Consider the following 288,358-nt stretch of genomic DNA (forward strand, 5'->3'; position numbering starts at 1 on the left):
CTTGAATGAAGCTCTCTATTTGTAAATTGAAAGCTTGTAGTGCTTTCCATTTCTATTTATTTGCATATTTTATTTGGTATTTTGTTTTTGTGTTTTTTTTAATACAGGTTATCTCCTAAACCAATGGTACTGATTGGTCACTTCTTTGCTGTGGCGCTATATGCTGTTTATTTTTGCTTTAAATCAGAGTCCTGGATCACCAAACCTCGAGCATTCCTCAGTAGTGGAGCTGTCCTTTACCGGAGTTGCTCTATAATATTTCCACTTATTTACTCTGAAATGAAATACTTGGTGTATTAAATTCCAGGGGGAAATGACTGAAGGAAGACGACATGAAAGTCACGATGCCTTTAAAATCTTGGAACATGTACTATTTAATATTGTATTATGTTTTTTTTCTCTTTAAAACGCAATTTTCCTGTTCAGGTCTGGCTTAATTTTGGTTACATATCCATATATTATATGTAAATATCCTTTCCTTTGCAATTTAAATTTAAAAATGAGTTAGCTGTTTACAAGGACCATAATTTAGCGTTGACATTTGATAGATAATTGCCAGTCTCGTCGGAAAATTCATTCCTCACTTTATCCATTGCCTAGAGTGTGCCACTAATATTAATAAACTGAAAAGTGAAAAATGTAAACCATATGCTGCTATTATCCTTCATGCTTTTTTCTGTTCAGTAGTTCCATAGACTGTTTCTTTATTAATGTGAAATGTTGTCAGAAAATTCTTGGTTTGTGTTATTTCATTAGAAATATTTGCCTCTGTTGTATTTCAGTTGCAGCTAAGATACTAGTCTACTGACATTTAAAAGGACACTGTAAAGGATTTCAGATTGTGAAGTGTCACCATATCTTTAATTTTGATCACTGTTGCAAATGTCATGTTGCTTTTCTGAAATAATTTTTAAACCAGAATTACTTTCAACAATTAATAGTCAAACTGTAGTTCTGTTGACTACTGCATTGCACCCAGGTAGGGAAAGCACATATTTTTGAAACCTTCTTCCTACCTGTCTCACTTCCTTTTTAAAAACTTAGCGCTTTTTGTTTTGTTTAGCTTGGTGTATGCGCAACTGAAGTTTATAAATACTGCCACTAACTGAAGCACAGCATCAAATTGTACCCACTGAAACAAATTCAGTCAAGGCTATTTCCAGGAGACAGTAAAGTAACCTTTAATATGACTTCTAAAAAATCATGAGAAGTACTGTGAAAGTGTCCTTTTAATACTTGGAATATATTTTTTCCTGTAGAGGTTACTGCATGCGACTAAAGAATTCATATTTTTTACTGTTGGTCAATATTCCTCTCAATGTTATCTTCAACAGTGTACTTTCCTTTGTTCTTGTATATTTTCTTTTTTTTTTCCTTACGTTTCTGCTGATTGCTTTGGTATCACTGCGTGGCTTTTCTCTTTTGGCTTGCCTAAACAATCATGCATCAGTGCGGGCAGGAGTTTAGAGAGCAGTAGCAGATTACACGTTTCTGTACTTGCAAAACTTTGACTGTATCTTTTGAAAATGACTGATTGCATAAGCTGTATATAAACATAATTTTTCTGTTGGATTTTCAAAAAAAAAAAAAAAAACTATGGAGAGGCTTTTTTTAGTATTTTATTTGATGGATATTTCAAATGACCAATTTTTTTCCAGAGGAGACAAAAATATGTATATTTTTCTAACCATTATCGCTTTTGATACCCTCTTGAAATTAAACATAGACACATTCACAATGCGTGAAAACTTCAGGGTAAAATGCTAGTATTTTCAAATATCATTATACATGGTAACTAAATGATGCCCCTTTAGGGTATACCAAGTTTGCAGAATTTATATAATGTTTTCAAAATTTGTGACGATTTTGAAAATATTGGTTACTTTTACATATTCCTATTTCTTAATATTATTTGCAGTCAGTCTCTTTAAAAATCAAAGATTAACAATCCTGAGCCAAATATCCACCCTCAGGTAACTTAAATAAAAAAAAAAGTTCTGATATCTGTAGATCTCTGTTGTGTATTTCTGAACACTGAGTTTTAGTAGGTCCTGAATACCACTGTGCTTAAAATTTTACATATATGTTTAGGTTTTTCATTTCTGTTTGTTTGTTTTGAACCCAGTTTCTGGTTAAATTTCCTTTCATGACTATAAAAGTAAATATTACTTGCTGAAGATTGTAACGGGGGGAAATCATGTACATATGTGCAAGGAAGAACTACCTGAAAATGTGCCCTACGAAATGGATATATAAACTTGTCTTCTGTACAAGATGGAAGGACTTAATTTGGTGAAGTATTGAACAAACTGGGATCATCTGGAACACACAGTAGCGCAGAGTCTGGTCTATTAACCGAGAGTATCGTTGCATTAACCCTCAGTAGTGTTCGCACAAAACAAGGCTGGGATCCTACCCCAGCTGGCCAGCAGCACACAGCAAAGCTTTGTCAGGGTGAAGAGAAGTTGCAGAGCAGAACCTCACGCTGCCTTCGGTAGTCCCTGGCTGTGGCGCTTTTCTCAGAGGGACACAAAGGGAGGCGGAGGACAAAGAAGTAATGAAAGAAATCATTTCTGAGCCAAATGCGGGTAAGAAAGGTAAAGCCGGTAGGGAGGGGGAAAGTCCTTAGTCAAAATGACCACAGATAGACTCTAACAACATCTAGCGCTAGCCAAAGTTTGCAGTAGAGAGTGTAAGAGTTCTGGGTTTCGTTTTCTGCGTCTGTGTGCAGCAAAGGGAAGTGATATGCCAGAAAAGAGGAATCACAGTCAGAGCTCAGAATCTGAGAGGAACAAAAAGAGACCACATACATAGACAACTCGGAGGTTGCATGAAAAAAAACATATATATACACACACACACTCACTCACTCACTCTCACACACATATATATATGCAAATTTTAAGTTAGTTCTAAGGATTTGTACACTGCAAAATTTAACACTGTCCTCTACCCTAATCGATGCGCTTTTGATAAGCGTTGCGGGCACATGAGGGACACATCTTGTTGAGTATGTGGTTATCCCTGTATTCCAGAATGGATGCAGCTGTGTCTGACCGAGAGAGAAAAAGTAGCAAGAGAAGCATCTATACAGTGGCAAGATTATAATTAGGCAGTGCAGGAGCATATGGAAAATTGCTAGTGGTGGGGAGGAAGAAGAGTACCATAGTTGCCCCTAGTAAGTGGTATGGAGGCATGTTCACAGGTAGGAAGCTGATTCATGCTTGAAGATGTTTGTCGCATTTTTTTGAGCTCAGCTGAGAAATTTGCTGGGTAACGGTATCATGAAGATTAAGTGTTTTGGTCTTCTGGGATTTTTGTTGTTGTTTTGAACAAGCCCTTTATTGGAAATTACGTGAGGCAATGAGAGTTTTTTAAATACAGCTTTAAAAGCAACCTGTTACTGCAGGCGTGCAGTGTTGTGAAGAGTGTTGCCTGTCTGGTCTGTGTGTGCTTGGTGCCTCCTCTTGTTCCAATGCAAGAAAGTGAAACGCGGAGTGGTAGTGGTGGTGGTTTTCCTCCTTCCATCCCCTTTTGATCACCTGGAACAATAAGAAGGCACTTGATTAGCCTTGGATCAGCTCCTGGATTTTGTAATTTATAACTTGATTGTGCTTCTGAGACAGTGGTTGTATAATGTGATGTTTGAAATACCAAGCATTATTATAGTGCCTCTCTGAGGAAGTGTATGAATAGAGGCTTAAATATACTGTTCTGCAGCTGCAGAAAAGAGGAGCGCACAGTTTCCTGTAGATACATACGATTTGTTAACGGGATCTGATCATTCATAAAACTAGGGGACTTTATACTATCATATTGATATCTGTAATACATTTTGGGGAAACAAAATAATAAGGAACTCGCGCTATACCTAGACTGTATTGCCCAATCTCTGTTTCAGTTGAATGATTTTGTTTTTGAATAACCACACTTCATTATGGTTATAATCCAGCTGTTGTAAAATACGTGCAACATCAGTGCTGTTGCTAGGGTTTCTAAACGTCTGTAGAAATCTGCCAAAATGGGGATGATTAAAACGAATTACTCTTCTTGATGACGCCAATTCTGTGTTTTTTTCTCCTTGTATTCTCCTTGTCTCCTGTGCTTGTATTGTTCACCACTGCCCTCCCCGGCGCTGTCCTCTGCCTCTCCGTTCTGGTTCTCACTCCTCATTCGCAGCCGGGAGCATGCTGCAGCTCAGGCCTCCGTTCCTGCACTGCAGAGCAGGTAGACGGGAGGGTAACATCGTGCCAGTTGCCCATACTGGTTTACCGGGTGAAAGCTCTTACCTGAGGCTGCTTACGTTTCCTAGAACCTACATGTTGGTATTTACTGTAACACTGTTGATGCACAATAATTATTTTATGTCAGTAAGGCAGTAACTTATGGCTGGCGAACAGTACTTGTGCATACTGCTGTCTGGAACCAGCTTTTGTGTTCTGGACAAAAGCAAAATCCATTCAGTCTGGAATAAATATGGGCAGCTGGTAAATAATATATGCGTCCTGAAATTGTGGCTTGCTCAGCATGATGTTTCTAGATGGGAAACAGTGTCAGCAGTTCCTAGATTGTTCCCAGTGGAGCTCTGAAGAGCTGTGCAGGCTCCTGTGCTGTGCGTAGTGAACAGCAGCGTGACAGTTTGCTGATAAATTGTTATTCAAGGTACCGAAAATAAAAGCCGACTAGATATTCTAAATGATATTCTAAAGTGAAATCCATTGCTAATGTAACGAACAGGAAACAGAATCCTGACTCACTTTGTGATGGATTCTAGTTGTAACCGTTCAGGAACGAGATACGGGAGTCGCTGTGACTGGTTCTCCGAAAACTCCCACTCAGTTCTCAGCAGTAGTCAAAAAGGAAAGCAGGGTGGTAGAAATTGTTAGTGAAGGGCTAGAGGAAAAAACACAGAAAACAAATACGCATGAAATGGTGCTTTGCACCAACTGATGTCTGTCAGAGTGGGAGCTGATAATGGTTTGGGGAAGGTCAAGAGAAGCTGCAGAGTGAAGCTTTATGCCTTTGCTGCTGGTATTTTTTCAGAAGATAAAAAGGTGGTGAAAAGCCGTGGAAGAAGGGGCTTGTGGTGTTGCATCCAGGCTTTAGAGCCAGGCTTCCAGCGTGGGTAAGCAGGCCAGCCAAACACAAACAACATCATAGGCCAAATACTGAAATAAAATTCCTGGTAGTGGTAAGAAAATAATTAACCTAAGTACTACATGAGTAGTTCTGAAGAACAAAAGCACCTGCACAACTTAGTGAGGTATGTTGCAGTCTCATAGACGAATTAGAGATGGTTCCACCTCTGCGATCAAAATAGTTAATTTCCCCACAGGAAGGCTTGGGTTGTCTTCAGCTCAACACCTTGTTTACCTGTGGAGCCTGCTTTGGTAACTACTGCTTTTTCAGGTTTTTGTGTACCGAGTTGATGCAGCTAATTTCTTCCAGATGCAGACTAACATTTTTCGGGTGATGGCATTTAATGATGTCTTCCCAGGTGTGGTTCATGATAGCCCTAATACTGGGGCTAATACCTAAATACAGGTATTTATATTACATAGTAAAAGAATACGTAGTTTTATTTTTTTATATACATATATATCCACACGTATGTGTACAGATACTAACTTTTTCTAACTACTATCTGTATAGTTACGGCAATGCTGTTGGTACGGGTTTGTATTTGGTTCTTAGACTACAACAGTGAATTCTCTAAGGGCAGGATAGGGAACCTCGCACCGGGGGGGTGAGAGTTTGTAGTCCAAACTAATTGAACTCTTCGGCAAAATATTGCCTATTGACGTGAATGGCTTCATGTACACTGGGAGACTAAACAGGGCCACAGCAGGGGCCTGAGCACTGGCCCGTGGCAGTCTGTCCCCCTGCGCTGGTAGTGCTCCGGCCGCAACGGTCTTGGTTCGGGTGAGTTGCACTCTCCCAGGCAGCTGCTGGCTCTGACGGTGGGGTGAGCAGGATCATTCCCAGCAGGCAGGCGCAACGGGCCACCCTGTTTTGGGTGTATGAGAGTTCAGCTGTCTGGATGTGAGCCATGCTGGGCCAGGCGCCTCCCACATCAGAGGGTGCGTCCTGACAGGTTTTATGAAGTTACGGCCTGCATACTGAGACCTTGGGCCCAAATGTTGGTGTGAGGCTTGCCAGGCCCAGCTGTGAGCCCAGGTGCAACTCCTCCATACGCTTGTTATGGAAGCATGGCATAAACATATCCCTTGTTCATATTTCAACATAAGTATAAACCTGCTATTAAGGTTTTATGTTGCAAAGCTTTTAACACTTCCCTTATGACTGAATATATTTGCTGCTGCTGTGTTTACCATGCCACGTGCTTTGCCCTACTATCAGCTGGAGGAAAACTCTTGAAGAAGAGGTCACTGGTTGCAAGAAATTGGTCGCTCTTTTGAGAGCGTGGCGGACGTGCTTTGACCTTGAGTAATTTTTGCTTTGCTTTTTAAAATATAAATGTTAGACGGTCTCATCTTTGAATGGGGGATTGAAATGCAATTCGTTGATGACGACGGTTGTGTTTCAGTGCAAGTCCCATCGCAGGCACGCAAACCCCTCGGGCATTGGAGATGAGATACTGGCAAGCACAGAAAATCCATCTCAGCTTTGCTTGTATCTGCCGGGGGAGGGAGGGCTGCCTTTTACTCCCTGCTTCCGTCTTGGGTCCTTATTACCATCTCTAGTGGTAGGAAGGAATTCTATTAACCTTGAACCTGATACCGTTTTTTTCTAGGCAAGTCTTTTATCTTTGAATTGAGAATTGACAGGAGACTGGAGAGGCTTCTGACCCGAGCAGCCTTGCGATTCCTGGGGCCACTTGTGCTCCCTGTTACCTTGCTGCAGGCCAGAATGCTCTTCTGAGTAACGATGCCTCTTCTATTGCATTTTTCTCCAAGATCTGACTCTTCACCTCTCTAGAAGCTCTTGACCCGGCAGGTATCAGATGCAGCGCCAGAGTTTTCATTTGCAGCCCAGGTTTCCTTTATTTCTGTTAAATGGCAAGCTGTGAAACAGCACAGCTGTGGCTTATTTTTTGCCATGTAGTAATTCAATAACCACAGGTAACCGTACTGCAATGAAAGTCTGATATTGCCTGACCATTGTTTCCTTTCTGTACATTTACTAATTAGCTATAAAGCATGCACAGAGCCACTCAGTCTTCTGATAATATATTTAGTGTCTGCATTTTTATCTTGCCTAGAGCTATGCTATCTTGCAAATAATATCTGGAAATAGATAGTGCATATATACATTATTTGCAAGCCCCACTTGGGACACTTAGACTAGAGGTCTCTTACTTTAATTTGTCTGATCCCACTGGTACAATGGAGCATTGTTTAACTCCATATAGTGCCTACACAGGAGCCGTCAGCCACTGCAGTTGTCACAAACAAGCTTTATAGTCAGAAAAATTAAAGCGTATAACTGGAAGGCACTTCTTTCAAACTGCTGCATTACCCATCATCAGACTAACCTGTGCCACTATGGTAGCTTTTTCAGTGCCCTGGAACAACGTGCTGGGGAGCTGCACATCTTAAAACTATCCTAATAACCTGCTTTTAGGGATCGATACACCTTTAGAAAGGATTGTTTAGATTTTAATCAGTTACCTTATACTCAGATGGACATATGAAGGCGCTTATTTACCAAGTGCAAAATAGCGAACACAGCATTCAAAGGTTTAAAAGGCACTAGCACCCCAAAATGAGATTATATCTATTTTAACCTAGGGTATAATATCAGCTTTAAAAGTCCTGTGTGATTCAGCTAGTAAGCTGCTTGATGTTTCAAAATCTTTCTGGAAAGGAATTCTTACGTTTTGCAACCATTATGTCTACGGGGAGCCTGGGCCCTGAGGACGTACTGTTTTTTTAATGCTAAAGGAGTCTCTGTGGAATTTATGCAAGTTATAACTTTCTCCAGGAAGGTGTTTCAAATGCCCTGTTAATATAGAGGCTAAATAAACGTAAACATCCCTTGGGCAGATCCAGGTGTGAGTCTTACATGTGAGCTTATCTAAAGGCAGTTAATGCGCTTTCCCATGCCTGGCTAACTAATTAAGAAATCTATAATGATGGTGAGAGAAAAGTGCTTCGGGTATCGGGTGTTCTCTTTCATGCCAGGATGTAAACTGAGAATTATATTTTAAGAAGGCTACTAATAATTTGTGCTTACCTTACACCAAGGATAATGGGAGCCAGTTACCATGGGGTGGAAATGGCAGTAGGCAGGACTACGGCCAAGGCACTGCTGTTTTCTAGGGCAGCAGGCCACGAGCAGCATCACAGGAGCTCACTCTCATAGGGCTGCGTGGCAACCAGCCCCACTGCGCGCAGCAGCCATCTCGGCACTACAAAACGTCTGGCCTCCTCCTGGCAGGGCTGCGAAAGACCCTCCTCGTGAGACCGTGGGGCTGGGGGAGCGCGGCAGAGTATCTGGTGTTCCTGCTGTCCTGGTGAGCTGGAGCTGGTCCCTCCCAGTGGGGTTTTTGCCTGGGTTGGGGATTTGGGCCACAGAAGTGTGTCCTGTGCTGGTCTGAAGCAGGGGGGAAAGGCAATTTGCTATTTTGCTTACTTTGTGCATAAGGACAGTAAAAAACTGCTCCTTTGGTTCTGGGGTGGATCTGAGCCCCCCATCTTTGCTCTTTTTCATTTGCCCTGTGTCTTTGGTGGCCTTGTGGTGTTCACGCACAGGATGTAATTTGAGGAACGTCATGGCCGTCCTGATGTTTGGTCACTCTTGAATTCAGCTCTTATCAGGACTACCTGCATCTTCACCACTGCGATGGAGGTCTCAGAGCAGCAGAAGTCTTGGAAAGGGACTGATCTCTGTTCAGACACTGTTTTTGTTCCTGGAGCTACTTTTTGTAGATGGAAACCGCAATAAGCCCGTGTTGATGGGGAGTTAGATACTGATTGTAGTGAAGGGGAGCATCAGAACATTCTCAGCAGGTTGAGAGCGAAAGTTCATGGGAGGTTTCTTCAGAGACAAGAATTTAGTGGTTTTTTTTGTTCTTCTTTGGTATGTAATTTTTGCATTACAAAGACTTAAGCTGCAGAATTTGAATCTAGAGAATTATGGCTTCGTGGAGTTTCATTCCTATTTGTTTGGATTTTCATTAATGCCTTATTTGTTGTTTTTTTTTTTTAATACAAAATATGAAAGCTAGAAGCCTTGCTTTTTATAGGTTTCTAGATTATAGACAGATGAGAAAATAACAAGAAGATTCAAGCAATTGCTACCTGCTAGAATTATATGCCTGTAATTTTTCTAAGTATTCTTTCAGTTTTTGTCTAAATAGCCACAGGTTTTAAAACTACATATTATAATAAAAAAAAGATGTAACTTGCATTATGACTTTTGTGGCATGATACGTACCCGTCTGTTTGTACCTGTTTCAAGTGAAAGGAAACCCCTGCACTGTAGTTTTATAGCTGGATTAAACACGAAATTATAATTTCCAGGGAGGACTGTCAGTTAACTCTGATATAACAGATAGATACGTCCCAAAGCAGAGTAGTTCAGAGGCAAGCATTAGCATGACTTTGGGCATAACATTATCTATTTTAAAGAAGAAATGCAAGGGTATATCCGCAATACATCATGAGGAATGCTTGTACATCTACAAGCAAGAGTGTGCTACTACTGAGAAGATGCAGTGAGGGAAGTCAAGTGTGTTTGGTTGCTTCAAGGGAATAGGAGTACTGGGGAATATTGTGATGAATTAGAGCAAAGGAAAAAAGTCTGCTGATGTTTTGGGGTTACTTCTGTTGTGGAAACTAATTATAAGTATTTTTGCCAGAGTTTCTTCTACTCTGTCTGTGAACCCTGGTTTTCCCTAGTAAAATCATTGGTTCTGTTTGCTGAGTCACAGCAATAATTTCTACTGCCATTAAACTGCAGGCTATAATCAACCTTCCCCTGCCCCCGTATCCAGTGTGTCTCTTAAACTGCACCTAAAACTTGAACAGTAAAAATAAATTCAAAGACAAAAAAAATAGTTTGACACCAGTTTGTATTTCTTTCGCTGCTGTTCTTGGCCTTCCTACTTAGCAAAGTAAGCATGCCCAATTCAGGTTTGGGCTACATCTTAAAGGCTTCAGGGTATTAATGTTGGGTAATGGCTCTCCACCCCCCATTTTCCCATGTACCTGCTTTCTTTTGGCAGTGTTACTGTCATATTCCCTACTGCTTCCCCTGTGTATCTCTGCTCGTTTACCTAGCTGGGAGACACTTGGAGACTGGAAACAGACCGAGTACTCGGCTGCCGGCTGGGAAGTGTATGCTGTATCTTGGCTGGTCTGAACAGCTGGGCAGCCTCATCTCAATCTCTGGGAAGGAGAGGGAGCAAATCCTCCTGGAAACCATTTCTGAACATATTTAGAACAAAAAAAAAAAAAGGGGGTGTAGGAGTAGTCAGCATGGCTTGATGAAGGGAAAAATCCTACCTTATTGGGGGTAGGGAGCATAAAGGAGATGGAGCCAGACCCTTCTCAGTGGTGCCAGGTGACAGGATGAGAGGCAAGGGGCACAAGTCGAAATACAGGAATCGAGCACAACACAACACTTCCTTACTGTGAGGGTGGGCGAATGCTGGAGCAGGCTGCCCAGCAAGACAGTGGAGTCTCCACCTTTGGAGCTATTCAAAGCCCAACTGGATGTAGCCATGAGCAACCCGTTCTACCTGATCCTGCTTTGAGCAGGGCGTGGGCAGGAGTTGGACTAGGCAGTCTCCAGGGGTCCCTTCCAGCCTCACGTCCTCTGGGATTCTGTGTGTATTGTCCCTCAGGATCATTTCTATGCCTCTGCTGTCACCAGCAAATGCTCTTCATAACAACAATTTTGTGCGATGAGGGGACAGAGGAAAGGATTCTCTTAACTACACTTGGAGTAGTTAGTTAGGCAATACATGTCACCAAGAAAGGGTCAGTTTTTTTCCTTCAAGGCTAAATTATATATTTTTCCCAATTATTTGATCCTTTCAAAATAAATGAGGTAATGCGTGTATTGCAGCAAAGCCCAGTTCTTTATGCACTGCACAGAAGTGCACCCCAAACCAGTCTTCAGTTAAACCTTGAAAGGCTAGTCACCAGTCTGCCTTTTCTGCTGTCTGGCACTACTGTTGTATTTTATGGTGCTTTTGGATTAAGTTCAAACCAATGCAGTCAACAATTGTACAATCCAGCACTGTGCAGAATAGACAGAGATCAGTTAAACAAGAAACTATCAGATAGTTCAGTCCTATTTTTTTCTAGTTTCTCCTAGGGCTTTCTGTATATTGCAAGTGAAAGCACTGAGAAATAAGAAGAGTGCTGGCTATACCATTCTGTTCAACTCTGTTCTAAAATTAAACTTTTAAATGTAATGAAAAGCAGATAAAAAGTAACGTCAAGCCGACAGACCCAGAGCTAGGGGTGTATGCGCACAGTGTTAGCAGTTCCAAGGCTGACAACATGGAACAAAAACATTCAGCCTCCAATTACCCCTCTTCAAGGCACTCCAGGCACTTCCAAGGGTAGGCCATGAGGTAGCAGCAAGGTGTTCTTTGTGTGGCAAAGACTGATCATTCCCATGAATTATAGCAACTACACCAAAATTCCCCTATGGAAAGGCTGCTCTGCAGGCAAGGGTGTCATGGTGATGCTTATTAGAAGTGATGCTGAGAGAGGTCACATTCGCTCATTAGGTGCTCACGTAGCACTAAACTTCTCTCTTACACTCAAGAAATATTTTATTGTAGTGACATGTTAACACTTAATACCTACATTTGCATAATGACAGACTCTCTGTTCAAACAGCAACACTATAATGTGATATTAATATTTACCCCAAAGATGCTTTAATCTGCAATAGGAACAGATCTGCAGCATTTTGTTATAGAATTAAAAAAAAAAAAAAGTTATCATCAAGTACGTTCTAGGACTGGCAGTGATCTGGTCTGGAGGCTGTCAGCTGTATTACTTTTAATAGTACTTGATTACAAAATTGAAGTAGAAAATGCTGAATACACATAAAATATTTTTAACAAGTTTTTTGTTAAAATTGACTATTTATATATATAATATAATATATTATATATATATATATAATATAATGTTTATTAACTATTTATACATACTAATCATGTCATAGTTGGACTGAAAAAAATATTTCTGCCTTTAAATAGTGTCACGACTTTTCAGCTATGGATATTTAAGCACAGAGACAGACGCTAAACCTCTCCCCACTGTACAGTCTTTCCCAGTAACGGTTCTTTTAACAGGAGAACTGTCATTTTGGAATCATCAATCCTGGCAAACAATCAGAGACCTTTACTTCTAATTTAGATGTTTATTTGTGATACAAAAGTCAAAACTTTCACAAATAGTTATTCAGAACAAAAAAACTAAATGATTTATACATAAACAATTACATACAGCATTTATAGTGTGCAGTACAAAATTACACTGTTTGGATGAGATAGAAATTGCATATGATGCCAAGATTTAAACGTTAATCATATATTCTAGTGCTGATGGTAATATTTCATATAGACAGTTGCAGGTATTGCCTCAAAACACAGAGAAGATACAGTTCTGAAGAGCTCTACTTGTCTCACCTTCAGTCCCCAATTGCCCAGATTTGGGTTTGAAGAAAGACCTGGCCATTTTCTGTATTCATAGAACAGTTCTGAATTCATCAAAAATGAAACTAGGCACATGTGCCTCAACAACCTAAAGAAAATAGAAAGTCACGGTTAGGTGTTTTATGCATTATTCATTTGTATGCTTTATTTATCCATTAACACAGCACATATAATCGAATCAAGCATGCAGCATTATTGACCTGAAGCACACAGGCTCCTGGATGTGTTCTTGCTTAGTGCACAAAACAAGGAAGGGACATGATATCAGGGAGCTAAAGCCAGCCTTCGGCTGCGAGAAAGACTTCCTAAATTGCCCAACTCCTGTCACCTAACCACTGTTAAGAGTACATACGTTGGGATCATAGATACTGTGTAAGGACTGGAAGAATGCTGACACTCTTTGCTATGCCTCCATATACCCCAGGATGAAGTGGAGCTGCCACAAGTACCAGCTCCGTTAGCTGAAAGGCCCTACTTACACAGGGATCTCCCACTCACAGTGCAATGGGGTAGGAAGAAGAGAAAAACTGGAAAACATCTCTTTTATTTGTAAGTATAACTAGGAAATGGCTTTTTCACGCATAAAAACTTTTCTCAGCTGAGGTACAGCCTATAGCAAATAGGATTACGACTTGCTTTTAATACCACATATAAATAATATATCATCTTCAGATGCAGTTAAGTTATACCTAACCCTAAAGAAAGTGTCTCTGCAGGCCCAGACTTCAAAGATTTCCCTTCTGTGTAAAATAGAGAGGATGCCTGGGAGGCTTTGCTTCCTGGACATGAAGAGACGGAAAGGGAAACAAAGGCTGGAGATGGTGTTTTAACCAGAATTTAGACTTGCTGAATAACATTTTGCTCTAGATTTAGAATACTACTGAGTTTGTTATTATTTAATTCTGCAGCATCTCAGAACTACTGTTTCATCTCCTCCTTCTCCCAAAAGCTCCCCACAACGGATGCTCTTTCTGAAGATGCAAAACAGGCTGCTTCCTGGAATCCATACAAAGTTGAAATATTTGCAAAATTAATTTTCTGTAAGGATAATAATGGCTGGCATGACGATATTTACACAAAGTATGCGCGTAACATACAGTTTGTAGATTGTGCAGGGTAAGAGAATTCATTAGGGCCTTTTCATAGCAGGTGACAATTTTCATCTATCTCCTTTCAGCAGCTTTTTTACCGAACACCTGAAAATGGTGAATACCGCTTTCTGTACATGCTTAACCAGTCCATGTTTTGGACATTCATTTACAGATGATGCCATATCCCACAGCAGATAGGTGTGAAACTTTTATATAACTGCACAATAAACTAAAATGTAGGTCCTCTGAACAGAGCTCCAGATAGAAAAGAATGTATTTCCAAGCAAAAATAGCATCTATTATTTAGATCATCTGATTCCAGTCTCCTTTTTTGTTTAACCACATAAACATAAGGAACAAGGAAAGAAAAAAAGTTTCCAGACTGAGTAGTAGTTGGACTGTCTGAAAATAATAATCCAGACCAATACAAGGCAATATAAAAAAGCATTTTATTAGTGGCTTCAGTATCAGTTAACACCACGTAAGGAAATATCCTAATTATTTTTAATTGTTTAAGCCAACGTCATTGGATTTATGAATAAGTTCAGTGGGGTCAGCACTCCTGGCACTATGTACAAAAGACGTGGAATTCTTTCTTACCTTTCTCGGTAACTTTGTATAGCGAATATAGTCTTCCAGGAACATGAGGGCATCCACTACATCAGCAGGCATCTCAGGTATCTTCTGGCTAAAATAAAACAATTGTGAAGATCATACTCTCATTAGCCAGCAGTTATCTGGATAAAACCAGAAAGAAAATGCCAGACTTCAAGTAATACTTCTTAAGTTAGGTACCATGTGATCCCATTACAAGAGAAAAAACATTTTAACCTTAGTCATTATACTTTACTAGAACAACATACTCAAAAAGCTGTGATAGTTGTACTGAAACCCTACCCAGAGATGATATTTAGGGAAAGAGAGAAACATGGATACCTTGTGCACTGCTCCATCGTTGAACGAATAAACTGACCGATTAGAGTGAGAAACTGTTCTGTATATCTTGAGTGAAACTGTTTCAACAGGGTAAGGAGTCCAAGAACTAAAGGAAGCCAGTCAATTTGATCAGCTGGTCGTCTGCATACCACTCCTGCACAGAAAAAACAAAACGAGTAGATGTTGATAAAACAGAATACATCCTTTATAACAGAGACAAACTTTTAGAATATAGTTGCATGAGGCTGTGTGTGCTGCTTCCCTTTCTGCTTGCCCACGCATGAAAATTAAAAACAGTGCAGCCACTGTATTTCTGCCACAGCAGATAGCTTGATGATAAATCAGGAAGACATAGGAGGGAATTAGAAAGTCAAAAGTTGGGATTTTGTTTCCTACTCCATTGTAGGAGTCAGAAACTAAGCATCTTGTATATAGCTAATTTTAAATAGGTTTTCATAAGGTTTACAACGAGACAACAACAAGGGAACAACGACTTATACAATACCTAAATTTTTGTTGTACTGAAGTTTTGGAAACTGGGAAATCAGAAATAGGAAGTTGACAGCGGGAAAATATGGGAGGCGTTTTGTTGTTATGTAGATCTGAGGAAAATAAAGAAGAACAACACAGTTTTTCCACATATTAACTTTTTTCCCTCCCCTCAATTGATAATCTGCAAAAGAGAAAAGCAAAATATGCCAAGCACCAGGAGGTAAGCCTAACCTTATTTAGTGGATTGTGAATGCCAGCTGCTTCCAAATAAGCTGTGATTTCATACAGAAGAGTGTTGTCTTCTTTTGGATAAGGCAGTGATGGATTCTGATAATGTGCTTCAATGTCAGCCAATATTGCTCTAAAAGAAATACAAAGTAATTGCATTAAGTACTTAAACCGTCCACAGAAAAACCTGATACAACGCTGCAGGTCATACTAACATAAAAGTTTCATGCACACAAAACTTGTAAATAGTTACAAGCAAGAGTAAACCAAGTTTTGGATTTTTTAAAACCAAGTTCATATTTGTTTCAAAATCAGCACCAAACAGTTTCACTCTTCTTATCTTGCATCCAAATATGATCTCAATTCCAGGTATAACCAAATGGAATTAGAAAGCTGCACTGCTCACTAACATGTTCATTCAAATTATGAGCTACCCGAGTTATTTACTTTAACCCAAGGTTTTGTTGGATTCAAATAACAATGAAACAAACCCAACCAATCAGACTCTACGTTTTGCCCTAATTTAGATTCTAAGGATTGCTTAGTTGACAACAACAATTAATATTGTATTGATATATGCAGCTCTTCCAGCACATTTTTCTTCTTACTTATTAAGATTTTCCAATGCAGCAGCCAAATGCTTGGAGTCAAACCTGCAGGAGTAATTCAATTCATTGGTAATCTGCCGTCTTAAAAGCTGCATCTGACCAACCTATTTAAACAAACAAAACAAGAGTGAGGAGTTATACTGAAGGCCATGGGGAAAGAGGAAAGCCAAACTAAGGAAAAACATTATAAATAATTACAATTTACAGTAATATAGATTACCTGGATTCCTCATTGCCCCCAAGAGCCTAGTACATACACTGGTGGTTGACCCTGCTCTTATTTTAGAGAGCACTGATTTGAACTGCCTGCAATCAGAACTGACAGACCCTAACTGCACAGTCAAAGGAGAGGAGCAGTCATGGGGCCCAAGTTTCAAACACAGTTAATGGGAGCAAATCCAGGCAGCGTGAAAGGAACACTAAAGCAGTAACAGATACAAAATGCCAAAGCAGAGTTTATTACAGCTGGTAACGTACCTCAGAAATAACAACTTTTAGATACCTAAAAGGACCTATAACTGAGCTACAACAATCCTTTCCCACTCAGTGGCTTTCCCACTGAGATGGGAACAGTTACTTTACTTTGCAAATACTAATTTAAAAGGAAAGAGTCACATGTGCTAAAAGAAACAGCTTGCAGAGAACCAAGGTGTTGCCCTATGATATGTTTTTATAGATAGGTCTTTAAGGGACTGTGCTCAGACTCCATTATTATCTTGCGTCCAAACCCAGGCCTAACTGTGCATTAAGCTGGTGCAGGTGACAGGGAATTTTTTAAATAAAAATAAGCTACTTGTCTTCCTCTATTTCTAATGTAAACTATTGACAAAAAATCACACTATGGTTTTCTGAAAATACAGGAGGTAAAATAAAAAATGTCTTAAAACAACAGGAGTTCAGGAAGAGAATGACCTGCAGCTTGGCATGGACTAAAGATTCAGTGGATATAAAACTATGCTATTTGTATGGATTTTCACTACCTATGCATTTGTGCGAACGATCGCAAACACACAACATTCACTATTTGTGATGTTGTAGGCTGGGGATGGAGGTGGGGAAGAGCAGAGAGAAGGAAGGGGACAGGAGTGCTGTTGAAAAATGCAGTTCTTTGCTTGTTTTGTTTTTTTTTCACCTATATATAAAAATGCTTGTATCCTCTTCTCTCCCTCTCCCTAGACCTTAGGATCAGCAATGGCAGGAAGTAAAAATGACAGGAAATCACAGAGGCTTGGTGCATTCCTTCCCTGATCTTTCCTCCTCTATTCAATAATACAAACGTTCAAAATACTTGGACAAACGTTAGCTATGAAGTATCATTTGAAGTTTAGGTCTTTTGAAAGGTTGGGGAAGATATACAGACACGTTAATGGGATAGCTTGTTTAAATGTTTGGCTGCTTGGACTGACTTTTGTGTGAACAAGACGAATTCAGCACATGTTCGTGCTTAAAACTTTAGCTAGGGTACCTTTATGCTCACATGGCACTATGGGGAATGTCAGGACCCCTGATACCGAGCACTAGCTCAGTCTTCCCAGAAAGTCAGACCTCTAATGCTTCACTCCATTTTAGGCAAGCTATAGGATTTTACAGATGGACTCCAGCGCTAAGCACTTTGTGGATTTTGAGTCCAGGTTAAGAGCTGTCCATACAAACAAAGCTCAGGAGTGCTCACATATCCAGCCATGCTTAATTTTTAACGTTACAGAACTCCACGCAAAAATAATACGATGCTGTAAAATACGCAGAACAAAGCACGTAACTAAAGATCCTACAGTGAATTCTGTGTATCAGTGAGTCATATAAACCTACCTTCATTATGGAGTCTAAATATGCTGTCCAGATCTTCTGAGTTTTTGCAATTGCTGTAGAATAAACTTTGTTTGAATTTGCTGAGAAAAGAAGAAGGGCAAGAAGTTTAAAAAAAGAGAAGAAAGAAAAAAGTAAGAAGAGAAATCAATAAATGCAAGTACACTAAGACAACAGCTTTCTTGCATCTTAAACAGAAAGCACTTACCTATAATTCCTTTGAGAGGACTGACAGCATTCATAAGCGCTTTTAAGGTATCCTGTACTGTTCTGTCTCGTAATATGTTTTTTTGAAACATGCTGAGGAAATTCTAAAGAAAAGAAAGAAAGAAGTTAAAATTCTCACACATGGCTATTATGCCATCAAGATTAATCATAGCATGTATGTGTTACACAGCAGTTTTTTTGCTGTTAGAGTAGAAGGAATGCTTCTGCAGATGCAGAGCTGAAGAATCCCTTAGTTAAACTTTTTGTTTTTCTGGATCACGCTTGTTAGGGTTACGAGACTTGCAGATCCACCTCACTAAAACATAATGCGTCCATAGCCAACTGTTAGTTCAGTTTTTAAGGAAAAACTGTCTTCATCAATATTTGATTTTCTTTTGTAATATCTAACCAGAATAGGACATATTCAGTATGCTTTGGATTCTTTTAAGAAAATCAAAAATTTGGTTCAAGTAGAGGTATTATGGAAAAGGACATTACATAGAACTGACATCTTATTTATCATGGCAGACCTAAGAAAACCAATTCTTTGTATATACCCAGACAGAAAAAGTAGGTAACTGCCAGAGAGCATACACCTCAGAAAGGTGTTCCTCATGAATTGCCTGTTTAATGTTAACATGTAACCTATAGTGATTAGCACCATTTATTCCAGATTAACAACTTTGATAATTGTATCCGTAACCTGTATTTTACCTTTGAGTTCAAAGGCATGTTTTTCAAATGCTTTGGATTTGAAAGATTATTTTTAAAAACCCTACCAATCACAACAAAATATTTAGTTTAATTTGCCATTGCAAAAGTTAACAGAACTTTCATTCCACTAGAACAATTTACTAAGCAATAAAAATATCATGATCTTGAGAAACTGAAGTTCAAAGATTACCTGCAGCTCCTTCACAATCATGAAGCAGAGCAGCCTGTCCAAACCATTGAGACCAAAGGTACCTAAAGTATCTTGGATCTCTGAGAAGAGACGACTACTGGTTACTTCCTGATGAGTTTTGATATCATACCAGGTGTTCATTTGGTCAATATAACACGTGAACCTAAAGAAAAATTAAACAAACAAATGACACGTTTTAGAACGAGCAGCAGACTGTTTCTGTGATGATCTGAGTAATAAGTTATCTTACTCTGAAAGACATCAGAAAGACTCTGTAAGTATCTCAGGTGATGTTTTGTCACTCCTCTTTCTGTAAGGGTTCCGTCACTCTTCCCTAGTTCATCTCTCTCCCTATTTGTGTAACACGTTGTTTTGCTTCTTAGACCAAAATCACAACTTTTCTAAACTAATATTTAAAACGTACAGGATTGACTGGGTAAATTCTGTTTTAAATAAATACGATGATACGACAGCCAAGGGAAAACTATTTGTCTATAATTAGTATATTTTCTTAGCATATAGTGGAATTGGATCAATTCAATGCACAGAGCTATCATACAGCTTGTGGCATCTAGTACTTACTTCGGATCTGTGATCCTCAGGATTTCTCTACAAAGCCGACCAATAAATGTTACAGATTCATCCACAGGTGTGAATTTCGGTATAGGAATATGGGTAGACTGGTATATACTTTGCCAGTCTTGAATCTGAAAAGTAAAACAGTAATTTGCAATGTTATCATTGCATATATTTTTCATTTGCCTTAGAAATTAAATTGATGTTGTTTTAATTAAGGTAGTAAAAGCTATAAAACAATACTGTAAATTACACATAGTAAAACGCTATAATGAACAGAATAAAGCAAAACTGAGAATTAATCTTATGTCAAAGGGCAAGCAGAATATAAAGAGTACAGCCTAAATTCCTGATGAGAATTCCATCTGCTCTTTTCTGCAAGAGAATCATCTGCCATTTCATTAGCTAAATTCAAGATGTATTCACTCCTTCACTTTTGAATTGTAACACAGTAACCAAAAAGAGCAGATTACTACCGCAGTCTTTGTAAGCCTGCATTTTGATACCTGGCCACAGATATAATGAGGACTGCTATGGTTCAGTAGTTATTTTCTGTTTTCCTCAGGAAGGAAAGGAAGGATATTCTTTATGAGAGATATTGAAATACCATGCTTGTGGCACTTTGCTCTGCTTGTATACATTTAGTACAATGGGGATGTTGAAATCATTCTGAAAAAGCTAGGGATGGATGTTTTCTCGCAGCGTCTAGCACATTTAGTTGAAATCACAGCTATCCGGACAGTGCACGATGTTCTATCAGTCACAAACGTTAACATCCAAAGACATTTTACAACTTTTTTGCCATTCTCCCTTTAACCAGCACCTTTGTTCTTAGGAAGTTATTGCACTCCTGTTCCACATTGTAGTTAATAATACGAGAAACTTCTTCTTGCCAAATTTTTAAACCATATATGTTGACATAATCCTGGATATATTCAAATGATCGATGGAATCCATCCATTGTAGCTGCCATTTCTTTCAATTTGGGCATCAGTTCACTTGGCTACAGGACAAAAAAAAAGTTAAGAAAAATAAACTCTGAATAGGTAGGATATAAAGAAAACGTGCAAGGCTTCTAAATGCCTTTCCATACAACAGTCTCTGCAGGATTTTATAACGCTCCAGCCAGAACTGAAAAGGTTGTTTCATATCCCAAGTAATTATTCTTATAAAATATTTTTTTTCTCCTGATTCTCATTTTAGGCTTCAGTGGTACTATTGATTGATACAGGAGAAAGACTCAAGAATCTAGACAGGAACAAAACAAGCTGTTATATTCCTTATTTTATCTTTTCCTTCCTATGTTCTTTACACGGCTGTTGTGATCAAACGTCACAGACACAGAGACACAACCGTGCACTCAGAATTCAAATGACACTTAGGAAGAGAACAGAAATCGGTTTTTGGATTCCATCTACTCTTACCAGTTTATGAACTCATTTTAACATCAAACAAGGCAATCCAAATAACCTTAGTTCATAAAACATACTTTATCTACAAAAAGGAAATCTGTACATAAAAGTAAAAATTATTTCCCAATAGATAGCATAATAAAAGAGGTTCTATTGAAGCCAAAATACATAAAGAACAGTATCAAATCTAGCTATAACTCACCTTGGCTCTAGGATTAAAGATAAGTCCCCTGTGAAGAGCTAGAGCTACCCGCTTTACTAGCTCCTTCCTTATTCCATCCTCTAGTAACTGTTTTGGGTCCACCTAGGTAGAAGAAACATTTTTTTTTTCCCTGAAAGTCAGAAAGCTATCAAAAAGATACAAAAAGATTTCATTTTTACCAAGGCAGACAATAAGTATTTATCATATAATAGGAAAGCAGTGCCAGCACACGCACTCCTCCAGCAGCAGTTCGTCCAAAGGATAAATATTTAAAAGCTTCTGCTAGATTACAGAATTATTCTTTTAAGTTGAACGGCAAAGGTTTGAATTGTACTTCCCATTTTCAAACTTGGTTAATGGTCCATTGAGAATGTAGTACAATTATGCACTTCCTAGTGCATTATTGGTTTTGTACGTTTGCTCAAGAGCGCTTATTCCTAAGGTCCTTACTTCTGAGGCCCTGAAAGAGGCATCTTAGTGTAGGAAGAGCAGCCTTTGCCAATGGAAGAAATAGCTCTTCAGAAAAGCTTCCAATCATTTTTCCAAATTTCCAAAATGTGTCAATTAAAATTGATGAATTGATGAATCTACATACAATGAGAACTGTGCGTTCTTAGCATCCTTAAATAATACAGTTTTTATCTGGATGCCAAGTTAGGCATCCCAGTTTAAGAAATAAATTGGCATTCAAATTTTTTTTTTTTTGTCTTGTTATCTTCCCTCAAGGTCCTGCTTAATGTTCTGAAATATCTACCCTAAAGTGCTAATTGCTACCACATGACTTTTTCCTAACAGAATAATGGAACTTTACCTTGATGATGCCAACTAAAGTAGTTTTCATCATGAGGATACCTTCAGTGAAAATTGAAATGGCGTGGGTTAGCTTGGCAACCTTTAATACGAACAGAGGATATAATTCATTGAAGTGATTCCTTAATATACAGAAAATCACTTCAAAAACATAATAAATCTTTTCCAGAGCTAGCTTCCTACTTCAGGATAAAGTAACTCATACTGATACAGCTTCAATTTCTCATCTAATTCTAGACTTACATATAGTACAATAATAACCTTTTTTTAAAAAAAAAAACAAAACTGGATCGAGATAGGTATGTTACCAGCAAGAAAGAAGAGGTACCTCCACGTGCTTTACGCAGGTTATGGGAGGAAACTCCTCTGTATTGTGCGTGTACAAAACAGCATGGACATAAATGCCAGTTAGGACCTTTGAACAGGCTAGGGGCACAGCTTAAATTAGTTATTTCACAATAAAACGTACTGCCAGTAATGGGTCCACCTCAATATTTCCACAGATTTAATACCTTATAATTTAAAATTAAGTGAATATGTTGCTGTGAGCATCCATATGCTCCGAGTACAGTCAGACTAACCATTCTTTTGCCTTTAAGACATTTACAAGATAGAATAGAGACAATACAGTTCAGACTTACAATTCAACAGAAAACATAAGTGAGAAGCCTGTGTGCAAGATGAGTACTTCCCCCCTCCCTTCTCAAAACACCCCCAAAAAGCACTATCCATTCTGCCTCCACCTCCATCCCTGTCCCTACAAAAAATAAACTATCTTTACAAAATTTAATGCAGGAGTCTAAACCTCATATTCAGGCCTGAATGGCAGCTTAACGAGAATCCTCTGCCTGTTCATATAAAACTCAATAACAAGCAAGCACTTTGGCAAAAACTGCTGGAAAATGATGACATATAATTGGTATCTGGAGAGCTAAAGCATATATACTTTCAGGGAAAGAGTTATTGGTCTGCTCAGATTTGTGCTCCTCATCTTCTAATAAAAACAAAACCAAATAATTTTAATGTTTTTTCCTATTTCCAGAGTGATAGCAGTGGAGACGAAACCCCCTAGATAAAAAGCCAAACAGCAATAGCAGCTTCTTTAGCTGATCAAGATAGGATGGAGGCATGCTGATTTCAGCTTTGAGGGTCAATAAGAAGCTTAACAATGCTGGCTCATTCAGTCATTAACCTTCTCCTCCTCTTGGAACAAGTATTCCGAACGTGATGGCTTCGTTCCAGACTTGGGTCTTTATTTTTTTTCTGCTCCCTAAATTACGTGGAAATATTTACCTTCATTTATAAATCTATTTATTTTTCCTCTTATGCTTTCCTCTCCTTTCCTCATTGTAACACTAGTCAATTTTAATTCTTACTCAGTGAATAAATCTAGCTTTTCTGTTCAAGCGCAAATTCTAAGGAGCTGTATCTATTTAAATTTGGCTGATGTTGGCCACCTATAAGGTACGGTTTTTCAGAATTCCCTATTTTAACTGCACCTCATATCGGGGTCCAAGCTGAGCATAATCTCGTAGCTTGTCCTTATCAAGGCGAGTAGGCACTTCAATAATATCATGAGTCTGAAGCTTTATAATTTTGAGAAGAGACGTAAACATGCTTTCTGGAATTATCTGTAGAACCTTTGCAAAAGAGAGATGAGACAAACACAGTTAGTACACTCTCATTTTTTAAAAAAAGTCATCTTAAATTGAGGATAAGCGGTTAAAGAACAAGACAATTACGTCTTTTCAAACGCCTACCTTTCTTACATAGGAAACCAACTCGCCAGAATAATACTGTGATACACTGAGAAGATCAGGGCTGTTTGCTTGATTGATACGGAGAAGTGGCAAGTCAAGAGCAGAAGCAAGCTAGAAATAAAGTTAAAATCTTAACTTCACATGTCTGTTTTTTTAATATAACTTACATGCCTGAAGTCTCTTGCTCAGGCCCCTGAAACTGCAACTCAAAGCATAGGATTCTTCCTAAGGAGCAGCATTACAAGATGAGGTTGCCCACCGGGAAAACAAACAAACAAACAGTCTTTTTTGTTAAAAAGCCAAAAACTCAATCTATAACAATACATTCCTCTTACTGATATTTCCTGATCTTATCAGTTGCATGAAAGATTTTTCTTGTAATTTTAGCTTTTATCCTCCCCCACTTGCTATTTTCCCATTCTTATTTCTATAGAAAGTGTATCTTCTCATTTGATGGTAGATCTTCATCATGACAGATGAAATGCATGTGCAACATTACTCTTGCAATTCCTTCAGCCTCCTCCGATACATATGCAGAGAATCCCGTCTATGCATCCATGTCTCCAGGAAATAACTGTAATGGACAGAGACTGGATGATGATACTAATTTGTCTAATAGCAACAATACGACCAGTTGCACGAAGTAAAATGCATAACTCAGTTTTATTTTCTTTAAAACTAGCCTTCTGTTTATTTATTACATCCCTAAAGAAATACAGATATAGGAAATGTCAGTAAAAAGATCTGAATCATACGTGACTTCACAGACTTCAAGTCTAACAACTGCCTTAGGTGACTTGCAGCGGTAAAGTACATTCACTCTCTTTCATACTTACCTTTAGAAAAGTGGCTCTGAGTTTAGTTACCATAGATGGACTGACTCTTATGCTTTCCTGCATAATAGATGTAAAGCTGAAGAAAGAAAGAACAAAAGTCAGCTCCTTCCCCTGGCACTCTGATTTTCAGCCATTAAATCATACGTCATTGGCATCAGCATAATCCAGAAATGGCCCAGGAGATCAGTGAAATTACACTAGGGAAGAATTTGGTCTGAAGAAATATTGGCCATGGAAAACCACAAGATAAAGGTGAGGTGGGGTAAAAGAAGAGCACATCAGGGACAATAACACCCAAGCTAATGAAGTAGCAGCTCACCAAATCCCACCATGGAAAGGAATTTTTGCCAGTCTTTGTTTTTGGTTGAAACAGGATCTCCAGTATTTTAGAGACAAAAAAATTTTAGATTTTTTAGATTTTAGATTTTTTTTTTATTTTAGATTTTTATTAACAAAGTTGTTATGTTTAGGACAAGGTAGAGAGTAAAAAGTTACAGTATCACATAACCTGCAACTAAAAATATGCCAAGGATGGCTGTTAATTCTTACTCAAATTGTTGAGAGCGGAATAGACTCAGCAGCTCACAGGCTTTAAGATTGTTTGCAAATTGGAGAGTTTGTAGCATTAATAATATTTACACATTTTATTTCCTAAAGGTTTCAAAAATGATGACTGACTTAGAAGAAAAACCTTCTGGTAACATACCTGTCAATTAATTGCCAAGCATAAGACAGATCACCAACTATCTGCATGGTGATCAAGACCTCTTCTTTAATGTTGATAGTTCGGATCATCTGATGGAGAAATTTGCGGGTGTCAGCCAAAAATTGGCAAACTTGCAGGTTAGTTTCCAGCTGGTGAAATTCTTGGACCTATATTTACCAAAATAAAGAAAGTGGGAAAAAAATTCCCCTTTTTGTCTGTTAATCTTTAAAGGAGAGCAATACAAAGATAATCAGTAAGCTGACCTATTTCTTCAAAGAAAAAAGATAGTAAGACTCTTAAAAATCCTGGCCTACTGCAGAGATGCATTAAATAAGAAATGTCACAGAATTACTGCAGAAGGTACACCATACTGAGGATTCTTCTTATAGTTTGGAAGTTGGGGGGGCTGGGAGGGAGGGGGACAAAAACAAGAAGAAGTTCACACAGGTATGGGTATTTTTTACTTTGTCTACCAAATTACATCTCTAGTTTCAACTGAATTCTGCTTTCAGAATTTCTAATAAAATAATGAGGAATGTTGCCAAATTACGTTTAATACCGGATTTATTGTTTCAAAGAAACCCTTCTAATTTTCAACTGGAGGTGGCATGTTTTTTCATGCTACATCCTTTGCTTTACAATCAAAAGATCTATAAGCAAGCCCTGGCGACTGTATATATAAGATTACAAAACAGGTCTGAATTTAGCAATTGAAGTCAGTAAATGCATATCACATGTTATTTTTCAAAGATATTAGTCTATTTATCTCAAAGTGTCTTTGCCATACCTCTTCCAGTGCCTGTATTAGCTGCACAGTTTTTCTGCCTGCTGCGGTGGAATCATCGTAGTTTAGAGACATTATTTGCTTGGAGATTTCTCTGAACCAAGCCTGAAGATTTTCTATTTAAGAAGAAAAATTTAATCAAATCGTTGCATGGATAATAAGCAGCAAAGACACAGGGAATTTGTTAGTCAATAACAACAAAAAATATTCACTGCTAAACATATTTGAGATTATTTAAGAGGTCTTCATCTTGCTTTTACATTTCTACACTTCAACAGGTGGCAAACCCTCTGGCAAGAATCATACACAACACTGAAAAACCCCTTCTGAATTACCAAGGACAATGGGCAGAATAAAACCCATATAAAAATAACAATGATGCCCTTTAAATCATAAGTTTGTGTTTGATGGATGGTTTTACCACGTTAATTGCCTTAGCAGTTTCAGTTTCTATATTTTAGTTACAAGTTTGCTTATGAACTCCATTAAACGTGGAAAAGTGAACCGGCATTTCATAGTCTTACCTGGCATCTCTAAATTAAGTGATAAGAAACACATTTAAAAATATAGACAACCAAACATTAGGTACCTAAATATGGGTGCTTGGCTTACATACGGAATATATGCAAAAAACCAAAGAAGAGAGCGTGCAAGTCACATCTATGATGGCTGAGGGAAATTAAAGTTTTTCTTATTATCAGATTAAGTCTCATCTATTTTCCTTCAGTATTGGCTTAGAAAAAAACAATATAAAATTGCTTTATTTCACTTTTTGTTTTATTATTACCATTTTTCTCCACTCTGGTAAGAGGCTTAATTCCTGAGAAGACATCAGCAAGCTCAGTCATCCTTTCAGACCCTTCTTTTTTATAGTTCTCCCATTTTGTTTGTTTTTCTGACAGCATCTGCTTGAACATCTTTTAGGAAAAAAAAAAAAAAACAACTTGTTTATAAAACTGGCCAGAAAGCATACTATAATATATAAATGAAATCAAATATTGAACAGATGGAACTTACAGTGAGTACTAAATACATGGAGATCTTGCCAGAACATTAAATACAAAATTGACAGCATTGAAAAATACAGCTAGTGGGATAGACATATACTGACAGAACCCGACTGAATTTTACAGTACAATACAATACATACATCATCGATTTTTAGTCAATTACAAAAATATCCAGTAATGTTTTAGCTTAGAGTGCCTAGAAGACTGCTCTCATATTGACTTATACTTTGCGTATTCATCTTAGCCTACGCAAAGGGAAACCCAGTTCAACAAGGTGTGTACTTGAAGTTAAGCCTACTCTTATGCGTTTTACCAGATTAGTCAACCGGGAGTATTTTTCAAAACTCAGAATTAACAAATCAAAAAAAAAAAAAACCAAAATATACATTCTTTATATTAATGGATTGAGCAGTAAGCGTACTATTGCTATTCAATTCTTTGGCCCTGTTATGCAATTCAAGGGAAAACACTGAAGAAGGCAGCGGCACATTACCTCTTTCAAAATGAATTCAAACTGAGCTGTGTCCAGCAGAAGCTGGAAAAGGATCTTGGGATTGTATCTTGAATCTGTCAGAATTTGATCCTTTATCTGGCGGAGACGTTTGTTATTTGGGTCACAAGCTGAAAACAGAAGGACAGGTTTTCTCCACTATTATAGAATTTAGCTAAGCCATTAATATTTGTCAATAGGCTCATTCTAAACAGCTCCAAAGAAAAAATATTTTGCTTCGATGTGTTAGTCCCTCCCTTAATCTCCATTCACATAGATCTGACCACCCTTGTGCAATCCCTTCCTTGTAACAGGTAGTAAGTAAGGTTTCTGTGGTGCCTCAGCCTTCTGCTACCTCTTTTGCTGGCCTCCAAAAACTAAGTGAATTTAGTACTTATGGCTGACAAATCCAGAGATCAACATTGCTGAAATTGTTACACAAAATGAATGGAGGCCATAACAGAAGCTCTCTTGTACACTAAGAGGCCCCAAAGATAGCACAAGCATACAACCAAGAGAATGCCTAAACAGGTAAGTTTAGGGATCCAAACTCTTGTCAGAGGCACCATTCAACAGTTACCAGAACAAGAAACTTGTTTTTAAATTGTGATTTACCAGGATATTGAAAAGTTGGTTAATGCTTTCCTTTTGGTGCTACACAAAACTCTCAGAATGATGCTGTAAACTGTAAGGCACATAAAGATACAGCTTCCTGACTTATTCCGTGGTGTATTATTCCACAGGATCATGAATTCTCACACTACTTCTTATACCTGTTTCTGCTTGCAAGAATGAAGAAAAAGCATGCATACCATTTCAGCCTACGATTTTAGGAGACTCGTTAGCAAAAGAACAGCTCAAAAAGCTACTTAAAAGTAACAGACGAAGCTCTGCTGATTTCAACAGCAGCACACCCTGGTCTTTGCTCAGGACCTAAGACAGAACTCCAGTATAGCACAAGTTACAACTCCAATAAAAGCCTAGCGCAAAGTCTCACCTGTGTCCGCAGTGTGAAGCATCAGCCAACGGATGGCTACATTGCAGTCTCGTAGACAATTCAGCAGCTTGGGAATGTTGTCCAGCACCAGCTCTTCCCTTAGACAGCCCTCTTTGAGAAATTGCTGCACTTGAGTGTACACTCGCTCAGTGACTGCAGCATACCTGCTAGCCTTAGAATATACAGTATTAGCATTAATACAATCCTTGCCTCAAAGGGAAAACATCACCTACAACATAGGGCTTCCCAAGAACTTAAAGGACACACAAGTCAAAAAGTGCTATAAAGAAAAACAAACAAACAAACAAAAACAAAAAAGCCCACCACGGTCACTACTGATTGGCAACGTCATACGCTGCAACTGCATGACAATGGAACGCAAAGTAAATTTGAGAGCAAAGTTTCTATATAGGAAAGGTAATGTTTCAAAAATGCAGATTTGCAAACCTCCCATATTCACTTATGTACCCTTTAAAAATCATTCATAAAAAATGGTAAAAATATTGTATTGCCCGGTAAGAACTGAACTCTAGAACTGGAAATAGTTCTTCCGAATTAAATGTTGGTTCTACTCAGAGAACTTCTTCCCTGAAGACTATAGAAAAATGTCTGCTCGTATTCACCTAGTTTACTCAACAACGTCCAGAATGTTCTCCTAATTAGACATTTCGGTGTGTTTCTTCTGAGCACTTGTGTAAGAGTCTAAGGAGGCATTTAGCTATCATCAGTCTAGCAAATGCGCCAGCCAAATTACTATCCTGTTGCACACAAATAGTTCAGCACCACTCAGTGTTTTCTAGACATGGAAAAATGATTTCATATTAAAAAACAAAAAAACAAAAAATCAAAAAAACAAAACCCAAACACTGAACTACATTGCTTCATGTAATGTTATGATATTCTTTTAAATCAGGTGCTTCTTCCAGATTGTTGTTTAGATAACCTAGACGGCCTTAAACTATCTGGCCGAGTGCTAAACTCTACAAATGTTCAACTTCTAAAACTGTAGCTCTTGAAGACCAAACACCATAGTCAGCTAAGACATCCCAGCACTAAACAACATAGTGATGACTCTCACTAACTATGTAATCAAGTCAAGAGGAAGCAAAATAAGCTACAGGGGGAAGACCAGATTTTGGAACTTACATGTATTTTTAACATGTATTCAAACAATTGTATGCAAGAGAAAAAGATCCATACATTAATGACATCACACATTATACCCGAGACGCCCGCATAGTTTGGATCTTGCTGAAAATATTGAACTCCAGCTTATATACCTGCTCTTTGACATTTGAAAGATCCAATGTGTAGTTGAGGGCAGTTTTGGCAGCTTTATAGGGTTCCCACGCTTCTGCTAAATTTACAGCAATTCCCATGTAAATGCTAATAACCTAGGATTGGAAGGAAAACGTTGTGTTTACATTCGTATTAAGAAAATATACTTTTAATTTAGCAATATGAGTAGAAAGAGAGATGTTATGGATATAAACATGAGATAATTAAACTTTTTTGGTTGCTTTACTCCTGGCTCCCTAATCTTTGGGAATCGAGGCATAAAAGGACATTGAAACAACAATTACACAGTTAATTTGAAGCTTAGTCAGTTCTGAAAATAAGTGGACCGTTCTTTCAGTCACTATGTGTGATCTTTTGTCTCTACTTTTTTCCATGACCTTATTTTTCATTTCCATGTTGCTGTGCAGAAGGCTCACAAAACCAACAGGGCAACCAACTACGATAGGGAGAAAAACAGCTAAATGAATCCTACTCTAGCAATGCCCAAATGACTGAATTGAAGTATAATGCGTCTTCTATGTTGAACGTAAACAGAAGGAAGCTGTGATTCCAAGGTGAGATTTTTAAAAAGAAAAGAGGAACTGACTGCCTAACTGATTTTGGACCCTCAACCATTCCAAGTTCAAGCGTGACTAAAAACACAGAATAGTGGTTGACTTACAGACGTTTGTAAGGTACTTGAAATGGAAGTCTTGGGCCACTGATAGATGAAGGATATACAGAGCTATGGTATCATGAGCTCTGTCACGCTATTACTGCAATATTCCTCCACCTTGTATAGGTCACATCTAGGGAACACTGCCGACCTTTGACCACTTCCGACAACGTCGGCAAGAAGGTCAGTAAAAGCAAACAGGACACTTGCGCATGATACGAGGATCCCTCTAGCACGGCTGCAGTGAAGTTCATTACTTTCGTGCTGGTGACAGTTCCTCAAAGGCCTGCTGTTCAGCTGCTAACCATGACATACAGATTTGAATCCAACTTGAGAGTCAAACACTCTGTAAGATGCAACTAACTGATCCACACCTGAGCAAGACAATATATGTAATTGTACTAAAATAACTGTTTAGACAATAAAATCAAATAAAAATGTTGGCATAATCAAAAATTCACAATGTCAAGCCCTCATTTCTCATATAAGCTTGCAGTTCTCTAGGACAAAAAAAAAGCCCAAAGAATTTTAACATCTAGCAAGCTATTATAGTTCCCTCACTCCTTTCTTCTCTGTTCCCCTTATGGTACAGAACAGAAGAATACAATTTGAAACTAATGGAGATATACCAATTAATTTCTAGTTTCTTCCTGAAGGCTGATTTCCTTAGATTTGGGCTACTGGGGAATCTACTGTTACACATCACTCTTATTTCAATAGCATTTTTTGCAAAATAGGGCCCCTGGCTAGAAATCGTAAATTACATTACTGAGTCACTGTATCTGACCAGGTATATAGGACTGAACAGAGGGACAGGTTTGGCTTCTAGGTTCTCTGGACAACGGATGGAACACACCCTCAGACAAGTTTTCACTTTCAATAGAGTGTGTTGGGGGGGGGGTGTAAAAGAGTAAGTCTACCATTCAGAGGGACCTTGACAAGCTGGTGACGTCGGCCAGCTGAAGCCACAAGAAGTTCAACAACAATAAATGCACAGACCTGAAGCTGGGGGAGGTGGGGAATCCCTTGTAACAGCACAGTCCGTGGACCGACTGCCTATGTAGCAGCTGTGCAGAAAAGGACCTAACAGTCCCAGTGGACAAGCTGAACGTGAGTCAGAAACGCAGCCTTACAACAAGGAAGGCTAATCACGCACTAGGCTGTGTTAGCAAGACTGCGGCCAGCAGATCGAGGGAAGTGATTATTCCCATCTAGTCAGCCCTCATGAGGTCCTTTTAAGAGTACTGTGTCCAAATTTGGGTTCCTCAGTACAAGATGCGGACAAACTGGAATGAAGCAAACAGAAGGCCACCAAGACAGTTAGGAGACATACTGCATTAAGAGAGTCTGACAGAGCTGCCTTTGTTTAGGCAAAGAAGACTAAAGGGATCTAACTGCAGTCTTCCACTACCTAAAGGGCAGTTAGGGAAAAGCAGAGCCAAACTCTTCTCAGAGGTGCACAGCAAAAGGACAAGGGACAACGATCACAAGCTGCAACGAGTGAAATTCTGGCTGGATAGAAGGTTAAAAAAAAAATCATCACGAGAGTGATTAAGCACAGGCACAAGTGCCCAAAGAAGCTGTAGAATCTCCATTTTGGGTATTTTCAAAACTCACATATTTTCAAAGCTTGACTGGACAAGGCCCTAAGCAACCTGACTGAACTTTAAAATTGGCCCTGCTTTGAACAGAAGGCTGAACACATCCACACATAGCTTCCAACCTACGTTTTCCTATGGTTCACTTCATCAGGATGGTATCAGAATACAGTTGATTTAAGCATTTAAAAGGAAAATCGATATTTGCAAAGGGTAGTTCTCCATGCTGATCCAGGAGCTTTGACTCAGTTTACTTCACTCCGAACAAAGTGTAATTTCCCCAGAAGACAATCTATTCTACCTTTAGAACACTACAGCAAGCTTTGTCGAAAACAAGATAAATTGTTTCTATAGCATTAAATCCAGGGTGCAGTTTAAAAATAGAATTAACACTTACCCAATTATCTGGAAAGTATTTATCCACTATCTCTCTCATTTTTGCTTGCTGAGTGTGAAGAATGGAAGGGTCAAAATACAGTATCACATAGAGCATAGCAGCCTGAGTAGCCAGGGCAGTGCTGCGGTGTTCTGGTAATGGATATGCAGAAACCTAGGAAAAAGGAACAAAACAAGACATAAAATAATGCAACAATCCATTGCAAATATTATGGGGCACATTAAAAAGTACAATACATGGATACTAGAAGGCTATCTTATTTGTCACATATAAGTGTGTCCAGCTTACCTATGCAACACATTTACCACATTTATCTACAGAATATAAAACTTGACTGTAGCCATCTGCTAAATTTAATAGGCTAATATGATTATGCGGTAAATGAGTCAAAGGAAGGTTGAATCAAAGAGCTTCAGATAGACTGAAAGGACTGCTCCTGCTGAAAGGACAAATAGATATTTCTGAAGGACTGGGTATATTGTAGCTCATCTCAAACAGAAATGAGGACTAACTAACATAATCCAAGTAAAAGGCAAATAGGATACAGATCATTTAGTTAATCACAAATCACAGGCACCAGCAAGGTCAATAAGATTAAAATTATTAGGGGAAATTTCATTTTTAAAAACGTACATCGGATAACATAGTCAGGGACCTTCATATAACACAAAAGTTGGCATCAAAATCATATTCAACGAGACATAATGATCTGTCAGTAGGAAAGCTGTTCTCCACTTTTGTTTAGTAACACTCTGTTTTCCTGTAAATTTTTCTGGTTACTTTATTAAGTGAATTGTTCAGACTAATAATAATAAAAAAAAAAAAAAAAGATAGGAGGCTGCTGCCTACTGTCATCAAGAATAAGCTGCAAGTATCAAAGGAAATAACACCTTACAGACATAAGATACTTCAGTAAAATAAGCTGCATTTAATCTGTGTTTAGCTGAAGATTTCTACTTCGATCTAACTTTTTCTGCTACAATTGGGAAAAGTATATTAACTATAATTGTGCTTCGTATAGAAGCTTTGATTGACGTTTTTAATTATCAATTGTAAGCAGTACAAAACAGAGATCACAGGTTGTACTATCTTAATCTGAAGGCACACAAGCTTATTTTAATAAAGAAAACAGGTAATTTTGACTAAAAGTGTTGAAAGACTTGAGTAAGATTTGTAGATTAAGAAGTACTTTAAAAGAGCACTCTAACACTTCGCTATTCCTTATCAGTACCATACATTATGTCATAAAATTAGCTTCTTCACAACTTGCCAAAAAAGTTTTCATTTTTTGTTTGCAGAACTTTTTGCACAGCTTAAAAAATTATTACCATAAACATGGTACAGTGTCTACAGAAGCACTTTTCCTCGTATAAGTTAACATGTCTGTCTATAGTTTGAAAGTGTTTTCGATAGGGTCCTTTTAAATTAATGCTCTTGCATTTGTTTATTTCTTACGTGATTCACTGATCTTGAGATGCTGTTTTTTTAGCGTCTGTAAATGTTTTCAGCTATCCAGGCTTCACTAGAGGTGTGCCATTAATTATAGAAATAAGATCGTTTGGGCCACCCTAAAGAAAGAACCCTGCTCAAAAGTAAATGCTTTGTTGAAGCTCATTTCCAAAGAGGTCATATAGAAGAGACTATAGAGTTCAAAGAGTAATCTCTGAACATACTTTCTTTCAATTTTTATTCTTTATTCATCCAATTGTCATAGATAAGAATAGTAATATTAGTGCTTCTTTTTAGTCACATTGCCTCTTAAGGGATGATCAATCTCTTTTCAGTAACTAGAACAATGAGAATCTTTGAAGGAATTGATGAGAGTTAATAAAAGTCGCCAATCATTTATTTTTTTCTAGGCTTCACAGTTGAGTAATTTACCCAAGAAACCATTTGATACTCAATTTTAGATTCCTCTTCTGTCTCACGCTAACTTACCTGGTTATAAATGTCATCTGATCGTAAGCGGCCAATAACCATGCTGATGAACGTTTCACTTATGGGTACCCTGCTGAAGTAACTCTCAGGGTAGTTTGGAGGCCTTTTAGCTCCAGGCTGGCTCGAGTACCCAGTGCTTCGAAGCAGTTTACAAATATCATCTAAATTGGAATCAGCAGAGGATCGGGCTGCGCTGTTTTCAAAAAGGAAAAAAAAATTAAGCTGTACGACCTGACTATTTCCTCCTCTCCTTTTCCTCCTAACCCTGCCTTTGTCTCCAAGAAAGTAATCAGATAGTAAGGTTTGGGAGACTTTTGTATGCTTACTTCCTGAACATAATTTTCACCATATTACAGAAGGACACTGACAAGTGCCCATACTGGAATCCCGGATAAGCGTACAAAACACAAACAAACAAATCCAAGAAAACGTTGTTCAGGGACAGAAACGACTACAGTTGCATTCAGAAGAGGTTCATTTGTCCATGCCCCACCTTTTCTGAATTCCCCTTCTTGCTCCATTCCTGTATTTCAGAGTTAAGGAATCCTTTGTCATTACACACTTGACAGCCATAAGCACAGCCAAAACACGTACAGGGTGCTCCCTTTTTTAGTTGCATTATTTGTGAAAGAGTTTGCACCGATATTCTCGGCGATTCTAGCTGTGATAAAGCAGTGCTGACAGCCTGCCCTGGAAATCTCGTTATCAGTTTGACTAATCAAGCTCTCTGACTACAAGAGGTTTGACTGTCTAGATGCTCGGGACTTTTCAGAGATTTGCTCCAACATTTGGGAATATCTGATGCTTTCAAAGCAGATACTTGTAGCTTCATGCGAAAGTTTATTTGTCAGTGGCTTTCAAATCTCTGTTGTGACAGCATGAGAAATCTGTGGCCCAAGTTTTGCAGCCAGATGTGCAAAAGCAGCTAATGCAAGGAGCTCTACTGACATTCAGACAATGATGCAGATTTATAAGGGTCTATCCGTATGGACCAAACGGTCAAAACGGTACCAATATTTCTGTTTATCTTAATTCAATGAGTTAACTGAACATACTGCATGTTACACTCTTTCAGCTTTTGAGTTCTTCTGAATACCAATCCACATTACCTGTATCTGTAGTAGGAAACCAACATTCTTTCTCTGACCTCTCCTTCAATCTTCTGGTCAATGACCAATAGCATGACTCCATATAAATAGAGTGCTTCACACTGTTAAGGAAAAAAACAATCAGAAAGAAATCAAATTAATGCAGTTTTGTAGCAACATCTGAAGACAAACAAGTGGTGACAAACTAACACAATGCAAACTATGTATATAGTCAATATAGTATGAAAAAATGGCAGGGCTGTAGACTTTGGGGCTTTGACTGCCTCAGATTGAGCCATAGCATTTCAATGTATGTGGTAAGTTTAAACCTTTGTCCATTCTTGAGACTAGATGTAAACAAAATAGACGCCAAAATATATCTGGAATTAAACTCGTTGGTTCATTTTCTACTATTACAAAACTCTTGAGTACTTACCAGAAGCTGTTTTCCATCTTCATTGAGGAGGACAGTTTCTAATGTTTGCTGAATGTAAATTCCTTCATTGAGGTCATCTAAATACCTAGGAATCATACCAAAAAATTGGTCATTGACTATTTTGCTCTTAAAGCATGCGTCCCCAGAAATCAACTGGCCAATTTTCACGCAAAGTCAGCAGACACGTCAATCACTCGTCCAGCGCAAGCAGCACACACAGGTTTTACACACAACAAAGAACAGATACTCTAATATGAAATGAGAGGCTGGAACTCGTAGCTAGGGTCAACCAGCTGGCAAATCCTCCTTCAATTTGCTAATGCTGTATGGGAAAGATACCGAAGGAACTCTGTAACTTAACAGCTAACAAATCAATCTCTTAACCTTCGCATGGCAGGACACAGCCTGAGAACAAAGTAGTCCTGGAAAGGAAAAGCTTTTTTTTCCTCCTTAAAATTTAGTAAAACTATCATATTCTCAGATTATCTCCAACAACAGCTACGGGAAATACCTTAAATTTATCTTAATTGCAGTTTGAAAGGCAGAGCTATAAATAAAATATTTCATCTTGATTAACAGATGATTTCTTCTTATTACAGGGTTTTCTAGTAAACTGCTTATTACCACAATGAGCTCAAGCTTTTTACCTAAAATCAACAACAAAAGCAATTCTTAGACTTCACACTCTCTTGCACCTCTTCCTTAAGGTTTTTTCATAAACCTTTCCTACCGTTTTGACAAGAGTAACAAACTTGAGACTATGGTAACTCCACTGAAAAATTAAATTTAGGAAAACAATACCAATGAAAGTTAAAGAAAAAATACTATCTGATTCTGTTCAATAATACGGAGTTTCTTTTCATTCATAAATCTTCAGGACAATCTCTCAGATAAAGAAGAATTAGCTCTAGCTTACGTTTATGGAAATAAAGTAGAGATGTTAAATGTTTTCAGGTCGTAGATTAAGCTGGTATGCAACAACAAGAGTAAAAGTTAGTGCCCAGTCCAGCAAGCCAGGTTTCCCAGTGCATACGAACACGATTCAAGGGCAAGCACTGAGTCTCCAAGGAAAAAGTTTCCAATCATTAAGATTAAACAGTACTGTAGTCTTTAAGAAACTCTAAATATCATTAAAAAACTATACCTGTTTAAATCTACAATGTATTTATGAACACTCTGAAAAGCTAGATAAAATCTTGTCAAAATTTCAATGTTGTTTTCACGAAATTCTTCATCTAAATCCAGTAACTCAGGCTTGGCTTCCAGCTTGCCTTCACACGCCTCAGGCCCCTAAGAAAGAAAATTCATATTTAAGAGACAATATTTGATTGTGTCTGTGACAGTCTTCAGTAGGACAAAGAATATACATGACCACTAGCATGTATGTAATGACAGAATTAACTGTTATTACTAAAATAAGGCACCTGCAGTTTTCCAAGCTACTTCATGATTAAACGGTGATCCCATAATGATGAATTCTACATTTTGCTACAATCTATGATTATCAATACGATAACACTTTGGGTAAAATTCTGACGCATCTGAAACCACCATGTGCTTTACCACGGACTCTTTTTAATGGCAGCTATCTCCTTTCTGGAACTTTTTCCTTTACACATTTGATCTGTTTGATTTCTCAAACAGAATCCAGAACATGAAGGCCTCACAGATAAGTTGTCAGCTTTGTACCTTCTCATACATTTAAACTCCTTGCAAGTATTAAACCTACGTGAGAGTTTTGACAAATTCTAGACCTAGGTCTGTGCTAGTCCCCAAAACTGGCACAGAAACCGTGTAATTAACAACTGTGTGGGAACAAGGGGAGAGGAAGACGAGCCTGACTTTCTGAAAGAAATGGTTCAAACTGTTTTAACCATTTGCTGCTGTCAACTCACCACCTTTCAGTCCTATCACTAACAGTTAACTGAAACTGTTATTAAACATCATTCCACAGAACACTTACATGGCATGAGATCACGACTTAAAAGGATTTTGTGAACAGGAACTCCATAAAAATCACTTAAAATAGGCTTAAAAATTAAATGTCAAGTCTAACACCTGGCTGACAACTTCTTAGTGGTTTTAAAAATGCTCTTCTATTTCTTTTTTTCTATGAAATGGCCACGTGAAACAAAGCATAAAAGCAGGCCCCAAACTGACTATGAAGCTTAAATGCACAAAGTAAATGGACTGATTTTCAAAATCTCAAATCTCATCACCTGATTTTAAGCATCATGATTGCAGGAATGGAGTGCTCATGGTGTTAATATCTGTAAATTCATGAAAGCCTGGTTTACAAGCATGTCTTTTATTGATTTTGTTGCAATTAGGCTGAAAAGCAACAGCAGTATCTTGCTTCTTAAACATTCAGGAATCTTCCAGAATAAATGTATTTCTGGCCAGTTACAACTTGACAATGTAAGAGCAAAGAGGTATTTGTATAAAAAAGGCTTGTAAAAAAATCTACATCTAAAGGTAATTGGGAGATCACCTGTGCTCAGGATTTTCCGAGCCCAAAGTACTCAGAATTTGCAATGCAAAAAAGATCCACAAAAAAACTCCAGCCCCCTTAAATGTTGCTGAAACAGTAACGTCTCTTTTATTGTACAATCTAAATGGAGAAAGTCAAATTACATCATCTGTAGAGTTCCTTGCAAATCATGCTAGAGAATGACAGAGGGGAAAAAAGTACTGCAAGAATCTTAGTTCTGTAAGAAAAATGAGACCTTTTCACGGACGCTACTCTTTAATTTATCTGTTGATTCAGTGCTCATGGACAAGCACCATGAATGAACAATCACAGTACTGTCAAACAGGAAAGCATAAAGCCGTTTGTATGGCTGCAAAGAAAAGGCTACAGATAACCAAAGGAAGACAGGCATACTGTGCCACAGAAAAACAACCAAGTGCTTAGGCTCAGAGCTTGCTGGTGAAAATGCAATTTTAAGTTTACTCAGGAAACAGTAATTAAAACCCCCCCAAATCCAATACTCAAATGTCATATAATCAGTCTTCTTTGAAACTCAAGGCCAGATGACTCATCAAACATTTTCAAAGCTGTATCAGGGACTGCTTTTGTATGTATGTATTTAAAGCTGTCCCATTTCCTGCCCTAAAGCTCAGTGCAGGTAGTGGTTGTACTTCTATTCTGCTTAGGGAGCTAAGCACACAATCTTCACTAGTCTGCTTCTGCTCAGTGAAATAAATAAGGTCAGGCTGAGTACCATCAGAAGCGTATAAACACAAGACAGCCCAGAAGAGGAGTGCTAGTATGCGAGCACATCCCATTTAGTATCTTAGTTTGGTGCATTTTTGGTAAATACTGAGTAAACAGGAAATTATCTTAGTCAATTCCGATGAACGTTAGCAACTAACATAACAGTAACTGTTTCCACACTTGTGAGGACATTAACACCCTTAGGCTTTCGCCCTTAGTGAAACACCCTTAGGCTCACCCGGACAACGATACTTTGAAGAGAAGTTTCACAATAAAAGAAAAGGATTTACCTTAAAATAACTGAAATCGAATATGATATCCCCATACTTCTGTTGATCAGCCTTGTCCTTGAGCCTGAAAACACCAGGAATAAATTCAGAAAGTCTCAGAAGTTCTGCAATGATGGCATTTCCACAGGAGACAATCCTAAGAATGGCCTGACCACAAAGATTATTTTCAGCTAAAAAATCAACCATTGTGGAGCTGAATGTGACCGCGTAGCAACAGTCCTGCAGTCTGCTCCCGAATGTTAGTCTTCAGGTTATTTGAAGAAGAACGTCTAATGAGAAAAGTTGCTGTTCCATTAATAGTACCTGTAAAAACAAAAACATACACATTTTGAGTGTTTCATAGTTATACTTCTGATAATTTATTCTATAGGGTTTTTTAAGCACACGATTAAATCTTACGCTTTATGAAATCTAAACGCTCCATGTTTTGTCCAAATGAAAACAACAGACTGAATTTACCTTCAACATATATGCAGTTTTGGCTCAGTCACCTGTGTGATCAGGCAAGAAATAATAGTGTGATCTTTTGTACTAGAAAATTTTAAGGTAACTATTAAAGAATGAAACAATCACAAAAACTGAAGCAATTGAGGCCATGCAGCAGACGGCAGCAAGGAAAGCACAAACTAGTACGGTACAAGACGCATGTTGGAACAAGGGAGAATCCAATAGCAAATGGAAAGAACATAGCTCCACTGCTTTATTTATTGCTTAAGGGAGAGCTTTTGTACTGTGGTTGCATTTCCTGGCCACATTTTTATTTATGGGCATTTTTTGCTGAAAGATCTGGAATGCAGCATGGCTAAAAATAAGCTGCTTTTTAATTCTGAAACATTTATGGGAGGTTATGAGCTGACTTCACTTTTTTTTTTTTTATCAAAAACCTTCTAAACCACTGAGTTACATTTAAGTTGACGAGGCATTTTCCGATCCCAGTCTGTCTCAAAATGCACACCAGGAGCCTCGTCTTCCTGCTACGCATGGAGGAAAGCATCGCTAGCACAACAAGCTCTGCTCTGCAAAGTCCCGCGCAGCTCCCAGACCCAAGTGAACAGGACCGGGCTTTAATTTACATCTCATCCCCCTCCAGTAACCTGATTCATCAGGCCACAGCGTGATTTCTTGACCGAATGGGACGTTAAAAATATGGGAGAGCCTGCAGACAGCTCCTGAAGTTGCACAAAAGCCATTTCCAGCGCGGGCGAGCCTCACCGAGGAGGACAGGCCGCCGTTTTAACTCCCTTTTCGACAGGCTCCTCCGAGACGCCAACGGCCCCCCTCAATGTCTGAACCTCCCCCCCCCCCCCACCCCCGCCCTGGAGCAACGGCCGCGCCGCGAGACCAACGGCCGCCCGCGCCCTAGGAACGGCCGCGCCGCGAGACCAGCGGCCGCCCGGCCCCGCTCAGCCCCGCCGCGGGCTAAGCTCTCGCCTCCCCGCTCCGGCGCCAGCCGCGACCTCCCCGGGATGCCGCCCCCGCTCGGCGGCGCTTACCGTCCCCGCGGCTAACGCGGTGAGCGGCGGCGAAGGGCGGACGGAGGAGGCTGCTCCGCTCCGCCGGCAACGGGCGAGCGGGCGGGGACGGCGGGCGAGGCGCAGCCCTCGGCGGAGCGGCCGCGGCAGGTGAGACGCAGGCAGCGGCGAGGAGGCGGCGGCGGCGGCGGCGGCGCCCAACCCTCCCATCACATGACAGCGCGCCGTCATGTGCCGAGGCGCCGGCTGATGAGGCGGTTCCGCCGGCGGCCTGTCCCGCCTGCCCGCGGCCGAGCGCGGCTGCCGCCGTAGAGGGTCGGCGCGGGGGCCGCCTCTGAGAGGAGCCCCTTGAGGGCCGCGGCGGCTGGGACTAGGTGAGCGGCTGCGGCTGCGGAGGGGCCCGCTTCGGCCGCCCCCCCCTTCCTCCTCCTCCTCCGGCAGGGCGCGGAGTGCGAGGGAGGGCCTGCGCGGCCCTGTTCTCCGGGCAGCCTCCTGCCCGGCGGGGTGGGCCCGGGGGCCGCTGCCCCGGCCCGTGCGCGGCTGGCACGGGGCGGCTCGGCGGGTGTTGGGGCTGCGAGGCGGGCGGCTGGCAGAGCGGGGCTCCCTGCCCCCAGGGCTCTTGTCCCCAGCTCTGCGGCGGCGAAGTAGCGTCTCCGTGGCACAGTGACCGTTGTAGGAGGTAGAGATCGATACTATTAATGAGCCCTGATCAGCTGTAGATCTTGCGTTTTGTCTCCTTTTCAAAGTTTGGAAGAATAGAGCAAAGGGAAGTTAGGTCGTTTGCTCGAATCTTAAAAATTGGTGGCAAAATTGAAACTTTAACCTTTTAGGGCTTCTGCTTTGCGGTCTTCTATTTTATTGTTGAAAGAAAAAACTGACCAGCCAGTCTCACTTGGCTCTCCTTTATGAATCTTGGTTTTGCTCATTGTATTTCCCAGAAGATGAAGGGTGGGGGTTGCAAGCTTAAGTGCTTCATTGATGCACCCAGTGAAGACCTTCATGGCAAAAGAGAGTGCCTTAAAGAAACTGCTCAAAACCCTGTTCCACTGAGGAAGTTGCCCTTTCCTCTAAAGGCAGCATGAACAGCTTCCAGCTGTAAGTTACACTTGAAGAATTAACTTTAAAAAAATTGAAAAGGAAGTCTGTGCTTGGGGTCATCAACTATTTCTATCAAGTTTAAGCTTTTGTTTAAAAAAAAAGAGTCTGTCTATGGGTACTTAAATTATCTGCCAAAACACAAATTGTGATGAAGCTACCAATGTGATGGTATGATTTAGTGTTGTACGTAACTTCAGTTCCTGTATACTCGGTGTTCCCCCATGTTTCAGAAGAAGGAAGAAGCCTTTTTAACTTTTCATTGTTATTTTTTTTTCAGATTCCTGTCTTTCACAGTGTGTGTGTTTGAAATTTCCAAAAGAACAGCAGACTTGCTCAATGAATGAGATTTACCAAGTTCAAGAAGTGAATTAGGTTCTCTCTGTTAATTTTGATACACTGAATGGGCCCAGAAGGATAAAAGCGCTAATATGCATTTACGTGACTTAACAGTGTATGAAGTTTGCATTACCGAGGTTCAGTATAAACACTCTTGGTGAAATGGCAAACAGCTGCTTTAAAAAAGTAGGTTAAAAAATTTAGTGTAACAGCCTAAAGCATTTGTTATTAAATTAAGCTTTAAGAGCATCCCTTTCCATTACTTTCAAGAAGTTCTCTAAGAAACTTTTTCCTTGTCTTCTGTTATCAGATCACCAGTCTCTTAAATGGTATTTTAGATAGCAATTGCTGTATTTTGGTGGGGAGATTAGGAGAAGAGATGAGCTGGAGCTATTGAAGATTGCAGCCTCCTTTATGACAAGATGCACCTTTAGCAGCGGGGAGAGAGAGAGAGAGAGAGAGAGAGGAAAGCTGCTCATATACATTTTAGAAGTTCAAGTTGTCATGAACTTGAACAGCTGTGTTGCTAAAAGGCTGTTGTAAGCTCGTGTCCTCAGAACAGTGTCATAAAAGATAGTCTTGAGTGGCCAAGCACATTTTTTAAAGAGAAAGAAGAAAAAAATAGGGAAAAAAAAACTGTAAGAGAGGAAAGAAGGTGGCAGGAGAAATTCCAGTCTCGTAATCTGCCTGACATTCATGTGGAAGATTGCAGTGCTGTGCAGATTAGGATGAGTGTAAGACATAGTTCTGGAATCCCAGGTAAAGTAGTAAATGTGAGACAGAGCCTCGGATATAAAGTTTTGTGCTTTCTATTTAGATACTATCCTGATTTCTGTTGGATTATAGCCTGTGAAAGGGAGTAATCCATAGAATGACTCATCTCCTTGTTACTCTGCATACTAGATGCATCTAACTTGGGATGTACCCCAATTTTGGTTTTGGATTTCATTTCTCCCCTCCCCAGTATAGTCTCAATATAGTCCCTGATAATACCAGTTATTGTTTACAAGGCCTAATGCAGTATTTCTATCTATTTAAGACTTTTGTTTTTTATAATCAATTGTTTGCCTAAAGCTGACCAGAATTTTTCTAACTTCCTGCAACTTGAAGTATAAAATTCAGCATTCAACATGTGTCTTTTACTAGCTACATGTTGTCTAGGCAAATTATAGCAGAGAACAAAAAAGGAAGAGCAGAAGATGGAACTTCTGAGAAGAGACCACCGACTGATGTGGAAAGTATGATTGATTCAAGTTATAGGGACAGTGTAAGCAATGCTACTTGAAGGTCATGTTAATGACAGAGGAAAAGGAGTTAGTCCTAGCAAGGATGTTGGTCTGTAGTGGAAAGGAAGTAAAGGTGGTAAAGAGCACAGACATGAGTCTTGTGTGATTTAGTGTTCTGTTCCAATAGAATATTGGTAATATAAACTAAATTTGTGACATCTTTGATGGAAATTCTTAACATTTGTAAGGTAGGCTTTTACTTAAGAAATAGTATTAGGTAACTTTCTGCTAAATACATTCTTAGAACAGTTACCATTTATTTGATTTTTTTTTTCTTCTTTTTCTGAGGGCTGGCTGTTTGTTGAAACAGGCTTGTAATTGGGTGAGGCTCAATTTGATGGAAGAAGTCATATTCTTACTAGCCTAATTGCAAATATATCTAGAAAACAGACAAGTTTTTGGGTACTCTTTCTTTGGAGCTGAAATAGAGCAGAAACTTTCAAGCTAACATAATCCTTGAGTATTTCGGTCTCACTGTGCTATAGCAATAGGAATGAGAAGATGAAAAACTGCAAGCTGCTGTTTGTGGTGTAGTTTTGATTAGTGTTGAATAGGAGGGGGGGTTGAAATCCTCTAGTGAATCACATTTCTACTCGTGCCACTGACTGAACTTTCTCTGACATTTTGGGAGCTGAGATTTCATCCCTGTTCTCTGATGTTTGAGGAGCCCTGTTACAGCTCTGTGTTTAGCTATCTGTACTTCTGTTTTCTCTTCCAAATGCGCTGTGTGTAAACTGCATTCAGAATGTTATATCTGTTATTTCTAGACTAATGGTTTCAAGATGCCAGGGGGTGCAACAATCTCATTCAACTGTGTGGATTCTTCTCTTTCATCTTTGAAAAACTGCCAGTCTTACATTAACACTGGAATGGATATTGCTACTCGTGTTGCCCTTGACCTTGTGGAAAGTCTCAGTAAGTAATTCCTTTGAGTATATTATCTTGCTTATATTGCTTCCTGAACTTTACAGATGGGTCCTAGGCCTACGTATTTTGACTTAGTTACAGTCAATATCTACTTCATCATAGAAACAGCAGCTCTTCTGGATAGTTCAGAGTGTTACCATTCCAATCACTTCACTGTCTTAAGTGATAAATTCAGTGAAAGTATAAACACCAAGTAACATTGTCCCGGCTTTTGTAACACTTTTAAAAGACTAATTGCATTCCAGTGTTTGTTATCTTACAGCCTTGTAGAAACTTTAACAGTGCTGAAACGGATGGACAAAGCCTTTTAAGCGGGTGAATAAAATGACTTTTCGTTCTAACACTGCTACTTTGTGTGTGTTTTATTTAATGTTTAGGGCAAGATACGTTAAAATAATACTATTGATTTTGAGTACAAAAATTGAGACATGTGCAAGAGATGTAATTTTTCTGAATAGTGTCTCTTTTCCTGCTGAAAATTAGGCTGATTTAGGGTGCTTCAGTTTGGACACTTGCAAACAGAAGTACTCTAAATCTGTAATCACTTCTGACAGTCTTGTCATTGCTGTTTTACAGCAACAGGTGCATTGCAGAATTGCTTTTCAAAGACAAGTATTTGGCCTCCTATTGCTACAACTCTTGGATCTACTGTAAAGTTTTCTCTAGGAAAAAATTAAACCTTCCAAGCTCCAAAGCCCTAAATGATAGTTTTAATTATGAGTGGAGACTGAGAGTCCTCTAAAACAACATAATTGCTGTCTTGCTCTCAACTAAGCCAAACTCTATATAAAATCAGAATGAAATTTTCTGTTTGTATACTCTCTCTCTCCGACCTTTTTATCCATATTACTGTCAGAGGTAATTGATGCCCCTTTTCAAAAGTGGTAGAGGAGACGGAAAGCTTATCTAAACAGTCAGCTGGGAATTTCCTTTGCAGTAAAACTGGTATAACCAGTTCTGTTTCCTCTCTGCATTTGAAGTTACCATCTGTCCTACTTTGCCGTAAGTGATACATGGAAATTTGCTGACTGTACTGAATTCCGGTAATCCCAAGACCTCAGAATGAGCCACAGAAGGTAGTTATTGGCAACAAAAGCTAAAAGCTGTGATTAATTTCACCTTTCAGCAGAAGTCAAATCAAGTCCCTGTTGCCATTCACATTTTGAAAGGCGGAAGGCAACTCAAACTCCTCTATGAAGGTTTGCGGCTGAAGGTGTGTGCCATATGCTTCTAGATAATTTTGTTATCTTCCTCACTTACCAACTTCTGGCATATTCATTTTAATTATAACCTCCAAATTATTTTGACTTTTCAGTAACCAAATGGGCCATATTTAGTGTCCTATCAAGAGAGGAGATCACTCTTGAAATTTCTATGGTCAGTGCTAATGGCTAAGTTATTTCATAGAACTGATTTTATTTTGGCATGAGAATCTTCCTTGTGGAATCATGACTGTAAACTATGAAGCACCACATCTTTTACATAGTGTTCCCTTGATCTACAGAAAAGGTATTCCAGGCTATTATTTGTTGCGTAAAGACGTTACAGTTCCTCTCAATTTGGTCTGGTATTACCTTGTTGACGCTTTATTTAAAGTAGTTCTCTTTCACACCACCTCTGTTTTTTTCCTTGCTGATGTAAATACATGTGTACATATAACAATTCTATCACTTTTGGGGGTTTCTTTTGTTTGTTTTTTGTTTTTCTAGCCAAATGAGCAAAGCTCCCTTACCTTTCATTTTAAGGTTTGGTTTTTCACTCCACTGACCGCTTAAATGTCATCTTCATATGTTCAACTTAGAATTCAAGTTGTTTTGTTCCATATAAATGCCATCGGGAAAGATACAGGGTTTCTGTGGCAAGATCTATTTTTGCTAAACACTATATTTTTGTTTTTTATAGTGTTTTAGAATCAGGATTGTTGAATCTGCCTGACTTGACTGTTTAATTCTTACCTCCAACTCATATGTGGCAGTTTCTGTATCTGTAGAATTATTACCCATCTATTCTACTTTGCCTTCCTGTTCCAATGCAAAGTATTCATTCAATTTTGAGCCAGCCTTAGGTTATATGCTGCTGCGTTCTTGTTGCTGTCCCATTTGCAGTTTTTTCTTCTTTCTTTCAAAAGATCATCTGGCTGCTGACAGGTTTTGTTGCCAGGCTTTGTAGTAGCAAAGAATTATATTGTGATTATAAAGTAATAACTTTCTTCACCAAGCACTCTTTCTGGGAAGGTATTTGTTTCCTTTGGACTTTCTTAGGTCTGGGGTTCATATATTTGACAACTCTGCTTTTTGGGAATAATACTGAGATAAAATTTTCTCAGGAAGTACGTGAAAGAAGTTGCATTTACATCTGGAGGTAAATAGCTGGAAGGGCAGATAAAGTTAGCATAATAAGTGGTATTGGTTTCTTCTCTTAAGTGCTCTCCTCTAAGAGCTCAATCCTGAAAACTTTCAATGTTAAGCATATTTATTAAATCGTACCAAGTAGTATTGCTGGGCTGGCTACTGGTTAAGGCAGTAGCGTGGAGGTACCTCCCATAAACCTACCTGATACTAAAGTAGACTTTTTTTTCTTTTTATGAAGGTCTAACTGAATTACTGTTCCTGACTTTCTTAGGTATAGTAGTGGGTTTGCTCTGATGTTGTATTCAAGCTGCTTTCTATAGAAGTCTAGGCAGCAAATGCCATACTTTTTTAAGAGTAAGCAGTCATTCATGAAAGAACCTGTGTATGGTTTTCTAACTTCAAACCTCTAAGCTTGAAAGCTAAGAAATATAAATTAACAAATGTAAGTTGTCTTTGATAGGCTTAACGTGCTTTTATGGTATGCCAATTTTGAGGGTGTTTCCCTGTTAAGTAAAATCACTTAGTGCATATTAGCAACTCTCAAGCTAGAAAGATCATCTTTGGTTTCTGACATGCTTAGTGGAAAAGGATATGGAGTACACTTCTAACGGATGTAAATCTGAAACAGTTCAGTGTTTCAGCGCTTTTGTATGCATCTAAGCTATAAAGCAACTACATGACTCTTCAGGTGGAGAGAAAATCAAAGCTCACTAGGGGGCAGGAGAAGACAGGAAGTAAGCGGTACTTCCGTAAAGTTACAAATGCATAGGAAAGAAACTGGCTTTTTTGCTGTGACTGTTGATCTGGCTGTGAGTAGCCGGTAATCCTCTCCAGTTGAATCATCCAGAGAGCAAAGAACTATTACACTGGTTAGGGAAGTTATTAAAAACCATTCAGAATGATTGTGAATTTATGCTATTTAAACAGATGGTGGTAGTGTTACATGGAATGAAGAGGGAGTGAAACCACTTGTTAGATCATGCTGCCAGAGAGCTGCTGATAGGAAGAGGTGCTAGACCTGTGGGCAGGAATTGGCTCAGGGTATTCAGTGATTTATAGTAATCTTGCTAGTACTTCATCCTTACCTTTCTTCAGGTGATCTCAGATGCTTTGCAAACACTGGTTAAGCCTCTCAGCTCTCTGTGAGGTAGATAATGATTACTTATACCACTACTGAAATAAAACAATCTTTTGAGTGAATAATGACTGCTGTTTAAAAACATGCTGTAAATATGTAATAATCCAAAAGAGCAAAATAATTTTCCTTTGTCTAAATGAAGCAACAGAGACTGACCAGAGAGGATAGGTACTTATTTGAGTTCAGGGACATCAGATTAAACTGCTTATTCATGAATAAATAGCACAATAGATCTTTCACACCTTTATTTTGATATAATGCTTGAAAGTTTCAGAACTGAGTGAAACGTTGGCTTTTCCTTTAAACAGTGATTTCATGTGGAGAGTGCCTGTCACTGAACTGAGACTACGCTATCTCTCAGCATCTTAATTTGTTTTAGTTAGCTGGCATACGCTTATTGACTCGCTGCAGTCCTGCTTAAAGACGAGAATTTAACTATTTCTGAGTAAAGATGGCATTGCTGCAACCCAGTGTATATACTGATGCTACCATTGATGGCTGTGCTGCTGTAGTTATGTATACTGGGCTTTGGATATGGAATAAATATATATTCATTGTATTAAAAATGAACACTTGTGCTCTTCACAGTTAACTTGCATGAGGCAGTGACTTTCTGGCAATAACAAATGAGTCTTTTAGTTTGGATACTTATGGCTGTCAGGTTTGGGGTTCGTTCTTTGTTTTTTCTCCTGAGCGTTAACTGTGCTCAGAGCTGCTGGTATTTTTCTTTATGGCGTTTGACTCTGTTCTGGAAAGATAAAATATCTCACTGGACGCAGTTATTTGCAGGAATACCTACAAGTATTAGAGAAAATGATGGAGGAGGAAGGATTCAATCAAATAATTAAATGTTTTAGCTCTGCAGTAAATATTGGACTGCAATAAAAGTGAGGGAATCGGTTTCACTGGTATAAATTGCAGTTCAAATGATTTGAAGGTCTAAAGATTTATAAACTCTGATGATATCTTCCTGTTATTTTGAAATGTAGGACAGAATCTAGTCTAATTCTCTGTGACTTTGGGTGAGTTCATTTTACTACTTTCTGCAAAATAATAATACTAATATAAAGCAATGCTTTCCCATTTCACATGAGTGGAAAGGTTTAAGACTCAGTATTTCTAAGGAGATTCACTCGCATCTCTCCTTATGCACATAGTTTTCCTGACCTGCATTTGCAGTCTGAGTAGTAGACTTAGAATGATTTCTGCCCATTTAAGCCTTATTAAATGTTGTGAGATGTTTTGGGAATCCTAGTGAGAGGTAATAGGGAAGTCTGAAATGTCCGTGAGGCCTCTAATGATAAAAACACTCACAATTTGTGCCTCACTTGACACTACCTCCCCTTTCTTTTGTGCCCCCTGCATCTTGTTCACTGCTGCTGCACTCTGGAGAGAAATCTTCAGTAAACATTAACCACAGTGATCCCCAAGACCCTTTCGTCTAAGGAATCCACTGTGCACAGGGTGCTGTGGGGATGTTTAGACTCCTGTAAGACAGGAGTGTAAGACACTGCGAAGATTGTATTCATCCATTAAGAACTTTGATCTAGTCCTGTATACATTTTTGCAAAGAATTCACTAGTGTTAAATACTTAGGTTAGGCTTTGAACCTTTATGAACATGTACGATCTCTAGCAAAATAAGGCAACAGTACTGTTCAGGGTTTCTGTTACCTGCTCTTAATTTAGGTGGATCTGATCTTGAAAACCTTTTATTTTTCAGTTAACTTTGTTGATGTCCGTGAAGTTACGTTGATGATTAAGATTTGTCTGTCCACTGAGAATTTGCAGACTTTTAGCACAGCGATGGCAAATAGACAAAATTGAGAAATATTCTGTAAAATGTTAAGGATATGTATCTAGGGATGAAAATTAGTTTCACCAAACTGCATATCAAAGGGAAACAGATGATTTGAAAACTACTTTTTTTTTTTATAATGAGTTAAAACGAAAGCTAACGTTTGTGTTCGTCTCAGTCTTTCTGCTGATTATCATTATATTTAGATGCTGACAATTGTCTAAAGGTCATATTTTTCTCTGCTTCCAAAAATAGCCTTGTAGTATAAAAACATTTTAAACCGTTACAACCACATAAGCAGGAAAACGGACTGTGTATAGTTGGCTTTGGTATGTCCTGTCCGTGCTCAAAATACTCATGGATGTTTTGTGTCCCAGCCCAACGAAGCACTGTAGGAAAGCATAAATTTAAATACTTGAATGATCCACCGACTTTTGGAGTGATCTGTGTGTTTTAAAGCTTAAGCACATGCTTATGTCCTTTGCTGGATTGGAGTCCAAATAGGTACAGGAATTTGAAGGTGACATTGTTAGAAATGAATTATAAATCCAAGTAAAATCATCTAGCCAAGCTTTGTACTGCTTTTTTTAGTCTATATAAATTATAAGTCTTACAAATGATTGTAAATTCTTTTTCTGTCTCAAAAGGTGGCTTTGGATAACAAATAAAGACGACTGGGATTTGGGGTTTTGGGGTTTTTTGTTTTTTTTTTTTTAAACTCGTAGGCTAGGCTAAATTCTACTGTAATTTATATCTTAATAAATTTAAAACCTCAGTGAGGTTCTTTGAGCTTTAGTAGCATGACTGAAGAAAGAACTGTCAGTCAGTACTTGCTTGTCAATTTCTCTTAATGGTAATGCTCCTAATACTGAGCTTTAAGTTCCCTGCTAAGCCCTCTTCATACTGAGAAACAGCTGTTTGCACTACTAAATTAACTTCTGTTAGTTGCTCAACTGTCTTTATTTAAATTTAGTGTAGGCATAGAGTTAGAAAGCACGGCTGCACGTCCATGTGAAATACTTGAAGGATAAGTCTTATACCAATTCTGAAAACAGAGAATAACCTGCCTTACGTGTTGACTGAACATGCTGATAATGATATAAATATGCTGGCCTAACATAGCTCTGCCATATCAGTAATCCATTCCCAGCTCTGCCCGAAGGAGTTGGATGTGAATTCTCAGAGCTTTCTGAGGACGGGAGTTCTATCTGACTACTACAGTGAAAGTAGGACAACTTTGGGGTTGTGAAGTACACAGAACTGTAGGTGTCAGAAGAAAGGAGACTAACTTGTTGTCCTCTCCTAGCTTCCAGCCCAGCCCTTTGCCCTTTCAAGAGATTCTTCTGGTCTCCTAGCTGGAGCCACCGCTGTGTGGGACTGGAAGAAGGTCCAAATGTCAAATAATTGGAAGGACTGGAGAGTATGCTAACTGTAGACAAGATGTTAAGAAATTCTTAGCCTAAAACTTCTAAAAAGCATTTTAACGCATGATCAGATAGGGTTTTTATCTGATTAGATGGACATAATTTTATGTAGAGAGCAAGATACTTCCTTAATGTCTGGGACTTTCTTCTAACCACACATCAAATTCCTACTGTAAAATGTAGAGGCCCTGCAGTGTAGAAGGAAATAGCTGGGTGGGAAGCAGTTATTCCATCTAGACTCTAATCTTATTCTGGGAAAGAGTGGAGCTGCTTTTCTTTTTCCACAGAAACTTGCCCTAAAGTTTCATAGTCACCTGCTACCCATGGCTGTTTGTTGTCTATATTACATAGCAATAATCTTCCTGTAGTAGTAGTGACCCTTGCGTGAGAATGTTATTTTTCCTACCTCTCCACTCCTCTCTCTTTCTTTCTGTACTTTGAAAAACTACGTACCACATATACGCTACATACAGGGAAGACCTGTGGGTTGTCCAGAGTGTTAGTGGTGTGCCCCGGACTGAGTTAGCCCTCTACAGCTCTGGCTCTTCCTGCTTGTCTGCTCTTGTTTCCTATTGCGTAACCTGCTCTCCTCTGCCAGCAGAGCTTACCTCGGTACTCACTGCTTGCCCGTTTCTGTTTCCCTTTGCCCCACAACTGTCTCTGCACTTCTCTTTGTGTGCACTGCACAGCGCCTCACAATGTGGAATGTCTTCCCTTTACTGACTCCTTTCTGCTCCCCAAATTACTTGGGATCCGCTTGTGTCATGATGCCTGTTCAATACTAGCCAACTAATAGTTGGAAGTGTAGGTTCTTTTAAATGTGTATTTGCCTTTGTGAGATTCCTAGAGCCTTTTTTATTACCCACAACATATTGATTTTTCTCACTGCTCTCTTAAAATGATGTTAAAGAGGAATCACTCTAAACGTTGCTGACCCTTGTTGATGTAGGAAGGAGCTCTGGGAATATAGGTCCATAGGTTAGCCTAGTCTTAGGAAATTATTGGCAGCCTTTTAACAGATGGTTGGTTCATAAGGCTGTATGGAACATCCATTATATTTATATCCAGTACCTCACTAAATATATTGCAGCAATCTATAACAAATGCTGGAGTTGGAAATCAGAAGTTGGTTCATCACTGAGAGCAGGAGGCCTTTCCTGGGAAGCAGCTGCATCAGTGGCCTAAAATTTCTCCTGCTTGGAATGATGCAAACCTCAATATATGGATGGGATCTGTACCTGTGTTTGAGTATAAATTGGTTTGGTTCATTTGTTTGGTTTTGTTCTTTTTTTTTTTCCTAATTTATTTTTAATTGAAAATTCAAATGCAGTGTTCCTGCAGTACTATAACATAACACAAATTTTAAGAGAAATTCTTGTGTGTGAGATGACCCATGATATGATTATTTTGGGATCCAGAAATGAACTTGCTGACACCTGTGCTTCTGAAATGCTCAGGCTCAATTAAGTTTCTGTAGCATTAGAGATCATCATGCTTTATAACAACAATAAAAATATAACATAGTTGTCCTGAGAAGAGGCTACAGTATACATAGGTCTGCTGACGGAGGGCGTGAGTAAGGGCTAAACTGTGACTTGCTAACCTGTCCTTGTCCAAGGGAGTTGAGGTGTGTTAAGATTTTTTTTTTCTTGCATGTCATACCTTTCTTTGCATATGAATTGGGGTTTTGGCCCCTATCCATCTATGGGATTAGCGGCCTCATTGTGGACATAGCTATGGCGTGTGATGTAGGGACGCTGCCTGAAGAACTGAGAGACTTTATTTTTGCCCTGTGAGTTGTCCTATATGCCCGTATATCTGGGAAGTTACTCTTGAGAAGGAAATAGCAAACAGCATTTTTCATTCCGTATAAGAATGCCATTAGAATTGGGCAATCAACTACTACTTTGGGGACAGGAGGGAGCAATGTTACCTGGATTTGAAATCCCTAAGACTCTGCCTCAGTTTGTCAGGATTTGCTTTGTCCTTAGATTAGAGTAAATTCCAAGTGGGTGGGTTTTTTTGTTGTTTGTTTAGGGTTTTTTTTTTTTTTGGAAGGGATGGCTCTTTGTGGTGAAGAGTGCAAGTATTGAATGTCTAAGTCTGTTCTGAAGATAAATGGCTTTGCACTGAAGCTTGATATACAAAAGGGTCTTTAACTATGAGGAAAGATATGGTAGAAAACCAGCAGAGACCACTAATCCATCAAGTTTGATAACTCTTCAGTGTTAGCCTTTACCAGATGCTTCATAGGCAGCTGCAGGAATTCTCTCATTGGGCTAAGCTATCCACAGAGGACGTTTCTTTCTGACCCCAGGCATCTAGTGATTATCTTGCTACACCAATGTCTGTGGTACTAACTGGTGGCATGCATACACTCAGTGTGGGCACCAAAATGACTTTTCTCTTGAGAAGGGTCTTTTCCCATTGTTTAAAGTAAACTTATATTTTTGGAGTATTCGAGATAAAATGTTTCCCGTTCCCCTTCTCAAAAATACTGTCTAATTTTTCTTTTGTTCAAATCCCTCTCTTAAAGATTTATCCTTTCAAGAAATATGTTCTTTTTTTATCGTAACCTATGCTCATGTCCTATATTATATTGGCTTATTGTATTGTTTTATAGGTATTTAACCTTTCATGATGATGAAGATAGATATGTTTTCTTAAAATAGGTAGGTGCATGGTGTCACACGTAAGGATTTTTTTCTTCAAGTAATTTTATTTTTTGAAACAGAAAGGATTGGTTGGATTTTTGTGAAATGCTTTTCCTAAGACGAAGAATCATGATTTGTGCTTTGTGCTCTACAATCAATACCCAAATTTTGAGAAAAGAAAAGTGCATTCATTTTTTGTCCTAATTCTGTGTAAAAAGAATTACAATGGAATTTACAGTTTTTAAATCAAGCATTGATGAGTCCGTTGCTAGAATACACTGTTTGGTTTTAAAGACTGTTCTTCAAACAAGAGGTCTGAAAAATGAGAGTTTGGAAATATGCCTTTTTTCAAAACCTGGGAAAAACATGACTTATAATGAAAGATTTGAGCTCTTTTATATTTATCCAAAAACCATCCTGACTAGTCTATAATCTTAGAAAGTGGGAAGAAATAAATATGTGGGCTTATTATTATTTTTTAGCTGGAATTTCAACTGTAAAAAGAACATAGTGCAGTGAGGGGAAAGTAGCTCTAATAAGCAGTACGTTTTTATTCCAACTTCGTTTTGTTTTGGGTGCTCAGTAAGCTGAATACATCCAAGGGAGGATCCTCGACTTGCAGTTCTGGGAGGAAAAAGAAACCCAATAGGTGGCAGCAAAGGCTTTCCTGCTGCTGGTGCCCGTACTCATTCACCTGCTGTGGTCAGCTGTGGCACAGATTGGATTTGGAGGTGTTGGTGCTCTATCACTAGACTTATGCATTTAATAACATTAAAATGCAAATGGAGGATTAAGGTTAATATTGACAAAGAGAATAAATATTATCAGATCATAGATTTTTTTTTTTAAAGTTGTTTGGGACCAACATGATCTACTGGTTTGACTTCCTGCATAGTACAGATCATTGCATTTCATCCAGTTGTTCTTGCATGAGGCTGCTCTGTTGTGCTTGAAGTAGAGCGCATCATTCAGAGTGAAATCCAGTCTTGATTCAAAGCTAGGTTACTGAATAACTGTCTTCAGTGCATTCTCATGGAACTGTCTTACCCGGATAGTTTGCACCTGAACATAAGGTCATACTGTGGACTTTCTCAGTTTTTGTCAGAGCTCTTGTGAGTGCTCAGATGAAAACTGCACATTTTTGATTTCTGAGGTTTCAGTAGGTGATCTTCACATGGTGTCTGTTTTCAAATATATATATGCGTGTATATATACATACAGATGCACGTATACTATACAACTGTGTGTATCTGTGGCTATACATACACACACATACTCCTTTTCTCATGAATTTCCTAAGGGAGCGGATAATTTTCTCCCCCTAAAATTCGTTATGAGTTAGGGGGATTTGCCGTCACCTGGCAGGTTACCTCATGTACCCATAGTCACTATAAATTTCTATGTCCTAGACCTCACAAATTCTCAGCAGTCTTTAAAATAGATCATAAGTGGGATTTAAATGCTGTACAGACCTTTTTGAAGACCCTCTGTACACCAGTGATGTTAACCTTAAGAGAATGAGTGAGCTTATAGCTGTAAGTTATAGGCTTGAAATTGCTGGGTGAGGTTCTTTGGCCTCAGCTATGCATGAAATCAGAACAGATGATCCTAATGGTCTGTTCCAGTTTCAAAATACCATGAATTACTGCAGAGGTCTTGTGTGGGCTCTTCAGCGCACAAATAAATCAACCTCTTTGAACAAAAGCCAGAGAGGAGTATTTTATCTGAATAATTTACTGTATGAAAATATTCTCTGCAGTATATTAATCTATCATTTTCTTATTGTCATATTTCTGCCACAGAAATGCGCAATAAGAAAATGCAGCTAACTCCTTTTTAAACATGCAGGCATTGAGTATATATGGAAAATAGAGTGGGCTTGGAGGAACCAACTCGGAAGGCTTTAATTTTTATCAATTGAGCGGATCAGTATTTAGCTTTCAGTGACCTAATTGTGTGCCTAAAAATGTAGAGAGGGAGGAAGAACCCTCAAAATAAAAAATCTGAGTTTGTCAGCATTTAGCAAGATTAAGAAAATAAAAAATTCTGTTTCTTTTCTTAATTCTTTCCGTTATGGAAAGATTTACCTGGTTTAAAAGTAAGCATTGCTAACATGTTCTAAATGTTTGATCAAAGCAGAAAAGAAGCCTTTACACAGATAGGATCATTCTGAGACCTTACTGTCCTGAACCCCTACTAAGAGATAAAGTATATTCATCTCTGTGTTTTATTATTATTATTCTTAGAATTTGAGAACTCGTGACTGTTCTGTTATCTCTTTCTTTTTTTGGTGCTCTCAATTAATCTTTCTACCAGTGTGTGTAGAATTAGTTCTGTATTTTTTAATAATTTCAAATAAAAGTAATTTAAAAAAAAGAAGACTTAAAAATGTATTCTTACTGAAATATAGGTTTCATGATAGGTTTCCATTTACACCAATATTTTATAGCAGGCTGACACTCTAGTGAAGAATGAAGATTATAGTGTGTACTGATTCACCAAGAATTTAAATAGCAATGTTTCCTTCATCGGTCATAGTTACATGCAAGACTTGCATTTTTCTTAGGATTGCGAACACTGAGACCTAGGAACGATTTAAGCCTTTGGTGGCAGGTGTAGATTGATCCTCTGAATTGTAGGTGTAGAATATTTTTTATTATTATTTTGATAGATTTTTTTTTTTGCTTCCCTTCTCCCCTTTCTCCTTCCCATTTTCTCTTTAAGAGGAACAAGGAATTCACGATAGCATTATATGAAAGAGGCAAAACAAATGAGGTGCCCCAAGTCTGATTTTGCTGAAGCCTTGAAGCTAGGAACTCTTGGGTTCTCAGTTTGGCTTTGCCACTGTGTGGCCTTAGGCAAGTCATTAAAGTTCGGTAGGCCTCAGTTTCCCTTCCATAAAAGGAGGTGTCAGGAGTGTTCGGAAAGGATGCGTTACATTTGAATATCTAAAACTCCTATGGATATATATGCAGTTAGTGGGAGGATTTAGTCTCATGCTTATTGATCTAGAAAGAGTCTTTTTCCAAATTATGTCCTGTGAGCCACAGAAAGATAGGGATGTATCTGCAAAGTTTTCAGCACACAATTAGGCCCTTAAAAAAATAACAAAAACAAACGAAACCCAACAACAACAGAAAGGAAAATGCCTGTAGCCCTCCTTTAGTCATTGAATAAGGGCCTGGCACTCACTATTAGCATCATATGACACCATATTTGGTGTAGGGCATATGGTAATGGGCAGGTAAACTGCCATCGCTCACATTGCTGCCCCAGTCACCGTTTTAGGCACTGTTTGCATTAGCTTAGTTCCCAAACGATGCACTAGGTAGTGCTTATTACTAGTGACTGGTGAGCTGGTAGCTTTTTTCTTCCAGTTTTTTCTTTGTGTGTTAATGGACTTTTATGCCAATAAAACCAATCAGAAAATAAAGAACCATGATTCTGTTAGAGCTGCTATTATGTAAGAAGGTGGGAGAGAGTAGGAGGTGATCCCAAGGACTGTGATCATCAGGAAGATGTCATTTACTAATAGAAGAGGGAATCAAGAAGTTGGCCACCAAATGCTTAGGGACAAAAGAGCAAGGATGGGTGACTTGGTTTGAGAGGAAGAGAAAGGGAAAGGAATAAGTGGTAAAGAAATCTGTGCAATGAAGCAGAAGAGAAGACAGAAATGAAAAAGCTGCAGCAAAAGGGTAAAGCAGGACTGGATTTTTTTTTTTTTTTGTTGGAGAAGATGCAGCACACTGATCATGTTCTAGGTGACCAAAGATATTTAAATGCCTTCCTAATGATGTTTCCCATGTAAGCAATTTCTGAAGCTTTCACAGAGGTGTAAAGCTTTTGCAAATAGAAAGAGTAGTCTGGCATATAAATTGAAGGAGGACTGGTTCATGTGGCTGCAAATGAGAAGGGATGTGTGGTCTTTCTGATTGTTCTCACTCTAGAGTTATTCTTTATATATAAATGTGTGAACCTCCTTGCTTTTTTTGACATTATCAACAAATGCTATGAGTGCTTTGAAATATGCATATGCTGTAGCACTCAACAGAAAGTGACAATCTCAAACTGCTCCATAAATTACATATAATGAACTTTCTTGTTAAAAAAGACTTAACAAAAGGAGCCAGCTGGCTTAAGGAGAAGGTGGCAGATGAAAAGAACAAAATTCAAAGAAGTGTTCACACATTAAGGAAGTATTTTAACAGGCTTTCCTCAGACTGTAAGTGGGAATGGAATTATACATTGCATGTAAATGTCAAGTGACAATAATATCTTGGGAATTAAATCAACCTTGCAAACTCTTTCCTATTTTACTTAAGCAGATGAATAAAATTCAACTTGTGATTTCCTTACTAATCATCTTAGTAAGCAGTGGGTGAGTAGACTGTTTTCTGTATGTAGATTAATGTGACATTTTCATAAGACTTTTTTTAGTTTATTACTTGTGGGTGTGGATATAATTCACAGCTGTTTTTCGGATGAATTAGATACGCCATCAATCATTCACATTCTGTATCTCTCTAATATTTTTTGGATTCATCTTCTATCCATTCTTTGTTGGAGGTGCATAGTCTGTCCTCATGTCTCAAAGTAATCTATTAATTAAAAGTTAAGACTTCTCTTAACAAACCCACTTCAGTGCACAGATATGGCCCAGTTGCTTCTACAGAAGAACTCATTTAAAAATAAACAAAATTTAAACAAGTTAAAACAAATTTAAAACTAAAACCTTATCAACATAAAGGGAGGAGGAGAGTTCCCTGATATATATTTCAGAACGTTTCCACACACCCCCCCCCCCCCCACCCAACCAAGAGGTCTCTAAAAAACTATTTCTTTTCTGCTATGGACAAAGATAAACAGGGTTATCTAAAAAGCATGTTAAGAGATCATCATCTGTAGTGTACTTTAAGCCTTCAAATAAATTCTTGTGTCCTCTCAAAAACATAAATATTTGTGCATATGTGAGAGAACCAAGCAATACAGAAATGCATTGTCCTTTCTTGCATGAAGAGATGTGCCTTTCCCGCAGGATAGCAAAGTAGCAACTCCTCATAGTAGGAGACATTTTTGTATGAAGTTTGTGGGAAATCAAATTCCAATAACGGAAAGATTTAGCTTTGTCACTTACCAATTTGCAAGGAACAGAATGAATGCCGCATACCAGTGATTCATGCCAAAAAAAAGGAGATCTGCCAATTCACAGAAGAGGTTTCATGTAAAGGAGGCCTGCTAGAGGCAGAACGAATTGCTGGTTTTCATTACGCTTGCCGTTTGTGTCCAGGCTTTGTCTTTTATGTGTAAGACGATTAGGTTTTTTTTTTTTTTTGTACATATTGGAGAATTTTGGGCTCTGAAAGTCTTAGCTTTGGTATTGCTACATGGTTAACACTTGAAGACTACCGTGTCAATATGTGATTGATGCTGAATTGGATGTTTTGTGTCAGGGATGACATCACTTGACCTTTAAGTCAGCCATTGGTGTTCTAGACAGCTTTGCTCCCTCTTGTGCCCTCTTATCTCTCCTTAGCAGAAACTAGATAATATCCAAAGCATATGGAAGTACCTACGTTTTCGACAATCAGTTAACTCTGGAGAAGATGCATATTTCTATTTGTGCCAACCTTTCCACAACACAGCTGTTTCTGATAGTCCAACAGATCAGTGCTGCAGATTTAAAACAAAACAAAAAAAAAAGCTTCCCATTGTTTACTATATATTATGAAACAGAATCTGATTTATCTGTTTTTTTATTCCTTGTTGTAAATAAATTTACATATGTGGACCAGGTATCAGCCGTGATGTAAGATACATCACTATTCCGTCCATAGTGGTGTAGAACTTGGAGTTGACTGCCAAATCTATCTAAAAAGTTGAGTATAAAACTGCATAGTTTTTTTCATCCTGAGCTCCTCCTGCTGCAGCTGATTACTGCTAGTCCCCCAGCTAGTTAGCTGAAGTCCAGCTTAGCTTTGTCTGTGGCTATTGAGTGAGTTCTCTAGATTCTGAATTCAGTAGCGCCAGAAGTTGTAGAAGCAGAAATAGAAAAACTCAGAATGGAAGATTATGCAGGTTCAGAGGAAAAAAACCTGTGTTTGAAAGCACCTAATCAAAATATTTGATATTTAAAAAAACAAACATTTTGGCATTTCTTCTTCTCCAACTGTTTCATTTTAGCTCAATAATGTTAAAATTTCAGTGTAGGAAGAGCGTTCATTTGTGTTTGCATGAAGCTGTTGTTGTTAGATGTGGAAGCTTAGTTTGGATTCTGTGTTCTCACCACGTGGGAACATGGTTGTGATCACTGAACTGAGCTGAAATAAGTCGGTGCTGTTGGGGAAGGATTGTATTGATCTTGCCTTCCCCTCTGATATGTACTAGAGCTCATGCACAGTGCAGTCTGCTAATAGGGCTTTGCTTGTATTACGAAGAATAGCTCTCGGTTTTCAGTGGGACCAGTTTGTTGAGTAGTCTGTGCACAAGTACTAGTACTGACACGTGTGAACATACGAGAATATGCAATGGGGGACTGCAAGCGGGACTGCCTCTGCAGTGAAACTGCACTCTCGCTCTCTCTGAGAGATGACTCCCCTGCTCCTGTCCCACACCATGGTGCTATTTTCTGGCAAGGCCACTGAAGGTGCAGCAGCTGACTCCTATTTCTTGTGGTGCCACACCGAGACATGGAACATGTCTAGTCTGTGCAATTAGATTTTGAATCTGATATATCTGCAGCAGCCCTGGACATTATGGTAGCTTCACTCTGGAACCAAGGTAGCTGCATTTACTGAGACATTGCATCTGACTTAATTAGCTCCGATGAGAGCTTGTTTGTTTGATCTCAGAGCTAAGTTGCCTCCAATTCTGGACAGAGATGTAATGTTTCTGAGAATTTTGAAGGTCTTGGTGAAAAGGGTTTATTTTCCTTTTTCTTTGTCTTTCCGTCCCATTTCTAGTCTCCCCAAAAGCCAGTTTATGGATGGAGGAAATTCTGAGGAACTACTGCATTTATTTTAATAAAGATGTAGTTTGAATGAGCTTTTCTGAGATGAGAAATGTAATAGGTTCATTAACACAAGGAAAGTTAATTTTATGAAGAACCTAAGTTTTGTTTACTTTTGGATAATGACAAGTATGCCTTTTATTAAGAGACAGAGTTGCACTTCACACTGAAGTATTTAAGTGTATTTTTCATCTGCTGATACAATTCACAATCAGGGAAGACTCTGTTATTGACAATAGAAAGCATTAATACTGTTGACTTATGTCTCTACGACTCATAATAAACAAGCAGAGATCTCTGTGTTAATACAGAAGAACCATACGATTCTTTAAAAAAAAAAAGAATAAACAAGTTGGAAACGAGCAATGAACAGAATGATTTTTGCAGGTATTCTTGTGCAATGGAGACCGTAGAAACAGTAGGCTGTTAACACGGAATTTTTAATTGCTGATCAAAGTTTTGAAATAAAATACCTTCATTTGAAATAGTGGTTTTAGAAAGTGTTTTGACAGATCGAAGAGTAGCAATTATAACACTGTTAGAAGTTACTTGTGAGGGAAAATATATTTCATGAAAAGAAATTTTTGCCCGAATTCTAATCTTATCATATGAAGTCATAGAAGGAGAAGGTAGACAGAAGGAGGACAGCAGAAGGCTCTTTGTTTTTTAAATTCTCCCAGCCCTCACGTCTCTAATTCTTGAGAAGGCTAGGTCAGCAGCAGCTTGAGGCTCTGAACCATGCTCTGTTGTGTAGCGTAGACATGCCCACGCCTCCACAGGCAAGCTTGTTAGTCATAGAAAAATCCTTTCCCATTAAAACTAATAGTGAATGTTGTTGTCAGTCTTAATTTCGTCATATGTTGAAATCCGCTGAGAAGAGATGGAGATTTTGTGTGTGTGTGTGTGTGTGTGTGTATATATATGTATATATATATATAAAAACTATATATAGTTAGGAAAACAGAGCTTTTTTGTTTTTTATTTTATGAGAGATTGGTCTGAGATTTCTACGTAAAGATAATGTATGCGTTCTACTTGCTTAGAAAATATAGGTGTGGTTTCTCTACTTTTTTCTTGGTGAACAAGTTGGCTTAGGATGTTATCCCTCCCCCCGCTAGAATTTTCCTCCACTGCAAGTGTGCTAATACAACTATTTGCACATCTGCACTGTAAATTCAATCACTAGAATACCACCCCTCCACACTGTCCCCCCCTCCCCCAGCATTTTTTTTTTGAGGAAGGAATGCTATATTTAGCTTGTCTTGTTTCATTGATCCAGTTTACAGTGTAGTGCCCTGAAAAGTAATGTTGTCCCAGCTGAGGAAAGGTAGAGGAGAAACATATGAGGGAGGAGCAAGGATGAGTGTCTGAGGAGATGGTCTGTGAAGCAGCCTTTGTTGCCAAAGAAAAAGTACATGAACCTCAGCCTTGAAGTTTGCTTGCTACTTAGCTGTCAACATGACTTGTGTTCCTGTTCTCCTTGGGTCGGTGAATGTAGATAGTGTTGAGGAATGCTGATGTAGTCATTTGTTGAGCAGAGCACAGTAGTTCTGGATAGCCATCATCATAATGCCAGAAAACCGACAGAATTATGAAAGGAGAGCTTGAGCTGCTTCTCAGAAACTTTGCATCTTGTAAATGATTTATCCTCCTTTCACTGGTCCTGCCTGCTAATTAAATTGTCTTTTTTTTTTTTTAACTTTAAATTATTCTTTCTGCAAAACTAAGTAGATGTTAAGTGATATAATAAAGATTAACAACACTGTGACCTTGGAATTTATTAGAGGTACTGGTCAGAGTTCTGTTATCTTTTGTCTGAAGGGAGGAAAGTAGCCTCTGAGCTGTATGGACCTTAATATTTAGTCAAGCAAGCATCCATTTTCAGTTGGGTAAGTGTGCACGTACTACCTGTCTTCATGTCTTGATATTGTACGCATTGCACCTAGCACAGAGGTTCTGACAGTGAAAATTATATAGATACGATTTAAGGACTTTTTTCCACTTCTCACCCACAGCAAACCTTGTTTACCTGTATGAAAAACTAGTTGGTGTCCTTTTTTGTGAGCGCGCGCCTTGGCCTAAATTAAGCTATCTCTATTTGTGTTGAATAATATTTTATTTTGGATTTTATATGACAAAGCATGTGAGCACTTGCTGAAGTGCTTTGCTAAATGAAACTGTATGAGCTGCCCTGTTTATTTCACTGGGTGTCACTACAGCGTGAACAAGAGTTGAGAGATACTACTACCCTTCTTACTTTGCAGTCTGTTTGGATACTGTGGCAGAAATATCTTCTAAGATAGATCTTCATTAGTGCTCTCAAATCTGAAGTGGGGTCATTCTGACTTCTTAGCCGTCCCCTGCTGGTCTTTAAGAAAAACAAGTATTATAAGGAAGTTACTTTCAAAACTACTGTTGGCCTAGATCTGCTGCCAATGGTGTCTAAGGGAGTTTCACGTTGAGCAAAAGTTTCATGATTACTTTATTATAGAATAAAATAGTAAGTTATTTTCAGAAGTAATTAGTAATGCTGGGTGCTTTAGCTTCTCTGTGCCCACTCTGAGATGACTCTTTTTTCGGAATGTGCGTAACACCCACTCTCTGAAAATGCTGGCCGTGTGAGATGTTTCACACTGGACATTCAGAATGGAGGCACCCCAGATGGTCCCTTTTTGTTAAAACATTAACTCTCTAGAATGTAATGTGCTTGGGTTTCATTTACAAGTGATTGGCAGGAGCCTCCTGGGTCACTGAATCTGGTCTCTTCTTGTTTCAGACAATCATAGCCTACAGGGAGATGGCTTGGAACACAAGATGAATTTTCTTGTCAGGAGTAGTTTGTAATTTAACAGACACTCTTGTCTCATCTTATTAAAAAAAAATAAGCTGGGAGAACTGGATAATTGACAATACATAGATTTTTTTCCAGTTAGTTGCTGAATAAAATAAATATTTCACTCCAAAGTGAAAAACATCCCCCTTTCCCCTTCCAAATAAAACCTCAGAAGACCTCACTGAGGTAAAGCAAAATGCTTGACCTGAATCAAAACACTGTAGTTTATTTTACAATTTCTTAACAAAAGCCAAATGGCAAATCAGATAAAGCTTTAGGAACCATTCACAAGTGGCAATTCTGGTGGAACTGTGAGCACAGGCAGCTGATACAGTTTTCCTGTGCCCTTCTTTACTTACAAATTCCTGTAGTCCTGTCTCCCACAACTGTCTCATTTTTCTTCTTTCTACTCAAATTTCTTCTTTGATGGAACATTGGGAACTCAGGTTCGACTTCCTCCTTTCTTTGAGCACTGTTGAACTCATATTCGTGGATTTGATCTCCCTTTCATCCATCTTCCAGGAGAACGGTTCAGAGACAAGGCTGTAGGATATTGAGGAGCAGGTTTCTCTTTCTCCCATGCATGTCATTTTACTTTGTAAGACATACCTAGTTTTCACTGGAGTGCTGGTACCTAGGTAAAAGCACCAAGCACTGGTCTGTAAAGTCACGCACGCACAGTCTGTAGCTCCATATATATCAAAGCATTCTGTGCAAACGGAATGGCTTCTTTAGGGGACAGGGAGGGAAATCTAGCTTGGAATATATTACAGCCCAGTTTAAGCATTTCCTGAGAAGCTTGAAGCTTCTTTAGGAGTTGCTTCAGCAACGAGTATCTTCTGACTATTATACGGAGTAAAATTCTGCAATTACTGGTCCAAGTTCCTGTTTACTCCACCAACTGCCATTTCCCCATATGGTCTTCTCCAATTGTTTTGTGAGAAAAATTTTGAGGAGGTTAGGTCGGTCGACTGGTTTTATTTGTTTCCCTAGATGTATGGTCTGACTTGAATTGCCAACGTTTTGGGTAAACCAGAGTGGTGTATGTGTGTATGTGTTCACACTTTTTGGTTATTTTGAAAATGCAATATTTGCGAACAACAATGAAAAATGTTAACTGTATCCTGAAGATGGAACTAAATCAAGGAATACTGGAGCCTACGTTCCTCTGCTGTCAGCAGTAACTTGAAACCTGCTGGCAAAGTGTGTTTTTTTTATCTGCTGCTGGTGCATATGAAGACAGCTGCCTACTACTGCTACTATCACTGTTGGCTCAAGTGGCAGATGTCTATGTTATGTTTGTTTTTAAAAGTCTGAAATCTACTGTCAAAATCTGTGGGCAATGGAATACCATTCCTCTTCTACACTGAATGATGGGAGAGCCTGATGGAAAAATAGTGTATTGCACTAAAGTTAAAAGCAACCTAATATGTAGTGCAAAGGGTAGAGCTCGTAATGTCCTGTTTTGTTTCAAATTGATTAACATAAATATACATGCACACTCATATCTTTATCATTTTGGCTATCAAAAGTCAAGCTTTCAATGTTGCGTATACTTAAACATTCATTTTAAGTACTGTTATATTTGTAGGCTTAGAGCCTTCCTATAATTGAATGGTATTCCAGAATATTTTGTTTGAGATAGTCTGCCATGGAAGTAAATTATTATTTGAATTGCTATGTATTGTCTGTAGGACAGCTGTTGTACCATAAATAAGTAAATAATGATGTTGTTAGTAACATTTTGCACAGAAAAAGAAGTTATGAAAAAAATGTTGAAAATTTGCTAACTTGTGGATCTATACAGATAACTAAAGTAAACATTAAATATGAGCTCAGAGATATTAGAAGGAATTAAACTGGATAAATGGGTGGTATTTTAGACAAGTGTTAATATAGGTAGCATTAAAGCAGTGCTGATTTGACTCCATCCTTTTTTTTTGCAATGTCAGTTCTAGCACTTCTGACTGCATGGTATGTAACTTTGCCCTGATTGATTACAATTTGAATCAGCAGTAAGCCACCTGAGCATGGTCAGTGGGATCTCTTATTAGAAACTAGAAATTTTGCTAGTGTTTTTATATATTTTGCGATGTACGTTGTAGAGAGACCTGTCAGAATAATACCTGACTTTTCATACTGAAAAGAGGGATGAGCTGAAATTCATAGTTATGAAGTGTAGATATTCAGCTAGCTAATTTTAACATGAAACACATGGAGCTTTGAAAATGAAAATTATGGCCTTGAACTGAACTTTCTTTAAATAAAAGATGTAATATTGTGAAATGTATAATCTCTAGGTGGTAAGGGTAAGGTCTTGTGGAGAAATGCTTAGTGAACTCAACATACTTAGCCTAGATAACAGGGAGACATAACAACAGTATGTAACCTCTTCGGTATTTTGTGGCAGTAGCTAGAAGCATATGCAGAGAGTTTGGAATGCATTCTTTAGATATGAATTAGAAACAAGATTAGGATAAATTTTGATTAGATAACAGAAATGCACTGATCTAACAGTTGCAGAGCGTTTGAGTTTGGCATTGGACTAGGTTTTTGGCCTGCAGGATGAAAGGTTTGAGTACTCTGGAGAGTTAGCTGGCTTTGTAGCTGGAATTTGGCTGGACGGTATTCAGCAGATAATGTGGTCACAATCTGATGGGAGAAGGACAATATCTTGCATATCTCTCTACTGTGAACCTCCACTCCTTTCCTCACAACCAAAATAAAAGTAGCAGTGGAGTTTGGAGAGTGTATAATGGATAATGCCATTTAATCTTTCAAAAGCCTGATGCAGTTGTTAAATTCTGATTCTTCTCAGTATCACAGTGCTGTTAGACTAAAGGGTCTGTGGTATTTGGGAGAGTGAGTTGTGGGATGGTGGGTGGGAGAGGTAGATAAGTCTTTCTTAGCTAATTTCTCATTCCCTAGTAAGATCAGATCAGCTGGGGTGTTCTGATTTGTCTGTGATGGGCTCTGTCCCAAGGTTACACTAAAGGTGCTGGTACCTCTGCCTCAAGGTGTGAGCTGTCAAACTTTACATCCCAGTACAGTCACCTGCTAGAACCCCCCAGCTTCTCATCGCATGTACCCAAGCTCTGCTCTGCACCTGCTCCTCACCAGGGAGGGCGAGAAGTGCCCTTAGCTCATCAGGGGAAGGGAGGGCGCAGTGGGAGCAGAAGGGCTACGCATAGAGGGTTATTGCATTGTGTCCTGTGGCATTATGAGAGTTTTTTTAAAGGCAAATAGAATAGGCTGAAATGTAAGTTTTCTTTTAATCTTCTTTAGGAGATGGGAAGAAGAGTAGCTGGGAACAACAAAGGAGATTTAGTTCTCAGTGCCTTGAATTATGGATTGAACCACAGACAGTAGGCTCCACTATCTCTCAGAAAGCAGAAATAGGGGATGGACAGCACTGACCTTTGTTCAGTCCTTCAGGATCCATCGTTATGTCCGTAACTTCTTTAAGGGCAGGCTCTAATCATGCACAAGTGATACACATTTAGAGTTTTCCCAGTATGTAAAACGTACTTAGCTTCCTGTGCGTGAAAGAACAATAGCAAAGGGACACTGATGAACATCGTTTGAGATTTAAAACAGGCCAGTGGATGGGTGTAACTCTTGGGACCCGAAGAAAGTAGGGCAGGATGTAGTTGCAGATAACGTCCCTGCTGCCAGAGCTGCCTTCCACCTCTTTGTTTGTGCTTAATTTTAATGTACCTCTCCAGTGCTGTAAGATCAGTTGCAGCATTATTATTCTTTAGATAAAGCTTTTCTGAACTTTTAGGAAAGATGGCATTAATATAGCTCCCTTGCTGTTTAACAATGCCCTTTTCTTCCCCTGGAAAAAAAGATTTAGGCCACTGTAGTTTCTTTATGTCATTGAGATGATTCATTTGGGCCATGGGAGGAGAATGACAGTTACTTGCTACGCAGACTTTTCCTGTGATTCATGGAGTACCATTTGTATCAGCCTTGAAGGAGGCACTTCATATGCTTCCTAGCAGGAAGGAAAAAGAGCATGATCAGAGCTACCAGATAGGTTACGGAAACTCGGTGCGGGGGGAAGGGGAGAGGGAAACGATTATTCAGAAGAAAGTTGCAAGGATGCCAAGATTCTGTCTGCGTTACCCGTTCATCTACTTAATGAAAAATGGATGTGTACCAAGCGTATATATAATTAAGGGAAACATCGTGACTGTAATTGCCATGTTCACAAAATAGTATGGCTTATTATATAACTTTTTTGTGTAAATATATCTTAGAGCTTTTCCTTCTGTCTCCTGAAACCGTCAGTGTTTCATGTGGTACAAAACTTCTATCCCTGAGTGATGTGTTTCAGCAACAGTTTCAGGTTTTGCTCTTAAGCAAAGGCGGCCGTGCACAGTGCTTTATGTTAGCTTTCTGCAGGGACGGATTTTTGTGCTCTAACATACTAATACAATTAGCAACTTACAAAGTGCACCAGCCTGCCAGATAGGAAGGCATTTTCCTTTCTTTACAATGAAGTAGTTTGAAAAGCTATACTGTGATTTTTTTCCTAAAAATAACAGCACAGATTGGCTACTTAATCTGCTCATAAAGAGAAATGCTCCTTTAGATGAGTCTCCCTATGTCTGCATTACAGATTTGGGGGGCTCTTTCACTGCTTCCAGCTGCTTCCAGCTCCTTTCCCTATAGGTAGAACTTACACGGTGGGAATAAATGGGAGCGGAAGAAATGAAGATTTCCGAATTCCTTAATTTCATCAGTGGGTTGGGGGATTGTTGCTGTCTGTCCTCCCACAGTTGGCCATATTTGGTGTCGTACGTGCACCTGTGTCAGGAGATAGAGCTGTGGCTGTTTAGCCCTGGAGCATGTATGAAGAGTCTTTATCTGGCTGACTGCACGCATAGCAAAGTTAGAATGGGAAAGTAGTGGTGTAACTGGAGATGGAAGGAGTGAAAGTAGGAGCAATGCAGAAAAGAATAAAAATGGATGTGAATTACTAATCACGTGCCCTGTATTCATTGATTTTTCACTGGCAATTAAAATTTTACTGTTTGATTCACCAATACTATTCAATCTTCCATTATTTCCTGGATTGTAAAATTCTGGCTCTGTTTTGATTTGGCAATAAATATGTTTATTGGGGGGGAAGGGTCTAATTATAGCTTTGAACTGTACTGTAGTGAGAGAGCATTTAAGTTGCTTCTGAATATTTCTGAGGCAGTGTGATGAGTCATGAAATACAACTTTTGCAGAAAATACCCTGATTGCCTAATGACTAGGTGTTGGTAGATGAAATTACATACACACTCTCTTGTTCACATGAAACCAGGGAAGTGTCTTTCTGAGTAAGCTGTTTGTTCAAGTTACCCAAGAAATGTCAAGGTTTATGGTTGCAAAATAGGTAAGAGGTATATGTTTGAGGAGCTTGAAAACACCTGCTGTTCCTTACAGATGCTGAAATACAGTTACTGTATTTTCATTCACAATGTAAGAAATTCATAGCATTAATATTTGTTTCCATACCTGTAAAGGAAAAATGCTGCCTAAAGCTAATGCAATTGATCATCTATGTACAAAATATTTTGTTTTGCAGATGATGTAGAGGAGGTTAACAGTATGGAAAACGTGATGTTAGAATATGCTGCAATGGACAGAGAACTTAATCATTATATGAGAGCAATTGAAGAAACAGTCAGTCAGGTAAACTGTCACTGCTGTTTAAGTTATCTACTATATATTCTTATTTAAATGTTATCTTTTAATTGCTAATTACACAATGTTACATTAAAATAATATATTGTTGGACAAACTAGATGTTTTAAAAGGTAAAATACTAAGGTTGCCCATACAGCTGTAACTTTGCTTCTCAGTATGCGTGCATTGTGATACAGTTTCTAATTACATGTTCAGTATTATTTTCCACAAAACTGCTGCACCAGTCAGGATATAGATGATTAGTGCTTTAGGAATGAATGGGGACTGTGTAGTTAACACAGCAGTCTCAGATGATACCTGCTTCATGTGTTGTGGATGATGGAAGCTGCGTAATGAATGAGGCAGCTGGTTTCGGGGATGAACAAGTGGTTGCAGTAGCAGTGGAACTAATGAAGCCTGGTTTCCAGTGTCTTTTTCCACATGAATTTGCTGATGCTTAATAAAGGGTGAGCTTGTGAACTGTTCATTCAATTAATCAGGGTCTCATTTGCTACCTGACCGCTCATTTTTGCAAGTCTTGTGGCAACTCGATGTTTGGAGTGGGTTTCTGGTTCGGCGTTGAACGTGATTGCAGTCGCCGGAGCGATTAGGATGACACAGACACAGGCGCAAGTTGCATAAGCTCCTTTTCATCAGCAAACCAGGCTGAACAGAGGATGCCACGGGTTAGGTTGCAGAACACAAGTTTTCAGAGGGGTTTTTCCTCTTCCTGCCTCTTTCAGACAGAAAGCGGTATCAAACAAAATCCCGTTCGTTTACGTATTTGCGCTCAGCGAACCTAAGAGCGGGGACTGGTGGAGGGGGAATGGCGGCCGGGCCGGCCGGCGCTGGCCGCCAGGGGGCGCCGGGGCAGCGTGGGCCCCAGGAGCCCTGGCAGGGTCCGCCGCGGTTGCGCATCAGCGCGCTCCGTGGCCTCTGCCCCTCCCCGCCGTCCTCCTCCCGCTGACTTGACCCTGCTGTTCCCACCCTGCTACTCTTCTTCCTGATTATCATCCTGTCCGCGCCCTTTGATTCTCTGTCCCTGCCTCTCTGACTCTGAATAATCGACTTAGCTGGGTAACCTTGTTGTCATCCTGATTGCACTACGTCGCTGCCCCCCCCGCCCCCCTTTTTTCCCTCTTCTCATTGTATCAGGCTGTCTCCAAACCATTCTCTTAGCACAGCTCCTTATTCTTTTTGCTTGCTGATCATCACTGCCTGGCTATCAGCAAGTGAAATATTGATAGCACAGGCTCCATGGCAGATGAAAATACTGAAAAAATCAATTTCAATGCAGTCTACTCAATCCTTACCTTCTTTTGGGCTGCATCATGCTTGGAGTACTTAACTCTCTAAATAACCTATCTTAGTATTTGCAGATAGAGTTTTAGGTGTCAATATTGTATGGATTTTTCTAGAGAAAGTAAAGGTGCATCCCTGATGGCCCTTCAAGATATAAAATCTATGTTTCAGTGCACAAAGACAGTAGAACTTTTCAATTAAACTTGTTTTTATTTTATTTTAAAAACAAAAGCAGGAGAGCAGAGCAATGCATTTTTCCTCTAGTTTAAATCTGAGAAACAATGACATTTTTATTTTGTAAACTGGTTTGCCTTTAATGAGTTTTAAGTATCATCCTGAATCAGATGCTTAACCTGAAAAGTTTTCATCCAAATAGTTAAATATCATATGCTTAGAAGGAGCTGAAAACTATGTCTACGCTGGCAAATGCTGGCCAGCATTAAATATGTTCTCTATGCAGTCTCTAAATACACATTTCAGTTCACATCGCGCCATAATTGCAGAGCTCGTAGCTTATATTTGGCAGATCAGTCAGAAGTTTTTCCTTTTGCTTAAAGTATTCATTATTTTTAAAGCCTTACCAGTAAAATCTAATTTAGTCATCACATCATTAGAGATTAATGATGTATATCAGGACTTAAGTGAAACATAGGTGGTATATGTATTTTTTGTAAGCTATTAACTAGTCAATGTGTTATTGTTGTAACTTTCTTTAAAAGGAATTTCAAGACAATTTCAACAATATCACTTCTCTCATTATCCCTGTACGTCAACAAAACACATCACTTTATGCATGACTTAAGTGTACAAAGAGTAAACCTCTCCCTTCGTCAGCAAAGCACTCAAATCCTGTATACTTCAGATGCATTTACTCATGCTCTTTAAATTAAGCACAGGCTTAACTGCTTGGCTGTAGTGGAGGTATTTTTGTTTGGCTTCAGTGGGGCATTGATACATTCATGATTTTTAGGACTGGATTCAGCAGTATCTGTCTTGTGTACAAAAATAAAGTCCTGGAGGTTGTTTTTTTTTTTTTTTCCTATTTGCTTTCTATTTTTAATTTAGCACATTTATGTTGTGTCAGAGACCCTTCCTTGTTTGGCTAAAACAATCTCCTTCTCTGTTTTTTCTTTCCAAAGCCTTTAAGAATGAAGCTCCAAGACATGCAACAAATTAAAGAGACTAGATGCATTAACAAAAACCAGTAATGGCTAATCAGCCACACTTCTCCCATCCCTTTTTCCTACCTCACTGTAGGGAATTTTCTGTACTTTCCACTGCCAGCACCCTGCACAAATCTTTTTGAATAAGATGAAGACATGTATATAAGGTTCTGCAGCAGAACAAAGATACAAAACTATTCACCAAGAGTAAAAGCTAGTAAGCTAATGCTTTAGGGGGGATAGCTGTGTATACTGCCTCTAGAACTACATACTATGTCTCCATTTACCTGTCAGAGACCAACTTAAAATCTGCTTCAGGAAACAGAGATACTATTACTGAGTTGAGGAGCGCTGCATGTGGAGGCAGCTGTAGAAAAGCTTGTGTTTAAAATAGCTTCCGCTGACTTGCTCCCTGGATCTAGCCGAATCCTTTACCTGAGGGCTTTCTCTGGGAAGTTGCAGCAGATCATTCATTTTCACAAGCCAACTCTTTTCATCTACAATATTAACAATATTTTTTCAAGCTGAAAAACACACTTTATTTGATTATTTTGTGAATTTATCTTTTTTTTTCCTGGTCTTTTAGTTTTTTCATACAGCAGTGAATCTCAAAGTAGGTTGTATTCTGTATTTCACCTTCTTATCACCTGTTTGTAGTGAATGTCCCACTGTAAGTTAACAAGATAAGGATAGCTTGCCCTCTCTGTGCAAACAGCATCAGTTAGAACTCTTGATTTATTATTTTATTATGTATACATTTAAGTGACATTGACAAAATGTTGATATTGTGCAACAGAGGTATGTAATATAAATAACAAGGAAGTAGTGTGAAGTATAGTTACATGCTTTTAAAAAAACAAGTTTTTGTTGATTTAGGCTGCAGTTGGCGGAATGCAGAAGATGAAACATATCAGCATCCTCTTCTGGTTGAATCATCAGCCTTGTTGAGTAAGAAATGAGCAATTGAATCACAGTGTTTCCAGCAATAGGCTGTGGGAAATCCTTTGTCTGTGGAAACTCCCTGTGCCACTGGATTTTCTTGTACCTGTGTAATGACTGGACTCCTACTGCTGTTGCTTTTTTCATTTGTAACGGGTATTTTTTAAATATATTAGCCAATATTTGGATGCTCTCCATGTGAAGTCCAGACAGCACTCTTTTTTTTAGTGTACCAACAACAACAAAGTGACTGAGAATGCTGGATTATCTCTTACTGACTTCTTTATAGTCTTGAAGTGGACCCAACTGACGGGGACTCACCAGGCTGACCTGGCCTGCTCAAACGTCCCCTGCTCTGGGAGAGCTCTCAGCTGGCAGAGGGCCAACATACTCTGCCTGCTCACTATCTTCCACTCTGCTTTCTAGATTTGAAGAGGGTGTCAATAGACTTTGATTGCTATCTCTGCTTTTCAAGCATTTGGCTTGTTTCAGGCTATAAAAGCTGGAATAAATTTTGTGAAGTCCACAGATTTTTTCTAAGTAAAATAAATCTCAAGGTATTGTAGATCTATCTAGAGAACAAGGAAGTCCTAACAAGCTGTATTATGCTGCATTAGTCCTGCCTCTCCTTTGCTCTGCAGCACCCCAAGTCTCATTATCTTCCTTGAATTTAGCAGGGAAGAGAATCTGGACTTTTTTTTTTTTTGCCGATGAGAGAGGGAAGCGTTGAGTTTCATAGTGGCATTGGCAATAAAGGAATAAAGGTTGCTTAGTACTTTCTGTTGTAGGTTACCACTTTGCTAAACTTAACTCCTTATTTTGCTTGTATTCTGTCTGCCTTCTGCTAAGCCTGAGCACTGAGAGGGAAGATGAGGACTAAACCTGAATGAGAGAAAGAAAAGCATAGGAGATATGCTTAAGAAGCATTTGTAATAATAATTTAATAATAATAATAATGGAAAAGGAAAAGGAAGGGCTTGGAAGGTCATGAAGTCGTATAGGCAGGCACACATGGGGAAGAGACTGGCTGATATAGTGCTAGGAGGTGGTGTTTTGCTGGAACAAAGAGAGGGGACTATTACAAGTTGCCTTGATGCTTAGGTATTGTCCCTACTTCTGCTACAGCTTTCCCATGCCATTTGAGGTGAGTCATTTGTATGAAAATGTCAGAGGCTGCTGACGTCTTCTTTATTTTCTGGTTTTCATACATGGAAACTAACTTGAGCACTTACAACTGCAGCTCAAGGGTCAAAGCAAGGGTAATTATAGTTTGAACACATGAAGTTTAATAAAACTGTTCTCTAGCTTTTTTTTTTTTTAAATCTGTAAAAGTACATGCAGTTGATGTAGTTGTGCATCTCGCGTAGGAATTGAGAAGTCTGGAAAGGGTCATTCATGCATGTGTGACTTCACAATTTGTCAAGTGCTCAGTGTTCTCTTCTTGGCAAAGATGAGGAATGCACCTTACACAAGAGTAGTTTTGTTTCTACAAAAGATACAGGAACTAGTCTTACATTTATTTCTGGTTTTGATAGAAGTTCCCTTTTAGCCTGCTAAGTTCATTGGGCAGGGTGTGGTAGGAGATGTTTGCTTTGTCAATAATTTAGAGCAGGATACTTGGTACTGGAGGTCTGCTGTCTTCATGGCCAAGTATATACATTTTAATCCTATAGAGGAATAATTCCTTTCAGTGATACAGCAAATGCCTTTATTGTGTGGAGGAAGGTCTTATTCATTCCAAGTGTGCAGCTTACAGATGATCTAAGCAGCATTTGCAGAAAAGGAGAAAAGTCCATGGAGGCTGTTTTTTGACTTGAAAACTATTTAGAAGAATTCTAGTTTCTTCACTTATAACTTGGAAGACAAGTGCTCCAATGACTTGCGCAGCCTTTCTTGATCTCAGAAAAACAGAAGGGACTCAGGGATAGTATCTCTGTTACCTGAGCTCTGCCAGCATAGCTGTGTTGGCAGAGTGTCCTGTTGGAGAAGGTTCTGCAACTATAGCCCTGTGACATCTTTGTATAAAGAAAACTAATCCCATAAAATACTTTCTGTAATGGAAGTTCCACTTGCAGTGCATTTTGAAGGAATAGCAAGGTCAATACCAAGGTCACCCTGCCCCCATATCCCTTGGTGTCACAGTTATAGCAGCAGAGTTTGGAGCAATGACCAAGTCCAGTCTGTGTGGCAGGCACTGACAGTGTCCTCAATTACCCTTGCTGCCTGTTAGAGACATGTCTGTGCTTCAAAATCAAATTTTCAGTTAGTCTTCCATATGGCTAAATATCAAAAGACTAAGAATCCCATGGGATGTATGTTTTGTAGTTGATTCATGACTCTCTGCCAGTGCACACTGATTGGTATTGCGATACCCATGAGAGTGCAGTCAGTGAAACCGTTTGTAACATGGAACTTCATAGAGCCTTACTGGATTTGATAGAGACTCAAGAAGTAGCCTTGTCAGATGCTTTCTTAATGAGCACTTTGCTCCTCTTTTTCTTCTTGCGGGCATTGCCATGAGAGCGTGTTTTAGGGCAGAATCCACCAATGATATCCATAACTGCAAATTTGACCTTTACCGTTCCAGTAGAGTTTTGAGTATGATCTTTGTTTGGTATGTGCAGTATGTGTCAGTGTTTCTTGATTCTGAAGTCTTGTATGCTGGTCGTGAACATTTCAAGACCTTTCTATCAAAAAAATCCTCTGCTACATAGAAACTGCTCAGGAAGATGCCTCCAAACTCTGCAGCCATGAAAATGGATTTAATGAAGTGGATAGATCTTGGGCTGGTAGGCGAAAAAAATGGACTCTTACAGTATTTCACCACATTTATTCTGACACTTGAACCGCAGAAGCTAATGAATCTATCTTAAAAGTTCACTTACAGTATACTGAAGTCCACCATCAGCAGCAGCAATGCATTCCCCTGATGAAAGGCACTGCACCTGTGCATTTTTCTTCTCTCCCATCAGATAGTGAATAGATTTCTAGAGACCTTACTTCAGCTTTAAAGTTTCTGTTAATGATGGAAACTATACCATGGCCACTATTTTGGTTCCTTGAATGCTAACTGAGATTGTTTACTTGCTGTCTGGCAATGAAGTCTTTTTACAGAACAAGCGAAACATGGACAACACTGGGGTCGAACCCTTATCATGACTCAGGCAGGATACTAGTGGGAAATAATGTGCAGCTCTAAACCTCTGCATAGACATAATGCTGTAGGGCTGAACACAGTTTTTGCAGGCAAACGTAATTCTGGCATTTCGTAACTTTGGAGTTCTTTAATGTTTTTAAATTTCTTTAATGTAATTCTTTTGAGATAATTTAGAATCAACAGTGGTATGCTTGTTCTGTCGTACTGCAGTCCCCAAACAATAATTCAAACAAAATTGTGCTGCTATTGGACGTGTACTCCGTTCCCTGCAGAAACTGAGACAAGAAGGCATTTCAACACATTTCTAATATTTACTTTCTAATATTTACTTTACTTTCTGTATGTGTCTCTGTACGTGTTGGGCTAAGCATTTGATGGAAGCTGATTTTATATTTTCCCAGAATTAGTAAGCGATGTGTATAGTTTACTACTGTAATATGTTACAGTTGACATTTGTTGAGCTGCACTAAAACCTTTTTTTTTTTTTTTAGTAAGCTGTATATAAAGAAATAGGAATAATGTTCATTGATTTATGTAGGTCATACAGCAGATCCTCAGTAATGTCTCTGTGTCTTACAGCAAGCATAAAAATATGTCCTGCTTTTTGGAAGCTAAACCCTGGAAACCCTTGCACACAAACGTAGGTTTGTTTGACTTGAGTGGAATTACTTAAATTTGTTGAGCTAAGCATTTTCCTAAATATTTGCAGGGTCAACACCATAGTTACTGAAATGGTGTTTGGCTTGTGCGGATAGGGGTGGAGCAGCAAGGGCCAGAGATGGTTAGCAGAGTGAGAATTTGGGTCAAAAGAAATGTTCTGGACCTTGGTCCATCGCATGGAACTGGGAGCTCCATAGAACAGTGTGGCAGCAGGGATAGTACTTAGGACAAACCTAGGAGGGAAAAAAGAAATAGAGCTCTGTCTTAATTTGAAAACTGTATTTGTTATGTTGGGTAGGAGCGCTGCCAAATAGGTAGCAAACTAGCCTGGGATTAAGGAGGACTGGATGCTATTTTCAAGTCTACCAGCAACTTATCTGGTTGACCTTGAAACAATTGTTCTACTCTGTGCCTTGGGCAATGGTCCCGTGTTCATTAATACCACTTCTGTGCTGTACCAAATCACCTGGTAGCACGTTCACATCAAATCAGCCAGATCACATGCTATCATGTTTATGCTGGCTGTATGCCGGTTGCAGAAGGACAGACACTACCTGATGGAGTATAACTGAGCACAATTAGAATGGGCAGTGAGTTGCACTTTATCAGTGTCATGCAGCTGAGGTGTTTTTAATCTTGGTACTAGACACATGGAAACTGAATTTACTATCTTGTTCAACCACGATCTCAGTTTCCACATCTGTGAAATGAGGACAGTATCCCGTAACTCTGTCTGTAAAGAGTTTTTTTTTTTTTTTTTTCCACCTGAGGATTTCAAAGCAGTCTGAGAGTTCAGCTTTGTTATGATTTTATTTGAATATCAAGGATTGTAACTGGCAGTCTGAACTGTTTCTGAAATTCCAGAAGATCACAACAGAGCACAACTGAAAGACTCTCTGGTTTGGATCTCTGATTTTCTAGAAAATGTCCGTATTTCAGAGTCAACATGAGTTAACTCTGTCTGATTTAGCTTAACCTGCAGGAGAGAGGAAAAAATTATGAAATATTCTGTTGGTAGGTGTCGAGGTAGCCAGTCAGTGCAAATTGAAAGGCTTTTTCATCTCAGATCATGGATTTTCTTGTTTGTTTGTTTTTTGGCTAATGAAACATATTACTGGCAACACAGGAGTTGTAGCTTCAGTTGATCGGTAGTGAAAATAGTCTTTCAAATTAACCATTTCAGCTAGAAAGCTCCTGCTGACAGTCCAAGGACTTGAATGCTGGGGTAGGGAGACCCTAAAGGCTGGATTATTCTCAGCAGCAGGGGGTTTGACTTGAAATTAATTTCTCCTGTTAATTGAACACACCCTAGTTGATCAGTGCCTTTGGGGAGACTGTTTTGGAATTGGTGCCGTAAAATGGCTCTCTCCAAATGTTCAGTATTGTCTTAATTAGTATAATTGCTTCCAGAGATTATGGGTGTTGGGTGTTTTAATATTCCTCCACGAAAGTTTAAATATTAGTCTACTCATTTAGAAATATTTGCTCTTTTCACCATTACGTTTTATATTGACCTTATCAATAAGAACATTCAATTCCTCAGATTTTCCCTCTTTCCGAAATTCTCAGCAGCTGCACAATGAATTATAGATAAAATATTGCTTATAACACTAACTAGATTAGACTTTTTGTGGCTGCTACTACTATGAATTTGTTCTTTATGAAAGAATTTCAGTTAAAGAGGAATTGATAGAAAAATTTTACTCTAATTCCTAGCTTCCTCATAAATTATGTTGTTTGGGATGTTTTTCTTGGTGAGCTGTACGGTACTGGGCTTAATCAGGAGCGTACATGTAACATGTTGTAATGTAGAATGTACCATATTCATGCAACTTCATAATATAAAGCTTGTCTGAATGTTTTAAGTTTTTATAGAACTGTCAATTTAAGGCCTTTGTTAAAATGGGAAGAGCTAAAGGTTTCTGGAGGATTTTTTGGTTTATTTTTTTAATGTTGAAAGTTTAAGAATAGCTCTTTGATGTTTCTTTTATTTCAATAAGTTATGTAATGGATTTCTCATGATTTTTAGCGCTTGCGCTCAGCCTTTTCTGCAAGTTTTGAATTGTCTTTCTTCCTCCCCTTTTGCAGTGCTCCTATGCATAGGATGTTGTGCTTTGATTAAAATGAACAAATAAATACAGCATAAGACTTCTTTGCTTTTGTGGTTTGCTGCAGTAACTATGCCTGTTTTAATGGCTGTTAACGTTAAAAAAAAATTATTTGTGCTTAAAAGTATGTATGCATATAACTGTTTCCAACATCAGTTGGAGGTTTCAAAAAAGACCTAAATCCTGCCAGAAATCAATACCAGATGTCACGGTATCTCCTAAATGTGGTCCCATTGTTGATAACCTACAGTGAGTTGCAAACACTGTGCTTGATAATAAGGGCTGGCAAGTTGAACTAATTTCTGGAGCTCTCCTCTTACTTAACTGAGCTAAATGCGTAGCCTGAGTAAGCTGATTTAACCAGCTGAAGTATTTCTTTTATCCTTAGACTTGTGTGTTAACACTGACAGTGAATGAAGAATATTTTAAAAGACTTATTTTCTTGAGTGTGTACATCAGATAAACCAAAAACTTCCTTGTAAAGTTCACACGCGCACGCACTCACACACCATGCCTGATAAATTCCACAAAAACAAGTAAATGACAAGCTAAGTGATGTTGCTACTGTTAACTCTCTGGCTTTCTTTTATGTCTTACTTCACCACCACAACACGTTTATGAACATTTCACTATGTTTGGTTGACCACATATTTATTAATTCTCTGTACAAAGCAGTTACTATGCCATTTTTTTTCCCCAGCAGTCTGTTGTATGGAGAGAGGATAGTCTAATAAGGGATTGTATGGGAAGGAGAGTTTACGAGGGTTGGTGGAAAGGTGGTAGCTCGAGTGGGGCAGGCTTTCGGAGTGTGGTTTTTGTGGTATGTGATAACTGTTGTAATGATAAAATGTGGGCTGTGGATGAGATGTTTTTCCTTGGATATTTTTATGCTTAGTTGGAGGTGTTCAAAGGATATAGGTGAAGGTTGGGCTGCACTAGGGATAGTCTGGTCCAGGTCAGTAAAACTGTCTATTGAAATGGGGCGTTTCTTGACTTGGCTCTTAACAACACTGCTGTCCCCCGGGGAAAAAAAACCCCACCTCCCCAACCTCTACTAAATTCCACTAACTACTGCAGCCACAGCCCTCATCATCACCTCTTTTCCCAGGAGTCACGTTGATTATGCTCAGTTTGGGCAGCTCCTCTTCCTGCTACAGACTATTTAGGATTTAGAATCCCTTTCTGGTCCATTACTTTCACCAGAATCAGAGTAGACTGTGTTTCGTTTCGTGGCGTGCACCAAACGGAGAAGAAACGTAGAAACAGATGTATTCCATGGATATTTTGGATATATATATTTTTTCTTTCCCACAGCAATGGATTATATCTCTTAGCAGAGAAAATCTAACAGAACAGTGGAGGATTCAATAGTATCTTCTGATAATCTGGCCTATCAGTCAGACTTGCACAGAGCTGTCCCAGTCAATTATAACTATGTATGCCTCTGCATACATATACTCAGGTATGCTCCCTAATCTACCAGTTAGGTTTGCATGTGCCTGGCCTCTTTCATCAGTCAGTCTTAAAAACATACAGACTGTTGAATCCCATCAACTGGATTTGCATACACAGCACAGAAAACTATAGCTGTTACATGTATAACAGCTCAAAATGAACTTGCACTCAGCCATTAAAAGAACACCAAAACTCAAAAATCAAAGTCAGTCACCGTTATATTAGTTCTCTTCAGTGCTCATTTGTCTGTTAAATTTTGAATAGAAGGACAATTTTTATGGTAATTAAGACTGCTAAGGAGAAAATCCAGCTAAAGCAAAAAGGGCTTACAGAGTATCACAGGTGTGGCTTTACTTCTGTTCAAGGAGAAACAGTCAATACATTCAGAAAAGAGGTAACTGTTATGGTAAGTACAGTCATGAATGGAAGAGAAATACTTATTCACAATATGTCGCATAAAAACAAAGGGACATTTTATGAAATCATCCAGCAGCAGGCTTTAAACAAACAAAAGGAAGCAACTTTTTACACAGTAAATAATTAAATTGTGGAATTAATTGGTACAGGATGTGGCACAGGACCAGAAGCATTAATGGGTTCAGTATGTTACTAGACAAATTCATGGAAGAAAATCTCATTGACGATTGTTAGACACAAAGATGCAAAAACAGTCACTGTCTCAGGAAATCCCTAAACTGCATCTTGCTAGAAGCAGGGAGAGTACATGATGGGGGACAGAGAAAGATCTTTTTATTTGGCCCTCTTGTCATACTTGTACTCTAGGTGTTTGCTTCTGTCACTGCTAAAGACAGGAGAGTATAGTTCTTTAGTCAGATGCAGTACTCGCATCTTTATCCTGTTATGACTAGGAAACAAACTACGCAGAAAATTTAGAGCCTACAAGCACTAATCCATCCTGAAATTTATGTTGACTGGCTAGTTAGCTTTAGAGGAAATAACATGTATGCTCTATTTCAAGCCTGTTTTGGAAAATAGTTAGATGTAAAAGCTACCTTTCACCTCCATCATATTAATATGTGGAAAGTGTTCAAGGTATCTAATAATTTATCTCTGTCGTCTTACTCTTATATTTGATGACTTAAAAAATAAGTAAATGAGCATCTCCTGCTCTGGGCATTGTAACATAAATGAAAAATTCTTAATCTCAAAGCTCACTTCAAATCTGCATCATATAAAACCACACAAGCCTTTTAATAATTAGATACCGGCAGATAAAATCCTTCTTGAAGTTAACAGTTACACCCACTTGGACCAGAGAAAAGAGGAATCTTGAGCTAGATCTTTGTCTTGCTGCCAGTTTTCTCCCTTGATGCTCGAGAAAAAGAAAAGAAGCTGTATAACATGTTCTAAATAACAAATCTTGCTGGTAATGCTGAAGAGGGGAAGCTCTGGATGGGTATCTTCTGAGACCCCCTTGTAAACTTGATGAAATTGCAGCTGAAGCACCTGCTCTGGTCATAACCACACCAAGTAGGATGAAGTATTTTCTTGGGCATTTAGGTACCATCCAGCATAGATTTCGAACTGATTTTAATAGATAAAAGTTTGAAACTTTAACACCAGTCTCTGAAATTCCTGAGTCAATGAACATAAAAATGTCTTTTTTATCCCCACCATCAGTGTTATAAACCGGAAAGGTGGTCCAAGTAGGATCAGTTATACGATCAACTGAGTTCTGAGTATGGGCTGCTTATCACTGGCGATAATGAGTAAGAGACAACAAAGTACACAGTATTTTTAAAAAGAGAAAACACTAAATTGATAGCACTGCCAGGAAAAAAGCATGACCTTCCGCATGTGTTTCCATGTGCTGAGAAATGTTTGGCTCCATCACTTTTGTAATTTTCCTTCAAGTACTTTTTGCCTCCTTTAGCCTCCTCCTTTATAAAAAGTCAGCTTCTTTAACCTCTCGTATAGGTTGTGTGCCTGAGGCCCCTCCCCGTTTTAGTATGACCTTTGTCAGTCCTTTGTTCTTCAGAAACTGGAGACATCCAGTTTCTCCATGTTCCTCTTGAACTGGGGAGCTTGAAACAGGATGCGGTATTCCAGCTGTAGCCTTCATAGAGGAGGATGGTAACCTCTCTTGTCCTGCTGGCCCCTAATACAGCCCAGTATCCAGTTTGCCTTACTTGCGATGAGAACGTTGTCTCACTTATGGCTTGGCATCCACCATAACCTCCATGTCCTTTTCAGTAGAGCTGCTGCAAAGCCAGTATCCTGTCCTAGCATGCACAGATGTATGGGGCTATTCTGCTCCCAGAACAGGTGCAGAACTTTTCTCAGTAAGCTTTGTAACGTTTCTGTTGGTCTAATCCTGAAGCTTTTCAAGGTACCTCTTAATTAAACCTCATTGCTTGGTATGTGAAAAATACCCTTAGTTTTTTATTGTCTGGAAAACTGCTGGGAGTGTGTTGGGTTTCATTGTCCAGCTTGTTGGTGAGGATACTGAACATTTGTTGTAGCCCTACTAGTCACACTAGGGTACCCTGCTTGTTACTGGCTACCAAGTGGATGTCAAACTAATGTTTATTATGAGCGTTACCCTCTGAGCCCAGCTGTCCCATCAGTTTTCAATCTACCTAGCAGTCCATTTGATCACGTGCAGTACTCACCCCATGTTTGCATAGCAGGTCATTTCATCACACAAGGCAATCAGGTTGATCAAGCATGCTCTGACCTTGGTAAATCCGTGCTGGTTGTTGCTAATTACCTTTTTGTTCTTTGCCTGTTTGGAAGTGGATTCCAAAAGGAAGTGGTACATAATCTTTATCGGGGCTGTGGTGAGACTAACTGGTCTGTAGTTCCCTAAATCCTTTCTCACGCCTTTTTTTTTTTTTTTTTTTTTCTGAAAGGACAGGCATAACACTAACTTTTTTCCAGTTGTCAGAGACCTCCCCGATAGCCATTTTTTTTTGTAGATGATAGACTGCAGTCTTGGAGTCACGTCAGTGAGCTCTTTCAGCTCCCTTAGATGAACCCCAATCTGATCACACTGATTTGAATAAATTCATCCAGCAACTCTTAACTAGCCCCTAACTTGTTACTCCTAACCTATTGCTTCCCAAACCATCCTGGAACACCTGGAGATCTGGGAGCAGTCTCCCTGTGAAGACTGAGCCAAAAATGTATTGAGTACTTCAGCATTTTCCATCTCTACCATCACTAGGTTGTCTCCCCCACTCAGCAACAGTCTGTTTCCTCTGAACTAACAGAATTCCTTCTTGTTGCTCTTTATATGCCTCACTTATTTTAACTCTAAACGCACTTTGGTTGTCCTGATTTTGTCCCTAAGTACCAAAGCTTCTTTGCTACTTTTGCAATACAAAAGCATTGCTTTGGTACTCCTTTGCCTGTTCTTTTTTCCCCATATACTGTCTTTTTGCATTTCAATTCATTAAGAAGCTCCTTACTTTTTCAAATGGACCTTCTGCTGAAATTTCCAGCCTTCCTGTACAACAGGATTATTTCATTTTTCTTTAGAAACTGAACAGCTGTCATTGGCACTGCATGTGACAGCCTCCCAGAGGATTCTGCCGAACAATTCCCTGAATTAACCTGAAGTTCACTCACTTAAAATCCTGAATGCTAAATCTTCTGCTTACTTTCCCAGCCTTCTTTTGGATCCGAAATACAATTAGCTTGCGTTCGCTGCTTCCAAGCTACTATCTGTGACTACATTTGCCACCTGTTCTTCCCTGATTGGGAGTAGAGGTCAAGTAGAGTATTACCTCTGCTTGGTTTCTCTGGCATTTTCATTAAGAAGTTTTCACCACTGCTATCTAGAAACATCCTGGATTGCTTGCACAATGTCATGCTACCCACGTGGCTGAAATCCCCAGTGAGGATCAAGGCTGGTAATTGGGTTGCTTTTACTCGTTGTTTGTAGACAGCCTTGTCTACTACAGCTCCTTGGTCGGGTGGTCTGTAACAGGCCCCCACTGCAGCATGACCAGTGTTGCTTTTTCCTTTGCTTTTGACAAAAAGGTTCCTGAAAGACCTGTCTGTGGTTTCACACTAGAACTCTGCATAGTCAAGGAGATACCCTGTAAGAAAGTACAGCTTCTCTTCTTCTTCCTTGCTTCTCCCTTCACATCCTCCATGACAGTGTTCCAGTCCTGCATGCTGTACCATTTAGTCTTTGTGATCCTGATCACTTCATAACCCTCTGACTGTGCGAGGACTTCCAGTTCTTCTTGTTTTTTTACCCAAGCTCCATGTATTAGTATCCAGTCACTTTGAGGTAAGCCTCTGAATGCCCTCCCAAGTGAAAATGTGTAACTGTCCCTTGTAGCCTTTTCTCACACATACCTTTTACTCTATATGCATCCTTTCATTATCTCTGGACCTAGGTACCTATTTCTTAGTGAGCCTCGTTTAAAGCTATCCTCACTACTTTAGCAAATCTGTTTGCAAAGACGTTCTTCCCTTTGTCAGGTGGATTTTATATCTTCTTAGCAGTCCTTCTTCATTGAATGAGCCATCATTAATAAAGAAATCAAAGCCTTGCTGGTGACACCAGCTACATGGCCAGGCATCAATCTGCTGGTTACATCTGCTAACCAGGCCTCTCCCTTGACTAGAAGGATTGAGGAGAGCACTACTTGGGGTCCTGTCCCCATCGTGCTTGCTCAGAGCTCTATAGTTCTTTTTGATCTGTGCAACTTTCCCCTAGTTGCGTTACTCATGCCTCACATGGATTAGCACCAAGGGGCAGAACTTGGAAGGTTGGATGCGTCTTGGCAATCTTTCTGCGACATCAGAGATTCAGGATCTGGGCAAGCAGCAGATCTACCTGTATAATAGCGATGGATTCTTCTGTCTCACACAAGAGACCATCACCAGCCACAAACACTGTTAGCGGTTCTAATCCAAAGACTTGAGAATTTTCTCCTAAAAGAGCTTGTTATCTTCTTCTGTTCCTGTAACTGCTATGTACGCTGCTGAAGGAAGAAGCAGAGCTTTATTCCTGTTACCTGCAGTCAGAGGCCTCCAGCTTCTGCAAGTTTGTATCCTCTTTGTGCTCCTCAGTTGCTTTGATCTTACGTTCCTTCTCACTGTGATGGGGCTTAAGCTCTTGCCTCTGCGAAATCTTTTCAAAGATCCTATTGATCTCCTGTGCATCACTGCTGGTGCAGTGAAGCCTGCTCACCTGCAGCCCTTCACCTAGCACAGCAATGAGCGCTCCTCCCTGATTGAAGCTGTGGCTCTCAGCTGCAGGGAGGAGCATCAGGCGTTCCGAGCAGTCCAAGCCCCAGATGGCAGAATCTACCCTCAGCACTACCATGGGGGTTGAAGTTGTCAGAGTACCAGAAATGGTTGCACCAGTATCCTGTGTTGTGCTATCACCATTCAGGAGCAGCTTCTGGGAGCAGCATCTATGGGATTCCTTCACACTCCCTGCAGTCTAACTGCCATTTTAACTGCCTTGCTCCTGCTTTTGTGTCCTAATTGCAAGGCTCCTGGTTGCTGGTGCTCCCTGAGGTACCAGATAAGTATGTGTAGCTGATGCAATTTAACTCTGTCCCTACTACAATTTCCCACCTGTGAGGGAACCTTTCATGCTGCCAGATAGTTAGTTCCCTGCCCTGGTTTATTTGTCTTGTGGTCACTGGTACCGTCACACTTTGCTTCGTCTTGCGCTGCTATTCGAAACAACGGTTGGAAATCAGATATGAGTTAGCCCTGCTGTTTTAGGACTGGGACTAACAGTCTTAGTTTAGGGGTAGACAAATTAAGGTGAATTATGTGGGATCTGGTTTAATGTGCTTTCCACTACAACCATTCAGTAAAGTAGATGTGTGTTGTTCCTTTTCTTCTGTGAAGTATTTTTAGTAAACCCTCAGCGCCTGTTTTATTGCATGACTAATGCATATTGGTACATCTGAATTACATCTCTCCTGAGTCATTTTGTTCTGTAATGACATATTTAAATGTTTAAATCTCTATAGAAATTAAATCTTGTAAAAGATTTTAAGCTTTTGTTCTTGGGATTGTTTTGTGCCCGTATTATATGACCACACACCTCTAGTATGGGGAAGATCTCCTGCATGGTGAAGATTAACAGAATGCTGTATCGCAAAAATGTGTCTGGAAATCATAAGTAAACTAGTGTGCTTTTGCACAGCCCAAGTTTTCTTTTTTAGAATCAGATTTTCCCTGCTTGACTTGTAACGTTGTCACGTTTAACATTTCAGGAATACTGTTGTTGGACTCTTAACTTTTCCTAAGCCGCTGCTCACGAGCCCTAGTAAAATTTTCCCTCATCTCTTCTCAGGTAGCAGTTAATTCACGTTTTGAAACTAGGGCTTTGTCTATGTGGAAGGTTTTACCAGTCAGAGCAGTATAACCCCATTACACCGGCAGACCCTGCATTTATGCTGTGGCATAAGTGGTTTTTTGGTTTTCTTGTATTTTCCTTTTTCTCTTTTGTTTGTTTTATTTTGTTAAACTCTCATATAGGAGATGTAAGCTGAATGAAATAAAAGGATCTGCAGGTTTGATACCAGGATAGCTGTTTACATTTATTGCATGTGTAGATCAACCAAACAGTCTTCCTTGAATTATTTTGTCATGTATACTACTTCTTGAATCTATTCCCTAGTCTGCTATCTTTCTCTTATCGGCCCACAATGCCCTTTTAGTCCTTGAACAAATGCCTGTTATAGCAGGCTGTCCTTATTTTGAAATGCCTCACAAGCTTTCACTTGTGTGTCGTTATCCCAGATTTGTAATCTCTGTTTTTCCTGATGTGTGGTTTATATTGCATTTTTGCTTGTGTGCCAGGTCCATTGTGAGCTCTTTTGGGCAGGGAGCTGTTCGTTGCATCATGTTCTTTCTGAAGCCCATACCATGTTTTTAGGACCGAAAGAATAATCATCGATCATTGTGAAAGAGCAACATTCCTCTATTCTGCTATCTATGAATATAGTTTGAGGCTTTTTGTTATGTTTTCCAAGCAAGAAATCAAAACCAAGAACCATAGAAAGTGTGTGTTTTGTACTTGCAAAAATGGATTATACTGTGACAAAGGATTTGAAAAAGAAAACGAGCTTTCACTACTAGGCAAGTGAGCTGGTACTATAGACAAGAAAAATGGAAGGTATTTGTACTGGTGGTTCTGAAAGAACCATGCAGAAAGGAAATAAATGACTCTTAAGCTGAATAGTTAGGCAATAACCTGGGATGTGGGAGAGTCAGGTTCGAGTACTTGCTCCAATTAACTTTTAATTAGTTATACAAAGTGGAGCAACTTCAAACAGGAGAGATTGAAATGTCTAACCCCAGAATACCCAATAGCCTATGGGCTAGGACAGCCAATATGGGATGAGTAGAGATTTGAAAACGGGTCACTCACCTTAGAGATGACTGTTTTAACCACTGAGATATTAAATCTGATAGTCTGTTTGTCTCTCTCTCGTTGTTTATGAGGAAGGATTTGTCTGGCTTAAGCATCTGACTCAAGGAAAGGGTTTGTGATGGAGGCACCCATCCCCATTAGAGAAACAGGACTCCCTGTCCTACTGAGTACCTTCAGCAATTCTTTGCTTAGATAGTTAGCATTTGTGATTCCTTATTTTTTTGACACTTGGCTTTCTTGTTACATTTTATAACAAGTCTGGTGGTCTAATTTAGGGAGGGGATTGTATTAGATAGCAGGGTCTCTAAAGCTTAAGTGCTGCAATTTGCGTCTTTGCAACAGTTTAGTCTATTTGTGAATCTAGTCATCTGTCATAAAGTAGTAGCTTGTAAAGGAGCTGACCGACCAAATGGGTGCAAAGGACTTTTAGTAGGGTTGACGTACTAAATAGCAGACATAAAGGCATGCACATCGGTAAAATGTGCTTACTGCTAAAGCAGGAAACTATGCTAATATGCTAATTACATCATCTTGAGAAACTGCTAATTATCTCAGTGGGATTTCATGAGTTCGCATCCATTTGATTTCTTCTAATTCAGATTCTTGTCATCCTCATCTGCAGTCTCTTACCCAGAGTGAGCATGGAAATCGACACAAGTATTTCTAGTATGCAAACAGACATCAGCAGTTCCACTTCAAAGCAGTAGCTTCTGAAGTGGGTGTTTTAATTATTCCGTTTTGAGTTAGTGACTCTGCAAAAGAGCTTTTCTTCTGCTAGTGAGCTGGGCATTCTTCTTCTCTCCCCTTTTTTTTTTTTTTTTTTTTTGGTTTTGCTCCCCAGCTTGCAGTAGGGCATGTCTCATTGTCTCTGGCATGAAAGCAATGAAATGATGGAGCAGTTAATGATCATCAGTTTACTGATCGTTATCCGTAACTCCCTCAGGCAGGGAGTTGTATGTCCGGTTCTTGGGATCTTTTGCATTCAGTATTTTTTGTGACAAGATGAGATTTGTCATTACTCGTCCCATGAGCCTTTCATGAACTTGAAAAACAAGGGCAGATATCAGTGCTTTTGTAGAGACGGACTATGTCTGCTGTCTAAGGCTAAGGCCCCTTGGACAAGAGGATCTGTTGGTGGGGAAGAGAAACTCGTGAAGCAAGGAGTATTGTCATATGATTCTGTATTGCATGGCAGAAGACAAACAAAAGCAAACAATCGTCATGTGGATTAATAATAGGTTGAAAGGTTAATCTACAGGAACTGCCCGAGTGAGTGATCGGCCAAGATCTGGCTGAACTTTCATCTGGTTGTGAATAACTATGGAGTAGTTTCAGTTCAAATCTAAGTATTTTGCTGCAGCATGTACTCATGGAGAAGATCCCAGTTAAAGATGGATGCCATTTTATAAGCTTTAGTTACACTGAGCCACTTTGGATGGTGTATTTTCATCTTCTAGTGTGGTGTCATGAAGTTGTACTGACTGTTGGGGACGGTGTGAAGCATTTACACTCTCAGGAAAAAGTGAGGCCAGAACCAATGGGTACAACTGGGAGAGCACAAACTACAGTGCCCCACTCTAAGTGAGGTCAGTATAACCTACCATTCCTGTGAGACTGCTGACCCTTGTATGAAGGGAAGGTAGTCACTTGCTCCATCTGCTCCCTACTCCTTTGCCAGTGACTCAGGAACTAGTGTTTGGTGAGGATGTACTATATAAAAGGAAGAATGGTGGCATCCCATGATTAGATCTAGCAATAAGAGAGAAAGAAGTTTAGCATGTGATATACAGTGGACGAGTCAGAGAAATGAAGGAGAAGCGAGTTTAATCAAGTTATAAGAGGAAAGGTGCCGTACTGAGAACTTGTGATGAATGGTGATGGGCTGTTCAAAAGGAGCACAAAAGAGGGAAAGCAAAGTAATAAGAGAGACAGGAAGGATGAGTTCAAACAACAGTACTAAATACAAGATCTAGGACTGTAAATTTAGGAAAGAAGTTCGGAAAAGTTGGAGCGACAAGGGAGATGTGATTAGGAGAAATGGCTGGCCTAGGGTGTGTATCAGCAGCCTGGAAGAACTCGGGCAGACAAATTTGATAGCCTTGCAGAAGCTGAGGAGCAAGAAAAAATATGCACATTGAGTTTGAAACGATCAGAAGGGAAATAGTAACATGCATAGAGTGATATGTTTGGAAGAAAGTGAGTTCTTTTTCATTCTTTTAAATAGTATGGGTAAGTGACATAGTTTCTAGTCATGGACAACACTAACTTTCTTGAATTGTCAGCCAGCATAACAGGAACGTTGTTGATGGTCAAAAAAGTACTTAGTTTTTGCAATATTATGGCCAAACTCATATCAGTTGAACTCCTTGTGTGAACAAGTTCTTCTTAGGACAAACAAAGTTTTTACTCCATAGCCTTTTACTTGTCAGCTGAGACAATATTAAGAAAAGTGCATTTAAATTTGAGACTGAGCCTCCTAATTTATTTTGCTTTTACAAAAAGTATGTCAGCAGTACATGTGAGGAATACCACAGTTTAGTGATTCTTCCATTTCACACTCCTTTTATTCCCAACTGCCGTGCGGATACCCTCTCAGGTAGAACCAACTCCTTCTGCCTTATAACTGCAAGTGAGGGCTCTCATTTTTTTCCTATTTCTCCTCAACCTGCTGTTACATTCTGCAAATATAACTAAATTAATAGTACTGTCACACACGAGGCTCATTTTTACACAAATCATTATTGTAACCATGAACTATTTAAAAACAGTTTAACTGAGGGTTGAATTTTAATTGATTTTTACATGTTGTTAGAAGTATTCTGTATAATGGAGAAGTCTATACTGGCTGGTGAGTTGGAATATAATTTCATTTTTACTTATCCATAATTTTAAAACTGGATTGATAATTTACCCTTAGGCTTAAAAAAGTCATTGCATAGAAATTGCAAGCCAGAGTTGCAAAATGTATGCCTTCAGATTTTTTAAAAACTCTCTATATGTGCTTTCTATTCTACAATCTGCTAACAGAGTTCCTCTGCTACCTACCTTACGGTTAGGTATTACTATCACTGGTGTTTTGTTTAATTACAGCTTATTACAGTGTTCACGTACTTTCAGGTGCCTTGTACTGTAGAGAGTACCCAGGTATATCAAAAAGCTGGTTTTGAGCCAAGATGTGGAAATTAATGTAATTAGCTATAATAAGAAAGCTGTTCAGTTTTCATCAGACTTCTTAGGACCCAGTTGTCCTTGGGCTGCTCCAGAAGCAGGATGTTGGACTCTGTCTTGCAGGACAGAGTGTTGTGATAGCACTGATATTCTGACAGTTTTGAAGGGTTTTTTAGGCATCATAATAACAGAAGATTTTTTTTAGCAATGATTTGGAAGAAGGATTTAAAGATATATTCCCAAATGTGTATGAGGTGCTTTCCCACAGCAGGAGGACTAGAAGAGAGAAAGTGCAAAGGTACTTGTTTTGAAAATCAAACAGGTAGAGTAGCAGCGACTGACCTCATCAGCTACGTCCTGGCAGGAGCTGACTTCTTGATACTCTCACAGATAACAAGGAAGGTGTGGATACGCTCCAAGGATTTTGGAGAGTCAGTGGAGGAATGTGTAGGGTACACAGCGCACACACCGTCTTACTTCACAAAAATTGGAGACTATAGAGGAACATATAAGCAGCTTAATTTAGCATAGTAAGAGCAAAGGCCTTTTCAATGCTGATTTTCTCATACAAGTCTGTTTCTGAGGCTTTGTTGAAACTGCATAAATAACAAATAGGGGATTTATAAGCAAAGAGAGGAGGAGAAGAATTTCATTGAACGTATTCTCTTTGAGTTATGTACTGCAGGGAGCCTATAAAACCTGGGTAACTGAGATGTCTTGGGACACCTATAAAGCAAAAAGATATATTCCAGAGTGTCCTATGCAACCTAATAGAAAAGAATCACTTGTGCATGTACTAGGAAAGAGACATAGTGTTTGCCAAGATGAGGGAAGAGATGCAAGGTGTCAGCCAGAACTGGTAGATCAAAAAGGATAAGAATAGAAGTAAGACCTGGGATTTAATGGCTAGTAATTCTGCTGAGGGGCTGTCCCAGTAGGAAGCTGGATAAGAAAACATTATTAATAATGGCTAAAGAATGTGATATGTGAAAAGGCTCAAGGGAGACACTTGTCTCTCAGGCATTCACAGTGAAGTGCAAAGTAAAAGGAAATTCTGCTCTAGGGCAAAGATTGGGGCTGTCATACAGTTGAGGAGTTTTGTACCCACTGTGGGTGTAAGCAAGCACGTTAGGTGCTCCCCGGCTATAAGGAAGTTTGTGGGGGGACATTCTCTGTTAGTATTCTTCACGTGATTTTTTTTCCTGGCTAGTGCAACCATCATTGAATTCAGTGTTCGATGTTAAAGACAGAGCTGATCCCTATGGAGTATTGCTATCCTGATCCTTCTATATGCTAGCATATGTATATTGATTCTGTGAGATTAGGCTGTAAGTGTCAGCAGGGGTATATATTTTTTAACTAACGTCAATTCAAATAAAGCATGAGTCTGTACGTAGAAATCCTATTGCAGTTTCCCAAATGTTTAGAGGTTACATTTGCTCTTAATGGAAAATGACAACTTGACTCACATTGCTGTTTTGGAGAGCATGGAGAAGAAATGTTGTCAGCGCTGAAGCACTTTCTGGGAACAGGAATTCCGTCAGATGAACCAAAAAATTCAAAAGGAGTAAAAGTTGAAAAGGTCGACTTGACTTCCACTTAGGGAACACTCAAGGAGTGTGAAAGACATCCCTTTGGAAAATGAGCTGATTTTAACAATACATGCTGTATGCAGTTCTCCAAAGGATAAGTCTCACTCTGTCACTCAGTCTCACAGCTGGTATAAATCACTGTGTTTTGTAGGAGCTGATGAAGACAACACTAACTGTTTTAGAATTTAGCCCTTTATTTCCACACTGCGGAAAACATGGATTTTAGTCATCCCAGTGAACCAAGCAAAGCCACACGAGAGTAAACAGGTTGTTAATCTGAAATCACCTTAAGGCCTTCGTCTGCTCCCACTGAAATCAATGTCATCAGTTTGAGTGGGATATTAAAGACAAAAAATTCCCTAATATCCATGTTAATGTATTTTCCAAATACATGAATTAATCAGCAGCTTGGTAAACTGGTTGAACAGCCTGATGCATTTGCTGAATCAGCCTTGCTAAAAGAGATGCACCATCCTGCCTTACAGTTTCTAACATGCTGTTAAAACAAAGCAACATTTTTATACAAATAGTTATTTTTGCTGTTACTGGCCTTAATCTTCGCTTAGGCACAATTACCTAGAACAACATGCTATGTATCTCTACTCCACCAAAATTAACTTGCACATGAATTATGTTTGTGGCAGAACTTTAAAGCAGGTAGAGGAACAACAGGATTAGTAAATTTATGTACTTGCTCCACCACTGTTTTTAACCATAATTTTTAAATGTTTTCATAAATGTTTCCTGAATGCTGTGGAATTTTTTGCTTTGTCATCATCATACTTCATCTATGGAAAAAACTGTAGAAAAACAAGATCAAGACAGACCTCAGTTTGGCTGAAATCATTATTCAGTCCAACCGTCACTTCAAACCACAGGCAACTAGGCTTTCAGAAGTGCTGAAGGGATAAGGTGCTAAACTTCTATTAACTTTCTTCACTTTGGTATCTTGGGAAAACCTCACCTATAATGCTCACATTTATTGCTGTCTTCATGAGCTAGTTTTGCCTCATTGGTAACAAGTAGTTTCAATACTGGTATTTAAATGTGATCCTCTTTCATTACTTTTTTTTTTTTTTTACCCTTTTGTCCTTTGCAAAGCAGCGCCCAAAGGGTCTTGGATGTTCACAGCCTTGAGTGCACCATTGTGGGTAACTGGGGAAAGTACAAAGATCATTTTTACTGTTAAAATATGTGCAGAGTAAAGCATTTTACCTGAGGTGAAACTTCTAACACCTGAGAACCCCAAGAAATGCTGTTGAGGCTTTGCATTTGCACCCAAGCAATTTTGTTTCTTCACCTGGTGCTCATTTACTTTAATCCCACTATGTATATATGTTCCTTTTTTAAATAGGAGAAAGAAAGCAACCAGAATGGGCCCAAACCCGTTTTTAGCCTTAGTAGAATGACTCTAATGTGTAGTGATTTGTGAGGAATTGCTTTGGATATACCCGAGTATATAGAGGAGCAGCATATGGCCTATGGCCCACTGTGTTTACTTTCTTTTTAAAGGTTAAACATCTCCAGCTGCATTTGAAGTAGGAAAAAGAAACTGTGGAAGGTCCTACCCTTTTCATTATGACACCTTAGCTGCAACCACTGTACTGCCATACTGCTTTTGCACCCCTGCAACCTACCTCACCTTCAGACTGTTATTCTGGCAGAGTTTGGGGGTATCTGAAATGTGCTGACAGTCCTCTTCTGTTGTGCTGGCCCAGTTTAATAGGCAGTATGTGTCATAAGTATGGGTCAGCTCTCATAAATGTGCCTCTCTTGGCATTTCACAATTGTCAGGGAAGGTGTTGCTCAACCAGAGTCCCAGCCCTGCAGCCATGGTGTATAGAGGTGTTGAATCTCCTGAATCAGATGTGGGCCCTTAGGCAATTCTGACTGCAGCAGAGCTATGTTTGAACTAGTGCAGATCCTGCTGCTGAACGATGATATCCTTTTTGACTGCCCTTGCAGATGTTTCCAAGAGCTGTATTTTATTTGTGCCTCAACAAATGATCTGATATTCACTAAGGGTTTGAATCCGGCCATTGAAGGATAATAAATGACTGCTTAGTTTAAGCTGAAATTTTGCAGCCTGATTCAGTTACAGTGGTGACTCACTTAGAGTTGGTTCTCACATGATTCACAGAGTTTATGGGTGACTCAACCCACAAATTTACTTAGCTCCCATGTTATTTTCCCTCTCGGTGAAAAAAATTGGTTATAATAAATAATCACAGCAAACTTTGACTTACCCTGAGGTAAAAAAAGTGTGTGTTGAAAGCCTGCATGTTTATAATAGTAAATCAATATTTTTTAGCGAGGTAATGATGAAATAAAAGGACATAGGATAGGAATCATTAAATAAGAAAAAGATATGCCATGCATTTTTGACTGATTTGATTGTATAGCAGAGGTAAATAAAGAAAAAAATAGTCATTTTTATCTGATAGAGGAGTTCATAAATACACAACTACTATTAATGTTCCATAAATCTATGCACAGGCAGATGGCTGTAGTGTAAATACAATCTAAGTTATCATGAGTTCAGAGTTAGCAGGAGACTGTCAGCATATCCTTCTTCAGATTGTCACAAAAGGATATAAATATCTAGGTAACTGCATTCCTCTGAGCTTCTTAGCACTGAGTAATCATCCTCCCTTTCATAAATGAAACTGCAAAGAATTTGGAAAATGAAGAAATTCTGCCCCGTCAGCTGACTCTGTCATTAAGAAGGTCATTAGCGAACAGGATTGTTTCTTTGCCTTACATATAACAGGTGTCAATAATATCCATAAATTAAACTCTAGAAGTCTGTATTTTATAGACATTAAACCTAATGGATGGTGATGGCAAGCCCCAGAAACCCAAGGGACATAAGCAGTGTCCCTGAAAATGGGTACCTAGAAACTATGGCTGGATTAATAACATGCAGCTAAAGGACTCCTGTGCTAAAGAGAGAAGAAAGAAAAGGCTAGAAAATAACCATGGAGTGTCACATGCTGAACTACTGCAATGCAAAGTCCACTGGAGCATTTTTGTGGTAGGCAGAATGCTGCTCTTCTATCACAAAGTTTGCCAAGCAGCCGCAAGCTGTTTTAGGCCTCTTTGTAGAGAGTGAAGCCAAATGCAGATGTTAATTTGAACTTTCCCTCAACTGAAGGAGAAGGTAAAAGGATGGCTCTGTGCTCAAAGCACAGGACTAGGATTTATTTATTCTTGCTTCTGCCACAGTATCCTTGCACAACCTTAGGTCAAGCTATTCATCTCTTCATGCCACAGGCCTCCCTATTTGTAAAATATAGTTGATTGTATATATGTCACAATGAAGGTTTGAGGCTAAATTCTTTAATATTTGTAAAGTGCTTTGAGATGTAATACTGGGAAGGGCAAATTACTAAACGCTGAAATGCTACATGCAGAATTACGCTTATTAGTGCCTTTTTTAGACACTGATCCCTTACTCTGCATAGGCTAATACTCCAAGCTGGCCCAATTCTAGTCAATAGTACCTCTGACCTAATTGGTTCTGGGCTTGATCTGGAACAGAATAATTTATCTCGCTTTGGTTATACTAATCAAAGAAATAAAAACTCCCCAGACTACCCTTAGAATATGTAGAGTTTCCAGGTGTCTCTGGCTTGTGCAAGCTCACCCTGTAAAAAGGTCATTTTTGGAGGCACAGTCTAACTGTTTATGCATGTAATAATACCAGTGCAAGAATCTACAGAAGGAGGGTTCACTGGTATGGATAGATAATGGTAGAAGTCAAAGACCTGCCTTGAACTGGGTCCTTTCATAAGCATTGCCCGTCAAACACGGTAGCCTCTTTGCACATAACTGCTGTGATCAGACAGTGTGGTATATTGCCGTGAACAAATATATCATTTAGTAGGTGAACCACAGCTATGTGTTTCGAAACAAATTTTTTTGTGTTTCTAAATGTATTTTCCTGTCAGCACTGTTGGTAGATCATGTATGGTGTATAAATTAATAATCGTATATAACATGCCTGCTCTTCCTGTTATTGGTGAGTTCCTATAGTAAATACCCCTGTGATTATTTATTTCTATGGGACCATCAGGGGTAGATGCTTTTGCTCCTCCTGTTGCTGTAAACAAGCAGTTGTGACTGATCTCCTTTTCGCCATGTCCTGAACACTCCCAGTTTATAGTTATATGTCATTTCCAGGATGCTTTGGAGGGTGTGTATGCCTCCACCCCATTTCAAAATCAATGTAACTCTCAATGGATTGACTAATGGCTGCAAGGTGTTGCTTAGCGTGCTGGTTTTGGCTGACAGTGCTACTAAATGTACAGTCGTTTGCTTAACGTGTCTTTCATGGTTCCCATGTGAAGTAATTTTTACTGACAAATTCCGTGTGCCAGTGGCTTCAGGTTTGCTAGTGAGCATTCATCTGACATGCTGGTGAAACCAAAGAGAAGGATGACCCCAACTTGTTGCCTTGAATATTGATAATTTTGCCCTGTCCCCTGCTATATCTGATATTTGTATTATCCCCATTCATTTTGTTATGCTGATCTTATCATCACTACATCCATCTTGAATCTGTAGAGTAGGAGTGGGTGGTGAGAGTTAAAGAAAACTGTGATGCACCTGTACGAGTGTTGTGCTGATGCAGTGCGTAAGATGTTGCAGTTCTGTCCCACCATGATGTCAAGTTTTCTTTCATTTGTTGTCATATGTGGTGTTAGGTTAGACCATTCTCAACCCTCTTCATGGAAGAGCGCATGCAGCACCAGAGAGAAATTGCTTGTGCACAGTAAACATACTTACTTGTTGTTATAGTGGGTGGACGTGCCTTGTTATTCACCTATGACATGTTGACCTTCTAGAAGGTCTACCTCGCGTTTTGGTAATGGCCTACGTGACAGCACAGTGTGGAGTGTGGTCAGGGATGGTGTCTCTACTAATGATTTTAATGAAATCGATTATCCTCTCTCTGGAAGTGAGCAGAAACTGAATTTAATCTTATAAACATGTGAAATAAGTTAAACTACAGGAAAATACATTCTTTGGGTGCCTCTCTTTGACTGTTTAGGTTTCTATATTATTATGGTTATCTGGGCTGATGTCATGTGTGCTGCATTGCTCTAACATTTTCAGTCCACAGCAAAACTTTATTGCTATTGGGAAAAAAAGCTGGTGTGAATGACATTCTTTTTTTTCTTGAAAACTGGTGGAATTGTTCATGTTGCCTTTAGAAAACAGCAGCTTAGCTCTTCCTTTGTTGGCTATATGGCAGCAAGCTGTGTGATTAGAACTTCTGCAGCCAAGGGAGGGCTCTGAGTAATTGTTCCCCTGAGGTTAGTACAGATGGCTGAGGTGTTACATACGTGCAGATTTTGGTAGCCCCATAGTGGCAGGGACAATGCTTATTTCTGTGCATATAATGCAGCCTGTCAAACATTGGCCCTTTTTGGTAAGTTGCAGTTCCGGCGCTTGTTCCGCTCATGTGTGTGAAGTCCTCTGCTCCTGGCAGTTGGAGCTGAGGGAAGTGTTTGAACTAAGATTGGGTGTGCCCCTTTCCTTCCCCGGCCACGCTGAGGGTATTCCTGGGGACACTAAGCTGGTGGATTTCTGTACGCAAATCTTCCATGAGTTGACAAACAGAAAAAAAGGAGCCCAACGTAACTGTATCAGTGTGCAGCATGTTAGTCTCTGTGGAGAGGAAAAGGTGATTGACATTATCTTTGTGGTAAACGGTTATTTGCAACAAAGGTCCAGATCATTTCTTTTACTCTTTGTGTGAGTATCAAGCCACTACAGAAGCCCTTATTTCTTGTACTGTACGTGACTGGATCTTGTATACAGTATCTGGCCAGAGCACTCTCATTCTTGATGAGGACAGGTCTTAGTGACTAGTTCTTATTTGGACCGTACTTGATAGTGTGGTTTTGCACTTGGACGTTATTTTTACGTTACGGAGAGAATGTCTGTAAAAACAGTCCAAGGGAGTTGTTGCAGAAAGGAGTATGTGTGTACTACCTCTTGTCCAAGTCATTATGTTCTCATGTGTTGGCTTTGAAACGTATTTTGATTTAGTAACTGTTTTCCTGTGCTTGCATGCAGCTGATGGCCAAGATTTTTCTATGGCTGAGCGTAGAACAATGTTGTTATTGTGACAGGTCATCTTTTGGAGCAGTTTGCAGTGATGTTGAGCTGACAGACAAATCATTTGAGTGCATATGATTGCCCCCATTGCCCCAGGCATAGGATGTCTGTTTTCCTTTGCTCCCATTGCTAAGTTTCATAATATGAGAACAGTAAGCTGCTGCTTGGCTTTATGCGCCTGCAATGACCTGCTGCTGGTCTTCACTGCTCCTTGTAAACCTCTTGCTGTGCCTCATAGTCTCTGTGCTCCTTTGGTAGCTTGGTATTCCTGGGCGCTCCCTTTATCCCATTCATTTTTGGATGTTGGGATAGGTGATCTTTTGTCTCCAGGTGCCTTTGAAAACTGCATGCCATCACCTGGCTGTACATGGTTTTCTCTTGCTTTTCTTCTTGCCACAACTTGCACCTGCCTAAAGCGAATGTGCCAAACTAGCTTTACTCTTGAAAGAAATTGTAGTTCAATGGATCGTTTTGCTTTGATTAAAAAGACAGTAAAGGTTTCTTGGCTGCGTAGGATTTTATATCTTCCCAAAGTTCATTTTTACACAAATACTTACTTTTTCTTTGTCTTCTTAAATCAAAAACATTCCATGGGATTTCTAGCTTCTTTGTAACCTCTGGAACCCATAACTGATTTGATGGATTGGGCCCTTTTTCATAGTAGGCTCCCTTTTGCTGTCTTTCTCTATGAATAATATGGTGGTCTGATGAGCGGCAGAATTTAGTATTTGTGGTAGGGGAGGAGTGGCTCAGCAGAAATGGTGCTTTCCTCCTTTCTTCGGACTGGCATGTTTTGCTGTATGTTTGGGATAGGCTAGATTAGAAATATCCTTTGTCTGGTTTAGAAAACACTTAGCATTAAGGATTTGACAGATGCCAACTTCTTCCAGAGTTTGTGCTGTTCCTGATTGTTGTTGCATAACACAGTCCCCAGCCCAATACTTCTAAGAGCTAGTTCTCATGAAAGCCTTTCAGAGGTACGATTCCCTAGAATTTAATGTTGCTTGGAGAAACAAAATTAAAAATCTAATTATTGGTTTTTGGGGTTTCCCCAGATACTTTTCACACACTTGGAATAACTCAATATTGCCTATGTGGTGACTTCCGTATTGTTTCCAGTTGTTTATTCTTCAGTCATCCCAGATACAGTTAGTGTAAGAAAGTGCTTTTAAAGAAACTATATCTTTGCCTGCTTGTAAAACATATTGCTTGTTGTTCACATAGCACAAATAAATTGAGGTGGTTTCCTTTCAAACTAGCTATCTGTACTACATTTGCTGGGGTCATCGTACCAGTCACGCAGGTAGATTATAAGCTTCTGAAAAGCTGATTGAGAAATGATGAGAGAGCAACATGCTTTGAGAACTCTGGAAAAGAAAAATAAAATTTTTTAAATCATCTCTACTCTTTGGGACAGAGTAATGTTCCTTGGTTTCATTCATGTTCAGTGTTATACTGTTTGTTGTTAACATTTTGACCTCTGCCACTCAGAGAAGTAAATTTGACTGCATAGATGCAATTTTCCCTATTGTTAGTATAAAGAAGAGCAGATAAACAGCAACTAGGTGAAATGACATGGTGAAATTAATCTCTAGATTTTAATAGTTACTTTTGCTGAAATAAACAATTACCTAGAGGTTAATGGTTTCAGAGCAGGAGACCTAGCTGGAGTCCAGAGAAACTGAGTTTATGCTCATGATTTTTTTCTTGATGCCTTTTGCTTTGTTTTACAGCATGTGTCATAGTGAATAAAAACATTTCATTCTTGTTCTTTGCAGATAAAACGGGATAAACCAGAAAATATACCAGATTTGAAATATTTAGTAAAAGAAAAATTTACTGCATTGGAGAGCAAGAATAGTGACTCAGATTTGCAAAGGAATGAAAAATATATGTATTTTAAGGATCAGCTTAAAGAAATGAGAAAACAATGTAAGTCTTAATTTAAAAAATGATTTTTTGAATGCTAAATGATAACATGTATACTAAATGTACTAAAATACAGAACTGCCAATTATGGCTTGAATGGAGGTGAGTATTCCTATTTCAAAACTTAATATTGATATATGTGTAGAAAAAAGCCAGCGCAGGTACCTTGGTAGCTTTGTATAGGCTCCCACAGTTCTTGCCTTGTCTGGATACAGATATCGTTAAAAACTTGCTTCACATCTTTTTTTTTGTAAGGTGGGCTTTTTCATTTGAAGTGACTTTTTTCTTAATTGATAGGATCTTCTGAAAGGATTAGGTAATCTGTTTTCATTTGTCACTTAAACAAATTGCTCCTGTTTCACAACTTAGGATGTGTTGCAACTCTAAGACCTTTGCTTTAATCATAGAACTATATTGTTGGAAAATGCTTACTGTGTATGTTCTCAGGTTCACAGCTTCTGTGCACGTACCATATAACACTGCAACATATTAAAATCCATTTTCATGTTGATTCACCAAGTGTTAAAATTTTAAGCTATTTGTGCTTGAATTACTAGAAAAATTGGAGAGTTAGCAGTTCTAGTGCTTATGCAACACAACAAAATAGTATATTTTTATTGCTCGGCATGCATAGCAGCTATTAAAAAAATAACTCTGATTACTGTTGCTGGGAAAGTTCATGGGCTCTAACACTATTTGTGCTGTTCTTCCCCAGTCATGATTATGTTTTGAAATCATATTATTTTGCTTGCTGTCCCTTGACCCCTGTACCTATTCACTCCCACCCTACATTTTGATTTCAACATAAACTGGTATCTCAGGAACTTCAGGAGTCATAGATTAATGATTTATACCATTGGAAACTGAAATTCTGGATGATCTCCTGTAGCTCTCCTTGAGTTTTGTTTTTTTGGAGCCCAATCCAAAACCCGCTGAAACTAGCGGAAAGATTTTTCCCGCTGACTTCACTGGACTTTGGATTGCTTCCATAGAGAGATTTATGAAGTGTGAGGACATGCCTGACAAGGTGAATTTTAGATCTGATATCTCAAGACTTGCTAGGACTAGAGCTTCAGGGCTTAACGCATTTGTTTCCCATCTGTATGGTTTTTAGGATTTGGGATTTGAGTGTTAACACTGACCTCTGAGTTTAATAGAGCCCTTGGCATGGCTGTAAGAAGGAACATACCAGGTTGCAGACCACAAAGCAGTGTAATTTTCACTCCCTCCATAACCATAAAATTACTACTGCCCCACATTATGTTGTAATTCCTAATTTCTCCGTGTTTGTAACTGAGAAGATAAAATCTTGATAACTGGCTTTGGATTTACTTTCCACCCTGTAATTGCCTGAGGAGGGGGGTGTATGCCCTAGTAATATATTCAGCTCAGGCTATGTGACTGACTTCTAACCAGTAGAACTGTTGACAATCCCCCAAATTAATTAAGCTCAATAAGAGTTATTCTTTTTTAAAAGAAAAAAAATACGAAGACATCATTCTACTACTACTGCCTGCAATCGAGGTTTGTCTTATTGGCCATTTGGACTTTTGTTTTGGTTGAACATAGAGGTCAGACTGTGGCCAACAGGATATGCATGATGATGTCTGATGGACTGCTGTGCCCAGTACATGGACTATTGATCAGCCAGGTCAGTTTAGGATTAGTAGAATTCATAATGTCTTTGATGCGGTACATGTATCACGTTTGCCCTTATTGCAGCATTTAATGAAATTCAGAAGATTGAGTGGAAGATTGTTAGTTGAACTTTAACAAACAATCTTGGATGCAACTTAATGATCTTGTGCTCAAGTAAACAATCTGTTTCAGCCCACCCTCTTTTGAAATAGTAAACTAAGTGCCACCTCAGGTCCACAGATAGACAAGAGATGGAAAATTCAAAGTTAGATTTCCTAAAGCAAGCGCCATTCTGCTGCCTTGAGTATGTATCAGCACTGTCTTTTCTGGCTAACTAATCCACTGATCTTCTGAAAGGTCACTTTCCTGCTTCAGTTCCCTCTTCAAAATGCTGTTTTACCAGGAAGGCTTCTTGAGTAATAATGGCTGACTGAAGATCAGTGGAGTCTGTTTATACTCACTTACATAAATCTGCTTCCATATGGTATAGTGAGCTGCAACCAGTCTCTCTGTTCTGTGCTATAATGTGTTCTCCTTGCCATTACCCTCAACTTCCCTCTCCCTTTTGTCTGTTTTCCACACTCAAGACTAGCCTTTTAAAAAGCCCAACAATTGTAAGCACAACTTTGAAAATAACAAATTTATTCCCAAAGTTAAAAATTACAGATATGCGCGTATTTGTAGGATCAGGACCTCTGACTTTAACGTCTCTGAGACAGGCTGAACTTACATGTGTACTCCCATCTAGCACAAAAAAGCCTTAATCTTGAAAGTAGCCTCTTCTCATTGTTGGGCTCTACGTAGTAGATTAATGTGCTGAGATGTATAATTGAGCACTGTCAGTATTATCTAAAATACTGCATAAGCCAAGTAGAAGGCAGTGTTACTATCGAGGAGCGAATATGGGGCTCAGAGGGAGGAAGTTCTGAGTTGTAATACCAGCTGAACTGAAGATTCATGAAAACTGTAAAAGACATCCACTAGTTTTGATAAGGTGATGATTTACCTCATAACCCACCGTGTGTACATTTTGTTCCCTTTTGTAAAGGGAACATTAAGGCCACTCAGTTAGGTGTTCAGCAGTCATGCTTAAATCAAGTTGTATGTGTAGTCTTTCATAATCAATCCAATAATACAGCTCCCATGATACAGCATATTATAATGCAAATTCTGGGACACATTTGGAAACTCCTTTTTGTGACTTATGTATATCAGTAGCTATCAGCAGCTACCTGTTTTATATTTTCTTTTCGGCTGTTAGTGTTGCCAGTTTTTGGCACAACCTAGTGCAAAACTCCTGGTCTGTTTCAAGCAGTGCGTACACTTATACTTTATGGTCCAATTTATATCTCTTTCCTGGGATTTGCTTTTATTGCTACCTCAAATAGCATATCAAAACATAAAACTTCAGCCAGGCTTTCTCAGATGAGCTCTGCCAGTTTTTCCTTTGTCTCAGCCTTTCCCATCTCAAAGAAGCAGATGGGGTAGATGTTGGAAGGATTTCTCTGCCATGTTGAGTTAACATGAATTATTAGATAGGAGTTGAGCATTTGTATTCCAGAATAGCTGAGCAAGGAAACGTTATATTCTCATGTTGCCCTGCTACTTAAAAATTAACTAGGATTTGAAGGAGAAAAGCCTTCTTGAGACAAGATTTCTTAGGCACAGTGAAGCAGTTAAATCTAACCTTAATTTAACAATCTGTCTTGTTCTTGAGATTCCTTATAGTTGCAGCCTCAGTGATGAAAAGGGAGCTGCGTGGTTGTTCTCTGTCACGTGACAGGTAATATGCACTGCAGTAGGTAGCCCTCATATCTGGGGAGGAGAAAGGCACCAAATTGTCCTCAGTTCTTCCTCTTCTCTAGGCAGTTCCGCAGAGAGGAGTCCTTCTTAGCTTTGAACTTCTGCTGCTGCTAGAATGCAGAACTGAGTTGGGAAAGTGCATTTCTTCACGGCATTAACAATAATAGTGTGTCTCAGAGCAGTTTACTTTCTCCTCATCTTTCATACAGTTGACAGGCATTTTCCCTCAATCTGAGCCTTTATTATGCAGCTATTTTAGCAGGAGTGTGTGCAAAATGATGCAAAATCTCCACTTCTGATGATATGTGTCAAAACACTGTCAGATAGGTTTTATATGAACAACTGGTGATTTTTACTGAAGCCCCATTTTCAGAACTATCTTATGTTCCTAAATGCCCACTTCTTATTTTTAATGGAAGACAATTTCATCTTTCTGCTCAAAACTGCTTGGAATGTAAGCTTTAAAAAAGAAGTTTCAGTTATTTCTTCTTTTTTTTTAAAGTTTTTACCACTTCTTGTACCCTGCAATGACTTCATTATCTTTTTCAAATATTTAAACACTTTTTAGGCATATTCGCTAAATACGGAAGTGTCAGAAAATTCTAAATGTTTGCAAATGTGGTTTGTAAGGAAAACTTTTTGTGACCTTAACTCTACATTACTGGTGCTCCCCTTACACGTAAGGGTCCCAGATCTGTAAAGTGCTTAGCGATCTGCTTTTGATTAAGTGAAATGTTTAAGCAAATTCCTCAAATTAAACTGCTTGAGTAGCTCCTTTGAAATCAGTGAAATTGCTGGCATCTTGCACTTCCTTATTGGATTGTAACCGCAGTACAGGACCTTGCAGGACTGAGCCCACAGGAGCTAAGTCATGAGAACTGTAGGAATTGTAGCTTTGTATTTGGTATCTCCTATAAATTTTAAATCCCACCTTCTGTTTAATGTTGTATTACCCACTCTTTTTATTTCATGCCAGTGTATCTATCAAAGGCATGTTCTGGCACAGGGTATGAGAACTGTACCTTCATGAAATGAAAATAAAAGCTGTCTTTAATCTGCATGTGTCAGTTTAAGTTTCTGATACTCTGTGAAAAGGACTAATCAGAAGGTGTAATCTCTACTCCGATGACCCTAGTTACCACTGCTGTATTTATTGAAGGTTATTTAGTTTCACATTTAGTGCACAAAAGATGGCATGTTTCGTGGATCGTTTATAGTAGCTGATAACATGCATTTTGGCATCCTTGATAACTATGTTCCGTGCGTACATCCAACAGAAACCTCAGTAGTTATTTTGCAGAAAGTGTTAAGATTTGAGTGAATTACAGTATTGCTGGTTAGGCCAAGCAATGAAAGGACTGAATTTGGCACAGTGAAGGAAGATAGCACTTTGTTGATAGGAAACAAATCATTTTGAGATGCAATATTGGTTTTGGCAACTTTTTGTCATAGGAAAACAGTCATTATAATGTCATTTGGAAAGTAGCAACACTGCAGTTGTAATGAACTTCCTTGCCCTCTCCACTGACAAAAATATGCCTCAGAAAATATGCTTTTGAAAGGGAAAAGTGTGTATCATGACTGAACATTTTGCTCAGACAGATTCATGTAAGCATAATATCAGTAAGCATATATTTTCAAAGGAAATTTGAAATATGATGTGTGATGTTCAAGTAGACATCATCATGCACTGCTGTGATACAGGTATTTTAAAACCATGCATTTGCCAGAAGATAATGGTGTAAGAAAGTGTCGTTTTAGAGGCAGTTTTGGGTTGAAAGATAATACAATGAAAGGAGTTGTCTTTAAATTCATAAAACAGTTTATCTGGAGACTCCAGGAAAGACTGAAGTCTTTGATTTGCTTTTAATAGGATAAGAAATCAAGCTGCAACATGACGCTGTGTAGTATAATGCTTGACAAGTATCATCCAGTTAATCCTCACAACGTTGTACTGGGGTAGGCAAGTTCATTTTATTCCTCACTGTCTAACAGAGGTGAAACTTGAATAAATAATTGAAGTGACTTGTGCAAAGCTGCATATCATTTGTAGGTCTGTTTTTCTCTTCAGTAGTTCCTAACTACTTATTTGGTCTATTTTTCATTTTTATCCTTAGCAGTGTAGGCAGAGGAACAGCTGGAAAAATAAGGCCAATGTATTTTTCTTATTATTTTTAATACAATATAGTCATTGAAATCATTTTACTGGGTCTGATCATGGGGAAACAACGTCAGCCCCAGAACTGAAAATAGGGTTGGAATGGATATTATTATGACAGTTCAGTGTTGTGTGTGGGATATGCACTTTTCATTTAAGTAAAATTCCTTATATACAGGCCTTTGATTATTAAAGAAATGAAAGGTAGTCTAGGACCTTAGGAAGGCAGCTTGCAGTTCAAGAGACCTGAATTTAGTTCTTTCCTTTGTTATAATCTTTTTGTTATTACCTAGGTTAAGTCATTTGGGTTCAGCTCGGACAAGATTTCACTGGGAGTTAGCTGCCTGAAATCTCTGTGATTCGGAGTCTTATGTCAGCGTCTGGATTTGGCTATGTGTGTATTGTCCTTGTGGACTGTGCAAGGAGGGACCAGTGAATGTGGATTGGCTCGTATCCATGCTGCTCGGGGCTGGTAGCCTAAGGAGCAGCGTAGCCACGTTCACTCTGCACTGCGCAACGCTCTGTTGCCTTGTGTCTCATGTGACACTCCTGTGGCACTAAAACATTACTACTTTTTGTGACTTTTCAGTTCAGAGAGCCTGAAATAATGACGTAGCTGTATTTAGCTTGCCAGAGTGATATTTTTATGATATGGCGCTGAGGGAGCAAACTGCAGCCCTTGAGGAGTGACATGAAGATGTGTAGAGGCATTTGTGTGAATGAAGCCAGACTTTTAATCAGGGTTAGAGGACTGTCCCGGGCAGAGGGGGAGAAACTTGACATGGTATTGTCCTTCTGGAACTGTTCTGTCTGGATATTTCTCTGGGAAAAACTAGTGGCTAGAACTAACCCACCTTTAATTTTGAAAGATTAGAAGACCAGTGCCTGGGGTGAAACGGAGTGAGCAAATTTGATGATGATTATATCTCGCATATGAACCCTCTGTTTCACAGAATTATTGGGAAGAGAAACAAGCCAGATTACGAGATGCTCAAGTACTGCAGCAATGGGAACCATACAAATGCCTAAGATGAATATCCAAACTGCAAAATTACTTAATCAAAGTTAGTAACCTTGCTAATTTGCAAAAAAGGGCCAAATCTAGGATGAATGACAGGTTCAGAACTCTTATCTTGCAATCTGGGACCATTTTTGCAGGTCAAAAACTAGCTTTGTTAGGAAAAGAGACAGAAGCTTGCATTAACATTAGTCCTGTAAGTGGATTGACGGAGAATGTCAATTGCCAATGGGTCTGGTCATGTGTTTTTGATGAAATGATTGTCTTTGAAAAATGTCATTTATCAAAACAAGAACTTTCTGCAGAGGTTTATTGCTCTGGGGTTTAAGGGTCTGAAGTGGAATTTGTGGTTAAAATGGAAGAGAAATCAACCCACCGCCTCAAATAGCCCTTCTCCAGTGGGAGTTACCTGGAATATAGGAGACCTAGATTCTAGTTTCAGCAATTTTTAATTCAGACCTGGGCTGAATCTGGGCCTTCTAGGTGATTAACCTGTAGGCTGTGGAATCAGTCTGCCTCTCTCTCTGTTAAATGTGTATTTAATTGCATATAAAAATAGAAACAACTGCAGAAGAAAATACTGAGAGACATTGACCTTTTAGCCCTATGGCAAAGGTACGCAAATGAGGGAGGTATCTTAAATCAGAAAGAGCATCAGATCTAGGTCTCTCTTGTTATGAATATCTACCCTTGCAATCAGTGAACACTTAATGGTAGTCTCTCTTTATCTCTTTCTCTGCCTCTCATCTGGTCTGTATGTCTAGGTATTTTTGAAATTCCAGTACATTTCATTCCGGTGCAAAACTTTTTTCAAGATAAAATTCCTGTTTTCATATCAGCCCAGCCTCCAGGGTTTTCAGATCAGCACTGAGTATATAAAATCAAGAAAGCTCATGGTGTGTTGCACAGAAATAATCTCTATTATTATTATACACTTAAGGATAATACTTTGAGGAAATTTATCGTTACTGTCGTGGGATAATTCTTTCGTAATTGAGCACTTTGATGGCTGCTGGCATGGCTTTTTTGCTGTTTGTAGGGACACAGGTAGGAAGGGGCCTTGTGGATGCTGATTCTGTTCCCTTGATGTTGCAGTCAGTCACCTGATCGATCACCCCATTGCAATCAATCATGTAATAAAATTCCCGCTTAAAATATGTTAATTTTGTGCCCCGTCAACTTCTTTTGGAAGACTGATAAAAAAAAAACCCTCAGAACCTTACTCCGAGGCTGAGAAATTTTCAGGCTAAGCAAATTGGCCAAATTATTGATATTTGTTCTTGTGCCAGCACTGTACCCGAGCTTAGGTATATTTCTCCCTCAGTGGTTTTCAGTCCGATTCAGTCAGGTCCCATATTTCTTGACAGTATAGATATCCATTTGTGCAAATTGGAAAATTACTAAATTGTATGTCTTGTGCCTGTATTTGAACTCATTGGAAAAGTTTTATAAATTTCAAATGAGTACGAAGCACATAAATAGCTGCCAAAGTTTGCCAGTAAAATTCTGAAGACTTCAATAGATAGATTATACCCTATGAAAAATGTCATTTCTGGTAACAAAATATGCTCTCTCTGGGATTTTTCATTCACTTACCTTTTTGGGCAGTTAGGATTCTTTAATGCTGCCATAATATGTGTTACTTTTATTGTAAAAATTTAAGCAGTGGAAATGCAGGGGCTGCCTCTGCCAGCTCAGTACTGTTTTACTTGCCGTTGTGTCTTTCACATGTCATTTAGACAAATTTGCGGAAATAGAGAATGGAGGAGTTCCCTTCCCGTGCCATGAGCTTACAGCTTAAATTTCAAGTGTGATCACAGGAAAGCAAGTGAAAAGCAGTCCAAGGAGAAGGGGGCAAAGAGGGAGAAAAGGGAGAGCATCACAGTCTTATGATTACTCAGTTGAGACATTCTCTTTTTGAAGTTAGGATGTTGAGGAAGAAAGAAGAAAAACTCAATGGAGCTTTAAAATTGGGCAACTTTGTTTTGTTTACTCATTTCCTCTGCTACTTGAGTTTTTCTTGCTCCTGGAAGGATAGTAGCTTCTTTTACCCTTGCCATATGTTCATTTTAGCCGTTTATATGTAGGACTTTGTATGACCAATATGCCGAGGGATCAAAAGAAAATCTACTGCAGTAAAGCATTTGGATTTAGTACCAACAGAAAAAGCATTTGAGGAGGAACAGGGAAGTAGATCTGAGATACTGCTGACAAGATAATAATCCATCAGTGCATATCACACTGCATGGTAACTTCAGAGAACTCCAGTTTGGAGAAAAGAAAACACTCAATGTTTTTATAGTTCCTGAAACTACTTGCCATGTAGCTCTCTTCAGTGTATCTTTCAGAAGAGCTGCAGGTTATTCAGCAAATACATGCTGAGCTAGACCTTTATTTGATAAGCGTCAGTGTAGCCTCTGAAGTCAAATGGAATTTCCCTGATGTATGCCTGTAACATCCCATAACATGCAAACTTTAATGTGCAGCAAGTTTAATAAATATCCTCCAATTCCTTATCAGAAGTTCATGTGTATTGGCTACTTATAATTTTTGATACTAGTATTGTTTGATTTCCTTCTTGAAAGCCTTAAGTACGAGTAAGCTCACAGTAAAGCATGATTTCTTTCCAATGTGAATTTTATGCCATTAAATATACTGCAGCTCTTCTTCACGCTGCCCCAAGCTGGTTAAATAAGTTCAGCTGAAGTGTAGGGAGAGAACTAAAGTGCTTAAGGACTGCAAAACACATCTGTTAGGCTTGTGGACCTCAGACTGGATGCAAGAGCCCAGAGTTAAGTGCCTCAGCTCCTACAAGGAGGGTTATGGTATGTACATGCGGTATGTGTGAGCAGCTCGGCTCAGTGAGGAATCTGTTCTGTCAGCATAATGTGCTTTACATCTGTATGTCAATCACTGTATTGCATAAGATTGCTAAAAACGTGCCGAGTATAATGTAAGACAGTAAAGGGGGTGGGTCAGGGCTTTAACTGTAAGCCTGAGCACACGTGCTCACATTATATAGATGGAGAGGAAATGGAACATGGCTCTAGTATGTGGATTTGGGAATTGCAGGCACTCACACAATTACTGATGCTATCTAGGAGCTGAAGTGGTAATTGCTTATACTGTCTCTTAGGAGTAACCTGAGATATGTTGCTTTCAGTCAGCTTTAGTGCAAAGTCAAAGAAGTCAAACTGTCTTCAGTGTCATTTTTGCTTATTCTAGATCCAGCTTGGAGCATTCGGATGTTCAGTTACGTCTGAGAAACAGTTTAAGTTGTCATCTTTCAGCTGTTATAAACTCTCATTTGAGACACTATATCTGACTTTACAAGTGTGAATAGGTTTGTCATGTCTTATCATCTCAAATGTGGATACAGATTTGTTCTACTACCAGACATGCTGTGAGTGATCTCAGGATTAAAAGCAAAGTCACTTAACAGGTGTTCCAGCAGGCACCAAAAATACCTTATGATGGAGAGAAGTCACCTAACGATTGCAAATATGAAACAGTTAGTGGAGGGGTAGTGGGAGAGCTTACGTTTTATATAATAGCATTATGTGTCTGCTGCAGTTGCCCAGAAGGTGTGGCAAATACATTCACACAAATTTATGTAAAAAAAATCCCTCAGGGGCTGTTAAAGCTGAAAGATGCCACTTCTGGCTCCATTCTGGCTCCTCCAAATGCCCCTGATCAGATTAGTGGAGGCTAGGCAAGAATACTAGGAAAACATCACTGTGTACTTTCCCTGTTTTAGCCCTCCCCTAGGGATTTACTGTTATTCATCATCAGAGAAGGACTGCTGGATGAAACAGACCTTAAGTCTGATATGATATAGCCACTCTTGTGTTTTTAACCCATCCCTCGGCTCTGGGCTAGTCTGTAGAGGGCGCTCTTCATCGCTTTAATTGAAGCATGACCTGTACTGTGCACAGCCAGGAATGTAAGGGGGCTAGAGAGAATACAAATAAGAGGGTGCATGACTGTATTCTAGTAGTTAGCTCACTCAGTAAGGCATGGAGAAACAGGGTTCCCCTGCATATCCATTGCTCTCTTCACTTCCTCCACTTGGATGGAGCTTTGCCTACTTTCAAGAGCCGAAGAGGTTGCAGGACAAAGAGCTGCTATTCCTCATTACTCAGGCTGGGGCAGCTCTGGGCAAGTACAGAAGTCAGAAATTCAGATCCCTAGAGAACCTGGGAGAGGCTTACCCGATATAGGTGCCTTCAGGGTTAGGAGGCCACTGAATGGTTTTTTTTTTTTGTTTTTGTTTTTTTTTTCCAAATCATCATTTTGGACTTCAGTGTCTGTAGTTTGCTTCAGTTCTTTGGATTTGGCTCAGACTTAAGTGGTCTCCTTCGCTCCCTATTTGAAAGTTTATGGGCCAATCCAAGACTTACTGCAATCAAGAGTCTTTCCAGGAAGGCTGTTCGTTGGGATCTATCTATAAACTTCCAGTATAAACTAAGTGGCTAGTTTATAATCAGGTAGGAAAACAGGAAGAAAACTATGCATCTGCATATTGCTACATGCAAGGCTTCATGCAGAATACCTAAAGAGTTTTCTTTGAGGGGAAAAAAAGTAAAAGCTGCCTGATTGCTTTATCAGCCTCTGCAGTAAAAATAGTAATTACTGCAATTTAAGTCTAATGAATAAATCACTGTATTAAAATGTGAACAAAAAAGTTTAACGAGCAATCATATGTAATCATTTAGCAACTCTATTATTAGTGTGGGCCAAGTAAGCTATTTACCTACCATTTGCTTCAGCATCCAGTGTTTGGGTTTTTTATTTTTTTCCTCCTACAACCCAGACACAATTCTGCCTTCCTTCTCTCAAACACAATTTTGTTATGGCATGTACTTCAACAGATGTCTGCAGAGTTCGGCTCATATTCCACAAATATTCTCCTAACCTAAGGAAACACCACTATGCAGATAGTTCTGTTGAAATTGTACCTTCATATGGGTTTTGTTGCACTGTGGCTATGTTACGGACAGATATTTTCCAGCTCTGCCATACTCTCTTTACCACTTCCCTCATTTTACCAAACTGCACCCCAGCCTGAATCAGCATCCTTCCTGGTTTTTCTGCAGATGCTTTCCCTTTTCACATGACCCCACAGAGGCTCCTAACCTCCTTTCTCCCTTCAGTGCTCCTCTTCAGCTTTCCTCCCTGCCAGTTCCTCCTTAGAAGTGTCACAAAATGTGTTAGTCATGATTGATGCACTTATTTTCACTAGTGAGACCTTCACGTCTGTCGTCTTTTGTCCTGAAACATTAACGTGACTTAATTTTCTTGATAAACTATGTAGTTCATTTACATTTGCTTTTTTGATGGGCTAGTGTGCTTCCAGGTCAGTTGTATTATTGCATACTGCAAAAGCAATAGTTTGGAGGAAAGTAGTGGCTATTGACCGCTAACAGTACTGTTCGTGGTGTGCTAGCTATTGCTTTACATTTTTGTTAGAACTGGAAAAACTAGTAGCTGAGTGACTCATAAAACCCAGTGTAGCAAAATTCAGTTGTAAATGAAAGAGGAACATTTCCATATTCTTTCTTTGGCTTAATTCCTGTGCCTAATGGCTGTGTATATACCATAAACATTGTGAAGGAGCAACCATGGAAACACTTGTTTTCTTGCATTGCTAAATTTACTCTGGGTTGAATATTAACACAGCGCCTGGCAGTACTTTAAAAGCAAAAATAGCTAAAGCGTGACTCACTATGAGTCATTTACTGCTAGTCCTGCTATACTGCCTAGAGCTTGACATTGAACAACTTGGCAGCCTGCATTGCTACATTTTTTTCTAGGAACTTTGAACACATTTCATTCTTGTGAATTCTCTTGTGCAACAATATTAAACACAGCAATGTGTTTATTTTACTTCCAAAGTCGAATGAATCAGAAAATGGTGAAACAAAGAGTATTTTTCTTGGAGATTCTGGAAGAGCTGGATTCTGAGAATTATTTTTTAGCTGCAATAGCAAAATGATTGCATGGATGTTAAAAGTTAATTACACTTTATACAGGTTATGTAACATATACTTTGAACGTTTTAACATCTCTTTTCTTATTTATTTAAATACATTTGCAGTCAAGGCTTATGTGAAATTGGAATACTGAGACTGTAGCTTGAGAAATTTTCTCTTTGGTTTCTCTAAGGCTTTTTGATGGGAAGTCAGTCAGCTCTAAGGGGCAGACAAAAAGAGTCAACTATATTCCTATTGGCCTCTGTATTTAAAAGGCACACCCTAAATATGGTTGTTGGTATCTGACAGCGAGTAGCTTGCTGGCTGGCTGTGGGAATGCCTATAAAAGATCAGCTGATTTCAGTCAGATGGATAGAGGTAATGAGAGAGGGCTGAAACCAAAAGCAACTTGCTGAGACGACCATGTGATGATATCCTGAAATACACTGGCAGTGCCAAATATCACTCTTCAGCATGCCAAATTTTGTTTCCAACTAAATGTCATTGCTAACTAAAAATCACTTCTTAGAACAACAGATAACAAAATCTTAACATTCTTTAATATTTTCCACAGAATTGTCCACATTGTTAATTGTTACATTGTTTTTGTAAAGAAAAAATTCATCAAAGAAAAACCTTCTTATGCTATCAGTGCATAACCTTTTGCATGGGTTTTAAGAAGGTACCAGAAATCAAATTAAAAAGCTAATGAAGTAAGTTCAAAACATCTACAAAAGTAAAGTCTGGATACAATTAAAAAGCTTGTTATCTGTCTCTTCCTGATGATGAAAATAGCACAGAATTGTGAATAATGGTACAGACTTAGCTGCACTGAAGAGAATTCCCCTATTTAAAATGTGTTGTCCAGTAAATTTAACTGAAATAAGGTTAAAGTATTTTTCATTATCATGCCTAACATTAATCCTGCAAAAAATGATACCGTGTTATTTTCCTACACCTAAAATAAGAAATAATCGTGCTTTATCTAACCCTCTAAAGTTTTTTATTTTCTTCTATGTTACCTCTTTGGCAGTGACCCCCAGATCATTGTTATTAAAAAGGTTTTAGTAGTTACTCAAGTTGTATGCTCTTTAGCAATTTCTTCCAAGCTACTGAATAGGTTGTACCTCAGCCACACCTCCAGACACGTTACGCAGAATATAGACATGAGAATTTATATTAAGGGTAAGACGGTACCTTTAAAAAGACAGCTCTGTGTAGGAGGTTTTTCTGCTCTGAGGATCATCAGAAAGATTGGAGCTGCCTAAGGCATGATATCTCTTGGGCACCTCCATACACGACGTATAAGTAATGCCTCCGTTAAGCTGTAGCAAATGATTCCCTTCATGCACGTGTGTGTTTGTGTGTTCACACTCACACATATTGACAGATAGAGCATGGGTAGGGCAGTAATGTGTAGTCTTTCTCTCTAGCACATTCCAGAAGATCACGTGCTGGGCTCCAGGTTGAGCACACAGGAACAAGATAGTCCACCACTAAATGTGAACTCTATTACAAAGGATGAACTGTTTTCCGTAAATGCATAAGAAATACACTGTTGAACTGAAACCAACATCCTGTATGCACGTACATCCTAAAATGACAGATGAAAACTCTCAGTTCTCAAATCACTTCCTGTTCCAGTTATGAATCCAAAGTGGTTTTCGGTAATATTTCCATGTGACAGAGCAAACAGAGCACGTTATATGAAGCTGTAAACCATATGCACAGTGCTGACAGAATCCATACCCGTTTAACCACTACAGACTATGAGGACTCCCACTTTGTTTCGTTCTTCTCCCGGGTCTTCAAGTGTGTTTCAGGTACAGTATAGGAGCCAATATGTCTGTGAGCTGCAGAAGGAAGAATGATAGGAATTTTGCACTAACAAAATGTTCATGTTCTGTGGATATGTTAAGTTTCAGCACTGCCTTCCACAGCAGAAGTAAGGCTCTTTTTCTTGCCATTTAAATTGATCTCACGGGGTACATCTAAGCTGAGGATCTCTCATTCGTATGTAATAGGTGGGATGCTTAGGATATAATTCCTCATTCCCCATGAGCTGTGAATAATACGGTTATTACAAAGCATAAAATGTAGTACTGGCATAATATGAGCTACAGGTAGCCAGAAAAAGTGTTCTTTGTCTGTTATACTATTATTATGTAGCTGTGCCATTACAGAACAAATCTCATGGACTAAGGGTTTCTCCTGTGAGCCTTTGACCTTACAAATAGTCCTTTTTGCTGCAGTTTGTTTGAGGCCGATTCACAAGTGTAGTTTTACAGGATCCAGTAGCATCACTGAACTGACTGTTAATCACTGTCACCTGTTGAAAATAAGATACTGTATATTAAATTGCTCGTCTCTAAACAGCTGCCGATTTCTTTTCTTTTTCAAAAGATGTTATTCTTTCAGAATTATCTATTTCCATTTTTTTCCCCACGCATCTTAAAATCTATGGCAAGCCTTTTTAATTTACACTGGCAGGTGTTTTTTATAAAGTATTAGGGGACAAATTGCCTTGACATTGATAATTACTAGAGACCAGAGACTGTTCACAGATATTAGCAATTGAAAAGATCTTCTGTAGTGAAATTTATTACTCTTGGGAAAGTCAAGTCACCAAAGAAGAAGGGAGTGTGAAGAGACGCTATTCATTAACTCCTACTTTAAGGTATGGCTAGCTAATGTATTTCAGATATAGCTAGCTAGCTAGCTGTAACAATAGGGAAGTTTAAAAAAATGAAAGTTAACTTTCCTCATCAGCACTGCACATTACAAAGTTAGGGTCCTAAATCCCCATCTAAATATGGAGTCTTATTTTTGATTTCTAAATCGACTTGGAGTCTCACTTTAGCTCCTTGATTGAGAAACTTGGCTATCATGTTTATTATGTTGCCCTCTGTGTATCATGGAAAGTCTGCAGCTCAGGAGGAATGTCTACAGACAAGTGCAGACACATTTGAGTTCCTCTACCTGTATTGTCTCTGCATCTAGCCCGTTCACTGCAAATGTGCAAGTGTGCACTATGTGCACATGCCGATGTGGCTATGCAAATTCTGAATCAGCACTGCTTTCTGCCTGTCCATCCGAGGGAATAGGCCACAGAGCTCTGTTTACACCTACATATGTACGTGTGCCCTCGGATGCCTCCGTATTCCAGAGAATGAGGAGCATAATTAGAAAAATGTGCTCATACATCCACATATGCAGATGTCTGTACATATGAGTTCATTTGCTTTAGTGCTCGTTCCTGGTCAGAAGTCAAGCCTCTATTTCAGCATGATTAATGTGGCACTGGATAGCCAGCACCATTATTGTATTTTTTGTAACAGGTAAAAATAGATAGCAAGAACTGGGAAGCTTTTAAGAAGCTGTGAACCTATTGAAATGCCCTTTTTTTAAAGAGAGACAAAAGAAAAGATAGGAAACATTCTACTTGTAGAATGTATGAAGATTATTCCAAAAATGCTTGAACAGAGTTCTTTAAAGAAAAAAGTCATGATGTATTTCCACTTCAACTATTGTTTTAGGCCTTAGAAAAAATACTCTAGAATGTGAATCAGTCAATAGTTATCTGTGATGAACAGGTAAACAAAAGATGTATTTCCCAATGGCTTTTTCATATGATGGTGACAAACTCCATTGCACAACAATGGTCACATTCCAAAGTTGCAACCAGGTTCTGGAGAGCTTAATTTCACAATTGCTTACTGTGTCCTATTGCATTACAGTGACCTTTCAATAAAGAAGGGAGATTGCTGGGTTGTTGTTTGTTTTTCAACTTCAAAATTGTACGGGGATATAATGCAGTGCCTTAATTCTACATAACAAATCTTTTCTTAGACATTTTTAAACTAAGGCCTCTAGTAAGATATGGAAACTTTTAAAAAAAAAATTCTACCTCTTTATTAATCTTATAATTTATGAATCTACTTAAGGTTTGCATTTACAGTGACAATACAGTTAACTGTAAAAAAGTAATTTCTGGTGTTGAGAGACAGATCTTAAAGGTGTATTTTCTTGGTGTAGCAATTTATGTATCATCCTTCTGATATATTAATGCAACAAAAGTATTTATTGCTTAGTGTTTTTTTATTTTTTTTCCAAGCTGAAAACAACTCACGAAGCTCTGATTTTTTTGAATTAACTAGTTGAAAAAATAACTACAAAGTAAAAATAAAATCATGTTATCATGATATGATATGCTAAGGTATTCTGCTATTCCTTTAAAGAGTTATTAAATATCATTTAGTTCTCATCTGTTACAATTTTGTGCTCATGACACGATACAGTAACTTATATTTTGGTGAAGCACTCTCCTACAAGCACAATCTTATTTCACAGTATGAAACGGTTATGTACTCTTCAAAATAACTTCAGTGAAAGATTGCGCTGAAGCTGACTGATTATGAGTGTCCAGCTACTAAGACAGCAAGCTGAAAAGGCCAGACCTGCAATGAAGAATGTTTTATCTTCGGTCCTAGAAATGCAAGTTAGAGAGAAGCCCAACAGATAACTAGCCATAACAAGAAAGTTGGCAGTTAGATAGTTTCTTAAAACAGTTGGATCTTTTATCATCTATGGTTCAAAATACAGCCACCATCACATATGGAACTGAACAGGTTTTCAATGAATAGGATATAGATTCTGAAGCCTGAGTAGGTGCCTCGTCAAGATAGCTGAATAATAACTCTTCAGCCCATTCTCAGCTCCAGACTTGCCCATCATCCACATTGTATACAATAGGCGTGTGCTCAGATGCAGACTTAGGTCTGAGTCTGGGAGATGCTCTCAATGAAGGAAGCTTGAGGCTGCTAGCTAGCATGACCCCAAGTTGTCAATCATGTGGTCTGATCTAATCAGGTGCAGGTAGATTTGAGCCAACCACAACTCACCAGGAGATCACATAACATCTGCAGTTTGTAATCATAACTTGGCTGCTTTGAGCCTGAGCTACCGGTGTGCTGGCAGCTGCCAATGCGGTAGTAGCCCTGACACTTGGAATGCTTCACTTTCAAACAGCTTTTAACCTTTCAGTATAGACATAGCCCAGGAATTTCCCTCTAAATTCAATGAGAATTAAATTGACTGTATAGCCCTCACTCTCTAGCTTGAAGGTGGTCTGTGTTATCGGTATCAACTGATGTCTTCAAAAGAGTCCATAGCTGTAGTGACATTCATAGCTGAGAGAAAAGGTCATTTCCAGAGGGAAAGTCTCCCCCGCTATTTCCACACACAAGAAGGAAGCTTTCCATGGTGCCAGGAAGTCTGACAGCAGCGTAAGCAATTAGCTTTTTTAGAGCTTGAAAATTCCAAAGCAAGAAGCGTTACTGCACGGGAGTGGAGACACTTGGGATTTTTGAGCCTGATTAGCTCCACTGACAGAGACATGATGTATGCTAATTACAACTCCTTAGCTTCCTTAGAAGCAGCTGCATAAAAACACAGAACTTATCCACGTTGAAACTTAGGGCACTAAGTTTCTCTACGTTGGTATGCTCAGACCGTATGCACAATCCACTGACTTGCCTGGATGATGCATAGAAAGGTGTGTCTGTGAGCGAACCTGTCAGTGGTTGTGGGTATGGGAATGGGAAAGTTTCTCATTAAGACGTGTGACTGAGTAATACAACCCCTGATAATATCTCTTTGGGTCAGTGAACCTTTGAGAGTTGATCGTTAAAACCATGGATTGTCAAAACTGTGGTGCAGTATTTAGTCAGTGTTCACTGGTGCAGGTCTGATCCAAGTTTAAAGAGGAGAAAAGTGTTTTTTATGTAAGATGTCATTTCAGTTTTACCAGATGCTATTTTTTCCTCTGATATGTTTTATATACTTCATTGAAACAACAAAAATAATGGCATTTCATCTATAATAGGCAGCATGATGAATTCTGATTGTTCAGTGTTGCTTGGAGGACAGATCAACACTATGTTTAAATCAACTCTTTGTTAACGTAAATACGAAAGTCTCGTCATAGATAATGGCTCTCACATTTTTTCTAGGAATTATAATGAAAGGATGTTTTTCAGCGATATGCCACATTTTTCCAGGTGTTTCATGGAACAGATTGTTTAAGCCATAAAATGGAAAAGCAGTCTTTTCAGGAGGAGGAAAATTGTTTAAAATTATTCATTTTAAAATAAACAACCAAAGCCTTGAACAAAAGGTCTAACTTGAAATAACGTGGTTTATTCTGCTTTTTTTCTATGCAGCTTTCTTTAAACTGGTGGTAGCGTTATAACACTAAAATGCAATTCCCTTATAGAAATTAATTAATAAACAATAATTAAATAATAAGGCATGTTTCACATATGTAACACTAGAAATTAAACTGGAAGACCCTGCATATAGCATGAAGCATGCCCCAGGAGACAGTATAGGAACTATGTGCCACAGCAAGCAGTTCACACCATTATAGATTTTATGCAGGTCATCAGAGTTGAGGCAAATGTCATCCCTGCTGTGTAGTAAACTTTCTACAAAAAGCTCCATACGTGCTTGGCTTAATGTTAGATTTCAACATGACTTCAGGTGAAACTGAAGATTTCAGTGAAACAAAATAACTGCAAACGTGGCAAGGTAGAGATGTCAGTGCACTTTCTTTTTGAGGAGCTGCATCTTCTAACTGGCTAAGCATTGGGTGGAGGGAGTTTCTTTTTCTCCCGATCCTGTTGTAGCCATTGACAGTCTTTGGACTTCTCAATTAGCTTTTCTTCAAGAGCTGAAATGGAAGCTATTTGATGGCTCTCTCCAATATTGAGCAAAATTACAGTGTTCTGATGAGGTGGGAGGGCATAAGTATAAAAAGGGCTTGCTGTTCCTGGTTGAGATGTATGAATTTGTATGTTCAGAAATAGATACTTTAAACAGACATCAAAGGAAGTACTGAAGTACTTGAGGCAGTGTTAGAAACGTATGTTCAGGTTGAGCATATTATCTATTAATTAAAGGTCCTTTCAGAAACATTTAAGAGTGCAAAATATATGAGATCTGCACTCATAGCCATTGCTGGATTTTACCCAGCACTGTTATTCTTAAAACTTGTGTTTATAGTCGTTTATAGTTTTCAGTTTGATTAATCAAGCTGCATATTCCAGCCGTGGGATTCACTAATTTCAGTCCTACTTCACACTCTGTCCTTGCAGTGACTTCACTCCTTTTACTTTACAACACTGCAGTCTTTCTTTTTCTGGTCAACGCTGATGAATGGTGCTCTGAAGTTTTGCCATCGTAGAGGCAGTGCCATCTAGCCACATCTTGTACTTGACAAGATCTTGCTAGAAGGCACTTTCCTTGAGAAACAGCCTGGCACCAGAGCCCTCTCCAGCCATGCAATCTGGTTCATGTTCACTGAAGATCCAGATATCCATCTGCCCCTGTGTTGTGTCACCTGATACACGGAGGGTCACGCATCTGTGTTAAGTTACATTGAGAGTAATTGTCTAATGACAAGAAGTCCCCATAACCTTGCTCTAAGTCCAACCTTCTATTGAAATAAGAACAGGAGGTGCTGTCCAGATGACTTTTGTTAGTTTAGCTGATATTCCAGCAAGTCCATTTTGGCTTTTCTGTATAAAGCCGACAGGAAAAGCTGTTTAATGTGCAGTCTAGCTTGTGAAATAGTAAATAAATCAAACTGCTTTGATTGTGTATTGTGACTGCATTGGTTTAGCAAAAGCACAGTGGTTTCAGGAGACATGTTTTAAAAGTTAGGAAAATAAAACAAAAAATTCCCTTTGCTACTCTTTTTATTAATCGTATATTCTTGATTTGTTTCCATAAACTAACTTTCCAGGAAATAGATTTTTTTTGTTAAATCCTCCTGCTCACCAACAGTTATGATTTTGTAAAAAAATTTGCTTTGATTAAGCTATATCCTGGTCAGTATTAGCCATTCAGAGACTGCATGGTAAGGCTCCCTAGCACGAGGAATGCCTACTAGCATAGTTTCTTCTATTTATCAGTACTCTGTAAGTGGCCTTGCCAGTGCTTCTCTGTGCTTAAGTTTACAGTCATTTTCATTTCCTTCATTTTCATTTCCTTAGTTTCCATGAGTATTCTTATTTTTCTATTTTTAGTTTTGCTCAGTTATTTTTAGTCCTTGATCAGTGTTTTCATTTTGTAATGCCACAAGACAGGCACATGTAGACACCAAGTGTGCGTGTGTGTGCAAGCTGTGAATTTCCCCCGGATTGTGTCTTATATAAAGCAAATCTGCTGCTATCTGTATCTATTCTAATGCTGTGGTTATCTGCTGCTTGCTACAGGCTAATGGCTGCAATCATGTAGTGCAGCCACTCAGAGTATCTATCCATAATGTGAGCAAGTACAGTTTGGCTTTCTTTTTAACTATTGGCTTATCCTTACAGAATTTTGAAATATTTTTGCACAGAGTTTAATGAGTTGTCTTTCTTGCCTTAGCAGAAACTGAAAATGACTTACATTTCCAGAACTGTGTTTAATTTATGTAAAAGACTGTATTTATAGAAAATGTCACAGAAAAAGGAAGGTAGTATTTTTACATCTTTATACTCAGTAGATATGTTGCAATGTTCTAACAACTGTTTTTGCTAAATCTGAATTGTGTGACTGCTTAATCCATAGTCACTCTCACTTAATGGAAGACAAGGAGTGGCTTATCAGAATGAACTGAAAATGAAATTTCAGTTCTTCATTTCAGAGTTGAAGGGCAAGAATCTAGACTCATTCAATAAGTACTAAATCTTTGTATTTAGAAAGTTTGAATGTGAATCATATATGTCCTTTCTATAATGACAGTTTAAAACAGCAGTCTCTAGAGTAGGTGAAACTAGCAGTTAATATATTCTGGATTCCTGTCCTGAGATAGTCCAGACATACTGTTTTGGCAGAAGAGGCAGAAACTCAAACATGGATCATTGTGGAATAAGCTGCCTTAAGGAAAAAAAAAAAAAGATTTCTTGACCTCCTCATTTAGAGGTTCATGTATAAACTTGAAGAAAGGGTTTTGCTTGCTTTAAAAAGAATGTAGGTGTTATATTTAGGCACTTCAATTATACATTACACTTTCGGTTCTTTCTAAGTCACTCTCTTGGTGTTCATGCTGCCACTAAAGATGTCTTCATTTCACTGTAAATAATCTTAGTACATCCTAAGATGTTAGAAGCAGCTGTTGAACACCAACAGCTTGAGGTTTTAGCCTTTCAGCTGAGATACTGTAACTGGAAATGGCAGTTCCTAGTCCACTGTAAATGAGAAGTAAAACCAGTTAGCTTAAACCACCGTGAAGGTGACTTTTGAGATTGTTGTGATCATGTGAGCAAGCCCTAAGCCAAACAGAAATATACCTTTGTGGACAATTTAGCCCTGCCTTACCATTCTGACCTGTTATCTCATTACATGTTTGACACCTGCCTTAGCACTATTGCCAGTTTCAATTTTCCACTTCTCCTTGAGCATCTGTATGCTTTCTCTCATGACGAATGGGAGAAGCACCAGGACAAAGTCCCATCATCATCTAAGAGTCTCTTCAAAACTGGTCTGCTGTAATGCATAGAGAGAGCTCTAATCTAATTATGGATGGGCAGATGGCGTGTTGTGATTGTTCTTCCTCATTGGCTGAGAATTCAGCGCATCCTATTATTTGTTACCCTGTCTTTGCTACCACCCCCACACCAACCCACTTGTTTGTCTCCTCCACCTGGTTTGTCTTGCCTTTTAGCTTGCATGTTTTGAAAAAGAGATTGTCATTTTTGCCTAGTATAGTGCTGCTCTGACCAGGTTGGCATTCAGGTGCTACTGCAATGTACTTATTATATAACTATAATATTTCTGAAGAAATTGAATGAGTATTTTATAAAAAAAGAGCCTCATTCTCTTCCAACATGCATCACATGCTCGTATTTTGTGGACTTAACTATGAGCAGAAGCTTATATCACATACATCTAAATTGAGCTACTTTGGCAGACTCTCTGTGATAAGAGCCAGCATTCTATGAATGTAATTTAATCAATGAACTGTATTTAAACGACTGAAATTTATTCAGTCTAAATAAATCCAGACTCTTTCATGACAAATGTTTAATCCTTCAAGATTGCATAACTGGAGGATTTAGGGATTAGTTAGCTTTGAAAATGGGTCAGGGAAAACATCTACATTTGGTTAAAAGCTAATCAGGAGAGGAAATAAGTAAAATAGTATAAAAGCTTTAGAAAAAGTCTTTTGCAAAATGAGTTTTATGTAATGGTACAAAGAACGTTTTCTATTTATATAAAAGATGCAGAGCCTTGTCCTGCCCTTTCTTTACACTGCTATAATGCAAGAGAAACTCCATTGAACAATTCATGCAAGTGAGAGGAGAATTACGTATTTTGTTTCTCAAAGGTTTGAATGTTTTGGGCTTTGGGCTTAGTAATGAACTTCATATAATTTTATAAAAACTTCAAAATTGCTATTTAAAGCAGTGACTCTGAAATATGGACAATACCAGATGTTGCAGTGAAAATGGGATGGTGGTCCCAGATGTGTGGTTATGGTCAGAAAATCTTGGGAATCACTGTATTAGAACTATGGACCTAAATCTAAAACTCTCTCCAGCCACAGAAGTCTGGATTAATTCTTTCAGCTACTGTTCATCTTTTCTTCCTATGTCTCCTCACTTCACCTCTTTTGCTCTCTGAAACAGATTGTCTGCTTTCTAGGGCTAACTGTGTGGCATCATGAAATGGCTGAAATTGTCTGAGGTTTTATAGTCTTAATGTCTGGGTTCATAAGTGTTTTGCTCTCCAAGGCTTTCAGGGAATAAATTCCAAAACACCCCACAAACAGGTGCTCAGAGTTTAATCTAGATCTTTAGTTTGTGATGCATAGAGAAAGAGATGCTATCTTGGAGATGAACTATTTTCGTCCTTGTAAATTTGTACATTTGAGTATTACAAGAAACAAAAAACACAGAAATCTCTCCAAAACTGCAGCACAGGTCACAGTGCAAAATGTGCTCCCATTAACAGGGATTGCATAATAAGTTTTTTCACCTCTTGAAATTTCTGTATAATATACTGAATGCTTTGCAGTTTAACAGCAGTAAAGCTAAAATTTGTCGTAGTGCTAAGTCTGCACAATTTTCTAGTCAAATAAACAGCTGAAGAATGTCTACGCCCCCCAAAAAAGGTTTTCCTGGCTACAGTAAATATCTGGATCTTTAGCATATCCAGATGGAAGAGTGAACGTTCTCAACCACTACACAGAGTTGCTGCATCAAAAAATCACAGAATCGTTGGGGTTGGAAGGCACCTCTGGAGACCGTCTGGTCCAACCGCCCCGCTCAAGCAAGGTCAGCTAGAGCAGGTTGCCCAGGACCATGTCCAACTGGACAATTGTATTTTGAATATCTCCAAGGATGGAGACTCCACAACCTCTCTGGGCAACCTGTTCTAGTGCTCAGTCACCCTCACAGTAAAGAAGTTTTTCCTCATGTTCAGATAGAAATTCCTGTGTTTCAGTTTGTGCCCATGCCTCTCATCCTATCACTGGGCACTACGGAGAAGAGTCTGGCCCCATCCTTTTTACACCTTCCCATCAGATATTTATAAACACTGATAAGGTCCCCCCAAGCCTTCTTTTCTTCAGGCTAAACAGTGCCAGCTCTCTCGGCCTTTCCTCAATGAGAGGTGCTCCAGTCCCTTAAACATCTTCCTGGCCCTTCGCAGGACTTGCACCAGTAAATCCATTTCTTGTACCAGGGAGCCCAGAACTGGACATAGCCCTTCAGGTTTGTCTCACCAGTGCTGAGCAGAGGGCAAGGATCGCTCCCTCGACCTTCTGGCAACACTTCTTTCTTGCAGCTCAGGATACTGTTGGCCATCTTTGCCATGAGGGTGCATTGCTGGCTCATGTTCAACTTGTCCACCATGACTCCCAGGTCCTTCTCTGCAAAACTGGAAAACTGTAATTGTAAAATTAGCTGATACTGTAGTTTATATGAATACAATTCCTGCCACCTTCTCCTTTCTCTAGCAAAATATACATTTGCCCTGAATAAGGACTGTGGGGATTTAGACTACTGATAAGGTTTATTATAAGGTATTTGTTATTTGTTCAAGGTTTTTCAGTATTCTGTAATTTCATAGTTTCAAGGTGACATGAATGTCACTAAGCAATTTGTCTCTTGCTTTAAACGGTTATCCTTGGAACACAGGTAGTGGGTTTTTTTTCTACCTGAAAAAGAGTTTTTAGTAAGTGGCAGTTTATATTGCAGGCATGTAATTTCCAGATGGCAGCTTTATTATAGAAATACTGAAAAGCATGCTAAAAGTTAGCTTGAGTTGAGCATTCAAACTTGGGTAAATTAATCATGAAACGCCTTACTGGCTTGTGGAAGTCAGAAAGGGGAAAAAACCCCCAAAACAAACGAATTATTGACTTGTGATCCAAAATTCAACATTAGTGTCACTTAAAACACTGTGAAAAACTTATTTTCTGTAGTTCTTGTTATTAGAACTGATTTCCTCATCGTTCTTTGCTGTTTTCAAATCTCATCTTATAAGCTATTACTTTTCTGTGCTGTGTCTTCTCAGTTAGCTCATCCTTCTGTTAACCATTTGATCAAATGCTTTTATAGGCATCTATTTTCTTGTCTTATTTAACAGGATCCGTTAAGTACTGGTTCAGCTGAGAAGCCGGAATATAAATGGCACTGTTGTTGATTCTCTGACTTCTAGGCTCAGATCTTTACTGTCCACATCCTGTGAGGCTGTTCTCAGGCCTTACCAGCAGCAAAAATCAATGGAATGCAAAGACGGCCCATGCCACTCATCTCTTCTGTGAGCTGTTAAGGCAAGAGCTGGGTGCATGTGCTGTAGAGAAGAATGGCATTGTTTTGTGCTTTATTAGCTGAACTGCAACTGTTAGAAAATATTATGGAGTCTGCACAGATCTACCTTGATAGAAACCTGTGTAACTTTTTTATTTTAGAGTTTATTTTAGAATTGGATTTTTGGAGGGGGAGGATTATAAATGCCAGTTCTTTTCTTTTTGTCGTTGTGCTTGACAGAAATGGCAATATATCCAAGAATAGGATTTTTGTTTGTAGAATTATCCTGTGCACTGAAAATTGTGAAAATACATGCTGAGAGAAAAAAGGACAAATTGTTGCTCTGAAATGATACTTAGCATACCAGTGCTGACTTGACCTGCATTATTTTTTTTTCTATAACCATGCTAGCAAGTCTGAACCTCATAAGAATGACACTCCCAGCTTTATGAATCCTACAATTGCTTTAAAGCAGCCCCTCCATGTAAGACCTACCCCTGGCGTCTTTGGACTGCCATACTAGAAGTCTGGAACACCCTCCCCTTGTATGGGGCAGTCAGAGTAGCTGCCATGGTGATGGAGCCTGTCTCCAGCTCCATGGCTTTGAATTAGGGCTTTAGGCTTCCATGCCTCTTACTGCAGTGAAGTCTGGAAGATCTGGCAGATCTTGTGGGTCCTTGTAATAACCAGATTCCTGAGTCTGCAGCAGGAAATTTGGAATATCTAGTGTGATGAACTGTTCTGTGTTCGCAGACCCTACAAGTTCACTTGCCCCCCAGCAACCCATCAGGAAATTAGAAACTTGCTGGTGAAATGAAGAAAGGTCTACAAATCCAGCATGTTTTCTCAAAACCTGTGAAATTGGACAAATTTACATTTTTCATCAAAACTCTCTTACACTGTAGAATTTATGACTAGCGTTGGTTGATAATCAGTTTCTCATGGACTTCAGATGGAAGCGTATTTGGATCCACATCTGGTCTGTGGGACTTCCTGCAGTAGTGTATGTAAGCTGGTAGAATCACTTCCCTTAGCCTGCTGACAACATTCTTGCTAATGCAGCCCAGGTTACCACTGTCCTTTCCCATGATGGTGCATTGCTGGCTTATGGTCAACTTGTTGTCCACCATGACCCCTCTCTGCCCATTTCTCCAGCCTGACAAGGTCCCTCTGCACTGCAGAACAACCATCAAATTGTGGGATATTGGAGAATCTGAGAACTGTTACTTAATGCAAATGTCTAGAAGACATTTAATTTCTGCTATTGGGGATTTGATTTCAACCTCTGTACTCAAACTTTGAATTCAGAAAGTTCCACTAAGAAGCTTAGAGGTCCTGTGCTCCAGTCTCCACCTTTGTCTTTATTTTCTGGAGTTCACCAGACAAAGACAGTATTTTCTGAGAACTTTTCACCAAATAAATCTGCACGGAGCTTAACTGTGTTGGTGAAACAATTTTTAGACCACTAAGCCACCATTTCCCGTGTTTCTTTACTTGTATGGTAGATTTATTTTTTATCAATATGACTTTCATGAAAAAAAGCTAATGTTTGACACAGCACATGGGTCACTATATGATCTCAGGAGATGATTCAACTGTGCCATGTGGGTGGTTCTCAGACCTTTCAAATTTAGATTGATTCCAAACATTAGATTTAATCATCAGTCCCCTGGTATAATTGTGTACATAAAACTGTAGGTAGCATAAAATGTTTATTCTCTGTCATTCTGAACAATTTTTTTAAAAGCCAACAGTTGATTCTATGACATGAGCCATTGTAGACTCCCTTACGAAGGCATTAAACAAGAGCAGCTGGGTTCATTTTATTATACAGTAACATATACCTTTGATGTAGACTTTCATATTCAACTGTTGATGACTTATGTCTTTGTTTCTAGCTTTCAGTTACTGTATAGTTCACTGCATCATCTAACATGAAGTAAAATAAAAGAATAACTGTTATGCTAATTCGTGAAAATGAGACCATCTGGCCTTTTTGATACTTTCCATTATAAAGACAAATAAAATGAGCAGAAGTGCGTTTGATAACACTTCGGGAAAAAGGGAAAAAGACTCCAGTGCTAATGTCAACTACTTGAACTACAGTCCCAAAGCAAAGGTATCGCTGTAGCTGTTTCTATTAACTTGAGCAGATACTAGTCTTTTATTGTCCTCTGACAAATAAGGAAACACAATCACAGTGACAGGTCAGTCATAACTAAATGCTGTTCAAAACATTATAGTCATGTTACAGTCAACTTTTTATATTTGTTGCGTCACAAAGATTTATTGAAGAGATAAAAGCCGTTATGGAAAACACTGTCCAGTAACTATGGCAACAGTTATTTGATCTCACAATAATTAGCTTAGCATTTGGTTGCACAATACTTTCACAATACCTCCATGGTTAGTTCATTAAACAAAATTAGCTTTTGTTTGAACTTTCATCATTTGTTGTTTTAAGATTAGTTTAAGTTCAGAAGAATTGGAAAATACATTTTCAAGCTGCTATTGTACATGAGTAATTTATGGTGCAAGTGAATTTGTTAACTTCATTATGCAGTAACTGTAGTATTTTTGTTCTAGAGGCGTTTTATTGGTTTAACTGAAAATTACTTAGTATATAGATATACCTATACACATGAAATGTCACTATGGAAGGTTTGTGAGTGCCTGCATGCACCTATATATATGTGCGCGCGCACACCCACCCACCCACCCACCACATTATGTGTGAATTATGAAGGCTGCAAAGGCAACCTTACGAGCTAAGAAGTTTAAGAACTGCAATTACTGAGTCTACTTTCTTTTATCTCCCCCCACCCTGTCCCACACCAAAGCTATAACATGTCCTTTAAGTTACACAGTCATGGTCTATGTTTTCCTCTCAATTCTTTCTTACTCAATATTTCATGGTCTCCACCTTGCCGAGTATGTGGTCCTGTGCCTCTTTCTTACTGCTGTTATGAGTTTTGCTTACTGCCTATGAGTTCTAATTAAATACCAAGACTTTGTTGTGCTAGACTCAAGATATATACACAGAGAGAGAACAAAAGGTTGGTTTGTTGTTTCCTCTACACTAATCAAACCTTCTTCTTAATGCAGAGATAGTATTTCTATTGTGCTTTTTTTATGGTAGTCATAGTATCTAACTGCTCTGTAAACATTAATGAGTTTGTTTTACGTTATCCATATGAGATTATTAGTATTATCCCAGTTTGACGGATGGAAAACTGGCATGCAGAGAGATTATCATAAAAAGTTTCCACTCATTTTGGTACCTGGTTTTGAGAAGCCTAGGATTTGGTTTAACAGAGTCCTTATTGTTATATGGCAAACAGTTACTATTGACTTCAGCATTTATGCAAATAAGACTGCAGTCTTAAGTTAAGTTGCATAAGTCATCTCCATTCATTCCTTTTCTAAATCTGAAATAAGGAAACTCCCTTTCTAACTTCCCATTCCCTTTCTCTACCAGTCTTCTGTTCGAATTTCATCCCCCTCAGGCTCCTTTTCCCAGCCTTCCTCTTCCCTCCTCAAGGCTTGCTTCTTATTCCATTTGGCTCAGAAAGCTTCTTCCACATTGTTTAGGCAGGGGAACAATCATCTTCTCTCCTCTTTTTGGACTCCTGCCCAGACCGGATGAAATCTCCATATTACTAACCCTGGAAGTCTTTTGACAATGTACAAATTTCAGTTTTTCAAAAAGTTATGATTTGGTCAAAGGGACAGATTCTTATAGGAAAGACAACTTACTTCCAGCATAGAGGTAACTTGAGCTTAACTTCAAGTTCCTGTTTCAGCACAAAGGGATGTTGGAGCTGTCCAAAGACCAAATTACGAGAATTTTGGAAGTAAAACTGCGTGTTTTCCCTTGTCTTCTTGGCTGTGGTGCACTGGATGCACATCTTTGACTGAAATTCAGCCTGATGGAAATATCCATTTGCCAGTCAGTCTTAGTCCAGGCGGGCACCATTTAGCAAAACTATAAGCCCTGAAATTGGAATTTATAAGGAGTATTTTAATAAGTGATATTACTGACACTGCAATTTCTAATAAAACAGCTGAATATGGTCTGTTGTCTTATATGTTTGAGCACAAAGCATCTGTTAAATGAACTTAAATTTGATACTGGCTTTGTCAAATAGCTGTAAATTTGGACATGAAAGAAATGTATAGGTCTCTCTTTCTCTAAGTGTTAACTAACTTATTTCAATAAAAATGCTACCGTATTATTGCACTAAATATGATATGGTGTTCTAGCTTGTCCTTCCCAGATATAGTAGAAGAGTAGTGGAAAAATTTGAGCATCCACAGGAAAGGCAAGGCCTGTATTGTGGCCAATACAGAATATAGTTACCGTGTGTGGTGGTGTGTTGTAGGACTGATCCTCTTTCAGCACTTGCTGGAGTCAAGCAGCAAACTTTGAATAGGTTGCAGGTCAGATTTTCTGGATATTTTATCAGTAAAGCGTGTTACATTTCATCCTATCTCAGGATTTGTTCAGCTATGCAACTATTTTATCCAGATATTAAAACCAGACAGTATTGGAAGGATAGAAGAAATGCTGGAGAATTCTGCTTGATGCCATCATACATCAACAGAATATATCCTAAATTGCAGAAATGGTTTACTTTTTGGGTATCAGGTTTGGTCACAGGCTGAAAATAGGAAGCAAGTTTCCTCAATAACAAATGGCTTATTTGTCTCAAAATGCTGTAAACAGAAATCAAAGCCTTTGCCAGATTCCTATCATGTAGCGATTCATAGCTTCTGAATTTGTGGACTGAACTGCTATCATGGGTTTTGTTTGTGCTGGATGAGAAAGATAATGAAATTAAGAGGTGTTAGCAGAAAAATGGTTTTCGCTTCTCTAACTGAAGCCAAACTGGGAAGAGATGTACGTGTTGGTTTCACGTGCATTCAGAATAGTGACGGATAGCTTTAGGGATGGACATCATGCCCCATTTTTGGAAGCAGGAAGGGAGGAGGTACTGAATTTTTTGAGACAAGCAAAAGTCTAGACCTGGCCCAAGTGACTGGTGGATGAGCTAGTAAATTCAGTAGATAGTATGAACAAATAATGAAGAGAGTATTACTGGAAATTCAGGACACTTGGAACCTCATAAACAGCTTTTTGCTGTGGGTCTCTAGATCCTAACTCTACTAATATCTGTGTGATTTGTCTGTTGCTAACACAGTAGTTACCAATTTTAATTGCAGGCTTCACACAGTGAGGGTGTGGGCGCTTACAGAGCAAGCCTAAGCCTGATGAAAATTATTTTGCTTTTCTTAAACTCTTTAGAAGTAGTCTAGTTTCACAGACCACAGTCTGAAAACCATTGACATAAGGCTGTGTAGGAATGGGGCCTTATATTGCAAATCCTTGAAGGCAGAAATGTTAATTTTAAAATATTTTTAAAAGCTATGTGTGCACAAAGCACCTCAAAAATACGTACCATTTCAAAAGTTATATTACAAATAGTACTAAACTGCAGTGGGAACTTTGAGACTTTAAAAATTCCCAGGTGCCTTACACAGCATAACCAAGTGTATACAAATCATTATTATATTTAAGATTAATTTTTCAAAATAGTATTTTGAAGTTTTTAAATGAAAGTTATATTCTATACTTCCTAAACGCTCACAGCTCAGCTGTCAGCTCCCTAGGTGCGCAGACCCCTATTGTTCAAAAAGTAGTTCTACCCTTAGCAACATGCACTTGCACTTGAGCTTTTTCTTAAAAATACTTTTACATAAATACTTCTTAAAAATACTAATGACAGTATCGGCCCCAAACGTTTGAGATAAAAGATTCATGTAACTGGCAGTAATGGGAATGTCATAACTATATATATATATATGTAGGAGTTAAGGGTATTCAGCTCCCTTGGGGAATGTTTGTGTTTGAATCTTAAATAAGTGCTACTATTCGGTCAGGGAAACAGTATCAGAGGAGAGATGAATGCTGGAATTGCTTGAGAAAGAGTGGATTTGAAGGTGTGAAGGGAGTGTGCTTAATGCTGCAGAAGTGGAAACCCTTTCTTTTAATATTTTAGAACAGTCTAATTTGCTGCAATTAAATCAGTATGGAGACTCACTTTTACTTGAGAGGCTGATTTCACAAGATAAGGAATCATGGATTTCGCCTGAACGTCAAAGAGCCTTGCATTTGGTACGGGCTATTTTATCCTCTTAGTAACCTCAGAAGAAACTATCTGGGCTATGACACATTGTCGTTTGATCGTGTCAGTTGATTTTTCTGCTCTGGAAATGGAGGTAACTCAGGAGTGGAAGCTATTAAAAAACAATAGGTTTTGATTCAAAAAATTGTATGCAGCATCACATGTTATGAAATGTATGTGCTCAGTGTGGTGCCCCCTTTTTTTTTAAAACTGCACTTCAGAAGTGTTTTCTTTTGGGTTGGCTCCTTCAGAGTTGCATATTGAAAGATTCAGTGATCAGCAGTATGGGAGGAGCAATAAGGGCATAAAAGATTTTATTAGTGTTTTAATCACTCTTATTCTTTGTCCTCAAAGATCAGTTTTCAAGTCACTTATGAGTTTGGGCATGCTGGAAGTTTTTTACTTCCTTTTCTGGAGTTTTAAGGAAGTTTGTAGTTACTTTGTCTGGTCTTTTTGAGAAAAAAGTAGCCCTAAGTTCACCAAAATTTGGCCTCCCGGTAACTTGTTTCTGTAGTCCTCGTCCTAGTATTTGATTCAACAAAATCTTTTGATCTCAAGATATTGTCATCTCTTGATGACTGCCGAAGTTGTGAGGCTAAAAACATAGCTTGGGATGTGTCCTGAAAATGTGCTTCTGCCAGGTTTTAGGCAGTCAGTCTAACTGTAATATACTGGAGATTTTACTGTACGAACACCTATTTTAAAAAACCCTCAAACATTGAAACGTACTCGTTGGTCATTTACATTAGGAAAATCAGGAATAAATTAAAAGAGAAATCAAGATCAGAATCAAAACAAAATGAACAGTCAGGTATTGAAAATGGGGGTTCTCTTTCTTAGCCTCTTTTATAGGAAAACTGTCATATCAAATCTGCTCCTTGGTACTTTGAAAAGAAGAAAAAAATCTTAAATACCAAACTTAACGTACGTAGTTTCTGAGGCCTAATTAACAGTGACAGGTCCCTGCTGCAAGCAGCTTACAGCACAAATGCTTGACAGGATGTGATGTGCCAGAGAACGTTCACGCTGTTGGTTAAACCTGGAATATTCTCTTTGGTGCGTTTATATAGGATTAACTATGGATTCAGTATCCAAACAGCGTAGTGTGCGTTTGCAGTCTCTTACAGCACTGTGAATTAAACTTTTATTTGAAGCAAAAGTGCTTAATTGAATTTTCTATAAGCTGGATCTTTCTTCTATTGTATTTCCCTTGACTGGGAACTCCTCTGGCAGGAAATGAACAAAAAATCCGTGTAAAACACCTTGAGCATATTGGGCGCTACTTGAATACAAATAAACCAAGGAAGTAATAAGTACTAAGCCTGCTTACTCTCTTCCAGCTTCACAGAGTGACCAGAAAATATTTCGGCTTATAAAACGTCCTTGTTAGAAATGTTATCTGCCTGTAATCAAATTCAATCCATAGTGTAGACTGTGGTTGACAAGGTAATAGATTGTTCAATGCCAAATACTCTGTGTTCTCCATACTTACTAGTCTTGTGAGTCTCATGTTTGTTAACACAATCGAAATCAGAGCATAAGCATATTCCTGACATAAGTAGTAAAGCTGAATGACCATCTGTTGTGTAATCAGGGAACTATTTTTATAGCGCTATAAAAAATGAAGTTGGACAGGTGAAATAAGGCTATGAAACTACAGTTTACTGTGCCGCTTTACCTTGGTTGTTGATACACTTACCCAATACCTTGCCTTGATCTGTTAATCTCCTTTTGCCTCCATGCTTGGTGCCTCATAAAAGGATTGCAGACTTCTAGGACTAAACGGAGGTCTGAGCTATGCTTTGAATTCTAGGAGAGTATGCTGAACATCTAAAACCAGTTAAGTAGTAAACATTGCATACTCTTGATTTCGTCATTGCTTTATCTTAAGCCTGCTTTTTTTTCTGTGGTGGAATTACATGTTTATTCAAGCTTTTGTCATCTGCAGATGGCTTCACAGGATGCCAAGTGCATCTGTGAAATAACTTATGGACGATTTGTGTCCTACTAGCACCATGTTTCTTAAGCAGAAAGTGGCAGAATATTCAAATGAACTAAAGCAGTTTCTCACGAACGAACAGCTGCAGATGAGGAGACTTGAAAAGCTCATACTGGAGGAAGGCCATACTGATGGGGAATTTCCTTTTTAAAAAAGGGAAAGTAGAAAGACAATTCTACTATTTAAAATGTAGATAAATCCAAGAACATGGAAGCTGCTGCAATCTTTATCTACCAAGAGGAAAATCAACCAGGGATGCTGGTATCCTGCTGTACTGTTGATGAATGTTTCAGGTACCACCCAACAGACAAAATGCTTGAAAGCCTGACATTTAATTTCCTGCACACTTTTAAACTGGGAGTTTTGCTTTTGACTTGAGTAAGACCAAAATTTCACTTATTTGGAAAAGAGAATAAAGAATAGTTTGGTTATTTTCCCTGAATTTGCCTGTCAATGGCATTTGGAAGGGTTCCAGGCAAGTTTGGCTTTCCTTTGCTTTTTATACTAGGTGTGTTAGTTGTGTACTAATTTCTTTCACTCTTAGATCCAAGCTGCTTAATCATCACTTTTATGTTGAACATCTGAAAGAATATTTGATTGTGGTTTATTGCTTTGGTGAACGAGGGACGTTGCTGATATGTTGGAGCCTATTCTTGCTCTTCACTGCACTTCTGAGAAAGGACTCAACGGGTACTGGCAGACAATTGTATATCATCACCAACTGTTTTGAAATGCAGCAGCCCTTAAGGCCATATTCTGCCTCCCAGGTAGTTTAATATGATGCCTTGTAGAGCCACCACTTCAGAATTTAGAAAGGAGACTCATCAGTATGCTGGTGAAATACAGACGTGTCTCTCTCTACTCAGAAGAATCTGAAAGTTCAGCATCTCCCGTGAAGTAGTGCTTGGATGATATTGCCAGCTGGCTGTGTTAAAGCTACCTTATTTTCAACCATGAGAAAACTAAAGTGTTACTGCTGAGTAAAGGTCATTAGCATAAGGAGGTTTATTCTGCCCTTTTCTCCTTGTTTATCCAGGGTATGTGTTCACAAGTAACAAAAACAAGCTAAAGATTTCAGAATCTCTTATGACCATGCCATTTTCGCAGAAAGCCCAATGTGTTGGATGTGTTACGACTTATTTTTTCTCACTACCCAGTTTCTGCTATGATTTTATTTTGCTCGTAATTGTATCAAATAAACAGCATATACAGCTCTCAGGTGGGCTTTTCTATTGCTTGTAATATGTTTTGATTCAACAACACAGCTGCTCACCACTTTGCACAAACTTTAAATACATGGCTCCATTTGATTCTCTCTGCTAAGTGTTATCAGCGTAACACATTAGCCATACAGTTGCACCATTTCTTTTAAAAAGCTTTTAATGAAGCAGATTCTAATTCTTTTGAGCTCTTTATACTGGTATCCATTACCCTCACATCAGTGTATCTACTACATTAAACTTTTAGCTTCCTCCTTGGAGGCATAGTACTCTCATGCTGCCTAGCATTTATTCAGTCTGTTCTGATGTCTTAAATCATCAGATTGATCACAATTTTAGTGTCTTGAGACAGTTAGCATGAAATACATTCAGTTGATAATTTAATCATGAAGTGAGAGGCACAAGTCCTAAAAAGCCCTAAAATAAGGGGCTTGGTAGTGCCACGAGTTAGCTGTATTAATTTGTTTCTTTGAAAAATGGATCGGGTTCTCTTTAATTTACAGTTTTGGAGCCCTGAAATTCCAGCTCTTTACAGACTATTTGACAGCATCCAGGGTAATTTCTGTTGTGTGGTATTGAACTTCTGAATAACATTCACATTTTCTGGCAAGGCATGGAATTTCCAAACTCTCCAGTCTCCAAAGTATGGCTTTTTAAAAGCTTTTGCCATCATCAAACCTGAGAACCATTTGAACAGTGTCTATTAGAAAAGTTTATAAATCGAGCAAATGACAACTGCTCTCACAAATGTGAGAGTTCATACAGAGGGAATTTTTTTCATACCTAATGAGATAACTGGATGTAGCAAAAACGTCTCTCTCAGCCTACAACTCCTTGATATTCTGGGAAGTAACTGCACTATAGATTCATAATGAAGCAATATGAAACAGATACTAAAAATAAGTAAAATGTGACTCAGTTCTGTCTTGTACCTCAGGTCCTTTACAAGTGTTGATCTAACTGATTTAGATCAGTTTTTTCCAAATAATTGTCATGTGTATGATTTTATTTTTTTCTTAAAGTATCTGTTAGTAAATATTTACTATAAATAGCCACCACAAGCAAGCTGCGGGAAGACTTAATATGATTTTGATTACATGCCTGCTGGAAAGGAGAGTTTAAATAGGAACAGCAGGAAGTGGTAATAAATCAAATGCGTGGCGCTTAATGACAGCAATATTTTGGCAGAAAATCTTTAATGCTGTTTCAAATGTAGAAATGCTTCTTCTCTCTTATCAGTTTTTGAAAAGAAGGGTAGATTGCTGTACCCTTGCTGGTTATCTTTCTTTTTGCCATACCAGTAATGTCACTGAGACATGGTTTTTACTATTCTGGAAGCTTCCTAGTGTAGTAGCTTGTCAGAGAAACAGGGAGTGCTGAGACAGTGAGATTGCTTATTTTAAAAGTGAGCTACAGCTTTCAGGCTGAAGCATATTTTTCTAGGTCTCCTTCCTCCTGTCCATTTGTGTAAAATCCTGTATATCCAGTGCCACCTTTAAATTCTTAGATACTGTGGGATACTAATGGGGAAAAGCGAAGCTGCTTGTGAAGATAAGAACTGCTGGTATATATATTTTTTGCAGATGGGTAGTGGAGTCCCAGAAAAACAAGACTTAACTTCCACCACCCTGTTTTCAGGGACTTAACTCCTGTAGGTTTCAGTGGAAGTTAGGCATATCTTTATCTCTGTGGATCTGGCTTTAGGTGATTTGTCCAGGATCTTGCAGGAACTGTGTCAGAACAGAGAACTGAATCCAGTTCTCCTCTGTCATGGGCTAATACTTTTTCTACTGATCCGTCCTTTCTTAGCCATATCTTTCCTTATTTTCCCTGGTGGGTATATCTCTACACATACCTTAAAGCAGAAGCTGGAGAATAGTTGCGGCACGATATGGGGCCACAAGCAGCCCCATTAACATGGTTGTTCACCAGAAGTAAAGCTGGATGGCAGAAACTTATCCCTAATGAACAGAGATGTAATTTTCAGAATCAGAGTGCCAGAACCCGTAAAGCTTTCAGAAAGCCTTTAAAGTATTTCTGTTTCGGCGGTGAACAAATTAACATTGTTAAATTTTCTAAGTATGAGAGTAATTCCAAGAGATGTACTATTTAACCACGGAATTAGTCTGGTCTCCTGACCCATGGCACAAAATCTGAAATTGCTGTGGATAATAAAGTCTTTATCAGATTTGGCAAATTAAGTCCTGTCCCTTTCTATGATGTGCCAGGTACTTTTTTTATCTCAAAGCAACTAAATGCAGACCAAGAGAGGATAAAATAAAAAATGAGAATAAGAATTACAAGATAAAGGAGAACGAATTTGAGGTGACTTATGGATCCGTTCAGAAAAAAGGACCTAATACAGTAACTCAGTTTTTTGGGTGAATTTAAAAAGTTAGCAAAGAAAGTAGATAGAAAGACTTGTGTAAACTGTAGTAAGCATTACCCTAGATTACTTCAAGATAGCACAGAAAAGTGTAGAAAAGACAACTTCAGGTATGCATACAAGTTACCAGGCTCAAAAACTTCTGTGTGCCTGAAGGAGAGGTTGGAGATGTCGCAGCCCATCAGGATCCAAAGGAATGGAAGTAGTGGCTTCTACTTGGCAACTGGCAGTGTTCCCTTCCAAAGGATTTGACACAAAAATCAAGGCATTTCAGAAGGACATATTAAGTTGTTTTCCTTAATAATTTTCTTATTTTAGCCAGTATAGCATACACTTCACAACAACTCATGAGCTCAGCTCATGAGGTCAAATAGATGTTACAGCCAGAAGGCTTTGTCATGGTATATCTACACTCTTTAGAAGGAAGCGGAGAGCTCTGACTTTCTCAAAAACTGATCCCAGCAATACACTATCTTCCTTATATAAAGCCTTGTTGATCGCATGCTTTTACTCCCCCGCTCCTTTTAGAAGCAGAGCGAATTTGAGCCTAAACTTCTCCAGCTGGATTTTGCCTCATTTTGTTACTAACAAACTGGAGAGAAGGGCCCAAAATGATGCGTATATTCTCCTGTAGGTCCCAAAAACCCGGCAGATCACAGTACAGCAGGAGGAAAGGATAATTTTAAAAAAGAATGGAGAAAGCTAAGAGGTTACATACAAATTATGTATCCTCACCATGAATGCTGTCTTCATCTGTGGGGATCTTATCTTTAAAGAGAAGGCAGTTAAGGTAAAGTTCAGAGAGAGAAAATTATTAAAGGCATAGAAAAACTTGAATGAAGAATTCTAGACTGGAAACAGAATGACAGAATAGAGGTCCGTCAAATAATGAATCATGTCAAGAAAACAAATTAGAGAATACTATATACTTTTATTCTTTATTTCAGATAGAGAGATACTCTACAGTATTTGAGTAGGTTCTATTCAAACCTGCAGAATGAAACACTCTTTTTCATTTTAAATGCAGCATTTTAAGGTAATTCAATATTAAAAACAACAAAAAAGAATATTTGAATTCCTCCTTAAGAACAAAAAACTCTATAAATAGCTTCCATAAACCAATGTAGTTAAGCTAAGAAATAAAAAATATACTAAAAACCCAGAAATCAGACCTTTACAAAAATTCAAAGACCAAATAAGAAAAAAGCCTCTTGAGAAGAGTTTTTTGATAGGTCTAGATTTTTAGTCCTTGGTCTACCATGCTAAATAGCCAAATATTCAGACTATAAGAGTTCATTTTAAGTATATGAAAATGAGGCTCTTATCAAATATTTCTAGCACGATTCAAAAATTAAGACACTAATGATTCTGGCTTGCATTTGTAAAGATATCCACATTACTAAAAGCAGTGCTTGTTAAAAAAGAATTGGAGGAACAGTGATGAAAGGAAATTATTCAAGACAATGTAGTTAACATCAGAACTATTGGTAGTAAAAAAAAAAAAATTATTCATCTGTAGTGAACGGAGAAAAAAGTACATTCATAGATAGTGATTAAAGATGGCAGAAATAGCTCTGTCACAGTTAGCAGTGTGTGTGTGACCGCATACCTATATGCAGGGGTGAGTTTGGTTATAGGGTAATGATCACCTCCAGTTCAGTGATGATTTCTACATTGCTGACAGAAAAAGAGATAGAAAGTGCTGGAGCATGGTTACCAAAGTGTTCGATGTCCTTTCAGTACACAGAGTAACAGGTTCAGATGACATGCTGAGTCACAAGTTTTACAGGAAATCAGCAAGGAAATAAATGAACCTTTAACTGACACTTGTACAAGTTCCCTGTATTAAGAGAACTGTTAGAGAGTTAAAAAGAGCAAAACTGAATAAATTTTAACTATAAATTAAAAACAAGGGGAAATGACTCAATATTTTTTGATTTTTACTATGAAATTTGCAAATATTGCATAGGTTTGTGCTGTAGAAATACTGCTAGCAGTGTCTACAGTACTGTGTCCTGTACTATTTATGTTAATAATTGTATTTCCACTTTGTAGAATCAAAGATCACCTACCTGTATTTTGTGCTCTGCTTAGTTTTTAGGAAAATCTTGAATACTGTTTGGAGGCTTTCCTTGAGTGATTGCTTTTTGTTCCTATTGTGTCTGTTTTCAAGTTCCTCTCCACCCCCATCTTGTCTTATAGACGTACTATTCATATTTATTTATACGTTTGTGATTTTCGCAGGAATAGCCTCTAATCACCTCAATTCAGATAGATGTCCCATCAGACTGGATACTGCACATACACATACGAAGAAAAAATCCCCGCTCAGAGTAGATTATAGTCTAGATGCAGAACACAATGAGAATTTCCATGCTATTCCTAATTTCTGTAAAGCAAAATCCTAAAGAGTACATGACAACTGTGATAATGCCTAAACTACTGAGTCCCAAACTACTACTTTAGCCACAAGACTGAAGTGTGGTTTGGGGTGTCCCTTGGGAGAATTGTTGCTGGGATCTACTCAGCGTTTTGCATGTTTTTTTGTTATTATGATTGGGTGATGGTTGGAGGAGGAGAGGGTGATGAAAGGAGGAGGTTGTTTGTTTTTGTAAGTAATTAGGACTACACACTTGGAGTCCTATTTTGAAGTAATATTCTGAAGAAAAGAGGGAAGATGATGAATGGAAGGTCTGAATTTAAAATCATCAGGCAGTAGCACCCTGTAGGAACTTGTAGGGCAGAACACTAAAGGTCAGAGGTATAATTTCTCAGTTGAAGTCAACTCATCAGATTGAGTTTATATTAAAATAGAGAAGCAAAGTGTAATCATGTGCTATTTACTCATTTTCAGCAGAAGTTTCATTAAACTTACTTCGTAAGTACTTGGAAGTGAGGTTTCACATCCTTTCTGAGTCTTTTGTAATATGGGCTCATTTTGATGTGCTTAAATATCCAGCAGTCACTGTTCTTAGCAGCAATTTTGTCGTTTTACTGTACAGAAACTATTAGCACCAGAGATTACATTTTGAGGCGAAAAGATCATCTTCTGAGTTTGGAAATCTTCTGTAGGAGTCTAAGGAATAGCATCATAAAATCTCCCCTGGTTTACAAACGGGCAAGTTCCTGCTCCTCTGTTCTCTCTTGCACATTCTTACATGGCTTTTTAGGATGAGACATTGTACGAGAGATTGTACATACAACTCCATTAAATATACTGAATATATTTTGGAGTGTCTTTGAAAAATTGGAAACTGGAAAACAATAGTAAAATTAGTTCATTCTCAGCAGACTCATCAAGTGCACATAAGAGATGGTGAATGAACTTGCAGAGTGAAGAAACCTATTGCTTAGCGTACCCTTTGCTACTTGATGTTGAGTTTCCCTGCTTTAATCTAGTATTTGTCAGCATCTTTACAGAAAATAGCTTCCTGATGTTTGTGTATTAACAATAACAATAGTCATTATCATGGGTACCATTACGGGGAGTTGGTGTGTCAAGACCGGTGGGTGCGCTGACGACTTTACAGGCCTGTGCACAATATGTACACAAAACCGGCTTTTACTTGATTACCTCTGTATATACATCTTTTTTTTTAATCAATAGATCTTGAAATGTTTTACCAACAAAGGCATCTCAAATGTGGAAATTCAGATACTGAAAGGGAAAGTGACTTGTCAAAGGTCACCCCACAAATCAGTGGCAGGGCCAGGAATAGCATGTAATGTCATGGAAAAAACTAGGAGGAAATGGATCTTTCTGTAATACTGGTTTTGATGGCTTTAGTGAATGCGACATTGAACCACACAGTGAGTCATGATGATAAAAAGAAATGTTAAACAGTGATCTATTTATTGTTCTCCAACTATCTTGTGCTATCAATAACGCAGGCATCCCATGTTAAAAAAAGGTATGGAACTGTGACTATCTATCTTTTAATACACACATGAGAACTTATCTTCAGGAAATAAAAATATTTGTTACATATGGCTAGAAAAGCACTCGTGTAACTCTTCTGGCGAGTTCCACTGTGATCCTTCAGTGAAGACATAAGTAAAACAATTCAGTCAAAATTCATAAAACAAATAGGAAAATTTCATCCAGCTTCAAATTCAAAGGTCAATTGCACTGCCTTTTAATAGCAAAAACATAAATTATGTGTAGTACAGATTATTTAATTTTCTCTCTTTTCATAAGTTGCTGGAGAATTTGTGGGCAAGTATTTACATCCCACATTTGGATTCAGCATGTAAAATGGTAAAATCATTGAGTTTCTTTTTCTTCATGTTAAAGTAGTCTGGTGTTATACCAATTCTTTTTTGCTTAATCTCAGTTCAAATATGACAAAAAAGGCACATTACAGGAAGAAGAACCCAAATCTTTTTTTGTATCTGAAAATAACGTTACATGTTAAAGGGAGAAAAAAAATACAAGCTTACACAGAAGCTTATGTAAGCACAGGGTAGAGAAAGATGCACGGCTTTTAATAAAAAATAACATTAAAAAAAGCAAACACAGAAAAAACTTGAGAGAATAATTGTGAAACAACTCATACATGAGGTTATGGCAAAGGCATTCAGAACATCAGAACTATTAAACAGAACTTAAACTATCCTCTTAAGAGAAGATAACCTTGTCAAAGTTAGATAGCTCTTCCCATTTATCCACTCAAAATGATTGTGAAATACTTGGATAGTAATGAGAACAGAGCACTGGAGGACTCTCGTGGTGAATACAGTGAAACTTATTAAGATTTATTTGAGGTTTTACATCACAGAACCTTAGATTAGTACTCATTAAAATCGCAGGAAGAGGAGGAACTTATTTGGCTTTGTAGTTCTCTTTGTAGCAACAGAATAGGTTTCTTCTGGTGCTTTAGAGTTTTATAGTATGTAGAAATATTGTTAACAAGGAAATGAAATACTTTAGACAATTATCCTGTTAACTAGTATTCTTGGTATAATATGATATTTCCTACTCTCTTGTTTGGATTCCAAGACTTACGAAAGTGTAATACAGAATGTAAAGATAGGCAATATAATGAATCATCATCTGGGAAGAAACATATATAGAAAGAAAAGTTTTATTGGCTATTCAGGGTGGATAACATCTCTGTAAGTGAACACATAGGGCATTTAAGACTGGAAGATTAATATGAATAATTTTTAATTGCTTGTTTTTAAAAAGAAGGACAAGACTGAAGCATTGTGAAAGAGTATTCTAGCAAGCTGTTTCAGAATGACATTGCACAATTCCAGTAGTTCAAGGTGGAAGTATTTAATCGCCCTTGCTGTTAAGAAATATTTTATTATTCAAGTCAAAACTATAGATATGGATAAATATGAATGGCATTATATTTGGATGTGGCTACTCAACCTGGCAGCTTTTTAGTTTGATAATATTTAGAATAAAGAAGTTTATTTACTTAGACATGAGGTCAAAAGGGTCAATTAAAAATGTGTAAAGAAAACATAAACATTTGTACATAGCTCAACTTTTTAAATGTCCCTCCTTTTTTATTTTATTTTCAGTAAAATTCTCAGTCATATATGCTATACCAAAAAGATTATTTTCTATTTAGGAACATTTTTTATTAAAGAGTACATAAAGAGGTAATAGAACTAGGTTTGTCACAGTTTTCATGAAGAGTAAATCTGTCTTCTGTTTTCTGATGAGAAAAAATGTGATTGAATCTGTAATGATATGCCTAGTACTTTATATTTTACATTTACAAGTGTTCTTCTACTTTATATTATCAATTTCTTTTCATAACAGTGCTAAAGACATCTGTCCATACAAGGTGGCGGTAGGGTGATTATAGCCTCCTGACACCAGTTATATGTGCATAATGCGACCTGTTGAAGACTTGTCTTTGTGGTTAATATGGTCATCAGAAACCAAAATAAAAACATATCCTTATGTCATAAAGTTATACCTTGTAATTGGTACATCTTGTGCAATTCTTGCAGAGGGGATTTCCCTTTCTTTCCTGTAAACTGAAATCTTTCAAGTCAGCAGTGTTTAGACATACTCTTTTGTAAAACTGATCTTATCAGAATTATTCAGCGCTTCCTAGTTTTCTGCAGGGGTCAAGGAGTAGTAACCGCCATTGGTATTGGTATTGCAACTGGAAAAAGAAGATACTTCTTTAAAAAAAGATCTTCTTAAAAAAGATTTTTTTTAAGTGTTAATGTTTAAATTTTTTTAAGGGAACAAAAGCTATTGTGTTTCCATGAAGACAGTATACTGAGTAGCATAGGCAGAGTTAGACAACTCCCTCTTAGGGATACAAGGAATCTCTTGTTAGTTTATTATCCGTTATTGCAACAGCTTATAAACAGGCCTGAGTATTTTGTAAGTTTTATTGATGCTGGAAAATGATTCATTGAAATGTCACAGAAATAGCCTTATAAAAATTCAGAAATATGTCTCATTGTTATGCCTTACTCCTCCCTTCTTTTCCACCTACCAACCTTCTGTCAGCCCACTACCCCACTTTATATGTATTACCAGAACAAAACAGAACACTTGCAAAACTTTCAAGATGAAAATTTTAGCACTTAAAGTTAGGAAATATTAGGACTCACATTGTTTGTGTATATAGGATCTCATTTCAGATACATTACGATTAGAATTACTTGGGCAAAAAATTCCAGTATTTTTAAAAACTATTCATTCTAACTCAGAATGAAAACTAGCAGATGTGACATTTTTCATAGGGAAAAAAAAGAAATTCCAGAAATTTTTGAATAATTTTATTCCAGTATAAATAATAAAGCAAAATGGTGCAACTGATTTATCCTTGCTTCTGGAAGGATACCCCTAAGTCTGCTGTGGCGAGGAATCAAGAACTGTCAAAGGAATTCCCTTTCAGTATGTTACTATAGACAATTCAATTCATCTGGAATATAACAAAATTTAAATGATAAGATTATTATATTGACCACATATGATTGTCAGCTGATTTGGAACATTTGGGTACATGGTGTGCCCTGCCATTAAGGCAAAAAAATACTAGCAGAAGCAGCACTTTATGTTTCTTTTTTCTGAACAGCTACTATTGAGAGACGAGGCACATTGTCCTAAAGTGTTAACATTCTGGAATTAAAAGTTTATTTCTAGATTTGAGGAAGAAATGTTGTATTTGTAGAAAGTCTCTTATTGCAGCCTGGAGTATTTCTCCCTCTCATCCTTCCTAGACTTTCTGGACATTCTTCATTGCACTTCTGCTTATGTCTGTCCCTCCCACCCCTTCTCCCTCAACCCAACTGCTGCTATATGTTTCATCTTACCACTCTCAGTCTTGCCCAACTCATTCTGCTTGTGCATTCCTACCCCTTATCTAATTTTCTGCCTAACTCTGCCTCCCTTCTCCTTCCTTTTCTTATTTCCAATTTCTTGTTTTCATTCATACTCTCTTCACACACAGATTCTAGGCTACAGAAGAATTTCAGCCCTTTTAGTCTTTCCTTTTAAAGCAGTTTGTCCCTCTCAGTGATCATGTAGTTGTCCTTTTCTGTACCTTTTTTAACTCTGGCTTATCTTTAAGATACAGAAAACAGAACTGTACACAATACCCAAGATGTGGGTTCACCAGTAATTTAGAGGCAGAACCACACCTGATGTCTTGCTCTTAATACCGTTTGTGATGATACCCAACAGTCTGTTGATTTCCTTGCCTGCATATTGAGCTACTGGCTTTAGAGGGATGGTGGGAGCAGCTCCAAGATCTCTTTCCTCATTTGTGACTACAGCACTGTGCAGCCATAGTTCTAATTATTTTTCCCTAGATGAATGACCTTACATTTACCTACATTGAAGCTCATCTGTCACTTTTTGACCACTTACTTTCGTAAAGTCTCGATGTAAAGTTTTGATGTAGTTCCTCATCATCAGAGCAGCACCTGATCGTCAGAAAGAGTTTAATAGCATCACCACATACTCCCTCCTCTGGGTCATTGATGAAGATGTTGAATAAAATTAGTTCAAGCAGTGATCCCTAGTAGGGATCACTGATCTCACTGCTGCCTCTCCTCTAGCTTTCAATACATAAAATGACCTTTCCTCAATCCTGCAGGAACGTAATTTTTAAAATAATCTTGGAGTGGAACCTTTTATGGCTCAGCTCCTGCTTGTGAGGAAATCTTCAGAATTTTTACCTTTCTAGTTCATAATCCTCTACTAAGATATGCACAAAATGATTTTTTTTTTTAGACTTTTAAACAGGCCCAGTTTTGTGTGAGGATGTCAAATGTCAAATCTATGACATGACGGTTTCCCTTTCCTTGCCAGATTTCTGGGGCTGGAGATTCTAGAACTCTTCACTTAAAACACAATTTTGCTAATCTTACAGATTCTTAACTGCGTGTCTTGGCCTATTTTTGTCTCAGAGCAGACTTGCACCACATTTGCGGAATTTCTTATCAAAACAAACATAGCAGCCAGAGTCAGGCAGCTGGCTCAGAAAATTTGTATATGAACTGTTAAAATTTAACAGCAGGATTGCTATCATTTCATCTGTAATTCCTGTTAGTAAGTTTATATTATGGGAGAGCCCGCCTTCTACTGGGAATAATGCAAAGGATTAAAGCTGTAGAATTTTGAAAACGTAATTTGGGAACAAAAGCAGTTAATCTACAGTGACAGTATGAGGTTTAATTAATTTAGATGAAGTATCTTTCTAGAAAATGATTTTAGTCTAAGGGAGATCCAGGAACCTTTACAAGGTCATCTGGTACTTGAATAAAGAGTTGTAGAGGGACATATCCTTTATGACTTTATATTTGTTCAAACTGGGGAAAAGTGGTCTTTCATAGTCTCAGCAAGGCAACCTAATTCACTTTTATTTCTGCACTTAAAGCCTTCCTTCATTTATCTACAAGGTAAAATATGTAGTGAGCCTTTCCGTACGCCCTTTGCCCACCCCAACGCATATTCTCTGATATAATTTATAGCGTCAGTATCTAGCTGAAGAAGCTAATCCGGGAGCTGCACGGAAGTTGCGAGACTTGTTTAAATCAAGTCTTAACTCCCATTTGGCCTCTTCTGGCAGGCCTCCACAAATGGCAAAGAAAAATCACTCTCTGGCCTTACTGAGCCTAGCCAGAAACAATTGGCGGGATGCAGAAAGCAGATCCTCTGAGAAAAAATAATTTAGAGCAAACAATGCTAATTTATATTGCAAAAAATATGTTTTGAAGCTAGGAAGAAGTTCAAACATTTTTTAACCGTGCTTTTAGAGCTACGGCAAGAATACTTAACTTTCTTTGCAGTTTCCCCTTGAACTTTAGGAATGGTCTTGAGCCTTCTGAGATCAAGAGTTTCTGTTAAAACTCTCCTGCACTGCAAAAAACATTTAGGTAACTTTATTTATAAAAAATTTGTTTTCATTGGCAGTAATTCTAGAATCAGTAGTCTATTCTCATCTCATCTCATTGTTATAACTTATTCTATACCTCTCAGTAATTCAGGACAACTTACCTTTCTGCTTTTGATCTAAACACTTACCACATTCATGCCTAAAACATTTCAACTGGACAACTCCTCAGTGAGGTGGGAAGTTTTATGATCCCTGTTTTACTTATGGGAAATAGCGTCTTAGAGAGGAGGGTGATTGTTTGTTGAAGAGTACACAAGGATTCTATGGTAGGATTAGGAACTGAAGGCAGAATTCCCTGAGTCTCAAAGTCCACTGTTCAACGAAAAACCGTTCCTTGAAAACATGAAGTTCATTTAAATCAATTTAGTGAAATCAGGATTCAGTAATATTTGCTCACATTTTCATAATTCACACATTTCCATTACCTTTAAAGTGCTCATATTTTATCCCTTTTTTCTGTTAATTTTGAAATTTGAACAATGTAAACTAATCTGATTTTTTAAGGTACACAGTTGTTGCAGAACCCTGATTCTTAAGGTTACTGTTGAGACCAGCTAGGGTCAATGTGAGGGTTAAAATATATGGCACAGGAGAGTATTTTATTAGCCCAGATTTATTAGGTCAGCTGCTCCAGGCTTTTGGGAGACAGATGGATAAACGTTGAGGTAGGGTATTCTGAAAGCTACTTAAATAACTGAAAATTGAAAATTGCTTCCAGAAAGAGAAAAAAGCAAAATTGGGGTTCTGTTTCAGGCTCCCCAGCTACTTTACTGAAAAAATGGAAAAGATTTCTTGCTGTCAAAAACTGACTACATATGCTTCATTTTAAATTCTTAGTTACTTGCAGAATTTGAAGGTCAAATCTACATTTCTCAAAGGAGATCAAGTCATATAATCAGTAGAAGAGCAGAACTGTGCTAACCTTGAATGTATTTACCTTAGAAGATTTTGAAGCAGATTGACTAAACTTTAATGACGTGTATGACTTCATTATGTCTTTAGAGAATACTGCTATTTTATAGTCTTGTGTTTCTTTCTTGCCCAAAAAAATAAGCACATAGGGATTTGTTTTGTATTTAAGAAAATGTGGGTTTTATGAAAGTGAAGAAGGTATTTCTGGGAGCAGACTTTGTGTTCCTCCTGTGTAAATAATTGCATTTGTATCTGGATAAAGAATTGATTTTGTTGAAAAGTCTTGTATGAAAACAGAAACAGAAAAATAACGTATAGACAGATACTTCTGAGAATGTAGATAACTAATGTTTTAATTGGATGGCTAGTTTTAACATGAGGCTTCATTCAATGCGTGAGGTAACGTTAGTTTTGTCATCAGCTGAAATAAAAATTGAAAGAGACAGGATGTTAGCTTTGTCAAAAGTGAGTATGTGTATACTGCAGTCACAGAAGGGTCAGAAGTACTTTGTATTACGCTGGGTAGCTCAAATACTGATAGCAGAGCTTGGAGCCCAGCTCAGGTTGATCTGCCCATGAAAAAGTAGAATATCAAAGATAACGCTGATGTAGGCTTGACTAGAGGCAGGTAATGGAAGAAGTGTAGGGGTTTGAGGGGAAAAGAAAGGGGTGCTTTCTCTCTAGTGATGTAAAACTGATGTTAACCCACTAGATTATCAGTTCCAAGGAACATAAGACATATTTTTGTGATTTTCTTAGAAGTAAGGGGCCATCACTGGAAAGGCATCCCTGTCTGCCTGTCACTCCCAGACTCTAGAATGTCTCCTTGTTATCATTGTTGTGACCCTGTTCAAGATGAAGCCGACCTGTAGCTTCTCTAATATGTGTTTGGCGTTTTCTTGCTTTAGAGAGCTTGAAGATTTTTTACTTTCTTGTTCCTTGTTTTGTAGACTGTTGTGAAAATTTGTCTGAATTTTAGGTTCTGACATAAGAATCATATTTCCACCCTTTCTACCTATCTTGGTGTTGAGGCATTTGAAATGAGATGACAGAGAGATGGGTTAAGATACAGGGCCAAATGAAAAGAGGTAGGTTAGAAATGGAAAGACAAATACATAAACTGCAGTCATAAAGATAGCAGTTGCAGCTATATGAGCGATTGAGATCACCCAGTGAAAAAGGTACAGTGACAAAAAAAAGATAAGAATTGTCTCTTATGATACAGAAATATTAAATTAGCAGTGTTCTGTAAATACAGTCTGTGAAAGTTGTATTTTTGTCAGGCTACCTCTAAACGATCTATCATTGTTTGCATACTAATAAAGTGACCTAAAAGGAACGGTGCTTAAAACTTCACATTAAATGGCTCACATATTTTGAATATTTAGAACACAAATACCCTGAAAATGGAAAAAAAAATCCTTTTTAACATATATATTCCAGCGTTTATAGTTATAAATGGGAAAAGAGATATTTGAATGAATCTGTTAACACAGTAAAAATATTCACTGTAGCTAAACCCCTGGATATTTTTCACAATGAATTTCTAAGCAAGTATACTTTGAGATGATAACTTTTTTCCTGTTGTTATTGTTTTTCCCGTCCCTCTTTCTCTCATTGTAATGAACACACAAAATCTGCACTTGAAATAAGATTATCATGAAAAACAGAAATCTATGCTAAAAGAGAGACGCACCATAGAGTCCATGAAGTCCACTAACAATTTAGGTCCAGAAAAATTCGGTCTAAAAACAAAGGGAGGTTGGGGAGACGTTTGTAGATTTAGAGATACCTTTCTTTAAAACATCGGAAGACCAAGTCATGTAGTGGAATGCCTGATGCTGAGTTAGGTGCCTACATATTCTTTATGATGAATGAAAACAGACCTTGAAGGATGGGATTTACAACACACAACAAGCTTAAGCAGCAGTATACTTAGAAGAGCTAAGTGATTAGGAGCACTGAATGGAGGTAAAACAGTGTCTCTCCTACAGATTCAGGCATTTTGTTCAGGGATGCAGTTAGTATCTTTGTGCCATATACTGTCCCTGTGTGGTATCTATACATCTCTAGTGAGCAATCCAAAAGCCAGTCCTGAACTGAGACACTTACTTACTTATTTAATTTGGGGTAGACCACTGTCTTGCTCTTCTCTTCAAAAAGAAAGGGGATGCTAGGAGGAGACCAAGCAGAAAGCAATGTTTTTGCTTTCTAAAGGTTGGGGCATGCAGCTAGATGTTGGCAGTGGCACTGCTCTCAAGATTGTGAGGACTGCATTTTACATTAGACAGTATTTGAGAACAAACTAGAAATAACCTCTGAAGCTGAGGCAGAAGCTCAAATCTTACTGCCTCCCAGTTGAATGCCCTGCTCTCTGAGCTGCAAAATCGTACTCTATTTTGCTTGCTGGCTTTTTGACCCGTTACTGCAGCTGCACAGTGGTCCAGCTTCAGTGGAAAAGGTCAGGGTGGCCCCCCGATCTTTCCTTAGTATGGATGCTGTTAGTACAAATCCTGCTGTGCAGAGATAAGAGTTGAAGCTACCTAAGAATAACTGAATGCTTTTTCCACTTGCATCATTATTGGATGAAAGGGAAACAGTGGAACTGTTTGCTTTCTTTTTTGGCTGTATTTTGAAAGAAACAATATCGTCTCCTGTAGTTTTGAAAAAAAGGGTTTTGAACTCCAGAGAAGTCTCAGAACTCTTAATCTTTGGTGGTAGGAGGCATTTCAGAGTAAGGCACCAAACTCCTGAATACAAGGGATATGAAATGCTGTCATCAGCATATGTCCTTTGAGATAGCTTCAACAGTTTCGAGCTTGGTGGTTGTTGTAGATTCCTTTGTTAGTTAGCTGACTTTCCTGAAGCACTGTGTAAGAAGCCTCAACACCTAATTCAGTGCACTGTCTGCCAATGCAGGGCAGGCCCCTGAATCCTTGGGTGGGATTCACCTGTAGGACTCACTTTCAATTTTACATAGCAGGTCCCCAAAGGAGGCAGTAAGGGAAGATTATATAAAATGTCAGGACTGACAAAAAGGCAGACAATGATCTTGATTAGTTTATGTCTACTTAGGAACAGCTTCTCAGACGGTACTAACTTTGGGCACCAGATCCAGATAGTTACTTCAGTCTATACTGATAATTTCTATATATCTGCAGTTAGTAATTTGGACTATTATAGCAAAGAACCCTCCTGACTGTTCTCTACTAAAATTTCTATCGTCAGCTTTCCCAGCCCACACATGCAATCTGAGGAAGGGAACCAGATTGCCATGTGTGTCCCCAAAGGAGACTCTCTTGTCCCAGTAAATTAGCAGGGCCTTATAAACTGTATTGTAAGGCAAGCTGGAATACCATACCTCTGATTGATTGCAACAAATGCAAATTACAGGCATGCTTGAAGCAAGACTTTCATAAAACTGAATGAAAAGTATGATTCATTACACAGGAAGACCCACCCACCCATCCATTCAGCCTTTGACATGGCTGTCTTTGCTTCTTTTTTTTTACGTTTCAAAAAGAAAATTAAAAAGTCTGAAATGTAAGACTTGCCTGAACATATTCCTCTTCAGGATTTAAATCGATTTGAAAATAGTGTTTTGATTGTAAGGTTTCTTAATTTCTAAAATGTAAATAACTCTCTCCATCTCCACAAATCTATTTGTCTAATAGTCAAAAGTATGGTTTGACTGATTAAATCTGGTGTTGTCCTCTGAGAAGAAGGTTTTCCTCATTTTAAATCATATATTGGAATAACTTGCTAATTTTGGTTAAGTGGTCTGTCTTGACAAATTTTGCATATAGCATCAGAGCTGTGCGTTATCTCAAGATAGTTCATTTTCTTGTGGAAAGAAATATGTGATGTTGCACTACTGACTCAGATTTCATTTAGAAACTAGCCTTTACAATATTAAAATATTCAACCCACTTTAAATGTTCGAGCGTCCAATGGCTACATCTTTATGATGTTGCATTGTGGAAAAGATGTGTGGCTACCTATGCCAAACAAGTCTGTAGGATTAATGCAAGAGTGGAGTTGGGGGGGGGGGGTAGTTCTACTGCTGCTGGCTTATAGCAGTTGTAGTATGTTAGGACTGGCTAATTTCTGTTCAAAGAGCCTTTTTAAGGTTTTAGCTCAGTGTGGGCATCTTTACCTGCAGGATTTTAATTATGTTCTCCACATAAAAATTCCTCTGCATTTTCAGGACCATTTTGCCTATTATATTATTTGTTTTTTCAGGTATGGATGTGCTTTGTCTAGGTGTTACATGGTTTCTAAATTTTATATGTTCAACAGACTAGACAGGACATTCTCAGGACATTAGCCGTGACAGCACTGTGTGTAAAGAGAGATTTCCATCCTTTAATGAGCTTTGGGACCACAAGATGTCTGTTCAACTCAACAATTGACAAGACTGCTGTGTACTGCCCTTGTGGAGCTTATTTCATGATCAGGATCATATTATACAGTAAAATTCCTTAGTTAATAAAAATGAACACTACTTTTGTGACTTTATTGGAAGAGGAGAGATTATTTCATTAGATCCTTAGAAATTCACACTTGTCAAAAATGGAAATTGAGATGGTAAAACAATGTACAGTGTAAGATCTGTTACTGTATTGATATAGAGATAGCAGAATGTATAATGTCTAATGCAGCATGCAATATTGTGTATGGCCATTACAGATATCTCAAAGGCAGCCTCAGTTTACCAAATCCGGATGCTCAAACCGTCCAATTAGTCAAAGATGTAGTCTTATCGCCAGAGTGAACTCTGCTCTTGTGGAGATCAAGTTAATGTTTTTTGGAGACCTGTAATGAGAGAAAGCTTAATTATTCAAGTTCATCAGCCTGCAAAGATGGTGGATGCTCTCATGTATGTCTATTCAATCACCATTCCAGAATATGTGCAACCTAAGTATATAATAGTGGTCATGGTTTGCTTTAAGCATACACTATAAGGTCAACCCCAAGATTTTCAGTAATGTTTTCATTCATTGTTAAAGATCCCCTCTTTTAGATAACTGCTTTTTAATGCTTGTTTGAGAAGTTTCACTTTATATACTCAAGAAATTATTATTAATTATGTGTATACTGGCATAAAAGAACTGCCTCTTTACTAGATAAAGAAAGATGTGTTCCCAGCCCCGAAACACTTGCAGTCCAAGATAAGTGAGACAAGACAATGAGGAAGCCATTCAAAAAGGGAGGGTGTGGATTGAAATAAGAGAGAGATAAGATATAAAAAAAGAACTTGATAGATAGGATTCTTGAAGGAGCAGGTTCTGAGAATGCTTTCCCCTTAAGGACCTTCAAAATATTGCCACACCTCTCTACTATACACTGTGTGATTTTATGGAGTCACCCACTACCCCTTTTACTTGGGCAGCGCTGGCTAATTTGATTGTCAACTTCCACCTATTTTCCCATGAGCGTCTGTGTGCTTTTTCTTTGCCACCCCTTACGCGAGAAGCACTCTCCAGAAGGAAGGGAGTGCAGTGTAATAAGTTACCTTCCCTCAAAACCCCCTTTAATGACTTCTGTTGTGGAAACACTAGTAATTCCTGAACTAGCGCTAAACTAAAGCTAATAATATCTTTACTGACAGAAAAAGTTCTGTAAGTAGAAACTGTATGCGCAGCTAATCTGTAGAAACAAACATGCTACTTGGACACCATCTCTCTCGCTCCGCCATCTGTTTGCTTCACACACCTATTACATTTTGTTTTTAGTGAAGTGTTTCTTGGCTCTTTGAGACAAAGTTGTTTTTAAGCGTGCATCAACTTTGCAATTGGACAGATAAAGCTGCAGCAATAGAAATCGTGAAGAAGAAAAAAAGTGGAAGTTTCATTTGCCAAAGAAGTAAGATTTCTAAGAAGTAAGTTTTCTAAGCCCAAAGGAAAAGTAGCCCAAAGTAGGCAGCAGATCTGAAAATAGCACTAAGGAGAGAAGTACAAGAAGATTGAAAGTTGGAAAGAGGAAAGAAAGGAGTTTTTCTACTTTTAAGAGAAATCAGGGGAATAAAGACCGCAGCAGCTCCTCTTTTATGAAATCTTCAACCATCAGCACTAGCCAGGATTGCCGTTTCTATCTGCCGTGTAGCTTTCTGCCTGAGAAAGGCTGGGCAAAATTCTCATTGGCTCTTATCAGTTTGATTCTCAGTGTACGACAAAGTGAATTCAGAAGTCCTCTGTGATCACAGGCTGCAGGTCAGGGTTGGAGAGCTGAGGAACTGACCTGCTCCTCCTTTGGAAGAGTTCTTCAGTTGCATCAACCTGCCTAATCTTTTACAGGAAAGAAGGCTAAGCCTTTGGTGGCAAAAGAATAAGAATAGAAACACTAAACTATTATTCTGTCTTTGACAAATAATGCCACATTCTAGGTTTTCGCAAAGTGCTTTGGTTTAAAAGAAGCTGCCACAGACACCTACTCTCGCTGCCCTGTATTTTTCATCTTTATTATATTTTTCTGTGTTCTATTTCTTGAGATGGCTGTGGCAGTTCTCCAACTAAGACTTCTCAGAGAAGATGCTTTGAGACTCTGCAGGCCTATGGAAACTGCCAAGGCCAGGGAAAATACGGAGAGTTTGGATGTTCCAGAAAGACCTTTGTGGACTGCTGAAAGCAGTACATCTTAGGTGTTCCACAGGAACAGCAAGAGAGGGACTGAAGCAACCACATATACATGCAGAGTAAATAGTTTGCTCTGCCACTGCATTAGCAAGGAAACCACTTCAAACAACTCTCTCTACCTAGGGAAAAATGTAGTAATAATAAGTAATAGCATAAGTCTCCACTCCTTGCCCCAGAGGTTGTCTACTAATCCTTTGGAGCCTTTGCACTCTGCAGGCTTCCTTTTTCTGTACTCATTTGTCACTGGAAAAATATTTATATGGGTCAGAGGCATAGTACAAGTAGAAGAAAAATATTGTTATAGAAAAAATGAACAGTTCTCCAGTGAATCCCTTGATATATGAGAAGCAAACAACAAACTATTTATCTTCTCAAAGGAAAACAGAAGCTTGTTAAAAGAAGTTTGAAATCCGTACTACTTCTGTGCTGCTAGTAGTCCATTATGCTGATATTTCTAACAGGAAACTGAGTGCACTTGCGAGGTTTCTTTCTTTTCTTTTTTTCCCTTTCCTTTTAAAAGGATCTCTGGTCTGAGATCTCCCCGTAGGTAATTAAAACAGAATACAGAGCAACATTAGTTATGCACCAGAGTGGGAGTCAGAAGATGCAAGTTCAGTTCCCAGCCCTGCCACAGACTTCCTGGGTCACCTTGGTTAAGCCTCTTCTTGATGTAGATTTTTGAAAGACCTCTGGGCCAAATTTTCATATTGAAGTTTGATTTTCAAAGGAGCTTAGTATCTAGTGATTTCCATGATGTTGGCTGTGGCCAGAATTTGAAGTGAGCTCAGCAACAAATCTGCTGAACTCATTTGAAAATCTGGCCCTTAATCTTTTTGTGCCTCAGTTTCCCATCTCTGACAGTGGTGGTAAGATACTTTCCTGGTCTGCCCAATAGACTGTAGCTCTGTAACACAATAAATTGTCTTTTCATGGATGCATATAATGTCTTGTGCAATCTTGTTTGATCTCTATTATGGTTTGGAGGCATTACTGTAATCATTATAACACCAGTGACCTGTTTCAGAAAAAAAGAAACTGTAATCACAAGAAAGCTTAATTATTGTGTTGTTTCTCAGATCTGGGTGACGATCTGTACTGATTTCTTTAGTTGGGTTAGGAGAATGTCGTCTGGAAAGTGTCAAAAGCTTTATTTAGAATCAGCATGTATATTAGCCGATTTCTGTTGTCCACTAGGGACAGTTAATCCTCAGAGAAGCAGGTTAGATCACTTTGGCATGATTCGACATGGAAAGAATCGTGGCGGCTGCCGCTTACTACCGTATTAACCTTTAGCTGCTTGTAATCTAATTGTTTAATAGTTTGCTATAGAATCTTTCCAAGCATTGACTGATGTGGAATTCCTTATGCCTTCCTTTTCCCGCTTGTTAAAAACGTGATCCCATCTGTGGTTCCTACTCAACCAATTCTGTTTGCGCTTTCCCACACTGCTTGCATGCTCTTGCAACATCTCTGAGCAGCGTTACATTCTCTCTTGGCAAAGGTATAGAGTGCTGCTTCACTTCATAAGTGCTGTTTGCTTCCCGGGACCCACTGCAACCCATTCCTGAAATTCCAGATCAGCATTGTCAGTGATAATCGAGCTCCTGGTTTCAAGCTCTGCGCCGTGCAAGCTGGAGGCCAAATGTAGTAACCCAGGAATGCATGATTGCAAATACTGTCACTTCCCAAGGAACTCTGCTTACTGGTAAATGACTCCCATTTCCACATACCTGTGGGTGTCACGAACACAGTGACTCTTCCCTGTTAAGTTTGTCATATATGGGTGGACAGTACCTCAAGCAGCTGAAAGTTTTAAAGTGATCATTTCCTATGTTTACAAAACTGGCATGCGACTCACTGCTGTTTTCCGGATTCCCCTGTACTCTCTTGCTGGAATTATTTGTTGTTCAAGTATGTGCCCTCTGAAGAACCTCTCTGATACATGAGATGTTCTTCTTTATGGGAAATGGGATGCTGGACCATGCTCAGCCGTGGAATGAGCAAACTAGCAGGACACCTTTAAGAAATCCATGGTTGTAGCAGCTTTTCAGTTAAGACTGAGTGCGTTTTGTCATGGGGAAAGCATAACTGTGTCTTTTGTCTGTGACTAGCATTTTCTGTTGTTGTATTTTTTAAGGATATAGTCCCATTGTGGTCTTTGCTATAAGGCCTTTCCAACTTTTTGATCTAATGAAAGAGTTCCTAAATTGTGTTACATGTTCTGTTATTGGCATGTAGGCCATCTCAAATTAGTATTGGATCCCACAGAGCTGAGAACTGCAGCTGCCAGGGATGGTATCTGCAAATAAAAGCTCGGAATCAGGGAAATCCTGATTCTACTCCTAAAGGTTTTCCACTCCTTTCAGTCCATCTGACATTTAAACCTAATTCCCACACAGTTTTACTAACTATAGTGAAACATGTAGAAACACATTCCAGAAAGGAGGAATCTTAATTTCCTGCACAAACTAGAGAGTCTCAGTAACACTGACCTAATGCAAATTCTGGGTTGCGGAGTCATGCTAGATTTCTGATGTAAAAGGAGCGTTGACAAAATCAGGTCATGCCTTTCTGGGGTTCTTCACTGTTTTGAAATGGTGATTCCTTAGAGTGTGTAGCCCTGTTGCATTCTTTTTTATTTCCCTTCCTTAATTAGCACACTTTAATTGTTTCACCTACATTAAGCTGTTAAATATTTTGAGTTATAAAAGGCTTGCTCTTTCTCAGCATAAATGCAGGGATTGTATGTGTTTCTGCAAGAAGTGAAGTGCCAGCCAAAGAGTGCAAGGAAAGTTAATAGTCCGTTAAGAGGACAGCTGTAATGTTACTCGATCCTGATAATAAATGCAGGATTGAATAGGTGCACATAATGCAACCTGCTTTGCTAGCAAGTGAGGACTGCACAGAATGCCGTGTGATTTAGCTGTATGCTCATCTATCCTTATTATAAAGCTCTCCGCAGCAGTTCAGCATTATCTTCCCTTGCTCTGCTTGTCCTGCTTAGCTGTTCTTGTTTCTGCTGCTACGTGCATCTATGCTGAGGGTGTTCAAGTCCTTTCTTGGTCCCGTTTTGACTGTCTTACTAACTAAATGTGGATCTGGAGAGAAGGAGAGCGTAGACTTGAGGGACGACGCGGGCTTAAAAGACTTTGCCTAGTGCTTAACCTTAGTCAAGTCCCTCAGTCTTCCTGGCGTGCTAGCCATAAACCATAGCCACTTCCACATTGTCTGTTTTCTGCACCGTGCAAAAAATGTCAAGGTTAGATCCGAAATCCATGTGCTGCTATGCAAATGACATCTATAGAACGGTAATGATTTCCTTATGCGTGTAGCGTTAATGAAGAAGCAGCGTTCCAGTTACACTCCTGGCAAAGGAGCATGTATACAGAGAGATTTTAAATAAATACTGATCAGATTTAAAGTTTACTAATTACCATCAAAAGCTATTAGATTGCTGCAGTTATAATCCATGAGTATTTATAGCTCTGAGCTTTAGCGTTAGATTTTTTTCTACTGCCTGCCATTCAAGAAGCCTAATCTTACATCACAGGACAGGTTGAGAAAGATAATTGTTCAGCTGTTCCTGAATGATGACAGTGTTATGTTTAGCTGCACAAGCCTCCATGACATTGTTTTGAAGGATATAAATTGGGATTAGCAGCATTTTTTATTTCTTTTAGGGAACAGCTTTGTGAAGATTATTATAGTTCAGATATGTTCAGTGTGAACAGCATAGTTTATGCAAAGTGTCTTCTAACACACACATGCAGTATGTCACTCTGCCTTAACCTAAATGAAACCTTTGCAGTTTTATGATTGAGCAATGGCAGATCTGTAAGTTCCTCTTTAAAAAAAAAAATCTAAGGTTTATTTCTTAACTTTTTTTGATATGATGTTAAATGTTGATTTTTTTTTCTTCTCTTGTGTTTTTTAGCAAAGAAGTACCATTTTATGAATATGACTTACCAAAAAATGATCATGTGTTCTTCAGTGCAAGCATTAGTTTTTTCAGAATAAACAACCAGATATTGTGTAATTACTAGAAGATACTGGTTTCTGTGTGTGCTTTTTGCTTTTAGCACAGAACTGATGAATTTGTTAAGAATGTATTTGGAAACTGCTCATAGTCTTTATTACTCAGGGGGAAGGCAATGGGGCCTAATGAGAAAGACAACAGTCTAGCACACAAAATATGCTGGTGGCTCTGGACATATTCCTGCCCTGTGCCTCAGTTTTCCACCAGTTAAATGGTCTTGGTAGTAAAACTGGCCTTTTTATAGTGTTTTGTGATCTAGAGAGGAAGGAATTGAGTGTTATTATATCCACAAATTATTACTATTTGGATATGTAAGTATGCTATTGTGAAGGGCTATTTTAGTAGGTAGGTAAAAAGATAGACAGAAATAGTATTGCGCTAGGAGGAAAAAGGCTCCGAGGCTCTTGGAGGTCATTTCAGCAGAGGCATTTCAGCAAATGCAAAACGACAGAATTCAGAATAGTATGAAACTAGAGTGCTAATGTTTACATTTCAAATACAGAAGAAAGTCATTGTTATAGAAAAAGCTTGGGAAATGAACATGGCTTCCCTCTCTACAAATCTTAATAATGTAACTCCAGGGGCTTACATACCTGTATGGTGCTTCACTGCACATTGAATTGTAATCACTTCATATTATGTATTTCTAAATGAAGTAAATGCATTTTAAAAGTAGTTAAAAATTTGAGAAAGCATTCTGAAGGATTGAAATGCATCAGTAATAACAGAATTGCAAATGTTGCTCTAAAAATTCATTGATATTCATTATGCAATAAAACATCTTGCCTAACAGCACTTCAGGGGATGGAGAAGAAGATATTTTGCCCCCATTTCAATTTGAGTTTTTCTTATTTGGGAACTCCTGTCTTTGATTGAAGAGTGATGTAGCACATCTGCCTTTTCCTATAAAAGAGAGAGAGATCAGTCTCTTCAACTTTCTTTGGACGAAGAGGGCAGTGGAGCTGGTTTCGTTTAATACAAACCTACCAGTTCCTAAAGGTGAGAGATTACTCTCCTGTTTTCTCTCTGCAGTTTCAGACAGCAGCTGCTGAGTCAGTGCAATTCTAGCCAATCACAAAATCAACACCTTAATGTTTAGGCATTATAGCTTCATGCCTTCTCACCCTACACTTCATAAATATTCTTACTTATGCCCTAACCCATGCCAGACTATATGTATCTATTCCCTGGTCTCCTGACATTGGGCCTGATGGCATTATTTTGGTGATTTTTTTAAGATGCTTTTGAACAGAGCTGTTTGGGAAAAAAATAGAACAAATTCTTTGGGAACAAGTCTTGTGAGGAGGACTTGAAGAGATAGAAAGAGATGATAATCACAATGATAGTCTTGTAGAGTTTTTTCTGTTAGTCACTAGGGCTGGCTAGGGGCTTTTCAGCTCACTGGTTCCACAGCAGCCCTTTGGATAGATTGCTCGGAAACCGTGCTGCCTGGTCAGCTTGCCTCATCGCTGCTCTTTCTGTTTTCTGTCTGTCTGTTAGCCTGGAACATTTCTGTCAAATGAATGTTATCTAGCAAAAGCTTATTCCATCTGAAAATCTATCACTTGTTCAGGTTTTTAGGTGAGTGACTACAAGAATACACAGAAGATGTCTTTGTGACCGTCAAGAGTATAGGCTCCAAGTGTACACGAAGTTGTCTTTTCTTGAGAGATGTCTTAGATATTTATGCTTGTGAGCTAATATGTACAGAATATTTGACATGGATTGTTCTGAGAGAATTGGAATTAAATTTACAGAACAGACTATCCGAGGACTGCCTAAGACTTCGTGCATAAATGGATGTGGCTCCAAGTTGCTGTCAATACTGACAGCTTCCCTGTCTGTACTCCTGTCCAGCATTAACACTGCCTTTCTGAGTCCACTGTGGAAGTGAATTAGGCTAAACAGCCAGAATAAGAGCATCCACACAGTGAATTAATGCCAAGTAGCTAATGCATTCTAGATTCACACCCTTGCTTATTTTGCAACAGCTTCCCTGTGTAGGCAGGCCCTGCATGTTCATGTCATTTGATGGTTAGCATTGCATCAGTGACATTGCAGATTTTGACCACAGTGTTAGTAATGGAAAGTGGTTCATCTTCTAATGAAATGGTAGATCTTTTTTTTTTTTCCTGGTTGCATCCTTTGCAACTTTTTCTTTCATGTGTCTAACGTGAATTTCTACATTTTTTAAAAGTGTGTGTCATATTGTCCTTCTAATCCCTGATATATGAAATGACACTCCCAAAGCATGCAAATTGCCTTCATACACTATACTGTGTGAAACACCCTATTTTATTTTGAGGAGTAGGAGAAAACCCATGCAGTAGAAATGCTCTTTCACATACTAGCAAATGAGTAGCTTGTGTCAGATATATGGTTTTTCCTTCAGAGATGCCAGTCTTTGTCTTTCTTTGCTTTTACTGTGGCACCCTTAATACTTCTGTTCTACCGTCATATGCCTGGCACACTCATGTATACCTAGAGTTTCCTGGTCGTTTAAGTAATCTGTTTATCAGTTAGTTAGGTTTATTTCAGCAAGCCTTTGGCATTTGACTTGCTTATTAAGTTTGCATGCCATTATAGGCGATTATTTTTAAGATAGAAGAGTATGGCTGCCTTAGATTTTCCAGAAGTAGTGGTTCCTCTGAGCTTACTGGGGAACTTTCATTTTTTCACCTTTTTAGGTAAGCTCCCTCTCCCCCAGGAGCTTCTTCAGATCTAGTTCAGACTTAAGCAAAGAGGAAACTGCTGTTTGAAATGTCATCCATGGACTTTGAAGTGCGGATTTCTCATGTTTGTGTGCAATGACAAAGTGAGCAAGAAAGCTGCCTCTCTGTGTTTGCCTGCCAAACTATTCAAACTACATAGTTTACAGTCACAGATGCACTTTCTGTTCACTTTTCTAGGGACACAGTGCCCACTGAGTGCAGTCTGATTTTCCTGAAAACTGAAGGAAAGGATCATATTTTGCTTCTCATTCTGAATAGTGTATGAGTTTAAGGTTTCACAGGACAACTCGCTGGAGTTGTTTGGCTGGAGTTGTTCGAGTTTTTTTCTAGGTGGTTTTTGCAGTCAAATTTTATTTATTAATGGATTAAACAGTAATTTGTATGTAGCTTCAGGTGTCTCTCTCTCTCCTTCACTTCTGTTTCTGTAATCCAGCATCCTATTACATTTGCAACAAATCACAGTCTGTCTTCATTATAAGAGCATTCTGGAAGACTGACATCAATCAGCTTTACCCTGTAGTAAAAGGATTAGGTCTTTCTAATATGAATGGTATATTTTAAAAGGCCTGCAGCTTAGTGGGACAAAATGCTGTTAAACATGCAAATGCTGTCAATTTGATGGCATTATAGGAATTTTTAGGCAGTTGCTTAGTGCAGGATACCGTCCTTTTCTTCTCCACTCCCGTTATGTAAGGGAACTAACAATTTGCTGATTTGTTCATCAGATTTGTAGTTTGGTCTTTCACACCTCCAGGAAAATCAGAATGGTTTATATTACCATTATTTTCATTTTATTTTAGATTGACCAAATCCCTGTCTATGTACTTCTCAGAGAAGTATATTTAAAACAGGGCACATATGAAGGACTTGTTAGTAAATTAACTGCAAATTGCTTGGCCTTGGCGGGAGCAAGTAAATTTGCAATTGCAGTCTGGAGCAACATGTTAGAGGCCACCTTCCTTAGATCAACTTGTGTATTGCAACACCCACAAGTAATCAAATTGTAATGTACTTTAATGCAAAGCCTAGGTTGGCTTGGTTGGCAAATTAAACTATCGCTTGCCTCTGGCAAAAGCAGGAAGCCTTTGAACTGTTTGACTGCAGCTGTAAGCTTGCACACCTTATTTTCCCTCTTAAAAATCAAATTAAACTGTAACCTGCAGCCTCTGCGGTATGTTTCAAGGAAAATTAAACTGTTGCTAACCTTTCTAGCAAAGATAACTGTCTCTAGTCAAGCTGGAAAGCCCAGGCCCAAATTCCCCTCTCCAAGTTTAGACAAATTCATCGGAACAAAACTCCAGGAGTAATTAAATACAAAGATATTACCTCTGACTCAGGAAGTCCTTGACCACAAATTGCTGTAGACTGGGAAAGTTTACCAGGAAGGTATTGCTTCCCCTGTTCTTTCACTCTTCCTATAATATTTACTGTGGGCTCCATCTGGGAGACAGGACATTGGACAGCTGTTCTGACTTTAGGTCTAATCCAAAATCAGAGCACTAAGAGGCACGCTGCCCTCACTTGTAGGCATTCGCCGTGGTGGTCTCAGCAACATGTTTTGTGGAAAACATTATTTGGGCTCATTCCCTCCTTTTGACTTGTCCTTGGCCCTTCCTCACCCTGCACCAGCAGCGGGTAGTGCCCCAGCTCCAGTCAGTGCCCCATTTGATTCTTAGACTTATTACCCTTGGACGTGATGTCCCTCAGCTCCTCTGCTTTTCATTTTCTTTGTCCAACTGGCAGGAACACTTGGCATTTGACTTGCCCTCGTAACATTTATGTTTTTCTTGGAGCTCTCAGAGACAGGATTTTTCCCAGCCTGGGTGAGCTGCTGTTATTTCTCTAAAGTCAGCAGTGCAATAGACTCGCTTGGGAGCCAAGACCTCATCTGTCTAGTGGCTCAGTCTTACAAAGACTCAATCCTGCATGCTTAACATTACCCTTTGACTTCAGGGATTAGCGTTTGGCTGATGGCAGGTGAGAAGGCAGAACAGTGCCGCACAAAAGGAAAGAAAGAAATTAAGTTTGCATTGCAACATGTACATACTCAAGGCCAACTAAAGGCAAACTTCACCTTAGAGAAACACGAATGGGGTACAGGACACTTTTGCCACTGGAAGCAGTAAGTAGACAGCATTGTGTCTGTCCTAGAAGTGAAAATGACAACAGAGAGGACTTTTCCTGTAATTTATTTAATATGTATATTATCAATGCTTAATATAGCTCTGAATATAGCAGTTCATGTCTCTGCACTACAGATTTCTCATTTTTAAAAGTTGGCTTAAAACTTCCCAGTCTCTCAGCAGACTTGAAAAAAACTTAGCTAGGGTATATTAGTCATTTTTTTATCAGGAGATGAAAGTGATAGAGATATAAAGTACTACCAGCTTTTAATTAAAATTGAATAAGTCAAAAACAGTTGGCAGTTGCAAAATTCATTATGATGTGTTACCAGAAATAGATACCTCCGTGAGAATGCGGTTTTAGTGCAATAGTGGGCACTAATTAGCTGTACACATCATTGCTGAGATAGACAGATACAAAATATATTACTAATACTCATAACAGATTTCCGTTGTGAGGCTGGGTGGAAAACTAGAGTCTCTAAGGCTCTTAAAATGTAGTATATCTCAAAGCACCAAAGTGTATGTATTCCGTTACTTCAGGCCACATTGGAATTTCAGCAACAGTAATTCAGTGTTTTCTTCGTGTGGTCTTAATTTGCAAGGAAAACCCAATTTTAGAAAAATGTAACCTGACTTAGCTGAAACAGGTATGACCTGGCATTTTTATTTCTTCTTCATGTAGAGTAGTTAGACTTACAAGTTAGATCCTCCAATTGGAATACGTTTCATTTGGTAAATAATCCCTTTGACCTTAAAAAAACCTCTCCTGATAGGAGTCTCTCGGAACAGATCTATAGTCTAGAACTGACCAGTTCAGGGAGTATGTCTGTCCGTTCCTCTGCTGTATTCTCTGCAAAATTTACAGTAATTGAAAAAGCTTTTTTCCTCTCTCCTTCTATAACCTAGAACATCAAGCAATAACCAAAAATCTGTGGGTGGTTTATCTGATTTATGCTAATTTGCTATTGACATGTTAGAGGTATCACTTACAACATGCTAATATTGCATATTTATTGTTAAAAATATTAGCTGGTTATGAAAGGGAAGTGTTTTAAATAATTATTCATTTGTGCTATGCTAACTCCATGAACCCAGGGCGCCACTCTGGTAGACTGTATACAAATTTATTGCAAAATAAGTCCAACCTGAAGCACTTAAAACAAACTTGCAGCAATAGCAAGATTTTAATTCATGAAAATTCATATATCCCACGTAAAAGGAATGGGTCTCCAGTTACCTAATTTCAGCTATCTAAACATTGGGCATCTGAATCACCTCCGCAGCCAGTAAAAGGGAGAAGTAGCCCCAGACTATGATTTATCCCACATAATTTAGAGACCTGAGACATTCGGGGGGAATCAAGCCTCGACACGCCAGTCTCAGCTAATATTTTCAGACTTGGATGCTTCAGTGTAGTCTCCTAAATTCTTACATTTTTGCCTAAGTACAAACATCGAGAAGTGATGAATGAAGTGGTGACTCCTTAGTGAAATCAGAGGGTCCTTAGTGAGGTAGACACTTTTACAAGAGAGGCCACTTACATGCCTAACTTGGAGCGCTTAGATTTAAAAGTAAAATCCCCGGCACAAACTGCACATTTTAAAACGTCACCCAGCTTCCTTGGCATCTAATTATTACTCACATAAAAAATGATCCTCTGTAATCAATCACCTAGCTTAGATCTCATAAGCACTGCTACGTTCTGACTTCATTGCCTGACATGATTCCCTGGAGCACTGGAAGTATATGCCAGGTTCATGAGCTGGAACAAAGTACAGCATACAGAAATGTAAGTTTCCAGGTGTTTTCAAGAAGAGATATTAGAGCTGCAGTATGCCAAAAATTACAGATACATGCATTTAAGGTAAATCTCAGTCTCTTGCTCTTTGTTGGCATTACTCACTGAAAAAAAAAAAAAAATCAATATGCTATTTAAATAAAGCAGCCCATATGGAAGCTTGCACTTACCAGTCTTTGGGATATTCTTTAGCCTTGCTGTCTAAGTGGGACATTTCTGACTTTCAAGCACAAAGTGATCTTGAGGGCAGGACTGCCAAAACTGCAAAAGCTCCACCTCATCCTTTGTTAGATTTTGGGGACTCATCTGCGAGTTACTGGTTTTTGGTGAATTTGAATAAGGAAAACCAAAGGGGCTTTATATGTATGCTGGCCAGCTTGCTTTCTTTTCTTTCTCTCCTTTCTAGTATCGGCTAGTATTAGCCCCCCTTCCATCCCCCAAAAGTGATTGCCTTTTAAAAAACACAGTTTCAAACAGAAACCGTATTACAATATTTTTTGTGATATCTTCAGGGAGTGGTACAGAAATATGTTGTGGCATCTTAATATCACTACGAGATAATGTTTAGTAAATGCTGGATTTTATTTGCTTATTTAAGTATTGGCTATGTATATTACATATTGAATGAAAATTGTTTTGCTTTCCATTACAGTTTGTCTTCAATCAAATAATAATGATAATGAAGGCATTGAACAAATCGATGAAGATATAGCTGTGACTCAGAGTCAGATGAACTTTATTTGTCCCATTACACAGGTATGCGATCACTGCTGCTATAATAGATTGGGAAATAGTTATTTCTTATTCTTCACTAGATTGTTTATTAGAAATCTGCAATACTTGTTAAAAATCAGGCAATATAAATGTAAATCATATTATCAGAGAGAAGCAATGTTGCTTGAAAAAAAATAACCCTGCAATGCAGTTTACCATGCCGGACCTGACCCCACAATTTGGATGGAACAGCATATATAAGTGCCAGTCAGTTTCATATAAAAATCTTGCATGAAGCATGTTCACGGGCATTTAAATCCCATTAAGTCTATTTAAATCCAACCTTATTGATTATAGATGGAAATGAAGAAGCCGGTTCGAAACAAAGTCTGTGGTCATACCTATGAAGAAGACGCCATTCTAAAAATTATCCAGGCTCGAAAGCAGCAAAAGAAAAAAGTCCGGTAAGCTAACAAGAATGTGTGGAAAAGCTATTTGCTTTGCTGCGTACGTGGAATTTTATTCCACTTGTTCTAGGAAATGTATTTGGATTGGCAAGGCTACAGGAAGTAATACTTCAGTGTCTGCCCAAGTCACAGGCTTCCTATTAGTACTGTACGCATGAAGAATCTTTTTCTTTTTTTTTTTTTTTTGAAAACAATGTGTAAGGATATATTCAGGAAGTGTGTGGGGAAGTCTGCACAACAGAATCAAAGGGATTTTACTTAGAAACAGGGAGAAACTTTAGTTTTGTAAATTTAGTTGGTCATTTTGTTCCTACTGCATATTTAGCAAGCCTGAAAGTTAATGAAAAAAACCCATCTCTCTCCTACGTGCAACCTCTTTTGTCATTATATTTCGATACAATTGGAAATGAAAAATATTAAAAACAATTATAATTTTTAAGTAGAGTTTAAGAACGATCAGACAGGATTGTGTAGTTTCAATTACAATGCAGTGAAATAATTCTTACTTTATAGCATGAAAGCAGCCTGCCACTTTCTACCTAGGACATATTTAGTTGATTGAAAACATGTAAAATGTTCAATTATTACACCCGACATTCTCCTCGAAAAGTTTCAAATTTGGGATGGTTTTGATTTTCCCCCCAAAAAATTAAAAAAAAAAGAAGAAAAGGGGCTTAAACATTTCTTAGAGCAAGAACTAGAGGAAGTATTTTTTCATAACTCTTGTTATTAATTTCACATTTGTTTTTTACACCAACTATACACGATCTTCATGTTTTGGATTGATGACTTTTAAGTTTCGAATGAAACTTAAAAGTCACGGACTTTTTAATAAACGTGCAGTTTTCATATGCTCAGGAAGGTCAGTTAGAGACCAGAAACATGATTTCCTCAAAGATTAAGTCACAGTCAGCTTACTTCCTCCATCCGTAGCTCTTGCGTTTTATTAGACTATACACGCTGTGCCACAGAGGTACAAGGGTGGAGCAGGACTTTTTATTCCAAACCTCTTCCTGGCTACAGAAAAGCACTGCTATTAAATCAAGAATCAACTGGGTTGGCTCTCAGTAGCTCTCCGTAGTCTAACCTCTACCTTAGCGTCCAGACAGCTTGAAGAAGATAGAAGCAACTTGCCTATGTTCAGGTTAGGGAGGGTTAGTGTACTGGGTGCACTATAGTGGAAATGACAACAAACCTAGCAACATGGAGGGACAGAAACTTGGCTGGAAAAATGAAATGGAGTTGGGAAATAGGTCAAAAGTTGGAAAGAAGAAAATGAGAGTACTGTAGAAGATGGACAAGCTAGGGAGCAGGTGCATAACAGCCTAAAACCATTACACAAAATACCTTTTGGAATCAGGAACTGAATTTAGGATGCCCATATCTAAATTTTTCTCTGTGTTGTTAAATCCATTGGGAAGATGTCATGACAGTAGATGTTGTTGTGGTGGATCAAAAGTTTCAACACTGCTGATAAACTTGTAGGATCAGGTTACTGAATTTTATTTCACCTTTTAAGAAATTAAAGAAATGACTTAGTGAAAACATAGAGTAAAAAGTCACGAAAAATGTATAAAATCCATCTTCAGAAGCTACAGTATACTCAGACTGAAGTTATTTGTGCAGTCGGAATCCTTGCAGTTCTTTATTTTGAGCTTTTAGCTTGTAGCCTTACCATTTTACAGCTGTTTATTCCAGTATGGCCGAAAAGCAGAGGCACAGCAATAACTGGGCTTCTCTGTAGCTAAATTAAGGAGGACTGCTTGGTTTTCTCTGCAAAATCTCACTGACCTGCTGTGATTTTAACTTTTCTCATGACAATGCAGTCAGTCTTTGAAAAACTATCGTCTGTTGTGGTGAGGAGTGGATGCAATAAGTTCCTCAATTTGAGGATGCTTTTCTGGTTGTGTTGCTACTTGATTGCATTCCTGCCAGCATTATTCAAGTGAAAGCAGGTAGCTTGAAAGAGCGGAATCCCGGTGAGGGGAAATTCCCCCTCTAACCTTACCCAGGAATCACTGCCCTTGCTCATGGAAGAGTTAGAGAAGTGGCTCTTTCCTCATACAAGGTTTCCTTTATACAGCTCTTGAAGCCACTAGATCTCTGTGGTGCGCGTGGCAGTCTTCTGGCTGAATATCCACTCTTCAGCTGACATAAGCACAGCCACTGGTTCTTGCACGGATAGACTTACTAATAGACTCCTTGAGGCAATTCTTGCTTATCTCAGTTTGGCCACTATTTTCCGCTGCCTAGAAGGCCATACGAATACTTTATGCTTACAGAAGAAGTTATACAGGAGGCTTTCTGAGCACTTGTTATTCATTAATCTTGTAAGTAATTATTGTCCTAATCCTGTGTTATTGTTCTAATAAGGTGATAGATGGAAAAATTGAGGCACAGAGCAATTAAGTGATTTACCATGACAAACACAACAAGCTGCGGGCAAATCTGGAATAAAAGCTATGGGTACCGCCTGTAAATTTAGTAGCTCAGACAAAAGTTACTCCTAACAGGGAAAAAAATCCAGAAAAATTGTGATTTCTGACTATGGGTACCAACCGTGCATGTTTGGGCCTCTGCCTAAGGAAAATGACCTCTGGTCCCCGAATATCTTTCACCCTACAAGTAATCTGTCTTTATCTGACTCTGTTAAGTAGTTGTAAGCCATTTCGTATTTGATCTTCATTTAAAGGCTGCTAATTTGACCCCGTCTCTCCTTTCAGCCCTTTCTCAGTTCATAAGAGAGCTGGCCAGTTTTCACTCCAACTAGATCTTCCACTGATTCACCAATCAGCCTTTGCAGGTCTCATTCTGTTTTATCTATTTCTCTATAAATCAGTTTCCCTATTTATCTATACTATATTTATCCACTGCCGATTAATAAAGTAAGAAGTAGTCGCTTGCAGTTTATAGAGCACTTCAGAGAGAGAGAGCAACGTAGAAAGCAACATAGAAAGATTGCCACACAACGTCAGCATTGCTGCTGCAGGCAGCCTGCGTACAGAAAGCAAGACAATAATCTACAGGCAAAAGGCTCCATTTCTCACTGTAAGCTGTTGAGCCCCACCTGTTTATCTAAACAGATTTATTTTTCCCCACAGAGAGCTGGTGGAGAGGAAAAGAGGTAACGAGGAAGTGATAGAGAGTGAATCTCAGATAAATACAATAAAACAGCAGATGTTATGTAAAAGCCTGTATCTGACAAATACAATTCTTCTGATTTACTGGAGTCTCTTTTTTCTTTTTAACAGCTGCCCTAAAATTGGCTGTAGCCATGCTGATGTAAAAAGATCAGATCTTCTGCCAGATGAAGCACTTAAAAGAGCGATTGACAGTCAGAATAAACAAAGCTGGTCAACACTGTAGAAGTCAGCTGGATACGCTGTTGCCACAAAGAAAATTTGTTATTAGAGGTCTTGTGAGATAAGCTGCTGATTGTAAGCAGGTTGTGTAACTGATTGTTATTTAAAGTGTTTTCATTTATAGGCAAAGTTGAAGGTCTCAGCTGTAACTGAAAGCATTTTTAAACTGCCAAATATGAAGAATTCCAGTTTAACTTGTTTTTTTTTCCCTTCCTGAAACTCTAAAAGCTTGCATTTGACAAATAAAATGCGTTTTGCAGCATTTAACCTTCCTTGTCAGTGTGCTAATCTTTTCAGCATTTTGGAGATGCAAATTCTGCCAGCATTCAACAGTGAGTGCTTTGCTCAGGATTGCAAATACTTCTGTTGCTCCCTGTAACTGCTGGGTGTACTCAGAATAGGGCACCCTGACCAGGATTTTCACAAGTCATATACCCTGCTTGGGAGTGTTTCCGTGTTTTAAAACCAGCCTCAAGAAACTTTAACAGAGCTTGATCTGCAGTAAGTTCTAAGCACTTGTGTTTGGACATACAAAATTACCCCTCACCTTTAAGGATCTTGGCCTCGTTCTTATATTTAATGAATATTCTACCAAAAACTTATGCTCGGCTTTGGAGATGCAGAGCTTTTATTTCAGGCTTTTTGGGTTTGGAATTCCCAGGGAGGTTTACCTTAATCTTGTATGTTAGGATATGACCCTTATTTACAAATGTATTCAGTGAACTAATTTGTAGACAATACAAACCATATGCCTTGAATTGAGAGGCAGTTAATCACAAATTATATAAACTTCAGCTATCCATGCATTTGGGCTCAGATCCAAAGAAGAACTTAAACTTTGTGACCCTCAGCACTTATCACCTAAATTGATCTGAAGACATCTAGCAGATAAGGCATATGAATCAGAAACAGCCATAGGTAAAAGAATCTGCCTTGATGATAAGGTGGCAATCATCTCTTGGCATACGTGAGAAGAGAAAGAATAGGTTTCTCTGGGTTTTGGGATCCCTAGAGGGTTAGATGGTATTTTCCTAGGTCATTTTTTCTGAAATTACAAACTGACAGTTAGTATAAAATGTAGCTTAGGTGCCCAAATGCTAAGCTTCTCACTCTGGCATACTATTTGCTAACAGCTTTCCTTTATTAGACTGTTATAACCCCAATTGCACTTGGAGTGCAAACTACTTCAAACTGAAACTGTTATTTTGTAACTGAAGAATATTAATCTGTAAATTGATTTCATAGCAGAAAATATGAACTGAATTATTATTTTTTGCATTGAGCTTTTGTATTCAAAACGCTTAATAGGAGTTAACTGGATGATGTTTATAACGTGGCCTAACCTAAAGGTCCATCTTTTAAAACTCAACAGTGATCAAGAGTGCTTCTGCCTGTGGAAGCCTAGAAGCCCAATCTGACATATTTGAAAAAGACGGCAGGGGTATTAAGCAGTATATATTTGTTTGTATGTTTATGTGTGAAAATCAGGCCCCTTTTAAGACATCTGAGATCTCAAACTGGTAACTTTTCAGAAGATGATTCACTGATTTTCAGGGACGTAAGGCAGTTCAATACCAAATGGAAGAACTTCTTTAGGTATAATATTTGCCTAAAAACAATGGAGAATGTCCTAAACTGCTCTTAGGTTTTTCTTTCAAACACGTGGTTAATTTTACTCCAGCACCATTTGCAAGCAGAACACTCAGAAACAGAAACTGGTATGAAACCCTGGTTAAACAATCTTTGCAGTTTGTGAGATGCGCAGGTGTGCATTGATGTTGCTCTCATGGATCTAATTTCAGCCTTAGTGGTAATCAGGCTCCCAAGTTTTCCGATGCAAAGATGTATACAGTTCCCTTTGGGCACAGTGTTACACCTCAAATGTAATTCATGTAGGTGTCTTGAATGTGCCTCTGAATAACACATAAACATAATAAATGCAAAATTATGTCTAGATTAATTTGTAGCCACAGACTGGTGGCAGCAGGGTTTGGTTTGCTGTGTGTGGTGTTTGTACCAACATAGCCTTAGATAGCTACGTTCCTGATACCCTCATTACCCTCCTGTTCCCATGGGTAATGCTATAAGTGAGATTGCTGACTTAAGTTACATTTCTTTGCCATATGTTAAAGAGAGAGGGCTTGACCCGTAGCAGTGTTGATGGCCCTAGTGGAAGCTACAGACACTCAGTCTGCCTCTGCACTAACTAATCCACAGGTAATATGTGAGCTGGCCTGGTTAAGGTGATGCAGTTGGGAGAAATACCAAACAAATCTGAAGCAACACTTTAAAAGAGAAGAAAACCAACAGTCAAGCACTCATTTATTTCTTCTGTAAGTAAGCCTTTCTGTAAGTGGAAAAGCATTTTTGAGTGTCTGCATTCCTGCCTCACAACAAATGATTTTGTTTTCTTCCTTTGCTAGCCTTTGCTAACCATCAGTGAATCTGGAAACTTGAACAGCAGCTGCAGAACGCAACCTATACATTCTGAAATCCTTTCAGTCTTCAGCTGAAAGAAGTGGACTGATCTTTGGCAGCAAATATCTGCCTTGCTTTAACAACAATTACATTTGAGGTGAAGATGTGTTTGAATTTAAATAGAGGTAGGTTTCTTTTATCATCAGAGATACCTCTTTTCAAGTATGGCTAGGGCCATATTATCCAGAAAAAGACAAATATTTGAGGCACTTATATCAGGACTGCTGACTACAGTATTTAAATAAGTCCCATCCCAATCAGTGATGCATAGATTTTCAACTGCTAGAGAAAATTGCCTGTATTTATTGAAATCCATGAAGTTCCACTCCCCAAAATGTTTGGCCTTTCTCGTTCTAATTTACATCCTAACATCCAAGGAACTCCAGGCAGGACCAGTGAATTTCTTTCTCTGGACCTGGAATTTGAGCCATCCTGCTGATTTTTCATGGCTGGTTCTCTCTTATTGTTGGTGCTCACAAGTAATTTTCCAACTGAAATTGAAATACTACGGGCTTGATCATTAGCTTGAATTGCACCTGGCACTTCACTGGGTAGAAAAACACAACTGCCTTGGCAATTGAGGAAGGCTGCTGTGCCCGTCAGCTGACTTTTTGATGGAAGTTATAAAATGCTACTGATTCTTTGGGGTGGCTGTTTGTATTTGTTGGCAGCTCTTTGCTCTTTCACTTGCAAAGGTTAGGTCTTGTTAAGCAATAGTGTCCTCCTTATGCAGATGTGGTCTCTGTTGCGCACAACTCTGCTCCAGACAGAAGTAGCTTGAAAGAGTTAAAGAATGAAAATGAAGTGTCTGATGATGAATAAGCTGATCCCTATGATTCACAGAAGTGGAAACTCAACAGCAGTTAAAGCTTCAAATCTTAATCTGTTTTGGCTATAAGATATCATATGTAAACACGCTATGTTAACAGTTCACAGAGTAATGTGTGTCTCATTATTTGACGTCAGAAAATTTTGCAATAATATTTAAGGAAAGAAACTCATAGGTTGGGTTTTAGTGTTTTTGTTTTTGTTTTTGTTTTTCCATAAGGTGTGCTTTACAAATACAGAAAACCTAGATGTGGTTAACAGGGGTCTCGCACTGAAACATGCTGAGGATTGGTCTCTCCCAGAGAAGTTCCATGTAACATTTCAAGCGATTAAAGAAATGTCTGATCAAACATTAAAATAAATAAAAAGCAAAAGAGACCTATATGCAAAGACTTTCAGTGGTACCCTGAGGCATGAGCCATTAACACAGTTCTCTCGCTTGAACAGATTATCCCAGTTAAACAGAATTCTCCATTTTAAAACTAGAAACGCTCTCTGAAGTTTTCAATTCAGTGGGAGCAGGAAGTATAAAGATAAAGAAAAACACAATCAGGCAGGCACCTCATGGAAGATTTAGCACACTTGTGCTAAAAGGAGCACACAGTCCTCTGAATCAAGGATATATTCATCATTACCGCTCCTGAGCAGCGATCTTATTCATTCTGGAAGAGTCAAAAAGACTGGGCTAAGTCAGTGTTCCCTTGAGAAATACCCGGAGCAAAAGCAGGGGCTGCAGGAAGTGATACCGATGACTCAGCAGCCAAGGCCAACACACTGCCTTATTTTAGACAATGTCCTACTGGATATACTCATGTTTCCTCATGAGTGGCTGATGACAAAGGTCTTACCTGTGGTCACAAGTACCTCATGACGTTTTTCTCAAGAATAGCTCTAGTCTTGTGGCCAAAATTAACTTAGAATTCACTGTGCAACTTGATTTAACTTCTACCACAGTTTCAAGTGAGTGTTAATCTCCATCCAGCCTAAAAAATCTCCATGTAAAAACCTCTCTCCTGAGGTTCTGTGTGGCCCATTAACTGGAAATTTCAATAATAGGTAGTGCTCTGTTACACAGTAAGGGTGCACCTAGTAAGGGTGCTTCTTGGAGTGGAAAATGTTAGAATATCCTAAGGACCAGTCTTCCTTTCTCCTTGTTACAAGAAAAGATTATTCTGCAAAGGGATCAGTCATCGAAGGTTTTTTTAAAATATATATATATTTAACATCCTAACTGCAAATAAATCTTGCATTTAATTTATATATATATATATATATATATACACACACACACACACACACACACACACACACACACACACACACCTATATAATCATTCATATATAACAATTTATTATCTGGTCATAAAATACTGTTAATATATATTATTTCAAAGACATGAACATGGTCACAGCAGTGCTCAGAGAAAAATCATATGCACAGATGCTACCAGATTCTGTGTTGTCAGCAAGTAATTATAAGAAGTAAAAATATTACACTGATTGTTAATCAGGTATAATTCTAGGATGAATGGAAATCATATAGTAAATACCCATGCAAGTGCTTAACTTTGTGAGGCACGAGTAATCTCACTGAGTTAATGGGACTGCATTGAGGTAGATGAGAACTGTGTTTCATCATTTCAAAACACTGCGTAAAATGGAGATTCAGGGCTAAGGAGAGAGTTTGCCTCAGTTACTTATTGTGATTTTAGTCCGGACTTGAACACAGAGCTTGCAAGCACTCACATGAATTGAATTGCATGGGAAGCTTACCAAAGGAAGTGTTTGCTTGTAAACTCAATATGAATAGGATCTTCTCTGACCGCAAGGGAAATGGAGAGACACTCATTCACTGGTCGCTTGTGCAATCAACTTCTGAAGTAAAAACAGGATTTGAGGTTTAAAACCTGAACCTTCACATATCTTTCAAGTAACAGAAGAAGCCTTCATGTGCTTTAGTCCATGAAGAAACAAAGTCAGGAGGTGCTGCTCATGAGACTCCTTGGATTTGATAACAACTGGCTTATCAAAAGGGAATTATTTAGTTTTCCTAGCAATAGCAAGCCTCAGAACAGTTTCTGTGAAGGCTTGAGGGGAGACGTCTGAACATCATTACATTTCAGTTTGTTTGATGTCCCTGCGTGCCTGTCATGCGTTCTATATCTTAACATTGAATCTGTCACTCAATTCCAGAATGTCTTAGTATGGTTGCATGTTTATCACGATGTGATTTTGTTGTAAAAAACATAACTTGTAAGCTCTTTTTATCACTGGGCCACACAATTGCACCTCAGACTTTTTCCACGCGGGTTGCTTTCACATAGCACTACGGTAGTAGATTATGGACTATTTGCTCGTTTTAAATGCTGGCTTTAAATCTACTAGTCGTTTAAATATCATGACATGGCTTGAGCTAACTTGTAAATACAGATATTTACTTTTCATCATTTGCCTGACAGTTAAATATTAGCTGAAATATTTGTGTGTGATGACTCTTCTCATCTGATAGCTAAAATGATGAGTTTTTAATTTCTTCCCATAGCAAGCAGCCAGTTTATTTATAAGTGGCCTAATCTAACACAGATTTACTCTGTGTATCCCATGAGACATATTATCAAAGTAACCAGACCTGTCCCAAGCACTTGGGAAGTGGGGAGATGGTTACACAATTCTCATTGCCTCTGGCTGTTCTAGTTAAAAAGATAAAGGGTCAGAGAACTGGAGCAGCAGAGATGATAATTTCGTGAGCATCTAAGGAAAAGCAGCTGATCAGATGCGGGCAGGCAGTGGCTGAGGGTGAGACGGGTAGATGCTTGAATACCACATAATAAAAATTCCCTTAAATAAAGTAATACATCAGGAAAAGGGAATGCAAAAAGCTTGTGAAAGCATGAGCAACTGAAAATATCTCCAGCTTCTTAAATCTTCATCTAGCAGGTGCGATAGCACTGCTTACCTGTTTTTAAAAAAGGAAAAAAAATATATATGAAAAGGAATATTCACCCTACCTTGCCATGGCTCTAGCCAATGTGTGCTGAGCAAGACCTTTCCCTCTGCTGGGATGCCTCAAAACTGTGACAGCCATCCCACAGGCTGTCACCTCTGCTCCAAACGCCAACTCCCTGCCTAGCAGTTGGGATTCCTGGAAGAGAGAAGACAGCAAGCAACCCTGATTGCTTCGATCATCCTTTTCCAAGGCAGGATCAGATTTATGGCCAGATTTTGCACCGTCCTTTGACTGCAAACTCCTTAGAATTCTTTAGCGTTTGGAAAGTGTCTGTTGCACGCAGATTAGTGATCCGTGTCCTCGAAGGCCAGGCCTGCCCCACCTTACTCCTACCCAGCCTGTATTTGAGCATCCAAGGCTGTGTGCTTGGTTCCTTGTAGTATGCGGGATTGTAGCTCATAGTGTTTCGTTTTTCTGGCACTTAGGTAACAAGACTCATGCACAGAGTCAGTATTTTATCCCAAAGTTAAGTCTATAAATGTAATTCTGCAATGATCTGTGCTTTGCAGTGTTTTACAGTGCTATCCATCTGAGATGCATGAGACCGCCTTGCTTCATTTGGAAGGGCTGGCTTTAAATCTACTAGTCGTTTAAATATCATGACATGGCTTGAGCTAACTTGTAAAATACAGATATTTACTTTTCATCATTTGCCTGACAGTTAAATATTAGCTGAAATATTTGTGTGTGACCTGTTTAGACTCAAATTCATCCCTGGCATAGCTGGGAACTGCCAGCACCAGTATTCATCTCCTCTTATAACCTATGGCAGCCCTCAGAAATATCCTTTTTTAACGCACAGCACCCTGTAAGAGAGCACAGATGCCCCATGGATCATCCCAAACCATCCCCCAAAATGCCTTCAGTCCCTGGGCTTCCTGGGAACCCGTTATAAAGGGGATCAGCTGGTACAAAAGGTATTCAGATGCAGTAGTAAATGCCCAGGGTACCTCTGAAGTCCTTGAAACAGTTGAAGATTAAAGATGCTATGGCTCATTGCTGGCTCCCTGAGCAGAGATGAATTTCTTTCTTCATGTATGCTAAGCAGGTAGCATGAGAAAAATCTTCCTGGGCAGGGGGGAGAGATGAAATGACGAAGGCTTGTGCAGGGAAAAGAAGGAAGATATCAGTGGCTTTTGATTTCAAGAGGAAACTAATGAGGGAGATACGCCTGGATATGCCTGGATGCTTAAAAGCCCGGGGAGCAATCTATAACACGTGACTGTTGTGGGAAGTGTGGTAGACTCATATTCTGCACTACTTTTCTAACACTAGAAAGCTACAAAAAGTTCTTCAGTTCTTCACACACCGCTCCCTTGAATTCCTCCTATGTCCTTTCTGCATTGCTTCGCAGTACAACCATAGCAAATCACTTCTTGTTGTGTTCTGCCACACGTGTTGGGAGGAATTAGCAGGGAGGGGGTGCTGCATGTGGACCTTTTCTGACAATCTGTACCCAAAACTTAAAACTGACAAGGCGAGCATCATTAATTTGATTAATGATTAAACCTTTCATGGCTACTATATATTTATTCATGATATTAATGCTCCGAGTACCCAAGAGCATGCTAAGCATTTTAAAGAAGCAGCGGCAGCTTCCTGCTGCAATGAACTGCCTCCGTTTTGCAAAGAGTTTAACCCTGGGAGATTTACGCCTCGGTTCACCTCAGCCACATTTAGGCAACAGAATTAGGAGCATGGTCCACCTAGGAGTCTGTACAGCCTGCTAGGAGAGGCCACCGAGCAGCACTTTGGGAGGGCCACACGGCTCTTGGGCAGTTGAATCACCTTTTTGCTGGCCCTGGAGGCATCTGTGGGGCTCCTTGCTGATGCCTGCACCCGTCCGGCGGGACACCTCCAGGGTGGCCAAGCCCAGCGTCCCAGGGAGAGCATGAGGAGGCGGCTGGCCTGGGGGGGGGGACAAGCCCACAGGCCGTCCTGGGCTGGGTGCGACATCGCGGCACCTGTGTGCTCCACTCTCCCTTGCACCTCTGGTTGATCTTTTAGGGGCACGGGATGAGCAGGGGGCTTTTGGCCATCTTAAGGACCAGCCTCAGGAATCGTCAGGCTCTCGGTGTCTCGAAGGCAGCGTGCGTGCAGGTGCTGGCGGCGCGGGGCCGGGTCGGGCGCGCCGAGGACTCCTGGGCTGGCCGTGGCCGGACGGGCACCAGGAGCCCTCCAGTGGGGCCAGAGGCCGAGGAGGTGAGGGACAAGACTTGTGATTTCTGCAAGTGGTTTCTCAGCACGGTCTGCTCCTTAAGACGTATCTGAGCTCACAGATACTTTGTGCTGGCCTATGAACGGGAAGAGAGGGACCATTTGGAGGGCCAGGACCAAAGGCACGTACATACTGCAGGTTCACCAGTTGGTGTTTACTTTAACGTCTTCACTTCCTGCGCATACGAAATCACCACACGAGTCTGAAGGACAAGTATGGTGAATGGTGTTATATGCTAATAACGCTGGTGAGTAAGGCTTTGTAGCTCCACTGTTATTTTGGTGAAGTGTCTAGACTATTACCCTGCCCCTAAAAAGCACTGACCCCCTTCTCATCCCCCGCCCCCAGTACGCTATCTCAGATGTAGCATGCAGCCTATTTATGCAAAATCCTACCAACTAAATTAAACCTGCAATGGTATCCAAATTGTAAAAAGTCCAGGAAGGGAAAAATAAAACAAAAGTCTGATGGATAATCAGGCATGTTTTATCTATGAAAGGGACAAAATGAAAGAGCATGCTTTGAGAGTTGAGGTGAATTGCTCAGAAGCAATCTGCAGACATTAATAGAATCACATTTCTGAAACAAAAAAAAAAAAAAAAGGAAAATGCAACCCCTGGGATATCCCTTTTTGGCATATGCATTTTGTGTTTAAATGCATTAATGGGACTGCTATGCTATGAGTCATCCAGCACAAGAGTTTCATATGTTTCTTAAAATACACTAGGAGTAGCTGAAGGCATGCACGGCTTTGCAGTGCAGTTATCTATCAGGAATCTCAGCAAATACCTGCTCTTCATGCAACCACAGGCTTGAGAAATGGAGGAACCCTATCTAGTCCTCTAACATCCTGCTGTTTAAACGCACTAGCGTGGTGGCATTCAAGATGCGATACAAAACCGATTCTGCAGCTTAGCAAAAGCCCAGGCTCCTTGTATTATTGTGCAAGCCTCAGTACTGAATTACAGAAAATTTGCATAGATGTAAATAGAAGAGCCGGGAGCAGTTTCCTTCTGAAGAACTGTCAGAATTACGGCTGACTCTATTTTTTTTCCAGCGATCGTTTGTTGTCTGTTTTCCTCTTGTTTTTCCTCCATTTACTAGCAACCCTGGCTGCAAACCGACTTGGTGTTCCCTCAAGCCTGCGCTTCCGAGCCTGCCCGCGGCTGCCCAGGCTGACCCTGCGCTTGGCAGGGCGCTCCCTCGGCTCGCTCTCCGTTCTGTTACCTTTCAGGACAGCGGATGCTTTAAAAACGGGCAACCCCCAAGGCGAAGCGTTGCTGACGGGGCGCAGAAATCCGCGCTCGTGAATGACCGACGGTAAATACGCACCAGCTTCGTGATGCAAACTGCGCGGTGAGCAATGGCTAATTAGCGACAAGTGACAAACAGGAACTGCTGGCGATGCCAGCAGCGAACAGCACGGCGCCGAGCGCGGCTGTGCCCGCTGTCTGTCCTGACAAGCAGCCTGGCTTGGCTGTGTTGTGTTTGCAGCCCCCAGAAGGGCGCAGCGGTGCTGTCCCGCGGGGAAGCGGGGCGCTACGGCAGCTGGCACCGTTCCCCAGCGGCACCCTTGCTGCCGCTTCCAGCACGGGCTTGCAAAACGCCAAAGCCGTGCTCCTCCTTTGCTGCCCGCGACTCCCGCTCTGCCCGACAGCGTGGGCGCCTCTGAGCCACGCTTCCCGCGTGGGCGCCAGGGGCACGCGGGGCTCGGGGCGCCCTGTCCCGGCAGCGCTGGAGCCAGCGCAGGTGCGAGACGCCCGGCGGGGCCGCGGCCAGCGCGACGGGGCGGGCAGCGGCGGCAGCGCCAGCCTCCGCCCCGGCCCCGGCCCACTTCCCCTTGCGTCAGGGCAGGGAGGAGGGGATAAACCTCGCTGCCTTTCTTTCCTTTTTTTTTTTTTTTTTAAAAGCCTCCAAGTACTTTAGCGCGGAGTCGGCGGCAGATGGTGGACACGGCCCGGGGCTGCGGCGGGGAGAGCGAGGCGATGCGCCAGCCGCCGCTCCGCGCCTGAGCCCCGCGTTGCGGCGGCAGCAGCAGCAGCAGCAGCAGCGGCGGCAGCAGCAGCAGCAGCAGCAGCCGCCGCCGCCGGCCCGACCCCGGCGCGGCCGGAGGCTCCGCTCCGCTCCGCGCCCGCTCCGCGCCCCCTCCATGAGCCGCCCGGCGCCGCCGCCGCCGCGCCGCGCCGCCGCGCTCCTCCTGCCGGCCGCCCGCTGCCGCAGCGCCCCGGCCAAGCGGCTGCCGCCGCTGCCCGACGGCCCCGCCGAGGAAGCGCCGGCCGCCAAGTGCCCGCGCCTCGCCGACTGCCCCGGCGGCGCCGCCGACTGCCTCAGCGCCCCCGGCTCGCCCTGCGCCCCGGCCTCGCCCGGCGGCGGCGGCGGCGGCGGCGGCGGGGCCGGGCCGAGCCTCATCGCCTCCTACCTGCTGCTGCCGCTGGCCGAGCGCGAGCAGGTGTCGCGGGCGCTGAGCGTCAGCTCCGGCCGCGAGCTGCGCTGCAAGGTGAGCGCGGCGCTGCGCGGGCGCGCGGCTTCCTCCCCCACCACGCCGGGCGGCGGCGGGCTTGCGGGTGGCCGGGCGCGGGGCGCGGGGCGCGGAGCAGCCCCGGCGACACTGGCCGGGGCAGCCGGGCGGCGCCGCGGAGCCCTCGCAGAACACCCTCCCGCTGCTGCCCGCTTCCACCGGCGGCCAAATCCGGCTGCCCTCGGCGGGCGTTTGCCAGCGCGGAAAATAAGCTCCGGCTGTGGATTACCTTAGAGTACCTGAAAGGCTCTTGGTGGATATTAAAGGCTTTGGGTGGTGCTCCCCCGCCCAACATAAAGTTAACAGTGCTTTAATAGCCTTGGAAGGGGTCTCGGGAACAGCTTTGCTGCTGAGCGTTGGCGCTTTTCCAGCTCCCTCATCATTGTTTGGGGCGAGTTGCTACGAGAGAGGCCGGTTTCAACGCCTTGACAATGAATTTCGCTTTACTTTCCTCCTTACAGGTGTTCCCTCTCAAACACTACCAGGACAAGATCCGGCCTTACATTCAGCTGCCGTCACACAGGAACATCACCGGGGTCGTAGAAGTGATCCTCGGAGACACCAAGGCCTATGTCTTCTTCGAAAAGGACTTTGGGGACATGCACTCCTATGTGAGGAGCTGCAAAAGGCTGCGGGAAGAGGAAGCCGCCCGGCTTTTCAAGCAGATCGTCTCAGCTGTAGCTCACTGCCACCAGTCGGCCATCGTACTTGGTGACCTCAAGCTCAGGAAATTTGTCTTTTCTAATGAAGAAAGGTAAGCCCTTACCGCCTGCCAGCCTCTGGGAGGGAGCGCTAGGGAGAACTGCCGCACTGAGAAATGCCATGTTTTTAGGCAAAAAGTATTCCAGGGAGTGGAAATCTCCAGGTAAACCAGGCGTCACCTACAAGATCCGAGTACGTCCATGTTACGTATATTTAATAAGTCACGGATCTAATTGGTCCGCGCTTATTTTCAGTCCGATCTTGACTGATGAAGCTGAGGAAACTCAGCGTCAGCCTGCACTCATTCACTAAAAGTTTGACGAAACCCTTTGGTGGAAAAAGGGATGATCGTGCGAGCGCTCCTTAGCGCCAGATGTCCAAATATATATCATCCGTGCAATGCGTTCGACAAGAAATGACTAAAAGGCACAGACCGCGGGCGAAAGGAGGCTCAGGCACTAGGCACGCGAAAGGGATAACAGCTCTGCTCTGGCAGCAGGAAGAGGGAGGAATCCCCGTTCCCGGGGAGAGCCCCATGGCCCTGCCAGCTGCCCCTGGTGGTTCCCCCCCCCCCCGGCACCTTTCAGCGCCGAGAGAGGAGCCACCAGCAAGGGTCTTCTCTGATAGCTTCTTATCAGAGTTGTGTTTCTAAGGATAGATTTGCTGTGCCCTTTGAAGCTTTTCTCTCTCTCATCCCTGCCAGCGGTGACGTTGATGGTTTCTGCACCCCACGTACACGTGGACGTGGGCACGCACAGGAGCGAGGGTGTTACATGGTTAAATCTGACTTTGGGAATTCTTCTCTAAGGGGGGGAAAAAAAAACCCCACAAAGCAACACCTTGATAAAACTTAGCCTAAAGCATAGGTTTATAGAGAGATGATTCTAAGCCGATTCTAATAGGAATACTTTCACAATTACTTTTTAATTTTAGATGAGGGAGTTAGTTCACATTTCCCGGGTGTGTTTGCTGCTCTCGAGATCCATCACTAGCACGGCAGAGCCAGAAATGTATTTTAATAAGCAAAACTGACATTGATTAGGTGCTTATCCCATTGACGGCTATAATAAGCAAGAGCTTTAACGGAGTTGTGCTTAGTCTGATGAAACCTGAAGTGTTATTAGTGAAGCAGAGAAAAGTGTATTTTTTTGAACTCGGCTGATACTCCTTGAAGATGCAGCGTACGAACATGATAAGAAAATGAACTAGAACTGCCCCTCTGACACAGAAACAACCATATGTTGTCATGCAAAGAAAGTAATTCCTTTGAAGGAAGCTATTGCAGCTTTTCCCGCCCATAATGAGGTGAAACATTTGTTGAAATGTTAGATTGCACACAGTCTCGCTAATTTGGAAATATGCATTGCACAGGCTAATGTCATGTGCATCAAATTTGGCAACAAGAGGGTTAAGCAACGCGAGGCAGACTCCTCGGCTAGCAAGCACAGGTGCAGTTTCAGCGCTGCAGCAGCCAATCCCGGGCCCACAGTCCGCATTGAGTCATATTTTCCGTTTACAGAACCAATGGGTATTTTGCATTACAACAGGAGGTCACACCGAGGACAGGCTGCAGTTAACGCATTTACACCCCAGCAGACTGCAAGGCAGAGCAGAGCCCTCCCAGAGCACGTGAACGGCTCCTTGACTCATTAAAAGCTCTGCTTTAACCCAAACAGCAGGTCAGGGTGGACCCCTCTTTGGGAGGCTGCCCGTTGCAGTGGTACCAGCTGGAAAGGGCAAAAATAAAAGATGAGGAGGGTTGAGGATAACCCCAAGCGCAGAGGAGATGTGGACTTTGAGTCTGAACAACCGTGCAGCTGCACGCTGTTTGCTCAAAGCTGGGACTGCAAACAGCAGCGCGCGCTGCGCGCCGCAGCAGATTGACCCGGCGCGGTTATAGGGCAGCTTGCTGCTGTTCCTCGAGAGCCCCCGATACTGTTAAAGCCCCGCGGTAAACAAGCTGGCGTCACCGCCTGGGCACACAGGGCGTCACTGATGCACGTAGCCGCGCTTGCGCTGCACGGCTCCAGGATAACGGGGAGAACTTCTCCATCTCAGGCTGAAAAGTGGCCGCCCTCTCCCTTTCCTTTGCACTGAAGCGAGACAGGGATGCTGGGGTTGCCCCGGCTTTTCTTGTTAAAGTCGTGCCCGTCTTTCGCTACCGCAGATTTATAACGTGTGCCTGCCTTTTCTGCGCTTCTTAGGACTCAGCTGCGGCTCGAGAGCCTGGAAGACACGCACATCATCAAGGGCGAAGATGACGCGCTCTCTGACAAACACGGCTGCCCGGCGTATGTCAGCCCTGAGATCCTCAACACGACAGGGACTTACTCCGGGAAATCAGCTGACGTGTGGAGTTTGGGAGTAATGCTCTACACCCTGCTGGTGGGACGCTATCCCTTCCACGACTCGGATCCTAGCAGTCTCTTTTCGAAAATCCGGCGTGGACAGTTCTGTATCCCTGACCACGTCTCTCCCAAAGCCAGATGCCTCATCCGCAGCCTCCTGAGGCGGGAGCCCTCCGAAAGACTCACTGCTCCAGAGATCTTGCTTCATCCTTGGTTCGAAGCGGTCTTGGAGCCTGGATATACAGACCAGGAAACGGGAACTTCGGATCAAATTGTTCCAGAATATCACGGAGACAGTGACGATATTAGTTCCTTCTTCTGCTAATCCTGAAAATCTCAGAAAAACCTCACAATTCTCACGCACGGCATCATTTTTTTGTTTTTTTTTTATTTTTTTTCCACATTGCAAATTCACAGCATCTTAAAGTGCCAGTAGGGTCAGAAAAGTGACCTTGTTTAAAATAAATGTCAAGCAGTAGGTCCGCTGCCTGAGTGTATGCCGAGTCTCACCTGCTTGCTTTGCTGGTGGGTCCTTGCCGCTGGCCCTGGAGAACCCACGCAGGAGCCACCTGGCTCATCTGATGCCTCCGGTGTCCTCTGCTGCTGTGACCAGCTCAGTTTTGATCGCAGAGCCTTATTGCTGGGCACGGAAGAGGCAGAAACGTTGGGTTTCCCCATCCTCAGCGGCTAAGAGGGTCCCACCGGTGAAAGGTAGCGAGTGGGGGGGTCACAAGGCACCTTCCTAGCTGAGCAAATCTGACAGGAGTTGGTAAAAAGGGGAATCGACTTGGAGTGCCACCGTGGCAGTCTTGCAAAGTGGTTTTCTGACTGTAAGTCATGAGGGAAGGAGGTCTTAATCCGCCGCGTCCGGCTACCTGCGCGTTGCTCCAGTTGAGCTTTTTTCCATAGGTAAATGACGTGAAGCTGTTAAAGATCCATCCGTAAGACAAGTCACTACCGCGAGCGCTGCTGTGACTCTTTACGAAGGAGACAGTAGTGGATCTCGCAGCCGCACACCCTCTGATTTCATTTGCTGAACGTGCAAGTGCTTTAAACGTACTTAAGCCCAAAGTCACCATGGCCTATTCTATATGGTTTAATGCCCTCAGTGAGTTTTGCAAGTAGCAGGTTTTGTCAGCTCTGAGTGCCAAAACATATCCGTTTACCAAAATGTAACACTATCGGGTGGGGCGCCTTCCCTCCGAAAACCATAAGGGGTATCTTGTACAGTACATGTAAACACTTTTGTGTTTTCCTGCAGGCTCAAGTCTTTAAAACATCACATCTCTTCTCTCTCCCTGCACCCCCCCCCATCCCCAGGAAGGTAGTCTTAAGCATAAAATCTCTATACATCCTAAGTTGATTGTTGGGGGAAGGTTGTTTGCCTCCAGCTACGTTTTTTTTTTCCCCTCCCAAAAAGAAAAAAAATTTTTTTTTTTTTTGCATGATTATTCCTAGTCTTTCCAATGTGCGTGGATAACGAATAGATCTAAATCCTTAGCTGCCTGGCTTGGGGGTAAGTCAAGCTTAGTCCTGCCTAAGATTTCTGCTTTGTTTTCACGTTTGCGTCCAGTGTCAAGAGACGTCCGTTCGCGTTAGGCGCGAGCGCGGTTTTGGAAAGGGATGTTCGGTGGTTAGTGCGCATCCCCAGCACGGCCCGGCGACGACCAGGTCGTTGGAAGGGTCCCCCCGCGGCAAGGTGCCGTGCCACCACGCGTGGTGAGAATACCACGTATACCTCATGGGCTGCGTGCTCTGTACATACCTTACCGTTCGGGGCCGGGGGAGGGAGGGGTGTCGTCTTTTTTTGTTTTGTTGTACTTCCTTTGTCCTACTAAGAGGTGTCGAAGAGCAATTTAATGTGAATTCTTGTTGGCAATACTAACTTGACAGAATCATGAGCATTAAGAGCAGGGCGCTACCGCTCTCCGTTGCACTAAACCTCTCATGATTGCTTGACATTTGTATCTGTGATACAGTTTAACCCTTCTATGAAAAGCAGTACGTTTGTATATATTGGTAGAAGACTCTGCCAGAAAAGCTAAAAACACTATGTCCACCTTGTAAATATGTATATATCCTGTGGAAACCTGGATGATAAAGTCTGACTTGTAGAAAGTTTTAATAAACTTGGTTTCATAACGGTTGTTCCTGCTCCTTGCGGGGCCGGGGGATGGATGCAGTTTGAACACGCGCGGCTTCCTCTGAAACACGTCTTGCTCTCCAAGAGGATGGGGCAAATCTGCGCTTCCTGCACGTGCCCCGTCACGCCTGCGTCCACGCCGGGCGTTTGAGCACCGGCTCCCGCCGTCCTCGCTCGGGCCGAATCGCCGGCGGGGCTGGGGGCGCTTGGGGGGTAGAGAGGGCGGCAGCCTTCCCCACCGCTCGGGAAGTGGAAGGGGGTCCCTAATTTTGGGGCAAACGAGGAGAAACCGCAGCCCTCGCTGTTGCATTTCAGCCAGCGGGCTCGCCAGCCCCGCGCCCCCGTCAAAAGCGAAACGCAAGGTTGCGGGAGCCGCTTCTCTTGGTGGCTCCCAGCGAGGGCTATAAATAGCAGCAGGATGGAGGTTAGGGAATGTGCTCTCCCGGCAGCGATCGAGCCGTCCTCGTAATCCACCCAGCGCGGTGAGATCATCCCTAGCGAGCGGAGAGCAGGAAGAGAGGCTTGGTTTTTATTTATACTTTGCCTCATGTTTAACTTTGTCCTTCTGCTTGAAATCTGTTCACCAGAGCAACCGCTTCCAGGCAGCTCTTTGAGCCAGAGCAACGCTCGAAAGGCTCTATATTTAGAAAGTGAGCTGAAGGAGAAACGAGGGAGCAGGTACCCGGCCGGTGATAAAGAAAAGTGCACTGACTTTAATGAGGGAGTCAAGGTGCCTCGACTCCCGCTATAAGAAAGCAGCGATCTGCGCAGTAAGCATATTTTCTTAGCACTTTGCCGAGTGAATGTCAAACACCAAAATAATCTCAAGTTACTTTGCTGAAGTTATTCTTGCAAGAGCAGTAAAAATACATGCGTCACATAGCCCGTCTGATTAAATTACCCCCCCCCCCGCCCTGCCATGCTTCAGATCTTGGACAGAAGCCCTGATGCATCTTCTTCAAACAGCTGCGGGAGGTTTGTGTTTTGGTAAAACCTTGAAAACTTTCAAAACATCTTTTTTTTTTTTTTTTCCTTTCGGTCTGCAATTAAGTCACCCTTAGTAGGTGAGTGCGTAGGTCACCCCATGACTTTATTTCACATGAGCTACACTGCAGAGCAATTAAAATAAATGCTAAGCTGTAGTAACATCTGCAAAGGGCTTCTGTGTTGCTTTAAGGATTATCATGCAACATCCGTTTGTACAGCAGAATAAATTGCTATTGCTTCGTAACCCCATCGCTTGTATTAGTGTATACAAAGTTTCAGAGCATGTTGAAAGACCAGCATATTAAGTGATTAAACTTTGACGGTGGGTGTGAGAACTTTGATTTATGCAATGCATACATTTCTTTTTGAGAGAGTCATAATTTGCCTATTTTTAAATGGTCCTTTTGGACAAGGGCTGTAGGGATCTCTTCATTTATTTCTCATGGCTAGTGACCGTTTTGGTCCTGCGTTTGCAAGACGTTGTTGACCTCTCTGAAAAATGCTGGGGGCCTCCAGTTCTCATCAGTTTTCTGCTGAAAACAAAAAAAGTTGAGGTTTTTCACTACCTCACGGGTTCCTCCCTAAACCAGCATCAAACTGCCTCCCAGTCAGGATAAACCTTACTTCATAGACATTTATCTTTATCGACTGTAAATGGATGCTTAGACTGCGTTTTAGGCCTCGGTTCAATAATTTTTTTGACAAAGTCACGGCAAAATATATAAATTAGCCTGCTCTTAAAGCGGCAGGTAAAACAGCCAGCTCGGCACGCTCAGCTTTAAGGTCAACGCTTCTTTACCAAGCGGGTGATACCGCTGAGGTTTTCTTTGCAGCTAATCAAGAGATTATTAGTACAGTTTCAGAGTTAACTATGCTCAAAAAGTGGCCTACTTTTAGGAGAGCACCATCAAGTCGGTTGAAGACACTGCTGCATCCGTGTGTTATTTATGGAAAAAAGGGGACAAGAGTGCTGCTCGGTGAAGATGTGCGAGACAAAGGTTCGTGCCGCTTGGCTGCAACACTAAGCTTGTACGAGGCTCTTCTCTCCGGATTATGGGTAGGCCTGAGAGACAGCTTTAAAAACCCATATTATTCAGTCTGTGCCGCGAAGCAAATCTCTTCAGATTATCTCTTTATCCAAAAGGAGATTTTTTGGGGGGGGGGGTCACTTTTTTCACGCTCTTGCGCCCTGTCTGAAAAATAAAAAAAATTTTTAGCGTTACGGCCCTGCATAGATTTAGCGGCATGAAGAAATATCCTACGCAGACGTTTCTTAAAAATATAATGTCTCCTTTAAAGCGTAGACAAGAAGAGCCTGACACAGAACCACGTTCTGGATGAATCCATCGCAAAAAAAAAAAAAAAAAACAGAAAAGAAAAAGGAAAAACAAAAGCCTCTGTTAAATGAACCATCTTTCAGAAGAGTTGCTAAAAGCACCGTAAAATTTGCAACCCTTCTTAGCACAATCCCTCCCTGACGTACAAAACCCTGTTCTCAACGCGAAAGCCAGGGTACGGCCTTCCGCCCGCACCAACTTTTGCTAGAGCAGAACTGCAAATCCGTCAGGACACGAGTGCACAGCAGGAACTTTAGCTTTCGGTTTTGTGTGGTTTTTTTTTTTTTTTGGTGTGTGTGTGTTTGCTTTTGTTTTTAAATGGACCCAGCCGTTTAGAAAAACGCCTTAAAGAAAACTCATTAGTCTGGTTTGCATCGCACCCGTGCGCGCGCGTGTGTGTATTTATTTACAGTCCTTAACGTGCAGCGCTTCGTTTCCTAATTTGGCTTTGAAGCCCCAGAGAGAGCGGCAGGAGTATCCATTACAGGGCGGCCCAGCGCAAACATTAACATGACTGCATGAAGCAATCATGTTTCCAACAACAGCCCGGCCGCTGCCCAGAGGACCAAAATAAATAAAATTCGCCGGGCGCCAGGTAACGCTTTTCTTTACGGCAGGGTCAGGGCCGGCCAGAGGGCCGACACGCTTCCCCCTCCGGCGGGCCGGGCGTCCCGGAGCGGGGGGGGTGACGGGGGGCAGTTGGGGGGCCCAGGGGGGCAGGTGGTTATTTCGGCGGCCGGGGGCGCAGGCTGGCGGCGGCGCGCAGACGGCCACGGCCGCTGTTACGAGCGGGTAGTTACCACACAGGAGAGGGACGGAGGCCGAGGCCTGGGCCCCGCGCGCGCGCCGGCCGCCCCACCGCTCCGCGGCCTGTCGTCGGGCTGACCCGGCCCCGGGGGCGGACGGCCGAAAATCAGCTGGGCCCCAGGCAGCCGCCCCGCGTCCGTGACGCCGGGGGCTGTTGTGGGAAGGAAGCGTCCACCTCGGCTGACGGCCGGCTCCCGCCAGCGCCGAGAGCGGCGTTTTGATAAATCGTTAGCGGCGACGTTCTCGGTGGCTTCGCTTAGATTTGACTCCTCTTGCGCAAACTGCAGATTAGGAAAGGATTAAGTAACAGCAGTGTGGCTAAAGTATTACACATAACGCTGGCTATTAGCCAAGGAATGCAGCATGCGAAAGCCGACATTGCCTAAGAAATCAAATATAGCTCTGGTCACCACAGAAAATGGCTCTTCCCCACCACCTAAGGGGGTGGCTCAGTTTCTCTTGTGTCACCCAGTGTCTTGCAGCAGAAAATCGTTCACTACAAGGCTCTTTTCTTTTTTTTTTTTCCCCTCCCCTTTTAACTTCCAGGTGGTGACAAAGCCATAAACATTCAGATGAATCACAGAAACCATAGATGTAATGGAGCGTAAAGCCGTTGTCGGGCCTCGCGATAACATCCGCGGCCCGTCGCAACTTGCCGGCTTCGCCGTCTCTGGCGGAGGAGGTCTGAAGGCCGCGAGCTCTCCGTGCCCTGCTATCGACCCCGGGGGGCAAAGTACCAAACCCGGCTGGGGCGGAAGGGCTGCTGCAGAGCCCTCCACCCGGCACTTGGCTTTTCAACCTCTCTGTGCTTTTGCAATCTCGAAAATCCCAGGGCAGCGAGTTCCCTAGTTTAACCTGGCGTGACTCGTTTAGACTAAATCGCCTGGGAAGGGGCTTGGCTCCAAGAGAGGAGACAACCGGACCCACCACCACCAAGGATGGACTGGCCCCGTTTCGTAGCTCGGGGCAACGAGGAGTCCAGCCCGGCACGCAGAAAGACTTAATCAGCAAACTCATGGGATTTTTTGTTTTTTTTTTTTAAATCACGGGTCTTGTGATCCTTCATATGTCAGAGCCCGATCCGCTGGAGTTAATGATCTCTAGGAGAACTCCAGCTTTCACGTGAGAAAGGAAGGAGCACAAGCGTCCGGTCCCCACCAGCGCAGAGGGAGGCTTGGACGTGTGCTGTGACCCCCCACCCCGGACGCCTCCCCGCCTGTCCCCCGCGTCCTGGCCAGATGCTCACGGCTGCGGGTGCATGCTTGAACGGCCGCCTCATTACAGCAGGCCAAACTTTGTCCTTTTATCTGAGCAGCTGGCAAAACAATAAATTAAAGAAAAATAAGGCAAAGTCAGCAAATAGTTGTCTTTCCACATACGCGAGGTTAGAGGAACTGCTCTCCCTCCTCCAGCAATGTTTCCTGACTCGGTTACGTTTTTCTCAATCTTTGCCTGCTTTCCCCAGGCGCGGGGGCGAGAGCAGGGGTGGCGTCTTCAGCCGGAGGGGGAGCACCTTGCGGTGCCACGCGCTGCTCGAGGCTGTTCACGTGCCCGTCCGTGCCAACCGCGGCCAAAGTCCAGAGAAGTCGCCCCGCGACATGAGACGTCGTCCCCGCTGCCGAGCTCCGCGGTGTCGTGGGGAGAGGGCTCCCAACACATCCCTACACGGCAGCCGGACCGGAGCCACCGGGGAGCCCCTGATGCCCCGCGCTTGCAGGAGGCGGCACAGCCTTTCCCCTGCCCCCCGGCGGGAGACACTCCATCCCGGGATGTAGCTCTGCGCTGGAGGGGAGATGCCAGGGGTGCACCTCGGCTCAGCCCTCGGCGTTTGGCACGGCTCCGGCTGGCCGACAGGGCTGGGGCTGCGGGAGGCGGCTGCGGCGGGGTGCTGGGGCCGAGCCGGGACGTGGAGGCAGCCCGTGATGCACATCCTGCTCACGCATGTGGCCGTGAGTCAGAGCCCCAAAGGAAGAGGCCTCACCCTGCGATAGGCACAGTGGTGCCAGCAGCTTTGGTCGTGTGCTGATAAAGGTGATTGCTGCTAAAAGCGTTCCTCGATTAAATCCTCTCCCCCCTCCCCGCCCCTGCCAAAGCCCATAGGATGGAGCTGCACCTGCAGCATGGAGGACCGCGGTCAGCGCTGACCACATCGCCCACCACACTCTCAGCACTGCAATGCAAATGCTACGGGATGCGTTTCAGAGACTTTTTTAGAGCGCGTCTTTTGGCATTGTATACCTTAGGACAGCGGGGTCTGGCTAAAATAGTCGCTCGGGGCACACAGCACATGTCTCTGCAGTCTGTGCCCATCTCCCCATAGCCAGACGGCGCTGGGAGGCTGAGCAGATCCACACCCATGATGCACAGAGGCCTCTGGAAAAGCAATGCAATCTTTACCCCTCTTCTTCCCATCAGTTTGACCTCGGTCTTGCTATCTTCAGCAGCAGTCAGCTGCTCTCTACCCAGGTGCTAATCTCGCTTGGGCGCTAGGACAGCTGAGAGATCGTCCAGACAACCCCCCCTCCCCGCCTTGTCAGGAAACAGGTGTCCAGATCTTTTTACCCCTGCAAATGATTGTATTTGACTATTTTTGGAAATTCGCTGCCGCGGTCTTCGTGTGATTCCTTCAGAAATTAGGCTGCTCTTTGCAAGGGAGCTGTTGCGTGTCTCCCGCAAAGGTCAGGATGAATCATTTTGGAAAGCATCCTCGCTGAAATGGACTCCCATGAGCATGTGAGTGGAAGTGTGTTTGTGGCTTGGCACTTTAAATGCAAAGCCCTGAACATCCATGGCGCTTCTCGGAGTCTATGGCATGACTTGCATGGAGTAACAAACACAAGGTGCCCCTGTAGCTAATTCAAAAGCGCGTGTTAGAAAGGCTGTGGTCCCGCAGCTGTAGTTTTACAATGGCTATTGATTCATTTGGAAGCAACTAGCACAAGTGACTTTGCACCGAATGGGATTATTTAGTCTCACCACACACCAGGCACACACAAAATACAGTAGAGCACTGACAGTCCCATAAAACGCCTGATAAGGCAGCGCCCGTTCGTTAAGTATGCCTGCAGCCTTCAAAGTGCATGTGTAGCCCTCAAAAGCAAAAGAAGTGCTTCAGTTTGAGATTAATAAGGAGAAATTAAGCTGGGAGACCATCAAACAAAACAAAAAAAGGTATGCAGATGGTACAACCCTGATCCAGGCAGCTGCAGCCGTTCAAAGTGAGAATAAATAAATACCACTCTGTGTGTGTGTACAGCAAACGCATACCCTGAAAGCACCCAAGGACAGATTCCCATCTCATATCTGGTTGCTACGCACCACTCAGGCAGCCCAAAGGATTTCCTTTATCGGCCAACCGAGGACACTCCTTGCGGCAAGGACACCTGGCACGATACCACCAGGGCCATCTTATATCCTGGTTCCCCCCGCTTTGCTAGCAGAGTACCAAAAAATGTCAAGCAAAGAAAACTGGGGGTGGGAGTTGCCATGCTGCATTGATTTTTGCCTGGCTTTTTGTCCTTTGTAGAGCTTACCCTGCTGGTGCAAATTAGAAAAGCTTCACTCAAAGCAGCTCCCTCTGAGAAGCTGTAATTAAAAGCTGGTAGCACAACCATCTCTTCTGTAGAGAGATTACTCAGCCTCGGTGCATTGGGGAGTATCTGGTTCTGCACATCCCAGCTGTAGAAAATTCCCAGATAGATCTTGAGGATATACCCAGCCTTTTTGCTCTGACACAAAGTCTAATGCAACTGCTGCCATCTGGAGCAAGCTCAGCCTCGTCCTACCCATCGCGGGTCAGCAGAACGACTACGACCCACTGCATTGCGGTTGTCCTCGCTGCATGCTGGGCCAAACCTGGAGATCCAAGCAGAGTTTGTACACACTGGAGACCGAGCAACAACCCAGGGACAAATTCTACAGTGCATGCAACATTCCTGTGCAAATCAACGGGAAGTGCAGAATCTGGCCTGAAGTCAGGATTTCAGGATTTGACCCAATTTAACCTTGGCATAAAGAGTTGCCCAACTCCTCTTTTTTTTTTTTTTTGGTGAGGCTCAACAATTAACTTTCAAAACAGCTTAAAAAAAAAAAATCGGTTCGGGTTCAGAAGTGCTGTGCTAGCCAGCACTGTTTTGTTAAAGTTACTTCCACTATTATGGGATTTGTTGGCATCAGCACTTTGTGCAAAGTAAAACACTGTTCTAGGCTCTCCATCCAGGGGAAAGCTGTACAAGCCTGGTGCAGATGTTGCGATTCTTCTCATATTCAACATATAGGCTCGACATTTCCTTTTACTGAATTCAGCTGTCAGGCTTTTTATTTTAGTCACTGCACTGAAATTCATCCATGTGCAAAAAGCAAGGACTGCTCATCGCTCCTGACCAGACAAGTCCCAGTGCTGAAGGTTTATTGGTCATTTCAGCCTTAAAGATATTATTTTGTTAGCTACTCCCCTGCATCTTGGAGTTTAGTATGGTGCTATTTGTTAATATATTAAATAGAGCAGGGGGGGTGCCAGCAACATGCAAGCTTGCTGGCATTTTGCTTCAACTCAAATCCTGACTTGTAATCTTGCACCAGGCAGTCCCACCACTTAAAATCAGACCCGGGCAGCAGCTGCTGTGCACGACTATGCTGGACACGACGTGACATCCTGCAAAGGCAACTGCTGCGATGTGAAGGACAAGCCTAACAGTAAGAAGTCGCTAGCAACCCTGTTATGCCCGTTAGGCAAAACCAAGCATATTTTCAGGGAAAGGGAAAATTGGTTTTATTTCCCCGGGGGCAAACACATGCACTGTTTTGTATGGGTTTAGAATAAAATCAAGATTCTCTCCCTCTTTTTCTCCTAGCCTAGCAGAATGGCCCATTCCAAAGTGCAAGCTGGGAGTGGGTTTTTCTGATCCAAAACTGTGTTCCCCTTCACAGGAAATGAATCTGGCTAGTTCCTTAGAGTTTCACAGCAGTTTTTCCGATTTAAACCTAGTGTCTCAGTTTCTTTTTTCCCCAAAAGCACCTTCAAATTTTGGCTCTGGACTTCTCATACCTCTGGGTATGAGAGATCCCTCCAGGTTTTTCAGCTGCACTTTCTCTTGCTCTTACAAAGTGCTGTGAAAACGAGAGAAAAAACAAGGATTTCAGCAATAAAAACATCTGATGGAAGTTTAATAGATGTGGGGCACTCTGGCCTCAGCACTGGGGCGTGTTTCAGGGCTCGAAGGTGCCTCGTGGCACCGAGGGTGACGGGACCAGCGCGGAAGAGCGTGGGTGTCGAGAGAGATACGGGAGTGCAGCAACAGGGGTAGGAAACTGCGATGTGGGAACGGGCGGTGGTGGTTGTGCCCTGATTGCCAGAGCTGCTGATCGTGTTTTGTAATTATATGACTTATTCCAGCCTCTTGGCCACTCTGTTATTGCTACTCTTTTTCTCCAGAAGTGATTGCAGGTCGACCTCGAGACTATTCAGATCGGGGAGGAAAGAGAGAGGGGCGGCGTTGCACGTCGATGCATGCCAGGGGGATGACTCTGAGGTTGCACCCAGCCTACTGAAGGCAAAGGGGTGTTTTCCAGTTCCCTTGCCGGGCTTTCATGTGTGAAAAGAGGACGATGGGGTTTCGGCAGTAGCAAAAATCTCAGATTCGCACTGGAAGCTTTTACTTTTAGCCTTTTGCTTTTTCGCCCTTCGTTTGTGACTCGACACCGTCTGCACACAGCTCTGTAACTCCAGGCGCAGGATCGCTCTCCAAATATTACAACTGTCAGGCAAGCAGATTACTCGCTCCATCGCATGCTCGGCAGGAAGGATTACAATGTAGATTAGGATCAGGATTGCCTTCCTAATGTTCTCAGCCTCAAAACAGGTGTAAGGGGAAAACACGTGAGGGAAACTATGCGCCACGGGAGAATCTCTCCAGGAGGAATTGTTGGCTAAATACTAACTCGAGATTGGGATCAGGCAGCTGCTGAGCTGGGCTTTTGCCACTCAGAGGTAGCCCGGGAGCAGCGTTACAGGCTGCAGGCCCGTGCAAAGCAAAAATGCCATTGTGTGCGTGCATTACGGTAATTGCCTGTGCGCTCATACACTGCATCCTCAGAGAATCTGTTAAAATGGCAAGTAATAAAATAATGGGAAAAGAAAATTGAATGCACTCCTTTGTGGCAAAAACAGAACGTAACATGCCCACTGTTGGAGCGTGGATTTATGAATGGAGGAAAAAGCATGACTGCAGCATAATATCCTAAGGATTCATATGTACATACAGCCTTTTGTTCAGTTAATCCTGCATGTGTTGGGGTTGTTTGACAATTACACACATGAAGAAAGAGTCACAGGCCCAAAATCAATATGTATTATTGATAATCTGGTGTCTTTGTTGCAGAATGTTAACTCTAGCCTGAATGTATGTTACGTCAATTGAGATTCTTTCCTGTAAATACATTTGTGCTGGAAAGCTCAGATTGGATCTAGCATGTATTTCTTGCTGCCTTTTTTCAGCTGGATAGACTTAAGCAAACTGAGATCATGTGACTTGCCAAAACCACCCAGTGAGTCATTGGCTCAGCCCAGATTAGATCTCAGGAGCTTTCTAGCTTTGATCTAGCCACAAGACCACATGGCTTCTTTCTATAGTCTTTGATGAAAGACTACATAAACACACATAAGGGAGTTTACTAAATTTTTTGGAGATTCTGAAAAAAGTTTTACCCCTGAGGCAAGCAAAATTGGAATGTGTTATAAACGGGTGCCTTGCACATATCTGCTGGAGTAAAGAAAGCAGCAGGAAGAAAAGCTTATGCCAAAACACCCGAAAGAAACACTCTGTGCAAACGGCAACAGGATGCTCAGGATAATAGTGCAGTGCGTGCTGTACCTGCCATATGGGTCTTTCCACAAGAGCTTGGTTACCTTATAAAGAGAAGTTGTTGCATCATCCTTCAGAAAGTATAAACACATTAAGCAATGTTATTCTCTAAAACATCAACACATGAGTTACTTACAATGGACTAAAAAGTCATTGTTGCTTTGAGGATATATTTGTCCCAAGTGATTCATAACAATCTGTGGTACTGAGGCCATGAAGACTTCTAAAGGATGCCTCCACTTCCAGGCAAGTATCCACGGAAACAAGCCCACAAGTTTTCATTGTTTGCCTTCTTTTACCTAGGATAACCTTTTAATCTACTTTGTAGACAGCCAGGCTTCCCGACTGAAGCACATGTTTATCCCTTATTCACAACAGGCTTCACTTTCTGGACCTGATGTGCTGCTTGACCACTGCGATAGCTCTTGGAGGAACAGGCAGTGGTGCCCGTTCATGGAGCTGGATGAAGAAAAGGCCATCTAGATGGCAACAGCTCATATAGTACAGTACTAATGCGGTTCCAGAGGCTGCTGCCAAGAATTGCTTGCCCCTGCCTGTCTGAGCCAGAAGATGCGAGGAATGATGAAACTGAAGCTAGCAGAGCGCAGGGAGCCGTGTCGCCATGACTCCGAGATTTGGGGCAGGACCTGAGAGCAGCCCAGATACCCTCGTGTTATCAGGACGGGGAACCCAATTAGACAATGTCCATCTGCTGGCAAGGGAAAGCTTTATCACTATCACCAATGCCAGAAGACTGTTTCTGCCTGTAAATCGCCTTTTTTTTTTTTTTTTTTTCCACCCTGGGCTTCCTGTCTCTCCACTCTAACATGTAGGGAGGCATCCTGTAATATTTTGGATCCCGTGAAACCCCCATGGCCGCGTGGAATTTAGCTCTCTGTTTTCAGAGATACTCGTGTTATTAGGGTAAACCAGCGTGTGTGTGTCTGTGTCAACACATAACAAAACAGTTGTGTGCACCCTGAGCTCAGGAACCAATACGTGCTCTGGCAGGAAGACAACTGTGCAAGCAAGAGCACAGGGTCGTAAGCAAAGGCAATATTATCTCCTGTGGGACTAATAAAGACAAAAGACAAAGCAACCGTTGACTCTGCTGTTGAGCTGGTTGTTTGGGACACTGCACTGTTGAACGCAGCAGCTGCTGGAGCACAGGCGCCAAGCACAGGTAAATGTTCAACTTAAAAAGCATACAGAAACTCAAAGCAAAGCTGTACATCGCTGTTCTGGATACTGAGGCAAGTGCATAATAAAGGCACGTTGGAGAATACTGTCTGAAGAGCTTGTATCTGCTGCCCTCCCCTCGTATTGGTATCAGCTCATCTTATCTTCTTGCTTTGAACAAATTTGACATCGTCCCCATAGGCTCATGCTTTCTATTAAGATCATTTGTAGAGGTACAGGGTCAGACCCCGTTCAATGGCTTTGCACACTCCTTGGGAAACCTAGGACCTTTGTGCTTCTAAACCAGGACTGGGATCTGTACAGCTGCCAAACTGTAAAAGCCTGCAGAGCATTTGTGTCCAGTACTAGCAGGAAATGTCTTCCTTCTGGTACTGTGAGTAACTAGATGTGATTTATGGAGTGAAGTCCTACTAAATAAAACTGAAAATGAGATACTGATGGTCAGCTGTAAAAGGACCACCTCACTGCACAAGGCAATAGGGCATTCAGTGCTCCAGCCACCTCTTTGTAACTCATGGGAGGAAGCCTATGAGGATTAAAATCCACCAGAATTTTAATTCGGTGCACTCTTAGCTTGATCACGTCATCCAGTCAAAAACAGCTCCCTAGAGTTAAAAAGAAATAGTCGATCATTTTGTAAACTTCAGACAGCCCTGGCTAGCTCAAAAGAGAGCCTCCTTCTGATAGAAATGGAAGAGTTAATTGCTCAATCTAAAAATTAGAAGTTGCTTCTGTACCACAGATCGTAATCAAATTAGATTTATCTCATGGAATTAGATTAGGGCCCTAATTATCAGTCTATACCTGGAGTATGCACGTGCATTTGTGTGAACAGGAACACACATACACCTCTATATTCAGAAATATACACAAGCCAGAACCCAAAACCCAAGTGGAGAAGTTTATTGGTACCCCATGCAGGGAGGAGGGACCCCGCATTTACGATCTTGGAGAATCTCTATTTGTTTGATGGCTTGGCTGCATCAGACATGGGCTTGTCCATGAAGATGGTATCTCTGAGGACTGGAGGATTTGGCAAAGCTTGTGGAGGTGGTGGAACAGCAGTTAAGCCATAGAAAAGTGTATGGCCTGGTAGGACTGGAAGAAGTTGCACCGGAAGATTGGATTTATGTCAAGGAAACATAGCCATGGGGCAAGCTAAGTCCTTGTGACCTTGTGGTCAAATTTCTGGCTATAGCTCCTGCGAGAGAGAACCCAAGTGATGCTGCTGCCCTTGCTGAAATCAACAGACCTGAGGAACTTGCATTATTGTCAGAAACCCAAGCATGCACTGACAAACTTTGTCACTTCTTGGAGACACAGGCTGGTACATCAAATTACTTCACTGTGACTGATGGAACTGAGACCTCTCTGGAGCAACAGAGAGCAACATCCTGGAGACAGAGATCGTCGACTTTTGTTAGTAATGACATGGCTGAAGGCCTGCTCACCATGCCGAGCATGGGTTAAATGCACTCTCTCACTTCAGTGTCATTACAGCATGCTGCCAACTCCACTCTTTGGTGTTCCCACTTAATACAAACTATTGCTAACACGACCATTTTTTCATGGTCCTCTTGTGTATGAGTTCTCAGGGTTACACTGTATAAGTGTGTGTGCATGTGTGTGGGTCTGTGTGCACATATTTAAAGCAGTTGCTGGCATAGTTGACTGGGAACATTAATGCATAACGAGAAGTGTTAGTGAAAACTGTGAATTATCCAAGAATATTCTATTGGATGTACGAAAATCCGTGATCTCACGGAGATGAAAAATACATAGGTTGAGTAAGAAACAGCTTGATTAAAAAGAGATATAGAAGGCGCAAAATAGCATAAATAAGTAATACATAAAGCATGCGGAAAAAAAAGAGGTGACAAAATGTCATCGATTACAAATTAAAAGTTAAAACAATGTAACTGATTGATAAAAGGGAACCAAAGCATTAAAATAGACTATCAACAGCCAGAGGAGTTAAAGAAATCCAGAAAGCATTCCAAAAATCATTTTAGGAACAATGTTGCTTCCTCTCCCAAACCCGTCCCCATGACAGTATAGATCCATTACTAAATGCAGATGGTAAAATCATAAACAGTGCTGCAGAAAAGGCAGAAATGTTCAATAGCTATTTCGGCTCTGCCTTTTGGAAAGGAGCAGGATATTTGTCCCATATGATGTTGCGGATGGAGTAGTGCATTTACCATCTGGAACAAAGGAGGATGTGAGGAAGCATCTGCTAAAATTAAACATTTTTCACATCATCTGGCTCAGCTATCTTTGTGCCTTAAAGGAGCCAGCTAAAATGCTTGGTGAAGTTTTATATTTGTAAATCTGGGAAAACTGGGGAAATTCCAAAGACATGGAAGACTGCCAGTGTAGCTCCAGGACGTAATAAGTGTAAAAGGGACACTCTGGGGAACAATAGGCTGCTTGGCTGGACACCATCCCTAGCTCCAATCCCAGAACAGTTAATTTGGGAGTCTGACAACAAGTAATTAGAGACTAAAAATAAAACCAATGCTAATCAGCAGGGTTTCGTGGAAGGTAAATTGTGTCAAAGAAACCTGCTGTCTTTTTTCAGACAGGATTATAGATCTGGTTGACACAGTGTACTTGGATTTCTCCACCACATGACAATTTGATTAATGAGCTCACATTAGGCAGGATAAATAGGACACACGCTACCAGGATTAAAAGTTGGCTGAGGGACAGGTCTGAAAATGCAGTTGCTAATGGGGAAATAGCAGTGGGCCTGGGATGTTCGACTGGGTAAAGCCAGCGGCATGGAGCTCTGCATTTCTGTAGCTTCAGTCTCACTCAAGCGTCTCCATCCTCCACCAAAGAGTCAGAGAGCCTAACCCTGCAAATTTCTCTTGGCAGGGTCTGTCTTGCCTGGCTGAATAGCACTAGAGCACGTCTCAGCAATTACCTCCACTCTACAGGGGAAAAAGACCAAAGCAGAGAGGTAATAGAGATGGACTGATATTTCGGGAAGCTATGAGAATAAATGGGAATAATGGACGCTGAAAAATCAGTCAGTTTTCTAAGGAGCACTTTGCTCACCCAATATCGAATTTCTGGCCTAACAAACTCACCAAGGCCATCCAGCAAATCAGTAGCAGAGCTGGGAGGAAAACTCAGCAGGCGCTGGCTCCAGGCCTGACCCAGGATGACTCACTTATCTTACACATGTTGCATCTTTTCCATGTGGGGAACAAGCATTGACATCAGCAGAGATCACACAGAACATTTCCTGCTGGCCAACGCCGACTATCTGTTCTCTTCCCAGGGTACATATCAACTTCCACCATCAAATTACCGGAGCAGCGCTTCATCAGAGGACTCCATCACTGAATAACACTGTGCCTAACAGTTGAGGAAAGATTTACGAAGGAGGTTCTTGTATGCTAATGTGCTGGTCAAGTGTTTGCTCACGTGTCCCTTCACTTGCTTGGTTGTTTCTCATCTCAACTTCACTATTCATAAGGAATGGCAGCTTGCAGGATACCATGCAGATCATGTTAACTACACAGTGAAATGCTGTTTAAGAAGAAGCCAGGCAAGAAAAGCTTTATTATGTGCATTAATATTTGTTTCTGGAGCTGGGGCAGAGGGAAGCTTGTGTCCTGATGTTCCCCCTGGCAGCAGCTGGCACCAGCTAAATGCTGGGGCTGGCTGCAAGGTGGTCTCCATCTCCATGTCCCTGGGACCGAGCAGGAGCCCACAGCAGGTTCCGGGCAGGCAGCAAAGAGAAACGAGAAACTCCCGGGAAGCCAGTTCATACATCATGCTGCTCTGCAGCCTCACTCCCAGCGCTGCCTCCCCCAGCCAGGCTCGCACTTGGCAGGCGGAGAAGCAGTAGCTGTTCTGCAGGAGGGTGAACTAGTCTTTAGGAAAACAGGAGGGTGAAATGGGGGTAAGATAACTGCTTTGCAAATATTTATTATATTTTGGAAGCCAGCAAGATTCATTTTATTTCCTCTGCGGTGCCTCTGCCTGACACAGGAGAGCTGCCAACTATGACATCTCCCTGCAGATCAACAACACAGAGAGCAGGAATAACCAACAGCTGGACCCATTCGGGCCTTTTATGAAAAAAAGAAAAAGAATTTTGTCACTGATAAATGAAACGCAGGGCAGAAAGCACGGTGCTGGCGATGCTCTGGGGAGGGCAGCAGGGAGCACAGGGCTCCTGAGCCTCCTTCCAGCAAGCAGGACATTTCCCACGCCAACAGGAGGCAGGTTCCCCCGAGGCAGGATGGTTGCACGTTGAAGGGGGAGGCAGCACATGTGGTGGCAGTGGGGAATGCGGCCAGAGCAGTGGCATTGAAGAGCTTTGGGAGCATCTGGCAATCACTAGAAATTCCCGATTTCCTGCTGGCTCAAGGGTCTGGAGCAGCAGAGGAGCTAAGCTCAGCGCCGGCCGCTACGGCGCGTACAAGCAGCCAGACTGCGCAGCTCTGGCAACATAAGGGAAGCCCTACCCGGCTGCAGAGCGGCAACAATATGTTCTGGATCTTGTTTTTATCAGCAACAACACCCTCCATGCTGCAATTAGAGCCAATTGCCCAGGAAAATTGGCTGAAACTCTACCCCCTGCAGCTGCACGATTGCAGCGCAGATAGATACGCGGCTGGCATACCCAGCTGCTGCCTTGACCGTGCTGTGCCTGTCCTGGCCCATGCGTGCTGGGGCTGGGATCCGTCAGTGTGCTGCATGACCCTGCGGCACCCACGAGAGACCGTCACCTTCCTGGGGAGCTGCGGTGATGTTCGCAGCCAGCCTGCCCTGGCCACCCTCGCAGACGGCCGGGCAGCATTTACCCGTTTTCCCGGAAACCGTCCGACCAACTCTTTTAGTGCTGGTTCCTGGTTGACATTATTCACTGTGACAGCAGGCATGAGGTCCTCTAGGTAGAGCTTAACAAAAGTTTCAGTAGCACCTGAGCCGGGGGAGCATCCTGGAGCGGTGGCATTTCTGTCTCCGTTCGGTGCACAGACACCCCAACACACCATGCTCCGGCTGCATGTTTGGTCATCTGCTGCCATCTTTCTGAGCAATTCCAATTACTCTGAGTTCCCTCCAAAGCACTGGGATTAGGGGGAATAATGAACAAATTCAAAAGCTGTCCTTCTGAGGTGCTGTAATACTGGATTAATTAGCCAGCATTACAAAGCACACAAAACTGCTGTGGCACAGCAAAGCCCCAAAGCAGAAATGCAGCTGAGGCAGCGGGGAAGAGTTGGCAGCCCTCACCTGGGCTTGCATCGCCTTCAAAACCCTAGGCAGCGGGAGAGGAGATCAAAAGGCTCAGCTCTGAGCTCAGTTCATACTGCAGAGGTGAGATAAAAAGGCTTTTTCTGGTGAAGAGGCAGCTGGAAGCCGAGGCTCTCCGGGTGGCTGGGGGATTAGCAGTCCCAGAGCAGCGGGAGCAGCCGGTGGGGTCACCGACAGCCACAGCATCGCGGCCAGGCGAGGAGCCCCTGCAACCCTCATGTGGATGTGGGCCCACAGCTGAGCTAAATCAGGAGCCTGACAGGAGCAATTGCACCAATGAAATCAATGTACCAATACAGAGCATGCAATTTTTGTCTTGCTTGCGAGTAGGCTGGCAGCAGCTAAGTCGGCAATACTGAGCAGTGGCAACACTTAAGCAGGAGCCTCTGTTTCTGCCGTGACCAAGCTGTGTATTTTTTTCAGGTTGCCTCATTGCTTGCTGCTGCTTTTTTTTCCCTTGAGAGAGAAAAAGAATGAATTACCTTCAAATGGCATGGTCAAAGGGAAAAACTCTCCCTTTTTTGTATAAGACATATATTTTTCAGTATTAAAAAAGTCCAATGCTAATAGCAAAGCGTTCTGACTCACACCTGGGTCAGGCGTAATTCAACCTGGTTTATGCCAACTGCTTCACGATTAATTGAGAGTTGGGCTACAGAAAACTTGTCGCTTGCTACCTCAGCCACATGCAATAACCTCGGGCTCTCCCAAGCACTTCCACACATCTCCATGTTGTGGTCAGTCTTGTGAGCGCTGCCTGCAGTGCGAAAATAGCTGGGGGAGCTTCCCCGGTGAGTCTTGCAGCCTGTGCTGAGCTCTGGCCAAACATGGTCCCCAGATAGGACAGGAGGGCAACGTTCACCTTGTCAGTGGTGCTCAGCGAGGGGCACCCAGGCCAGTGACAACCCTGACTGGGAAACTCGCTGAGCACGCGTGGGCCTGGTGGGATCCAGGCTGGAGAAGGCAGGCCGTATTTCCCCACAAAAATATGCTGCCTGGGAGCTCCCAGGGCCCATCTCTTGGCAGCTCCAGCCTGATTTGTCTAGACTACATCTGGACTTGACCTGGCTCCTGGCCAGCCAGAAGGAATCTCTCAACACCGTGCTTCCCACACAGCCAGTCCTCGGATTTACATGGGCAGAGAAAGCTGTGATCTATCTGAGCCAGCCCACATAGTCGGTCCCTTCGACGGTGATAATATATCCTGGATTTGCTAGAACGCTTATCTCCCAGACCTTTTGAAGTAGAGACATCTTGTTTTGGGTTTGCAGCTAGCACAAGGGTCCCTGTCCTTGACTGGCATTCCTTGGTGATATCGCAACATAAATACTAACAATATGCACTACAAATATACATTTTCTAGCAACAGAGCCAAAATCAAATGAGGTCCATAGAGGGGCACAGACAACCTTCACCGGTTTTACATTGGGCCATTTATTTTAGTTCTGAACAAAAAAAAAAAAAAACAGTACCATCTAACAGAAAGATTTCAGGTCATAGCCGACTCACAGGCTATGTCCATATTAGTATATTGAGCAGCACACATTCCTGGGCCCTGATACACAGTCATCTATGCTATTTAATAGTTAAAAATATTCCATTGTGCGCTTCTGGCCCGTATTAACTAACAGGCTCCCAGACAATTCCCAGACATGGTTTGGGAGTAAACACAGGCTATTCAACTCTCGATTGACAGATTGGATATGGCCACCTTGTTTTGGTGGGTAAGGGAATTTAGCTGTATGGACATACTGTTCCATGCCAGATGGCCTCAAGGCCAGATATGGTCCCCAGCACATTCATTTTACTGGTACAAGTAACTGGATATAGTCTTTGGTTGTGACCACTTACTTAAGTGTGTGTAAACAGGTGATTAAGATTGCTCAGTTATTGCTTGGATTAGTTGTGGATGCCAGATCTTTAAAAGAGGGTGGGTGCTCAGCACCCAATATGCACCCTCTTTTAAAAAAGAAGCCCTAATTGTGTTTAATAAGCACTTGAAAATCTGGCCCCAGGGGTCTATGTAAGGCTGGCAGAATTCAATAGGAGTAGTTGGCTTGGCTATTGTCATGGTGGTTTGGGTTGAGGTTTTTTGTTTGTTCGTTTGATCCTTATGGCAATTTTTGAAATTTGTGGCTTATTGTGGCCAGCCAGATGGTTGTGAGAGTAGAGAAAATTGGCTGCTCAACACTTTTCAAAGAAAACTGCCAAGCTAGAAAGTGCAATCCCTGAGAGTCCAGGAGGTAAAAAAACAACAAGGAAGGTCAGAAATGGAGGCCTGCGGCTAGCGGAGCATCGTGAGTGCTGGCTGGTAGAAACCTGATCCGCAGCACTAGAATCATGGAAGTAGGTGATTTAAAATGATTATTTAAATAGTGGTAGTTACCTCTATAATAAAAACACTTTCTTTTTTCCTTGAGGATTGTAACAGGATTTTCCTCTACGAGCAAATCATGGCTTTTTAATAATTCCCTGGACTTCCTAATTCGATTTCCTCATGTTCTTTAACCTGCACTGCACTCATAGCAAGGAAGATTTTAAATGTGTTTTAGCATGTGTTTTAGCATGTTTTCCCTTGTTCTACGTGGCTACTTTGGGACTGCATTCCTCAAGCTCTTTCCTGCCGTGCTGGTCGTTCAGCATAGCCCCATGACTAGGATAAATACTGGATTACAGTGAGTTTCTGTCAGATTTATGACCCCACTTGTAACTGCAGACGGTCTACTTGGGCTTTTGACCCCTTGTGTTGGGAACCATGGTGATAGTGTCAAATTTTTGAAAGTGTCTTTTAGTTCTAGTTGCCTTTAGTCTGGGTGCGCAAATAAGGCTGAGGGTTTTCTGACTCAGTTTATCTGTTTGCAAAATGAATATGATGATAATTAATCATGCAACAAAATCTTACTCTGTATATAGAGCCTTTTTCGCCCTCCTTGTAGTACCTCAAAACCTCTTGAAAATGTCACAAATAGCTCCCAGAGGTCACTTTATCTCCTGCTGAAGTACAGCCAGCTTTGGAGTGATCTGTGGCAAATATTTAACATTCCAGAGCAACGATTTAGGCTAGGAAGTGGAAAGGAAAGCCTCGTTCAATTGAAACTAGAGGGAGATTGCAGATAGGCGGGATGTAAATAACTAAATTGTGCTTTGATTAATTATGGCTACCTCCCTGAGGTAGTCATAAGCTTGGTCACCTTTTATAAACAGTCATAAGAGGAAAGGTACTATAGAAAGGGAATTTCAGAATCATCCTTTGCAAACATGAATGAGTTAAACACTATCTGATAAGAAGGCAGTGTTTTGGGTTTTATTTTCAAAACATCCCATGTGTAAATGAGTAATGCAACGTTCAACCTCTTGAGCAAGTGGCCATGTACATAACAAGCTGTTTACTCAAGATACTTCCATCAAACACAATCAGGTTGCCTAACGACGTTTGCAAGCTAATGTTACAAGACCCCCATTGCAACAGGTACTGACTGCAAAGGCCTCACACAAAAGTCTATGCCTGGATTAAAGCTGAATGTGACATGAGTAGATAGTGAGCATTGACGTACAGAAATGTTATCATCTCTGGGAAAACAGGGGCTGGTGACAGGCGGGTTGCTGGAAAACAAAGCCCATCAGGGAGCCAACAAGTGTAATACTCAAGGGAAAACCTGCCAGTCGGGGGAAAGGTGAGAGAGGGGAAAGGTTTAGTGGGAGATTTTGCCCTTTTCTGAAACTTTGGTTAGATCCTTCACAGCGCAGAGCCTGGAGCAATTTAATTTGATTTGACTCTTCAAGACAATCTGGCCTGGAAGTACATGTGCTCCGTGTGAGCATGCACAAACTGACTTTTAAAATTACACCTGATAAATGAGACCTATGATATAATGTGCCAGTTCATCTCAAGAAAGCCATAAAGCAGAGTAGTAATTGGGAGAAGATTCATGACAAAATGCCAGAAGGTAGATATATTATTCTGAAACCAATTACTCCTCAGCACTGGAAATTTAAGACACCTGCATATTAAACTCTTTCCAGGCTGTGGCACAGGAACCATCAATCTCTGCTAGTCAGATGTTATTCCCAAGCGCTGACATTTAAAGGTAGGCATTTCGAAGGTGTTAATCAAACTTATCCGTACATTAACAGGTCAGTGTCCTCTGTCTTATGCAAGACAGGAGAGCCAAACTTGTGGACTGGAGACTTGGAGCTGAAACAGGAACCTCAGAAGCCTGGGCAGTCTGGTGGTTCCAGGTCAAAGCTCTGGTACTTCTTCCTGCTTCGTTTCCCTCTGGCCTCTTCCACGAAGTGGGCATCCCTTGGGCAGGGGTAAGGTTGGCTATACGTTAAAATGGGGAATCGAGAAGAGGGAAAGAAAAAAATGGAATTGTAAGCACTTTTCTAAACTTCAAATCCTGGAAAAACTCTGGAACAAATACCATACAAGCACTTCGTAAGCCCAAGAGGTGAGCTGCAGCCAACACGGATTTGTTAAAAACAAATAATGTAAAACCCATCTTTTCTTTTACAAGACAGTAAAAGGATTAGGAGATGGGGAGAAGGTGAAAGTCTTCCATTTTGATTCTTGTCTTGATATGATCCCAGATGACAGGCAAAAGTGGTCTAGAAGAAACTACTGAATTAGTGGATAGCAAAAGTGGTTGCGCTTGGAGACTGGTGACTAGTTAATCACCATCAATATGGAAAGTTGTAGTCAGTGGAGTTCTGTAACGGTCCACCCTGGGTCATCCTTTTCTGTAATGACTTAGGTGATCAAATAGGGTGTACTTACTACATCAGGGATGACAAAGCTGCATGTATATTAGAGGCCATGGTGAGAAATCAAAATGTTTGAGACAAATTGCAGAAATGGGCTGAAAAAGGAGGAGTTTAGTGGTGCAGGTGCAAAATGCTACATGTGAGCAGAAATACAGTAACTAGACAAATTTGGGACACGGAACAACGGTTTAGCTGGCAGTTCTCTTTTAAGAAGACTCTAGGGTTATAGTAGATCACATGCTGAACATGAATCAGCTGTGTCATGGGATTTCAAAAAAGGCAAACATTGTACTGGGTTCTAGTAATGGGAACGCAGCTTGCAAGGCAGATGAAGTCATCCTTCTGTTATCATTGATGAGGCTTGGCTGGGGTATTACACTAAGTCTGGGGCACTTCAGCAAAGGTATGGGCCAAAAGGGGAGATCGTAGAAGAGGGAAATAGGAATGAAAGGAACGACCTTGTCATGCTGAGACTAAAGGAATTGTGGTCAGCTTAGAGAAGACTGAAGAGGGACACAATAGTAGTCTCTAAATGCAAAAAAACCCAACTTAGTCTTTTCTAAATGTATAGTGTGCTTTGGCAAGAAATTAGAAGCTTACATTTCAACAAGAAGGATTCAGATTTTTCACTGGGAAAAAAAATCTAATGATTAAACATAATGAAACACTGAAATCAATTGTTGTGGTAGTGCTTGAAAGACAAGCTTGGGAAATGCCCAGAATTATGTTGGTATGGTTTAACCTTTTGAAAGGATCTTGTTTTAAAACAAGAAGGATGATCTTTAGAGGTTTTTCCCCTTCCAGTTTTCCTATGAAGTGAGTCAGTGTATTTTAGATAATAAAATATCACAGCACAGTTGAAGTTGGAAGGGACATTTAGAGATTATCTAGTCCCCCTGCTCAAAGCAGGGTCAACAAGCACAGGTTGCTCAGGTCCAATAAAGTTTTGTATAACCTCAAGGCTGGAGACTCCACAACCTCCCTGGGCAACCTGTTCCATTGTTCAGTCGCCCTGATAGTAAAAAAGTTTTTTCTTACATTTGGAGGGAACTGCCTGTGTTTCAGTTTGTGCCCATTGCCTCTTATGCAGTCACTAGGTGCCACTGAGAAGAGTCTGGCTCTGTCTTCTTTATGCCCTCCCTTCAGATATTTATACACATGGATAAGATCCCTCTCAGCCTTCTCTTCTTCAGGCTAAACAGTCTCAGCTCTCTCAGCCTGTTCTTGTATGATCAATTCTCCGATGTCTTAATCGTCTTCTTGGTCCTTCACTGGACTCACCCTAGTATGTCTGTATCTCTCTCATACCAGGGAGCCCAGCGCTGGACACAACACAACGTTGATGGCCCATGTCCAACTTATTGTCCATGAGGACCCCTAGGGCCTTTTCTACAAAGCTGCTTTCCAGCTAGTCAGTGCTCAGCATGTGCTGGTGCACGGAGTTATTCCTTCCCGGGTGTAGGACTTTGCATTGCTCTTTGTTGAACTTCATGAAATTACTCTTGGCCCTTTTCTCCAGCCTGTTGAGGTCCCCTTGAGTGGCAGCACAATCATCTGGTGTATCAAACCCCTCCTCCCAGTTTTATATTGCCTGTAATCTTGCTGAGGATGCACTCAATCCTATTATCCAGGTCATTAAAGATGTTAAACAGTACTGGCCCCCGGTACCGCTGGGGGACACCACTAGTAACTGGCCTCCAAATGGGTGTCTGCCTCTGTTTACAATCCTTTGAGCCTGGCAGTTCAGCCAGTTTTAAACCCACCTCACTCTCCACTTACCTAGCCTGTACTTCATCAATTCATCTATGAGGATGTTGTGAGAGACAGCGTTGAAAACCTTGCTAAAGTCAAGATAAACAACATCCACTGGTCTCTCATCATCTCATCTAGAGGGCTATCAGGTTGGTTAAACATGATTTTCCCTTCATAAATCCATGCTGACTACTCCCAATCACCTTCTTATCCTTTATGTGCCTGGAAATAGTTTCCAAGATTATTTACTTCTTCACCTTCCCAGGGATTGAGGTGCACCAGCCCATAGTTCCCCGGATTTTTCTTCTTGTCCTTCTTGAAGATAGGATTGGCATTTGCTTTCTTTCAGTCCTCAGGAACCTCTCCTGATTGCCATGACCCTTCAAAGGTAATTGAGAGTGACTTTGGAATGACATTAGCCAGCTCCCTCAGCACTCATGGGTGTATCCTGTCAGGTCTCATGGATTCACATATGTCCAGTTTGTTTAAATCTTCCCTAACCTGATCCTCCTCCACCAAGGGCACGTCCCTTTGCTCCAGACTTTCCCATTGATCTCAGAGACGTGGAATTCCTGAGGGCTGGTTTTACCAGTAAAGACTGAGATAAAGAAGGCATTGGGTACCTTGGCCTTTTCCATGTCCTTTGTCTGCCAGTCCCCTTCCCCATTCAGCAGAGGGCTCACTTTTCCCCTAGTCTTGCTTTTGCTTCTGATATATATGTGGAAACCCTTCCTGTTGCCCTTCACGTCCCTCACCAGATACAGCTCCAGGTGGGCTTTGACTAGTATAGTATAAAAAGATGAACTTTGCTTTCTTTCCCTGCTGTAGGTCTGATAGGTTTAGAGAATTAGGGGATGGACCCCCTTATTTTCAGCCCATCTCTCTGTCCGTCACATCTGCCACTACATCTGGACAGGAAGCACCTCCAGGTTCAATTTGCTCTCTGTCAGGAAAGTGGGCAGTGTCGGGCGATTGTCCCGGTTACGCTTTTGAGCCTTGTCTACTAAAAACACAGACGCACCTTTCCAAAATCCTCTAGCGGTACTAGGCAAAAAGAATTATCAGGGACTTAATATAGGGCCTGCACATGGTAGGCACGTGTCTCCAGTCACATGAGGTTGACAGTTATGTGACTGTGTAGCTCTCTTCCCCATCTGCCTCAACCAGATATGTGGGCTCTTCTACTGCAGAACCTTTTCCTCGTTCTTGCAGTACAGTGTGACCTCAGGCCCCAGCACTCTGGGCAGTGAATTTCCACTGCAGAGGTCCCATTTTGGTCTGTCTTCCCAGATGCTTAGCAATGGCCTGAGTTCAGTGCAGGTGGCTGACCTTCTTTTCCTTGCTTAGCAGAGAGGAAGAATATCTGTGAGGCTGGAAATGAAAGGGATGGGTTGGAGGAGATGGAGGCTTCTCTGTCAGGGAAATAAAACAGGTTGGTTTCTTTTTCTGTTTTCAGGGAAATATTTTCTTTTCTCCAAGAGCAGCTAGGAGAGGTTATTCCTCTGCATGGGTAGCTGCATTTTAAATGAGCTTGTCCAGTGTTTGAGATGATATCTCTGAGCTGGAATCATGGCAATTAAAAAAAAAAAAAAGAGAGAGAAAACTCTCCTTTTCTGCAAATAAAGCGTGCAAAATAAAACCTAAATGAGATGTAAGGGAGAGGAGGACAGGCAAGATTATCATTGGCTGTAGCTGAATGGCACAATCCCAAGAAGAGACATGCCTTACACTTGCACAAACAGGCGTTACCTTTTGCCCTTGCTAGATGTGATTCAGCTATAAATATCATCTGCAATTGATTGTTACCCCGGAAACACAAATGATTTAAACTTTGTAGAAGGCCATGTGCAAGGCACTGGAGTCCAGCAACAGGACGTGAGAGAGATCAGCAGTTTGCTTACAAAAGGAGTCTTTCTAAAGACCGCAACAGCCTTTGAAGCTCACTTTAAGGCTCAGATTAGCACCACAGGCAGACAAATAAAACCTGGCTCTCCCTGAAATTGATGAAAGTATTGCCAGTAGCTAACTTCTTGGGGAACAGGCTGGGAACTGTACTACAGCCTCTAAACTGAGATTATATGCACTGCAGCAGTACTTACTGGTCTTGGCCTGTAAATGAGCAGCAGAAACAAGTTTCTATGCAATGAGCAATGGAAAAATATTTACCTCCCTGAAAAGTCAATATTTTAGCTCAAACAGAATTGGGAGAGTTTATGAAGGTGTTTTTTTGTAAGCAAACTTCAAAGCTTTTTATGAGTTAGTTTTTTTGGCTACTACGATTTACATTTGTTAGTGGCAGAACAGTTCCCAGAAGACTGAATGGGATGAGTTTTATGGCTCCAGCAAACAGAGGGAATGACACACAGTACCTCAGTGTCGGCTGCGCCGTGGGAGTGAGCGCACCAGGACGCTGGGCCAAGCCGCTTCCCAAGGAGCTGTTCGAAGTGATGTCCTCCCTGCGTTTCTGGCTGCTGCTAAGTGACACGGTGTGCAAACACCCTGTGGATTAAAGAGACCTCTCCAGTGCTCCCTACTTCTGAAAACTACGCACATTGAATCAAGTTTAGGTGGCTGTTTTTTAAAACCCTGGCCAATTCAGTCCTTTGCTGTATTCCCTCTAAGGGAATAATATTTTTTTGATATGTTGGGAGCTATTTTAAGGCTCCCAAATAAACAAAGGGACTATAGAGGAGTGACCTTGGAACAAGGCCAGGCCACCTACTTTTAGGCAGCGAGGTTCCCTTCAGCCTATAAAGGCATAACCCAAGTCTCCAGTAGTCCCTGAAATTTATCTAGTGGTTGAGTATTATGGAGGTATGTACCTCTTTCCTTTGACAATACAGGGAGCTATATTGTCATGTTCCCAATCGTTTTCCCAGCTTAGCTAAGTACCAAAAGCAGAGTGAGATAAATGCAGGATGAAGTGGCTAACCTGATGCTACTTGGCAAGCCAAAGACTGGGGTCTTATTCCCCAGGCTCCTTTGTGCCTCGCTATATAGACTCCTTGCTTAGCACCGTAACACTGCTAGGAGACAGAGACTGTCAGCTTCTCTCCCTTTGGCTTCCTTAACAAAAACTCTCACTCTAATTTTGAAATGCTGTAAGAAAATGGATCCAGACTTGTGCTTTATCCTCAACCCTGCAGCTCGAAATAGATAGTTTAAATAAAAGATGAGGTGCAAAGCTGAAAGGTCATGGAAAGATCATTAACCACGCAGAATTGCGGAGTCTGCAGTTTTCCCCCTACACTACAACTTATTCGTTTCCTGGTTTGATGACTTTAAACATAAATGTGATATTAGTGTGGCCTTCCTGGTCACCTCTGCGTCATAAATTCCAGAAAAAAATACTCTGTGATTTGCGTCTCTTTGCTGCATTGGAAAAGATAGATCTGTTTCTCATACGTAGTGCTTAACAGCTGCCTCACTTAAAATTGTTCTGATAACTCTGCCTAAGCAAATCCCAATTGTACAGCTGTTAATGCTGCTCTTGCTATACCCTGCCCTGTGGATGGCTAACATGACAAAGAAGCCAGGGTTTCCTGCAGTATCTCAGTGGTTAGGATGCTGGCAGATGACTCAGGCGCAGAGGGGTTTAATTTTGCTTCTATTCAGTGACCTTGCATAAATCATTTCCCTCCCTTTGAAAGTGCTTTGAAAACGATGGCTGACAACTGGTATATAAGAACTTGATGTTTTAGTATGGCCTGGTAGTTATTTCAACATAGCCATTTTGTAATCAGAGAGACAATGGTTTATACTAGTGCCAACGTATTTCATTAGGGCCCTCCAGTACTATGTGATTCCCAGTGGTGTAGCTCACTGCTATGCCGTGAACACCTCAGCTCTCTTTCCCACTGCCCCAGCCTCCCCATGCCTGCATTACCTTGGGAGAGTGCCACGTCCGGCTTTAAAAGACGGCTACCATGGTTGGCGGGCTAGTAGAGTTTTCAGTTCCCCCGGCCACAGGAAACTGTGCAGCGTGGCAGACTTAGAGAAAGAGACTATGAGGATGGACTTCAAGAGAAAGCTTTCTGAAAATGAGATCTGAAGGAAGACGCTCATGCAACAGGGACCCCGACCCACATGGAAATTCCTAGCTTGCTTCTGGATGTTGAATCAGTGGGAACTTGTCTCGGGAGCAGGCTCCAGTGTAAAAAGTGCTTGGCGCTCAGATGAGACTCTGCATCCGGGGCTATAGAGGCCTCAGTGAATGTATGCTTCTTATCTGAACTTCTTTTGTTGCAGAGAAAACACAGTACCTCTTTTACTTTCTTTAGGTATCTCAGGTTTTGCTAACTTCAGGCAATAGGCTTTTGGCCTATTATGTTGATATGAACTAAGTGTTCATGTTTATGTTCTGGAAATGAGAGAGCTCAGCTGAGCTGCTGCACTGAGAATTAGGTGGGGCACAAGTTAAGGTTTGTGTTTTCAATCACTTTGTCTCACATGCAGCAGTATTTCCATATTAAGTTGTCCAGAGGTTTCTTAATTTGTATCCCTCCCTCTTATCCTGTCTATTCTTCTTGATCTTCTCTTTTTCCTTCTGCAGTCCTGAAAAGCATTACCTTTGAATGGTTCTGTGTGAATGCTTCCATTGCATTGAGTGCTGGCTGGCCATAGAAGACAAGGACCATTAATTACTGTCATCTGAAGGATGCTCACTGCTCTGAAAGAAATGGCAATTTATTCTATCAGTCCCTATGTGAATCACCACCTCTCTTGGCATTATAGAACAGATTGAATAGGTATGGATTATCCAAAGGACGTATCTGTTTCAGTATCAGGAGACATGGAAAGCTGAGTATGAAGAGTGCTGACCTGCTACAGCTGTTGTCTGTGTTCTGTGGAGAAGAAGCAAATAGACATTTTGGAGCTAGATTACATCAAAGTCCTTAACCAGCATCACATTGTACCACATTGCTAGAAAGGAAGGGATACATTAGAAAAAGTTTTTCCCGCCTTTCACACTTGAATTCTCTCTGCTGTTGCTCGTTGTTTCAGTAGGAGTATTGTAAGGGGGCTAGCAAGGTCCATGGAGCAATTCTTTTTTTAACACTGCCTGATAATGCACTCTAAGAGTCTGTGATCTAATCCTGTAAATTATTTTGAAATGCTGTTCATGTACAGGGTGCCCAGCCTGATGAAATGGTCCTAGGATGATCCTTTTCAGTGTATGCTTTCCAACTTGATGCTCTGCCCTGACTGTGGCTTTCTGTCTGGGTGTGCCTTTTCATAACACCTGGAGGTGTATCTCAAAATACAGAGAATACAGGTATCTCAAAATTACAGAGAAAGGATCTTCCACTGTGTTGAGGGAACATGCTTGATTGCTATGCTCTTGGTGTCCTGCAAAACCTATGTGACTTTTTGCATCCTCTACCATGTGCCCCTGAAGAGGGAAACTGTTGGCTGAGCTACAAGTTGTGTTTAACCTACTGGGAAGCCAACACTGCTTTTGGATGAGTTCAGCGCCCTGGTCTTTGAAATCCCATTTCCATGAAGGGGTAACAGGTTAGGAAGAATCCCAGAGTGGACAAGCAAAGAGATTATCCAGCAGCCTTTGTGTGAGGTCTATGAGATTCAAGGAGAAGTTATGTCACAGTCACTGAGTGTGGAGGGACCCAAATTCAGCTTATGTGGCATGTATAATTGTATTGGTTGGCCTAGCTAGGACCATTTGCTTTTCAATTTCATTTTGCAAGCCTACCTTGCTGAAAATACCAAGTTGAGTATTATTTCTTCCGACCTGATTTCTATAAAGCAGTTTCTCTGTTAGGTTTTGCTCACTGAACATGACAAACTTTATGGCTAGGATTTTCTGAAGGCCTCCATGCTGGTGCTCCTGCATACCCAAATGTTGATAGGCCCTCCACTCCCTAAGGATGAGCACTTTGAGAGAATGCAGTTCAAATTCTTGTTTTCCAATGTGCCGAATGCCCAGAGCTCCGCTGAGTTCATCTGGACTTCCGATGACTTGAAAAGAAACCAGGAACGAATCTGCTTCAATTTGAAGTAAAGTGGGAATGAACAAGAACACACACAGTTCTTGTCACAAAGGTGGCCACGTCCCCATGGCCTGGGAACAGCCTGTGGGCTGCACTCTGTCTTTCTCACATAAGGCAGAAGTTGCTGGGCCAAGCAACACCCATGGATTCAGCAGGCCTAGCAGTAGTTGTAGCTTTTGTGTCAACACAGGGAAGGGGCTTATTGTTCGGCCTTAAAACTTCTGCTCTGAAAACTTTTTTAGGGGAGCTGAGAACACTGGAAAAAGCCCTATGCAGACCCCCGAATCTCTTTTTTTGTCTGCGTTTGAGGTTGTGCGGTGGAGGTATAGGGCTTGGTGTTGTTGGAGACAAGGGCCCCATGTGTGAGCCACAGCTCAGGGGCTGAGGTCTGGCAGGTTGCCTACGTGCTGAGGGCTTAACTCTGTTTCCTTATGCGCTGTCTGAGCCATCCCTCAGATAGTCCTCGTCAAGAGGCTGCTGAGCTGACACATGCTAGACTGGGAGCGCAGTAGAAAGTGCAGAGCCGGGCCCAGAAGGAAGTAGAGAAAAGATTGGATAGCACTCGTAGAAAACAGGTGGAAAAACATATGTTCCTTCATACCTTCCAGCCATGTCTTAGCAGCTCAGTTTAAAAGTCAAGGAAAATATCAGCTCGGCAAAATACGAAAAAAAGGCCTCTACAGATTTGTCTCCCTTTTTTCGTTGAGTTTGCACATTTCACTTCTACAGGGGGAATAACAGCTGCAATCTTTCCTCATCACAATTGCAAAGAAATGATCATCCCCTTTCGCTGCATTTCCTAACTCCCCCAGTTCCTCTTTCAGGTTTATGCCTTTTCTGTATGAAGTTCTCTTGGCAGCATGGAAATTAATTGAAATGAGTGTGACTAAGAGGGGAAGACCCAATAATGTCAGGATTTCAGTAGTAGCTCCTGAATTGCGTAAGTACTATTTTTACAGCGATTGCAGACAATCTCATGAATCATTGCAAATGTACACAGCTAAACACAGGCTGTTTCTTCTCAAAGGCTGAGCCTGAGCATTTAAAGCTTATACATCCACCCTGCATGGCTGCTAATAATAACCATTGCATTTAGACAGTGCTATGAGCTTCTGTCACTCACAAACATCATGGGGCCTGATCGATAGAGGTGTTGGGAAATCACAGCACTCCCTGAAACAAATCTCCTTCAAGCGGTTACCAATTCCTATAGCCTCCTTGGGCTTCCTGTAAAATACCTTACCCTACAGACCACTAAAATATCACTGCCAGGAGTCTTGAGGCAAAAATACTTCCAAATCCTCACCTGCTGTATTACTCCTTTCCTTCCTTTGTCTGTATGTTATTTCAGTGTCTTCCCCTTGCCTTCAAGGCCAGCCATATTCCTCAGAGGCCTCTGGTCGAGGAAAGCACTACTTCTGTAGTCCGTATACTGTTTGTCCAATTTTCCTGCAGAGACATTTGGATTTTCTTCTATCTCCATGTGCTGCCTTCTGTAACGAGGCCTTCTTCCTGAACTGAGACTGGCTCATTGTTCAGCGTCCATCTGCAGAGTTATCAACGTTGGCTATTTATTTAGGAAGAATTAAAAAAGAAAAGAGAGAGAGAAAGCTATCCTGTATACTACATCATGGCAGGCAGCAATCCTTACTAAATTCATCTGTAATCTCTATTGGTGTTGCTGCCTGCTTTCCTCCGCTCTGCACTCCTTATTCCTTCTTTCAATCTGAGCAAGCTGGGAGTTTTCCACTGGTCTATTTTTCACTGACACTGACCTTGAGGTGACATATGTCATTTTGGGAGAGGCAATATTAATCAGTGTGGCCATACGAGTATCTCTAATGGTTCATGGAGAAGGCTTCCTGTGCTTCCAGTCTCGGCTCCTCTTGGGCCTCGGCTCCGTGGCCACATTACATTACCCTGACTTACCGCACCATTGTCTCCGCACTGTCTACACTGCCAGGATGCATCATGGCAATTTGATGACTGGAGTGCATTACGGAGACGGACTGCAGCCAGGCAGTCTCGCTCACACAGTCAGAAGCAGGCGTGAGGCTAGTAAATGATGGGGACTGGGAAGAAGAAATGGCATTAGCTGGGACAGACAAGGTCAGAGGGGGATGAGAGACTTGCCTTCATGCAAAGGCTTCGCTCTGACCCTTCCCTGCTTCTGTAAGGACTGTGCAAGCATTAATGGGGTCGGGGAACCTTAAAGAAACAGGGTCAGAAGAGACTGTGTGTCCATTCCCCTGCCAAAAGGTGGGAATCAGTGACTCAGTGGTGAGGGAAGGAGGAATGTCATTCTCGGCGCCATGTATATGGCTGCCGGACTATAGCCCAGAGAAATGAGATTGCTTGGAGTCAGTTTGACAGTGCAGCTTTCCTCCTCCAGGCATTTGTGAAGCATAAGGGTGTATGCTAAGAACGTTGCAGCTTGAGAGCGTGTTTCCATCAAGTTGCCTATTTGCAGTTCACTATTGCTCTTAAACCGGATTGGTTTCCTGTTTCTCATCTGGCAGTTCTGGCTGCGAATGGCCAAGTCTGCGTCAGTTAATCCATCAGTACTGCGGTTTGCTACTCTTTTGCTGCCTGTTTGCATTCGTGCTGAAGAGTAGCAGAAGGAGAGACTCTGAAAACCCTTAAATCCAAAGACTAAACTAGGTTGCAAATTGCCTCTCCTAACCCTATTATTAGGATTAGTAGAGAGAGAGAGTTACCCATAAATCCTGACAGATGGTTTTTTTTCTACAGAAGATGCATAGGTGTGTTTGCAGAGTTTAAGAGGTCCTGAAGGTACTGCAAGTGTGCTTCCCAACCAGAAGCAAAAGATGCTTGAATGTAAACTGGAGTATGATATTTTATGACTAATAATACATCTGTTTGTCAAAATACCGTACAGTAATGTGGTAAAATCTTCTGCTTCTAAGCTATTTTATGTCTACAAATAAACGTATGAAGTAGAAACACTGTAACAACAATACAATATAGATGTGTACGGTACTATAATATGTAATTATACTAGTCTCAAAGCACTGGGCATATACTTTAGTGAATAAAACATGGGCTCCGGGTTAGAAAGCTGGGACTCAGGGACAAACTATGCATTTATCTGTATTGATACAATAACTGATATGATATGTACATTCAGTAAAATTTCTCCAGCCAAGAGCCTTCTGCTCCCCTTTGACCATCTGTGCATTTGTTTGTTTTCATTTCTGTAATTTGGAAGCAACCTTAAGTTTTTAAATTTCATGAAAAGGGAGGTTGTAAGCCTTCTCTGAGTCTTTCCTCTGTGCCTTGCTGTCTCTGAAAGCTGGATAATATGTTATATAAAGGCCACTGAGAGATAGAAAAGAAAAGCACAAATGTAGTTACAATGCTTTTAGAGAGATGAGTGTCTCAAATGTTCAGTGACACTTTGCTCAAGCACAGAGCTTGATATGGTTTTGAGTAAATCGCTGCTTAGTTCAGTTATTTCCCTGGCCACTACAAGTCTGCTGAAATGGTTCTTCCTAATGAATCCCCAAAAATACTAAAGATGGTGAAGCTGTAAGGAATGATAAGCCTTAAATGTAGTGTACATCAACACTCAGTGTATTCCTTCTCAAACCCCTTATAAATTAGTTAGCTAGCTACTCTTCATCTTAATCTTACGTAATACCAATGATAAAAGCCTCATCCCTTTAGGAATTGAGGATTTTTGCAGTGGGAACTACTCAAGGACAAAAGAGTGGAGGCCATTTTTGCTCCACAAGCTTAGCCATGCAATTGCAACCAATCATCTCCTGTTTCTTCTTCTCCGACACAGCCTGTGTGAGGCTCAGGTTAGGTGGCGAGGGAGCTCCTGGGGTGCTGAGCTGTAAAACTGGGAGAAATACAAGGTATCTGTGAAGAGGCCCGCAGTGAGGTGTAACTACGGGAGGCTTGTGTGCCATGTCTGAGACTGACTGATCCATGGAAGAAGCAGGATGCTTTCTGGAGCAGGATGGGTGTCTGTGGGGACCAAGCAGAGCATCTCCCTCCCATCCTGCCACCCCACACCGCTGGGGCTAAGGATCAGGGGAGAAACCCCAATGAAGAGGAAGCTCAGTTGGATTTGGTCAGTTGGGATGGACTCGCACTGGAATTTGGGCAGTTCCTTGGGATTAAAACCCAAGCACTTAAAAACAGGGTCAGGGGGTAATGAAGGAGCAGAGACGAATGGGAATTGAGGTCTCCATGTCACAATTGGCAGCAGCATGTGACAGGACGGTGTTCCTCTCACAAGGAGGACTGTCTGGCACCACCTGGTGAATCACCAGCGCTCACCTGTTGCTGTCCTTGGCTGGGAGCCTGCAAAGGCACCAATCCATTTTCTCGGAGGTGATCCGACAAGATCATAGGGTAAAGAGACCTGGCTACTGGCCAAGAGTTGGGCTTTTTTTTTTTTTTTTTTTTTTTGCAGAGACATGGCCTGGTCCCGCTCCTATGGCAGGTGGCCACCTTGCCCATGGTGGCTGAGTAATTAATCATCACATACCCGTGGACCAGCTGTTCACATAGAGGAGAGCATAGGGTGTGGAGTCCGGCAGCCATCATTGGGTCTTCACTTTGGCAAATGCTGTCTCCCCCAATCTGTCCAAGTGTTAGTGTGCAGCATGCCTTTCTTTCATTGCCTTCCCTATGGCTGAAGCTCCTGGGGGTTCCCACTGATGCAGTTATCAACACACACGCAGCCGGGCTTGCAGTCTTGCCCATCTGTCCCTAGAATCATTTATCACCACTGAGGCACTGTCCCTTCTCCCTGAAAATATAGGAACAGTAACATGTGCGGCAATCCAGTCGGCTTCTCTCATCAAGATAGCTGTACATCCCAGCTTTTATTAATCATACTGCCTCTGGCTATTCACCTAGGTGGCTGCTGTGTACACAGAGGGTAAACGTCTCTCCTCCCCGTACCACTCATGCTGATGTCACGCTGAGCTGACTGTGCAAGCAGTGAAATGCCTTGCCTGGTGCATCAAAAGACTCTCAGCTCCTGGTAAAAGCACCTTGGGATTTGATTGCTTTTTATGGGGCCCTTTGCGCTGCTCCAGCTGGTTTGACCCAAGGCAGCATGAAGAAGAGACTCAGGAGGCCCATAGGCAGCTCTGCCAAGGTTACTCTTCATGGTCTGCTGAAAAAACTCAGCAAAAAAGCAGAGGTACAAGTCCACAAAGGTGGGAGGACACACACAACCTTGCAAGATGCATTCCTGTGCACTGCATGCTGGGAGGGAGATTAGTCCTGTATTTTGTATCTCACTCTTTTCTTCACCTCAAACTATGAACACTTAAAGATGTGATTGTTTGTTCTTCTGCAATGTTAGCAGCCAGATGCTCCTGCCTGTGCATTGTGAGGCCTTTGGTGGGACAGGTGAGCACCAAATGGGTCTGTAGTTCACATTGCACAGAGCAACATTTTCTCCCAAATTCCTCTTGCTGACAAGAAAGTTGTTATGAGGATGCAGTGGAAAGAAACATCTCGCCTCTTTGCCCGCATGGCTCATAGTTCAATTCTGTTCGCTGGGGAAGCAAGTTTTTCTTGCTGAATGAAATCCACCTCTACTTCAAGGTGCAAGTGAGCATCTAGTCTGTTTTGCTGAGCTGGCACCCAGGGGTGAATGACCTGCTCCGTGAATATAGAAAGAGGTTTTCTAAAATGCTGCTTGCTGAGCTATATGACAGAATTTATTTCTCTGAATGTAAGGTGAGTCTGTGGTATTGAACATGTCAGGGACAATGACACAAGCCTAGAAGTTCACAAAGTGAGAAAGAGCAAGAGAGATGATCATTTAGTTTAATGTATTTAATCTGTGGCATGACAATGTATTTCATTATCCATGGACATAGTCCACATAGGTTAGAAATCCCCTGGGGACAAGATAAATCATGAGAGTGCTTGTTTAAATGTCAAATGTGAGGACAGGCACACATTGAGGCAACCGGTAACTTCTGGGGAATGTAACAAAAAGGAAAGCATGAAGTTCTCAGGTTCTGAGTAGTTTCTTGGTATCGCTTCCAGACTGATATGACTGCTGTGAAAATGGTAAGGCACTAAGAGCAAAATTCCATAGAAAACAGAATTGAAATGCCTTGGGTCAGTGCAGAAAAGTTCATTTTTCCTCACTGATGTCTGCTGGTAGGACTGTTCTGATATGTGTGCTATCATACCACCTCCTACGTGAATGTGAAATACTAGGTTTCAACAGGCAGCCTCTTTCTTCATGGGACATTACTCCATTTCAGTGGCCTTATATCACTATGTTCTCTGGAATATCTAAAATGTTCTGAGGGTCAGCTGTGCCTGCTTAGAGATGGGGCAGGAAGAGGGCAGCTCTTTGTGTTCAACTTTCCTTTTCATATATTTCTGGGTAAGGGGAAGTAGCAGGATTGCATTTTTCCTGATGCACCCTTACAAGCATCAAACAGCAGGTCGCCTTCCCATGTCTGGGCTGATGTGACACATACTAAAGCAGGTTACAAAAGGGCTTGTCGGTTATGTCACACAGGCTGATGTGGTGTGGTAACACCGTGTGACAGCAAGATGATATGCAAGACCCTGTGTCAAAAAAGGTCTGCTTTCAAAACATAGCCAGGTCCTTCCCACCCCATGGTGCAAGAAACTTTTCACCCACATGTCACACATTGTCTTGTACGTCTGACCCTCTGTTAGGATTGTTTCCCTAGAGCTTATTGCCATGGTTGAAAAGGAGCTGAGGAGAGATCAAAAGGGTGTAGGAAGGAGACACTGTCTTTACAGCTTTCTCCCTCCTCCCCTACATCCATGTCATTTTAAAGCTCATAGAAGAGAGTACGTTTACAGCTCTAAACATTTTGTTGGGCATTAGTGAAAAATCTGCTGGTCCTAGTGTTGTTGCTCCAGATATTTTGACAGGAAACACAGGCCGGTATCTAACGCTTTAGGTGAACCCCCTCCCCCCCCCCTTGTCTTCTCAATGCAATATAGTACAAGCTGCCCTATGCAGCCCTGGTGATGGCCCTCAGCTCGGTCCTGGAGGTAGCTACCTCTCTGGACAAGAATGTGATGTTTATTATAATGCTCCAGGAAATAAAGCAACTGTGTAATATGCTATGGAATAGTACCCCCCTCCTGCCCCCCCCCCCCCCCCAATCCAGTAACTACCTTCCATTTCACCTTACCACCTTTTTCAGGCAGGGCCGAGCACTTAGGTTTGTTTCTGAAGTACAGAGCAAAATGATGCCATGAACGTGATTGCTGTGTCTGACTGTATGCATTTAAATCCATGTATTTCGTATACATAACAGTTCATTCAACTGTTGGCAATGATCTTGTTTGTAGTAATAGCCACTTCTTGCAAAGGGGAACGTATTGAGAGAACAAGATCAATATTGCTTCTACCACACAAACACAGGTAATGCAGAAAAGTGCTGAGGTGCTGTAAGACGTGCACCTGAGGCCTATAAGATCTAGAATGATGAGGCTAGGCTTTCAAGGAGGATTTAAATGTCTAATTTCCACTTTAGGCTCTCAAAACTTGTCCTTTATTTTTTTGTTTCTGGACACTGGCATTTCCGCTAGCAATAGCCCCGTTGCTTCTATATTTGCATCTCTGGAAAATCTGTGGACAAAGCAGGTGTACCTCCACCTTCTTGCTCTGAGGGTAGAGCTTGCCCTCACACAGATGTCCTCAGGTTTGGAGAAGATGATAGCATTGAGGGGCACTTCTGGAGTGTGGGAGACCAGGATTCAGCTCTGGTCTTTGCTAGCAGTAGAGCAGTGATGTTTACATACATCTGCATGACTGTTGGGACCGTATGAATCTTTATGAATCTCTCTGGCTGATGGGCTTCTAGTTTATAATAAAAACATCGCTTGGAGCAGGGACTGGGGTCTTGACTCTTCCAGATGCACATTGGAATTGAATGTGCAGTGCACCAGCTACTTAGCTACAGAGTCACACTGAATGCACAGGACTTCAGCACTGAAGTCTCACCCCTACAGAAAGGTAAGTCCAGACTTTAAACAAACTCTTCTACTCATTTTCCATCAAAGTAGGAAAAATATAGTAGACATCAGCTTTTCATCAACAAAGTTCTGTCAGTACCTAGCATCTCTGCTTCTAGGCAAGTCTGCTTCATGTCCGCTTCTACTTTGCATTAAGTAGAGCAGTGCCTACACCCTTCCGTGATCCACAGTCCCTCCTGCCCCTATTTGTCACCTAGAGCCTGAGCAAAAACGTATCTCAGAGCACATATATAAAATCAGAACTCCCCCTGCCAAAGTTGTCTGCAAATATTATCGTGGTTAAAACACTCAACCAGAACGTGGGACTCCAGAGCTCTGTTCCTTTCTCTGCCGGAGGAGGTTTGAACTTGTATCTCCCATGGAGCCATTGTAATCAACAAGCTAGAGGATGTCTCACATTCTCAATCCTTCCTATTGCAGGTGGTCCCTACTGCATGGGCCATTAGGCCAGGGAGCAAAACCTGGGTTAGGTTCCTCGCCCAGTGAAGTGCTTCTGTAAGACACCAAAACACGCAGTGCGGGGCTGATGTGGGCACATTGCTGACTTGGGAGCCACACAGAGCCAAGGGCTGTGGAGCAGGGCCCGACACCTGGTGGCAGTGCTGAGCTGACCCATGGAGTCTGGAGCTCCAGGTCAGTGCAAACTGTGCAGAGGTGGCAGAAATGGGCTGGAGAGCTGGTCCTGCGGAAAGGGCAGATTAATTTCTTAGGGCTACAGGAGATCAGCTGGGAAGAATTACTCCCACTTGGGCTCTCAGGGAAGCTGCAGCGGCCCATGAGAGTGCAAGTGCCCTGGAGGGCTCCAGGCTTCCACCAGCCAGCCCGTTAGTAAGAGGGGCTGGAATAAGAGGGTGGACCAAATTCCTGATGCACAGATTAGACTTGCTTATTTTCTTCTTTGCAAACATACAGAGGATTATCAGATATCTTTCTATTGTTTTCCCATCAAACAGAGAGATACTTGTGACTCTACCTTCTTGAAAGCCTCTTGAGGTGTGTGTTTGTGCGTGGGTGTATGTGTATGCGTGTGGGTGTGTGTGTCTGAACAGATGGCAAAGGTGACCAGGGAGGTTTATTTTAGTTTCCTAGAGACACTTTGGGGTGAAAGCTCGTGCTGTAATCTTACTTACTTAGCCACAAGGACTTCCAGGCTGGCTGAACAGAGGTGTTCTTTGGAACTGCCAAAGAGAGCGTTTCTCTGGGAAATGTAAAGTGAAAGTGATGCTCTGATGTGGGCAATAACTGGTCCTTATGAGAGTAAGTGACATGAGGCTTTCTGCTGTGGGGTTTGGTCTTTTCATGCTAAGGAGACCTGGGAGCTGCAGTTGCCAGAGGGAAGTTGGGACATTTTGCTGCTGCTAGACATTCTGGGGAGGCACAGGTAGGACTATATAAGTGGGCAATCATTGCTCTCTTTTGTCTGAGGACAGAGTTAAGATGACAGATTTGCTGAAGAAGCAATTTGGGAAAGTCTTGATGTAACATCAGGTAGAGAGCAATCGGGTGGCCCAACTCTCTGACCAGTTTTTGGTTAGGGTTGTCAGGAGACAGCGCCCTACAAAGCCATGAATAGAGGAAGGCTTATTTGGGAAAGCTGATCCTCCATGGGATGGAGGAAAAGAGACTGATTTTTTTTTTATCCTAGACAGGGCTAAAAATGTTAATAATTAAATGTTCTATTAAAAACTTTCTTGTTTCCCTCTTGAGCGGAAATTGCTCACACTAAGTTAAAACACCAAGTTCTTTAAGCACCGAGGCATCTGAAAAAACAACCAACTTGCTAAACAGCAGAAGGTGGGTTGCTTTCTTTAGATGGGTCCAGTTTCTGCCTGTCCTATAGAAAAATCCAAATGAAAATGGTTCGGTGAAAGCTTCTGTGCCAGCATGCCTGAGATTAGATGTCACAGTATCAGTCCTGTAAGATGTGGAAACACAAAGGGAAATATAGATCTAAACCAGAATGAATTAATCGTATTGACGTCTATACTGGGAGAACCCATGGTATTCTGACCCTTTCAAATCCTGCAGCGCGAGATAATGATCTCCCAAGAAACTTCCCCAAAATGCTCCCACCAACTCATTTCACAGAGGCCACTGATGAGTTATCGGGTCATGTCTCCCTGGGAAAGTAGGGGCTTGTGCTGGTTTAAGTCTGGCAATCTAGAGTTCCAGCCTTCCAAACTACCTAATCCCCTCCTTTTCATAGTCTGAAAAGGGTGGGGGGGAAAAGGCTATGAAAATCAAAACATAACCACCAACAGTATATTTTAGACACGGTAGCAAGGTCTCCTACCAGCCCTAGAATTATCTAGTTATCAGTTTTATAGTGGCTTGAGTTTGACCTTTGTGCAGAGAACCAGCATCAAGCAAGCACCGCTTGAATCCTTCCACTCAGGAGTGAATTTTAGTCTGTATAATTTTATTATTCCTTTGACTATTGCAATCAGAGACATTTGCATAGAGGGCACACTTCGAAGAGGTTATTACTTAGCTCTCATCCTTCACTTAAACCCTCGGATCTTTTTCATGTAGCTATAGAGACAACACTTTCATGAGCTTGAAGACTTTTTCTTCTGGCTGTTTTGCATTGCCAGGGAAACAAATAAGAATGACTTTGAAAAGCTGATTAGCCTATGAGCTAGTTTATGGATTTTTTATAGTCTAGTTCTTTTGACCTGCTTGCATGGAACTGATTTTTGTTTGGAGTGAGACTGTCGATTTTAGTCAATAGAGAAAGGATTTTTGAAGTAGCTTAGCACTGGCTGCAGTGTCCCCTTCAAATTTAATAAGAGTTTTGCTGCTAACTTTAATGAAACCAATAGCAAAGGCTCTTGACAATCCTATTTTCCTTGCTTGCTGAACCCAGTGTATTCACACAGGAGATTTATTTAAACCTCTTTTTATGAAAGAACAGACCATGTCCCATCAACAGTAAGTTGTACTAGGTTATTTGATGGCAAAATTCAGGCCAGGATATTCATGGAAATTGCTTTGTACTGAGTACGGGGGGAGGGAGGGGCTTTGTGCCAAGATGACTGGGGAAAAGTCCTTTGAGGGGAAAATACTTTGGTTTCTGCAGGTAGACGTAGGTTGAAGTGCCCAAGAGCTGGGATATGGGACGTCTCACAGCCTCTGCTCATGGCAGGACTCCATAGGATTCTCCAATTTGCCATTCTGGACTATATTTGACTATGCAACCTGATTCATGGGCACCCTTGGATCATAGCTAAAATCAGGCCTCGTATAAAATATATTCAAAGAAAGATTGTTGGTGTTGTCTAGAAGGTGGCTTGTGAAAATTGCACATCCACCAGCGAGGCATTACTCTGGCACGTGAGAGATTTAAGTTCAAGGCTGTCCCTCTTCTCTTGAGCCAGAAATCTGAATCCAAGAACCATAACTACATGTTTATATCTTTTTTTTTTAGGTTGTTTTTTTTTTTCAGTTTTGCTTTTTCATTTTAATGAAGAAGTGCTGGTTTGGGAGATTCACTCCAGGAACAACTCACGACTGACAATCCTGAGAGCACATGAGTGTGTCCTTCTGACATGGAATCAAACTGAAATGTTTTATTTAAAACATCTCATATTCAATTACTTTCTGCTGAATGTAGAGCCTCACTCATTAAAATCTCACCCGTGTCCCTGACAGACTGCCCCTGCCTCTATGGTGAGCCAGCGCCTTGGAGCAGTCCACCTAAATTTTTGCCCACCCAAATAACTTTAAGCACCTGAACCTCGGAGGGGAGTTTAGGCCCTCTCCCACTTTTTTTCTTTTTGTTCCTTTTTGCTGGGGTACTAGTGAAGCAGGTAATCAAAGATCCATTCGAGCAGGACAGTTGCAGTTTTTTTCTCTAGACTTCTTGAGACGTATCATTTGATTTTGAATGTTGTTGGTAGAATATGTCCTTCTAGGAAACCACGTGTACAGCTCAGAGCCTGTGAGAAAACAGTCCTGCTTCTACCGCTGACCCCCTGGATGGCCTTAAGTAATTTGTTCTCCACTTTTGCATCTGCAAAATAGGGAAACTGATTATTTACTATCCTTATAGGGCTGATGCGAGATGATTCTCTCAACTAGGCTCTGTTCAGATGTGGTCCAGCTATCAGCCTGCTCTCTGAATCCAGCCCTGACACACTTTTCCCCTCTTGCATAGGGAAGACTCTTTGGGGCAAGCCGCAGCTGTCACAGCATGTCTGATGTCCATTATTCCAATGGCAGCACAGTTAGCAGCCTTTCTGTCTGCACCCCACAGCTTGCTTCGCCTGGCTGGCATTAATATTGAGTTTTTCCTTTCGTCCGTCTCGGCAGGCCTAGGAGGGTGAATCTGTGTTTGTTTGCCTGGCTAGATGCAGTGCAATAGATCTGAAGTCTGCACATGCTGAGGACCTTAAGAAAAAAAAAAAGAGAGAGAAAAAGGGAAAAAAGATATATGACTTTTAAAATGATTGAACCATGGTGCAAGGGAAGCATCCTCCAAGGTTTTTGGTTTCCTTAAGTAGACTGGTAGACTAGAACCACAAACTGTAATATGCAGAAAGGAGCGAAGTCAGCTAAACAGATAAATTGATGTTTTGAATCCTGTACAAGATGCGTCTGATTACCCTTTGCAACTTAGCTGATAAGGTTTGATCTATTTATGGCTGAGCGGTTCTGTGATCTTACAGGAAATTGCTTCCTGTACATGCCATTCTTAATAGATTTTTAAATTCATGGCTGCTCTAGGAAAGTGGATTATAATACAACAGATTATGCATTTTTCCCCAGCTTTTAAGGAGCAGCCTTAATGATGGTTATTGTTGATGAGGGCATTACAGAGCATTCGCGTAGCAACCACCTTGAATAGCTTAGTGTTGAAAGCTTTAATTTTCCATCTAATAATAGTGAAACTAGTTAATACTAATTTTATACAATCACTTCCTAAGCTGCTTAGAAAGCATGCAGTCATGGATTTAGTCTGTGCCGCGGGGAAGTGCCATACATCATGAGGCTCAGAAAAACCTCCAGTTATTAGAGCTGCGTGTAATATTTTACATCCTGCCTGGGATCCACTTTGTAAGGCCTCTGATTCATGGGCAATGCTGACTTTCCTGGAGATGGCTGCAGTGATTCCTGCCTCGGAAGTTCTCGTTCTCACTGCGAAGGTGGCTCAGCTCTTTGGGAGGCAGCCGTGGAACCAGCACAGTGTGCAGACCAGTAATATTAACAGCAAATCTGGCACCAGCTTTGTCTCTCCTTAATGCACCAGGTTGTAATTTGCAGTGGTTTCAATTACCATCAAGCTAGCAGCTGAGCTGTCTTGAAGCAGGGCAGGGCACAGAGGTGAAGGTGGGAACCCCTATAGCCATCCTCTGCCGTCATCAGGCAGAGACCTGAATCTGGGCTCAGGTTTGTAAACATGATCTGTGGTTCCTTCGGAGGGTCACACAGCTCCTTCTCATGGATGGGCTTTTCGCCTTGCCCCACAAGACCGCTGCGAGACATCTGTGGTCTCCCCGAGGGCACCAGGACCCTTGTAGGCTGGTGGGACCTTGGGAGGGGAGAGAAGGAGTGGGGATGAAACGTACTTGCTCACGTGGGGCCGGCTCAGGGCCGAAGCCCTACATGTGTCTCACTGAAACCTGCTTTTGAGGTTTCTGTGGTAACTTCTTCAAAAGCAAAAGTCAGAGGGTAATATTGGGTTGTAGATTTCACAATTCACTCTTACCTAAGATGCCCGGTCAAGGCAGAGTCGGGACTGTGTTATTTAACTAGCCAAGGCTTATGTGGGACATACCAGCCTGCTGCTGGTCAACGGGAAAGCTCCCACGGCTGTCTCACAGTGGGTGCTGGTAGTGAGCACCCAAGACTGCTTTGTTGCTGGAAGTCACTCACATTTTTTCCCCACTAGTCACTCATGGACTGATGATCTTTTGTGAACAGCTTGTGCCTTCTGCCTGCATTTGGTCTCAACAGCAGGACAGAACATCCCATTTGCTTCCAAGTCATACAATAATTCACAGTTGTTTTTAAAAAAGTAAAAAAAGGTAAAAAGGGATTGAATCCCAGTTTTGGGCTGTGGAGAAGGCTTCAAAAGCTGCTCTTTTCCATCAGACGTCGTCTCTTTTCAGGTACAACTGAGGGAGATTTTTTTGAGAAGCATGGCCTACATACTAATTTTGAGTGCTCATCAGAGCAAGGGCTGAGGCTTTTTTATGTAGGAAGAGCAGGCCAGGCTCCTACTCGGCTATGATAACCGGGCCTATCAACCAGCCCGGTTACTTCCCTCTCTGTGGCAAAGTGATGAAGGGGCAGCACCATCCTTGTTTGGCCATGCAAACCTCTCCAAGCCTTCAGGGGGCAGAGATTAAGGGAGGGGGAGAGGTGAGGCGCCTCCATCATGGGGATGGGCCAAGAGGGCACTTGCAAGCAGAGAGAGGTGTCTGGTGGCATATGAGAGAGGGGTATTTTCTCAGGTTAATTGCTGAGGGCAATGGTAGCTGCTCAGGTGCAGAGAGCAGGAGGCAGGGTGAAGAGACGTAGGCGGGGACAGGGGGCTATGGAGGGAGCCGAGTCCTAGGGACTGAGTGGTGGGAACTAGGACACTGAAACAGGACAAGCCAGGGATTTAGAAAGTAAGGCAGCCTGTCTTGGGACGTGTTTAACTTTCCTGTGCGGCACCCTGCTCGTTCCCGCAGCCCTGGCTCTTCTCCTTGGCTTGGAAACAGTGATGAATACAAAGGCCTACCAGAAGCTCCCATCCTTTTTCTTTTGCTGCAGGAAGCAGAGCAGTCCTAGTTGCATATTCAGTAGTAATTTACATGATTTTGGTTAGTTACACAAGATATGTGGAGTTTCTCTTCCCCTAACTTGAATGTCTTGCATAACTAGTCAGCATAGTGTGAATTGCCAGTGTGAATTGTCAGCTTTATGATGAAGACTACCAACTGCAGCTTGCCCTGACAAAGGAGACAGCAGAAACAGAGGGGGTTTGAGAACAGACAACAAAAATAATTAAGTAGGGACCAGACTTCCCTCAGGAAAAAAACTGAAAAGAATAGGACTACTTTGTTAGAGAGCAGATGACTAAGAGCTATACAAATTAATGAATGGAATAGAGAAAGTCAGGGGGTGTTCCTGTTTACCCTCTTGCGCTATAAAAGAACAAGGCAACATTCAATTAAAGGGGAAGCAAAAAGTATCAGGTGACAAAATCCACTTCTCTTAGGACAGGATTGAACTGCTGTTTGAGGAGTCTGTCTCACTACTGAGTGTGGAGGGACCCTCAAGGAGTACCCTGGAGAAGACAAAGCTTGTAGATGCTTACTTAAGTGGGATGAATCCCACAGCGGTGTTTTTTTAAAGAAAAATTTGTTTGCATGGAAAATTAGGGTAAAAACAGGAGATGGAGCATGTTTTAAAGTGTTCAGAATCCTATTACTAACTGCTAGTTTCATGAATTCAGGGTAAAAATTTCCTTTGTGGACAAACTGTTTTTCAGTTTTGGAACCTCTTTCTCTAATGCAGTAGAGTGCGTTTTATTGGTTCCAGCAGTCCTCCTCCACCAATATCTGACAGTTATATGATTATTTAAACGACATTTTCCTTTTTTCCTGTGATTAGCCTCCTAGTATGGGAAGTCTGATTATTGGCTCCCTCACTCACAACAAGTATAAGCGTTTCCATTACAGGGACCAGGAGCCTTAATTTCAGAGCAGAAGCTGTCTGAACACAATGAAGAGCTGATAAAAACTGAACAGACAGACCTTCTCTTCCCCAAAGAGCTAGGAAGATAAAGGATGAAAAAAGGTGGAAAGCATCTAATGTTTTAGTTAATATTATGATGCTACTTAGATCATCAGAGTTATAGATAGAAATCAGAACTACTCCAGGTACTTCAGATGTATAGAAATGTTCTGTCCTAATGATCTAAAAAGGTACTGAAAACTCATCTGAAATGGCAGGGATCATAGCAGGAGTGTGTCTTATTACTTTCAGGGTCTCAGGAACCAATTCATCAGAGATGCAACAGATGATATCAAGGCTGCCTATTGCCTGAATCAACTAGAACTTGAATTCTTCGACGTTTACGATGTCTTGCACAAACATGATCTGATGCCTAAAGGCTCCAATTAGGAAAGAGAATAGAAAATGAGCAGCTCTCCTTATTGAAATGGTGCTCAGCTACCAGAGTAAATATGGGTGAGGTGGAGACCAACTGATTACTAACTACAAGGGAAGATAAAGGACTTGGCAGAACTGGACTGGTGCCCAGATCAGCCTCAGTAATTAGAGAGAGTAGGTTTTCTTTGCTTGTGCAGTGGTCACATGCTGACATATAATCACAACAGAAACTTACTGTGTGCTAGCAGGGCTCTAGGACAGTTCTTCTGAGAGTAGGGAGGTCATGCCCCAAGTGGGTTACAAGTGGCGTCCTGACTCAACAGATACTAAACTATTTGGATTAATGTTCGGAGTCATGAGAATGTCAGAAACTGAGCTGTAACAGGGAGGTGTTCGAGAACTGCTGCGTGAAGAGCTTTGGCCTGTAAGATACTGCATAGCCAGCATACCTTTCCTAGCAAAGTCAATGAGGACATACCTGTGCGCTGAGTTAAGCATGCGCTTAAATGCTTTGCAGGATCAGTGCCGGCACATATAGCTGAGAGTCAAGTCTTGGGCGGTTTCTGGTGCTTCCTCCCCCCACATGTTTAAAACTTCTTAGATCTAAAAGTATTCAGTGAAGGAAAATAGAATTCAAGAAGTTCTAAATGAAAATACATTTTCTAATAAATATGAATATTAAGTATTGAGGTTTGCAGTGATCTGCAGATTTCCAATAGTTTACAAGATGGTAATGTAAGAAACTTTGCTATAGCCTGAAATATCCTGATGTTAACAGTGGGGTGAAAACCCAAGTGGTAATGCCAGAGATATATTCTCTCTCTACACTTTCAATGGGGTTATAATAAAAACGATATTTGGCCTAAAGAAGCTAAAGATCGCATTTTAAGTGTAGTTGCCTAAATTTTGAAATTTCATGAATAAGTGGCTTGACTTTCAGCGATACTCATGCTAACAGTTGTACCTGAAACGTAGGGCATGTTTTGTAATCTTTTAGGGTTGGAAGGGTCAGGCCGATGATCTCACCTGGCTGCTTGAAACTGGCCGTACCTTTTCACTTAGTAATTCTTTCAGCTGAAGGAATTCTTCTCCATTGTGTAAGCAAACACCGCAGAGCTCAATAAATAAGTAAGTTAGCTGTTCAGCTCCTTCATGTCTGCACTCAACAAGACTGATTCTTCTGACAGTAAGAGAATAAAAAAGAAGGTGGTTCTTGCCAGGTGTTTCTCTCCTCAGTACGTACCTGCAGTGTTCAGCTTTACTGTGTTTTCACTTGTATTTACAAGATAACATTTTTTTTGGTTTCCGGACTAAATCCTTCATATGACCTCTTCCAACCATTCTTTATTTCCTATGGTCTCTGTGCCTAGCTCTCCTCCTCTCACCGCTACTGTAAAGCCCACAAGAAGCAAGTTCATGAAGCGCACTTCCGACCTTTGTATTTTGCCTTGACTGAAACCAGAAGCATGTTGGGAAAGTCTGGGTGAAATAGGTGCTCTTGGACAAGAAAATGCAGTTGAAGTAGAAAACCACAAGGGCGTTTTGTTCAGTCAATATTTGACGAGAAGATTACACTTTCTGGGAGAAAGAGGCTTAGCGACAAATATGCTTATTTGCTGGCATCGTTCATAAGTAAATCATGCTACTTAATTAATCCTTCAAAAAATAACAAGTTCTTTTTGTCTTTTTCTGGGTGCCAACGTTCAACTGAGCAGCGACCTTATCCGTTGGTCTGACTATTACTGCTTCTACGCGTCACCCCTATGTGTCTCATATTATAATTCCAAAATTACTTGGATGTTGTCAACATTTGAGGTTCCCTTAATTTTCTAAAAAATCTACTACTTGGATCAGAAACTTTTCTATGAAACTGGAATGAGAGACTACTGTGCTGACCAGAGGAAATTGTGAGATTTATCCCCCCCAGTTGCAAAAACAGTGTCCCTTTGATGGTTTCTGTTAGCTCATGTGGCATATCTGACACACGGCTCAGAGATCTGACAGGAAAAAGACTTTAATAAGCACCTGGATTTAGTTGCCAGCCCAAACTGTGTTTTTACAAACAGTGTTCATAAGCAGATGTATATCCCAGGGTTTTCTGGGATAACCTTTCAATGCTTTAGAATTCACATCATATCCCCAAATTTCTTCTGCGTCCTTAAAAATAAGGACTTAACAGTAAAACGAGAAAATGATATTTGGTTAGGAATATGTGTTGAAGCAGATATGTCTTGTAATAAAAAGAACTCCATCAGTACTGAAAGGCACTGCTTAGCGCTGAATAAAGATTCACCAGGTCTGCCTTCAGGCTGCTATGCCTGCCAGTCACAAAAATCTAGCTTCTGCATAAAATTTGATTCTTTTTCTGCAGACAGGCTCATCACAGTGCAGTTTAGTTACTGCAGAAGCAGACGAATGGAAGAAACTGTCATTTTTTTGTGGACACGTTAGCACAATTGTTACCATTTAAAACCATTGTCCGTTAGTAATCTGAACCTCCCGTTAGACCTTGACTCTGGAGCTATGTTTCTTGAAAGCAGCAGTCAAACTGAATAAGAAGGCAGGTGTGATGATCTGAACCTCAGTTTGTTCAGACTGATGACGCTGTGTGAGAAAGCATGTGAGCTGAACAATGTAAGCACAAGAATGGGAAAAGAGTCATGATGGCCTTTATTTCAGTTTCGAGGTTTATTCTCCCAGATTTGTGACTAAGCCATCATTGACCTTGTGACGGAGGGTGCGTGAACGTGTGGCACAGGGTAGACTTCTAAGTCTGACCTGCTCAGACTTGACTTTTTTTTTGCAAAAAGTCTATGGAAGGAAGTATTTGGGGTGAAAATACTTCTTACTCCCCATTAGTTATACAATGAGCCTAATGTGATTAGAGTAGAGTAGAGTAGATTAGTAGAGTAGGTGTTTAGCTTTTGGATAGCTAAGTGAAGGCAAAGGAATCCCACCCGTGGGGGCTAGTTGCCTGTGGTGCGAACATGCCTCGCAGCTTTAGCAGGGTCAGCACTATCACGTTTGCTGAAAGGAAAGATGCTGTATTGCGTTCTGAGGATTTTGCTTATCTGGAATATTTCTCAGAGCTGTAGTAACTTATTGCAGCCCACAGTAACAAACTGCTGTTTTCTGAGGAAATCTAACCTTGTGCAATAAACTTCTAACAGAAAGTGTATTCAAGGTTGAGACAGTTCAGACTTCTCATACACCCAGAAAGCCTCTCTCACAGACCAATGAGTGTTAGAAGATGCTCATTAACTTCTTTACTTTTCTGGGCATCGCCGGTAAATGGAATAATGAGGACTTCACAGAATCATTTGTCTATGCTGTCTGTGTGCAGACCTCCTTGAACTCCAGCTACTGTTGGCTGCATTCATAGCAGAACTGGAAAATCAAGACATACAAACAAAATGGTAGGAATAATTTCCAGTCTCTTGATGCTGCTCCAAAGCTGAAAGAAGCTCCAGCCCAAGGATCATGTTTTAGTCCATCACTAATAGTTGGCTCCTTCAAATTCCCCTAGGTGGGCAGTTGCATCACTTAAGCACTAAAACTATCCAGTTTATATCAGGCTTCTTCCATGCCAAGTAAAATCATTCATGCTAATGAGAAGCAGTCTTTCTCTTGAAGGATTTAGTCTAACAAAAGAGCAGGATGATGGAGCTGGGGAAGGGCAATGGACTCCTATGGAGATGAAGGTCATACAGGAAATCAGTCTCAGAGGCAGAAACAGAATCAAGTTCCCGGAGTATTAGACCACATGGGTCTCAACTTCTCCTGTCAGCTGGTGAGCTGAAAAAGTGAGTTTGAAAGAGACTGTCAAATAGAGAAAAGAGCCGTTATATACTTCACTGACCTTACCGACAGAGGTTCTCATGAAGGTTTTACCTAATTAGCAAGGTAGTTTCTTTAACAGTAGAGGAAAAGGGAAAAATAAAGGAAAAATAAAGCCTTTACAACATTTTCTGCCTAGTGCTGGGAGTACCACAGTTTCAAAGCATTTGTCAGTAGAAAGCTTGAGATGCCACTGCTTGTGTTCACCAGTAATTTGCTCTCAATATCAGCTGACTTTGCAGTTTCTGATGGTAAGTGTTGCAATGGTCAGAGACTCTGTTTCATTTCTCTGTGAAATACCTCTGAGGCCATTCAGGCTAGCTCCTTATGTGATCATAGACATTGTATTGCCTAACTTCCAGGCACCCTGCTGTCTCGTGGCATCCCCAGCCCTGCGTTAGGCACTCAGACTTCCTTCCCATGCAAAGCTTGAGGAGCCTTAAACCTCTAGCACAAGGGGTTGTAGACACCCACAAACTGAGCAGGGACTTCTAGTCTGCCTGGTAAGAAAAAACAGCAGCTAGACCCCTTCACTGAGGTGTCTTCCTCCAGGCAGTCCTGATACAGGCTGCAAGTTATGAAGCCACTGTTGGAGGGGGCCTACCAGCACAATGCTTTGCCACCGGAGAGAAGGACATATCTTCTCCCTGGTACCCGTTATTCAGTGGCTAGGACCCTCATTTGGAGTCAAGAGACTTGGTTTCAGATTCTCCCATCTCCTGAGTGCTTGGAGAAGGGAATCAACCTAGAACTCCCCCAGTCCAAGGGAAATCATGTTGCTACGGCTTAAAATGGAATGGGGATAAACATAAAATAGTCTTCTCACTGGTGGTCTTCTATATGAGGTCTGGCCATGAAGGTGTGGCGGTGTAGATGTAGAGTACACCTACTGGTCTGGGACGCTTGAGAGAAGCGGGAGAATATCTAGGTTCCATCCTGTCCGGACAGGATCTGGGCATTAGCTAAGATGCTTTCAAGAAGCTTGATAGTGTCAGAAGCAAAAGGTTGTTTCTGGCATGAACTTTGTTGCCTATAGCACTAGATGTCAGCTGAGCAGGGTTTTCTAAGATCTCAGTGATCCTACGATGCCTCAGCCCTTCTAAATGTAGGTCTTAATTTTGAGTCACACCCTCCTTGTCCAATCTTGCCACTATTTTAGTTCACCTTGCAGATAACAAACACAAATCTCATTTGATACTAGCAAATTCTGAAGGACAAAATGTTATGTCATAATCTGAACATAAATATTCCTTTCATTGGAGTTTGAAAGGCTGTAGATTTTTTTTCTGCAACATCAGCTAAAGGCTAAAACTGTATTTCACAGCCTGGCTGGCTAATTATAACATGATGCTCTTTCAGTGGAGAAAAGTGTTCTGCATGTGGCAGTACAATTGTCTCCTATGTGTTGAGATCTATTTCTTTTCATACAACAGACATATGCTGGACTGGGTAAATGAAGAGTACCCTGAACTTTTTGTTTACTTCAAAAGTCTAATGCATGTTTATAGGCAAAAACTGCTGACTGCAAAGAGACTGAAAGATTAGGAAAATGCAGGAGTGATTTTCTCCCTTTTTGAGCAAGATATCTGGCTTGTGTTTATAGAAACATACTGTGTACAGATGTCCTTCAGATAAAAGGCATATGCAGAAAACTGACTTTCTATTGCCTTCTGCTTTGCGGAAAGGATGCAGTGCAGAAAGGATGGCACATCATTCACTTGTGGCAGAGTGATATCCTACCTTTGCCCTGCACAGCTGTGAATGGGAGCAGCTGGAACAGGACAATGGTGGTTTGAACAGTGTATATGGAATAGCTGGAGCTGAAGAAGCTACTTTTCTCCATAAGGCGGTATTATTAAAATGTAGGGTGTAATAGGAAGGGAGTTGGTAGAGGAATGCAGCCTCTGAAGAAGTTAATGACGCACCTGCCCTGCAGGTGAACAGTTCTGAAAAGTGGAGTGATGTTCTAGCCGGGGCATTGTCTCATGTACCTGTCACTGTAGAATAACATCAGTTTATGGTCCTCTAGTAGTTGAAAGCTGAATGTGAATTCAAGAACTTAGGAACTGTATGGTCTCTTTCATTAGTCAATAAATACAGAAGAACATGTTAAACTGCTGAGATTTACTGAAGGCTGGCAAATATAGCGCTGGCTGTCCCGTTAGGACAAAGTACTCATTGCAGTAGACGTGATGTTGATCAAAATGAAGTATGAAAAGCACAGCCCCTGTGACAGAACGTACAGGAAAACTGCTGATCCAGGTATCATTTAGGACTATTTGCTGATTAAGAGTTACAATATCCAGTACTGGTACTCCTGAGAGACAACCCATAGTGTCTGCTCTAGCCTAGCCCACTGGGTCATGGGAGATGCTGAAAACATTTTTACGACAAAGAGTTAGTCCAGTCCGTTTTTCAACCCAGAGAATAAGAGACTTAAAATTTGTATGTGATTACCCAAGCCTTTCCATTAATGGAGGCACTAAGGTATTCTAAGAAGATTGTTGGCCACCATTTCGTATATAGAATATTCTACACTTCTGGGAATAAATATGCAAATACAAGCTGTCCACAAGAGAGCTCTCATTGTATTTATCCTTTTTTCAAAAAAAAAAAAAAAAAAACCCAGAAACCTTCTGTTCCTTGCAATCCTAACTCAGTATTCAGACGATCTGATGCAGTTACTCCTGATTTACATCAATATGAATGAGTGAAGAATCAGGCCCTGGTTGAGAAATACATTTTTTCCACAGCACCACATTAGAAGAGTCCTTAATTCCCTGATCCTAACCCTGGAATGCGAGAAGGATTAGAAGTTTGGCAAAGGTTGTAGCCAGATGCAGTGTGCTTCTGTGTTCACACCCTCCCTAATTATTACTCTTTTAAAAATAATAATAAAATGTAAATAACTTACACCTGGTAAAGCTGGAAAGGCAAAGAAAAGCAGTAAGGAACCTGGAGGTTGTGGGAGTGTCATTATTATTTTTAATCAAATACACACCTGTCTAAAAGTTCCTCAAACACTGTATGCTTTGGTATCCACTGTTAATACATTGAGGTAACGTCCTTTGGTTGCCTTACTTAATTGAACAGATGATGAGGGGTGGAGGAAGCTATGCAGGGAAACATGCTGGAGATATAAGAGAAGAATTCCCACCTACGCAGTAGGTATGTACTGTAATAATGGAATAATTATCTGCAGTTTGTTTATAGCTGTCTTCCCCTAGCATCTATGCCTTGGGCTAGAAGTGAAGCAGGACGGGTCCTGCAATCAGTTTTCACAATCATATTTTCACCATGATTTGTATTTTATTCCCCATTAGAAAGCAGAGCAAATGCAGTGGCTTCAGCTCTTTAGGATTCTGCAGATCTTGAGTTTGGGCAGGTTTTTCATGGGTGACTTCTTTGGTTTGGATTTGTTCCATGACCCATGGACCCCAGGCCTGTAACGATGCTTCTCAGTCCACACTCCCAACCCGCTCCGAGTTGCTCGGAGCTGGATCAGTCTTGGCCTGAAAGATTTGCTAGCCTTTCAAATAATGAGTGCTGGGCTGTGGATAAAACCAAAGCCAGATGGCTTCATGTGGTGGAGACAGCAAAGTAACTGTTGCTGGAACGGGTTGTACAGCAGAGATCCTTTCTCTGTGTCTCTGAAGCAGGTCAGAAATTGTTCTCATGGACTCCTCCAGCCACCTCGTTAATGAAACTAATCTAGTCCTGGTTCTCGTATTTCAGCATGTGCTTTCAAAGGGGACGTAAAGTGCTTATGATTTTCCTTCTGTTGCCTCTCTAAATTTATTAAGGGTCACTGTAGGCTTCAGGTAGCTGCCATTTGTGTTCATTTCAGTCACAGTCTGCCACAGATGTGTGCAAAACGTTTCATTTCCACTGGCATTTGGGGAAGACAGTTCCAGACAAACTGAGTGTCCACAAGACAGACATTATCTTTCTCTTGCAGAAGGCTGCATACCATGCCCATGTAATCAAGAAGACAAATAGGAAGCATTCACAGATAAAATGCAAGGAGGTCAATAAAAAGACATTGGACTGGAAAACAACTAGAAAACTGCCAAGATAATTCCTGACATGAGAGCCACACCTGTTGCCTCTGACCTGTCATATAGGTTGTGAACTTTGGCAGCACATGGCTTATTTCATGTGCATCTATGCAGCACATAACACAGTGAGGGTCTTGATTTGAGCTTTAAAGGGTAGAGCTGCATCTTGGAAAATCAGAGCAACTTGCAGATGTCAGCTAATGAAATTCCCCCACTCATCTGCAGAGTAGACAAGGATAAGTACCCTGACTGTCGGCTTTGGAGGGGTCTTGGGAATTAAATATAGCTGTTGTTTAAGGGGTCAGAGAAGTAGTAACCGTGAGCTGACAATGAACAATATGCCTGGCAGCTCTTAACATCACCTTATATGTATGGCAGATATGCTTCTTTCCTGAGGGTGTTACAAGCTGAAATGCTGCTCTAATCAGCTGAAACCGTTGAGAGGAGCATAGAAAGACATGATCTTGTTATCAGAACTGTTCTAACCAAACTGGAATGAAAAATAAGGTTTGCCACATGAAAAAATAAATTATCAAGGGTCTCATTTAAAAACAGTTTTGGAATATATGATTTCCAGTTGTTTTAATAGTCCTTGCTTTGGCTTCAGCAGGGGAGGTTGCTGGACAGCTGGATCAATGAAAATCCTGCAGGGCCCCGGAGGGTGGCAGCCGCTGCCTGGGGCATACCCTGCTTCCTGGAGCACTGCTGAAGTCTGCCAGAGTCAAGCAGCAGGAATTAGGCAGGAAATAAGCATGCCTGTTTGGCTTCCACTGGGAATTTTGGTGGAATGAGTGTACTTCTGTGGAATACTGATCTCTCCTAACCAGCCCTTTCTGATGGGAAACTTTTCTGCTGAAATGCTGTTGCTATGTCTCGTGGTTCTCTCCCCTGGATCCCATCATGATTAGGGCTGTATGGTCATTAACAGGCATCTTCTTCGCTTCCTATTCCCAATACATATGTATGACGCTACCTAAAAATTCTGTAAAAGGAAATGGGTGAATTGAGAATAAACAGCCAGGTGTGGTGGGCTTAGCAGAGATTTAGGAACTAGCAGTTCTCTATTTGACTTGCTATCAATGATTTACCACAGGGCCTTGGGTAAGTCGCTTCATATTTCTATGACACAGTTTCTGTCTCTGAAACAACTGTCTGCTGATCTCACTGGGGTAGTTTTAAAGCTTAATTTAGTTATATTTTACAGCACTTTGAAGGTGTGAACTGCAACATATTATGGGAAACATTGGGAGTCATAAAAGAAAGAGTTGGTGCTGCAAGAGGAGGTATGATAATGAAGCCTGAAGTCAGAGACTTAATGCCTCAGTTCTTTGCTGAATCAAAGTCTGAAACTGCAAGTGCTTTGACACAGACTCTCCTCAATTAGAGGCCTGTTCAGTGCCTAGCATAACAGGTCTACAACATAGCTGGTGCCTCTGAGCCCTACTGTAATAAATGATTTGGAATGTAAGCCTGAAGATGGCACCAGTTGTAGGACTGCTACAGGTCCCGGTAGGTCCTACCTCTTTGTCTCACAGCTCTTAGGTTTTTTATTATCTACATATCTCTGAACCTTACTGCTTGCTCCATTCTCCAGGTCATTAAAGCGTTGTTCACACTATAAATAAAGAAGATGAAATTACAGAGTACTTATATGCATGCTAGCTAGGAAGCTGAACGGGCATGAAAGGGCTTCCTGGTTTCCTTCCAATTCAAAATGTTATTGAGTTACTATGTAATCAGATAAATGAGTTGTTAATCAAAGTGATGTCAGCTTGGGACATACTATAGAAAAATGATTCCGTTGTAATCAGAACTGTATAATTAAGCAATGAGGCATGACAGGGCTTGAATTATAGTGCAGTAATTTTCACCTCAGCGCTACTGATGAGGGCCATGGCTGTCTGCCATCCAAGTGCCCGACTGTGTCTTGCTGCACAACAATCCCAGTGATGAAGCATCTGAGGCAAACTGGAGTAAAAATCATTCTTTCATCTCACCTTACTGTTCTAGGGTGAAACGTTTCTGTGGTCAGGTAGGTCAGGGGGAGCCCACTGCATCTGGAAGCAGACTTTACCTTCATGTCTGTCTCCTATTAGAATATTTATGGCAAAAATACATTTTACTTAACACAAATTTAACATGGTAGTGGGTTATAGGATCCTTCACAGGGATAATGCCTTGAATCATAACTACGATTAGTTAAACTTCAGCAAAATGTTTAATGTTATGGAAGAGGTTTATAAAAGCAGTCCCTACCTAGAGATGCTTAGAGTTTCTAAGACTTAGCCTCCCCCCCCCCCCCCCCCCCTTTCTGAATCGGGAAAATTTAGATGAGGAAAAAACTTAGAAATTCAGAATTCTCTTTTTTTTCCCCCATCACTCTTCAGATAGAGAACTGGATAGACTTAAAGGAATGGTCTTGAGGAAGCATCAGAATAGCATGGGCTTTGGCAACCCATTCAAAGAATGGGAGAAGGGGAGAAGGCAGCATGTGAGTTAAAAATCACTTTTTAAAATACCCAGCTCCTATATGATAGTGACCAAATCCTGCAGTCACAGCTTGGGCAAAACTCCCACTGAAAGCAATGGGCGTTCGTCTGAGTCAGCAGCTCAAAGTTTGTTCCACAGACTCAGTTTGGAGGCGAAAATGCTGGGGCTGAAAAGTTCCCCTTTCTAGCAGAGGGGAAAAAATGTAACGTATGAAAACTTAAGCCTTGCCAACTCATTTTTCCCCCATCAATTATCAGCTTTGTTGAGGGGGTGGGGACTATTATGCAGTTTACCCTTTCCTTCAATGAACCCTCTCCCATCACGTGAGGCAGCAGGCCGTGCTCAGCATCGTCAGTGCTGACTACAACTGATTTGGGAGTCAAGTTTGCCAGTGAGCCGATGCACTGCACCATCGGCTGGCTGGGCAGTGCTCCTATTAGCTGATGGCCTCATTATGGTCCCTAATCCCTGGGGCTGTGCAAAAAAAACTTTCTACCCAAAGAGTTTTGCACCTTCTCCAGAGCCTCCTCCAAAGTGCCCCCTGCAATGGCAGCCTGCCAGGTAGCGCTGCTGCCTTGCAGCTGCCTTCTTCTTCTCGGAGGTGGAGTGGGGCCAATCAGCCCTGCTGCTCTCGGGGCATGTGCAGCCAAACTGCAGCTGCTTCCAGCCCCAGGAGTGGATGGCAAAGGGTAGCACCGCACTCCCACCACCGTTTGGCATGCCTGCACCGGGCATTTTGGCAGTTTGGCTCCTGTCCTCTGCCTGACCAGCTGCAAAAGCATTGATTAGCTCTAGTTAGGAACGGTGAAGCACATCAGTCTCCCAGTTTCTCCTCTATTGCAAAAATGATGTGCTCTTGGCAGTACCGACAGGAAACTGTTCCTGAGGCTAAATACATGCCAAGCAAAGCTTCCCTTCTGAAAAAAAAAAAAAAAATCTAATCTTGGCTGCAATAGCAAAACGCTCCTGGCCTGTTAAAATTATGTCATTGAGAGAAGTGTCTCTGTGTCTGGTGGTGTACGTGTAAATCAGTTCAAGTGAGCAGTTCTTTGAAACCCATTTCGGCTGATATATATGCTCTTGAGGATGAATGAACTTTTCAGCTGCTAATGCTGCCATTCCTCATAAGTCAAATCTCTTCTCCAGATACTTGAATCCCATGATGATAGTAAAAATCAAGAGTTTACAAGATACATAAGCATCAATTGTTTGAGAGCTTTCACCTTGGAAGGCAAGCAGTGTCCTCGGGTTGAGTGCCTGTCAAACGAGTGTGGCTGGAATAGAGGAAAAGATGAATCTTTTTTTACTCTCTTCCTTCAGTGCTGGCATGAGAAGCTGGCTTGAGAGCTTCTTCATTAATCAAAAGGGTGCAAAGTGGGCAGTCATGATATAAGTTTCTCTCTACCTTATGATTATATCCACATTGCTTTGAATGTGGCCACCACAGGACCATTAATTGTGGCATGCTCTGAGTCCTGCCTGACTTCCGTTCCCATAATAAGAAAAACAGAAAGTCTGGGGGGAAACTTGGGTCTTCTCTGAACTGGGAGCCTGGAAAGAAAGTGTTATCTAGAGAGGATATTCCAAAAGGTTATGTGGCCCTGCTAGTTACTATTACTTATATCTGATGAGGAAAAGGACAACTGGTGAAACTGAGGGTGACTGATGTGTAATTGGTGCAAGAGAAGGATGCTTTCATACGATAACAACTGCCAAGAGGGACTTCCTGCCACACGATGCTCTTGAAACAAAGAGTTTTTATCCATTTATCTACAACATCTGAATATAAGCATATTGACCTTCACAGCACAGGTTACATATCAGATATTGGTTAGATAGAGTTAGCAGGAAAACCAACATATGTTCCTGACATTTAATAATATGTGGTGTTGGCTGGCAGCTGAGAATGGAGTACTCAATTTGCAGATGTAGGGCCTGCCTGGTGCTGCAGTACCTGTTGCATTTTGTCCATCTCATTATGGCACCTGCTGCTCGGATTTATGTGGGACTGCCCTTCTAGTGTCAGCCCATTGCTAGCCAGTCTGCTGGCAGCTGGTGTACGGCTCATGGGGAGGTGTTTTGCAGGGCGATGCCTGTACCCTCATTAATGGCTCTGTATGTGCAGATGTGCCGTGGCTCTGTTGTGCAGGGGCCTCAGTTGGGTCGCCTAGAGCTGATGCAGAGCGTCCACTTTGACCATCCTGGTTTGCTGCAAATGTCAGGATTTATCAACACGGCTGGGAAAGGAGAAACACTGCCACGAGAGGAGGATTTGGTATCTGTCATACTCTCACTGCACAATTTCTGAGGCACTGAAACTGCTGGCAGACGCAAACAGTAGGCAGCTATTTAACATGGACATGAACTGAAAGAGGAGTGCATGTTTTATAGCAGAGGTAGGGAACAGCTCCAGCATGTCCACATGTCACAGTGTAAAAGGGAAGGAAAAGGTTTCCTAAAATTGTGATCCCAAAAGGAAATCAGATGCAGAATCCCCCATCTGGATTGAATTACTACTAGGAAAGATTTCGGTTGATGACATGAGTACAAGTCTTGGACTTCTTTTGCTCTAGACTTTCACTGAACACAGGATCAGGCACGGACTCCTTTGTGTCTGTGCTAGGCGTGCTGCTGTGACAGGGAAATGACTTGCATGGTTTAGCTTTTCCATTCAGATAAGATTACTAAATAACTGAGAACTTAGTCAGAGTTCACAAAATTCGCTTTTGTTAAAAAATTTAGCAGTGCCACCTACAGGAAACAACGCGGAACCTCAACGAAGGAAACGTGTCACAGTAGGGCTATGCTTTTCTCTCTGCTCTGTACAATGAGATTTCACTGTCGGTGTGGTGCTCCCCTGATGAGCAGGCTTCTCACCGACATCAAAGGGAGATGTGCATGCACAGATAAAGCAGAATACTTGAGAACAGAACTTTGTCCAGAAACCACTGTCTTTGATAGCTATTGCCTTTTGATTTCAAGAACCTCCTTTTTTTTTTTTTTTTTTCCCTAAGAGCTTTCCCAAACACTATGCATTGCATATAAGCTCTGGTCCAGCTCCCTGTTGAAATGATGGCAACTTTCCATTGAGTAGGAATCCAATCCTTAATGCCTTTTATGTATGCCAAGGAAAACTCTTTACATTGCATACTGGCACTCTTTAAAGGCTCTCAAGTAGATAGACAGATTAGATTATTTAGCACTATACAATGCCGCATAAGGGGTGCTGGTGAGTCATTAAATGGCATTCTTCCCTCTGACTCAGTGCAGAGTCGATGCCCGAGCGTGTTGCTATGGGGCTCTTTGTTGTTGGAGGTGCTCTTTTTCAGAGGAGAAGTAAAAACCAAGGTCCTGACCCACTATTCTTGCTACAAAGCCTGTTCGCCTGTGAGCCACTTGCTTGAACTTTATAGAATTTTTAGCCTTAGAACAAGTTATCCTGAGCTTCCAATAGGAAACTATTGTTCTCATTGCCAAGAGCGATCAGTGTTTTGAGCTATCTATCTGGAACAAAATGTTTTAAAAACAACAAGAATGGATTATTGTGGGGCTTAATATTGAAGGAAAACCTACATGGACACTTACTGCATATTAATATTTAGTGTTCTGGTTTTGTTTATCACTTCAGTGACTGTTTTCAATTACTGTTCCCTACATGAAACCACTTTGCTCATGCCTGCTGCATATGCAGGAGGACTGACTTAGAAGATGACTGCTCTGTTTTGCAGTAATTTTCAAGGTTTCAGACTGTTTTTTTGTTCCCTGTCTTTAAGGCAACATGTGCCTAGAGTGTGAGAGACTTGTTTAAGCCTCAGCTATCTTCTTGATCAAAAGATTTCATTCCACCTCTTTCTCAACTGTGCAGGGAAAGGAGTTTCACCTGGTTCTTCCTTCTCCTAGCCACTGTCCCAATCACCAGGATGTAAATGAAAAGATCCTCTTGCAAAAAAAAAAAAAATCAAAAAACAACAAAAAAAATCCCTTTCTCAAAAAGGTTTCACCCTTTCTCAAAACCTGATGTCTTGACAAGAACATTTCAGTTTTGAAAACTCACTTAGTGGAAAATGTTCTGACCAGCGCCAGCGTGCAGCCAAGTTTGCTTAACAAATTATACAAGGAGCCCTGAGACATTCCGTACGGCTTCTCCTGTGGAGCAGGGCTGCACACCCTGCGCACCTCAGGGTAGCTCTCCTCTCTTGGTAATGCCCCAAATTCCCTTCTCAAGGAGATAAGTGGTTCTGTACATCACTGCTCCAAAATAAGTCCACTGCGGGATAGGGAACACCAAGTGTTTGTCACTCAGGAAATGACCTTATTTCAGCAGTTGGTGAATGAACCTTAGGTGTGACTCCATCCTCTCCCCTTCCCGCACCCCCTTCAGGATAGCTTCCAGTCTCAGTGAAAGTATTTTAAATCTAGAGTAATTGAGATCATCAGGCATTATTCTGGGTTCAGGTTGTTGCAAGGGAGATGATGTGTTGCTGCTCAGCAAAGGCTACTGAAACAGAGAGGGCTTCTTAGAGACACACCAGCACAGGCAAAGTGGAAACCAGGAGGTCAGTCCAGGGAGGACTGGTAGGAGCAGCTCCTTCCTTGGATGTGTTTCTAGCTAGGCTGGTGACTGTCTTTGCCCCTTTTGTAGAAACATTTCTACAAAACCATCCTGACAAACCACCTGAGTTAGCTTATTTCATCTGTGTTCAGTTCTTCATCTTTGCAAATTTCTTACATGTTTCCAAAGGAAAACAGATTAAAAAACCCATTAAAATAATGTTTCAACTGGGACAGGAATCTTAATCATATTCCTGTGCTGTGATTATTGTCTGTAAATCTAGTTAATATCCATTAATGAATAGCTGTGAAATCCATAATATTCAAAAACCCATACTTTTTATTAAGAATCATTTAATTAAGGCAGATAAAAGAAATGATAGTAAAATGCTGGGTCCTGAGGTTTAACCTAGAGAAACCGTTTTTAAGGGGGAAAAGCAGTATTTGAGCCTGTGCTCATTGGCAGCTTTAGGTAAAATTCACAGTGTTTGGGGGAGAGGAGATATTTCCTCAGCACTTTGAATCATAAGCTCAGCTTTGTAGACACTTTCTCAGAGCCTAATTGTTTTCACATGAACCCATAGAGGGACAGAGCTATTGAAATTATTTCAATTGCCTAGGGAAGCATTCAGAAGTTTCAAAGGAAAGTTTTACTGCAAGGTCGCACAGCCAATAATACTTACTTCCTGTAAGTCCTCTTGCTTAAAAAACCTATCAAGTAGGCCAATTAGCACTGAGAAAAGGAGGGAGACTGACTTTTTTTTAATGGCACAGTTACGCCATGCAAGGATTAACATGGATGAATTATATCACAGTGGATGCAGCCCAGTATGTTTTTCAATCTAGTCGGAGAGTTTTTTGAAATACCTACTAAGAGTCTGTCATCATAATGAAGAGTTGACAAATGAGAGAACTTGGGAGCGAAGCAATGCCCTCTGTTTCCAAGAGGCATAACTGATCCATTGGGATGAAGGGAATTAAGGAAAAGAGCCTGTGACAAAGCCTGGAAGCCAGTGCAGATGGCCAGCCTCGAGGTTAACTGAGGAGCTGCTCCTTGTCCCCGGTGCCTTTCCAGCTCTGCAACTGCTGCGTTGTGGCTGTTAAATCACAAATACGGCTGGAAAAATTCAGATGTAGAGAGACTCAGGTATGCCTAGATGAGTTCCTCTGGATTTATACTTTGTCAGATGAGAACAGAATTTGGCCTTGACGTTTGTGCTTTAGGTGATATACGGCACACACTGTAAGTAGTAACAAAACATACTCTAATGCCTTCATTTGAGTTACTTCTGATTTACACCCCAAAACATTAGAATTTCTCTATATTTATATCCTTGTAAATAAAAACATTCTAGGGTATGAGGTTAAAAAGTGAAGTCAATACTTCTGCTCTACAAGATCAGGCCTAAAATTGTTTCTGTTCCATATTTTGGTGCAGATTTTCTCCCTCTCTATGCTGCCTGTGAAATATCGGAGAAGAGCACATACAGGTGCTGCAGAGCAGATATGCGGTTACCACGCTGCAGTTTGCTCACTCTTCTCTTCACAAGGGGAGGAAAACGAGTGTGAGGTGACTCACTCATCTCCAGCAAATCAGGCTTAATTGCTCTGAAAAGCAAGCTGCAAATGATTCTTTCCTACGTGCGAATTCTACCCTCTGTGTGCAAACACCTGCCCATGGCTGCAGTAGGAGCCACGTATCCAGGGCAGGATTGGTACCTCCAGACTTTCTTATAAGAAGAGGTTGTTGCCATCCACATTAAAGCCTGCACACAGATTTCAGTAATATCTAGGCTTCATTCTCACTCAGTGTTTTAAATTGGGACTCTCCCAGCTGCAGACTCTACCGAAGGACAGATACGCTGTTAGATGAACAAGACAGTCATTAACCTAGGACAAATGAAAATATGGGAGGGAAAGCAAGCGTAGTAAGGATCACGTCTGTTCAGTCTGTCGCTGACACACCTCAAGAAATCCCCGATGTGAAAGAGGAGGTTGCAAGCACGTATGTGAGAGTGTACTGAGAACATGCTGTCTATCAAAATGTCGCCTTGTGTTGCGTCTCTGTCCCTCACGCCCTTTCCTTGAGGAAGAGCCTTGTCTGTATGAGCTGTGCGATCAAAGCCTGTGCTGGCAGCTCTCTGCACTGAAACCTGGGACTTCCTGGGGCTGAAAGCCTTGAATTTTTGCCTCTGGAGCTGCAGAGCCATTCTGTCCAACTGTAGCTGTTGCACGCCTGTCTGTGCACTGGGTGTACACCTTAAAACCACATTAGTGGCGCAGACTCTTGCTCGGCTGGCGAACTGGTGTCAATCTGCTTGCCAGACCCTCAGTTTAGGTCTCAGAAGTCTGGGAATGAAGCCTAATCTTCCAGGTAAAAGAATGAAAGGATTTTGTACGAATGGGAGTTTGTTGCTTTTTAAAAGAGGCAATTACACTGCCCTAGCAGAAACGAAAAAGGGTTCTCACAGTTTTTTTCCACAACTGCTATGAGTAATGTTTCCAGTCACTTGGTTTGTGTTGTGCATAACGAAACATAAATACTGTGTGGAATGCTTTGTCATAGAAAAATATTTGTTAATAGCAGATTTGCAACCATCATCTTGTCTTTCGTTTGAGCAGGTTTCTTCTCATAAGGTCTTTTCAGGCTGCTGAGCAGTGAATGATGTGTGTTTATTTCAGCTGAGTCATCAGTATCATTAATATTATCTTATTTACCAATGTTTGTCATTTTATAGCGTTTAACTGGTAGGGTGACTCACCTCAGAGAGAAATGAGAACACGAATATAACACGCTTTTTCCCTTCTTCCCCTTTGGCTTGGGATAGGAACCGAGAATGACCTTTGAGGCACAGTCTGAGTCACGCAGTTATCATATTTACCTCTGCTGTTGTGAGATTAATAATTACAAACATCCCTACACACCAGGAAAAAAGGCTTGAGCTTTTATTTGCACTTTTGCTTGCTTTCTACAGCTTACATGGATGGAGTCATTTTAAATGGGTCCCTGGGAAGAAGAAGCACTTGATGCCTTTCTCCCCTCCACTGGAGTGAAAGGAGACAGCACAGAAAAGAGATAAAAAGAGCCAGACAGGAGTCCTCTCAAGAAGAGCTATCCTGCTGGCCCTGGTTGAACTTAGTGAAATTGCTCAGGGCGCTATGAAACATTTGCATTTGCTTTTCAGCTCAAGTGTGGGAACTGACTTAGCAGAACCTCAGCCAAACCTGCTTCTTCAAAACTAGAAACAACCTTTTCCTCTTCATATCTGCGTATTACTAATCACTGCAGTGCGCTGCTTACATCGCAGCAACCCGCAGAGTCCCGGGGAAAACTCGGGCCCTTTCGCAGTAGGCATTGCAGAAAGAACCAGAGAGAGCCACAAGTCAGTCCCACCACCTTGTAGCTCCTTGGGAGAGGAGGCTTAAAAGAACAAACCCCACTAATGACTTAGACACCTGAAAGTTAGCAGACTAGAACAAAATCCAAAACCCTCGTGGTCTCCAGTACATGAGAAAGGTTGTAAAAATGGACTTACTAAGGGACCCCATGGCATCTCACTCCCTCATCTCCCTCTAGATGAGAGCTGAGGTAAAGAAAAGGTGATGACCCAAACAGCCAGTGCCAGCAGGGAATTACCCAAAGCCGATGTATTCAGTGTGCAGCTGCCTACTGCTAATTAGTCAGAGCAGCTGAGAACAGGGGCGGGTGGTAAATCCCAGCCCCAGAAACTTTAATTTAAGCATCTCCCTATAGTCCTGTGCCTACTTAGAAACCCTGGCCCCGAAATGATGGGGGTGAGTGGTAGGAGCAGGAAAGAGCAAGAATGAGAACCGTGTATTCTTTCCAAGTATTGAGTAACTGTAGAGTGGGATCCTCATTCAGAGAAGGGGTTAGAGGGTGATGCCTACCCTTTAATGACAATAGAGCAGCTATGGAAATTTGCCCCTTAGCCTGAGATCTTGCACAACTGCAAATGCTACTTCTGTGAAAAATGTCTTAAATATTGTACTACTGCCTGTTATGTGGATGTGGCATCCTTCCTTTGACAGCTGTGCAGAAAAATGACCTCACACTAGCCGGATCAGAAAGGGCATAAAACAGCAATAGTTTTACGTAAAACTGACCTGAAACTGAAATCCAGCCTGTCCCTTACAGGAAAACTCCACAGGTGTTGGGCTAGAACTGCAACTGCATTTATACCTGTGTTTCAAAACAAGTGATTCAAAGTGTTTCAATTTATAATCTGGGGGAGAAACGGGGCTTTCAATTTCTGCCAGCAGAAGAAAAAAGATCAGGCTTTACTCTCCCACTTAGTGGCTGAGGGTGCCAAGCATTGAACTAATGATCTGGAAGAAAAACATCTGGTGCTGCAGCCTTTCCTGAGAGGCCTGATCTTATTGGTGAATGAGCTATAGATCGAACTGGATTCGGAGTGAGTTCAGGCTTGAATGAGGCCTGATGTTGCTTAAACTCTCAAAAACCCATTGCTTTTCAGGAAGGTATTGGGTCATGACCGGAGGTGCCAATGTGATAAACAGAGCAGTGGTGTTTAGGTTTACAACTCTGAGCTGAGCTTACGCTTATTTGTAGCGTGGGTGCTTGGACCCAGAATAAAAGTAGCGTTTGATGATATGCCCCAGATCATGTAGGGAGTCTATGGCATAGTCAGGGACAGAGGGCAGCTTTCCTGTGCTATAGTGTAGTGCTGCGACCCTCGAGGCTTTTCATTAAGACCAGTATTCTAGAAGTAGACTACTCCAATTATATTTCATTGGAAAACTTTGTCCTGTAGATTACTGTAGTGTGTAAGTTAAATGACAGGATCTTGGGACCCGGTGTAGCTGAGTTCGCCTTACCTGAACAGCCTCATCCCACGGCTCTGATTTCAGGGACAGCTTTTGGATAAGGGGTTCTTTTTCGCCAGTGACTACCTGCTTCCTAATAAATCTGTGTATTTATAGGGCTGACATCTTAAAGGAGTTTCTCTGTAACGTGCTTGTAAAAGGACTGATAACTTGGCAGAGATAAGTAATCATAGCCCTAGTGTTGCCAAAATTCTGGAACTAAACTTCCTTTTTTTCCCCAGCTGATAAAGTTGTAATTCCCCCTTTCTTAATTTTGCAGGAGGAGCCCAGTCTCACCCAAGGTTTTGGGGCTGGAGCTTTGATGCAGCATAATAATATTCTCCCATATACTACTAACTTTTGCCGGTTTCTAAAAATCTTCTAATTTCTTGAGGATGGATACGTAGGAGGAAGAAAGGATGGAGGAAATTCTTTCATTTTATCTACGCTGGGTGTTTTTCAAAACATGGCTGTCTCTTCTGAAAACTTTCCCTATTACTCAGTGTTGCCTCACACAGGTACAGTCATTTTCTTTGAACATTTTATCAAAATTCACTTAAAGATATGTGATAAACTGACTCATTCATAACTGCTTGGAGAACTTTATTTTCGGTTGGTTCAAATCTGGATCCATTTCAGAGCTGGATTAGGTTATTAAAGCCTTTGCTATGCTGATGTGATGATCTGACATTGCTACCCTTTTATTATCATGTGGGAAAAAAAATCGCACACCTAGATTCAGAGGGCTTGACTCACGGCCTGCCTGTACGCAAGCACAGAGCCTGTGCTACTCCGGGGCGTTTGCCAAAAGACCTTCTGGCTGGTCTCGCTTGCAAGCGAGATGCTTGCAATGGGACACGCTGGCAGGTGTTTCAGGCTGACTCAAAGCCTCTCTGAAAGCTCTGCAGGCAGGGAACGCCGAGCAGGGCATGGAGTTTTCCTTGTCATGCTGACCGTGCAGCCGATCGAATCCTGAGGACGGACCACGCTGATCGCTGCTGCCCAAGGGCTGCCGTCAGGGCAAAAAAGAGAAAACTGTGTTTGCCTGGATGCTAGAAGTCCAAACTTTGGACGTTTCAGCCTTCGACTTTTTTTGTATCCAGAAGAAGCAGCACCTATGCTAGAGGTTTTTTTATCATGAATTAGCTAAATTTAGCTGAGAACTGGTAGTGTTTGTCAAGGGCTAATCTAGGTGTCCGTTTTCCTAACCCGGTTGGCCCTCTGCAAACACCCAGTCTTTTCGTTGTCTTTCACTTAGCTTATTCCACAACAGCCCAGGTAATCAATCACAAGGCCCAGCTAATTATGCTAGTCTGCCTCCTTTTCTGACTTATTAAAGCCTAATTAGTTTACCACAACATAGAGGCTGCAGGTAATTTGAAAAGTCGGAGGAAAAATAGCCAGCAACAATTGAACTGCAATAATAAGGCTTCAAGAGAGACCAGGTCCACAGCTGTGTTTATACTCCCAGTTTTTAGGAAACCTGGACGCAACTGCCTGAAGGGCATAAGGAAAGGACAGTGGTGTTGCTCTGGGGCAGGTTAAACAACTTTGCGTTGAAGGACGCTATTGGCTTTTGATAGTGCTTCAGCCTACTGCCAATATGCTGTGTGGTGCAGCCGTGTTTATTGGTCTGTTAAAGGTATGTGATAATCCTGCAATGTGGCCAGGGTGTTCAAGGTCTTAGTCAAGCACCTCTAGAGCCTGTTGAGGTTGGTGAGCTGAAAATACGATGCAAGGAGTCTATTAAGAATTAAGGTGTGGTAAGAGGAAACTGCTGGCTGCATGTTAGAGGAATTGCACAGTGATGGAAAGACTCTATTTGTTTCTTTGCCTAATGGCAAAATCAAAGGATTTTGCAAGCTGCTAATACAGCGATTCCCCTAAACTGATTTGAAAATATTTTTTGGAGTCAGAGAAACCTACGGTAGTGGTGTTACAAGGAGGGTGTTGGAGCACAGATAGAAACAGGGTGGTAGAAAGAAGACTCTTCCTCCTGTCCCACCAGGAGTTTATCCTTGGAGCAGTGGTGGGGCAAACTCATGCGCCCCTCCCCAGAAACTTTCCATGTGGAGGCAATTTCCTAGGACCAGAGTGCCTACTAGCTATCAGTGATGGTATTACAGGCTTGTTGAACGGTTCTTGAGCAGCACGTCTTTCACTTAGCATTTCTGTGCTAGCGACGTGTCTCACATAGTGCATGTTGCATCCATGAGTACTAAAAGAGAAGTGGAAAACGTTTGCAACTATAAATTATTTAGATTTCTTTTTGTTTGCCTACTAGGTTGATGACGATCCCTTTTTCCCTAGGAAAACCTGAAGGTCTAGCAAACCTTGCAGTAGTGCCCATGCATATTGTGATCTGGCAGCTGGTCTGGGCTCTTACAGCTCATATAAATATGAGGATTGCAGAATAGAGTTCAGATACGCAGACAGCTTTGGTAAACTTTGCACTCTGTGGAGCATTGACCTTGGTCTTGTAACAGCTCACAGTTTTTGCAACCCTGATGCTGTAAAATAAATAAAAATGAATAATGGAGAGACTCAAAGTGGTATGGGAAACATAAACAAAGCAAGCAGTAGCAATGTGCAGCTGACTCATCTGCTTCTGTTATCATACAGATGCTGTTACAGATCTCAATTTCTCTTGCAGAATGTTTTTGTTCCACTAGGCAAAGTCAGAGTTGGAGCTTTTTTTCTCAGTGTTACTAACTCCATTTTCTTTAGAAACTGGTGCTAATATTCAAGGAATGCAGTGGCCAGGGTGGGTAGGGGATATTAAAGGGAGAGCCTGAGAATACTGATAGTGCCAAGATCTTGCCTCAGCAGTCCTCATCAATTTGGATGTGTCCATTTTCTAGTCATACCCTGCTCCTTTTGTGCCTTTATACTTGGAAGCTGGGGAATGCTTCCAAAGAAAACAAGTGCTGCGTGACCTTTTTGTGCATATCAGAGATGCATCTAATCTGCTAAAACTGTCTAGGAATGACAAGGATCTGCCAAGATGGCTGTGCTGGTACAAGTACTTTGTGCAACAGGATTTATGCAGGGGAGCCTCTGATCACCCTGCTTTCAAAGGGGACCCAAATGCAGATGAAGCTGTAGCAAATCCCACTCAAGAGCCATGCATTGCTGTGCTGTGACAGAGGAGCAAACTCAAGTACAGAATAGTGCTTTTAACTTTTTCTCTTACAATTACAGAGCAAGCGTTGAGTTTCAAACTCTAACCTGCTCCTCATTTTTTATATTCCCACCCAACTCTTCTGATTGTTGAACTAGCTTGAAAACAAGCCAGACCTAGCCTGCCCTTTCACATATGTTAGGCAAAACCACAAACAACAACTACGCTAAAACTTGCCTGGAACAAGTTCACTAACGCCGCAAAACGAGACCCGACCTACAACCAGAAAAGCAGGAAAAGATGTTAGCATTTGGGAATCTGTATTAGAAGAAGTCTCCTTTATTCTTCTTTCTTTCTGCCCCACGACCCCACCCTCTTTGGGGTTAACATCGGTAAAAGACATTATTTTCAAAAGCATCACAGTAGTTGTGGAGATCAAGGATGGGTGATGAAGGCAGCTGGGTGTCTCCACTGGCTCACGGCTTGCCACGATCTTCCTGTCTAGTCAACCAGAGGCGCTCTCCTGGAGGGTGATTCACAGCATCTCATTTAGCCTCTTCTGGGGAGCAGTTCAGAGGTGCTTACCTCTTTGATAAGCGAATTAAAAGACTGAGGGCAACTACCAGTTAATCTAAGGGGAATTCATACCTCACACTAAGATGCCGGAGGTTTTTTAAAAATTGGACTTAAAACCCTTGGCTCCAGATAACCGGACTCTGTTCTGTGCTGTCAAGGTGAACTGCCAAAAATAAGGCATCCCCAATCATTTAGTTTCTCTAGTGTTAGTCTGCACCCTACTGATTTAGAGTAGGTCTGGCTGGGGGAAGATCCTTTCTTTGAATAACCTCAGTTCAAAATATTTTCCCATATATAAAACACATCTTTCCATATGCACAGTTACTGTTTTCGTTAATGATATAATAACTTCAGCATCACACAGCAAGTCGGTTCCAACCGCTGCTCTAGCCTCAGGAGCATTACCAGGAATATTGCCTGCTAAAAAAGGGCTAGATCCACTTCTGGCTTCAGATTGGAATATGGCTGAAGGTCAACACCTTCTTGGGCTCACTTAAATGTTCTGCTCTTCTGACTCAAACGTCAAATATCTGTTTTCACATGCAGCTATCTTCTCTCCTTCTGAACTCCTTGTTAATATTTTCCATATTCAGATGTGGGCCTGCAAGATCGGACTTGGATTGAAATCTAGCTACTTATTTCTCTCCATGCAGCAGTATGAGCCAAATACGGACCAGTGCAATCCCCAGGGCCTGTCCTTGGCCAGAGAAACTCAGTATTAAGAGTTCATTTAGCTCTGACGTACGTTAATTTTTTGCAAACAGCAGGGGGAGCTCAAATTCTGCTTGAATTCCAAAGAAGCAGAGAAAGGACATTTTGCTGAAAGTCTTTCTGTTCTAACAAGGGGAAAAAATATTTGTGGGGTTTTTCTTACAAAATTCTGGGGTTTTTTTTCAGTATACCATAGGAATACAATTAGAGCATGTAAAACAGATAAGACAGTAGTTAACATGAGCAGCTCCCTAATAGGAGCATTGCCTGAATGATCCTTACTAACAGGTAAATGTGTATATTTAATCTTTCTACCTTCGTGGGAAAAGGTCAAAAGCAATTTTAATACTTGTTTCATGGAATATAGGTTCAGAACTTGGAAAGAGCTGAAATCACTGTTATTTAGCTGGTAAATAATGCTTAGAAATAATAGACCAAATCCATCTCTGAAGTCCCTTGGCCAGAGATGACTTCGGCCGGGGCGTGTTTACTAGTATAACATTACTTTGTCCTCAAAGTGCTGCACAAGTACTAATCAACCCACGCTGTATCCCCACACAGTATTGCAGATAAATGAGCACTATCAGGCTCTTTTGGTACAGGACAAATCTGAACGCATGAATGGGAGTAACTTATGCAAGATCCCACTGTCAGGACAGGACTGGGAGATTATGATTTTCCCTCTCAGTGTTTCCCTCAGAAAGACTCGACTAGTTGGTGCCAAGCTCGTTCATCCAGGTCCAAAATCCATTTGTAATTGCTTCCCTTTAATCCCTTGGGATCCTGCAGCCCTGCAGACCTCTGCAAAGACAGCTGGAGAGGCTTGGTGGGGACTGGCAGGTGATGACAGGGGACTGAACGGGTTTCGGATGGGTGCAGTTTTGGAGATAATAGGAAGCATCTTAATTCTCCTCCCTGGTTCTGCTCTAGTGGGGAAGCCTGTGGGATTTTGATGCTTTTGCTCTCCTTAAAGCCACTGGCTGTATCACAGGGGATGTCCCTGCTATCTTTCGTACGTGCCTACTGACTCTGGAAATTCTTAAGTGAACTGAGCAACCTTGTCAGGTGTGATTTTGGCTGGTCGGAGCTCTGGGGACCAAGGTGAGTTTGCTGCCATTTGTGTAGCAGGGAAGTGAATAGTCCATATAGCCAAGGAAAGGAGAGAGTAGTCCCAGACGTCAAGCCGAAGGCATAATCCTCCCTTTCTTTTATTTATGATATTTCTTTGGCCTACCGTATCCTCATGAATGTCTTTAGTAACAGTCTGTGCAGCCTAACCACGGTACCCAGTGCAAACAATACTAATGCCGTCTCTGAGGGGAGAAATTAAACTCTGACTAATCAGGAAATGTGACGATAAAGCTAAACCTTTACTTTTAATGTTGTTGCTTATCATTTTCTCAGTCAATATTCTGTTATTAATTAATAGAAGCTGGGATTTTTTTTTTAGACAATTTAAATACAGGTCCGTTTCCTCAGCTAGTGTCAGCTGGCCCAGCTCTTAAGTTTTTAAAGCTGGCTTGGGGTTTCCAGGAGTCCTACCTGCATTTCAGAATTTGTCCTTAACCTACAAGTGAGCCAAGGAATAGTAGTAGGAGTAGGGAACAGATATCGGATTTCAACGACAAACTCAGTATTTCTAGTAAAAATCAGAGAGATTGATTGTGCTGTCAGAGACAGGGGATTCAGAAAATGTTATAGCTAGAACAAGGACTTCAATCTTTAAAGCGGATGGGAGACGAAAGCCAGAACAGAGAAAACCAAGGCTTGACGACAGTCCACATGCAGGTAGAACACATTTTCAGCTAGCAGTGAGATGCCTCAGAAGAAAAAATGGCCAAAGGCGGAGGAAGAGCCTCATGGCTCCCTATGGCACGTGAGAGGGAATAAATGCCAGCTAGCCAGTTTGTGTAAAAGGTAACCTGTATGGCATGTGAGACTGCAGCGTGTGCCTATCCCTGCTTTCTGTAGGGAATGTGTCCTTACGTGCATTGCAGTATGCAGCCTCCCTATCACATATAATGAATGCCAGATTGCTGTCTATGAACGGATAATGGTACTTCCTCATCACTTCAAAGTCTATGCATTTCACCATTTTTTTTTCACTGTGCTGCTGAAAGAGATGATTTTTCTTCTCTAAAAACTACAGCCATGGAGAACTTACTGAAGGGGGGTGTTTTTGAAATTCCCAGGAGGCGATCCTGCTGCTTCTAGCTTTCCTGTGACTTTTGCTTGGGAACCAAGTGCTGAGCTGGATCCCTACTGCTATTAAGACTCATAACTGCAAGCAGAAGTGGCTGAGAAAGCGCAATGAAAGAGTCAGCATCTGACGTTATATCGGCACAAGAAGAACACAACAGTCTCATTGCAGTTTTGAGTGCTCAGTCCCTCGGTGGTATAAGGTACCAGAAGATACTGATACTTCAGTCCTTGGGCCAGATCTTTTTATATTTGTCTAGGTGTTTCACTACCTAAAATTTGTGAAAAGACAGAAGAAGGTGGAGACAAAAAAGTCATACTTGCTTTGTGTCTTGCTCATCTGTTTAACACTGCTGACAAATATTTGGGTCCCTCCTGTGCCAAATCCAGTGAGATAGTAAAGTCTTGGAGGGGTCATACCTAGACAACTGAGGAAGATGTGGCGGAACGGTGAACCAACCAAGAGAAGAGCCGGTTTTAGAGCCTTATTAGGTGGTCTTTTTCTTTTTCATTTAAGGGTGAGGGAGTTATGGGCCTGTCGAGTCCTGTGATGAGTAAATTAAATAAGAGAAACTAAATAAGAGAAAGAGGAAAGGAAGAGCGATCATTGACAAGGGGGCAGGAAAGAAGCCTGGGGGTGAGGCCAAGTTGAAGAAAGGCATCTTGTGTGTGGTTGGACAGGGGTGTGGAGGAACAGAAATGAATGGACGGTCAGCCCAGGAAGGTAACATCCACCATCAGCACTTCAGAGAGCAGCCACATGTCCTCACCTGTGTCTGACTCCTCTGAGAGTGGAGGTTGCTGCCATCTCTTGCATCTTCTGCTTGTTTCCCCAGCGTGCCTGCTGCCAAGCCCATGCTGCTGGGAGGTGCAGGAGCCCTGGGGAACTTTTTGCCTCCCTTGCATGTGTGTGGTCTCCCCTACATAAGCTTGGCCCTCAAGGCTTCTGTGGAAGAGGGCAGTCCCTGCTACAACATGTTTCTTCTTTTTCAGTTGCTGTGGCTGTTGTCAGTTGCTTTATTGCAAGCAGATGCTGTTTGCTCAGCTTATTGACTGGAAATTGTGTATAGCTGGAAAGGTGAGCCGGAATTGTCTTACCTGCAGAGGCTTTTTAAATGGAATTCTTCAAACTCCCCTTCATCCACCCCTAACGCTATTTAATTTATAATTGAGACTCAAGTTCAGAAAGCTTTTGAACTGTATGCTTATTGAGGTATGCTGAATTGAGGTCTAGGTGAAATAGATCCTCCCTTAGCATTGCTTTGCAGTTGCACACCTCACATCTGCCAGACAATATGGGATTACAGAGGAACTGATGCTGCTGAATGCACTTCTATAAAAGAACTAACATACTTCTTTTTGATTAACTTCTTCAAACACATCAAGTCTATTAACTATCCCCTCAAGTCATATCACTCTCATTGATATAGCACTTTGAAAATATGTAACTGTGGAGAACAGATCCCCATTAATTTAGGAGAAGCACATAGCTGTAGCCACGTTGCAAACCTGACTCACCACTTTTTTAATACATTGAACTGTCTAAGGGATGAAATATTCAAGGAGAGCAGGGTCTAACTTATACAAAAGAACATAGTTTCTTATGATGTTTTGGAAGACCTGGTTTATTGCTTCCTTAAGTTGCAATTTTTGATAAGAAAAGTTAACTTGGACTATAGTTACAGTAACGGCACTATCTCCATATCTGCATTCTTTTTACTTACAAAAATAAAAGAAAAAAAAAGTGTAGTGTGACTTTGAAGAGTCAAGGGAAAAGATATTGCCTAACTTACTGCATCTAATTCAAGGGTATTTAAGATAGGAGACCCAGGCAGTCAGTGGAGAGCAACAAACTGCTCCAGAGGGTAGTTCAGGATATCTGAGTTAGGGCTAGTGTTAATCCACTGGATGCATAGGGAGAGAGTAGTTTCCTATGGGAGATGTCTTAAGTTAATTCTCTGCTCCCCTTCTCTGTAAATAGGCTGCTTCTTTATTTATCTATTTTCTGCATCCATATATCCTGTTTTTTAACATACAGTCTTTGTACAAAGTGAACCAATATGCCAGTACTCTTTGGTTTTAGTGGGTTTGCTTAGTGAGGTTTGTACAGCTTAGCTCAGCGTAAGAAGTCCTTCTGCTGTATTGTGCTTAATGGAATCAACAGTTACCTTCAAGGTCAGATAACAAAAGCAATTTCACTTAAACAGGACTTTACTGGACCTTGTAATAATCAAGGTAATGTTCATGTTGAAGAACTCTCCTCGGTCAAAGATGTATAACGATGTCAAACTCTGCCTGTCCTGTTAAAAAGCTGGGACTGGAACTTAAAAACCATGAACTACTTCTACAAGAAAATGCTAAGCTGCTATCTGTCGAAAAATCAGTTCTGGGTTCACATTTATATTCCAAATAACAGGTAATGCATCACTGAAATGTCAAAGGACACAATGTTTTTAGTACTTGAAGGAAGAGAATTACCAATGTTACTAGTAAATGGGAAGCCTTAGTGTTTGAGCTGTGCTGTGCTTACTAGTGTGCAAGATGCATATAGAAATAACCTCAAGGGACCTGACAAATAAAAAATAGCAGGCGGACATTAAGATAAAGGCTCATACAAAGAAGTGAAGGTGCCTTTTTTTCTTCTCAAGAGCAGATATAGACATTTCAAAGGACTTTTTAACTGTAGTTGGTAAACAGATAAATCCTTTACATCTTGTTGTTTATGAGAGGGAGAAAGCTTGTTGGAGTAGCCTGGCAAAGTTATAAGGACCCAGTTTCTTGACCAGTGCCCACTACGGGGCTGCTTTTCATCTTATTTTGTGCATGAGACCAGTATACTACACGGACAAAGACAGCTCCAGTGGGAGCTGTGATAATGTTACTTCTGCTCTGAATATTTCATGGTAAATACAAGGGTGGTTCATTGTCGAATGTTCAGTGAGTGTGTGTATGCAGAGTCATAAACAAATATATTTAGCAAATTAATCTATTTCCTTGGGAGTTGATACTGCCTTCTAGGATATCCCAGTTTGAGGCTTACTGCAAGTATGCTAAAGACTAGCACAGACCTTGACAAAATATAGCATAATTACAGCATATGCACAGTTCTTGGTTTTAAAATGTCATGGTTTGGAAATATATCTATTTTGAGAGACCAGCTTGGAGGAGAGGATTTGAAAAAGGTCACAATATGAAGCTACAGGAATTTTCTAGGATGAGGAAAACTCTGCCTTTACTTATAGCACTGCAACTTTATTAGCCTCCCCTAGACTCTTGCGGCTGTAACTGGGAGCATGCGAGGACTTGCATACTTCCATGGGCAGGCTGCAATGAAGAGAAAAACAAAAATATAGCCATGCTAAACTTCCTTTCACTGTAACTGTGCGTTAAACACAGAGCAAGAATCACGGTATTTGGAAGTTATTATACACCAATGGACCATAAGATACAATGTCATATAACCAGAGAAACTCAGACTGGTGTGTTTTAGAGAGGGAAAAGGAAATTATCTCTAATGGCTCAGAAGTCCAGCGGAAGAAACAACTAGCAGGGTCACTTTGGAGAATTTCTCTTCTGTGATTCCTCATGTAGGAATTAAGATGGGAGAGTGGAAAAAAAGGAGAAGCTGAGATGGAGGAATGGAAACCAAACAATGTCCTCCTGGGGAAAGAGATAAAGCCTGTCAGATCAAAAACTTGGCAGTCCAGAAGAAGTAGTGTCCCATTACCAGCATCACATCCGCTACACTGTCTGATCCCTGCCTCAGCTTCAACCAGGTAGGCACCAGACCAAGAAAGGTGCTGTGAAGGCAGAGGCATGAACAGGCTGCCTTTTTTTTTTTTTATTTTATTTTTTTTCAGATGAGGAAAAGGGAATTGAAGCTTTTGGATCCGAGCTATTCTGAACCTTGAAACTCTGCAGGAATAGGTGTATCTTAGCAGTCCTTTCACAGGCCCAAGGTGAGCATTTCTCTCATTCCTTCCTGTCTTGTTAATTAGGACAAGCGTTTCAAACACAGTTCCTCTAGTTTACTAACTACGTTTATTACTTCACCCCCAAATTCTAATCATTTAGAAAGTATTCATAAATGTTGGTGACTCCTTTCAGTCAGAAACAAGAACAGAAATTACCGGCATTTTTAGTATTTTTAGTATGTCCGAGACCACCGCATTTCCAGTCAGCTTTCAATTCCAGTGCAATTCTCCCTTCCACTACAGCAGGAGTCCGGAGCAGAGTGTAATATCTGGAGAAATCTAGTTTGACTGGGCTTTAAGAGAGATGTTTTTGTGTGCGTTCATCATACAGCACCCTAGCTGAAAGCTGCAGTGTCCCTGGGCACCAGAGAACTAGCCCGCTTCCCAGACGGAGGGTGTATCATACAAAGACCAAAATTACTAAGAGAGGCCCTCATCCCTTCAGGCCATGCAGTTCTGGTCAGATATTGTGACATCTCAGGTGTGTAACGAGCTGTGAAGCTTGAGGCCAAAGGTTTCCGGCACTAGATAAGTACGGTTATCTTGCAAAACCTGTGCGCCCTTGAGGCTACTCTTCCACTTCCAATTTGAAAGGCTGAAACATTCTAGGAAAAGGACAATTAAAATGCCTTATGTGTTTTCTTAAACATTCACCAAACCATTAAAAAAATCAGGAAAGCATTGTAAAGAAAGGCTGAACAATAGTTACTTTCAAGAAAAGAGGGGTTGGTAGGTTACTTTCTTAATTCGATAGAGGAAATCCAGCTATAAGCAATGTAGCAGTACAGAGGAGCTCAGCATCAGTACTGCAAGAACACACAAGTATTACAAGATAGACAGAGGATTCTTCTCACTTTCTGCACCTATAGTGGACAAGATAAGATAAAAGCCTGCATTTGTCTTTCAGCTTTGTGATCTGTATATTTACCTTTCCCTAAGCTACTGCTCAGCTCAAGTCCTTGTGTTTTCATCCTCTTCAGATCTGATGACTGCAGTCACTGCATCACCTTGCATTTGAAATCCCTTGCCTTTAGATTTTTATTTTTAGATTGACTGCAAGAGCAAATGATTACTCTGGGTTAGTTTCCTTGTAAGCAACTTAACTGCAGCCTGCCTCGGAAAGGAAGAATGTTACAATAAAATTGCATGGCAGATGGAGGAGGAAATTCGTCTCTATTTTGATGCAATGGTAAGTATAAGGAATGTATCCCTGAAACCGATCATTTGGGAACAGGACTGGAAAGCGGTGAATGGAGAGGACAGACCGTGGATCTTCATCCAGCATCAACAGAAGGGAAGCATCATTTGGGCAGGAGAGTGTCTGGAGGTTGGTGGGATCATCTGTGCTCTCCTTTGGTCACAGAAAGGTACAGTATATCTGGGTATTATTTATACATGTGTACATACACTCACTTCCAATACAGAGCACAGTCACCCAACAAGAGTAGCAGAACTGAGCAGCTACCCTTCTTTCTACACAAGGGTGGTAGCTTGCAACCATCTACTGATCCTCTCCTTCAGCTTTCCCGGTTTGTGTTGCAAAAAATCCTTCCCCGAGCCAAGAGATACAGGCTTCAACTGGTGCAGAGCTTCTGTCAGCAGTGTGAGTGGCCTGCCACTACCAGCACTGGGCAGCAAGCTAGCAAGAGGCTGATTCCTGGCACAGCGCAGGGCTGCTGCGTTCTTAGCTCTGCTCCTCATTTCAATGTCCGGAGTGAGTTCAAAGTTGGGCAAAGCGCCTTTGCATCAGTGAATACAAGCTTCTCACTTTTTTCTTCAGCCAATGTGTGTTTCTAGACAAAAACATTGCAAAGTCCAGCGCTAATAGCCCTATCTGTTACTATAATGACTTATTGCCATTAAACAAAGAGCCAGGTATGTCAGGTATGCTAATAAGGAACCATCCCCAAACCCTGGCTGTATCTGTGTGCTGAACATCTCAGGAGGTACTAATGGGGAGCAGAAGTCATAATCAACGCAGAGAGATGTTTTTGAACAAAACCAAATGCTGTTTGCTTGGATGGGCTCAGTCGTGAAAAGATGAGCGTCTTTTACTCCCGTTGATTTCACGGAAGCTGAAAATCCTCAATATCTGCAATGACATCTCCCAGAATAGACTACAGTTGTCAATGTGAAATACTGTCAATATTTCTCCATAAGGCCAATGCTATTGTTCGGTATCTGGTGAAACAAAGCAAGACACCAAATTATCTGGCTGGTCACAGAAGAGGCAAAGATTTTTATGGGTATCGCATAATTGTTGACGTTGGAAGGGACTGCTAGAGATCACCTAGTCCAATCCTATCTAATCTAATGGTCGTCTAGTCCTCATTCAAAAATAACTACTGGCAGAGCAGTTAGGAAAATTAAGTGCTGAATCTCCTTTCTGCTGTATATTGCAGGTAACAAGTTCTTTGTCTTCATTTAAAACACCAAATTATCTTCCCTCTGGTATACTATCTGAAAAACTACAAGAATGATTTTATAGTCCCATTTGACTTATGTTTATCACTATCCCTGCATTATTCAAAGGGTGTTTTGTTTTGCCATAAATATAAATTAAGCACCAGGATTTCATAAACTGACTGAACTGAGGAAATCCCCTAGCATAATGCCTATATGATATATAGCGTTTCTATGCAATACAGAGAAGTGAATTTCTCTTGCAGGAATTCTGCTTCATTACCTTGCACATTAGTAGTATCAGGCCTCATAATCTGTTGTTTAAACAGGTTACACCCCGGAGAAAGATGTCGTTTCAGGTGTCATAACAACAAGAAGGAATTCTCTACTCACACTGATAAACTACTCCCACGACGTCCACGTAGATTTTTCCCACTAGGACAATGGTTTGAATCTTGTCCTTTGTGCCATCATGGTTTAAAAACCAGCCATTTCTGTGCAAGAGTGAGTTTTCCTCTTCTAGAACTGTTAAAAAAAACTCTTAGCTTTTTACTTTACTCTTACACAGTTGCACTCAAATTTGAAAATAGATATGAAATAAAGTGAAAACATCAAAATAACTGAGAAAGAAAGTGGAATCATTTTGAATCCACTGACAGAGGAATTACTGTGAAACTGCTTGTTTTTCCAATATTTATATTTTTTTCTCTACAAGGTCCTTAACTTCTAGAACGGAGAATGAAGAGAAAACATCAGGATTTGCTTTAGTACTAATGGGTAGTAAAGCTTTCCTTAATACAAGTCTCGGAATAAAATGATTCAGTGCAACGCTTTGACTCAATGCCTTGGTGTTAATCTGGAGAGCAAAATACTGGTCTACAGGTCGTAAAATGGTCTGGAAAATAGCTCTCAAAAGAGCTCTGCTTACATCCTCGTGTACACTGCTTTTTCTTACTTTTCTTCAGATAATTTTTTCTTCCTTCTGCTTTTAATCTGTTGCTGCAGTGGCTTTGATTTTGTTCTGAATTAGATTTCCGAGACTGTTGAGTGTGGTGTTGATGGAGACCTCACGCTGAATTCCGATACGTGGTGGGAATACAGTGAACTCAGCACTTCCGCAGATGGTGGGATCTGAACCCAGCACCAGCTAAAGAACGAAGCTTGTTTGCTTTTCGCTTGATTCCCACTGAAGTCCAGAGGGTGGTGCTACTTGTCTTGTTAAGAATTTCTTATCTGAGTAAGAACTGCAGAAGGTCCCTCTAACATCACAGCATTGTCTCCTTGGCATCTTCTGTTTGTCAGAGCCATGCTCCATCCCCGTTCCCAGAACAAAAAGTGGTGATGAAATTATCTCAAATATTGACATACGCTTGTTCTAGATAGCTAAAGATGAAATTGAAATGGGGAAATGCCATTGCACTGGAAGCTTGAATTCAGTACGATGCTCTTTCTCTCTCCTGTGGGCCAGGATCCTTAACAGCATATGTTTCCCATAATACACTGCAAGCCTTCTTGTGGCAAAAGGACAACGGCATTTCATAGGAGCTATGATCCAGGTGCATCTTGTAGAGCACGATATGGTCTTGGAAGCACCTCTCTATAGTGTAAGATGCGTGAGGTAAAATTAGCTAATAACATATTATGACAGTTTTAGGAAAAATATATTTCAAAGAGAAGCAGATGCTTCTTTCACAAAAACTTTATTTTAGCAAAAACTGGAATTTTAACAGTTGATTGATTGTTTAGATCATCCCTCCTGTTGGATGCAACGTGTGGCGTGAGGAAGCCAGCAAGTGAGCCTTATGATTCCCCTGGAATTTGCTGGCAAGTGGTGTCAAGGAGAAAAATTGGAAAATATAAATGCCTTACCTCTCTCTGAACTTGGGACATCAGCTGTTGAAAAACACCCTGTGGCCCTGCACAGCTGTTAGATTTTTTTGTCAGATTAAGCTGATCTCACAGAAAGAGAGAGAGAGAGAGAGAATGATATCGCTGACTTGCCATTTCCATCCCTCCCAAAGTTGTATTTAATAAAAGTGTGAGGCTGTCAGATCTGAAGGACGCTCTTGTCTCTAACCTCTCATGCTCAGTCACAAGCCAAAACTTGTGGAGTAGCTCAAAGATACCCTAACGATTCCCTCTCTTGCTCTCTTGCTCACTGCTTGTGTAAGAGAAAGGGTCTATCTGGCAGCAACCTGTGTCTAAAGCAATGATTAAACAAAATCAATGACTAAAAGCAGTCTGGAGACATGAGGCTCTTAAACCTTCAGTGTTCGCAGAGAACAGCAGCTGCAGCCCAAACCTGTGTGTCTGTTGTGCCAGACTTGTGAACGCGTTATGTTTGGAAACGCCGTAAGATGAAACAGATGGATATTTCAACACATCCACTCCAAGTGTAAAGCACCCTGTTGCCAGAAGTGCATTTATCAGAGGGAGCTTTTGGCCTGGAGGGGCCTGTCCAGGAAGGAGGCAGGGAATCCCTTCTTTATGTGCCCTGGGGGTGTGGAGCTGCTGGGAGAAAGGAAGAGTGCGGGATGCCAGCAGCAGCTCGTCCCTGCTGGGCCAGCTCGAAAGCCTCATGCTTCAGCAGAGCCTGGGACTCTATAAAGACATTAGGATCCTTCCACATTAACCGCTCTTGGTGAGAAAGCTGGCCTGATAACTAGATTTTGGGATCCTTTCTTCCAGCCTCATATCATTTTCTTGGAAGTCAGTCAGAGCCACTAAGCTCTCCCTTAGCTGCAATGAGATCAGAGGTGAACTTGATTGCTGTGTCTCCTAACCCTTCTGTCCCTAATCCTTCGCTGTATACAGTTTTCTCTTTTTCTCTGATTTCAGGAACATATGTAAATAATTAACTGACAAATTATACAAGCTTATCACACTATATCCCAACAGATGGAGAAACGCCATTAAGCTGATTTGTTCAGGCAGCCACATGCAAGATGGAAACCCAGAAAAAACAAGGAAATGAGAAGCTGCCATTCTTAACAGTATGTAACTGATCACATGGCTGTTATCACTGCATGTGACATTGTAGCCCATTTACAGTAATCTTAATTCTAACCCATCCTTTCCTTCCACCATATTCTTTTCCCTACCAAATAGCTGTTGTGAAAGTTTATTTGTACCGCAACATGGAGACGTGGTTGCAGCACGTATCCTAATCACACGTAATCTAGCTCGTCCACGTCGTTCTAGCGCTAGCGCTGAGATGAGGGCAGCGGTCCAGTTTTGCTCTCAGTAGCTATTGTAGAAGCATGTCTTCAAGGATGGCTGGTGATCATAACTAGACTGCTTGACATCTTGACTTGGTAAACTCCTGTACCAACCTTGCACCCTAATAATCGTGGTGGCCATGAGACAAAGGTGTTGTATTGCTGGGAGATGCTCTAGCAGTGAGGGGCGCAAAAGAAGTGTTGCATAAAATGTGAATGTCATTTAGGTTAGAAAAAGCTGCCAACTAGATTAGAAAAGAAAAGTACGTTTAATTTTTTTTCAAAGAGACTTGCAAAGAGTAGCTCTTGAGAGAGCTACAGAGACGTTTTGAAGCTGGAATTTTAATGAAAGCAAAAGCCTTTGCTGTTACAGGCAATGGTCAGATGTGAAGGATATGTTGTACTGAGCACAGTTCTTATGAGACGTTAACATTTCTCTTCGTTGTATTTGCTTAGGGAAAAAAGTGCACCTCTCAGATAATCTAGTCAATCACATGTGATTTTGATACCTGTCGCTCTTGCTTCTAGACCATGATTGAGAGTGAATGTAAGAACAATGCAGCACTTGGCAAGTTAGAAACTCCCGCTTTTTAACAAAGGGCACTATGTTGCTGAGTATCCACTGTTTTCCTCCAGAAAGTGTACCAGGATATCACAGCAGTATCATGCAGAGATGCCCGATGGCTTTTCCCTGTCTGACTCCAGCGTAAGTTGCAAACTTGCCGCAGCAGAGCTCAGCTCAGCAAATTTGCCATTCATCTTAGTGTGCGCTGCAAAATCTGCTTTGACTCTGTGCTACTGCAGCTTAAACTGCTCCAGACTATACTCGGGGACCTAGCACGGCACCCAGGCAGTGATGGAGCAAGCAAGCACCAAAAGGAACAGTTTCCTTTGCCTTCATTGCAGGCCCTTGAGCAAAACTGAGGATCTTCTTATTGCTGACCGCTGCTGAAGCGCTGCATTTGCATTGAGTGCTAAGGTGCTTATTTTGTATAATAGGGCTTATATCTTTGTTTTGGGAGAAAGCTGAATTTGTGAATTTTTGTCTTATGGAAGGAATTTAGGTTTCTGTACTTAGGAACTTTCTTTTTTGTGCTTTTATCACAGGCACCATCCATTCTTCTCTCTGTTCCCCGCTGGAGTGGTCAGCGTAGTGACATTCCCTCCAGAACAGAGAGGCTCTGACAGGTGACGCTATGAGGCTCAGAAAGCGCTTTTCATGTTTACATGTGGGCAGTATATGAAGACTATTGACGTTTCCTGGCATGGGAATGCTGCTTGTTGAAGTTCACTTACTTGGTTCTACACTACTGCTACTAACTGAAAGCCAAGTGAATGTGTGAGCTTCCACTGCTTTGGAGGTGTCTTATATGTTTAGAAACAGTTGCATGCTGGTTACGCAAAACGGTGTTGGGTCTTTGCAGCTTCTGCTGGGAATTTGAATCTCTTCACACTTGTAGCTCCTGAGCTGCTCTCTTCCACTCTCTCCCGGGTGTGCTAAGGGTTTGCACCCTGACCACCTGCGAGGAATACTTATGCACTGTCTACCTGTTCTGTCTAACCTCACTTTAAGGGCTGCATAAACCTGAAACAAATATTGCTGGGTACTGATCTGACAGCCCAAGCTGTTCTAGTCTCTCTCCTACTGCTTTTATCTCCCAATAGTAAATCACCCAAAGATTTGCTATTTCCCGTGGTCTTCTTTCCCTGCTGTTAATTCCCTAATTTCACGGCTTTCACACTCACTTGACATGGATTTGTTTTCATCTCCTCCAGACTACTTTTCTGACATGACAGCCTCCGTTCAGTAGTTTCTATTCACCTTTTGAAACCCTGTTTTGACATTCAGAGGACATCTCGATGGATGTGGTCTTTGCCCCATCCTCGGCTCTGCCACCCCTCAGCTGTCCTATTTCCGCACCTCCATCATAGCAAAGCAGCGAAGCACGCAGTAATTCAAGTGTACCCCCCAGCCTTTGCAGAATCCTTTCTTTCCTCCTTCTGATCTTTCTCTCAGCCTTTGGAAATGTAAGGCCAAGTTTTTCTGGCTTGCAGGTTTTTGGATTCTGTGCAGTTTTGCAAGTTGGAGTTATCAAAGCTGAGCATTGCGCTTGCCAGAGCGCTTGTCCTCCTCCAGGGGCTGAGCGCAATCGGAAGGTGGCGCAGCTCAACGGCCAGACACCGCTTAAGACTCAGCCCTGCCTCAAACCTCCCGTGCGGGGATGGAAACACTGCTAATGCCCAGGTACATGTTTAATGCCAAATCAAGTGTGCTTTTGGGTTTGGACTATGTGGAGTGCAATAGCCTCAATTTAGCTTTATGACAAAGGGCTGTGCTATTTTCTGGTAATTAGCATGCTAAGCACTGTGCTGAAATGCCACTGAAATGCCAGTTGTTGCTGGGGATCTCTGCTCAGCTTTTGTCTGGCATGATCATAATGAGGTGATTCAAACACTGTGTCATCTTGTGCCGGACTCTGTTTTGCCTTCCTTCTCCGTGGGACCTACCTTAGTGGCTCACTTGTGCAATGCCTCATTTTTTGATGTTGCTTTGCTATCTGAATTGCTCTGTCATTACTCTGTGCAACTGGGACAATGACTTTATTGAGATGTATTCCGGGCGATATTTTCAATATAAATATTTATAGGTAGAATTTTCAGGTATTATCTAGGAGCACAAATCCCGCTGAATGTCAGTGTGATTCATATTCCTATAAGTACATTGGGAAATGCAACTCTGCCTGTTAATAATGACAAAAAAAGGGCAATTGCTGTGGTTTAAGTACATGGTAGGCTAATATGAGCTTCCTGTAAAAACACCTTTGGCCCCAGCTAGGGCTGTATGGGCATTTAACTGAGAATAAAGTAGATTTTGGTTTCTAAGTTCTGAAGCTGCAAGGTAGCATTTAGAAAAAAAGGAAAAAAACGGTATTATTATTCCTAGTTTTTATTCAGTATAAAACCCTGCTGCTTTTGAAATTTTTCCAAAGCTTTTTTTCTAATACAAGATGCTACTACTTTTTTAAGCCCTTAAGCTTTCTTTTCAAATGGTCTCATGATTGCCATTCTAATTAGGAGGGAAAGTGTTTGCAAATCAGAAAAAAAGTATGAGTGATGTTGGTTGTTCGCAGCGTCTGCATCCACAGCAGGACCCTGGGAAAAGAGTGAAGAGAGGAAAAAGCATTTTCCTGGCTCACTATTTGAAAGATAAAATGTCCATTAATAGGATCGTATTATAGAATTATAATTCTAACCTTTCCAAAGGGTTTACATCATTGCAGATCTTACAGCCGGTGCAATTACAGTATGGCATAAACATTTTGCTGAAGAGTTTGATTTAACTATATGAAGACTTTGCTAGGTCAGCACTGTGGTACAGAATGTCTCTATGTTCTCCAGGCATTTGCTTTAATCACAGTTTGGATTTTAATGCTGGGCCTGACTGATCTTTATATCTTATGAGGAGTCACTTCTGTGTTATATCAGTGTTTAAGAGAACGCTCACTGCTAAGAAATAATGATTCTAGGGTCCAGCCTTATCCCTGGAAATCCTGCCTGCATTTTGCCTACGTTTTATGTTCCCCTAATGAGTGAGACCTCATGTGTCTGGTCCTGCAATAGGTTAGAGGCAGGAGTACCATGCTGTAGAGGTGGCACAAGTGTAGTAAGGTACAGCTGGGTGGCACAGCTCAGGTACTGCCTCTCTGCTGCGCTGTGTTGCCTTGTGCCAAGTGCGGTTGCTCAGTAGATCAGGGTCACCAACTGATTTGCATGCGACAGTGCCATGAAACCAAAGAGGAGCCTTGGTGTGGTTCTTTATATGCATGAGATGCAGGCTAAGTGCCTGGTAGGAGTGATCAGTGCGAACCTTGATGCCCAGTGGGTGAAACTTTGGCAGAACTGTGCAAACTTATGATTATGTGCTTCTGCTCTTCCTCTCTGTCCCCTGACTCCTTTGCAACACCACCCACTCCCTTCCTAGTGTTGATTTCAATAGAAGACTGACAAACATCTAAGCCCTTTCTAGATCCTAATGAAGACATCGCATCAGACTGACTTCACAGCACTGCCTGCAAGTTTTTACTCCTCTTCTGTTTCCTTTTGCTTTGCAGATACTTTCCAGTAGCCATGACAGAACTTGTTATTTGGTCCAATTTAGAATAATTATTTCCAGAAAGCTTTTGCGAGGCATTAAAAATGCAGGAAGTAGAATGGGTTTTTAAGGAACAAGTCATGCTAGACAACCTTGATTTTTCTTTTTATATATAATTACAAAATTTGTTGGCATTGGGAGCAGAACAGGCAGGATTGCCGATATAGCCATCTGGCATAGTCCATCTGTTCTCTTTGAGAGATAAACTGAAGAGCTGGGGAGAAAGAATGGGATCCAGAGGGCATAGATGATGGGAAGAGGAGGGAAGGGGGATTCTGTGGTGTGTCTGCTTCATATCTTATCTCCTCAGCTGCGTGTACTGTGCTTGCAAGTGCTAATGGAGGGAGACAACCATTAGTGTAGGTCCCTTGGTGTGCCTTTCCCACCAAGTCTCCCCTTTCCCAGCAGAAAATTCCTAAGTCATCCAGCTCCCCACCACCAAATGCTGTGTATCTAAGCATCATAGCTGCTTCTTACCAGTTGAGGACCGTTCTCTGCAACGTATTTCCTACTTGTTCCTCCACAACATACCACCTTATTTTAAATGTTTCCATCAACTGGATTTCTGACACTTCCCTTAGGAGACTATTTCAGTCTTGCACTAAAGGAAGCAGCATTAGAATTTTTTCGCAAATAATCGTTAAAATGTTTCCTTTCTAAGCTAGGAAACAGTGCTATAGAAGAGAGACTGCAAGGGTGAGGGGGGGAGGGAAGAAGATAAGATGAGAGGGAAGAAGGTAGAGAGGTGAGAAAGAAAAAGAGCACAAAGCAAGAGTTACCAATAATTGGCTGGACATCTGAGATCCTTCTGAAATGAAACTCTTTGTCTTTATTTCTTGGGTCCTCTACTTTTCATAAAAGCAGGAAGAAAGATGTTCCCTCAGTAAAAAAAAAAAAAAAAAAAAGGAAAAAGAAAAAGAAAAAGAAATTAAAACTCTAGTGATGTTCTTTCATGTGCTGAAGAACTCTGAAGTACGAGTGTAGAAAAGGGAAATGGGTTAATATCCAGGGCTGGTGTTTTTAAAGGTACCTAAAGGACTTAAATGCTTAGCTCTCCCTAAAGACTAGGCAGAAGGGAGTGGCAAGCTACATAAGCTCTTTTTGAAAATCCCCTCTTTAAAGAATGTATTAAAGCAGAGGTGGAAAGCAGGAGGCAGACATGGTGGTACATATATCCATGCGATGATTAGTCCTGAGGTCGGCAGAAGTAATAATTGATTATTACTTGCCCCAGGGTAAAAACTTTTTACTTCCTAAGGATGGGACCGGCCTTTTGGGTTTACCCTAAGGGGTAAACATACCCTGCAGTGCTATTCAGTACTGCTTGTGTATGGCAGACAGAAAAGAGAACCATGTAGTTTCAAGAAACATGGAGTACTGTGATCTTCTGTATAAAATGATGCTAGGGACAGTGTTTGGCTCACAGGTGCTGGTCCTGCCCTTCAAGATTAGATGTAAGTGTAAGAGCTTGGATTACAGAGCAGTGCTGGCACTTGAGTTATAGTCCAGGACTGGGGGCTGCTGCTGTTTGCATTCAAGGAGTGTGGAAATCTGAAAAATTTAAAAGACTGACCAAGAAAATGGCTATTAAAAAAAAAAAAAAAAGGTGGTTTTCAAGTCGAGGTGATGCTGTTCCTTCTCCCTACTCTTGTTGCTATCTCCAGAACAGCTGTGTTTGATACTTCCCTACAGGAAGGATGGTTTTGAAAATCAGCAGCATGGTTTTGTAGTGTCAGGTTTCCCAGGATGTCTTGAGCATGTAGCTGCTTAAGTCAGGATTGTAGGGAACATGACTGCTTGCTGCTAGAGCTGAGAAACTTTGGGAATATGTGGGAGAGGGAGAGGAGGGAGCAGGAGTGCTATTGACAGTATCTGCTACCTTTTGTGGTACTGCTGTGGTTGATATTTCACATTTCCAAGCAAAGCCTCTCTGCTAAGTAATGAAAGGTGTGGGGGGGCGGTATTAATTCACATGTTTATTGGGAAAGCCATTGGGAGGCCTTGCGGATGTCAAGATGACAACATAAAAATCGAACTAGCAAGAAAGTAGGCATTTGGGGGGCATGGTCCTGTGGCCCACGGCCTTGAAGCCATGAGCCCTTCACATATCATTTTCTCAGTGTTTGAGTTTGTGAGTCAGGACAGCCAAGAGGGTCCAGACCTGGCCATGAACCAATGCATGAGACTTTAATCACTGTACCTGTGCTGGGGAAGGAGAACAGAGGTGACGCTGGAGCTCAGCAGCTTTGGGAGGAGCAGCCCAGGTGGCATGTGCCTCACTGCAGTCAAGCATGGAGACCTCACTTCTCTTCCTTGATCTCACGCTCCAGGCATGGTTACTCAGTAAAGAACACAATGACTTGATCAGCTCCATGTGGTGCAGGTTGTGCCAAGAGGCAAGGGAAAGATTGTAGTCCGGCCCTACAAACACCTAAGAGAAGGCCCCCGTGCTGGGAAGGGAGGGGGGACGTGAAGGTCTTTATGAATCTGGCATATTAATAAGTATCACGTGTGACCTAATGAAGCTCCAGACCATGTCTTATGGCCCTGCTGCAATCAAGGTTGCAGACTCCTTCTCTGTTACTGGGGGCTGACTGCCTGCATGATTCAAAATCTACCCACTTTATTAGACTGCTTTGAAATTTGATAGGACTTGTGGAGGGCTGGGACAGGGAAGTTCTCCCACATAAGAAAGGAGATCAAGAGACATAATCCATTTTTCTCCATCCTCACCATTTTCTTATCCATTTCCTCGTTCCCTGCCCAAAAAGACAAATGAAGTGAACCAGCTACGCTTATCTGATTCTTTCTTTTTAATGAGCTTGACAACCAGATCTGTGTCCTAAATGTCCAGGGAGATGTCTCTACATGTCCTGAAGGAAAATACAAAAGGATTTCTAGCCTGGTTGCTTTTACATGGTCTGTGGGGACTCCTGCAGGCTCCGTCTTTGCTGGAGCTTCTGGTGTCTACTCAAAGCCAGTGTGGGTAGAAATCTAGGAAGGGAAAACAGGGATTCTACTGTACTCTCATTCACCAAGAGCATTTTTCTTGTTTCTTTTTCGGGAGTGCATTCAGTGGGGAGTCCAGAAAGCCTGAGAGCTGTTTTCTCAAATTAAAAAAGGGAAAGAGACAGTCAAAGCTTCCAGCAGAGGAAGGATGAAAATTTGGACGAAGCAGGGAGGCAGGACAGGGCCGACGATCACAGTGAGCAGGCTCTGGTTGGTTTCTCAGGCTCCTTTTTTTAGGAATAAGCTATCATCTTTTGGGGGAGGATGGGAAGAGGAGGAAAGATAAAGAAGGACCCTGTATTTCGACCCCTTTCCTGCCCTCTCCCTGGGGTAAAAGTGGACATGGGGCCTTCAGAGACTGCCTCTGTTGCTTTTCCTGCTTTTCCTTATGGAGTGGGATCTGGGGTCTGATTTGTGTTGTGTGAGACAGGGTTCATCTCCGTGTGGGGTCTGGGACAGGGGAAAGGAGATGATGGGTGAGCTCTCCCCTTTCCTCTGGCACGTGCTCGGATCTGTGTGATGCTGGTGCCTTTCTGCTCCTTTACCCTGAAGATGGGGTGCCCCTCTGCTGGGGGCACCTGAGGGCAACAAGCCTGCTGGATACCTACAGGGCTCATGTCCTGGGAGGAGGGGTGCAGTGGTGTAGCCTTGCACTTACCTTCTCCATTTATGTTCCTCCCAAGGGGCATTCTTTTACGGGCTAGATGTCCCCACTTACTATTCGCTTAAGTGTAAGTTATACTTACACTTCCCACTCCCCACTGCAATTAAAATGACTGCTAGTTACAAACAGTGAAAAAATCCTTTCTGTATTAAAAGCAGCTGGAAGTTGAATGGCAAAGCTGTCTATCCCTAAGGGGTGGGCTCACCTAGTCCTATTTCATGCCTTTCCACAAAGCTAATGCAAAAACTCTGACTTTGGAATCAGAAAACAAAGCCTGAGCCACTGCCTGGGGAATCTTAATTTTTTCCTTTTTATGTGGCATCTCCGTATATCTTGACTCCACTTTGCCTTTGAGCTAAGTAGAATATGCTGCCACCTACTACAGATAGTAGTGACTTCTACTTTTTCTCCAAGTAAGTGTCTTTCTCTGCAGAATAAACCCATCTGCTAAAGCTTTACAGTCTTTCTGCCCTTGTGAATGCAAGGCCGCTGGATGCTTTTCCACTTCCCTATTGTTGGTCCCGTGCTCTGTACCCCTCTCTGTCATAGATGCTGAGATCTCTTAAGAGATACGTCACTGCACATGAGATTAGACAAAGGACACAACTGACTCAGATTCTCCTGGCTTTGCCAAGCTGGACCAGGCCTACGTGTGACCAGAGCTGGAAGGCTGGCAGACCAAGTTTGAGATCAAGCTCCTGAGTCCTGGGGCCAGTCTTACGATTTCTGCATTGCCAACGTTTAATTTTTGCCTTTTTTTGGTCTTTTTTATGCTCTCTGTTCTAGTCCTTGACCATTTCACCCTTCGTACGGGCAGGTGGGAACATCCACTGAGCCTTACTGGTGGAAGTCTTGTCTAATCTGCTACGTTTCCCACAGCTCCCAAGGCATCCTGGTGAGTCAGACTTCTTCCAGGATAGGGTTGTGGCTGCGAAACCAGATACTTTTCTGTGCAGTGGGACAGACCCTCCCTCTAGGTATAATGCTTTAGTGTTTTACAGTGGTGTATCACTCTGCAGAAAACATATGTTCACATGGGCTGAGTCACAGTGTTAACAACATCAGTGTTTGTTTTTAATCAGACTGACCAAGTGCCACCTTCAGAACCAACTCAGCTTCAAAGAAGGCAAAGCATAAGGCCGACTGTTTGTTTTCTTTAGAGATTAGCTCAATTTTCTTTATAGTCCAGATAAACAGCATCCCCACTGTTCTCTGACTCAAAACAATACAAACCCTTAGCATGTGGCATGCTCAAATTAACCCCTAGGTAACAAAGCAACAGGAAACCATGGATTGTTTGTTAAACAAAAATCTCTTTACTCTTTGCGCAGGGTCAGAGATTCAGACACGACAAAATAAATTCCTATATTTATCAGTGACTGTGTAATCCTATTTTGAAGCTATAGTCTATATTTTGAGTCTATAAAGATGAATGCATTTTCATGTAAAAAATGGTCTGTCTTAGAAAATGATGGTTTTGGCAATCAGAACCAATGGTAAAAACAGACAGATGTTCAGCAGATGAAAATCTACTTCCTTCAAAAGCTCTGGTTGTGTATGTACCAACTGAGAATCAAGTCCACAGTATTTTAAAACTGAAAGAGTGACCTAATCTAAGAAAGTGATTCTTGAAGTCTGACTTGCTTCATTTTGTTACAGGTCTCTCAGGTTCCCCATGCTGGAAATAACAAAGTGAACTTTGATATGTGTAGATGTTGCCTCCAACTTACACGGACTCTTAAGATGCAAGCTGAAGAGAGATCATTTTTGTGGTTTTTCCCCTGTTAAAATGCTGGCAGAGCATCAGTGAACAGTACTACTAGCAGAATCAGCCCTTCCTGCCTTTGTTATTGCCTCAAGCTGAAAAGTCCCCTTGTGTTACACTGCTCGGTAAGACCTTGAAGTGCAATTGCTGAACACATTGTTAAGAAAATTTCTCTCTCCCCGTGTTTTTTGTTTCCCTGTTCCTTGTTCTGCCTCACGAGTTCTGCTTTTTTAAATTTAACTGCCTTTCCGGCTTGAAGGAACTGCCTTCTTTCTTTCCAAATCCATCTGTTGGCAGGTAATGGCTCCTGCCCATTGCATTAGTCTAGGTGTCCTCTGAGTGTTCACAGGGCTTCTTGAAGATTACATAGATATAATCATAAATATGAAAAGAAGCCTTGCCTTGGGGTAGAAACAACAAATTGCATGACGGTGTTTGTGCTGCAAAATGGAAGAAGAGGGTGGCTTGAGTATATTGAACTTGCCTTGATGGACTAAGAGACCTCCTGAAATCCTCTTCATCTCTATTTTCACTCAGTTTGAGATAAATATATTTTGTGACATAGGATAAGACCTACATGCTACATGTATATTTTATCTCTGTGTCCTCCTACAAGACCTTTCCTTTAAGGTCTCCCTGTTACCTTATTTTTCTTGGTCATGCACACTTTGTGGGAAAAAAGGGGAGGAAAACTTGTACAAGTGTACAAGCCTGTTCTGCATGTCTGTGCTGTTGCCTCTCCCCTCTCACTAATAGAACATGAAATGCCTGGTGAGAAAAGGCTACAGTTATTAGATTAGGGTATCTCATGCTTCAGTGAGCTGCCTTGATGTGAAAGAGACTGAAGAGGGAGAAGAGCTCATGCTCAGAGATGTTGAACCTGACATGCAAGTATCATTCCAGATCTTTGCAGGTCACACCACAGAAAAGTCTGAAAAATGAATTGATCAAATGGATGAGCTTTCCTCATGGTGAAGGAACCTCTTAGCTTAGGAGAGGTGTGTTGAGGGCTCCAGGGGAGAGCCCAGTCAATTAAATATTGACAGCTCTAGTCATTACTTGACATTTGCGCAGCACTCAGCGGTGTGCAAAGTTAGGATCTAATGTGCTCAGTGCTGTATAGAGCAAGGGAAATTGAAAATTGCTTTTGCGAAGACCTTGAAATTGTCATAAGTAAGGAGTAAACGTATCTGTAGTTTCTGAAGCAAAGAGCTTGGCTGTGAGGTCACAAAGGAGAAGCAAGATAGTTTTTGATTTGTTAAAGTGAATTGGTCAGAAATAGTGATGGTGTGAATGGTGAAAGCTCTTTTCCAAGGAGAAAAGGCGTGATGGGACAGAGCTGTTGAAAGTTGTAAAAACTCAGCAGGGTGCAGTCTTTGCTGCTAATTGTCTAATTGTAGCAGCTGGTGATGGGTTCTAGAAATAACCAGAGCTGGGGATTATTTAGGGGGTGGAGACTGGAGGGAGATATGCCAATTATGCTGCACATAGCAGCATATCTGGTATTTATGAGCTCTTCACCCTGGAGGAAGGAGTTCTTCAGTGCTGTTTGGTGAGACTTGCGGCCCTGACAGGATGCACCCATGAGGGCTGAGGGAACTGGCTGAAATCACTGCAAGGCCACTCTTAATCATCTTGGAAAGGTCACGGCAATCAGGAGAAGAGTGGGAAAGAGCAAACACCTCTCCAACCTTCAAGAAGGGCAAGACAGAGGATCTGGTGAACTGCAGGCTGGTCAGCCTCAGCTGAGAAGATGATGGAGCAGCTAACCCTGGAGACCATTTCCAGGCACATGAAGGACAAGAAGGTGATCAGGAGTAGTCAGCATGGATTTACAAAAGGAAATCATGCTTAACCAATCTGACAACCTTCTATGGTGAAATGATTGGCCGAGTAGATGATGAGAGAGCAGTGGACGTTGTATACCTTGACTTCAGCAAGGCTTTTGACACTGTCTTCTGCAACATCCTCATCAGCAAGCTGATGAATTATGCTCTAGATGAGCAGGCAGTGAGGTGGTTTGGAGACCAGCTGAATGGCTGAGCTTAGGGAGTTTTAATCAGTGGCACAAAGTCTAGTTGGAAGCCTGTAGCCAGTGGTGTGCCCCAGGGGTCAATACACGGTCCAATCCTGTTCAACTTATTCATTAAGTTGATGGGGCAGGATGTACTCTCAGCAAGCTTGCTGACAAAACTGGGAGGAGTTGCTGATACACCAGCGGACTGTGCTGCCATTTAGAGGAACTGGACAGACTGGAGAAATGGGCAGAGAGGAACCTCACAAAGTTCTGTAAACGGAAGTGCAAAGTCCTTCCCCTGGAGAGGAATAACCCCATGCACCAGCACATGCTGGGGGCTGACCTGCTAGAAAACAGCTTTGCAAAGAAAAACCTGGGGGGCTATTGTAGACAACAAGTTGCCCACGAGCCAGCAATGTGCTCTTGTGGCCAAGAAGGACAATGGTATCTTGGGGTGCATTACGTACAGCATTGCCACTCGATTGAGAGAGGTGATCCTTCCTGTGGTCCCAAAGACAACATTCCCCTCTGCTCAGTCCTGGTGAGGCCACACCTGGAGTACTGTGTCCATTGCTGGGCTTCCCAGTATGAGAGAGACACAGAGCTACTGGAGCAAGTCCAGTGAAGGGCTAGTAAAATGACTAAGGGACTTGAGCATACAAGGAAAGGCTGAGAGAACTGGGACTGTTTAGCCTGGAGGAGACTGAGGGGACATCTTATCTATGCACATAAATATTTGAAAGGGGCATATAAAGAAGATGGAGCCAGATTCTTCTGAGTGGTGCCCAGTCACAGGATGAGAGGCAATGGGCACAAACTGAAACACAGGAAGTTCCATTTGAATATAAGAAAAAACTTCTTTACTGTGAGGGGGACTGAGCACTGGAACAGGATACCCAAAGAGGCTATGGAATCTCCAGACTTGGAGATATTCAGACATCGACTGGACATGACCCTGAGCAATGTGCTCTAGGTGACCCTGTTTGAGCAGGGAGGTTGGACTAGATGATGTCTAAAGATCCCTTCCAACCTCAGCCATTCTGTGATTCTGTGATTCTTGGGCTTGCTGCAGAGCTTAAAGCTGCTTGTGAAGGATGCTTGTACAGTGTGAAGGGAAGGAAAAAGAAGTTCTGAGCAGGCAGAGAGACCAAAGTACAGATCTTCTATACAACGAGAAGGAAGAATATTTTATCAGAAGAAGGGTGATACGTGAAGAATTTTTGTAGTTAGCTTGTAAGAGCTGGAATAGGAAGAAGTTACGTGACCAGGGAGAGAAATCAGTCTATGATAAGGCCACTGAGTGTGCAACAGCAAAGAAAAGGCTTTAGTGATGAAAGAGCAACAGTCACCACAATATTATAGAGGCGAGGGTGGGGAAACTCACCACATGGATATCTTTACAGATGCTTCTGCCTGAAAAGGTGTGTAGTCTTCAGCCTGGAAGATTGTTGCACGAAGAGTTAGTGATCCACATAAAGGCTGATGCAAGTCTATGCCTACTGTGAACACTGTTAATAGACAAGCGTATGATGAGATGTATTGTTCTGTCCACCTGATTTGTGGTATAACTTTGTCTGTCTAGTATCTACTATTAGTAATCTATTAATTAAATTAAATCTGCTATTTAAATCTACTAATAGTATCTACTGTTCCCAAGATCAGTTTGCAATAAGAATGTTAGAGTGTATCACCCCAGGGGCTTTTCAAAGCTTAGTCCATATTTCAGTGATTAATATTAGTGAAGGTATTGTCAGCTAGGTTGTACAAAAGCCCAGAAGAAGAAGGAGCCGATGAACCTCATCATGGTTGGGAATTCCACACGGAATGCCATGGTCCTACAAGAGGTCCATCCGGTGCTGTATCATCTCAGGTTTGCCAGCATCAGTGGGTCATAAGATTGCTATTACCTTTTCTGTAACTAACTGTGTTAATAAATAGCTATCTCTCTTAACAGTGCCTGTGCCTTTCTCACTGCGATCCAAAAAAGAACAGGCATCTCCTGGTGCAAAATAACAAGTAATGGGGAGCTTTGGAAGATGACAGCTGACACCTTGTTGGAGGAGAAATTGCTATATGAAGCCTTTCAACATGGAAGAACCAGTTGCTAAGGAGCGTGTGAACCAGAAAGGGTAGATAATTCAAATTTCATAGCTAGTGGTGCTATATCCATGGGCTGAGTCTCCAGAGATTTTGGAAGACAGGGTACCGTCTTTGGCTTGGATTATAAAAAGGGCACATTTGAAAGAGTTAGTTAGCAATATATGGCCTCACAGTCTCCTTACTGTGACTAAGAGGTAGCTAAGAAGTTCCAGTGCCTGTATAACAGGTTCAGATTGTCCCTTCCAGTGTAAATCATCTCAATCTTTTATTACCTCTGTTGTAGTTTTGTCTAGTTACTTAGCTTTGCTTTGTTTCCCTAGGTTTTGGTACTGTTGTCTGGATCATTTCTGTCAGCAGCAGATTTTGCTGTTAAGTAGATCCCAAATGGAAATAATAATCCTTTCGGGGAAGGGGGGGAATAGTAAGTCTTATATGTACATTTAGAGGCTATAGTAGTAAGTGACAAAACTTCCTGGCAAAGTTACATTTGAAAAAATGGAGACGGTAGGTCAGAAACAAACATTTCTCTCAGGCCAAGAGACTTGCTAACAAGTCACAGGTGGACACAGCAGGAATACAGGAAGAACACGATTATGCTGGGATGTGGTGATAGCTTGTGTGCACTCCTAAATTTCAGCTCCTTGTTTCTCTCAGCAGTTTTAAAAATATTTTACGCAGCTTGTTATTTTGCTCAAGTAAGGAGTGCGAACTGGGAATTACCAGAGTGCAAAGTCCATTTTGATTGCTTGGCTGGGCTTTACCCTCCTACCGTCCTTTTACTTCCAACTTGGCCTAATATCCTTGTGGGATGCTGACCTTGCTGCAATAATCCTTTCTCATGGCATAGACCTACTGAGGTGACTCATGAGATTATTTAGTGATGATCATTGACTTAAGAGTGCTTCCTTTGAATTGTAATCTCTCCAAACTACTAGCTTGCTTCTGCTCAGGAAAAAAAAAAAAAGGGTTTTTCATGTGAGAAATGGCCTGGTAACTAAGCCATTCGGTAGAGGTCACTTTTCACCCCTTGGAGCTGGTCACTTGAGAAAGAGGGCTGTGGTTGTGTTTTGGACAGAAGCTACTTGCTCTGTTGGATAATCCAAGAGGGGAGGGAAACAGCCTGCATCTTCTGATCGCTCTCACCAAACTGACCAAATTCCATCTTAAAATGACTTTTTTGGCTCTGGGTGGCGGGAAGTTTGCCATTGTTATACCTATCAGCTCTGTGATTCTGGAGAGTCATACTGCATCCTCAAAGTACCGGCATGACGGATGTGAAGGTGGAAGTATGTTACATGACAGAGGAGCAGTAAGGGAGAGGCAGCTGGACTGCAGATCCCAATTGAGAGGGATGGATCCTCATTTGGACTTGATCAGACTCTGGTTGCCTTGAGCTGCCAGGAGAAGGGAGCAAGACTTAATCCACAGCACTGACACTGTGCCAGCTCTCAGTAGCTCTGTGTCCAGATGGTGATTATCTGTGCTCCAGATAATGCTTGGATCTGGCAGGGTTACTAAGCTGAATTGCAGTGCTTCACCAATCCAGTAATGGTGTTTGTAAGACTAATTTACCTTCCAATACGCAATGGAGAGCAATAAATAAATCCTTCTGGATCCAACTCACTTCTCTCTGCACCATGTTTCCAAAACAGGAGTGTAGCCAGGGCCACTCTGTGTTTAATGCTGATTTTAGCTGGGTTTTATCATCACTGGCCGTGCAGGATCTGAGGTGATTTCCAGAAGCTGTGCCTCTGCACCTGCTCCCTAGCACTTGGCTTCTGTAAAGCTCTTGATTGCAGTGCATTGCTATGTCAAGACAAGGAGCAAGGTTTCAGGCTTGGCCTGCACCAGACCCGCCATGGGACGCCCCGCTGAGCCCTGGGAGTGTGCTGTACAGAGGCTCTAACTGCCCAGCAGAAACCAGCTGGAGTGAATAAAACTGGTAAAACTAATCCTTTCTGGAGACCTTACTAAACTTCCTAACTTCTCTTAAAATGCCCAACAGATTTTGTGTTACCTAGGATGTTCCAGCCCACTCCAGGACCCTGCGTAATGAAGGGATGTTCTGTAGGCTTGAATTTCAACGCCACCTTATTCGGGGTGCCAGCTGAGACCCACTTTGAGCCCTGTAAAAGTGACTAAGATACGGAGCATCTACAGTTTCTGCTGCATGAATTTGTAGCTGAACTGCACTTCTGAAAATGAGGCCACAATGAGTTAAAAAAAAAAAAAAAAAGAAAGCAACCAAACCTTCAGCAACTTTTAAAATATCTTCACATTAATCTCTTTGCTCTCAATTTCTTCAGAAGCTAATGAGGTTAGTATCCTGGAGGAGTGCTGTGATACTTCATAGTGGCAATACTCTGAGATCCTTAAATGGAAAATGCTAGAGAAATGGCCAGTCATGTAATTTTTCTAAAAGAGGGAAAGAGGGAGGGAAATTACAGGGTAACTGTGCCTGGACAAGGGTGGGAAATAATCCTTCAGTGTGTAATGGTTGAGCCGTCTGCAAGATATCATGTAAAAATACCTTTTAGTAACACATTTCTAAAGACCTCTCATCTGAATTGCTTTGCAATATAAAGACCTTGATAAGTTGTTAAAGGAATAAAGAATATTCTGCAGACTTCTCTAATTACGTATAACTGTAAGTTTTAACTGAACAAGGAGCTCCATCTGCTTCAACAATACAGTTTATAATACTGTAGCTTGGCATCCTTAGAGCGCCTCAGAACAGTGAAATGCAGTAGCATATGTAAATACTGCCTAATTATGCACAGCAAGGGGAATTCACAGATGGGTAACACAACCATCTACCAAAGGCCTGCTACCTACAAATCCTCCTTGAAATGGTCTCTCATTGCGATGGATTCTGGTAGTTTTTGGAACAAATTGTTAAGATTCCATTATTGAAATGGGGTTTCAGGCAAGGGCGGACTCTAGCTTGCTTTTATAGGAGGATGTATAGCAGAGAACAGCATGAAGTACTGAACTGCGCTGCAGAATACTCATGCCACCCTATTGATGCAAAGGCAATGTTTGCTTTGTGGTGATGAAAATAAGAATTTACGCAGCAGCAATAGTGCTGTGCCTAGAGAAAGAGGTCACTTTAATGGGCTCATTCCTTTCTCCTGTAATAGGATAAAAAACCAATGAGTTTTACACTTATTTTGCTGTCAGATATTCTTGAGATAACTCGGGGTGAGTGCAGAAAGTGGGTTAATACTGGTGAGTCTAGGTAGCCAGTTCATCGTGTAGTGAACGGGAAACCGTGGAACTGGAATTCAGAAGGCAAACCCTTCTGAGTGAAACTTTTTGAACAGCCTTAGCTTCAGAGACTGTTACCATTTAGTTCAGCTAAATCTACCGTTTGTGTAATTCCACCTCCAAATGTATAGCTAAAAGCAAAGCATCTAAATAGGGATTTTTCGGTGCAGCATAAGAATCCCTGTACTTTTGCCTAAATCTTAGAAGATTTCATAAGAGGAGATCAGTGCCATTGGCCAGTAACATCACCGATTACTCTTGTGTAATCAACAGCTTATTACCTCTTGACTTATAAAGAGCTGGCCCTGTTGACTAAGTAAAATGGTACAGGAGTCCATTTCCCTACTTTTCTTTCAAAGAACAATAAGACAGTGAGCTTAGGAGTTGCCTGACCTATTGAATGTGCAATAAAATCTTTAGTAATCATAGAGAAAATAAGAAATAGAGGATTTTTTGTTAAGTGTGATAAGTGAGCTTTGGCATGGTGATATGACAAGAGCCTTTGCAATGCACCTACCAGTGGATACCTGGCTACCTGGGAGTATCTGGCAACTTGAGAAAGGGTTTGCATAATCAGGCCCTTGATCCACTGGCTTAGGGGAAGACAGCTTCAAAACTGTTTTGAAATCTCCCTGCTGACAGTAGTAAGTACAATCAGGTCTCCTTCTTGAGCCATGAGGACATGGCTCAAGGACAAGATGAAAGAGGATAACCATAAACACAATTATAAAGGTACAAGCCCTGTCTCCTTTCTTAGTCATTGTCCAATAATAAATACTTAAGAAAAGTATATAAGAAGTATTCAAGGAATATATAACTGTATCCAAGGAGTTCCTGCCTCTGAGTCATTTGTGTTTGACGGATTCTCTTTGAATTTGTCTCATCTCTATTTGAACTTGTTTGTAATCCACAGTATCCTGTGGCAATGGATTGTACGATTTTTTGCTTTGTATGTGTTTCTTGGGAGTGAACAACATTTTTTCATCTTTTCTCAACCTACCACTTGATAACTTCATTAGGTAATCCTAAATCTTGTACTGTGAGAAGTAGTAGATAATCGTTCCTTGTTTCTCCTCTTCATACCAGCTGTGATGGTGTACTCTCTGCTGTATTCTACTTTCTTCCTAGTTGTTTCTCTTTTAAGCTGAAGAAATTGAGCCTATTTGATTTTTGTATAGAAGCACATATCAAGAGTGAATCATATTCTATGGCTGCTGAGTAAAACTGACCAGGTAGTTCACTTCATTTGGCCCCCAGAAATGGACAGGAAATTCAGTGATGTAAAATACTGCTGTCTGGGATGGAATCTGGATTGTTTCAAACTGTGTTGTGTTTTGCGGCTTTTTAATTAGGACAGCTCACATTTTCAGGGATTGATTAGTCTGCTCACATGTCAGTGACGGAACAAACAGTGCCCTGGCTCTGTCAGTCCGTGCCCAGGGGCAAATCAGCCCTGGCCTAGCTTGGCATGTAGGACAGAACCGGGTTGTTTCCAAAACTTCCACTAGCAATAGAGAGTATTACAGCATAAATAAGGAAGGCTGAGCACTTCTAATATACCTTTCTCAAAGGGTATTATTAATTTGGTCCCAGAGTGTTCAGGGGATGTATTATAGTGCCTAGTGCACTTACTTTTCAGCATTTTTGAAGCTACTGTTAAACGTAAGTAAGCCAAGGATAAATATTGCTTTTCAATGCCACTCAACAAATCAATACTGTAAGCAGGAAAAGGCCTACATTTTAGCTAGTACTCATCTGCCTTCAGTTCAGGGGGCTCCACTTCTGCTACTCAAATCTTTTATTTTTCTGAAATGAGAAGTGATCAGTTGGTGCTTTGTTGTTAGGAAAAAAATGACCTTTGATTTACAGTGTTGGCACAACAAGACCAGGCAGAAAACCACAGTCATATAGGAAATCACTTCACTGTAATAGGGAAAGATAACATGAGGCAACTCTTTCAGTACTGCCTTGTTTTCTTCTTTTCAGCCGACAGTCTCAGGTGATCCTTTTTTCTTGGATTTCAAGGGTGTTATTAAACCTAGTGAAGCAGACCCTCTATGGAGATCAGATTTTGTTAAAGCCGATTTGCCTGCGGCCATTTAACAGCAGACTTTTTGCTTGACTTTTACTTGTTAAGGATATTCTTTTTTCTTTCTCTTATCTACTAGAGGTGACATTCTAAAGGAGCAGTTTCTTCCTGAAGTTTGATTATGAAATGAGAAGTGCTTGATTTAGGTTAATAAATGATCAAAGATTAACTCTATCTTAAAGTCTTCTAAGGAATTCCAAGTGTCATGTTAGGCACCTAAAGTTAGTCTGTGTTAGGAGGCTTGTTTTCCCCTGGCTCTTTTTATAGTCAAGGCCCTGAGCAGGCTGGTAATGAATGTGTATTACCAACACTAAAGTGGTCAGAGGCACAGAATACACCAGTGCGGAGGATGAACTATTCTTCTCAGGCTTCCATGGGATCCCTTCAGTTCAAGCTTAATGAATATGTGAGAAAGCTTTGGGAAATGCGGATGGAGACAAACGTGGTTCTCTTCTACAGCAGCCAGATATCATGGAGAATTCAACCTGTTGCTCTGCATGATCTAGCACTTTTGGGCTTCAGGTTAGACCTTCTGCCTCAGAGGCCACTTTTATGCTAGTAAATCACATTACTTGGGTCTATTCTGTGGCACTAATGGCCTGCGTTCACGCTAGTAAACCCCTTTGGTCTCCAAAACGGAGTAACCACATCCCAACTGTGCAATGGGAAAGGTCCTGGATCTGTTTCAGTTCCTGAACTGTGCTTGCAAATTGTTTGGAAGAGTGTTAATTGGCAGTAGCCAAACCCATTTTAAGGACACCTCTCACATTTTAACATCGGTATGACTGAGTTCTAGTTTCCGGGATTAGTCCCTGGCGCTGCTCAGCTTACTTGTGTAGTCATACCCAGAAGCTCTGAGCTCAAGCCCTGCTGATTGCAATCCGCCTGGGTTTTCTTACACTTGTGCTACCTTTCCATATTCAGCCACTGGCATGAGAAACAGGGGATTAGAATCAAAAGGTCTTTGGTCTACTAGCATTAGCTCTTCACTGTTCTGGTGCATTCAGATCAGGTTTTGTCTGTCTATCTCAGCTGTAAAAAAAATTGTGAAGTGGCCTAACATATCTCTGATTTTAGTGAACTCATCAGTTAATGATGAATGTGCAAGTTCAGCATCCTTTCAGAGGCATTAGTCATGAAACTGGATAAAATTCACAAGCAAGGTTAGGGATTTGGCAGTCCATTAAGCCAAAAGGTCAGCTGCAAGTGCTGGGAATAGTTTTGCTTGGAGGTTTAGCTCGGCCTTTCCTTTGGCATTTAGTTATTCTAAAAGGGTTCTGGTATAGCAATAGGAAAAATGATGAAGGAGTAGGGTTAATTCCTCCTTGTTGCCTTTCTTGTGTATAGAGACGTGAGATTTCACTGTTTCCACAGCAATTGTGATCTTTCATAATGTTAGTGACAAAATTTCTCTGGGTTCTCTTTTACTTTCGGGGATGACACCTCCTTAACATGAATCCCTCATATTCTATTACAGCAGCAGTAGGAAGTATGTGATCAAACACTTACATGACTCTGCCTCTTGGTTACATAAAAGAAAATGAATGTAATTTTCACCTACATACTTTTATCTTTTTACCAGTGGAACTGCTTATAAGACAAATAAGCCAGAAGGCAAACTGAGACGTATTAAGGTGAGAGAGAAAAAGAAAAACAACCTCAATATTTTCAGAGTAATGAGTTAAATTTGAATACATTTAAAACTTAGTGATACATGTAATTAGTACTAGTTTCCGTGGTTACAGAGTCAAAGATACAGAAGTTGCTGCTCCATTTCTTGTCACTGAAAACTACTTAAATCAGAAATGGAGTGGATCCAGGTGGCAAATATTCATATGTTGGAGTTGGCGTCACACATCTTGTGTTCAATCTGTTAGCAAACTCAAGTTAAGTTAAAATAGTTCAGGATTTGTGGTTGCTAATTAATGTTTTTGGAAAGTAAGAATGTAACCAGCACTGAAGAGGAAAAAAGAAGCATTTATGTCTCTAAAATGGCCTCCATGAGAGATCTCCGGTTGAGATTTAGCCCCAGTATGTTTGGCTGTATGTCTTGACACCGTATCATTGTCAAGTGATTTCAAATGAGAAGCTACAGAAATGTTCCTAGAGATAGGACCCTTTGCGCCTGTTGTCCTTTTAGAGTAGTGCCGTGTCTTGTTTTGGGATTCTCATTCTGGATGTCATTAACGTCTCTTGTTAATC

At 41.1% G+C, this 288,358-nt stretch overlaps 4 protein-coding genes and 2 long non-coding RNA genes across 14 annotated transcripts in view; 4 read left to right on the forward strand and 2 right to left on the reverse strand.

Annotated features, from left to right (window-relative positions):
* SQLE (squalene epoxidase) overlaps nt 1-649 on the forward strand; it is a 16,648-nt gene extending 15,999 nt beyond the window's left edge. For all 3 annotated transcript variants that reach the window (XM_009675795.2, XM_068933263.1, XM_068933262.1), the window contains one exon: nt 108-649. In XM_009675795.2, coding sequence (XP_009674090.1) covers nt 108-300 — 193 coding nt within the window. In that variant the 3' untranslated portion in view covers nt 301-649. The remainder of the gene's footprint in view (nt 1-107) is intronic.
* Nucleotides 650-11,961: 11,312 nt separating this feature from the next.
* Nucleotides 11,962-41,106, reverse strand: WASHC5 (WASH complex subunit 5). The gene is made up of 29 exons (XM_068933265.1): nt 40,913-41,106; nt 39,420-39,722; nt 37,057-37,202; nt 35,913-35,997; nt 35,498-35,598; nt 34,389-34,581; nt 32,451-32,603; nt 29,782-29,895; nt 28,502-28,673; nt 27,508-27,635; nt 26,792-26,921; nt 26,008-26,120; nt 25,221-25,387; nt 24,515-24,590; nt 23,679-23,789; nt 23,418-23,558; nt 21,920-22,000; nt 21,109-21,210; nt 20,318-20,497; nt 19,501-19,625; nt 18,919-19,081; nt 18,016-18,118; nt 17,811-17,890; nt 16,002-16,105; nt 15,397-15,526; nt 15,179-15,275; nt 14,674-14,827; nt 14,338-14,425; nt 11,962-12,734 (listed from the first exon to the last, which is right to left on the reverse strand). Exons 2-29 carry the CDS (start codon nt 39,603-39,605, stop codon nt 12,678-12,680), a joined length of 3,480 nt encoding a protein of 1,159 aa, XP_068789366.1. The 5' UTR covers nt 39,606-39,722; nt 40,913-41,106; the 3' UTR covers nt 11,962-12,677.
* Nucleotides 40,727-170,008, forward strand: NSMCE2 (NSE2 (MMS21) homolog, SMC5-SMC6 complex SUMO ligase). Of its 5 annotated transcripts, none has more exons than XM_068933267.1 (8): nt 41,122-41,265; nt 42,267-42,511; nt 44,379-44,526; nt 69,323-69,429; nt 100,250-100,403; nt 165,851-165,954; nt 166,270-166,376; nt 169,631-170,008. In XM_068933267.1, the coding sequence occupies exons 2-8, from the start codon at nt 42,443-42,445 to the stop codon at nt 169,743-169,745; spliced, it is 804 nt and encodes a 267-aa protein (XP_068789368.1). In that variant the 5' UTR covers nt 41,122-41,265; nt 42,267-42,442; the 3' UTR covers nt 169,746-170,008. The 5 variants fall into 5 exon arrangements, with proteins under 5 accessions (XP_068789370.1, XP_068789369.1, XP_068789368.1 ...); XM_068933270.1 differs by having other exon boundaries at nt 41,126-41,265; nt 42,267-42,361; XM_068933271.1 differs by lacking the exon at nt 41,122-41,265 and adding an exon at nt 41,434-41,570 and having other exon boundaries at nt 42,267-42,361.
* LOC138066089 (uncharacterized) lies at nt 152,355-180,805 on the reverse strand. 3 transcript variants are annotated; one of them, XR_011139323.1, is made up of 5 exons: nt 180,692-180,805; nt 176,056-176,189; nt 174,821-174,922; nt 167,727-167,890; nt 152,360-152,686 (listed from the first exon to the last, which is right to left on the reverse strand). It is a non-coding gene; the product is annotated as an uncharacterized lncRNA (long non-coding RNA). The 3 variants fall into 3 exon arrangements; XR_011139325.1 differs by lacking the exon at nt 174,821-174,922 and having other exon boundaries at nt 152,359-152,686; XR_011139324.1 differs by lacking the exons at nt 167,727-167,890; nt 174,821-174,922 and having other exon boundaries at nt 152,355-152,686.
* Nucleotides 179,512-185,982, forward strand: TRIB1 (tribbles pseudokinase 1). The gene is made up of 4 exons (XM_068933266.1): nt 179,512-179,592; nt 180,183-180,769; nt 181,252-181,544; nt 183,697-185,982. Exons 1-4 carry the CDS (start codon nt 179,583-179,585, stop codon nt 184,163-184,165), a joined length of 1,359 nt encoding a protein of 452 aa, XP_068789367.1. The 5' UTR covers nt 179,512-179,582; the 3' UTR covers nt 184,166-185,982.
* Nucleotides 185,983-261,117: 75,135 nt separating this feature from the next.
* On the forward strand, nt 261,118-263,021 carry LOC104144650 (uncharacterized). Its single transcript, XR_694170.2, has 3 exons — nt 261,118-261,273; nt 261,358-261,456; nt 262,706-263,021. It is a non-coding gene; the product is annotated as an uncharacterized lncRNA (long non-coding RNA).
* Nucleotides 263,022-288,358: the final 25,337 nt, after the last annotated feature.

This window comes from Struthio camelus, chromosome 2 (genome assembly GCF_040807025.1).
Source record: "Struthio camelus isolate bStrCam1 chromosome 2, bStrCam1.hap1, whole genome shotgun sequence".
Taxonomy (NCBI): domain Eukaryota; kingdom Metazoa; phylum Chordata; class Aves; order Struthioniformes; family Struthionidae; genus Struthio; species Struthio camelus.

What these genes read in the sequence shown, in the direction of transcription:
- WASHC5 (XM_068933265.1), bottom strand. Translation starts at nt 39,605, where the DNA reads ATGGTTGATTTTTTAGCTGAAAATAATCTTTGTGGTCAGGCCATTCTT. An exon ending in TACCAGAGTGGAGAAAAATG is followed by an intron (nt 26,121 to 26,791) that starts GTAATAATAAAA and finishes CTTCTTAAATAG; the next exon opens with AAAATCTTCAGGCTTGGTTC. An exon ending in ATACAAAGTTACCGAGAAAG is followed by an intron (nt 12,735 to 14,337) that starts GTAAGAAAGAAT and finishes TATTTTCTTTAG; the next exon opens with GTTGTTGAGGCACATGTGCC.
- NSMCE2 (XM_068933267.1), top strand. Translation starts at nt 42,443, where the DNA reads ATGAAGTTTGCATTACCGAGGTTCAGTATAAACACTCTTGGTGAAATG. An exon ending in TGACCTTGTGGAAAGTCTCA is followed by an intron (nt 44,527 to 69,322) that starts GTAAGTAATTCC and finishes TTTGTTTTGCAG; the next exon opens with ATGATGTAGAGGAGGTTAAC. An exon ending in TAAAGAAATGAGAAAACAAT is followed by an intron (nt 100,404 to 165,850) that starts GTAAGTCTTAAT and finishes TTTCCATTACAG; the next exon opens with TTTGTCTTCAATCAAATAAT.
- TRIB1 (XM_068933266.1), top strand. An exon ending in GCCGCGAGCTGCGCTGCAAG is followed by an intron (nt 180,770 to 181,251) that starts GTGAGCGCGGCG and finishes TCCTCCTTACAG; the next exon opens with GTGTTCCCTCTCAAACACTA. An exon ending in GTCTTTTCTAATGAAGAAAG is followed by an intron (nt 181,545 to 183,696) that starts GTAAGCCCTTAC and finishes TGCGCTTCTTAG; the next exon opens with GACTCAGCTGCGGCTCGAGA.